Source organism: Camelina sativa, chromosome 15 (genome assembly GCF_030686135.1).
Source record: "Camelina sativa cultivar CO46 ecotype springtype chromosome 15, ASM3068613v1".
Taxonomy (NCBI): Eukaryota; Viridiplantae; Streptophyta; class Magnoliopsida; order Brassicales; family Brassicaceae; genus Camelina; species Camelina sativa.
In genome coordinates this window covers 11,850,134-12,129,572 of record NC_141894.1, presented here as the reverse complement: position 1 = coordinate 12,129,572, position 279,439 = coordinate 11,850,134, and the positions used below count along the sequence as shown (strand labels likewise).

General features: G+C 36.6%; 32 protein-coding genes, 7 long non-coding RNA genes and 9 pseudogenes across 70 annotated transcripts; 26 read left to right on the top strand and 22 right to left on the bottom strand.

Annotated features, from left to right (window-relative positions):
- The first annotated feature begins 4,782 nt into the window (after nt 1–4,782).
- On the top strand, nt 4,783–6,544 carry LOC104748406 (UDP-glycosyltransferase 71B7 pseudogene; annotated as a pseudogene).
- Nucleotides 6,545–8,160: 1,616 nt separating this feature from the next.
- On the top strand, nt 8,161–10,076 carry LOC104746618 (UDP-glycosyltransferase 71B7 pseudogene; annotated as a pseudogene). The gene has a single exon (XR_015581941.1). The product of XR_015581941.1 is annotated as a UDP-glycosyltransferase 71B7 pseudogene (transcript).
- A 477-nt stretch (nt 10,077–10,553) lies between these two features.
- Nucleotides 10,554–11,853, bottom strand: LOC104746617 (uncharacterized). Of its 5 annotated transcripts, XR_015581940.1 has the most exons (5): nt 11,830–11,853; nt 11,610–11,718; nt 11,253–11,459; nt 11,055–11,140; nt 10,554–10,968 (listed from the first exon to the last, which is right to left on the bottom strand). It is a non-coding gene; the product is annotated as an uncharacterized LOC104746617 (long non-coding RNA). The 5 variants fall into 5 exon arrangements; XR_015581937.1 differs by lacking the exon at nt 11,253–11,459; XR_015581938.1 differs by lacking the exon at nt 11,830–11,853 and having other exon boundaries at nt 11,610–11,823.
- A 371-nt stretch (nt 11,854–12,224) lies between these two features.
- On the top strand, nt 12,225–14,352 carry LOC104747846 (UDP-glycosyltransferase 71B6). The gene is made up of 2 exons (XM_087487894.1): nt 12,225–13,793; nt 13,976–14,352. Exons 1-2 carry the CDS (start codon nt 12,596–12,598, stop codon nt 14,098–14,100), a joined length of 1,323 nt encoding a protein of 440 aa, XP_087344020.1. The 5' UTR covers nt 12,225–12,595; the 3' UTR covers nt 14,101–14,352.
- Nucleotides 14,353–14,402: 50 nt separating this feature from the next.
- Nucleotides 14,403–16,718, bottom strand: LOC104746615 (peroxidase 30). The gene is made up of 4 exons (XM_087487893.1): nt 16,334–16,718; nt 15,784–15,972; nt 15,496–15,658; nt 14,403–15,002 (listed from the first exon to the last, which is right to left on the bottom strand). The coding sequence occupies exons 1-4, from the start codon at nt 16,544–16,546 to the stop codon at nt 14,587–14,589; spliced, it is 981 nt and encodes a 326-aa protein (XP_087344019.1). The 5' UTR covers nt 16,547–16,718; the 3' UTR covers nt 14,403–14,586.
- Nucleotides 16,719–21,532: 4,814 nt separating this feature from the next.
- Nucleotides 21,533–22,119, bottom strand: LOC147926531 (uncharacterized; annotated as a pseudogene).
- A 2,207-nt stretch (nt 22,120–24,326) lies between these two features.
- Nucleotides 24,327–26,262, bottom strand: LOC104746614 (UDP-glycosyltransferase 71B2 pseudogene; annotated as a pseudogene). The gene has a single exon (XR_015581562.1). The product of XR_015581562.1 is annotated as a UDP-glycosyltransferase 71B2 pseudogene (transcript).
- A 1,600-nt stretch (nt 26,263–27,862) lies between these two features.
- Nucleotides 27,863–28,568, bottom strand: LOC104746613 (LOB domain-containing protein 9-like). The gene is made up of 2 exons (XM_010468133.2): nt 28,392–28,568; nt 27,863–28,292 (listed from the first exon to the last, which is right to left on the bottom strand). The coding sequence occupies exons 1-2, from the start codon at nt 28,499–28,501 to the stop codon at nt 28,028–28,030; spliced, it is 375 nt and encodes a 124-aa protein (XP_010466435.2). The 5' UTR covers nt 28,502–28,568; the 3' UTR covers nt 27,863–28,027.
- Nucleotides 28,569–33,799: 5,231 nt separating this feature from the next.
- LOC104746612 (UDP-glycosyltransferase 71B2-like) lies at nt 33,800–35,822 on the bottom strand. The gene has a single exon (XM_010468131.3). The coding sequence runs from the start codon at nt 35,430–35,432 to the stop codon at nt 33,996–33,998; it is 1,437 nt and encodes a 478-aa protein (XP_010466433.2). The 5' UTR covers nt 35,433–35,822; the 3' UTR covers nt 33,800–33,995.
- Nucleotides 35,823–36,409: 587 nt separating this feature from the next.
- On the bottom strand, nt 36,410–38,382 carry LOC104746611 (UDP-glycosyltransferase 71B1 pseudogene; annotated as a pseudogene). Its single transcript, XR_015582690.1, has one exon. The product of XR_015582690.1 is annotated as a UDP-glycosyltransferase 71B1 pseudogene (transcript).
- Nucleotides 38,383–38,749: 367 nt separating this feature from the next.
- LOC104746610 (uncharacterized) lies at nt 38,750–41,953 on the bottom strand. Of its 3 annotated transcripts, none has more exons than XR_015582692.1 (6): nt 41,471–41,770; nt 40,958–41,089; nt 40,798–40,857; nt 39,910–40,059; nt 39,748–39,813; nt 38,750–39,231 (listed from the first exon to the last, which is right to left on the bottom strand). It is a non-coding gene; the product is annotated as an uncharacterized LOC104746610 (long non-coding RNA). The 3 variants fall into 3 exon arrangements; XR_015582691.1 differs by having other exon boundaries at nt 38,839–39,231; nt 39,910–40,413; nt 41,471–41,788; XR_760925.3 differs by having other exon boundaries at nt 39,910–40,857; nt 41,471–41,953.
- A 4,708-nt stretch (nt 41,954–46,661) lies between these two features.
- Nucleotides 46,662–48,390, top strand: LOC104746608 (APO protein 4, mitochondrial). Its single transcript, XM_010468129.3, has 3 exons — nt 46,662–46,861; nt 47,096–47,373; nt 47,462–48,390. Exons 2-3 carry the CDS (start codon nt 47,108–47,110, stop codon nt 48,210–48,212), a joined length of 1,017 nt encoding a protein of 338 aa, XP_010466431.1. The 5' UTR covers nt 46,662–46,861; nt 47,096–47,107; the 3' UTR covers nt 48,213–48,390.
- Nucleotides 48,391–51,246: 2,856 nt separating this feature from the next.
- On the top strand, nt 51,247–53,247 carry LOC104746607 (putative dihydroneopterin aldolase 3). Its single transcript, XM_010468128.3, has 3 exons — nt 51,247–51,505; nt 52,021–52,213; nt 52,753–53,247. The coding sequence occupies exons 1-3, from the start codon at nt 51,412–51,414 to the stop codon at nt 52,943–52,945; spliced, it is 480 nt and encodes a 159-aa protein (XP_010466430.1). The 5' UTR covers nt 51,247–51,411; the 3' UTR covers nt 52,946–53,247.
- A 3,659-nt stretch (nt 53,248–56,906) lies between these two features.
- On the top strand, nt 56,907–60,646 carry LOC104746606 (isocitrate lyase-like). Its single transcript, XM_010468127.2, has 5 exons — nt 56,907–57,354; nt 57,474–57,880; nt 58,500–59,102; nt 59,410–60,002; nt 60,268–60,646. Exons 1-5 carry the CDS (start codon nt 57,325–57,327, stop codon nt 60,363–60,365), a joined length of 1,731 nt encoding a protein of 576 aa, XP_010466429.2. The 5' UTR covers nt 56,907–57,324; the 3' UTR covers nt 60,366–60,646.
- An 8,532-nt stretch (nt 60,647–69,178) lies between these two features.
- On the bottom strand, nt 69,179–70,861 carry LOC104746605 (vascular-related unknown protein 1-like). The gene is made up of 3 exons (XM_010468126.3): nt 70,236–70,861; nt 69,895–69,966; nt 69,179–69,623 (listed from the first exon to the last, which is right to left on the bottom strand). Exons 1-3 carry the CDS (start codon nt 70,614–70,616, stop codon nt 69,450–69,452), a joined length of 627 nt encoding a protein of 208 aa, XP_010466428.2. The 5' UTR covers nt 70,617–70,861; the 3' UTR covers nt 69,179–69,449.
- A 4,174-nt stretch (nt 70,862–75,035) lies between these two features.
- LOC147926530 (septum-promoting GTP-binding protein 1-like) lies at nt 75,036–77,177 on the bottom strand. Its single transcript, XM_087487977.1, has 5 exons — nt 76,506–77,177; nt 76,292–76,418; nt 76,061–76,197; nt 75,729–75,812; nt 75,036–75,626 (listed from the first exon to the last, which is right to left on the bottom strand). Exons 1-5 carry the CDS (start codon nt 76,896–76,898, stop codon nt 75,462–75,464), a joined length of 906 nt encoding a protein of 301 aa, XP_087344103.1. The 5' UTR covers nt 76,899–77,177; the 3' UTR covers nt 75,036–75,461.
- Nucleotides 77,178–82,353: 5,176 nt separating this feature from the next.
- LOC104748405 (protein DETOXIFICATION 40-like) lies at nt 82,354–85,567 on the bottom strand (annotated as a pseudogene). The gene is made up of 6 exons (XR_015581964.1): nt 85,154–85,567; nt 84,331–84,387; nt 83,714–84,119; nt 83,533–83,619; nt 82,738–82,858; nt 82,354–82,656 (listed from the first exon to the last, which is right to left on the bottom strand). The product of XR_015581964.1 is annotated as a protein DETOXIFICATION 40-like (transcript).
- A 1,920-nt stretch (nt 85,568–87,487) lies between these two features.
- LOC147926529 (uncharacterized) lies at nt 87,488–89,552 on the bottom strand. Its single transcript, XM_087487094.1, has 5 exons — nt 89,348–89,552; nt 89,033–89,174; nt 88,834–88,982; nt 88,271–88,437; nt 87,488–88,222 (listed from the first exon to the last, which is right to left on the bottom strand). The coding sequence occupies exons 1-5, from the start codon at nt 89,550–89,552 to the stop codon at nt 87,488–87,490; spliced, it is 1,398 nt and encodes a 465-aa protein (XP_087343220.1).
- A 1,748-nt stretch (nt 89,553–91,300) lies between these two features.
- LOC109131676 (uncharacterized) lies at nt 91,301–94,629 on the top strand (annotated as a pseudogene).
- Nucleotides 94,630–106,706: 12,077 nt separating this feature from the next.
- LOC104746603 (protein DETOXIFICATION 40-like) lies at nt 106,707–115,807 on the bottom strand. The gene is made up of 7 exons (XM_087487975.1): nt 115,357–115,807; nt 114,614–115,245; nt 107,920–107,976; nt 107,473–107,711; nt 107,267–107,385; nt 107,069–107,155; nt 106,707–106,987 (listed from the first exon to the last, which is right to left on the bottom strand). Exons 1-7 carry the CDS (start codon nt 115,675–115,677, stop codon nt 106,922–106,924), a joined length of 1,521 nt encoding a protein of 506 aa, XP_087344101.1. The 5' UTR covers nt 115,678–115,807; the 3' UTR covers nt 106,707–106,921.
- Nucleotides 115,808–129,268: 13,461 nt separating this feature from the next.
- LOC104748403 (uncharacterized) lies at nt 129,269–129,808 on the top strand. Its single transcript, XM_010470051.2, has one exon. The coding sequence runs from the start codon at nt 129,269–129,271 to the stop codon at nt 129,806–129,808; it is 540 nt and encodes a 179-aa protein (XP_010468353.2).
- Nucleotides 129,809–133,097: 3,289 nt separating this feature from the next.
- LOC147926527 (uncharacterized) lies at nt 133,098–145,403 on the bottom strand. Its single transcript, XM_087487974.1, has 3 exons — nt 145,119–145,403; nt 134,012–136,199; nt 133,098–133,922 (listed from the first exon to the last, which is right to left on the bottom strand). The coding sequence occupies exons 2-3, from the start codon at nt 134,423–134,425 to the stop codon at nt 133,887–133,889; spliced, it is 450 nt and encodes a 149-aa protein (XP_087344100.1). The 5' UTR covers nt 134,426–136,199; nt 145,119–145,403; the 3' UTR covers nt 133,098–133,886.
- On the bottom strand, nt 139,162–141,535 carry LOC147926528 (meiosis-specific protein ASY2-like). Its single transcript, XM_087487093.1, has 6 exons — nt 140,692–141,535; nt 140,546–140,620; nt 140,160–140,459; nt 139,916–140,007; nt 139,582–139,809; nt 139,162–139,524 (listed from the first exon to the last, which is right to left on the bottom strand). The coding sequence occupies exons 1-6, from the start codon at nt 141,533–141,535 to the stop codon at nt 139,162–139,164; spliced, it is 1,902 nt and encodes a 633-aa protein (XP_087343219.1).
- A 10,160-nt stretch (nt 145,404–155,563) lies between the features above and the next one.
- On the bottom strand, nt 155,564–156,595 carry LOC147926526 (uncharacterized). 2 transcript variants are annotated; one of them, XR_015581963.1, is made up of 2 exons: nt 156,222–156,595; nt 155,564–155,837 (listed from the first exon to the last, which is right to left on the bottom strand). It is a non-coding gene; the product is annotated as an uncharacterized LOC147926526 (long non-coding RNA). The 2 variants fall into 2 exon arrangements; XR_015581962.1 differs by having other exon boundaries at nt 156,200–156,571.
- A 1,345-nt stretch (nt 156,596–157,940) lies between these two features.
- On the top strand, nt 157,941–161,696 carry LOC104746602 (high mobility group B protein 14). 16 transcript variants are annotated; one of them, XR_015582336.1, is made up of 9 exons: nt 157,969–158,648; nt 158,756–159,082; nt 159,295–159,453; nt 159,667–159,724; nt 159,828–159,872; nt 160,466–160,642; nt 160,914–161,008; nt 161,117–161,232; nt 161,380–161,696. XR_015582336.1 is itself a non-coding variant. In XM_087488643.1 (6 exons), the coding sequence occupies exons 1-6, from the start codon at nt 158,611–158,613 to the stop codon at nt 161,422–161,424; spliced, it is 672 nt and encodes a 223-aa protein (XP_087344769.1). In that variant the 5' UTR covers nt 157,969–158,610; the 3' UTR covers nt 161,425–161,696. The 16 variants fall into 16 exon arrangements, 3 of the variants coding, with proteins under 3 accessions (XP_087344769.1, XP_010466423.3, XP_087344770.1); XR_015582340.1 differs by having other exon boundaries at nt 161,357–161,696; XR_015582335.1 differs by having other exon boundaries at nt 161,105–161,232.
- Nucleotides 161,697–165,919: 4,223 nt separating this feature from the next.
- On the bottom strand, nt 165,920–172,107 carry LOC104746601 (protein DETOXIFICATION 40). Its single transcript, XM_010468120.3, has 7 exons — nt 171,596–172,107; nt 170,847–171,478; nt 168,522–168,578; nt 168,072–168,310; nt 167,874–167,992; nt 166,324–166,410; nt 165,920–166,237 (listed from the first exon to the last, which is right to left on the bottom strand). Exons 1-7 carry the CDS (start codon nt 171,914–171,916, stop codon nt 166,172–166,174), a joined length of 1,521 nt encoding a protein of 506 aa, XP_010466422.1. The 5' UTR covers nt 171,917–172,107; the 3' UTR covers nt 165,920–166,171.
- Nucleotides 172,108–172,616: 509 nt separating this feature from the next.
- LOC147926525 (uncharacterized) lies at nt 172,617–173,533 on the bottom strand (annotated as a pseudogene).
- A 1,630-nt stretch (nt 173,534–175,163) lies between these two features.
- Nucleotides 175,164–175,728, top strand: LOC104790849 (uncharacterized protein At2g29880-like; annotated as a pseudogene).
- A 17,295-nt stretch (nt 175,729–193,023) lies between these two features.
- Nucleotides 193,024–193,863, top strand: LOC104746599 (uncharacterized). The gene has a single exon (XM_010468119.2). The coding sequence runs from the start codon at nt 193,092–193,094 to the stop codon at nt 193,575–193,577; it is 486 nt and encodes a 161-aa protein (XP_010466421.2). The 5' UTR covers nt 193,024–193,091; the 3' UTR covers nt 193,578–193,863.
- A 10,421-nt stretch (nt 193,864–204,284) lies between these two features.
- LOC104746598 (protein NRT1/ PTR FAMILY 6.4) lies at nt 204,285–206,855 on the top strand. The gene is made up of 4 exons (XM_010468118.3): nt 204,285–204,634; nt 204,720–204,834; nt 204,924–205,141; nt 205,223–206,855. Exons 1-4 carry the CDS (start codon nt 204,632–204,634, stop codon nt 206,654–206,656), a joined length of 1,770 nt encoding a protein of 589 aa, XP_010466420.1. The 5' UTR covers nt 204,285–204,631; the 3' UTR covers nt 206,657–206,855.
- LOC104748402 (plant UBX domain-containing protein 6-like) lies at nt 206,724–209,117 on the top strand. The gene is made up of 6 exons (XM_087487677.1): nt 206,724–207,407; nt 207,537–207,723; nt 207,809–207,895; nt 208,001–208,535; nt 208,622–208,708; nt 208,801–209,117. Exons 1-4 carry the CDS (start codon nt 206,938–206,940, stop codon nt 208,085–208,087), a joined length of 831 nt encoding a protein of 276 aa, XP_087343803.1. The 5' UTR covers nt 206,724–206,937; the 3' UTR covers nt 208,088–208,535; nt 208,622–208,708; nt 208,801–209,117.
- A 122-nt stretch (nt 209,118–209,239) lies between these two features.
- Nucleotides 209,240–212,042, top strand: LOC104746597 (serine/threonine protein phosphatase 2A 59 kDa regulatory subunit B' zeta isoform). 2 transcript variants are annotated; one of them, XM_010468116.3, is made up of 3 exons: nt 209,240–209,776; nt 209,882–211,235; nt 211,324–212,042. In XM_010468116.3, exons 2-3 carry the CDS (start codon nt 210,042–210,044, stop codon nt 211,702–211,704), a joined length of 1,575 nt encoding a protein of 524 aa, XP_010466418.2. In that variant the 5' UTR covers nt 209,240–209,776; nt 209,882–210,041; the 3' UTR covers nt 211,705–212,042. The 2 variants fall into 2 exon arrangements, with proteins under 2 accessions (XP_010466418.2, XP_010466419.2); XM_010468117.3 differs by having other exon boundaries at nt 209,264–209,776; nt 209,945–211,235.
- Nucleotides 212,043–212,125: 83 nt separating this feature from the next.
- On the top strand, nt 212,126–214,819 carry LOC104706205 (peptidyl-prolyl cis-trans isomerase FKBP42). Its single transcript, XM_087487676.1, has 9 exons — nt 212,126–212,271; nt 212,514–212,573; nt 212,674–212,859; nt 213,219–213,308; nt 213,513–213,697; nt 213,816–213,938; nt 214,069–214,221; nt 214,310–214,703; nt 214,763–214,819. Exons 2-8 carry the CDS (start codon nt 212,525–212,527, stop codon nt 214,643–214,645), a joined length of 1,122 nt encoding a protein of 373 aa, XP_087343802.1. The 5' UTR covers nt 212,126–212,271; nt 212,514–212,524; the 3' UTR covers nt 214,646–214,703; nt 214,763–214,819.
- A 198-nt stretch (nt 214,820–215,017) lies between these two features.
- LOC104746591 (chitin elicitor receptor kinase 1) lies at nt 215,018–218,255 on the top strand. Of its 3 annotated transcripts, none has more exons than XM_010468109.3 (12): nt 215,128–215,910; nt 215,988–216,021; nt 216,102–216,109; nt 216,211–216,369; nt 216,451–216,644; nt 216,736–216,825; nt 216,903–216,996; nt 217,108–217,259; nt 217,347–217,435; nt 217,524–217,659; nt 217,748–217,846; nt 217,932–218,255. In XM_010468109.3, the coding sequence occupies exons 1-12, from the start codon at nt 215,256–215,258 to the stop codon at nt 218,091–218,093; spliced, it is 1,872 nt and encodes a 623-aa protein (XP_010466411.2). In that variant the 5' UTR covers nt 215,128–215,255; the 3' UTR covers nt 218,094–218,255. The 3 variants fall into 3 exon arrangements, with proteins under 3 accessions (XP_087343800.1, XP_010466411.2, XP_087343801.1); XM_087487675.1 differs by lacking the exon at nt 216,102–216,109 and having other exon boundaries at nt 215,162–215,910; nt 217,932–218,130; nt 218,181–218,255; XM_087487674.1 differs by lacking the exon at nt 216,102–216,109 and having other exon boundaries at nt 215,018–215,910.
- A 5,801-nt stretch (nt 218,256–224,056) lies between these two features.
- LOC147926524 (uncharacterized) lies at nt 224,057–225,717 on the top strand. Its single transcript, XR_015582968.1, has 3 exons — nt 224,057–224,223; nt 224,845–224,916; nt 225,053–225,717. It is a non-coding gene; the product is annotated as an uncharacterized LOC147926524 (long non-coding RNA).
- A 1,222-nt stretch (nt 225,718–226,939) lies between these two features.
- Nucleotides 226,940–227,471, bottom strand: LOC147926523 (uncharacterized). The gene is made up of 2 exons (XR_015582967.1): nt 227,345–227,471; nt 226,940–227,213 (listed from the first exon to the last, which is right to left on the bottom strand). It is a non-coding gene; the product is annotated as an uncharacterized LOC147926523 (long non-coding RNA).
- A 5,460-nt stretch (nt 227,472–232,931) lies between these two features.
- On the top strand, nt 232,932–234,417 carry LOC104746592 (F-box/LRR-repeat protein At2g43260-like). Of its 2 annotated transcripts, none has more exons than XM_087487655.1 (2): nt 232,932–233,405; nt 233,484–234,417. In XM_087487655.1, exons 1-2 carry the CDS (start codon nt 233,009–233,011, stop codon nt 234,386–234,388), a joined length of 1,302 nt encoding a protein of 433 aa, XP_087343781.1. In that variant the 5' UTR covers nt 232,932–233,008; the 3' UTR covers nt 234,389–234,417. The 2 variants fall into 2 exon arrangements, with proteins under 2 accessions (XP_087343781.1, XP_087343782.1); XM_087487656.1 differs by having other exon boundaries at nt 232,944–233,405; nt 233,796–234,417.
- A 376-nt stretch (nt 234,418–234,793) lies between these two features.
- Nucleotides 234,794–237,914, top strand: LOC104746593 (chitin elicitor receptor kinase 1). Its single transcript, XM_010468112.2, has 12 exons — nt 234,794–235,551; nt 235,641–235,674; nt 235,762–235,769; nt 235,897–236,007; nt 236,118–236,317; nt 236,404–236,493; nt 236,572–236,665; nt 236,784–236,935; nt 237,019–237,107; nt 237,190–237,325; nt 237,431–237,535; nt 237,620–237,914. Exons 1-12 carry the CDS (start codon nt 234,891–234,893, stop codon nt 237,779–237,781), a joined length of 1,842 nt encoding a protein of 613 aa, XP_010466414.2. The 5' UTR covers nt 234,794–234,890; the 3' UTR covers nt 237,782–237,914.
- A 675-nt stretch (nt 237,915–238,589) lies between these two features.
- LOC104746595 (hyperosmolality-gated Ca2+ permeable channel 1.5) lies at nt 238,590–242,600 on the top strand. The gene is made up of 11 exons (XM_019237169.2): nt 238,590–239,110; nt 239,416–239,761; nt 239,865–240,014; nt 240,106–240,241; nt 240,335–240,436; nt 240,522–240,641; nt 240,731–240,811; nt 240,893–241,233; nt 241,327–241,897; nt 241,968–242,201; nt 242,298–242,600. Exons 2-11 carry the CDS (start codon nt 239,448–239,450, stop codon nt 242,520–242,522), a joined length of 2,274 nt encoding a protein of 757 aa, XP_019092714.1. The 5' UTR covers nt 238,590–239,110; nt 239,416–239,447; the 3' UTR covers nt 242,523–242,600.
- Nucleotides 242,601–244,415: 1,815 nt separating this feature from the next.
- On the top strand, nt 244,416–246,311 carry LOC104746590 (uncharacterized). Of its 2 annotated transcripts, none has more exons than XM_087488691.1 (5): nt 244,416–244,769; nt 245,016–245,172; nt 245,449–245,499; nt 245,611–245,703; nt 246,042–246,311. In XM_087488691.1, the coding sequence occupies exons 1-5, from the start codon at nt 244,615–244,617 to the stop codon at nt 246,099–246,101; spliced, it is 516 nt and encodes a 171-aa protein (XP_087344817.1). In that variant the 5' UTR covers nt 244,416–244,614; the 3' UTR covers nt 246,102–246,311. The 2 variants fall into 2 exon arrangements, with proteins under 2 accessions (XP_087344817.1, XP_087344818.1); XM_087488692.1 differs by having other exon boundaries at nt 244,430–244,769; nt 245,007–245,172.
- A 690-nt stretch (nt 246,312–247,001) lies between these two features.
- On the top strand, nt 247,002–248,955 carry LOC104746589 (senescence/dehydration-associated protein At4g35985, chloroplastic-like). Its single transcript, XM_010468106.3, has 5 exons — nt 247,002–247,768; nt 247,864–247,988; nt 248,113–248,279; nt 248,377–248,461; nt 248,596–248,955. The coding sequence occupies exons 1-5, from the start codon at nt 247,166–247,168 to the stop codon at nt 248,747–248,749; spliced, it is 1,134 nt and encodes a 377-aa protein (XP_010466408.1). The 5' UTR covers nt 247,002–247,165; the 3' UTR covers nt 248,750–248,955.
- Nucleotides 248,956–249,615: 660 nt separating this feature from the next.
- LOC104748401 (protein EARLY-RESPONSIVE TO DEHYDRATION 7, chloroplastic-like) lies at nt 249,616–253,035 on the top strand. Its single transcript, XM_010470048.2, has 6 exons — nt 249,616–249,769; nt 250,299–250,372; nt 250,578–250,699; nt 250,857–250,899; nt 252,673–252,814; nt 252,947–253,035. The coding sequence occupies exons 1-6, from the start codon at nt 249,616–249,618 to the stop codon at nt 253,033–253,035; spliced, it is 624 nt and encodes a 207-aa protein (XP_010468350.2).
- Nucleotides 251,070–251,878, bottom strand: LOC104746588 (uncharacterized). Its single transcript, XR_760919.3, has 2 exons — nt 251,727–251,878; nt 251,070–251,340 (listed from the first exon to the last, which is right to left on the bottom strand). It is a non-coding gene; the product is annotated as an uncharacterized LOC104746588 (long non-coding RNA).
- A 464-nt stretch (nt 253,036–253,499) lies between the features above and the next one.
- On the top strand, nt 253,500–255,572 carry LOC104746587 (protein ABCI12, chloroplastic). Its single transcript, XM_010468104.3, has 7 exons — nt 253,500–254,041; nt 254,154–254,270; nt 254,357–254,593; nt 254,684–254,848; nt 254,942–255,017; nt 255,107–255,171; nt 255,277–255,572. The coding sequence occupies exons 1-7, from the start codon at nt 253,700–253,702 to the stop codon at nt 255,427–255,429; spliced, it is 1,155 nt and encodes a 384-aa protein (XP_010466406.1). The 5' UTR covers nt 253,500–253,699; the 3' UTR covers nt 255,430–255,572.
- Nucleotides 255,573–255,881: 309 nt separating this feature from the next.
- Nucleotides 255,882–256,782, top strand: LOC104746586 (uncharacterized). Its single transcript, XM_010468103.3, has one exon. The coding sequence runs from the start codon at nt 256,091–256,093 to the stop codon at nt 256,502–256,504; it is 414 nt and encodes a 137-aa protein (XP_010466405.1). The 5' UTR covers nt 255,882–256,090; the 3' UTR covers nt 256,505–256,782.
- A 2,708-nt stretch (nt 256,783–259,490) lies between these two features.
- On the bottom strand, nt 259,491–260,687 carry LOC104748400 (uncharacterized). The gene has a single exon (XM_010470047.2). The coding sequence runs from the start codon at nt 260,685–260,687 to the stop codon at nt 259,491–259,493; it is 1,197 nt and encodes a 398-aa protein (XP_010468349.2).
- A 3,875-nt stretch (nt 260,688–264,562) lies between these two features.
- On the bottom strand, nt 264,563–265,030 carry LOC147926522 (uncharacterized protein At4g02000-like). The gene has a single exon (XM_087487092.1). It carries the CDS (start codon nt 265,028–265,030, stop codon nt 264,563–264,565), a length of 468 nt encoding a protein of 155 aa, XP_087343218.1.
- An 11,700-nt stretch (nt 265,031–276,730) lies between these two features.
- LOC104746585 (uncharacterized) lies at nt 276,731–277,454 on the top strand. Its single transcript, XR_002035423.2, has 2 exons — nt 276,731–276,781; nt 276,874–277,454. It is a non-coding gene; the product is annotated as an uncharacterized LOC104746585 (long non-coding RNA).
- Nucleotides 277,455–279,439: the final 1,985 nt, after the last annotated feature.

Sequence of the window (279,439 nt, the reverse complement as noted above, 5' to 3'; positions counted from 1 at the left end):
TTCCCAAAAGCAAACTTCTCACAAGATTGAAATATTTTGCTAAAATCAGAATCATCAGCATACAAGTCCTTTATTTGCTCAAAACCAAGCAATCTTGCATCCAAAGAAGTAAGCAAAACATACCTGCGAGATAATGCGTCGGCAACGACATTATCCTTACCTTTTTTGTACTTAATCACATATGGGAAAGTTTCTATGAATTCGACCCACCGCGCATGACGTTTGTTGAGCTTTTGTTGACCCTTGAGGTGCTTAAGAGATTCGTGGTCAGTATGAATGACAAACTCCTTCGGCCAGAGATAGTGTTGCCACGTTTGTAGGGCTCGGACCAAAGCGTAAAGCTCTTTGTCGTAGGTCGGATAATTGAGTGTAGCTCCTCCAAGTTTCTCACTGAAGAAAGCTATGGGCTTATGATCCTGCATCAAAACAGCTCCAATACCTATGCCCGAGGCATCACACTCAATCTCAAAAGTTTTCATAAAATTTGGAAGAATTAAAACAGGGGAGTTAGTAAGCTTCTCTTTCAAGGCCTGGAAGGCATTTTCCTGTGCAGCTTCCCATTTGAAACCAACGTCCTTTTTAATCACTTCCGTGAGTGGGGCAGCAATAGTGCTGAAGTCCTTGACAAACCGTCGGTAGAACCCTGCTAAGCCGTGAAAACTTCTCACCTCGCTCACATTTGTAGGACTTGGCCAATCTTTAATTGCCTTGACTTTCTCCTCATCAACCTTGATTCCATCTGCACTCACAACAAAGCCTAGGAAAACAAGATTATCTGTGCAAAAGGTGCACTTCTTATAGTTCGCATAAAGCTTTTCCTTGCGAAGCAAATCCAAAACAAGTCTAAGATGCATGACATGATCTTCTAAGTTCTTGCTATAAACCAAAATGTCATCAAAATAGACTACAACAAATACACCAATATGCTTCCTAAGGACATGATTCATCAATCTCATGAAAGTGCTAGGCGCATTAGTTAACCCAAACGGCATGACTAACCATTCATATAACCCTTGTTTGGTTTTAAAAGCCGTTTTCCACTCATCACCTTCTTTCATACGGATTTGATGATATCCACTTTTAAGATCAATCTTAGAAAATATGCTAGAGCCATGCAATTCATCAAGCATATCATCTAATCTAGGGATAGGATGGCGATACTTAACCGTTATATTGTTGATTGCTCGGCTGTCCACGCACATTCGCCAACTCCCATCTTTCTTTGGTACTAGCAACACTGGAACGACACATGGACTCATGCTTTCTCGAATATGTCCTTTGTCCATCAGCTCGTTCACTTGTCTTTCAAGCTCCTTTGTTTCGGTTGGGTTGGTGCGATAGGCTGGTCGGTTCGGTAGAGCGGCTCCCGGCACAAAGTCAATTTGATGTTCGATCCCTCGGATTGGTGGCAGACCAATGGGATTATCCTCCGGAAACAAATCACTATATTCTTGCAAAACCAACTCAACTTTACTCGGTAGTACCGGTTTGGGGTTAGTAGAACAAGCAAGAGTTTCTTTATAAACAAATAGCAAACTATTGTGACTTACCTTGCTCTTACCCTTGTTATCGGTTGGTTTAGTTTGTTTGGCGGTTCGCTGTTTTATGCTAAGCTAATCAAGATAGACCTCATGCGGCGTCATGGGAATGAGAGTCGTCTTGCAGCCATTGTGTTCAAAGGTGTGTCGGTTGGTGAAGCCATCATGGTGAACTTGTCGGTCTGATTGCCATGGACGTCCAAGAAGAATGTGGCTAGCATCCATCGGAAGTATGTCACACATGATTTCGTCCTGATACTTACCAATTGAAAGCGGCACCTTGACTTGCTCCTTGACGGACATCTCACCTTTTTCCTTGAGCCATTGAAGCACATATGGTTTTGGATGTTTGAGAATTTCTAAGCCAAGCTTTTCCACCATAGTCCTGCTTGCAACATTAGTACAACTTCCACCATCAATAATCGAACTACATACCTTGTCTTTGACAATACATCGCGTGTGGAACAAGTTTTCTCTTTGCGCTTGCTCCTCTGACTTGGTTAGAACACTCAACGATCTCCTAGCAACAAGCAGCTCTCCTTTAGCTGGGGCTTCCAAACCCTCTTCCACAGAGTCGTTTTCCGAACGCTCTTCTTCAGACTCCACCTCGCCATTATCCTTAAGAACCATGATCCTTTTGTTGACACATTCGCTTGCGTAATGTCCAAGTCCTTGACACTTAAAGCAACGAATATCCCTTGTCCTCGTGATCACTTCCTTACCCTTACCTTTCGGTCTGACTCAAATGGCTTTGTCTTGACGAATGGCTTGTAGTCCTTCCGGTAGCCGGGCTTGTCCTCCTTTTGATAACTTGACTTTCCTGAGCTGTAGCTGGTCTTAGCGGTGCTGTAGCTGGATCGAGAGTTCTTCCTCTTGATTTGCTGTTCGAACATGACTGCTTTGTGAAGCATCTCCTCAATCTCCACATAGTGCTGGGTTTCTAGACGGTCTTGGATTTCGCTGTTGAGACCTCCCATGAATCGCGACATCATAGTTTCTCCATCTTCATGAACATCAGCTCTTAGCAATAGGGTTTCCATTTCCTTGAAGTACTCTTCGACAGTCTTGCTTCCTTGAACTAAGTTCCTCAAACGTTGATGAAGATCACGGTGATAATAACTCGGCACAAATCTCCTTCGCATGACGGCTTTCAGCTGGTTCCATGTATCGATTGGCATGTCTCCGGTACGTCTGCGGCTGGTAACAAGCTGATCCCACCAACTTAGAGCATAGTCGTAGAACTTGGTTGCGGCAAGTTTAACTTTGTTGACCTCGGTGACCTCTTGACAAACAAACACTAATTCGATTTTCTGTTCCCACTCCAAGTAGGTATCTGGGTTGCTGGTTCCGTGAAAGGTTGGGATCTTGCACTTAAGACCTCCTAACGGATCTCTTGGTACTGGACGTTCACTTCGACGCCTCCGCTGACTGCTGTGTGAAGAACCGTGGCTATAGTACTGCCTGGTTTCGTCGTCTGGCCTTGGTGCCTCCTGGTTCTGCCTTTGACGCTGATTTGCTTCCGGGTTTGGTTGATTCAAGTGTAGAGTGCCAAGTCTAGCATCAAGCATGGTTGTCATAGCTGCGGTGACTGACTTAAGGATCTTCCTTTCAAGACTAGATGTAGATGACTCTTCCTCTTCTGATGTCACCATGGTACCTGAAAAGAAAAACAAAGATCCACCAGTAAATAGTTCTAAAAACACGTAAATGAAAACAGATCTGGGAAAATTATGAAAACGAATCCAAAAATTCTCAAATCAATTTTCAAAAATACTAGACTCGTTCCTGGTTCTAAAACAGTTGAGTTTATAATTTTTGAACGAGTAAAACATTTAATAAAATTCTCGCAAGATGAACGACAGATCTGAAAATAAAAGAAAAGTGACGATTGGAATTCAAAACCTGATTGCAGAGTGGTTGCTCTGATACCACATGATAGACTCCTAAAGAGGAATCTGCTCCCAAGAGCACACTCGCAAGGCTTTGAAGGAGATGGATCGGACTGATGAAGATCAAGAGACCGAAGATGCAATAGATCGATGAAATGGAAGGTGAAAGGGTGGTTTATGCAGCGGATTGGAGATGATGAAAGGGGGGGAAATGATGCAGCTGGTAGAAAGGTGGATTGAAGTGAACTTCCAAGAGAGATGAAAATCTCTTAGACTTCAGGCTCGAGTTCAACTTAGATATGACTCACTAAGAAGAAAACAAGTTGAGAAGATATTACACACTTCTCAGATCAAACAAGTAAAAGAAAGGTTTTTGATTAAAATGTTTGATGAGAAACAAATGAGAGATACAAGGAGTTTAAATAGAAGAAGGGAAACGAAGAAGAAGAGTCTAGAAGGAGAAGAGGTCGAGCTTATGCAAGATTCCACACTCATGCAAGCTCATGCACAAAGTCTTAGAAATTACAAAGCAATAAATGCAAAGTTTGAATGAGAAAGAGATAGAAAATGGGCCAAGGCCTTTGTGGGGAACCTTGGACCACGAATTGGGCTGGCAAAGGGGCTTGAAAATGTTACTTAGGCCTCATTAAAAACCTTGTCAAGAAAACCCAATGGGACAAAACTTGACCAAGGGAAAAAGAGCACCAAAGTAACACTTTATCCTTTACCGAGCACCTTGAGCTGTGAGCAACATCCAAGTGGTTTGAGTCACGTCTTCTAGCTTCTTGTCCAGCTCCTTGAGTAGACCTTGGATGACTTGGTTGAACCTCTTGGACCGTGACCTGGTTATAGGACCCGCCGGGACAATCAGTGCTTCCTCCGATGCTTCTGCTGGTACAAGCTGTTCCTCCGGTGCTTCCTCTGGTTCAAGCTGGTCTTCCGGTGCTTCCTCTGGTTCAAGCTGTTCCTCAAGTTCGTGTGGTTGAGTGGAGCTATCCATGGTCTCATCAGGTATGGCCCATTGTTTACGGCCTATTTGAAAGCCTGGGAGGATCCTATCTATAGGATACCCTCTCCCCAGGGATTAGTCTCAGACCCTTCCATAGGTATGAGGATTTACCCTGAGTTATAAAAAAAAATGATATAGAAATTTTTATATTTGACCTTGGTTAAACTCAACTTAAAAGGTAATGATATTACTAAAAACAACCATAGTACTGAACTGACGTTCAATAAAAGTGGAGAAACTCATTTTGATTCTACATATATATGACGACAATAATATCTACGGACCATATCCATCCAAAATCAAAGAAGTCTAGCTACAAAAATTGAAACCGATAGAAAGTGACTTATTGGGCTCAAACAATACAGCTAAGCAAAAGAAGCCGAGATCTATTTACCATTTAGTGGAGCTTATATGATTCAGACAAAAGCACATAAACGAAAGAGGACACAAAAAAATAAAACATGAAACTTGAGCTTGTCTTCATCCCTTTTTTTGTAACCGGTCATCTCAGATCAGCCGTGGAGATGGCTAAGCAACTAGTTGAGCGAGAGACCCGCCTCTCTATCTCCGTAATCATCCTTCCTGGAGGCGAAGTGGGTGCTCTGTCCGCCCCACCTAACGACCGCCTCCGCTACGAAGTCATTACCGACGAAGATCAACCAAACTTCGATCCGGCGAGGCCTGAGTTCCATATAGAGTACCACGTGCCAAAGGTGAGATCCGTCGTTGCGAAACTCGTCAAGCACTACTCAACGAAACCGGATTCGCCGAGGATCGCTGGGGTGGTCGTCGACATGTTTTGCACGTCCATGGTAGACGTGGCTAACGAGTTTGGTGTTCCCAGCTACTTGTTTTACACGTCAGGCGCAGGGTATCTCGCACTTAAACTTCAAATCCAGATGTTGTACGATGACAACAAGTACGATATAACCGAAAGTGATTTTGAAGACTCAGAAGCTGTGCTGGACGTTCCTAGTTTGACTCGTCCGTTTCCGGTGAAGTGCCTTCCTCACGCTAACGTATCTAAACAATGGCTCCCAACGTTTGTTAACCCTATGCAAGAAAATTGAGAGAGATGAAGGGTATTTTGGTAAATACTGTTTCTCAGTTGGAACCCTATGCGTTAAAGTTTATATCGAGTGGTTGTGATACTCCTCCTCCTTATCCAGTAGGACCACTGCTGCAACTCGAGAACGGAGTTGGAGTTGGTGATTCCAAGGACGAGAAGCAATCAGAGATTTTAGGGTGGCTTGACAAGCAACCAAACAGATCAGTAGTGTTCCTCTGCTTCGGGAGCATGGGAGGCTTCCGTGAGGAACAAGCAAGAGAAATCGCCATCGCGCTGGAACGAAGCGGTCACCGTTTTTTGTGGTCTCTCCGTCGCGCATCTCCGAATATATTCAAAGAACCACCAAGAGAGTTTACGAATCTTGAAGAAGTTCTCCCGGAAGGATTCTTTGATCGGACAAAGAAGAGAGGGAAAGTGATCGGATGGGCTCCGCAGGTGGCCGTGCTTGCTAATCCGGCGGTTGGAGGTTTCGTCACTCACGGCGGGTGGAATTCGATCCTCGAGAGTCTTTGGTTCGGTGTTCCAACGGCGCCGTGGCCGTTATACGCGGAACAGAAGTTCAATGCATTCGAGATGGTGGACGAGCTTGGATTAGCTGTGGAGATAAGAAAGTATTGGCGAGGTGATCTAATTGCGGGATCGGGAAAGGATACGGTGTTGGTGACGGCAGAGGAAATAGAGATAGCAATCAAGTGTCTGATGGAGCAGGATAGTGAGTTGAGGAAGAGAGTGAAAGAGATAAGTGAGAAATGCCATATGGCTCTAACGGATGGTGGATCGTCTCAAACTGCATTGCAAACGTTTATTCAAGACGTTATGAAGAACATTTGCTTGACATGATTAACTATAGAACTTGTTATGGTTGAGGTGCAAGATGCTGAGAGTGAGGACAGTCCAAGCCAGTTAACCACAGCCGGAAAACAATTTGGATTTCTCCAATGATTTGAGTTGTGATGCCTGTAAGATAGCAAATGATTTAGAGGACAATTTGGATATCTCTAATGATTTAGACGACAATGCGTGAAATGGTTTTTATAAATTATGTGTAATTGGTGGAGATGAAACGAAAATCTAAAGAGAGGTAAACAAAGAAATAAGCAATGGTACTATTAAATGAACATAAGTGCAAACAACACAAAGCATGGAATCAATATACAACCAGCATATAATTTGTATGCAATTGTAGTATAATTGACACTAATGTTTTCTTGTTTTCTTCCACCTACCTACTTAGCTATTCTCACGAGATCGTCGATACTAAAATTAAGTTTAAATCGTTTTAATTAAACTCCTCTAGCATAATTTTCAAGCACATATTATTTATGTTCAAGAGTGATATCGAAAACCAATATTTTTTTGGTAAACTTGGAAACATGTTTACATAATCAATTAGTCTAACTATCAAAATCATCTAAACAAAGATCCGATAAACATTTAACAAAAACTCACTCTTATATGTCAAAAAGTTGTAGATTATCAAATATCTCAACTAGATCTAGATGCTCTTTACCTCAGTTGCCTAAAATTAAACTTCATCTTTACTTTTTCAAGAAAAATGCAATCATGTCATATTAAATAGGGAAAACGACTCAAAACTACATTAGGTTTGAAAAATGGACTATTGTGGTGATTCCTACACCATGAGACTCTCTGCCTTGAGGTAAATGTACACCAATAATTCGGAAACATAATATTTTCATCACAAATAATAATGCAAAAACACCCAAAACTTTCCTTACGTCTGTCATCAATATGTGGTTCCTCCTTTGATTAAAGGGAATGCTTTTAATGACAAGTACTCAAGTAGTTAAGACCGCGACACAAACTTAAATTTACGTGGGGGAGAAAGAACCTATCGTTCTCATGGATCTCACGCAACGCAAATTTGTGTTCAGTTTGAGGCGACATTTTTTTTGTTCTCTTTTATGTGTCATGTGTGGTGATTTGATTAACCATAACTTCTTTTTTCTTTTTTTTTTCGATAACTAGATTAGCAACAAAAATTTCAGCAGATAAATATATATGTTTTACTGATTCTTTTTATTTTGATAAGATAAATGATTTTGATATGCAACTAATTGATATTTTTATAACTCTTTAACTTATACTCACTCTATTTCACAACGAGTGTCATTTTTGAGAAATTTTTTGTTTTACAAATAGTATCATTTTTATTTTCAATGTATTTTTTATGTTATATTCTCTAATTTATGCCTAATGCAAAGTTCATTTCATTAAATTTAGATCATTAACCACTTTTATTGGTTATTGTATCTCATTAATATTTTGTAATTCTTTTAATTTATAATATTTTTATGAAAAATATTTTAGTTTTGTATGTTTTAGAGTAAGAAATTTGTTCAAATACCATTTTCTCACTTTGCTTTTTATAAAATTTTAAATAGATATTTTACCTACATTTTAATTTGACTTGTAAAATTGATTTGATATACAGTTAATTATTATTTTCAAAATTAGTTACTTCAAATAAATACAGTTTAATTGTAAAATTAATATATTTGAGAAAACAAACATTTTTTTCTTATGAGAAAACAATCTTGATCTAGTTTCTCTGAACTTTTCTTATCAATTTAAGAATAAAATATGCTTTCAAAGCTATAAAATGAGGCTTCTATTTTCAAACAGCCCAAAAACAGAGCTAATGAAATGAATCTATAGAGCTTACGTAACAATAATACTGTTCTGTTTTCTTGTTCTATTATGTAAGATGTTTTTAATATTCTAAAGCATTTTTTTATTAGTTGAATTATTATTACCTAAATACAGATGATGCTTTTAATGCCCAAAAAAAAAAACTTTATTAAGTGGAACGGAGGGATTCTTTGTACAGACAAAAGCACCGACAAGAATAAGAGAAAAAGAAAAAAGATAGAGAAGAAGAAGAACAAAACATGAATTTTGAGCTTGTCTTCATCCCTTCTCCTGGAGCCGGTCATCTCCGAGCAGCGGTGGATATGGCGAAGTTACTAGTGGACCGTGAAACCAGCCTTTCTATCACCGTCATCATCCTTCCTGTCATTTCCGAAGGCGAAGTCGGTGCTTCAGATTACGTTGCAGCCCTCTCCGCTGCATCAAACAGCCGCCTACGTTACAAAGTGATCACCTCCGACTCCGCCGAAGATGAACCAACCTCCGAGCTAACAAGTTTTGTGAAGCATGTCGCGAACCAGGCGCCAAAGGTTAAACGCGTCGTTGCGAAACTCGTCCAAGACTACTCGACGCTACCGGACTCGCCGAGGATTGTTGGGTTCGTCCTTGACATATTCTCCTACTCGATGATAGATGTGGCTAAAGAGTTTGGTGTTCCGAGTTATTTGTTTAATACGTCGAATGCAGGAATGCTCGCACTTGTATATCATATTCAGATGCTGTACGATGAGAGCAAGTACGATGTTAGTGAAAGTGATTATTTAGACTCGGAAGCTGTGTTGAACGTTCCAGGTTTGAGTCTTCCTTATCCGGTGAAGTGTATTCCTGACATTCTTGCATCTAAAGTGACGCTACCCATGTTTGTAAATCAAGCGAGAAAATTTAGAGAGATGAAGGGTATTTTGCTAAATACTGTTGCTGAGGTTGAACCTTATGTGTTGAAGTTTCTTTCGAGTAGTGATACTCCTCCTGTTTATACTTATGGACCATTGCTACATCTCGCGAACCAAGTTGATGATTCAAAGGAAGAGAAACAATCTGATATTTTACGGTGGTTAGACGAGCAACCACCTAGTTCGGTTGTGTTCCTCTGCTTCGGGAGCAAGGGAGGCTTCAGTGACGAACAAGCAAGAGAAATCGCAATGGCGCTAGAGCGTAGTGGCCAACGGTTTCTCTGGTCTCTTCGTCGTGCATCTCCGAATATATTTAGGGAAGCTCCTAAAGAGTTTAAGAATCTAGAAGAAGTTCTTCCGGAAGGATTCTTTGATCGGACGAAAGATATAGGAAGAGTGGTCGGTTGGGCTCCGCAGGTGGCCGTGCTTGCGAAGCCGGCTATTGGAGGATTCTTCACTCATTGCGGGTGGAACTCGATGCTAGAGAGTCTTTGGTTCGGCGTTCCGATGGCTGCATGGCCGTTATACGCAGAGCAGAAGTTTAACGCATTTATGATGGTGGATGAGCTTGGATTGGCTGTGGAAATAAAGAAATACTGGCGAGACGATCATTTAACGGGAGTGGGGACGGTTACGGTGACAGCGGAGGAGATAGAGACATCAATTAAGTGTCTGATGGACCAGGATAGTGACGTGAGGAAAAAAGTTAAGGAGATGAGCAAGAAATGTCACGTAGCTCTAGTGGACGGTGGGTCGTCACGGGTTGCGTTGCAAAAGTTTATTGAAGACGTTAGGAAGAATTACCGTTTCAATGAATAAGGAATACGAGTCTGTACCCAAATGCGGCATAATTAATTAAGTTTTAAAATATCATATTAGTCAATGCATGCCATCTTTAAATAGAAACTCATATGTACTACTTTAATTTGTTATCAAATTAAAGAGAAGTAAAATATGGTTGTAAGTTTCTTTTTAACCAAATATTAATTAGAATTTTCAAACCTTAAATGATTGTCTCAACGGTAAAACATAAAAGAACATAAAAATTGAAACTTACGGTCCACAAATGTCTAAGGTTGTATTGGAGTAGACATTTACGTCTAACCATGAGAGGACATGACTATGGACAATGAGTGTTAGAGCATGTTTATGGGTGGGTTGGAGTAAGGGGAGTTCTTAAATTTTTTATGAATTAATTGTGTACTGTTTGGAATATAAGAACTCATGATCTCTTAGATAAAATTTTCTCATTTATTGGTAGGTTTTTATTTTGGGTCTCTTATTTTTTAAAATATTGATTTTAAAAATTTAAAAATTTTAAATAGAATAGAAGTGGTATAAATGTGTAAACATTTAAGATTTTATAAAATTAGAAAATATTCCATTTTTTAATTTTCAAACATACAAAACAATAATAAAAACATAATACAAATTACCAATTCATAAATAGAGAGAATGATTTATAATAAAAACATAATAAAAACATAATAAAAACATAATACTGATTTACTCCAAATTTTGCCCAAATATACAGCAATGTTAGCATACAAGTTATTTCAAGGTACAAAGAACTTGAAGAAATTGGTTCATCTTACACTGCAATAGAGTGAAACCTCAAAAAGATCTCTTTTAACATTTCGACCTATCAAAATATTGTTACTTTTAGAGACGAATTGTTATGTAATCCACTATACAACTCAAGTAAATCAGGTTCATGACATAATGAACAATGGTAGCACTATCTTTCACTTATGGCTATGGAAAGAGATTTGAGTGAAAAATTCATGACTGAGCTCAGATCAAGTCAATTTGGCCAGATATGATTGCTCCTTTAACAATCTTGTAGCGTATGAAGTAGAGATCACCACGTTCCATTTCCATAGTCTTGGGGATCTCTCCTCTGCCAAAATAATAGTAAATGAGTTTTGAAGTTGTAATTTCTAAGAGATGCATTCAAATGGTGGATGGTTTTAGCAAGTAGCTTACCCCATCGTGAAGATACTCTAGACCGCGTGCTACGTCTAAAGCAATATATACTCTCAAATCCCAGCTCAGCGGTTCATGTTTTTCGCCTGTATCAAAAAAAGCATTTCAGTGTCTCAAATCTTTAGACTCATTAATTGCAGGAGTTTAAACCATCAATTTAATAAAATATGCAACAAACTAGTTGAACATTGGACTGACAATTCACTTAATGCATAGCAGATTGGTCTAGTATCCCAGCATTCCCCTCCTAATGACCAAAGTAACTATAACAAAAGAAGTCTAGTCCCTCATTAATCAAGAACCTTATCAGGAAACTATCTATGATCCAGAAAATTTTTATATCATTTAAAGAACCAGGATCTTGTAGTCAGAGGAAGGAAGGAAGGAAGGAGAGAGCAAAAAAACCTGTAAGAATACTCCAAAATGTCAGAAGCAGAGATGACATTACTCTTTTTAGATTATTACTCACGTACTCTTAGAATTTTTGTAGTTTACTTACTGATATGACACAAAATGTAGAGAAACGATGATGTGTTTTAGTGTTTATATACTCACACTTGAAAGATGCTTCATACGATAAACTCATGTAAAAGATCAGTTTGTAAAGATGCTTTTCTTTGGCGTCCTTGTGCGAATCAATTTTAAAATCCTCAAGTTATAACACCTAACAACAGAGAACAACAGAGAACAACAACAATTTTAAACTCATTATAACACCTAACAACAGAGAACAACAACACTAAACCAAGTTATAATCTAAAAAGCAAGCAAGAACCTCTTCTGAAATCTCAAGATCGAAATTTTTACCTCTACGGATGAAATAAAAGGCATCCATTAAGGAAAAGATTCACGATCCAAGTAGAAATTATACGCTACGGATACTGGAACATCTACGTCCATCTTCACTCTGTTTCACATAAAATTCAAACCCGCCCCCAAAAACAAAGATTGATATCAGATTCAATTCCAATTTCAAAACAGAGAAAGAGAGAATAAAAAAGAAACTTCCCTTTCTGATTCCAATTGATTCAAATGATTGAGCCAACCTTCAAGCTTCTGATTCCAAATTCATCAATGGTTTCGTTGATTCAATCGCAACCGAGAGAGAGAGAGAGGAAAAAAGAAAAAAAATCGAGCAGGAAATGTTTTTTTTTTATCTTTTGTTTTATTTGTTCGACCAATAGAATAGCGACACGTATCGCTCCTTAGACCAAGATTCAGTCTCTTATATAAGGGGAGATCTTACCATTTTTCTTCATTTCTGATTTATTTTTTTTCACCAAAAGACTAAGATCTTCTCTATGAACCCCCCTATAAACAAGGTCTTACTTTTGAAAAATATATGTATGTACAAGTGAACAAGTCAAACATTACTTGATTTTATTTTTCTTATCTGTTTTTTAAGTTATCTTCCTCTACAACTCAAAAAAACAGCACCACCAAATATAATGAAAAACAGATAGAGAGGATTTTTAAAAGATGAAAATCGAGCTGGTGTTCATTCCTTCTCCGACGATGAGTCATCTCATGGCGACGTGGAGATGGCCAAGCAACTAGTTGATCAAAACGACCACCTCTCTATCACCGTGGTAATCATATCTTTCAATTCCAAAAGCACATCGATGATCACCTCGCTCACCCTCGCATCTAACAAACAAATCCGCTACGAAATAATCTATGGAGGAGATCAACAACCAACCGAGTTGAAGGCGACTGATTCTCACATCCAAAGTCTAAAACCACATGTGAGAGACGCCGTTTCGAAACTCGTAGATCCCACTCGACCAGACTCACCACGTCTAGCTGGATTCGTCGTTGATATGTACTGCACTTCGATGATCGATGTCGCTAACAAATTCGGTGTCCCGACTTACTTGTTTTACACTTCCAACGCTGGATTTCTTGGACTCTTGCTTCACATTCAGTTCATGTACGACGCAGATGATACCTATGACATGAGCGAGTTGGAAGACTCAGACGCAGAATTAGTGGTTCTGAGTTTGACTTGTCCTTATCCGTTGAAATGTCTTCCTTACATTTTCAAATCAAAAGAGTGGCTCTCCTTTTTTGTAACTCAAGCGAGAAGATTCAGAGAGACTAAGGGCATTTTAGTAAATACGGTTCCTGAACTGGAACCTCAAGCGTTGAAGTTTCTCTCCAGTGGTGATACTCCACGTGTTTACCCAGTAGGACCATTGTTGCATCTCAAAAACGAAGCTAGGGATGATTCCGTGGACAAGAAGCAATCGGAGATTTTACAGTGGTTAGACGAGCAACCACTTAGATCGGTAGTGTTCCTTTGCTTTGGGAGTATGGGAGGTTTCAGTGAGGACCAAGCAAGAGAAATCGCTGTAGCTCTCGAACTAAGCGGCCACCGTTTTCTCTGGTCTCTCCGCCGGGCATCTCCGAATATAATGAAGGAGCCTCCCGGTGAATTCACAAACCTAGAGGAGATACTTCCGGAAGGGTTTCTTGATCGGACGGAGGAGAGAGGAAAGGTGATTGGTTGGGCACCACAGGTAGCCGTGATGGAGAAGCCGGCGATCGGAGGTTTTGTTTTTCACGGCGGATGGAACTCGACGTTGGAGAGTTTGTGGTTCGGTGTTCCGATGGCGATTTGGCCACTTTACGTAGAGATCATGAAGTATTGGCCAGGTGATCTTTTGTTGGGGAGGTCGGAGATGGAGATTGTGACTGCGGAGGAGATTGAGAGAGGGATCAAGTGTTTGATGGACCCAGGCCCGTCTCTACCCCATGGCAGAGTAGGCAAATGCCAGGGGTCCATCACAAAAATCAAAAAATTTCTTTAAGCAAAAGGGTCCAATGTTTTCAAAAAAAAAAAAATTATTAAGGATTTTTAGATTTTTTTTTAATTTGACAGAGGCTCCATTTAAGTTTAAGACGGTGCTGGATGGACCAAGATAGTGACGTCAGGAAGAGAGTGAATGAGATGACCGAGATCTTCCACGTAGCTTTAATGGACGGTGGATCGTCTGAAACTGGTTTGAAAAGTTTTGTTGAAGACGTAACGGAGAATATTACTTGATCGTCTTATGATCTCGAACGTTTTAGAATATTTCTTATATTATGGGTTTAGTTGCATGGCTAAATAATGGGCCTTTTATGTCAAGTTTTATTTTTACTTGAGTGTATAATAAGAACATGAAACGCTTTGTGACTTTGTGTGTTTATAAAATGTGTAGTTCTCAAAAATTTTAAACACACAAAGTCAAGGAGAAAAGTGGTGTGTGTTGTTCATTGTGGAAAGCAAAATAAATTTCTTACGGTTTTCAATCCACTCGAGTTGTATTTATAACTTAAGATTGGATACAGATCGAACAATGAGAATTATTGTAAATTTATAATTGATTCGCTTATTATTTGAACGTTAACAAACAATTCTTGGGTACATAAACACATTTTCCAAACAACATATCAAAATTAAATTAACAAACACATCGCCCCAAAAGTTAAAAACATAACAACAACGAATAGAGCACACACCACTCTCCAACATGGTTAACATATAAAACTAACTTCCGGCGACAGAACACCGTGTCCTGATCACGCCAGAAGAGCCCGTCTTAACTTTAACTCTCCCCATCTTCTCCATTGACTTAGCGAAAGCTTTATAAAACGTCTGTTCAGAACCGTTGACCAAGTTGTTGATCATCTTCAACGTGGCTGAGTTCGTAGTCAACGCAGAATCGGACTGAAATAAACCTCTCCTCTTTAGGACAAGCCTGTAATAACTGAGATCGAAGCTTCTGCGGCTGCCGGGATCCATCTCTAGGATGGTGGAGTTGTCGTTAAGGCTCTTACATTTCGTAGCCTTTAAAATAGTTGCGTACTCGCTGTCTAGAGATGGATCTTGTTTGACTGTCGTCGAGAAGTTGTAGAGACGAGTGTTCATGGAAGAACAATGCGAGACACCAATCGTGTGAGCCCCTAAACAAAAAACCAAAAAAAATGGTTAATAAACAGTCGTAACGACTAATATAGTAATCAGGGCCGGTCCATAGGGCAATCAACTCAAGCAAATGATTAGGACATCAAAAAAATTAGGGCATTTTTTTGTAAAATTATTATAGAGTTTATATATATATCTAAAGATTTTTACAAAAATGTGGACTTTAATATAAGTGCAAATCATAGTTTTTGAGGTTAATTGTTAGTTTTAGTTTTGATTTTTTCCATTTTGAGGTTAATAGTTTGCTTTGTTAAACTATTAGATAAATCTTTTCATCAAAACTAATGTTTTGATTTTGGTTTGTGTTAATAAATTTTCAAAACACTAAACATAAAGTCTTATATATCATTAATTATAATTTTTTGGTAATATATAAAAGGGTATGTTTTTTAGTTCGGCATAGGGCACTAATAAATGTCGGACCGGCACTGATAGTAATATGACTATTTTGAGTTTAATTAATGAACTTACCGGAAAGCAGAACAAGGTCTTTGAGATTAAGGCCTTGGTTAGCGAAAAGTCGCTGTAACGTCGTGAAATTACTCGTTGGGGGAGGAATGTTGTTCAAAGCCTCCGTAGAGTTTGAGATTCTACCGTCTCTTCTTCCTGTTGGGACTCTCCATGAAGGACCTCCCTGTACAAAAATATCATATTATAATTTATATAATTAATGAATCGTATTGCAAAATTTTTTTTGTTAATAAATATAATTAGACTAAAATACTACTAATTTAGTAATTTATAATTTGAAACACTTACGGTGGCGACTACTGCGTCCCTAGCGGTCAAAGCAATGATATCAGCGCAAGAAACAGTCTTAGGACACTCTTTTTCAAGAAGAGACTTGATCCTCTCTACGAAACCGAATCCTCTAAGTGTTAGATTCGGTTGTGAATCTTTCTCTGCGTTCCCAGATGTCGAATTTATCAACACAGATCCATCACATCCCTTCATTACATTTTTTCCAAAATCAATACGAATATATAAGGAAAATCAAAATTATGCTATAGCTCAAATTTACTACCAAATTCACATTTCTATTTACTTTATGATGATATTTTTTTTTCTTTCTTTTGAACATAAATAAATTAATATGATGATACATCTTCTGGAGTACATCAGCGTTTTTAGTAAGCTAATTAACTATTTGTGTGTCGTAGATACAATATCAATATGTGAATATAAATGTAAAGGTGTTCATAACATATCAACATATATAATATCTATCAACAAAAAAAAAACATATGAACATATATGTTATGTAAACACTTGCAAGTATGTATGTGTGGATTAGAGATTAAAGACATACCCTGACGAAGCAGTCGTGGAAGTGCATTCTGATGAGAGGAGCTGCAAGAGAAGGACCATTATGGATATGCTTTTGAATATGATCCGAAATGATTTTCTCTGCGTTTGGACAGCTCTTCGCGTAGAAGTTCATTTGAAGTTGAGCCTCCGATGATCCCAACACTCCAATAAGAACCGTCACTGCAACCGCAACCGCAATATTTAATCGATTCATCGTCTTTATCGAGTTGTTTCCTCGATCTTGTTTTCTCACTATTCTTTGGTTTTGTGTCACTGAAGAGAGATATAGAGCAATAATGGAGTCGGTCTATTTATAATAGGAGTGTTCATTTATCATTATGGTAAAAGTAAACATAAGAGGCTTGTGTAAACCGGAACATTTATTTAAAACTTTTTTTTTTTTTTTTTTTTTTTGAACAACCTAACATTTATTTAAAACCAAGTTACTAAAACATATAGAAACATATTCTTTTACTTTATTTCTATATATATATAAACATATTCTTTTACTTTATATATATATATATATATATATATATATATATATATCTGTGTGTGTGTATATCAATAAAGTGAAACAAAAACAAATTATGTGGTTTTATAATATATATTAATATATGTGTGTGTGGCAATTTTGTGCTTTTTAATAAATTTGTTGAAATTAATGTTTTATTAACAAAAAAAAAAAAGTAAAAGCCTAAAAACTAAAGTGATACCAGAATAAAACGCAGTTGTTTATAGTTGTTACCCTTATTATAAGTTCCATGATTAGCTGTCCAAGAATTTTAATTTGAGGTAATCTAAATGAAGTAAAGAACTAAAGTTATATACTATTAATTAGTAGAGGTTATTTTCTATAGTAAAGAAATCAAAAGGGTAAAGTTGAAAAATAGCAGGTCTTAAATAATTATTTTCACATGTGAACAGTATACGAAAAATGTATTTTTTAATAAAGAAGGTCTATTATAATATAAGTAGAACTTATTAAATTATTTCTTTAGCTAAAGACGTTAATTGCTTTATCTACACGCACATAACAAGGTATTATGTACATAATTGTGCGTCTCTGCTTTGGTCCATTGATAATTATGGTTTCTTAAAAAAGATTGTTATCAAGGTTAAAAAGTTATCATATGTCAGTCAAATGATTTTTTTCTGGATATTGTTGATATACAAAATCACGGAGAAATTGCTAAACTGGCTTAAAATAGGATACAATTCATTAAAAGATAAAAAAATCATAAATTTAATCAATATAAGCATACTTTTTCATCTTTCAATCACACCCATAAATATTACACAATCCTATTATATTAATTGAGAAGTACAAATATGAAACTAACCTTAAAAATGTGTAGAAAATTACATTCAATTGCCATTAGAAAAAATTAATTAAACTTAATTAACTAATTTAAATAAATATAATTAATTAAAAAAACACTCACAGATTAAATATTAAAAAATCTAAAAAAATCTAAAAAAATATTTTCTCTCTCTAATAAATTATGGACGAAATTACTAATTATTTAAAAAAAAAATATGTAAACCAATCAGAATTTCAAAAACTAAGATTTTATATCCAAGTATACAATACAATTATTTTTAATAACTAAATTCGAAAATTTTGTTAAGTTTTCAAATTATGATTCTCCTATCATCTTTATTTTATTTTACTTACAAATTGTTTGAAATTTTCATATAATACTTATAATATAAAATGCATATTTTTTTTTCTGCATATGTTGTGATTTGATTTTTTTTAAAAACGAAGATATATTACTCATTCTATGAAAATATGTGTTTTAATTTCCACATTGGCAGGTTGGTAAAACTAAATTTATATAAATGATAAATTAATAATTTTTATTTGCTCACAATTAAAATATTTAAATTACGATTTTATATTTCACAAAATAATAATGCAAATACAACAAACAAACAATATAAAACTGTAATAATACGTCAAAAATAAAATACTATAATATAGTAAAATAATTAGTATTCAAATAGACTAATAGATTTACATAACAATTTAAAATAAATATTATCTCAAATAAAACAATAATTTTATTATTATATTATAATTTTTTTTTTAAATATTGATCCGTGCTTTAAGCACGGGATATATCCTAGTTACTAGATTAAACACAAAACAAAGTATACTATGTTTTAAGTCATTTTTTTTAATTACCAATCTCTTTTTCGTCATAAGATTTACGCAGAGACAAAATAGCAAATCAATATCTTCACCGTGGACAGTGGAGACATTGAATAGTAAAAATATCTTACTTTTTTCACATGATTTATTCAGGATGTCGGGTCAATATATATATAGGACATCAATTATTAAATGGAGAAGAAAATATTGAACCCCAATTATAGCGAGTGACTTAAGGAAGTGAAGGAGGATTCATAGCCTAGAGAGTAGAGGCCCTAGACATATATTATTGTCCACAACCTGCAAGTCTTATTTTTATTGCTAAGGTCATCTCCAGCGGAGAACGTTGATGATTACTCAAAAAAAATATTTTTATTAATTTGTTTTTTTTTTTTGTTTTTTTCCAATAAATTGATCAATAGAATAAGGACATCTGTCACTTTATATATAAGTACCGTTTCTTCCGTCACTCGCCAGAGAAACGTTTCTTCTTATTTTATCTTCTCTCTCTTCATTTTATTATTCTTTTAATAAAAGTAACTCACAAAGAAACGCTCACTGCCGATGTCCTAAGAAGCTCAATGCTGCTAGGCAGCTGTAAGAAGGAAAACGATCGGATCAGAATATTTCCAACATCGTTTAATATATCCTAAAGATACTTTTTCACTTTGATTAAATAAACAAATAGAAATGACAAGAGGAAAAAAGAAAAAAAAAATTGAACACTGAAAAGGAAAGATACCGACGCATAATCACCTAAACCCACTAACACATTCTTTTCCACTTATACAAATAAAATAAGTTTACGCATATTTGATAATCGAATATACACGTATATATGAAATTAAAATAACGAAAAACCATAAGAGAAATAATTATTATACACACAAAAGATACAACACATGGAAAAATTGGATCTAAAAATATTATTTTGTTCTTTCTATTCTCACCTCCCTGGATGCCATTACGAAGCTTTCATGCAGATTTTGGCCATAAATTCGAAGTCCTATATAATATTCATGCAGATTAGGGCTTTTTTTTAATTGGTTAATGGATAAGAGACTTAATATTACCGTAAATAAGTAAAATTGTAACATATCATATAAAATATATACAAGCTTATTATAATATGTATGGAGGAAGTATCGATACATTGAGCCAAAGTTGACGAGTGACGACACACTATTTGCTCACTGATGATATAAACAAGTTCTTTAAGTTAGACTATTGATATCCACCGTACGTGTCTTCTACGGTCAAAAATAAAATTATATGTAGCTTTAAGGAACGAGAAACTGACTTAGTAAGAGCCAAAAGATCATAAGTTATCTTTACTTTGATTAGAAAATACATGATTACTTATAATATGTTTGTGTATCTTAGATCACCTGTCTTGTTTTATTGCCAAAACTTTGCCGTTGTCTCTCTACTCTCTTATATGTTGTCATCTTCTTTAATCTGGCATTTCTAAGAAAATCTCTTTTGAGGCATTAGTAGAAACAATTATGAAGTTTGCTAACGAATTGAAGTTTCATCAAAAACCAAAAATTGTGCAAGACACCACTAAATAAAGAAGAAGGATTCCAAATAAAGATGGCACAATAATGTTTGGAAGTCACTTTAACATATATTTTTTTAATCTTTTTATATTTTTCTAAATTATAAAACCGATATAACTTCTTGAAAAGTAAATACCTAATGATTTGTATATATATGCAATTGTGGTTAATGAGTTAAATAGTTTCGATTGATCAAGAAATTCAAAGGGTGCGCTAGAGATATTTGACCTAATATAATACCAAATAAAGCTTCCATATCTACTTCCTCTTGTTTGGCAGATAGTTGTTGGCAGGTCCCCTTTACAGAGTTTCGAAGTTGGTTAATTCCCTGAGGCTTTTTATTTCCTTAAAAACGTTTTAGGCATTCATTTCTTTAACTAAGAAAACCTAGTTGAACCAAAAAAGTTTTTAAGAAGAAACATAAAGCAATATTAATGCCAATATAAATAAAAAAATATCAGCGTTCAATGCTTAGCACATTTTTTTCTTAAGAAGAGATGATTAAAACGAAGATAAAAAATGATATATAAAGGTTATAAATCCTTCTTATTGTTTTGCATATTAACCTAGATTTTATGACTGTGGCCTGTGGGTTAAGATTTTAATTGATTTACTAAATAGTTCCATTTTAATAGTAAAATGAATGTGTACGAAATCATCATCCTTACAAAAGTCCATTAATCACTGTCCACTGAATCTTTCTAACAACTGTGATCACCACGGGTACTGGCGTAGAAATAATATTTTGCTTCGCTTGAGAGTCTTGTGAGATTTTTGTGATTCATCTCTTTTTAATCATTCACTATCTTTATCTTTTACGTTTTAAACTATTATTTCCTACTATTAAAAAATTGAATCCTAAGTGCCCACATTTCTATTAAGTCTAGCTAAGGCTACTAACTTCCCCACTAAGTATGTGAGAGACTATTTTTGTTAAACTATTTCAAATTGTAATGTTCTCATCAGGGCTGGTTCTCATAAATCCATTTGAAAAAATAATTCGTCTAGTACTTAAAAGCCTCAACTCCCAGAACAGCGGAAAACATAACTATTTTTAATATATAGTAAAGTGGACATGAAACATGGCCCATAACTAAGGCCATAATATCTACTAGACTAGTCTGGTCCATAATCCTATATTGTATTAATAGGCAAGTTATACGTATATCTAGAAGACTAGAACTAACGTTTAGCAACTAATGTGATCAAAAGGTATCAGTTCGTACCGACGTACTATTTCCCCCTTCGAACTATCTTATTTTGCCAGATCTCCATCGATCTTTGATCTCGTACCAGTTTTCCTTCAAACTTATATTCTCCGTTTATTTCCCCCGAATCCATACTTCTACGCCTATTTCTCCACCGAACCACGATTACACGGTTTTGGTACAAAACCCGATAGAAACCCATATTGAACCGGTGTGAAACCAATTTAGAACCCGGGTAAAATATACAACCCGACCCAACTTCTGCTTCTTCTATTTTAAAACGAAAATCCCCAAATTGAAACTAAAAACCCTAAAAATCGAAATTGAATAAGAAATCTCTCTCTATTTCTCTCAAAATCATGAGCTTCTTTAAGCTTTGGAACAACCGATCTTGCCTTCTCCTTGGCATCAAGCGTCACAACATGCTCAAGAGCCTCGCGTGCTCTCTTCCTCGCCAAAGCAGCTTCTTTTCCTCTCCGGTCAGCATCACACTTAGCTGCGATAACAGCCTTGTTCATTGACGAAGCAGCGATCTTAGTGGCGCATAAGAAGGCTTTGAGAGAGATTTGTCGATTGAGCGAGAGCCGTTTTCGTCAACGATAAGGCGGAAAAAGGAGAATGAATTAGGGTTCTGGCAAGGAGGATAGAGTTAAGAAGAAGCGGGTTTGGCGGGAAGTGTGCGGCGGGGATGAATCGTAGAAGGCGAAGCAGATGGGGCAAAACGACGTACTGTGTGTATTACCCAGGAGTCTCGGCTTCCGCAATCGTCGCATCTTTCTGTTAAATTGGTTTATGATGCATCGGAGGACGGCGAGGTTGACGTCGCCGTGGTTGGTGTTTGTGTTGTTGATGGAAGATTCATACTTGTGTCTCTGATTTGGGGATTTTGTGTTTTTTAGGTTTTCTTAGGTTCAGATAGTTTAATCGGGTTGTAAATGGGTTGTAAACCGGTTTAATGTGGTTTAATTTGATTTAATTTGGTTATTACGGTTCAACAGTTGGTTAAACAAAACAGTAAACCATTATAACCAATACGATGGGGAAATTATGCGAGGTTTCATAGTTCGGTGGGGAAATAGGCGTAGAAGTATGGATTCGGGGGGAAATAAACAGAGAATATAAGTTCGAAGGAAAACTGGTACGAGATCAAAGATCGATGGAGATCTAGCAAGATAAGATAGTTCCGAGGGGGAAATAGTACGTCGGTCCTATCAGTTCAATTGCGATTCTGGCATATATCACAAATATTCTTTTGTAAAGTCGAAGCTAAAAACTTTACATGCTGTTATAAAATCGGGCGCGTGTGGTATACGCGCGTGCGATTTTTCTCCCAAAACCTCCGCCGCTTGAACCCTAGATCTGTTGTGCGTCTCGCCTCTCCGATCATCGGCGCTCCTCGCCGTGACCGCGAGAGGGTCCCCGGTTTCTCCGCTATGCAGTTAGGCTCTTTCCGGTAGGCGATTTGACGAGTCTGACACCGGAGCTTTGTGGTTTGGCTCATCGGAGACTCCATCTGTAAAAGAAAAGGCGTCGGCTTGCCTGAAATTTAACTTTTGACTTCGGCGACTTCACCTCCTCGGTGCTCTCACGCATCCTCCGGTTTGTTTTGAAGACGACAAATCTGATGTTGTGAGGCTCCTCACGGTGCTATTTCGGCGATGGTCTTGCGCTTCGTGGCTGTCGCGTAGCTGCTCAAGCGGCGGTTTGTTTTCTTCTCTGGCGAGTGGTTTGGTGGGGGTGGGGTTCTCTATTAGCTCACCTCTCCTTTCTGTTGGCGTGCGGTGGCTCTTCTACAGTGGTGGTCCGACGGTGCTCTGTTTCTCCGTCAGGCGCAGGGATGCTTCGGCTCTCTTTCCCTCCGCGGCTACCACTTGTCTTCACCCTCTGTGTCTTTTCTCCCGCCCCGTGTTAGTAGTCGTTGGTTTCCCTGGCTCTTTAGCTTACTTCGGTAAGCTTTGCCTCTGTCGACTGTTTGATGCATTAGGCCAGGTTGTTAGTGCTTTGGAATCAGTCTCCGGATGTTTCGATCTTCTGCTTCTGTCTTCACTGGGGGTTTTAGGCTAGCTATGTCTGTCATTTGTTGTGGCTTGTCTTATAGGGCCGGCTTCTCTATCTTCTTCAAGTCATATTCGACTTCATTCCTCAGCTCATCGCCCAAGCCAAAGGTGTTGATTGATGATGATGACTGGTACTTTCCGAGACTTGTTTTGCTTCTGCAGGTAACTTGTGAGTTTCGTTTTGGAGGGAGTTGTTGGCTCTGCTTGATCAAGGGTTTGAGGCTTCCCGACGTCGCGGTAGCTAGCTGTATCTCCATGCATCTCCTTAACATGTCACACCTGTTTTTCGCCTTAGCGCTCAAGTTTATTGCTTCCTTCGCCGCAAATTTCTTCGGCCTATGGTCCAGCCTCTTCGGATTAGTGTGTCCCTAGTTTCAAGCTTCGAAAAATCTCAAAGTGTTTTTAGTGTTTGATCATGTGATATGCTGGTGCTAGTATGGCTTTTTGCGGATGTGAAGTTGCTAGGCTCTGTACTACTGACTCCAAAGGGAGCTTAGGATGGACTTAGTAGAGTGAGTAAGCATTGCCTGCCTCATTAAGCTTGGTGGTTTCGCAGTCACTTGCTTGTCTCGGGCTACCATTGAACGGACTGCTTCCTTGCTACTCGATCAAACGCTTTGCATCTTTGTCATATTTTTCATTGTTGTTTTGATTTCTAGGCTCTCTTTTGGGATTCGTTTTTATCTTGCATCAAACTGTCTTCTACCATTATCATTATGCTAATGGTTTGAATTTGATGATTTGGTGCAAGAATGTGGTATGCTTCCATGTAATAAGTTATGCTTAATTGTGTAACTCAAACTTTCATTGTGAAATGAATATTTACATTCTTATCAAAAAAAAAAAGTCGAAGCTAACATTCTTGTATTGGAGGAAGAGTTTTCAGTCATCACTGTGGTCGTTAAATATAGATATTTCGTTATTTGTTTTACATTGTGAATCATGTGATTAATATTCAGGCTAAGAACACAGACATTAAATAACAATTATATAAATAGTAATCATAAACTTATTTACTTGAAATATGTATATATTTCAGAAGAATTTGATATATTTGATACATCATCTGAAAAATAAAAATCCCTAGTTCCCCTTAGTTCCAACAAGGCAACAACAACACCTTACCTGTACTACATTTTCTTTGTGTAACCTTGGAATAATCACGACAACTATCATTGTTTACCCATTTAGTCAAATATATACTGTCCTACCAATCGCAGGATACTCAAGATTTAATTGACGAAATGTAAACCACCATGATAGTTGTTGTCGGGACGTTCTTTAAGATTTGTGAATATTCTTAGTAACGTCTTGTCTGAACTTTATAAGAGCAGTGTGTGAAGATCCACCGTCCATTAATGCTACATGACTCTTCGCACTCATCTCCTTCACTTTATGCCTCACGTCACAATCATGCTCCATCAAACACCTGATCCCTCTCTCTATCTCATCAGCCGTCATTAACTCTGTCTCTGGCCGGAAACTGTTTCGGATCTCCACCGCAAGCCCTAGCTCTTCAACCATCTCAAACGCGTTAAATTGTTGCTCGGCGTAAAGTGGCCACGTAGCGATCGGAACACCGAACCAAAGACTCTCTAGTGTCGAGTTCCATCCACAGTAGGACACGAATCCTCCGATCGCAGGATTCGCTAGTATGGCGCTTTGTGGAGCCCAACCTATGATCTTACCGATTTCCGCCGTTCGTTCTAGGAATCCCTCCGGGAGAACCTCATCAAGATTTGTAAATTCTCCCGGAGGTCCCATCGTTCCTTGTGGTTGAGCACGACGAAGAGACCAGACAAATCTGTGACCGCTGCGCTCTAACGCGATTGCGATCTCCTTTGCTTGTTCCTCACGGAATCCTCCCATGCTCCCAAAACAGAGGAACACAATGGATTTACGTGGCTGCTTATCGAGCCACTTTAGAATATCCAGTTGCTTATCCTCTCCTGATTTTGGACTGTTGATTTTGAGATTCAAAACCGGTCCAACTGTGTACACCGTAGGAAGAGAATGATCTCCACTAGAGAAAAACTTCATTGCTTGAGGCTCAAGCTCTGTAAACGTATTTATCAAAATACCCTTTGTTTCGCGGAATCTTCTGATTTGAGACACAATCCGCAACCTCTCCTTGGATAACATCAAAGAGGGGAAACACTTAACCGGTAAAGAACGAGTCAAACTTGGGACCTCCAACTTGGTGCCCTTCGAATCCTTCAACTCGCTGACGTCGTATTTCTTAACGTCGTAAAGGTACTGAACATGCAGCTGTAATCCTAGAAACGTAGCGTTAGAAGGAAAGAACAGGTAACTCGGAACGCCAAATTCATTGGCGACATCGATCATCGTAGTGTAGAGCATGTCCACCACGAATCCAGCAAGCCGCCTCGAGTCAGGTCGGGAAGGGTCAGTGACTTTAGCCACCGTGGCTTTCACCACCGGTTTATAGCTCTCTAAGTAGGATTCAAAATCCGGCTTACTGTCAACGGAGTTTGATATATCCGCCATGGTTAGGACGTTGTAGCGTAGATGATCTGTGGACGCGGTGGAGAGAGAAGAGATGTAGGAGGAAGAGCTTTCGGTACCGATTCCTTGCATTGAAGGGATGATGACGACGGTGATGGAGAGACGGCCATCGCCGTCGACAAGGAGCTTAGCCAACTCCACTAATGGCCGGAGGTGTCCGTCACCAGGTGATGGTATGAAGATCAGTTCCAGTTTCATTTCAAAGAGTTATGTACTTTTCACCACAGTTACAGAGTTATACAATGACTTTATAGATACAACCAAAATGGTGCAGTCATAATTGAGGCTGCTCGGATACGTTGAGTGCTGTTGCTACGTTGATACCAATTTGTCACAGACTATTCTCTTCCCACTTTGATGAGCTTTGTGATGTATTAATGAGTTTGACATTTTGAGCATATAATATACATACAGTATGACGTTTTTTTTTTGTGTGCACCACATACAGTGTGACGTTCTCGGGTTATTATTGGTATGCAAATCATTTTTTTTTCACAGCAAATTCCCATTGAAATTTGTAGCATGGAAACTTTTTTAGGTCTGTTTCCTTTTTCCGAAACATTTAAAAAACGAAAATTCGTGTAAACTTGGAAACAAGGTACAAAAACAAGATTTTTAGAAATTTCTGTTTGGAAATACGATGCAAACTCCATTTCCGTTTTGGAAACATGATGGAAATTATTTTTTTTAGTTTGAAACTTAATAAATAAATAATTTGGAAATATAAAACTTCATTATAAATATAAATATATAATATAATTAGTGTTTTAATACAACTATTTAATATTTATATTTTGAAGCTTTTGATATAATTTTTATGTTTAGTGTTTTATTGTATATATATATATAGAAAGATATAAATATATATACATACGTTTCCAAAATGAATCCATTTCCTAATTTCAGAAAAAATTGTTTTCTGTTTCCGAAACGTTTCGCTTCAACGTATCCGCGTTTCTGTTTCAATGCAATCTAGGTTATCAGTAGGCGTGCTACAATACAATATATTAAGGAGGTGACGAGTAAGATATAAAATTACAATTAGGTGGGAAAAGGGAAGTTTGGCTAACTTATCTGCAAATGGTTGCAAGTTTGAAGAGATTGGACAGGTTGTAAAAAATTATTTAACCAATTTTTACCATTTGCATTGAAAAGGTTGAAGAGGTTGGAAAAAACTATTCAGCCCTTTCAACTTAAGAAGTCGGAAAAATAAACTAATCCTACAGCAAAAATGTTCAACTTGTTCGACCACTATTTTGGAGATGAATGAGTTGAATATTATTCAACTCAATTTTATTCAACTCATTTTTTAATTTTAAGCAATCATTTGCAGCTTTAATATGAAAGACTATAAACCATGTCATACGTAAATATAGAAAAATAAATAATTTATGCATATAAATTTAAGTTGTGTTTTTGTATTTTTTTTTAGAATTTCATAATTATAAACACTATTTAATATATAACGATAATGATTATGACTAAAAAGTAATAAGGCAGTATATATTTATTACTGTGTACAATTATATATTCAAAAGATAATTACTGATTAAAATATATTTCTATTTAGATACTCATTTTTTCTCCAAAGAGCTATCGTATCTTCCAAAATAATAAATTTGGGTCTGAATGGTGACTGCAGTCAGGGCGGTCAAATCCGTTAGTGGAGTAGACCGCTTTTTATTTACCATTCACAAATTTAGTCCATAGTGGTACGATCCAAAAGACATATAGAAAGAAAATCGCTGCGGACCAACTGCAAACTATTGTTGTGTGCAAATAAATCTGGTCTGCATTGGTCTGCTATCCGCCCTATTTTTGGGGCAGACTAAACCGCTGACGGATTTAGCCGTCTTGACGACAATCACCATTCAAACCCAAACAACAATCAATCGAAGTTTATAGTTCGAGCGTTTCCGCCATGTGTTTACATCGTAATTTAAAAAAATTCAAATTTTTATAACTTCGACTTTTATATGTACAATATGTCTTTCTAGGATTTGAATTTATGCACAAAAACACTAATCACATCATTTATTTATTAAAAATTATCATATTAGTCATATATATCAATACATTTATTTTTGATTCACATAATCAGAAATATTTATCAAATAAGAAAAGATGGATACATAATATAAGATATGTGATATCCATAAATGATATACAACATATTTTATCATTAATTTAAAGATGAAGTTTGGTTTCTTCTTCTACACCTTTAATCTTCTCCTTTAGTTCATTGAGGTAAAGTTTACGTAGTAATATATTCCACTTTAGCTTTTGGATTATTCCAAATCCACCTTTAACTGGATCAGTTTCCCAAGCGGTACCTTCCATGAGTATAGACGATGCCAACATGCCTTTTTCCTTTTCTGTGGACGCGGATCGTATCATCTTCATAATATTTGGGGTACCAAATAATTTATGTGCATTTTTATACTCATTTTTTCTGTAAAAATAATTAATATTGTTTAGTATTAACAAATAACTTAACTGATCATATTTATAATAACAAATCTAACGAAAAAAATATACGATAATATAATACTTTTCTCCAGGAAAAGAAGGTGCAAATTCACAATTTTGAGGGCAGACTTTGTTTTTGGTGGTACACAAAGCACACGGAGCACGGGTAACATTGATTACTTGGACGTCCATTATGATTTTCTTTTTCAAAATAAAAAGTTCAAAAAATTGTAATTACAATATATGAAAAAAAAAATATTTTAGAAGCAAATTTATAGATGAATCTTTGGAAAATAAAGTTAAAACTTTTATTAAATTTCCAAAAAGATGAGCCTAGAAACTTAACAACTTGTTCTTTTTCTAATTTTGAAAGTAACTTTAGATTTTTTTTAACTTTAAATTTTGTTATATATATTTCTGTAGTTGTTTATACATATAGACTATTTTCCAATAATTGAAAGTAAAATATTTTTATTAATGACTTAAATGAAAAACCTATATTAGGCCAATAAATATTTCATAATAATTAATACTATTTAATGATAAAAAAAAAGTTTTACACATCATCTTTTATATATATTGCTATAAATTTTGTATGTATAGACTACTTTTCCAATCATAGAAACAGAACTATTTTGAATTAGTTATATGAGTAAAGAGCACATACTACATTGACAAATGTTTGCATAACAATTAGTACTGTGTAATAATAATAACAATAATAGCTTTTACACAATCTTTTATTTATATTGCATTAATTATATATATATATATATATATATATATATATATCTAGACTTAATTTCCAATAATAAAACTAAACAACTTTAATCAATTATATGAAAACAACAAATATTATGCCAATAAATTTTCATAAGAATTAAGGGATTCTTACACAACATGCCATTTATTGAGCCAAATCTTTTGTTTTTGCCATTTTCTAAAAAAAAATCAATTTTGCCACTTTTGCCATTTTTAAATATGAATATTTCAGATTTTGTTTTTTCATATAACAGATACTTCATAACAAAAACTATACCCTAAAAAAAACTGAAACCTAATAAACTCAAACATTATGTGTAAATTTATGTTCTTAGATTTTTAAAAGTGACATTTTTGAAAGTTTTTTGAACAAATGGCAAAACCTATAAACACCCCTGAAATAAGTCCCTATCTAGTAATTAACTCTAACAATTAATACTTTGGAAAACTAACTAAAATATCACAATTCAATTTTTTATAACAAAAATACCATTTTTAGGAAAACTTTACTAATTAATTCACCACTTTTGCAAAAAGAAAATACTATTTTGTCATGTCTTCATTCTCACCACAATACAAGAAATACATGAAAAATGTCTAAAGAAAACCCCAACTTTCTTCAAATTGTGGACATTTAATTCCTCAACTTTCAAAATCATTTAAGTGTACATCCTTTGTCAGTTGCCAACCTATTGTGGTGAGTGTTTTTTTGTTTTTTTTGGTTAGTAAGATGATAAGTTGATACTTGCAATTGTTTGATTGGTAGTGAGTATAACAAAAGTTTATAAATATATATATATATATATGTATATATATATATATACTCCATCGATTTCATAATATAGGCTGTTTAGAGAAGTATTTTTGTTTCAAAATATAGGATATATTCAAATTTTTATGCAACTTTTAGATTAATTTCATATTTATATTATGCAGTTTTGATTATGATTGGTTAAAATTTTTTAAAAGTAATTATTTTTTAATATGCGTGTTTTATCTAAAATATCCTATATTTTGAAACGGATGAATTATATAAATATTTGAGATATAATTAGAGCAATTCTCAAAAATAGCACCAATTTCAGTTTTTCTTCCAAACTTAGCACACATTTTCATATTTTCCAAAATTAGCACACATGTTTTAATTAAATACTATAACACTAAATTATAATTAATTCACTATAATTCTTTTACGCCCTTTCTTCTTCTTCCGCCATAGACAGTGACGACAACGATTTTCTATTTGCTTCATCAACTTCAATTTCTTCTTCATTCATGGTGTAAGAATCCAACACCATAGTTTAGTGTGTGCCTCTCAGTTATGTGCCCGCAGTGGTGGTGATGGTTTCGACGATTCGTAAAGCGGCGGTGGTGATGGTTTCGTCGATTCGTAAAGCAGAGGCGGTGATGATGTCGAAAAGAAAGGCAGAATTGAAAGAGATAAGATCAAAGACTACTGAGCAGTTACAAGAGATCTGAATCATGTATCGATATGTTCAGCTTTTTCAAGCTGATCCCAAATCTGTAGGTTAATCTTCCTTCTGTTTTTTTTTTTGCTATTCATCCTTCTCGATTTCGTTTATTACATTTTATTTGGGTCTCTAGTTTTTCTCTGGAAAACTTTTCATAAACCTGGTAATTGATTTGATTCTGTGTTGGTCGCAATCTACATGTATTTGATATTTGGATTTGATTTTTTTTTGTGTGGTGCAGACTCGGTATGTGATGAAGTATAGACATTGTGATGGCAAGTTGATACTCAAGGTTATTGATAACAAAGAGGTATATAAATGTGTCTTCTTCTCTATGATCAATGCTTGTTGGAGTTTATTTTATACTTCTCTCAATTAGGGAGATAAGAGTATGTAATTCAAAATTTGCTTCAGTTAGCTTATGACTACAACTTAGTAGTAGTATTGCAGTAGCTGTAGATTACAATATGCTTGTTCTCATAATCATTGTATCTAATGCAAGACATGATGTGTTTGGCTCTTATTATTGTGGTAACATTGATAGTTCATGTGGTAATTAACTTTGTAGAGACACATATATGGTTAGAAACAATTAGAGTTGCAGTAACACTCAGAATCAAAGACGAGCGGTGCTGATACAAGATTCAAGGCTCCAGTTGCCATATACAAGGAATTGGTGTTGAAGTATTAACAGTTTGATTCTTTGTATTCACATGGTTTTTGTTTTAGCATTAGTATTTTGGATATTAAAGATAGTTTGTATTTCACCATAAAACTTGTTTTAAAACATATTCAGGAAGGTTTTGTATTAATTATCTCAATATTTGGTAGATAGCTATGTTTTCACCGGTAAACATATAAGAAGAATTTGAATATAACATTCAGGAAAGATTCTCGTATATTTATGAATGGTTTATTGAGTTTAAGGAAGACCTTCATGAAAAAAAACATTAGGAAAGAGTCATTGACGTTTAGGAAGAACTCCTTGAAATTTAGGTAGTCTAATTAAAATTTAGGAAAGTCTCCTTAAAATTTAGGAAGAAGTCATTGATGTCTAGTAAGATCTTCCTAAAACATCATGTTGGATATTTCTATTTGCTATTTTTATTGTAAAACACCTATACGTGCACAAAATCTAATCATTATACATCACTAACTAGATTAGGACCCGCGGTACACCGCGGGGCAAAATTATTTATAACTAAAATATTTAAATTGTAAGTTGTATTTGTCGGTTAAATATATTATAATTATATAATAATTGTTAAACAAACCATATGATACCGCAATATAATTTTTTTTTTACATAATATTATTTAATCAATTTAATTAGATATGTATATTCTTTGATACTGATAGTGTTAACAAAATAATGAAATGATGTTTTACCCGTGTAACACCGAATTAATCATATTTTTAATTTATATAAATATCGATAAAACCCGTCCCGCTATATAAGCCTGTCCCGAGATATTTTACCTCACTATATCATCTTAATTTTTAATATTTATTTTGTATCTACGGTATATTATTTATTTATTTAATTTTTTAAAAGTTTTAAATATTTTTCATATTTGACCTTTTAAAAATCTTTAAAATAAAGAACCGGTATAACCCAAATAAAAGTTTTTAAAGTTTGAATGCCTGATAAATCAAGATTTCTACTCATTTGCATTCAGAATATTTTGGTCTCTTTTATAGTATGACTCTAAACCATTGTCCAATTTTTTTAGACGATGTGGGAAAAAAATTATCTATTGAGTAATATATGTCCGTTTTAAAATTTTTGTATTACATCATATACAGAAAAAATTACAATTTTTATTAACTAAATGTATTATAGAATAATTCAAAATAATTTAAATATAAATTCAAAAAAATAAAAGAGAATCATATATTTATATTTGAATGAGGTATACATATTTCCTTATTTTCTTAAATCTTAACTAATATTAAAATCAATGCATTAAATGTAAAAACTTTCCAATTCCAAAATGTATTTTTGAGCAAAAACTGCTGCAAAAATACTAGTATAGATGGAGTATCTGTGATAAATTAAGTCAAAACACATACAAAGAGAATTAAAAACACATTTTAAGAAAAATTAGGAAGGATTCCTTAGCTTTTAGGAAGACATTCTTGAATTTAAGGAAGACCTTCCATAGTGACGAACTCAAGCTTCCACTCAAGTGCTCATTTTCTCATCTTCATCATCACCTGTCTGCTTCGTTCTTGAAATATTTGCCATTATGTATATCATCAATCACTTAAATTTAGAGCTGAAAACCTTATTCAACAATATGACAAGTCTATGAATTCATTTTTCATTTTAACATTACTCAAGAGATATCTTATATATCACCCCACATTTAAACTAGTTCTGCAACACTACCAGATTCATTAACCATAAAACCCCAAGAAACACTACCAAGTCAAAACAATTCAAAAAATCATAGCAAGCTAAATACCTACCAATTCTTAACATGAAGTAAAGTTTTTTCTCATTGTATTGAGCAAACCAATTCTCAAAAATGTCCACATAACTAATCTGAGACACTCTTCTTTTGGTGTTGCTATCACTACTAGGAGTTGAGATTTCACCAGGCAAATCTATCCTCTTTCCTTCAGAAAAACTTCTGACATATCAACAGTTTCTGCATCATAACAATGTCACATGTTTCTGTTAACACTTTATTTTAGCTGTCATTGAACTTCAGGAAGGATTGTGTGAAATTCAAGAAGGATTTTATGCAATTCAGGAAGGTTTTTATGCAATTCAGGAAGACTTCCTTGAATCGGACCAACAATTTGATTCACCTATATCAATACGAATACATCGATCTCTGTGAATTTAATATCAATCAAATCATGAACAATAGTCTAATTCCATTATCATTGAATCATCGAATCAGATTTGTTTTGCTTTTAATTTTGATAACATAATTTGGAGTGACAAGTAAAAGAGATATTGAGGTGTGTTTAATTTCATTCATTACCTATTAAAATGGAGAAGACGATTGATGGATGAATACGATGCCAAAGACGATGATTGGTGGAGATGATGGAGATGACGATTGATGGAGGAAGACGATGATTGGTGGAGATGCTGGAGATGACGATTGATGGAGGAAGACGATGCCATGAGAAGATAGAGACGAAGAAGACAAAGAACAAAAAAATATTTACTAATTAATTTTCGAAATATAATTAATATAATAAAAATGCTACTTTTGGAAAATCTGAATGTTTGTGCTAGTTTTGGAACAAAAACCTAAAATGGTGCTAGTTTAGGGTATTCTCATATAATTATAACATCTTATCCAATAATCTCAAACATATACGTTTTTATAAGAGACAAAAACACTAGCGTTACTTAAGATTTTTACTTGACGAAATGGGTAACTTAACCATAGCCAATGAATCATGGAGATAGGATAATATTCTGTAAAGATTCAAGAGATATTCTTAGTGACGTCTTGAATGAACTTTAGAAGAGCAACATGCGAAGATCCACCGTCCATTAAAGCAACGTGGCTCTTCTCACTAATCTCCTTCACTCTATTCCTCACGTCACTATCCTGCTCCATCAAACAATTGATTCCTCTCTCTATCTCCTCCGCCGTCATCAACTCCGACTCCACTGCCATAAAACCCAACCGGAAACTATTTCGGATCTCCACAGCTAGACCTAACTCATCAACCATCTCGAACGCGTTAACTTGTTGCTCAGCGTAAAGAGGCCACGTGGCTATTGGAACTCCGAACCAAAGACTCTCTAGTGTCGAGTTCCATCCACAGTGCGACACGAATCCTCCGACCGCAGGATTTGCAAGTATGGCGCTCTGTGGTGCCCAACCTATAATCTTACCTATCTCTGCCGTGCGTTCTAAGAATCCCTCCGGGAGAATCTCCTCAAGATTCGTGAATTCTCCGGGAGGTCCCATTGTTCCCGGTGGCTGAGCACGACGAAGAGACCAGACAAATCGGTGACCACTTCGCTCAAGCGCGATTGCGATTTCCCTAGCTTGGTCCTCACGGAAACTACCCATGCTTCCAAAACAGAGGAACACAACAGATTTACATGGCTGCTCGTCGAGCCACTGTAAGATCTCCGATTGCTTATCATCTGCGGAAGTTGGACTGTTGATTTTAAGATTCATAACCGGTCCAACTGTGTACACCGGAGGAAGAGAATGATCTCCACCGGAGAAATACTTCATAGCTTTAGGCTCAAGCTCTGCGAACGTATTTACCAAAATTCCCTTAGTGTCTTTGAATCTTCTGGTTTGGCTAAATATTTTATGTAACCACTCTTTGTTGAGCATCACGGAGGGGAAACACTTAACCGGTAAAGGACGAGTCAAAGTTGGGATCTCTAACTCAGTGGTGTCCGAGTCCTTCAAATCACTGACGTCATAGTTCTTAACGTCGTTAAGGTACTGAATATGAACTTGCAATCCAAGAAACGTGGCGTTGGAAGTGAAGAACATGTAACTCGGAACGCCTAACTCGTTCGCGGCATCAATCATACTCGTGCAGAACATATCCACCACGAATCCAGCAAGTTGAGCGGGGTCAATAAGTTTTTTTGAGGTGGCTATCACCTCTGGCCCGAAGCTATCGATGTAGGCGAGAAAATTTGGTTTGGAATCATCGGAGTTTGGTTGATCGGCTACGGAGAGAACGTGATAGCGAAGGCGGTCCTCAGACGCGGAGGAGAGAGAAGAGATGTAAGAGGCAGAGCCGCTACTGAAGCCAAGCATCTGAGGGATGATGAGGATGGTGATGGAGAGATGATCATCGCGGTCGACAAGAAGCTTAGCCACTTCCACTAGTGGCCGGATGTGTCCTTCACCAGGTGATGGTATGAAGATGAGCTCCATTTTCATTTCGAGAAATAATTTATCAATCTAATCGATTTTTTCTAACAAACGAAAGTGGTTTTTGAAGGCGTTACAGTGAAGCGATAAGACTCCTCATGTGCATACATTACACGTTGTAGTGGATCTGAGACAAACGAATCTTTCTTCTTCTTTTTTTTAACTTTTGTGCAACCATACAATCTTTATCTTCAATGTTGAGCCTAAATTAGTCTGTGAGCATTATATAAATTGATTATTTAAAAATTTGCTTTAAATAAATTTTTGCTTCTAAAGAAGCTTTACGATGTTTTTTTTTTTTTGGCAGAAATAAGGTCTTAATTTTCTTATCATACATTTAGGGAAATACCTGTTTGCTTCATTTACATTTTAGCATATATTTTATTATATGATTGGTTCTAGAAATATGAAGCTTGTGGTGGGGTGATAAAGGACAAGACACGACTTTGTTTTATGTCCACATAATGACCAATCCCAAAAACCTACTCCCACTCTACCACCTTCTTGATTACTGATGCGAATATAGTAACAAACAAATAATTCACATCTAATTCTTGAAAATTATAGATTGGTCCGTGATAGAAGCAAGCGTAGCCTTCCATAACACTGTTTAAATTTATGAATTATTACGTCTAAGAAATCATGATTTAATATAATTGTTTTTTCTTTTCTTGTGGGTTGATGTCAGCATTGAACGTTAAGCTGGGTTCAAGATTCAGTTCCCAACTAAAGCTCTTTTCAAGTCGTGAACAGAATCCCTACATAGCCCCGACTTTGTAGTTTTTGAAATAACTTATGACATAAAATCGTATATTGAAAGATTGAAGTTCGTTCACTGTTAGATAGGATACTTCGATACTCTCTCTGTTTCACAATAAGTGTCATTTTGACACTTTTTCTTGTTACAAAAAGAGTGTCATTTTATGTTTCCAATGCAAATTTTAAGCTTAAATCTCTTTTTTATCCTTATTATTTGAGCTTATTAATTAGAAAGAGAAAAAACTTTAGTGTATTTATAAAGGGTAAAACAGAAATTTAAACAATTTTCTTAATTTGTGTGCATTATGTCAAAATGACACTCTTTGTGAAACAGAGGGAGTAAGAGATAAAGGGGGACATAAACTGAATTTATTGTACATTGACTTTCAGATTATGTCACTTTTGTGGTCTTCAATTATTTCATCATAAAGACTTTTAATAGGACCACGTTCCTATGGAACATTTTCGACCACGTCTTGAACAAACTTCTTTAAAGCACAGTTCGAAGATCCACCGTCCAACAACGCCACGTGGAGTTTATCCTTCATCTCCATCACCCTCTTTCTCATCTTGCTATCCTCCTCCATGGCACACTTGATCCCTCTCTCAATCTCTTCTGCCGTCACAATCTCTGACACCCCTACCACAAAATCTCTCCGATACTCATTCCTCACATCCGCCGCTAAACCAAGCTCCTCCACCATATGAAACGCGTTAAACTGTTGTTCCGCAAAGATAGGCCACGCCGCCATCGGAACACCGAACCATAGACTCTCAAGAATCGAGTTCCATCCACAATGTGTTACGAACGCTCCTATCGCAGGACTCTTCAACACATCTACTTGTGGTGCCCAGCTTATGATCTTTCCAATCTCCACCGTCCGATCCAAGAAACCTTTTGGAAGAACCTCCTCCAAGTTCGTGAATTCTCCGGGAGGAGAACTAATAATGTCTTCCACCAACGGAGAAGCCCGACGGAGCGACCACAAGAACCTATGCCCGCTCCGCTCTAGCGCCACGGCTATTTCTCGTGTTTGTTCTTCATTGAAACCTCCCATGCTCCCGAAGCAGAGGAACACTACAGATTTAGTCGGTTGCTCTCTTAACCAACTCAGAATCTCCTTTGTCTTCTCATCGTCGCCGTTGGTTTTGAAGTCCATAATGGGTCCAACCGCGTAGACCGGAGGAGTATTCGTATTCTCGCCGGAAAAGAACTCTAACGCCAGAGGTTCCATCTCAGCCACTGAATTCACCAATATACCCTTCGTTTTTCTATAACTTCTATATCGACCCAAAGCGAAAGGAAACAGTTTCTTGTTTAGCATAGTGGAAGGCAAACACTTTGCCAAAAATGGCCGAGTCAGAGTTGGAACGTCAAACTTTATGTTAGAGTCTCTCATCAGCTCACTTACATCAAGTTCTTTTTTGTCGTAAAGAGATTGAACATGGAACTGTAGCCCGAGATATGAAGCGTTCGATGTGTAGAAGATATAGGTCGGGAGGGTAAACTCGTCGGCGACGTCTAACATCGACATGCAGAACATGTCCACTACAATCCCAGCGAGCCGCGAGTCTGGACGTGTCGAGACCTCCCGGGCAAGTTTGGACACGGCGGCTCTTACGTATGGTTTCTTGCTCTCGATGTAAGATAAGTACGTTTGGTTGGGATCTTGATCAACGGTGGGGAGGAGGCAGTAGCGGAGACGGTCTTCGGAGTTAGTGTAGGCGGAGGAAGAAGCGTGACCAGAGAATTGTGAAGGGATGACGATGAGAGTGACGGAGAGGCGGTCGTCGCTGTCTACGAGAAGCTTCACTAACGCCGTTGTTGATCGGATAAGTCCAACGCCCGGCGATGGTATGAAGACAAGCTCGATTTGCATGATCTCCAGACGTTGGTTTTGCACTTCTAGAATTTGAACGTGTGGCTTGTCTAAAAGAGTAATGGTAAAGATAGTGTGTGGTGTGTATTTAACATGTTTGTGCTTTCAGAACTATATAGTAAAATCATGTGCTTATTATACCAATTTGAGGGCAAGTTTATCGGGGGATGTTAGACCAACTCCACTCAAGAACTTGGATCAAGATTCTCTTAATTAAACTAATCATATTATTAATATTAAACTAATCAAAACAACTCATTAACAATTTTAAACAAAATACCTTTCCACTAGAGAACTCCTATCAAAATCACCCTTCCATTAAAATAATTTTTATTTAACAACTTTTTTTATTAAATATCACATTTTAATAAATTATGAAATAATCCAAAACAAGAAAAAGTTAGGGATTTTTGCCATTTATGCCATATTTTCTGTAATTGTTTTGCAATGTGCCATATTCAAAAAACCTTTTCAAATCTACCATATTCAATAAACATGGCAGTATAAATTTTACTAGATTATCCTCCTTATTACATTATTTCGACGACGGCACGATGAGAGGGGACGGGCGCGTGGAGAAAATATGAGCGAGTTGAAGAGGGCGCGTGGTTAGAAGCAGAGCGAGTTAACGCGGCAGTCGGGACTTGTGTAAAATTGTGGACAAATATAATTTCCTGAGAATCAATAAAGCTATTATGGACAAATATAATTATAGACGAAGTGTTAACTTGGTGGACATAAATCTGTGGACTACATACAATGTAGACAAGATACAATATCGAGAAAAGTAAGTGTCGAATATAATTATAGACGAAGTGTAAAAGTGGTGGACTTTTTGTAATCTTATTTGAAGTTGTCTACCAAACATAATTCCATGGACAAGATATATCGTAGACAATAAACCATGTGGAGATAAGTTAGTGAATGGTATGAATTACTAATAGACCCTCCAAATTGGCGGGATTAAAAGTGTAGTTGAACGGCCTAAGTAGCGATTGACAAGACGTCTAGTTAATGCCTATGGGTTGAGGATAGCGATGTCAAGGAGATACTCTGGTTTCGAGTAAGAGTTAATACGTCCTTTCTGAGGATAGCGATCAGCTGCGAATAGGCGAGGAGGCAACGTTTCGTTATTAGTCCGCAAGAGTGTCGGTGTGGGGTTGAGATTCCTGTTAAAAGAGAGACAGGTAATTAAAACGACGTATTGTAAAAGTTCTATGAAGGATAATAATGATGGTGGACAACATTGGCCTTCTTAATAGACAATATCTAATAAGAAAACGTTATAGACAATAACGTTGGTGATAGACAACTTAATAGACAATATCTAGTACAATAGCGGTAGACAACAGTGACCGAAGGACAATAAAGTTGGTGAAAAGGGGGACAACAATGTAATAGACAATATGTAAGGTAATATATGAAAATGTAATAGACAACATTGACTGGTAGAAATATATGAAAATGTAATAGACAATATGTAAAGGACGATAGACTACAACAATGTAGGGAGCAAAGTATACGGTAGACATGTTATGGTGGACAAAATTAAAAGGCATTATTCTCGTCCACATTCCTAATAATGGACAACATATAGGATATTGACAGATCTGGTCCACAATATGATGAAAACCTAGCCCGCTGTGGTCCACTAGAATTGAGTAATGTTTTTTGAATATGCTTACCCTTCGTCTCCTTCGGCTGTGTTGTCGACGGAATCAGAGGCATCTGTTGGACAACCTGGACGACGACTGTGACATAATTGAAAGATTATAAGTGAATTATAATTGAAAGAGATCTGTTATATCTATAAATATATAACGGTGGGAAATAATAATAAAAAGTACCCTCCGACGACGGCCAAGAGAGTAGAGAAACTCATAGCCGCTTCTAGCGAAGTGATTTCCGGCGGAAATAAGTGACAAAGGAGATATTCAGTGACGAGGACCAGCGGCTACGACAGAAGATTTTGGACCGGCGGCTACGAGGACCGACGGCTACGACGAGTATACGGAGTGAGGAAAGGCAATTACCGGAGAAGAAACGAGTGAGGAAAAGCGATAACCGGAGAAGAAGACGAGACGACGTTTACAAAGGAGTTAGTTTTTAATTTTTTTAACATTTTAGTCGAAGGTTAATTGGGTAATTTGACTCCACACCCAATGCCATCGAGATGGCAGATTTCGAAAGGCTTTAGCGTATATGGCAGATTTGATAACTTTTTCACTGTGCATGGCACATTTGTTAGATTTCTCAAAAAGTTATCTTAATTACTTATATTACATGAAAAAAACATAAATATTTAACATATTTTACTTCTCTGTCGTACACTTGCACGACTCCATGAACACCTCGCACAACACAACATAAAACCAGTTAACACGGTTCATGAGACTAACACAACACAACATATAACCACATAATTCTAAACAAACTTGAACACAACATGACATGAAAAAGTGCTATGGGATGCAACAAAGAGAGTTCGGAAAAGAAAAAAACTAAACAGGCCTTCTTTCTACATAATTTCCACTACTCAGAGAAAGAACACAACTTTGTATATGAGATTATTAAACGCAGCATAACTCAAAAAGTGATTTTTTACAGAGTATTATAAACTTTTGCACATCAACCCACAAAACAGCCACAACGTTTTTCAAGGTTCTGAACCAGTACTACTCAAAAACAAAACACTAATGTATGAAAGATCAAACTATTACAGCTGTCGATGTTACCTGAGAACTTTTTACTTGAGATTTAAATTTTGACAGATTTGAATCTTCAATCATTTCAATCTGCAAACACACAAGTCACAAGTAAGAGAAAGTGAGTTTTACATTAATTCATAGAGTCGGTTCCCACAAATTAAAATAACAGTAATTGAAACTATATCACCTTCTGCATTTCTGCTTTTGACACAAAGGACTCGGAGACATTTTCCAAACTATCATTCAAAACCTCAGTGATAGCAGAAGTTATTGCCTCAGCTTGTTTCGATGAAACACCTTGAGCTTCAAGACTCCTCACCTTTCACCACCCAAAAAAATGAAAACGTCAAAATAGACCCAATGAAACTAACTATAATATTCAATTCATTGCTCTCACATCAACAACTTAACATACATGACATTCCAAACGCTTATTACTAGTACAAATTCATGTTAATTTCTAGATTAGAGAAAATGAAAACAGATGTTCGCGAGAGAAATCGCGGATTCAGCTCCCAATAGAGCCAAACGCTTGGACAATGTCATCGATCAGAAAATTGAATAACCGGATAATTAATAAAACAACGGCTCCTAATCGCGTTACAAATTTGCGACGAAGGATACGGTGGTTTCGTAATCGGAGAATCGAGAGAGATAGGATTTGAGAAGCCAAACCCTAATCAAAGATGAGAAGACGAACCTTCTATGTGTGCGATCCGCCACCCGGTTGACTTTGCCGTCCCCTTAAACCCATCACAAGAACCTTCCACCCTCGTTATCGCCGTCGGAGAGAAGGCCGTGAGCAACGAAACGTCATATCGAGGGGAATCTCGATTGGAACCCAAAACAACGACAAATCTCTCTCATAGAACAAAATATATTGTGTTTAAGCCAGAAATCCAACGATTGATGGTGGCTCGCGTAATTTCCACGGCGAATCGGCGAATTGCCGATGGATTCAAGGTTTGTCTATGGAGAGATAGAAGAGAGAGAACGTCGCGAAGAGAAAGAAGAAATTAGAGAGAAAAAGGTTTTTTCTTTTTTTGTATTTTAACCCTTAACCAATCATAACCAGCCACGTAGCGGTTCTCAGCCGATTCTCGGAATCCCTATTGAAGAAACGCTTCTCTTCTTTTCTCATTTTCTTTTGGGTTTTTTCTTTATTTTTGGCTCAGAGAATTCCAGAGAGAAGCCCCAGTGGACTTGCTCTTAGAGGGGTTTTTAGGTTTATTTAGGGAAAAAATAAATGAAAAGAAAAGGAAAAATAGAAGAGACTCTCTAATATAACAGACTGAAATCGTATGTAAGAGACGCTACATGTACATTTCTCGTTGGCTAACAGATAAAAACAAAAGGTAAATTTTTTTTTATTTTCACGCATCTTTCTCTCTTTCTCTCTTTCTCTCTATCTCTCGCGATCAAAGAATCAATTTGATGTCAGAAAGAGATGCTTTAATCGGAGGTAATAAAATCGATGGAGTGTTGGGTCGTAGGCGATTATTATCGGCGGTGATCTTATCGGAGGCGACTGTAGCGGTGGCGATTTCAATCGTCGTTGAGATTGTATCGGAGGGGATTTGAAGGAGAAGGTGATTCAATCGGAAGAGATTGGATCAATTCGATTGAGAGGGTAAGTTTTTGACTACAATAGTATGATTAGGTAAACTGTTAGGTTGGTTTGATTTTGGATGCTTGAAATTAGAGTTTTTGATGTTTGTTCGAGTTATTGGATTCTTGGTGTGTTTGTGTTCCGATTGATAATTGATGCTTTAAATGGATTAGAGTTCTTGGTGTGCATGTGTTTGTGTTCCAATTTGGTCCGTTTGTGTTTGTGTTTCGAGTTGGTCCGTTTGTGTTTGTGTTCTGATTTGGTCCGTTTGTTTACCGATTGATAAGGGTGGCTTTAAAGGGATTAAGGTTCTTGAGAACCATGTGTTTGGTCTGTTTGTGTATAGTTTTTGGTGTGTTTGTGTTTGTTTACCGATTGATAAGTGATTTTTTGTGTTGTTTAGACATTATTGTCATAAAACAAAGTATAATGTTCTTGTTCGATTTTGGTTGTAGTATGCTTCATTCCTTCTGTTTGCCCTTCCCTTCACCCTTAACCTCATATGTGACTGAATGTTGAGCAGTATAGATTTAGCGGGGAAAATTCAACATTTTGTAATGTAGCTGATTTTTTTTTTTTTTTTTTTGTTTGGTTGAGATCAGGTTCTTCCGTGTTGTGCATGCTCCTCTGTTCTTTAAGCACTTTGCTTCTGATAGAAGACACATGAAAGAACCTGATGGAAGTTGGACTGCTCAACCTCCACCTTACGAACCCATTTTTGCCGAAGGTAAGATGTAACTTCTCAGTTATCACCCTTTCATCAACCATATTCATTTCCTCAGCTCGTTTGTTTCTTGCTCCTTAAGATGGAATCTTGCATAATTTGAGCGAGTACATTGCCATGAGTGGTGCGGATACATTGTCGAGCTTGGACCCTGAAAAAGTGAGAACGGCAATATCGATGAAACTTGGTGTTGTGGTGAGCCACACTCAACTTCAGGATCTTTTCACCAAGCTTCCTTAACATGTCAATGTCTTTTCTTTGTGGGATCAAAATTGTGTCATAACTCGTAAATTAAGCCTTGTTTCCAGCTGTCTCAAACATTTGTTTTTGTATTCATTGATGAAGCAGAGACTGAATTTTTAGGGAAAACATTATACACTCACAAAACGTTTGGTTACAATGGAACATTACATGACTTACTCCACAACCCCCAGAAGAAAAAATTTCTGAAAAGGGAACCAATGAGAAATGAATCAAAGACACATCTTTGTATAACTCTGTTTCTATCATTGCATTACTGCAAGCTCTATACCCTGAGTCCATCATACTAGTTCCATCGTAAGCAGGTCAAAAAATAAATGCTTGCAAGATGATTTGGTTGAGAATATTTGGGCAAAATTTGGAATAAATCAGTATTAAAATTAATTATTCTCTCCATTTATAAATTGCACTTCTGTTGTAATATGTATTAATGTTTTTTATTATGTTTTGTATGTTTGAAAATTAATTAAAATGCAATATTTTCTAATTTTATAAAATCTTAAATGTTTACACATTTATACCACTTCAATTATATTAAAATTTTTAAATTTTAAAAAATAATATTTTTAAAAATAAGAGACCCAAAATAAGAATCTACCAATAAAAGAGAAAATTTTATCTAAGAGATCATAGGTTCTTATATTCCAAACAATACACAATTAATTCATAAAAAATTTAAGAACTCCCCTTCTAATATACTACCGATAATCATGGTCTGAGATCATTTATAAATGGTACAAGATCCACGTAGTACATATTTCTATGAAAGCAGTTGTTCATTAGTGAATCTTACGCTATTGAATTTTTTTGACCAAATAATTGGTATTGAAGTTAATTATGGTACAGAATTATAAATATATTTGAACAATTACTTGAGAAAAATCATCAAAAATTAAACTAAAGATTATCACTAAGTTTTTTTTTTTTACTAATGTAGGATTTAGTGGGGGTTATCGGTTTGAGATTTGAATAGAGTTTTAAAGACTTTTAGTTAGTATATGTTGTTATTAGATCAAGATTTTGTTAAACTCTGTTAAAGTTCAGTTTTATTAGTTTGTGATTTGTAAAAAGCCATTTAAAATCTTAACAAATTTGGGTTATTGGATTCAGACTTTAATAAAGTCATTAAAAGTTTTATGTTATTCAATTAAAATAAAAGAATCTAGGATTGTTAATGAATTAAATTATTATGTTATTAGTTCATGATTTTAAACACTTTTTTTACAAAATACAGATATTGTTGAAGATGGTATTGAATTCACTTTATAAAGATTTTTGAAGAGTTCAACAAAATCATTAAAAGTGAATAAGTGAATAATTGTTAAAGATTGCTAGAGAGTTTTGTTGATTAGTTTTCTAAAATCTTGTAAAGTGCTCCAAACAATCAATGTATTTTTGTAATATTTTTCATGACTTTTTTTTTTTAAATGTCTAAAATCATGAACCAATAACATAAAAATTAAATTCATTAACAATCTTAGATTCTTTATTTTAATTGAATAACACAAAACTTTTAATGACTTTATAAAATTCTGAATCCAATAACCCAAATTTGTTATGATTTTAAATGACTTTTTACAAATCACAAACTAATAACACTAAACTTTAACAGAATTTAATAAAAGCTTGATCTAATAACAACAGATTCTACATAACACTAGATTTTAACCCGGGGTACACCGCGAGATTATTTTTTTTTAGTAAAATCATTAAATTTTAAATTGTAATTGTTAGTTAATTTTTTACGTTTTATTTGAAGTTTAAGATTGTATCATTGTATTTTGATTGTTAATTCTACGATTAAATCTGCGGTTTATATACAACACAACAATTTATTTTTGTTATAAATTAATTTCACCAATCCAAGATAAAAATATTCGGAGGATGAGCCAGAATTCATTACAAAACTTATTAATATCCGTTTATATTATTAAGTTGTACCCGTTTGTTTATAATAATCATGTATATAGAGGTGTCAAACAGGTCGGTCCACATTTCTTTTTTCATGGACCGTAGCGGGTCAACCCGCTAAGATCATGGTCGTTAAAGTTATGCCCAAGCATGTCCTCAACCTAAATTTTATATTAATTATTCTTAAAAAATTTAGTGGCAACAAAAAAAAAAAATTAAAATAACTTATAATATTGATATTATGGACTTATCTTAATTGGTATAAATTAAATTTCCTCACATTATCACATATTTCACGTATTATATATACATAACTATGTAAAAATATTATTTATATATAATATATTTATTTTAATCTTATATTTGTAGTTTTTGGGACAACCCGCCAACTGCAGACATATCTTGCTAAAATCCGTAATCCTGATAGGCTTAATTGTAATGACCATCTTTTAACGGTACACCACAGGCCTATATTTTCTATATAAACTATATCTTTAGAAATTTATTACTTTTTAGTATAATATACTGATGGTCGTAGTGATGGATTATTGACATTTTAAATTTATAAGAATATCGATCATAACCCGTCCCATAATAATTTAAATTTATTAAAGTTTGTTAAATAATATATTTAAATCATTTATAGAAATTAATCTATACAGAAATCTGACTGTTTAGGAATTTAATTTTTTTTTTGTTTTATGTATTTTTTAGAGATTTTATTTGGTAATGTTACTTTTCCACAAATCTTGTTATAGATTAAACATTTTATATTTAGTAGAGGAACTCTTTAGATTTTCTATATATTAAAGACGGAAAATCTGGAAGAATTTTTTTAAAAGTTAAAAAATTTGAAGTAATTGAATATGATTGATTGAAATGAATATAGAGTTTTCTATATTAGAAAGGGAAAATTTTGTTTAGTTTTGCAGAAAATTAGGTTCAGAGGTGGAGATAATTTAGGAAAGTTATATTGGATTGATAGGAGAATATTTAATTAACATACCTTATTTTGCATATTTCGATTTTTTGTTTTATTTTTAAAAAAAGTATTTTTATGGTAATGGCATTGGTTGTAAATACCTTTGAACTCCAAGCTTTCTTCTCAAAAATGCTGTGAAATTAATAATATAGATTTAAAATCTTTAAATCTCTATTCAAATCTCAAACCAATAACTTCCACTTAATGATTTTGTTGAACACTTCAAGAATCTTTAAATAAGAATTCAAGAATCTTAATTAGTAAATAAAATTCTAAAATTGAAGAAAAAAAAACTTACTGAATGTACAAAATAAATAAATAAATTGAAACAATTACGTTAAAGAAAAAAGAAAAACAAATTCATCAAAACACAAAACAGGTGATATAGCCAATTGATTGTCGTTAGAGAAGTATAGGCCCATAATGTATGGCCCAAATAAGGCCGTTTAATCAATTTCAGATTTATGGCGAATCATCAGATCTTCCTTCTCGTCGAGAGGTTCCCCTTCGTCGCCGTCGCTCGGAAAAAGTTCTGATTCGTTTGCCCGGGAAATGCTTTGCTCCATAGAAATTTTCAAGTGATCGCGTTACGTGTGTAAATCAGGTAAACATTTATCGCTGATTCTACTTAAGTCCCTTTGTTGCATCTCTCCATTGAAATTGAGCCTAACTTGCTCGACGAAATGTCTCGCTTGTTTTTTTTTTAATTCCCCTGTTTTTGATTCTGCTTATGGGAATCAATAGTTATGCTTCTGCTTATGTTATTCTCGAGGTATCGAATAAGTTTTGAGTTTATGTTAGTCACATCACTGATTCATTTGTTCCTCTGTCTCTATAGGTTAATCCCGCTATGTCAAATTGGAGACATAAAGTTTGGAGAAATCTGAGCTCAATTCAAGGAGCTAGCTACTCAACTACACCTTCAAGAACCAACAAACTAAAACTTGATGCCCTTAGAAAACTCCGGCCGATGATCCTACGGAGAATCGAAAACCGAGCAAAAGATTACCCGGTTAAAGAGATTGTTCCTGTGGCTGAAGATATCCTTATAGCCAGAAAGAATCTACTCAGTAACGTCACTGCCCTTCTTAAAGTGTTTCCTGTCTTGACATGCAAGTAAGTTTCATTCTTCTGAGCTTTTTTGATAAATACAAGGACTCTACTTTAGATACTGAGGCTTTGTAAAAACTTGGAACGTTTCCAGATTCTGCTCAGAAGTGTTTGTTGGCAAAGAAGGACACTTGATTGAGACATGTCGTAGTTATATACGACGTGGCAACAATAGGCTACATGAATGGGTTCCTGGTTCCATAAACGATATACTTGTCCCCGTAGAATCATATCACTTACACAACATTTCTCAAGGTGTTATCAGACACCAACAGAGGTTTGATTATGACCGTGTTCCCGCAATCTTGGAGCTATGTTGTCAAGCAGGAGCCGTTCATCCTGAAGAGATCCTGCAGTATTCCAAGATTCACGATAACCCGCAAATTTCGGATGAGGATGTCAGGAGTTTACCTGCTGGAGATCTTAAATATGTTGGGGCAAACGCTCTAATGGCGTGGGAGAAACTGAGAGCTGGTGTGAAGAAACTCTTGTTGGTTTATCCTTCAAAAGTTTGCAAACGGTGCAAGGAGGTTCATGTAGGACCGAGCGGTCATAAAGCTCGGCTATGTGGTGTGTTTAAATATGAGAGCTGGCACGGCACTCATTACTGGGAAAAAGCAGGTGTGAACGATTTGGTACCTGAGAAAGTGGTGTGGCACCGGAGGCCTCAGGACCCGATGGTTCTTTTGAACGATGGGAGGAATCATTATGGACATGCCCCTGCTATTGTGAGCCTTTGTAGCCATGCTGGTGCCATTGTTCCTGTTAAATACGCTTGCAAAATGAAGCCTCAAGGTCTATCTTTTCCTTTCAGTAGTTATTCAGTTTCAAAACATGAAACGTAGGGAGTAGCTATAACCACTGGTTTTGACCAAGCTACACTAAATCGAAGCTTTTTGTAGTTTACTAGTCTTTATGTCTATTGGTATTTACTGTACTATATAACTCCACATGATGTCTGTTTTGGCGTTTGGGGAATGAACTTCACATGAAAATATATAACACACTTCAGACCTTTTAAAACCCATATGTGATACAAGGTTAATGATAATTTACATGCTCATTAGTACAAGTTATTAAAAGCCATGTGAATTATCATAACAATATGAATTCAAGATTTCTCGATAATCTGTCTCTCCCTTGAAACTGTGCATAATGTGATGCAAGGTTTATGATATAGTACTAATAGAGATTGGTGACAGTGTAACGGTTTAAACAAACAAACCGAATTGCATAAATGAAATCAGTAAACTATTATTAACACATTAAATCAGATTATGGAATTCATAACACAATTTTATTTGATTAATGAGAAAGTGAAACTCTCTGTAACTTCGTTTTTGTCTTAATGGGATACTTTTGGGTTTTGCTTGTAGAATGATATAGTTTTCTCTATTATTATCAATTTATTTCTTACTCGTTATATATGACGTAGCTTATGTGTTTGTATAATCTTACGGTAATTGTGACAAAAAGTTACCATCATCATAATCTCAATTTATATTTCTGTAAGTAGATAACCCAATAATGTATATGTATAACCCACCATATGATAATAGTAATCTCAATAAATATAACCCAATTGAAAGCAAACAAAAGATATGAAGAAAAAAAGAACAATATATTTTTTAAAGTAAGTAACCCACCATATGATCATCGTAGACTCGTAATCTAAATAAATATAATGTATAACCCAATTCAAAGCAAACAAAAGATATAAAGGAAAGGAAGAACAATCCCATTTATAATAAAACGGAGTAAACAACATTATTGTGGTAAACTTTATAATTTTAATAAATAGTTACAAATAGGTTATACATATATTATAAATTAATCCATATATTAATTGTAACAAATAAAACCTTAATTGTAGCAGAAAATATTAAACGGGTTATTCTAAATTGATAGTTCATGGATATTCTAAACTTTATTTCGGAAGATCACCTATATGGTTCCAAATATCTAGAATCACAATATTACCAATTTATTTTCCACAGATTTTATTGATAAACCACATCAATAAAAAAAGTTATTAAAGAGATAAAAATATACTCACAATCATAAAAAATAATCAAATCTCGCTAATTTAACAAGATTAATCGTGATCTTGGGGATCGTATTCAGAAATTAAAAATTAAACCTTAATGCTAGATTAGGACCGTGCTAGAGCACGGGTTGAAATTTCTTTTATTAATATTATAATTTTAGAATAAAATATCATTTATATGATTGATTTTAAAAGTTTCTAAGGTCCTAATCTAGCATTAATCATGATCTTCAGAATCATATATTATTATAAAATTATAATATAAATAAAAGAAATTTCAATCCGTGCTCTAGCATGGGTCCTAATCTAGTATGTAGTTTAAAGTAAATAACCCACCATATGATCATCATAGACTCGTAATCTCAATAAATATATAACCCAATTTAAAGCAAACAAAAGAGATAAAGAAAGAAGAACAATACATAAATTTAAAGTAAAATAATTTACCATCTGATAATCGTAGTCTCAATAAATATAACCCAAGAAGAGTCAAACAAAAGAGATGAAGAGAGAGGAACCATATATATATTTTTTAAGTAAATAACCCAAACAAGTGTAACCAAACCAACCATATGATAATCACAAATCTCAATAAATATAACTCAATTCAAAGTAAAAAAAAAACTAAAATTCGTAATTCAATTCAAAGTAAACTCTTTCTGTCTTAAATTTAAGTGTAATTATTTTAGGATTGTTTTTTAATATTTTTTTTGGATTAAATGTCGTTTTAGGTTTTCTATATATATTTTTGATAAATTTTTCAGTTTTAATCATTGTTTTAACCAATTGAAAATTTGTGAAGTGTATTAATTAGAAATAGAATGAAAATTTAATTGTTTTTCTAATATGTCTGAATTTATTTTTAATGGATGAAGTGCTTTTTTTTTTTCTGGACAAAAACAGATGGAGTGCTAAGTAGCATCAATCAAATTGGTTTTTACCCGATAGTAATACTGTAAATATTTTAAATTGACAATTTAATTGTTCTTTCTTAGCATTCCATCTGTTTAAGCATATAGACCGCTTTTTAATAATTACAGTAAAACCTCCATAAATTAATAAATTTTGCTAGTCCCAAGTTGGACCAATGTAAAAAATAACAAAATTCGATAAGATACTAAGATAATATTTTTTCTGAAATCTCTATGTAAAATATGATCCCAATAATATCGTAAATTAATAATCATGTAAATTTACACACACATATATATATATAGTATGCTTCTACTAAACTTCATATTTATAATACAATTGTTATGTTGTATCTTCAAACTATAATGATATAAAATATTCTATAACATTTCATAAAAATAACTAAAACGTTTTAAAGTTTTCAGTTTTTAAATATACATCAGTTACATTTTAATAGTTTGATAGACTATTAAAATACGAGAATTGATATTCTTATTCATAAATTTGAATTTATGTATGTAATGTATATAAGTGAATTTGTCTATAGTATTTGTAATTTCTTTTCAATAACGTTTTCTCAATATTTCAAATTCAATTCCAATACCATAAAATTTACAATATCCAAAATTCTAATCTTATTTTGCTAAAATTGTCTCAATTCATAATTTTCTAAAAAATTAAACAATTAAAAATATATCTATAAATTAATAATTATTAATTTACACTATAAAATAATAATTATTAATTTATAGATAAATTAATATCACAATGTGTTAATCCCAACATTATTAATTTATAGAGGTTTTACTGTATTTTATTAATTTTTTAAGTATTCTAATGGATAGTGATATATCTTTTTAGGAAAATAATGCACAACACGTAATTTATACATAAACATGTATCAGCTGGAACTAAAACATATCCCCAAATTGTTATTTACTTAATTTTGAGAAAAACATAAATGTTATTAGGCCTATAAATAGGGCAACTTCGACTTCCTTCAAATTTAAACTGATTTTTTCCCATCACTTTTTACCAACTTTCGTCTAATCTTAATAGTTAAAATTATTACTGCGCCCAAAAAGATGCAAAGCACTTTACTACTTCTAACCAATGTATTTTTGGTTTTAGCCGGTTGTTTAACGGAAACAACAGCTCTAGCAACATTGGAACAACGAGGTATATATATTCAATATTTCTTTTGAAATGTTGGTGACAAAAAATGAAGTGTTATGGTTGTTTTTTGTTTGGTTTAGGCTCAATTGGGTGTCTAAGATCGAGAGATATGTATAGGGGTCTAATATTCCTTCTTGTCTTTGAATTAGTTGCTCAGAAAGCTCTAGTAATTAATTTTTGTGGTTTCCTCCTTAGTTAAATGTGTGTTGATTTTCTGGTTCGTTAGTTTGTTGGCTGATAAAACTTTTTGAAGGGAAACGATAAGTGTCTGAACTACAATTTTGACAAGTTGTTTCGGCCAATTTTCTGATTGCTCATAAAATTCATAGATAATATAATTGGGTGTTGAGATTATATTGTTGTTAATAATATATCATGAGATTAAAAATATCTTATTCCATTCACTTTGTGAGAAATTTTATGAATTGAGGGAAGAGATCCTACAAAAATGATCGTTTTGAAAGTTGGTTTATTGTTTAAACATATTCTTGCTTTGTAATTAAACTGTTAATGGACAGAATCATCAGACCCAATGCTTGAGGATAAACTGATACTGAGAGGGTTGAAATTCTACGGTTTCCATGGAGTGCTTCCAGAAGAGAAGAAATTGGGGAATACATTTATTGTTGACCTTGATGTGTGGCTGAATTTGAAACCGGCCATTGAATCAGACAATTTAGCAGATACAGTCAGCTTTGACGAAACTTTCAGGTTTGCATTTAATTACCAATATTACTTACATAATACATAATGGAGAATAAAATTAGGATCCAATCCACACCGAAAAATAGGATATATGCATGAGATTTTTGAATCAGAATGTCTCAATTTTTTTTTTTGTCAACTATCTTACTCAATTTTGTTATCCAAATCCGATATTATGTATATAGGTATATTAATCATGAAGATTATTTAAAAAAAAAATTAACCTCAGATTTGATTTTTTTTTTTTGGTATTGTAACTTTGGCGCCAAATAGCTGCACTTCTAGAGAAAAAGAATTAGAGGAAAAATAGATTAATGTCAAATTTTACCATTTTTGTTGAGTAAAATTAATTCATTAATTTATTTTTGAATATTTACATTTAATACTTTTTTGCAGATTAGAATTTGGATCTTAATTTAGTATCATGATTTATTGGGCAGAATCTTGAACATCTGTTACGTGTCCAACCTTTGAATTATGAATTAATTTTATCTTTAATTTGTATATTTATGATTTCATTGGTGAAAAAATGATACTTTTGGCAGCCTAGTTAAGAGAATTGTTGAAGGGCCATCGAAAAACCTTGTGGAGACGGTTGCGGATCTCATCGCGTCTCAAATGCTTGAAACGTTTCCTAAGATAAACGTTGTTCGAGTGAAGCTCGGAACGCCGAACCCCACACTACTTGAGTGCACCGATTACGTAGGGGCCGAGATTTTCAGGAAGCGAAAGCACTGATTTGAAGAAACTGCATAACCCCCAAAAGCTTTACATTATTGTGTTTTCGATAACTATTTTAAATATGAAGGGAAAAAACATAAGTGTGAAAGCTATAATATGGATTGATTTCTATCATTATGATATATAAGCTATTATGTGTGAAAGTTATAAATGTATTATATATACACTATTATTCTGATATATATTTCTACTACGTTGGTTAAAAAAATCAATACGGGTGAAACAATAAAAAGACAATTGTAAATTTGTAATATTGTAGTATTGTTCGAACAAATATAATTTCGAGTATTTAACTAAAATTAATATATTAGTCTTTTGAATCTTCTCGGTTTATAAATGTCATCGAGAGTAAAAGACTATAAACACAAATTACTCTTCCCTGATATGCGTTGTGCGGTATGTTTCTTGTGAATCTGAAACTGCGTAAAATTTTAAAAATACTTCGTTCGTCGTAATAATAACTCATTTGAAATTGTTTTTAAATCTCGCAAAGTTTTTTTTCGAATCGATGTGTTGAATTAATATATGAATTTCGCATGAGGTTCCTCAAATGGCTAAATCAGAATGATTATTGAGCTACATCATTGGGAATTCTAATCATAAGAGAGCACAAAGTCCATCCTATGATTTATCCAAATATAACTTAATAAACTTTTCCAGATTCTGCTCAGAAGTGTTTGTTGGCAAAAAAGGACACTTCATTGAGACATGCCGTGCCATTGTTCCTGTTAAATTAGCTTGCAAAATGAAGCCTCAAGGTCTATCGTTTCTTTTCACTAATTCAGTTCCAAATCATGAAACGTAAAGAGTAGTAGCTATAACCACTGGTTTTAGTCCGGTATTGTGATTGATTTGGTATTTGGCACTACCGTTTTTTGAGAACCATACCAAACCAAAATAAACCGAGGCTTTGTAGTCTATCAGTATTCTCCGTACTATCGATCGCCTCGTTTAAATTTTGTCATAGCAAATGGATTTGTCACATGAAATTAACATAGTACTACTAGTACAGACCTTAACTCGAGATGTGATACAAGGTTGATGGTAATTGACAGGTTCATGGGTACATGTAATCATAAGTCTTGCATTACCCAAGGTCGTTTGATGTGTTTCACACTTTCTAACTTGGATTTTCACGTCCCTTTGTTGTTTCCACTTTCTACCATATTATATCAATTTTTGAATAATGTGGCTCTCCGTTGAAACTTTTGAAGCTGAGCATAATGTAGTACAAGGCCAATCGTAGTGTAAGTTGCCTATCATTTATTTATTTATATTACATCTGTTTGCATTTCATTACAAATATTTACAATGTCCTCAAAAGAGCAATGAATTAATACAACGAGGTAGGTAAAAGTGAACCATGGAAGAAAACAATCGAAATTATTATTAGCCTCCCTAGCTAGACCATCTGCAATTTTATCCTTTCCCTTTTGCACAAGTTGGAATTGTATCTCAAGTTGCAATTTTATTATGTCGACATTATCATAAGGTTAGAGCCCACTGGCCGATTCTGATTTTGGTTTCTAGTTAACCAGATAATTTTGTTCATCATGAAACGGTTACTTTATTTCTGTGTCAAAATTTTTGTCACTGGATGACCTTTTTTTGTCATATTATCATTACGATTAGAATTTAGATAAAATATCTAACTAACGCTTTTGAAGTTATTTCTTTGATCTCACAAAGTTTTTGAAACGATGAGTTGAAGTGATATATGAAATTCCTCGATTGGCTAAATCAAGATTGTGCTATTGATTGAGCTACACCATTGGGAATTTTAATCCTAAGAGAGCACAAAGCCCATCCTATGGCACACGTTCCAACGTCCAAGTCTCAATAGAAATATCCAAATATATTATCCTTTTACAATATTTTAATTCAATTTCCTCCCTTGGAATCTCAAACAATGAGTTAGAAAAAATAAATTATCTGTTTAAAGTGACGTAATTCCGCCACGTTCTTGTAGCTTCCTGATTTCCATCGACGAGCTAAGCAAGCAGCGTCCTCTTTTGTCCGTTTCCTCGTGACAACTTAACTCTTTCTAACATATACATTCACCTCCGATCTATAGGATATGATCGTAAGTGTTGATCTATATACTTTGAATCTAATCACATGTTATAAGCAAAACAAAACGTCATATTCTTAGGTGAGCTTAGGTTTTTATTTGTTGTGACCCTAATTAGTTTAACAACTACGTACATTAAGGTAAACATATAGTATATACTTTTGTTCTTTTTTTCGCTACCATGCATCTGTTTTTATGGTTTCAGTGACGATAGCGTTCTCTTTTGCATGTGTACGTAGACAACACAAGTTACACAACATTCGTGAAAAAGAAAATATGTTCATTTAATATGTTTCCCTACATTCGTAACAACAATGTATTGTTGAAAAAGTAAATTTATACGATCTGTAAGAAAACTTTAATACATGATCATGTAACTATTTTATTTGTAGTCAATTGATTGATATATTAGAGATTCCGCATTTAAAAAAAGAAAAAAAGGAGGAACATTTATTGTATTAAATTATTTTTTTTTTTTTTTTTGTCACAAAAAGGTTTAAATAGTTAAATAGTCTACTAGCGTGGTAGTAGTAGCACACCGATTTGGGCAAAGCTGAACTGAACATTGTTTGGTTTATGGACCCATGAAAAATATTTTCGATTTTATTTTATTAAATTTTCTTGCATCATTCAGATACAATGGATGGTACTACCAAAATCTCCAAAGCGAAAAGTTCTGTATGCAGTACTATGCACTATCAAAATTTACGATGTTATATGCTAATTTATGATGTTCATGATGAAACTTCGACAAAAGATTTTACATGCACTATACTGATAATCTCTACTAGAGTTCTAAATTTAGTGTAAAAATACTAAACTTTTAGTTAGCTAAAACACCAAAAGAAAAGGTTCCCTAAAATAATGTTTAGGCGTTAAAAGAAAACAAGATCAAAGGAGGAAACCGACAGCAACAAAATGGGAAGATAGGATTGCCAAGTCGTGTGCAATCTGCGACACAATTCAAAGAAGGATAGGGTTTATCTATTTTCCTCGGGAAACATAACTATTTATTTTAAAATTACTCAAGAGTTCAAAATTCAAATACGATTTTAAAACTTTACCCACATAAATAATCACCAAATTTTCATACGCAGTTCCTAAAAACACAATTACCAACACGCACGTAAAATTTGAAATGATTTATCGAAACTTTAAAACATCAGTATAAAACTGTTGAGGTTCTAGCTCACTTAGAAGAACATATTAACACGTATTTAGCAATGACTATGCCAAATCATTCACAAATAAAGGTATGGACCTTTGAATAATAATAAAGGTATACAAAAAAAACGAAAGAGAAGGAGAAAATACGAAGGAAAAGTTCTGTTTAATATCGGTTCAATATCACATTGAAAACTTAAGTAGGTACATTTCTACAAAACCACTTGTAAGTATGATAGCACGCTATCGGTAATTAATACTATATGATTGAATCTTAAGTACATTTTCTTGTAAAGTTATTTCACTTTGATGGTGCTGACAAATTTGTATGAATGATTGAATATGTGTGGTAAATATGTATGGCAAGTTAACCAGCAATCGTCTTTCAAAGAAAGTGAATAGTGCTTTTGCCGCTAGTCTTAGCTATTGTCTAGTTGCAGATTATGCCCTTAATTGAGCTACATTGTGCATCTTTATTGATCAAAAACGTGTGAGGTTGGTAAGATGACACATAATAAATTCGTGTTCTTTCTTAATTGCACCCATTTCCTATATTATATATATACTCATCCGGGAGAATCTAAGATTATTACTTTAAACCGATTCGTTATATACATGGCTAAAAGATCGTAGGCCATGCATGCTCACATGGACCGGCACATATATATGGCTGTATCTATTAGAAACCGTAGCATAAATCCTTGTGCAACTCTTGGCTTGTTTGAACCATTCTATAAACATCACATTTTTTCTTACAGACATGAAAAGAAATAGACAACATATGAAGGATGTCAAATGATAATTCGTTTCTGCCATAATACCCTCATACGTGTCACAATTATTAATTTCAGAAAAAAAATATAATTTACAGACGAAAAAAAATGAAAGAAATAAAAATAGTTTTTAGGTTTTAATCCAACTTGGAAAAAAAGAAAAATAATACATCAGCACAAGTAGTTCTCCTTTGATAAGAAGTATATTTTAAATATTTTAATCTAAAACTTCATAAGAAAGCAATAGTTTACAATGCAGAAATAGTATATAAGGAGATGATATGTAAGAAGAGAAACATGCTTGAAGCTTCTCTACTTCATAGGGCGTTACAAATCAAAATCATTTCCAATTCATAAAAGTTGAAGCCATGGCTGCATCTTTCTCTGTCCCCTCTATGGTAACTAAAACAACTCATGAATTTATTTCTTGTTATTTGATTATGTTGGTTATAACAAATTGTATGTCATTACTACTTAAGACTAACATGCGAATTGATGATTAAAAAACCAAAATCAGATTATGGAAGAAGAAGGGAGATTCGAGGCGGAGGTTGCGGAAGTGCAGACTTGGTGGAGCTCAGAGAGGTTCAAGCTAACAAGGCGTCCTTACACAGCCCGTGACGTCGTGGCTCTACGTGGCCATCTCAAGCAAGGATATGCTTCGAACGAGATGGCTAAGAAGCTGTGGCGAACGCTTAAAAGTCACCAAGCCAATGGCACGGCCTCTCGCACGTTCGGCGCGTTGGACCCTGTTCAGGTGACCATGATGGCTAAACATTTGGACACGATCTACGTCTCTGGTTGGCAGTGCTCGTCCACTCACACCTCCACTAACGAGCCTGGACCGGATCTTGCTGACTATCCGTACGATACCGTTCCTAACAAGGTTGAACACCTCTTCTTCGCTCAGCAGTACCATGACAGGTATATTTAATTACTAATAAATTATTTTATTGCAACTATACCAAGCTTAGTGGTAATTTTGCTTATATTAGTGGAAATTAGATATCGGCTGCTTATTAGGAAAATTAATTTTGTGCTTAAGAAAAATAATGGTATCGAAGACCTCATGCTAAAAAATTGAAAAGATATTTATATTATTGCTGATCGGTATGCTTTATATGATAACGAAATTACATCTTTCGAGGTCTTACGTTGCTACGTGTTCAGAATAATTTAATGGTCTGTCAAACTATAGCTTCTACACGTTCTAGTTAAGACAAATTTCCTTAAAGTGAAAGTTTCCGAAAAAAGTAGGATAGTTTTACTTCTAGAACTAAAAAAATAATAATATTTGCACCAATCCCATTGTTAATCAAAAATCAACAATTAATTCTATAAATCATTGGATAATGTGAAACATTTCTATTAGGTTTGCATGCATGCGTCCGCTTTTAATCTCCAAAGTGCAAATATACGTTAATAGACCATTAAAGCCAATTATTAGAAATTTTCATTAGGTTCTTTAATAGAAAAGAAAGTGTAATTATAACAAAATAATATCCCTATGATAATTAATTACAACCATGAATATGCATCACAGAAAGCAAAGGGAGGCAAGAATGAGCATGAGCAGGGAAGAGAGAACAAAAACTCCGTTCATTGACTACCTGAAGCCCATCATCGCCGATGGAGACACCGGTTTCGGCGGCACTACCGCCACCGTCAAACTTTGCAAGCTCTTCGTCGAGAGAGGCGCCGCTGGGGTCCACATCGAGGACCAGTCCTCCGTGACCAAGAAGTGTGGCCACATGGCTGGAAAAGTCCTGGTGGCAGTTAGCGAACACATCAACCGCCTTGTGGCGGCTAGGCTCCAGTTCGATGTGATGGGCACAGAGACCGTCCTGGTCGCTAGAACAGACGCGGTCGCAGCCACTCTGATCCAGTCGAACATCGACTCGAGGGACCACCAGTTCATCCTCGGTGCCACTAACCCGAGCCTCAGGGGAAAAAGTATGTCCTCGCTTCTCGCCGAGGGAATGGCTGTAGGCAAGAACGGTCCGGCGTTGCAATCCATTGAGGACCAGTGGCTTAACTCTGCCGGTCTTATGACCTTTTCGGAAGCTGTCTTGCAGGCCCTCAAGCGCATGAACCTCAACGAGAATGAGAAGAGTCGGAGAGTGAACGAGTGGCTAAGCCATGCAAGGTAAAGGATTAGACGTAATATATATATTGCTTGAGAATAATCATTATTGCAGTTATTTTTAAAGATACTTACCAAATTTACCATATTTAGTTAGATTTATTTTTTAGTTTTATCAATGAGTCATATGGTTTAAGTTATAATCGTAAAAATGGTAGTATATTGATTCTAAATTACAATATTCTAAAACTATTTTTTCTCATGTTTTTTTATCCCTACAAAACATACTCATATGTTTTACTTTTTTGTTTTGTTTTGCTTTTGTTAAACACTTTATTTCTGATGTGTATTGACCTGTTGGACTAAGCAGGTATGAGAACTGCCTGTCAAACGAGAAAGGCCGAGAATTAGCAGCAAAACTTGGCGTGACAGATCTTTTCTGGGACTGGGACTTGCCCAGAACCAGAGAAGGATTTTACCGGTTCCAAGGCTCGGTTGAAGCTGCCGTGGTTCGTGGTTGGGCCTTTGCACAGATCGCAGACATCATCTGGATGGAAACCGCAAGTCCTGACCTTAACGAATGCACCCATTTCGCAGAAGGAGTCAAGTCCAAAACACCGGAGGTCATGCTCGCCTACAATCTCTCGCCGTCCTTCAACTGGGACGCTTCTGGTATGACGGACCAGCAGATGATGGAGTTCATTCCACGGATCGCTAGGCTTGGATATTGCTGGCAGTTCATAACGCTTGCGGGTTTCCATGCGGATGCTCTTGTGGTTGACACATTTGCAAAGGATTACGCGAGGCGAGGGATGTTGGCTTATGTGGAGAGGATACAGAGAGAAGAGAGGACACATGGGGTTGATACTTTAGCTCATCAGAAATGGTCAGGTGCTAATTACTATGATCGTTATCTTAAGACCGTCCAAGGTGGAATCTCCTCCACTGCAGCCATGGGCAAAGGTATGTTACTTTTGGTTTTGTTTGCACACATACATAACATTAGTGAAAATAGAGTGTGTTATGAGACTGATTCCACTTATAAGTTATAGTTAAGTACAATAAAAAAAGTTTATATGAGACAGGTGACCGACTCTTCTTTGTTACACTGCTATTAATATAGCTAATGTATAAACTTAGATGCATTAAGTAGTGAACAAATCTGGTTTAGTTATCCTACCATCGATTTTATTTTTCTTTCAAATAATGATGTTTTTTTTACGTACAGGTGTTACTGAAGAACAGTTCAAGGAGAGTTGGACAAGGCCGGGAGCTGATGGAATGGGCGAAGGGACTAGCCTTGTGGTTGCCAAGTCCAGAATGTAAGACATACGTTCATAGCGGTGGTGCGGCCGATGCGGTTCGACATCTTCGTAGGAAAACTTGGAAACCACACTATCTTTAATATATCTTTGGACACCCGAGTAAAAGAGAAAAGACAAAAAAACATATAATAAATGTATCTTTGCTATTGTATTCACTAGTTCTTCTACGTAATAATTGGTTTACAAAGTTTGGGGCAATATTTTATGGGGTTTGCTTCTTTTTATGGATATTTTGGAATTTGATGTTATTGGCGTTCGTTATACTATAAACGATTTATCTTATATTCGTGATTCTAGTTTCTTGTTTGGTTGAACCGAAATTTGATCTTGTCTAGTATATACCAGATGATGAAGGTTACAGCATTCGAAGGGTACTATATTTTGTTGATTAAAGCGGATAGTCTTACCACTATATACATGACCTACACTTAAGGAAGCAAATTAAACAAGATCAATATGTGATATGTCACTACTGGTCTAACTGATGGTACTCTATTAGGTGTTTCGCTTAGCACTGGATACCTATTTTTCCAGTTGTGTCTCCATAATACAAAGAGTTAAACATAGAATGGGCATATGGGCTACCAAATCACCCCAATTTCTAAATTACTGTAATAGCTAGGATTCAAATTTTTGGAGCAGCACTTCTTGTCAAAATTTAAGTTGTATTATTGTAAATAAGGATCACTATACTCTGTGATGCTTTTATATATCTATATATAACAGCAAACCCACTTTTGGGGTCAACCTTTATCTAACAGATGACATTGTTTCTATTATCTCATCTAACGGTTAAGAATTATTAATGATCCCAACAGTTGCAAGTTTTTTTTCAATAATCATGTTTCTTCGTCGTACTCCCTGTCTTTTAAAAATTACACCTATTAGTTTTTACACCTTTTTGTTTCACACCTCTATATTTTCACATTTCTTTGTTTATATATATACAGATTTTTATGAACTTTGAAAAGAGTTTTTGTTATTTTAGTATTATATTATTAATGATCTCACCCTTTGTTAATGATCTCAAAAGTTGCAAAGTTTCGATCCAACAATTGTGTTTCTTTGTCGCACCTCTAGCTTTCCATGTTGGCACCCGTTAGTTTTCACACTTTTTTATTTTACACTTCTTTGTTTATATAAAGTTGCAATGTCTTGATCCAACAATTGTATTTCTTCGTCGTACCCCTAGCTTTCAATGTTTGCAATTGTTAATTTTCGCATCTTTTTGTTTCACATGTATTTATTTTTACATCCTTTTGTTTTTATATATATACAGATTTGCATAAACTTTGAAAAGAGTTTTTCTTCTTTGAGTATTATATTATTAATGATCTCAACCTTTGTTAATGATCTCAAAAGTTGCAAAGTTTCGATCCAACAATTGTGTTTCTTCATTGCACCCACAGCTTTACATGTTGGCACTAGTTAGTTTTCACACCTTTTTTTGTTTTACACCTCTTTGTTTATATAAAGTTGCAATGTTTTGATCCAGCAATTTTGTTTCTTTATCATACCCCTAGCTTTCAATGTTTGCACTTGTTAGTGTTGCACTTTTTTGTTTCACACCTCTTTGTTTTCACAACTCTTTGTTTTCACAACTCTTTGTTTTTATATATATACAGATTTTTATGGACTTTGAAAAGAGTTTTTGTACTTTGAGTATTATTAATGAACTCACCCTTTGTTAATAATCTCAAAAGTTGCAAAGTTTTGATTCAACAATTGTGTTTCTTCGTCGCATCTCCAACATTCCATGTTGGCACCCGTTAGTTTTCACACCTTTTTGTTTTACACTTCTTTGTTTATATAAAGTTGCAATGTCTTGATCCAACAATTGTGTTTTTTCGTCGTAACCCCTAGCTTTCAATGTTCGCACTTGTTAGTTTTCGCACCATTTTGTTTCACACCTATTTGTTTTTATATATATACAGATTTTTATGGAATTTGAAAAGAGTTTTTGTTCTTTGAGTATTATTAATGATCTCACCCTTTGTTAGTGATCTCAAAGTTGCAAAGTTTCAATCCAACAATTGTGTTTCTTCGTCGCATCCCCAGTTTTCCATGTTGGCACATGTTAGTTTTCACACCTTTTTTTTTACACCTCTTTGTTATATAAAGTTGCAATATATTGATCCAACAAATGTGTTTCTTCGTCGTAGCCCCAACTTTCAATGTTTGCACTTGTTTGTTTTCGCACATTTTTGTTTCACACCTCTTTGTTTTTTATATATATATACAGATTTTTATGGACATTGAAAAGAGTTTTTGTTCTTTGAGTATTATTAATGATCTCACCCTTTGTTAATGATCTCAAAAGTTGCAAAGTTTTGATCTAACAATTATGTTTCTTCGTCGCACCCCAAGTTTTCCATGTTGGCACATGTTAGTTTTCACACCTTTTTGTTTTACACCTCTTTGTTTATATAAAGTTGCAATGTTTTGATCCAACAATTGTGTTTATTCGTCGTACCCCTAGCTTTCAATGTTTGCACTTGTTAGTTTTCGCAAGTTTTTGTTTCACATTTTTTTGTTTCACACCTCTTTGTTTTCATACCTTTTGGTTTTTATATATATACAGTTTTTATGGACTTTGAAAAGAGTTTTTGTTCTTTGAGTAATATTAATGATATCACACTTTGTTAATGATCTCAAAAGTTGCAAAGTTTTGATCCAACAATTGTGTTTCTTTGTCGCACCCCGAACTTTCCATATAGGCACCCATTAGTTTTCACACCTTTTTGTTTTATACATTTTTGTTTATAAAAAGTTAAAATATTTTGATTTAATAATTGTGTTTTTTCGTTGTACCCCTAGCTTTCAATGTGTGCACTTGTTAGTTTTCGCACCTTTTTGTTTCACACATTTTTGTTTTCACATCTCTTTGTTTTTATATATATACAGATTTGTATAAACTTTGCAAAGAGTTTTTGTTTTTTGAGTATTATATCATTAATGATCTCAACCTTTGTTTCCAAAGTTACAAAGTTTCGATCCAACACTTGTGTTTCTTCATTGCACCCCCAGCTTTCCATGTTGGCACATGTTAGCTTTCACACCTTTTTGTTTTACACCTCTTTGTTTATATAAAGTTGCAATGATTTGATCCAACAATTGTGTTTCTTTGTCATACCCCTAGCTTTTAATGTTTGCAATTGTTAGTTTTGCACCTTTTTGTTTCACACCTTTTTGTTTCACACCTCTTTGTTTTCACAACTCTTTGTTTTCACAACTCATTGTTTATATATATATATAAATTTTTATGAATTTTGAAAAGAATTTTTGTACTTTGAGTATTATTAATGAACTCACCATTTGTTAATGATCTCAAAAGTTGCAAAGTTTCGATCCAACAATTGTGTTTCTTCGTCGCACCCCCATTATTTCATGTTGGCACCCGTTAGTTTTCACACTTTTTTGTTTTACACTTCTTAGTTTATATAAAGTTACAATGTCTTGATCCAACAATTGTGTTTTTTTGTCGTACCCCTAGCTTTCAATGTTTGCACTTGTTAGTTTTCACACCTTATTGTTTCACACCTCTTTGTTTTTATATATATACAGATTTTTATTGACTTTGAAAAGAATTTTTGTTCTTTGAGTATTATTAATTATCTCACCCTTTGTTAATGATCTCAAAGTTGTCAAGTTTCGATCCAACAATTGTATTTCTTCGTCGCATCCCCAGTTTTCCATGTTGGTACCTGTTAGTTTTCACACCTTTTTTTTTTACACCTCTTTGTTATATAAATTTACAATGTTTTGATCCAACAAATGTGCTTCTTCATCGTATCCCTAGCTTTCAATGTTTGCACTTGTTTGTTTTCGCACCTTTTTGTTTTACACCTATTTGTTTTCACACCTTTTTATTTTTATATATATACAGATTTTTACGGACTATGAAAAGAGTTTTGGTTCTTTGAGTATTATTAATGATCTCACCCTTTTTGAATGATCTCAAAAGTTGCAAAGTTTTGATCAAACAATTATATTTATTCGTCGCACCCCCAGTTTTCCATGTTGGCAACTATTAGTTTTCACACCTTTTTGTTTTACACATCTTTATTTATATAAAGCTGCAATGTTTTGATCCAACAATTGTGTTTCTTCGTCGTACCTCTAGCTTTCAATGTTTGCACTTGTTAGTTTTCGCACATTTTTGTTTCATACTTTTTTGTTTCACACCTCTTTGTTTTCACATATTTTTGTTTTTATATATATACAGATTTTATGGACTTGGAAAAGAGTTTTTGTTCTTTGAGTATTGTTTCACACCTCCAAATTTTAAAAATTTGGAGTATTATTTTCTTTTAATTTATTAATCAACATCATTCACTCGTCTTCATTAAAATTTTGATTGTTTTATTTATTGGTTTTTTCATCTAACTTTTGTTTGGTGTCGTTTTCTATTTATACATGCATCGATCATCTCTTCCAAGTATTAATCTAGGTAATTGATTGTGATTTCTATTTTTTCATAGATTTATATGTTCATATATTATAGCAAACTCACTTTTAGGGGTCAATTTAAATATAACGGATGAAAGTGTTTTTATTATCTCATCTAACTGTTTAGATTTGTTAATGATCTCAAAAGTTGCAATATTTTGATTCAACAATTGTGTTTCTTCGTCGTACTCCCAGCTTTCAATTTCATATTTATTATTTTTCGCACATTTTTTTACACCTCTTTTTTTTTTTTTTGACAACAAATACTACCAAAATATTTTTTTTACACCTCTTTATATATATTTATGGACCTTGAAAAGAGTATTTGTTCTTTGAATATTAATTAACATTGATTCACTCATCTTTGTTAAAAAATTTGGATTACTTTATTTATTGATTCACTCATCTAACTTTTGTTTGATGTTGTTTTCCATCTAACATGTATTGATCATCTCTTCTAATTATTAATTTAGGTAATTAATTGTGATTTCTAATTTTTCATGGATTTATCTTTTAGTCAATTTGGCTGGTTGCAGCTATGAGCTCTTTCTCCCTGATTCTCTTATTATTTTTGTATAAATTTTGATAGAATAATGATTTAAATTTTATTTTATATGAATATATTTCAAAATTGATTATCTGATTATGATTTAGTAAACCTAGATTTATATATCTTTAACTCTTATTGTCACTGAATCGATTTTTCATTTTTATATATACAATAAATATTTTATTTAACTAATCTGGTTGATTAATCTTAGTCATTATTTATGACTTTTATACTATACAGTTAAAGAATTATCATAACATTTCGACTCAAAATGTGAAATTAACAATGTAAGTCATTTTAAATTTTCACTTTCCCGTGCAGTAACGCACAGGCCAACTACATCTTGGTATATGTTAAAGCAAAAATATTTTGATGAACATTTTACCTTCACAGTTTATTCGATTAATAATCATTTTAGGTGTAGTATGTTATATCTAAATAACTAAGGGGCATTTCATATAGTTTTAATTTATTGTGTATGATGAGGTGCCAAAGGATTCATATTATTCAATGAAACTAAAACATTTAAGTTCGATTTGAAGAATGAGTTACAGTATTGGTCGAAATCAAAATCTATACAAATACCAAAAAAGTAGAGGTATACCTAGACAGCGGTTGTTGTATTGACATGACAAAAGAAAAACAAAAAAAGAATCAAAATGGTACCGATTCATTTTGATGTTTCAAGTTCAACAATGAAAAAAATCAATGCATGATATGAGATATATACATTGATTCGTCAAATGTAAACGGAATCAACCTTTGACAATAAAGCAAGGATTTGGGTACTTAGCACATGGGATTAAAATAACATAATCTGGAATATTACAGAGATTAACTTTTTGATTGCGAGGCAAAGTGGGTCCTTAATCCCATACGTCGGACTATCGTAATCCCAAGTCCCAACTAAATTCCCCCGTCCCTGCAATCACGGGTTATATTCCTTTCTTTATTTCTTTCATTCTTTTAAGTTTTTGTCCTTTTAATTATCCAATTATGTTTTGATTCATGAATTATTTTGTTGTATCCATTAGAACTAATTTTTAGTTTATGTTTATTTTTAAGAGATATCATTTGTACCTGACATGTCTTGATCTTTCTTCTTGTTCGCTTCTATAAGAATTTTAAATGCGTATACATCTAACAGTAATATATAATCTCTGTGTATATTATAGTATGTGCCACATCACAACCGTGAAATTCTTTGAGAGAAAATTTCCAACAAAACCAAACTTTTATTTTCGTGATTGATGAATTCATGCATTTGAAACTTGAAAAAAAAAAATGAATTCATTTTGAAAAAGAAAAGTTTGTTTTTGGAAAAATTTTCATTTGTATAATAACTAGTTTAAAGAACATTTTTACTTAGGTTTTCTAATTTTGTAAAGTTTTAGTCGCCTAAGATAATCATTAAACATACATCATGCAGCTGCACAGCCTCCAGGCATGCAAGCTTATGTAACGTTTATATCTCAATTTTGAAAAAGTTGCGTATTTATTATTTATTTGTTTTTCTTTTTCCCGTCACGAGCAAATAATATGGATATATATATATATATATATATATATATTAAAGTACATATGTACGTGTTTGTGTTTATTTATACAAATATATTTTTTGAATGGGGTGAATTGGTAGCCAATATACCCATTCTATATACTACAATAAATTGTCCTTCAACGAAATAAAACGAACCACAATCGTAAAGGACCATTTATATATAGAATCACAATCGTAAGAATGAAATATATCAAAGAAAGAAAAACAATTCTGCTACAATTCTGCTTGATATATATATATATATATATATATATATATATATATATATATATATATATATATATATATATATATGTCTCCGTAATTAACTGCATGCTGCCTTCCTGTTTTTGTATTAGGTGATCTGTGATCCGTTTATACAAAAAAAAAGTACACTAAAAAGTTAAAAACAAATGTCAAATAATAAATTTTGTGCCGAAGAACCAATGCTCAAGTTCTTATTTGTGACTCAATAAATGGCCCTTTAACGAAAAAAAATCATAAATGGTCCTTATATTCTGATTTTTTCACAAATTTTGAAGATTACTTAAAATTTTGGTTCGATATTATTAACTATCTAGTTATAAAATAATATATACATAATCCTGATATATATATATATATATACACATAAACATGAAGCCGGCAAGCTGATGACGTGTCTTTATGTATGCAATGCAACACTCTTGTCATTGACAACGGACATTGCGTCCCAGAAGCAACTTCTCCAAAATGTTATATTGGATTAAAAAAAATTTGAGATAGGCATTGTAAGAATCAGGCATCCTTCTTATATAACCAGATTTTACTAAAACTTTCTACATATACATTACATGAGCTAGCGTATATGCATGACTATATATACATAAGGATATCACACAAATATTAGCATATCGACAAACGGTTTTATAGTGTTCATGGAAATGTAGCAAGTAATCCTCCAAAAACCCTAAATGGCAAACATCAATCATTATATCGTTGAACAAAAAAAATGAATGAATCCTTGATGAGATTCTTAAGGATCCGATTTGACATCAAAGATGAGATTTAAGGTTGCTTTCTCCGATAGTTCGTAAATATTCTAATTCTCGTTGAAGTGTATAGGAATCTCTAATCAATAATACATCATCATATAATTAATCTTTATTAATATTTTAGGACTAATTTTGACATTTTATCAACTTTGCAACATCATATTGAGCTTTTGGAGAATGTTAAGCAGCTGGAAATTATAGAATAACATTCAACGAAAATATTTCCTCTATTATATGAAATGAAACCAAAATAATTTAATCAATTAACTGATATCTTTTTATTTAATTAACCTGCAAAACGATAATTAGAGCTTCATAATCAATACCGAAAGGAACTAATTAAAGATAAATAATCAGCAATTTATATAACGTCTAGTCATAACCGATTTGATTAGACACTTCATCTAACACGTTTCAGAATTAAACGGACAGCATCTAATATCTTCGATTAAAGACTAAAACGGATTTGTTTCGTATATTCGGATGGATTGGTTTTTGCTTTCTACTAGTTTATTTTAATTTTTAGAATAAGAAATAGCTATTGGTGAGGACTTGATCGATCACCTAACACGAAGGTTTGGCTAACGGATGCAAGAAAAAAATATATTTTTTTAATAAATCTGAATTTGACTTCAATTCTTTTAGCCAAAATCTAGAGATGCCGTTAACCTATAAATAATTTTGAAAATAAAGTAATGAAAATTAAAGAAGAAAGTCTATCATTTCTTCAAGCAACTCTGATATATATATACATGACTTATATATAATGTTATTTGATATGGTTATCAATTACTCTGTGACATATATTATTAGCGTCACAATAGATTATACCAAGTAGCTTATTATGTTTGGAGCTGGGACGGCTAAGAGAAATAGTATGCTCAAATTTTCATTAGTACTGTATGTAACACCACAAATATAATTTTAATTAATGCGTTTTCAACTAATAAATAAGTGAAATTGATAAATTATATTGTCCCCGAAACTTCTAATTATCAAATAGAAAAATAAAAATCGAATTGTACTAACTTTCTGTGAGGATATAAATTTAATTGGTATACTTTATCATATCTACATGCATGTATAGCTATCCATATACTCTGCCATAACAAGGTATCTGCATATAAATAAACTAATCTAGGTATATAACTCTTTTCTTTTTTTTTTGGCAAACATATAGGTATATAACTCTGTCAAACTTTTTAGATATATAAAAGAAAAGTGTCTGAAAAAAAAGAATATAAAAGAAAAGTGTGTAATTTGCAAAACCTCTCATAAGCTATTAAGCTGTATGATATGGTAGCTCTTACAAATGTTTACAAATATCCCACCGATATGTGTTTATATATGTACACAAAAGCTATACATATGTAATTGAGCACATACCCATCAAGATGTACATACATACACACATCAAGCACATATACAAGATGGGTATGAATATAAACACCATTAAATTTACAAGGGTTTATATAATTATTATTTAAGGATGTTTATAGAATTGGTTATCATTCAGAAGCGACCGTTAAAATTAGCCAACATGGATATAGGGACGACGCATAATCCTCTACTCCTCAAATCCATGTTATTATTGTTTCCTTCTCCGAGATTATTTATCATCGTCATTTTTGGTTCATCACCTTCTTGTATATGGATTTGATGATCCCCCATGCTCCTAATATTTCCCTATCGTAATCGTTTCAAAAACATAATTACGTGCTATATCCATCAAATACTATAATACAAACATTATTAATACTAAAAGATAATTGAAACTTCCTTATCATCAAAAAAATGAATATTGCGGTAATCTAATAATACAAACCAAGTCTGTTTCATTATATTATTCAAAAAGAAACTTCTCAAGATTTTCCTTATGGGTTTAATGATTTTTTTTTTTTTTCAAGTGGATAGAGAGACAAATAAATTATGTGTCGGAAAGAGGTAGAGAGATTACCATAACGAAACTAGAAGAGACATAGTCCTCAAGTTTTCTAGGAGGCGTCTGAATATGTTCAAACTGACTGACCTGTTCAATATATCATTCATTTAAAAATTACAGATATGCTCTAACTACCACAAAGGGAAATTAATACAAAAACAAAAAAGAAGAAAGGGAAACTAATTATTGGAGTTAACTAGGTGATAATTACACTCAATCTTACAATCTAATATTATTTTTTTGTTTTTCTTAAAGCACTTCTTAACAATCTAAATTAAAAGTTAGAAAGAAACTTATGGATTAGAATTTTAATTATGGCTTAGGTTTTAGTTTGCTTGTGTTAAGTAGTATCTAACCTTAGGGCTATTGACCGGAGAGCTAGCGGTGTCCTCCAAAGAGTCATCCTCGCAAATCTTTTTGGTTCTTCCTCTCCCAAACTTCAATTTCCCCGGAAAATTAACCGGATAACTCTTGCCTGAGAAGGCGTCAGTGGCAGCGTCGGAGACCAGAGAAGGAGAGACGCCAGAAAGCGAACAAAAACTCTTGTCTTGATGATGATCGCTTTCTTCATGCTGATTAGTTCTGTATTGATTTGAGAAATCTTCAAGATAAGTTGTCCATCCACTCTCCTCTTGATGATCACCACCATGATGATCATCATCATGAGCATCAAGATCAACATCATCATTATGGGCATGGTTTTGTTCATAAGAATTACAAGAGAATGTATCCATCATGTAGAGAGGAAGGAATAAGCCAAATTAAAATGGAGTAATTTTTAAGTGGTTGCGTTGCGTATGTGTATATATATAAGAAAGTCGCTAAATTCTCATGGTCTATATAAAAATGCGAAATAAATTAATCGGAGAGATAATAATCGGAATCTTGATGTGGTCATCACATGGGTCCCAATGCGTTGATCAAAATTATCTATTGAAAAAAAAAACTAAGGCCAACGACGGACTTGTAAAGAAGTGTTTCCAACATAGCTGATAATTTCTATGTAAAGTGAAATGTTATTTCGAAAAGAGTATTATTTGCATATTATACACAAAAGCCTGATTGATATGAGTAGATAATATTTAAAAGGTTACAATCTTTTTCTTTCAAAATTAGCATGTTGTTAAACTTAATATTTGTATGGTTTTACTATTTCCATGATATTTGATCAATTCGTTTTGACCCGTTATTAAGAGCCTGACTGGTTCAAACGCTGCGGTTGCGGTTGCGGTTGCGGGAGATTGCGGAAGCGGGCGATTGCGGTTTCAAGCGTTATTAAGCGTTTTGAACAACTGATTTAGCGGTTTGAAATTGGTGCGTTTGCGGGAGGTTTACGACTGGTTGACCAGCGGGTGCAATAGCGGTTGGAACATAATAAATGTGATATATAATTATATAAACGTTTTAAAATATCAAAAACTTTATTAAACTTGATTTATAATTAAAATTCATTAAAAATACTAAAATAATTATTATAAAAATAAATAAATTTCATAATGAAATACTTATTACTTTATGCATTTGGCTTTTTACCAAAACTTTAATCAAGTAATTTGATAAATGACTAAACATATGTTTTAGATCGTAGATCTTTTTTCTTAAATCTCACACACTCAATAAGTTCTGTGGGGCAGTATTTGCATCGGTAGTAATGATCAAACGAGAGTTGAGAAGAGTCACTCGTGATTTGTTTTTATTTTTCACAAATAATCTTATTTTCTTAAAATTCTGATGAAACGTTATATTTATTTAGATTTTTTGAACTTATGTGTGATGTGCCATTAAATTTACAACAAGTTTTCTGGGTTATTGTTAATTGAAATATTATTTTCTTCCAATTGTTTATTTTTTAAATATTTTTAATCGTATCCGTACTTCATTTTCTCTCATCCTTAATGAATAAAATAGTTAGATAAAAAATATATAAAAAATATATTTCATTATCATTGATCTGTTTCAAGTTTTTCCTCAAAAAAAAAAAAAAATTTGAAACGCAAACGTCCGCAACCGCAAACGCTTGCGGGAACCAGCTTTTGGAATTCAACGGTTGGGAGCGATTGGGAGCGATTGGGAGCGACTGAGAGCGATTGGGAGCGATTTGTGTGATTGGCCCCAAACGCTAGCAACCGCCCGCAAACGCAAACACAGCGTTTGCGGGAGCTAGCGGGAGAACCAGTCAAGCTCTAAGGGCCTGACTGGTTCAAACGCTACGGTTGCGGTTGCGATTGCGGAAGCGGGCGATTGCGATTTCAAGCGTTATTAAGCGTTTTGAACGACTGGTTTAGCGGTTTAAAATTGGTGCGTTTGCGGGAGGTTTACGACTGGTTGACCAGCGGGTGCAATAGCTGTTGGAACATAATAAATGTGATATATAATTATATAAATGTTTTAAAATATCAAAATCTTTATTAAACTTGATTTATAATTAAAATTCATTAAAAATACTAAAATAATTATTAAAAAAATAAATAAATTTCATAATGAAATACTTATTACTTTATGCATTTGGCTTTTTACCAAAACTTTAATCAAGTAATTTGATAAATGACTAAACATATGTTTTAGATCGTAGATCTTTTTTCTTAAATTTCACACACTCAATAAGTTCTGTGGGGCAGTATTTGCATCGGTAGTAATGATCAAACGAGAGTTGAGAAGAGTCACTCGTGATTTGTTTTTATTTTTCGCAAATAATCTTATTTTCTTAAAATTCTGGTGAAACGTCATATTTATTTAGATTTTTTTGAACTTATGTGTGATGTGCCATTAAATTTACATCAAGTTTTCTGGATTATTGTTAATTGAAATATTATTTTCTTCCAATTGTTTATTTTTTTAATATTTTCAATCGTATCCGTACTTCATTTTCTCTCATCCTTAATGAATAAAATAGTTAGGTAAAAAATATATAAAAAATATATTTCATTATCATTGATCTGTTTCAAGTTTTTTCTCAAAAAAAAAAAGAAATTTTGAAACGGAAACGCCCGCAACCGCAAACGCTTGCGGGAACCAGCTTTTGGAATTCAGCTGTTGGGAGTGATTAGGAGCGACTGGGAGCGATTGGGAGCGATTTGTGTGATTGGTCCCAAACGCTAGCAACCGCCCGCAAACGCAAACGCAGCGTTTGCGGGAGCTAGCGGGAGAACCAGTCAAGCTCTAAGCTGACATGGGGTTTGGCCCAATCTAAGGTTGATTTGCAGGCATTTAACTTGCTACTAGTTTTTTGTTTTTGTTAAAACTTAATTATTATTAGTTGAAACATTGCTTTCGACCAAACTTATATCAAAACAAAACAACACTAAATCACTGACAAACATAGACAAAACAACACTAAAATCACGATAAAACAGAATTACTAAATTAAAATAAAATCCATAAAGTGTTTGTCAGTGTGAAAAGTAATTACAAACGGTCGGTTGCGCTATGACAAATAGTCCCCTAAAAAACGTCTTTCTGATGTCGCTATATGTTTTACTAATTTTAAATTCACTCGAATACAAACCAAAATAAAGAAAAGGGTGAGGAGGAGTAATGTTTCGTGCGTTGAACTTGACCACTATTGAATGATGTTGCGTCCTTGGCGTGAAAATGTCAAAGCCTGATAAAAAGAACTTTTTCTTTATCGTTAGCCGTTACAGAATGATATAACATCCTGCTTGGAACGGTTGGATGAGATGAGCACAAACATGACGAAACATTTGAAAATGAACTAGGATGAGATCATGAGATTCTCGGGCGATGCGAAAAGACTACAACTAAACTGTAACGGATTGTTTTCCGTTTAAAAATGGAGTAGTTACTATACACTTCAATATTGTTTTACTTTTTGGAAGGAAGCTACAATGCATTTCCTTTTTTTTCCTTTTTCTTTATTAAATTTTGAGTATCATTGATTCATACTTAAACATTAACAAAAAAAAAAAAAAGAGCACAATGGGACATAATCGTTTTAATATGAATGAAAAACTTGTACCCAAAAAAAAAGAGTATTCTAAATTTTCGTAAAATCTCCTTTCATTTTAGATGAATCGACATAATGCCTCAAAAGAACACACATTCTAATATAGAACGGATATTCAAAAAGAAAAAAAGGTTAGAGAGGCATATGTATTTTTAAGTTTGTTCGTGTTGAAATTACGCTTTCAAAAAACTTTTTTGAAAACTAACATTTTCTTATAAAAAAAAACTGATCTATCCTTATTATTCTGAAATTTAAAATGGCGAAAATAGTGGATAATTAATAAACATATATCAATAAAAACATATAATTAGTTTTTTTTTTGCATATCATATTAGTTAGTTCTTTGCATATTTGTGCACATCCAACGGTATTAGTGAACTTTCATGTACCTTTGGTAGACGTACCTTACAATAAATATGTGTAAGTCAAAGCACGTCACATCGCAACAAATTGTTGCATGTGTTTCTGTTAAGAACTTAAAATACTACGATTTTTGGAAGTATCAAAACGTTGTTAATGTTGGATATGGGTTTCACCCCATTTTAGCAGGTCTTCTCTCAATCTATCTAACAAATGGTCAACGGAATTCCTAGAAGGATTGACTGACCGAATAGAACAAGTTGGACCGGTGACATGCATAAATGGCCCGTTAACATGCTCAGCTCATTTAAACGATGGCCCGAGTACAAACAATTGTCGCCAGAGCGGTTAAACGGTACCACATCGATCCCAAAACAATGGTGCAATAAGTCCCATCGACTATAAATAAGGGAAGGCCCGAATGAGCAGAGACAAAAGTTAACTGGAATAAAAGTCAGGAGATTATATGATTCTAATTCTAAATACTTAAATAGTATTAGCGAGTGTACAGTTTTGTAACTAACCGACCGACTTTTAGTAACATTACTGTAATTTTGCCGATCCTTAACAATCTTAGTAAAAAACCCTATGTTTAGTCTCTTTTGTTACTTCTTCTTTTACTCGACGATCACTTGATCAACAATAAACATTAGAACAAGTAGTATGTCCATAAATTCAAAAAAGCTAGTATATATGGATATCAAAACGTTAAACATTGCTAGTTTGCTACGATGCAAATTTTAGACTTTCTCACTTGAGAGTTGAGAGTTGAGACGTACGTAGAGCTTGAAACTCCTCTATATGTGTATAAAACTCAATCTCAGCTTAATAATAATACTCAAAAGCGAAATGGTATTTACTCTTTAGAATTTACCGGAACCAAAAATCTCCAGCGACCATCGAAAGTGAAAAAATTACAAAACGAAAAGACATAAAAGAAAATACATTTTCACCATCTCCTCTTTTGCTTGTTTTTTTTTTTTTTTTTTTCTTGTTTTTTTCTACCTCTCGGAACCATTTATACTCTCTGTTCTTTTTTTCTTTTTGTTCGTTAGAAAAAAAACAGATAATAATGGAGAAAGCGGGCGAAATCTCCGCCGCCTCATCCCTCCATTTCGCTTTAAATACGACTTAGAAACGGTGGTCCGATCAGTCCCACAGCGGCAAGCTTGGCGGTGAATGAAAAGAAAAAACATAAAACGCTTTCTTTCGGGTTCGCTTCTTTTATATCTATATACAAATACGTTTTGGATAGAATCTAGAAGTCGATGATTGGTTCTCCGATAGTGAGGTTGCGCTCCACTGTCCACGGTAAATCAAAGAGCTTCGCCGTCACAAACTTAAAGATCTTATTCACGTTTATGTTATAAGAAGCACTCGAGAAGAAGAGCGTCGCGTTTAGCGCCTTCGCGTATGTTCTCGCCTGTTATACAGAAACATTCACAATCTAATGAGTACTTTATTTGATTCCTTTGCATTTATTTGTTACTAGAATCTCTGATTTATATGAGTTCCAAAACGTTACCTGGCTAGCAATTGTCCATTGTAGATCAATAGGAAGCTGAATAAACTCATCAAACTTGGTTCCTACCATAACTGGAATCGCCGTCTGCATAAAACGTATCAAACATTTGAATCTTACACAAAACACTAAAACAGAACAGTTTGACTCTTAGCCTTTCTTTTCTATGCATAAGACCAAAATCCAAAATACACGTCAAATTTTTTTGTCTAAGCCAAAATATACGTCACCGTCGCTATCAATCAAACACCAAATTCCATACAGCAAGACTTTTATACAATGAGACCAAATTTGGGAATAGGATAGTGAAATGTTTTTTAAATATATATATATACCTGATTAGACTTCCTAGCTTGTTGATACCAGCTAATCACACTATTAAGCGTGCAACGGCTGGTTAGATCAAACATAAAGAGAATCGCTACAGAGTCCTTGCAAGCCACTGGGATCTGATCCCTTGATTTCTCAGCCCCTGTGTAACACGAAGTTAATTTAATCTTAATTTCTCTGAATATTCTCTGCTAAATAAATGTGGGTTAACAATAATAACAAATAATGTTAATTACCTTCTAATTCCCAAATACTATATGAAATGCGAGCCTCTCCCATGTATAACGTCTTGTCCGTACAATTGATCCCTTGCTCCAATTCTCTCATTTCTACTACTTCTTTCTCTTCACCAACATATTTCGCCTTAAAAAATTAACAAAATAATTAATTACACAATTTATAGATTATGATTATGGATTTGATTTATGAGTTAATAATGTAAAAACTAACCAGGAAGCTAGTTTTTCCAATTTCTGGATCTCCTAAGAGACTAATCTTTAAAGAAACAAGATCAGAATCCGATCTCCGATGACCGTTATCGTGTTGCTCGTACACCACGGAAGAACGACGAACAAGCTCACCGCCACCACCACCACCACCACTACCGACGACGACGACATCCACGGCGGGGATCTGAGGAGGAGAAGGAGAAAGAGACGGACGAGAAACATTCGGAGATGGAAGAGCGCGAGAAAGCAACAAGTATCTCCTAGATTTACCAGGAGTACAAGCGACGATCCTACTCCATAACAAACGAGTGAATCGTCGGAGAATCAATATCCGACGATTCACTCTGTTCCTTAGATTGTTAATCCGAACGATCTTAAGACAAGATTGAGCCATATTGAAAACGAATAAAGAGAATCAAGAAGAAGAATCAAGAAGAAGGAGAAGAAGGAAGAAGCAGCTTCAAGAAGAAGAAGAGATGGCCAAAGAGAAGCTGCTTGGTTCCATATTGGCCATATGGGAGAAAAAGGAAAGGAGAAAGAGAGAGAGAGAGAGAGAGATGTCAATACATAATGCCCTTCCGAACCCGAAGCTTTAGCTTTTCTGCGTTTCTTCCTTTTTTTCGGAAGAGACGACAACACTTGTTATAATAACCTTTCTTTAATAATAATAATTAAAATTTTAATTTTACTATTTTTGTTTCAATTTATTTGTGTTTTTGAAAATTTGGGCGCAACGAACTTTTCTGGTGAGGAGATGTGATGACCACACACATAAGGAGAATTTTTTTTTGAATTTTGGGGTTTAAAAAATTGACCTGTGAAAATTCGTACTCGAAAAAGACGTATCAATCAGATTATATGTTACTACGTGCTTGCATTGTATGCATTAAGCAGAAGAGTTTCTAGATTTTTTTAGTTGACGAATTCAATTCTACCTTTTTCATATATGTTTGTTTTTTAGTATTGTAAATAAGTCGAATTCTATAAAATTATGTCGAATATATATGTACATGTTCATATATATATATGTGAAAGTCTTCTTTTAATTTTCTTAGTGTTATACTATTAGTCACAACATTTGTAGTTGTCTCCTAAAATTCAGATCTATTGTTATTGGTATAGTACAACAAAAAAAAAGTCAAGAATATATTAGTGTGATATATTTCTGGAGATTTAATGATAAATGATAAGAATATAACAAAGTTGAACAAAATCATTGAAATATATAGTCTAAAATTTCAATGATTTAAAGATGTTTGAGTAAATATGATTTATAAAAAAATATGGGTTGATGTAATGAGTTGATTTCAGATTTGGCAAGAAAGCATACAATGATGATGTGTGTTTTCATGTACCCACCACATGTGAGTCATGTTTTCGGATGATTGCACCAATTTTGGGTTTCTTCCTATTATTTCGATATATTGAAAAACACAAGTTGAAGTGATATTGCAAACAAGGTTTCAATATTTCTCTCGACATAATCAAATATTGTAACAATAAACATATCATATGATATACGGGGAATCAAAATGCTGTTGATTTAATTGGGTTTTAAAAATTGTTGGTTCAAATGATGGTACTTTGATTTAATTATTGAGACCCACGTGAATTTAAAACCCATGTTATAAAGAAATAGGTCTAATAAAGACATGTCTCCGACCCAGAGCCGTGCAGCAGTAATAAGAAAAGAAGCAACCGCTTGTGGCATCCAATTTTTTTTAAAAAATATAAGCATATAATTTAATAAAGTCATATAGTTTATCCTTAATAAAAATATATAACTATGGAAATATGGGTTCATAAATTTTTCTTACAAGTTACAACGTTATAAACAAATTATGGATTTTTACAATCTAATTTTAAACATAGACTTATTATATTAATTAATTAAAAAGAACTAGTTATATGACATACTTTCACTTAGTTAAACAATTAGGATTACAAATTCATTTTTGATAGCTTTCTATTTTGTCGTTAAGGCTTTCTCATCTTCTGATTCTATGGTAACATAGTGACAAATTTTCTTTCAACGTCTTTTTACCAAATTAAAACTAGTTTTTATTTGCTATCTCTATTTATTCTACTTTTTTTTATATGACTGAAGTTATCAAATTATATTATGTTAATGTTTAAGAACTAATATTTCGTTTCAGTTTCTCTTTATTTTTATTTTTTGTTATATCACAATGTGGTTAATTTTTACAAACATTTTTATTTTGTATAATTTAAACGGAGGCATTTTATTTTTGTTCGCTTCTTATAACAATTGAACTTTGCACGGCTCTGCTCGTGTAAGGGCTGCTAACTTTTTGGGTTTTGAATGGTTTAACATTATAAGGTCGAGAGATTACATATGAACTTTCCAAATCAAAAATCTACATCACCATCAATGCCAACGTTTGAAAGGAATTCAAGTTAGTATTAAAAGATTAAGGCATTTTTGCATTTACACTATTACAAAAACTCCAATATATGCGACTATTTTAGATATAGAAAATTGTTTTTTTGATATTTGTATATATGCAAATATACAAAATAATAAAGGATTACATGTTTGTATTATTTTAAAATTTATTTCATAAACGATTGCCTAATTCTGTCTGAGTCAACAAAATAATAAATAAGGTTTAAATGTGTTGAGAGAAAAAAGAAACACAGATGTAACGTGGCGGCCATTATTTGCTTGTCTCAGTATTTCCTACTATTTATATCCATTTTTGGTTGTATGGTTCAATGAGAATTGTGAAAAGAAAAAGTAACCCAAGAAAAAGAAGAATATAGTTTTTTTTTTATTGAGCAATTCTTCCTCTAATTTTATTGAACACTAAAAGACATATCGTCTTAAAGCTTATAAGGATATATATTTCTATTTTTTGGGTTGATGTATTCTTATACTTGAAAAAAGTTATCAAAAATAAAGTTCTTAATATCGTTTTAATTATTTTTATTAAACACGATGAATATGGTTTCTTCATTGCTTAAATTTTGCTAACATCTGTCAGAACTAAAGCAAAAAAACAGAGCAAGATAATACAAAATTACATATAATCATATTGTTGGAACCGTTATGTCAAATCAAATATCGAGTTTTAGACTCCAAATTTATTATTAAACTCGAAGCGTTCGCTCTAGCCGCTCTCTCTGGCACAGTACCCTAGACTTCAAACCTCGGCGGCGTCGAATCAGATCGACGTCGCTGGGAAACTGCTCTGGTATCCTCGTGCTCTCCTCTTCTACCTAAGCCCACTCTTTGTCTGTTACGACGGTGAACGCTCCGGAGGTCCACCAAGTCTTCGCTCAATAAATCTGGCCATGCTTCAGCTTCATCCCATCCATCTCCCTTTGTCTCTTCCGGTGGTTTCTCCCAGTGAGGTGATTCTCACGAGTTACCAGCCCCCAAACGCAAAATCTGAGACTCCAATTTGCCTTCCTCACCTTGTCTTTCGTCTTTGCCTCAAGCGCCCCTTGAAGTCAATTGTATCATCTCTCTGCTCCTTGGATCTAGATCCCCTCGCCAAACCGGTTGTTTGGTCGCAGTTGGACAGGAGCTCTTGTGTTGACGACGGCGCTGTACAGGACCTCGACAAGCCCCCGAGACCCAATCTTTGTACTTCACAATTCCAGGTCTGTTCCAAGTATCCTTTTGCTTTCCCGTAGCATACCTTTGGGTCGATCTATTGCTTCAATTGTCCAAAGACTGCAATTCGAACTTAGACACCCATCACTGTTCTGTTGTTGCAAAGCTTACTTGAGAACCCTGCCTTTAGAATCGCTTAGGGTCCCTACCTTTGTACACCATAGATTGATGAGGACCGGCATTGTGACCTCTTCTCTGTTGAGAGAAGGTTACCGGTTCCTCTCATATCTATTCTATATGTCTCAGCTGTGCTCCCGATTATCCCATTTGCTACCCTGTACTAGTTGCTCTGAGACCGGAAGCCTCAGGAAGCTCGGCATTATGGTCTTCTCTCCAAGGAGAGGAGATTACTCTTCCCTACATATCATCCTTATGGTCTGAATGTTATCAAGAACAAATCAAGAAAGCTAGGACTGATGATCTCCTCTTGCAAAGTCTGAAGAATATCCGCACTATGACCATATCTCATAGAAGTGTGGTTACCGACACTTCTTCAAGAAAGCCATTCCCAACTTCAATCCTTCTACCACCCTCCTCCTTGCCAATGAGCCAAACAAACCATTGTGTCTCCCGGCTTTGGAAACCCTTTCAACGTCCCAATGTCAATTTGATAAGGACTATCAATCACATTTCCACCTTGTTTGTGAATGTGGCGTCGAAGCATCTTGAGCGCTTGCGGTTTGATGCTATGCTCAAATCTTCAACACCTCTTGGCTATGACTATCGACTTCTCTATCTTTAAGTTTGTTTGTTTATCTGTATTACCAAGCTATGTCTTTGAAAACCATCAACTTTGTAATCCTATTTACCTGGTTTGATTGAATGAAAAGATTACTTGTTTGCCAAAAAAAAAAAAAAAAAAAAAACTCCAAGTTTACTTGGTGCCTACCTCAACGCAAATAAGCTGGATTGATTTTATGATGTAATATTAATTTCAGTTTACTAGGCCCATAATATCGCGCCAAGACCTCACCCTGCCCGTTTTATGTGAAACCCAATTCTCAATTTATTTTATACTAGATTAAGACCTGTGCTAGAGCACGGATATAAATTCGTTTATTTATACTGTAATTTTTATATAAAATATAATTTATATAATTGTTTTTAAAAGTTTTTTTGGATAGAACATTATGCAATAAAATCATATGCTAAATATGATGGCTAAAAAAAGACACATATTTTGTAAATTTTATATTGTTAATGATTCTAGATAATTACCCGTGTTATAACACTGGTTAAATTTTATTTTTTACAAAAATAAAAATTTAAAATAAAATTTTAATATATTGTATTAGTTTATGTATGTGAATTTATTTCAACAATGTATATTCTACATTATGAATTAAATGTCATTCTAAGACATAATTTTGTAATTTGGTTTTTAAAAAGATAAGTTATTATATTATGAGTAGTTTAATATATTGTTATACTTTTTGTTTTAATATACTTGGTTTCTTGAAATTCTTTCATATTATAGTGACATATTATTGACATTGCTATAACAAATCAATTTAGAGTGTTTATAGTTTATAACTTTTATATCAAGTTTCAATATATTAAAAATATTTCAAAATAAATTATTTAAAGTTTATATAAAATTATAAAATTGGAAAAAAAAAATATGAAATTGAATTTAAATATTCAAATTTTGATCCGTTACTCAGTAAAATTTTTAATTCAATAGATATTATCTTTAAAGAATAATATTACTAAAGCTTGAATATTTTATAGATTGAACAATTTATATTTGTTTTTAAGAATTCAACTTATGGTATATCTGGAAATAAAATTTTTTTTTTAATTATAATAATTAATATGATAATTTTATTTGTTCACAAAATAGACTCATATATAAAAATGAGAGGTGATGTATAATGATAATTAACAAATTAATATGTTAAGTTAGATATCAAAGGATTTTATTTGATGAATAATTTAATAAAGAAATTAATATGGTAAGTTAGATGATATCAAATGATTTTTTAGAATATTCTTTTTAAGATTTTCGGAAACAACATGCTCTAGTAATAAAATCTTTCAAAAATAAATTAAGGTTGCACCCACTATTTAATTTGTAACCAATTAATCTATAACCTATTTGTGATCAATTTATAAAAATTATATAGTCTACAAAATAATGTTGTGTACTTCCGTTTTATTGTAAAGAGGATCCTAACTTGGAAGTTCTCAACCTTGAAAGGCTTTACAATAAAAAATATCATTCGAATCATTAAAAAAAAATCAGTAATATATGAAAAAAAAATAAACAAGATCTGTTCAGTCCAAGACAGGCACAACCTGTAGTTTTTAAAATAAGCCCATACAAAGCTTTATATCGAGTTCTAGAAAGATTATATATAGGTAGACCACATCATTTATTACCAGCTCTGGCTGGCATTTGCTACCGGTGTTTTTATTTAAACCGATGAATCTAATAATCAGCTCATCATTCGGGAACCACTTCTTGTTTCTGGTTGCTCCATTTGTCCATTCTTTTCGAAGCTTCTTCCACCTAAAACAAACATAACATCCAATTATTCTGCAAGACTATCAAATCAATGAAACATAGTGTACTATAATAGAGAAAACGTACTTCTTTGGTATATGACGCTCAAATAGTGTAAGTGACTGGTCATTGAAACAGTCAAAGATTGCTTGAAATTTCAGCTTGGATTACTTTGTGGATATTGTGGAGAATATGGAAGAGTAGGAACCTACTCACATTTCAGCAAAAAAGATTCACTTGGCAACAAGACTTAAGCTTGGCTGCAGATGAGGCTAGAGAATGGATTGATATTTGGGCAGACTCGTTACTAAATTTACAGAAAGAGGAAACCAGGAGAAGAAACCACTCAACAAGATCACAATGGAAACATCCTACATAGAATCATGTCAAGTGTAATTACCACTGCAAGTTTATTTGGAATGGAAATAATGGACAATCAGCTTGGATTACTCGAGATGACAGAGGTTTCTACCGAACAGCAGGGCAAAGTCGACATACCAATGTGGCATCAGTCCTAGAAGCATAATTGCAGAGCCTAATATCAGCTATGAAACACATGTGGACTGCAGGTTATCAAAATGTTATTTTTGAAGGGGACAACAAGATGGTGGAAAGATTGGTTAATAATGTGACCAAAAATTTTAGAGTACACAACTGGATACGAGAGGTTCATTATTGGAAGGATAAATTTCACCATGCATCATTCCAATGGACAAGAAGGAACAACAATAAAGCTGCAGATTGCCTAGCAAAACAGCCTATTCCAACTAATGATCAATATATTATACACCATTTTGTACCTTCATGTATTGTAACTTTCCTCCATGAAGATCACTTATTTTCAATATAAATGAAAGAAAGCTGTTAAAAGAAAAAACGTACTTCTTTGTTCCAGTCTGTTCTGAACGTGACCCACGCTAAAATAAAGGTTTGTATAACCGTACCACCGATCATCCCCGTCAATATATCCTATATAACATCAACAAATTGTTAGCCTTTTTAATATGATTAGTCATTGTAATAGGTAATTATTTTTAAATCATAGGTAGGAAAACTATTTTGCCTTGGCACCAAAGTTGTAGTAAAACCCAAAGAGAGCTCCAAGAGGAATTCCGATAACATAGTAACATCCCACGTTAACTTTTGCAACAAACGTTTGCCAACCGCATCCAACGGCCACACCTATAATGATTTTTTTCCCAATTGTTTAGGAAAAATAAAACTTATTTCCTCTTATTCGGTTTACAAAATCGCGTGCATGAGAATTTACGGCAAGAAGGGGACAGAGATCAGAAACAGCATCCGAGACTTCTTTACCTTCAGTGAATAAATAGCTCAAAACGTCGCGGGACGCCAATATAACAATGGCTAAGATCACACATGTAATTAACGAATAAATGTTGACGATGATTACAGAGAACGCTGCTGATTTAGGGTTCCCAGCTCCAATTTCATTGCTCACTCTTACACTAAAACAACATCATACCAAATTGTGGCACATTTCGTCAGATTTAATAGGGCAAAATGAGCTCATGGTGCAAGTATGATTTAGCATTGTTGAAGTGTATGTAAGAAGCCTTATAAAATTTTTGGGGTAAATGAAGTGGATAGAGACATTCTAAATTTTATGTAATTTAAAAGTAGCGGAAAAGCGAAAGGTGAGACTGGAACAAAACAAACCTTATCGCTGCGTTGAATCCAACAGCTATCATGAACACCCAACCTGAAATCGTCATGCTGAAAGACAAAAAAAAAAAGGTAAATTTTTTTTACTTAAACCATTATTTGCTTGTAGAACATTATTATAACAGAATAAATAATAATGATTTTGACCATTTATTTCACGAAGAAATAACTTTTTATTCGATTCCATTTAGATAATTGCATAATGAAATAAGTAAAGTTATAAGAAGAAGAAGACAAACAATGTGCTAAGCAAAACAAAACGAGAAGATTAGAGACAAGAAATGTGACGTGATGACCACAGTTTATGTCATATTTGTTCAGCACTACCTAAACTTACGCTCGACACCCAAACTTGGCTTTGTACTCTCAATTAAATCTTAGCAAACAAAAGTTTTGTTCTAAAAGTTTTGTCGACTCATTTACTAGAAAAGACTAGAATAATTCACGTGGAGTTTCAAGATATCCAAAAGTGTTTTTGTTTTGTTGCAAAGGACGACTACCTACGTGTACTACCTATGGTAAAGCATAAAACAACGTATAATATATGTGTACGACATATATTTTAAATTTAATCTTCTACTATTGAGTTTTAAATTTTTACCGTCGAAAGAAAACTCTACTATCTGGTTTAGTTTTAGGTTTGTAGTATTTTTAGAGAAAATATATTTTAATCGTATTTTTGGAAAATAAAACTAAGAATACAATTTTTGGAAAAACCTGTTTTAGTGGTATTTTTGAGAATTGTACTAAAATTAATTTACTGAGCATAAATTAATAAGGAAATAATTATTTTTAGTTTGACTAAAATAGGACTTACCAAATAGAGAGTGAATCAAGAGCAAGTTCAGGATTCTCGAGAAGCCCGGCAAGAAGAACGAGAACCTGATAATACCAAGTCTCAAGGCAAAGCATCACGGCGGAAGTGGCTGAAAGTTTAAAGAAACTTGATAACCCCGAGAAAGCTTGTATGCTAAAACATCTCCACGTCTCACGACACCTCTCACTCGTCACAATATAAACAAACTGAGCCACCACAATAATCCACCACGACAAGCTAAGCACAAGCGACGCACCAAGAAGTCCCATACCAAGCTTGTAAACAGCAAGCCAACTTAAGAGAAGGTGAACGAAGAGTGTAGCCGTTGAGATGTAAGCGCTCGGAGCAACGATGCTTTGTGATTGGAGGAACTTTTGAATCGGGAAGTTTGCAGCGTAAGCAAATATTTGAGGGATAAGGCCGTATACGAAGAGTGATGCAGCGGACGCGATTGCTGGAGATTCTCCGAGGAAAAGGAGGATAGGTTCGGAGAAGACGTAGACACTACAAGAAAATAAGTTTATTGAGACGTATTTTTGAGACAAAAAATTTCCGTCACAAATTTGTCACTTTAAATACGATATTATGACTAAGTTTATTTGTAACAAATTCATAGTATTTTCGTCACTATATTATGACGAAAAAACTCAGTAACAAAAGTTTGTCACAATTAGTGACGAATATGCTACGATAATATTAATTGTCACTCTTATGACTACATTGTGACCAATATGTTGTTGCAAATTAGTTATTAACTTATAAAAGATATGCAAGTCACAGTTTGTGACATAAAAATTAGTAAACATTAGTCATAAAATAGTATAAATTGTTATATCATTTATACAAAGCCCATTAAGCCAAGTCTCTAACCCTAATTTAACAAGACTTATTTAAGAGATGATTAGGGTTTTATTCTTTATAATTTCGTGCCTCCATAACCTAGAGAGAGAGAGAGAGTGAACTATTTGAGAGAAAGAGAACAAGGAGCCACAATTGAGATTAAGGACAGATCTTACATGCTCTAGGAGATGGTGGAAAATAAGGGGTAAATGGACTCTTTTATGGACGAATTTTGGTGAGCAATTTCCCAACCCATAGATGTAAGTTTTTCCCAAAGGATTTTGTAACCCCTTTTGTAGATTCAAAGTTATACATGTTTTCTCAAACTTATTCGGCGCAGATCCGCGAATTGACATCAGTCATCTTGTGAAATCGTTTTCCACTACTACAAATTGAACCAGAAGCTGATCTACCAACCGTTGGAAAGATCTGAGTCTTACCTTTCCAGAAAGCCTAAAATCGTTTCCATAGGAGTTATAACATGGAAGTTATCATCGAATATGTTCATCTGGACGAATTTGTGATTTTTTTTTGTAAGAATAAAGATAGCTTATAATGTATATCTAATGTTTATGATTATAAAAAATTTGTATGATAATAAATTTAAAAAATAATATTGTTTTGAGATTGATTTTTTAGTTATAATTTTTATCATATGCAATGAATTTTTATTAATAACACCATTTGAAAATAACTTCTAATGATAAAATTGGACATTATGATAGTCACAAAATATCATTATTTTTGAGTATTTGTTAAAATTTTGCGATAAATTTCTAATTATCATTTGTGACCATTTGAGACTATAGTTTCGTAACAATAAGATACATAATTAAAATGTTATTTTAAACACGAATTGTGACGATTAACGTTTTGTTAGTCTGTAATTAAGACAGTTTTGTTACTTTTTGGTGTCGTAGTTATTGATGACAAAATGGTTACTAATATATTCGTTGCAACTCTTGTGACGTTTTTGTTACAAATAAAAATTTGTGACCATTGTATTGCAACCATTAAAAAATCGTCACAAATTCGTAACAATGTTTATATTGTGACTAAATACTTTGTATTATGACTAAATATTTCGTCTTAATAAAATTATTTTCTTGTAGTGAGAGTAAAGTGAGGACGAGGCTGGTGAGAGTTAGTAGTACCGTTGATCTTTGGAGATAAACTCCAAGCATCTCATATTTTCTAGCACCATATGCTTGACCACACAACGTCTCCACTGCACTCCCCATCCCTAGTATCAAATTCCAAAGAAAATACTTGGTTAAGAAAAATAAAAAGCATAGTATATAAAAGACATGGAGACATAGGTTGTATTAATAAAATCAGTGAATTTTTTTTTTTTTTTGCAAAATTGTGAATTTTCATTTAAGAAAATAGATTGTACAGAGTACAATAGCCTTGAAAACATGAAGATAGAAACTTGCCAAAAAAAGATTAAAAAACAAGCTCTAGCTTAGGGAAATACATTAACCAAAGCCGTAACTAAGCGAAGGTCAGCCAATCTCGCAAGAGAGTTTTGAAGTTTTTCCTGTGACTCTTGGCCAGAATTGCGTCTCTGACATGTCTGTCCAGCGCTTTAAAGAGTATATGCGGTGGAGTTGTGGTGTTGTTGTGCAGCCGAGTGTTTTGCTCTATCCAGATGGTGTAAATCACTGCTTGTGACGTAGCATCAGAAGCATCCAACCAAGAGATGAACGCGTCCCAGGTATGGAAAACGAAAGGATTGTATCCTAGGCGTCTTGTTGTTTGCAGCCAGATCTCTTCACTGAAATTGCAGTTCAGAAAGAGATGATCTCGAGTTTCAGGGTAGAGTCCGCAGTTGCAGCAAGAAGGATCAATTTGCATACCCCAAGTTGCAAGCCTAGAACGCGTGGCAAGGCGATTTAAGAGAGTGAGCCACATCATGAAAGCATGTCTTGGAACAGCACCCTTGTACCATACATGCTTTGTCCAAGATTGCGGGTCCTGTCTCTCCCTTAATGTTTCCCATGTTTTCTTTGTGCTGAAGGTCGTTGAATCTTTGCCATTTGTGCTCCAAAGGAAAATGTCTTGATCCGAGGACTGGGATGGTGGTTGAATAGTGGTGAGAAAGATGTGAAGTTGTTCAACTTGTGGTGATCTTGCAGGGCGCAGGAGCCAACCATTTGAAGAACAAGCTCGAGCCACACTACTCTGAAGAGGAATTCCTGTACGGGCGGGTCCCATGGGACCTAGAAACTGGATGAGTTAACCCAAGGGGGTCCACTTATCAAACCAGAAACTTACCAGTTCACCATTACCCACATCACACTTGATGAAGAGATTGGCAAGGGGTCGGAGGTGCAACAGTGCTTTCCATGTCCAGGAGTGGTGTTTCTTCTCATCAATTGCCCAGAACACTTCGTCTTTTATTTTGTTATTTCTTATCCATTTTGCCCATAAAGAATCATCCGCTGTGAAGATTCGCCAAATAAGCTTCAAACACAGAGTCTTGTTCCAGGTAGAGAAATGTCTAAATCCCAACCCACCTTCTTCTTTGGGTAGACATAATGTTTTCCAGGCTACTTTAGCATGAGTTGGCTTTGTTATATCACCGGACCACAAAAACCTGGCACAAAGTTGCTCAATATTCCGCAAACATCCCTTTGGTAGTATAAATGCGGATGCCCAAAAGTTGATGGAACCATATATTACAGACGAGATTAACTCTTTTCTTCATGCGTAAGACAGAGCTCGAGCAGACCAGTTAGAAAATCTGGCTGTTAACTTGTCTATTAGAGGTCTGTATTATGCAATACGGAGCTTTCTATGCATGAGAGGGAGGCCCAGGTAGCTTATGGGTAATGAACCTAGCTTGAACCCGAAAGAGGCAATCCTATCAGTTTCAAGTTGGTTCACTCCCGCAGTGAACAATTCAGTCTTGTCTTTGTTGATATGAAGCCCCGACATCTCAGAGAACTCGTCGAGGACCTCGGCTATCTTATCAAGAGAACCGAAACTCCCATAAAAAAAGAGCATAATACCATCAGCAAATGCTAAGTGCGATACCTGAGGGTTCTCTGCTGCTGGGTGGTGACCAATGTAATGTACCCGCTGTCGTAGCTCTGATTTAGCAATTGAGAAAGAACCTCCATAGCCAAAGTGAATAGATACGGCGAGATAGAGTCTCCTATCTTAAACCTTTGGCTCCCTTAAAATAACCACGAGCTTCACCATTTATTGAAACTGAGAAACTTGGTGTTGTGATGCATTCCTTGATCAGCGTGATGAAATGAGGTGGAAACTCCATGACCCTTAAGACATTTATAATGAAATCCCAATGAACCGAATCAAATGCCTTCTTTAAACCCACCTTCAACATACCCCTTGGTGAAACGTTTTTATGGTTGTAACCCTGAATTAGTTCTGTTGCCAGCAGCACATTCTCCACTAGAAGACGACCTGGGATGAAAGCTGATTGCGTATTTGCAATAAGATATGGCAAAACACTTTTAAGTCTGTTTGCCAGAAGCTTTGAAACAACTTTATAGATTGTGTTGCAGCATGCTATGGGGCGGAACTCAGCCATTGTTGAAGCATTGGGCGTCTTTGGAATGAGCGTTAGCAGCATAGAGTTCCATTGTTTCAGAATCTTACCTGAATTAAAAAACTCTAGGACTGCAGCTGTTAAATCTGGTCCCACAATTTCCTATTGTGCTGTGAAGAACTCCACACAGTATCCGTCGGGGCCTGGTGCTTTGTTTTTTGAGAGAGAAAATACCGCGAGCTTTATTTCCTCCAGGGTGAAGGGTGTGGATAAAAGCTGAATTGCAGACGCGGAACATCTTTGATTTATGATACAGGTCAGGTCTTCAACCGAGGGAGGCCTAGCAGTAGAGGGGGAGCCTAGGAAAGCTTTAAAGTATTCCACCGCAACCTTCTGAATCCCCTGCTTTGACTCCACAAACTGACCATTACCATCGAACAGATAGAGTATCTGGTTTTGTACCTGTCGAGTACGGATGGTTATGTAGAAAAAATTTGTGTTTTTATCTCCTTCCTCGAGCCAGCAGATTCTTGCTTTTTGTCGAAGGTAGGATTCCTCAGCTTGAGCTAACATAGACCAATGCTTGTGAGCTTCTCTTGTGGTTGTTACCAAGAGACCGTAAGCGAAGACTTGGATTCCGGTGTTACCGAGAGAAGCGGCGGCGAGTTCGAGGTTACCGAGATGGCCAGGGAAGATTTGAGTGGACATAGACATGAGGTAGTTGATCATGTAAACGATGACAGCTGGTGCAGCTAGGTTGAAGAGAAGCTTTGACTCAATCATCGTGGCCTTGCGTAGGCGTTGAAACAGAGGTTGTCTGTTAATTACATTAGAGAGCACATCCCGCTCATTAGAGGTGCTTCAACGTCGGAGAGGACGGTTTCTAGTTCGCCTTTGCTTGATTCCGTCGTGTTTGGAGATAGTTGACGCTGGAGAAGGGGTTGGTTTACGCCGTCGTTTTGAGATGGGCCCATGGCTGAGAGAACGCTTCTCTCTTCTCTTTTTTTGGTGTTGTAGTTTGCGGGTGTGTGTGTAGAGTATATAAATCTTTTCGAGGGTGGCGAGTGACGGCTAATGACAGTTACAATTTTACGTATTTGTTAATCATTGTATCATTCTTACAGTGTTTGTCATTTCATTAAAACCCCAAGAAAGGAAGGTTGGTATAGATTGTAAATGTCGGTGTATCACTTTATGATTGAAACATGCATACACATAATGGCGGATGTCGGTATTGTTTTTTTTTTTATGGGATCATATAAATTTAACAAAATTAAATAGCTGATTATAATGTCTATCTATATTTATTAATATTTTTTTGATTTTTTTTTTTCTGGATGATACATATTGTGAAAATTAGTAAGTAATGGGTCTCCGATATATCGTATATCACATATCGTATATTCACTCATATATTGTAAAGATTTAGTCTTACCAAATACAAGGGAAAACCCTACCTATCTCTATGTTTAAATACTACTCTAAGGAGAATGAATAAGACAACACTTCTACCAAATATTTCATGGTATCATAGCAAGCAACTCTGTGACCTAAACCTAAATTTTTTTTTTCTCTCTACTCACCGCCTCTATTTTACTTCTTCTTCTCACCGGTGTTTCTCTCTACTCACCGTCACGATGAGTTTAATTCTCGCCGTGTCTACTCCCTCTCCCTATACTCTTAATGCATCCGACAATCCCGGTGCTTTGATCTCTTTGGTCATTCTAAAGGAACACAACTACTTTGAATGGGCTACCGAGCTCATGAACTCTCTCCAGGCTAAACAAAAACTCGGTTTTCTTGATGGTACCATCCCGAAACCAACCACAGAGCCCGAATTATCTTCATGGAAGGCTGCTAACTCGATGATCATCGGCTGGATTCGGACCTCTATTGATCCTACAATCCGTTCAACGGTTTCCTTTGTGTCTGACGCTAAAGATCTTTGGGATAGTCTCAAACAGCGCTTCTCCACCAACAACGGTGTTCGACGCCAACTCCTCAAAGATGAGATCTCTTCCTGCCGACAAGATGGACAACATGTGCTTACTTACTATGGCCATTTAACTAAATTATGGGAGAAATTGCAAAACTACAAGACCAGCCGAGCCTGTACCTGTGCTGCCGCTCCGGACATTGCCAAAGAATGTGAGGATGATAAAGTTCATCAGTTTCTCTTCGGGTTGGATGAACGGTTCCGCCCTATTCGTTCCACTATCACGGATCAAGACCCCTTACCCGATCAGAATCATGTCTATTCACCTATTATACGTGAAGAACAGAATCTTAATGCCTCTCGCTTACAAGATGCTGGGAAAACTGATACTATTGGCTTCTCTGTCCAAGCCGCCCCATCTCCACTTCGCAAGTTGCTGCTGTTTCTGCCCCTCTTTCCCGCGATCGCTCCTCATTGACTTGCACCCATTGTCATCGTCAAGGCCATGACATCAGCGAGTGCTTCTTGGTTCATGGCTATCCTGACTGGTGGCTCAAACAGAATCGTCATGATAGCTCCACCAACTCTTCAGCTCGCGGCGTGCTTGGTCGTGGTCGTGGTTCCACCTCTCGCGGTGGACGCTCCTCGTCCTCTGGAAATCGTGGTCACGGTCGTGCCAACGCTGTCACTAACCGGTCAGCCTCTACTTCTAACAATGGTACCTCTGAGCTTATACATTGCGATGTTTAGGGTCCTTACCGCACACCGTCTTCCTGTGGTTCCGTTTATTTTCTTACTATCATTGATGACTTCTCTCGATCTGTTTGGACGTTTCTCATGGATGAAAAATCTGATGTCTCCCGTTTACTTCAAAATTTTTGTGCCATGAGTGAACGACAATTTGGAAAACCTGTCAAAACAATCCGAATAGACAATGGCACTGAATTCACTTGTCTCACATCATTTTTTCAAGAAAAAGGCATTCTTCATCATAATTCCTGTGTGGATACACCACAGCAGAATGGCCGTGTGGAACGTAAACATCGTCACATCTTGAATGTTGCCCGTTCATTGCTCTTCCAAGGTCATCTTCCTCGTAAATTTTGGGGAGAAAGTATTCTCACTGCAACACACCTCATTAACCGCACACCTACACCACTGCTTGCTGGTAAATCTCCATACGAAGTATTATTTGGACATCGACCTTCTTACTCCATGCTACTTACCTTTGGCTGTTTATGTTATGCACATTACCGGGCCCGCGACAAAGAAAAATTTGGTGAACGGAGTCGCCGTTGTATCTTTGTCGGTTACCCCTACGGCAAGAAAGGGTGGCGTCTCTATGACTTGGAACATAACAAATTCTTTGTGAGTCGCGATGTTAATTTTCAAGAAACGGTATTTCCTTTCACTACACCAGACACCGTTATCTCTGATCCTACGTCACCGTCATCTCCTCTTTTCTCCGATGACGATTGGGTTTTACCCACGCTTGGTGCACCTTCCCCGCTGGACACTCCGTCTCCCGCTCCGACTTTGTTGGTCCTGGCTCCATCTCCTGACTTGGTGGTGCCTGCGTCACCTCCTCCGGCTCCTACTACACCTACATATCCTGTGTCCTCGCCCATGTCTCCTGGTTTACCGGAATTACTTGGTAAAGGACATCGTATCAAGCGACCTTCTGTTCTTCTCAAGGACTTTGTTGCTCACACTGCAACCGCTCCTAATAATACACCCACTCCTGCTTCCTCTCCTGGTCTCACTGATCCTAGCTCCTTCACAACGGTCTGTGGTAAGATTCTTGATGCTCTTCCAATTTCTTTATCTGACAAAGATTTCTCGGATATGCATCGTGTTTTCATGGCAGCCGTTACCGCTGGTACAGAACGTACTACTTATCATGAAGCCTCTCTTATCAAAGAGTGGTGCGATGCCATGGGATTTGAAATCAAGGCTCTTGAGGATAATAAGACTTGGGAGATCACTACGTTACCACCTCGGAAGCGCGCTATTGGCAGCAAGTGGGTGTACAAGCTCAAGTACAATTCCGATGGCACTTTAGAACGCTACAAGGCCCGCATGGTTGTTCTTGGCAATCGCCAAGTTGAAGGATCTGAATTTACTGATACTTTTGCTCCCGTTGCTAAATTAACTACGGTGCGTTTTCTCCTTGCTGTCGCCTCTGTTAAAAACTGGGAAGTGCATCAAATGTATGTTCATAACGCTTTCCTTCACGGTGATTTGGAGGAAGAGGTTTATATAAAATTACCTCCTGGTTTCCACTCTACTGACCCTACGAAGGTATGTCGTCTTCGCAAATCCCTCTACGGTCTTCGACAGGCTCCGCACTGTTGGTTTGAGAAACTTGCTATGGCTTTGCGCACGTTTGAGTTCAAGCAAAGCTATCCTGATTACTCTCTCTTCTCGTTCGATCAAAATGGCATTGTTCTACATGTTCTTGTTTACGTCGACGACTTCATCGTGGCTGGCAATAATCTTGACGAGATTGAACGTTTCAAAGCATACATGAGTAAATGTTTTCATATGAAAGATCTCGGTAAGCTTAAATATTTCTTGGGTATCGAGGTCTCTCGTGGACCTGACGGTATATTTCTCTCTCAGCGTAACTACGCTCAAGATATCATTGCTGAAGCTTGTCTCCGTGGGGCCTAGACATTTGCTACTCCGGTTGAGCCTCATCACAAGCTCGCTTCTGCTCAAGGACCTGTTCTCAAGCGGCCAGAAGAGTATCGTCGTCTGGTCGGTCGTCTTATATACCTCAGTATTACTCGCCCGGAGCTCAGTTATATCATTCACATCCTGTCACAGTTCATGCAAACACCTCTACTTCCTCATTGGGAAGCTGCCATTCGAGTGGTTCGTTATCTTAAGGGTTGTCCTGAGCAGGGCATTTTACTTCGTTCGGATAGTGCTGCCTCCTTAATCGCCTATTGTGATTCCGACTGGAATGCGTGTCCTCTTACTCGTCGGTCTCTTAGTGCCTATGTGGTTTTTCTCGGCCCATCTCCCATCTCTTGGAAGACCAAGAAGCAACACACCGTCTCTAACTCTTCCGCTGAAGCTGAGTATCGCGCCATGGCCTATACTCTGCGAGAAATAAAGTGGTTAAGACAGCTTCTTGATACGTTTGGGTTACATCCTTCTCAACCTATTCAACCGTAATACACATTGCGAAGAATCATGTTTTCCATGAACGTACGAAACACATTGAGTCCGATTGTCATCAAGTCCGTGACGCTGTTCAAGATAAACTCATTACTACTGAGCATATTTCTACCATCGATCAAGTTGCTGACATACTTACGAAAGCTCTCCCGCGTCCTGCATTCGATAAGCTTCTGTTCAAGTTTGGCGTTCGTTATCACCCACCGCCAACTTGAGGGGGGGGGGGTAATGGGCCTCCGATATATCGTATATCACATATCATATATTCACTCATATATTGTAAAGATTTAGTCTTACCAAATACAAGGGAAAACCCTACCTATCTCTATGTATAAATACTACTCTAAGGAGAATGAATAAGACAACACTTCTACCAAATATTTCAGTAAGAGTCATTTTAGCAACATGTTACAAGCTTATCATTTTATTTTCAAATTTGGAATTTCCAGGCCTAGATCCATCTTATAGAGCTGAAACAAACCTTTACTAAATTATCTATCCTACAAGAAATCAAAATCATCATTTTTAAAAAATATTTATGCTTGTGATAAATTGAACTTAACCTTAGAGTTACTTTCCAAATTAAGAAATCAATGTAGTACCTAAACAAAAATAATTGAATTTTAAAATAACAAAACAAGAATTTTAAAATAACAAAACAAGCTAAGAAAAAGTTGTAAAATCAATAAAAATAAATGTTAGGTTCTGGGTAATTCTCAAAAAATCAGAAAACAGATAAATAAATTAGTCATGGTTCAGATTAACCGCGGTTCTTGAACTCGAAACACTAACATATAATTAACTAGTTTTCGTTGCGAGAATGATTTAAATCTAAAATCTAGAATCCAAATTTATTTGCAAATTGTAAAGATTAAACTAGCATTCATTCAAGTTCAATATGTTCACAATATTCCTTTGCGGATAAAAAATTTACCCACCCTAAGTTTTGTCAGGTTATTAATCACACTTTCGTGTGTAATTAACTAACCTAAGATCTAAATTCCAGATTCTTAAGAACGAACTATGGTGAAGAACAAATCTAAGTTATGAATCGTAACTAATTAATCAACTTAGTAGTTCATGAAATCTCTAATGAAAATTCTAAACCTAATTAACAATCATATTATATAGACATAATCAATGAAGCGCAAATTATCATACAAATAGTCTGTATTAAAAAAATCAAAAGAAGAGATAAATGAGTTGTGAATCTTTTTTGAAGCTGTCTCCTGATTCTTTTCTCCAAACTCACTAAAATTCTCTCAGAAAAAATAAAGCATCCGTGTTTACAAAAACCTATAAATAGTCTAAAACACGACATGAACTAATGTTTCAAATAAATAAAACCTTAGGAAAATTTTGTAATTTTTCAAAACTTGGAAATCTCGTGCTCCTCCTTGGCTAGCACTGGTGTCGCTTGACACCATCTCCAAAAGCTGTCTCCTTGTTGCTCGTCTCAGCTATAATGTTTGATATGCTCCAAAAATCTCCAAAGTGATCCAACTAGTCCTAAAACGTACCTAAACCTACAAAAACTAATTAAAAAAAATGAAAAATATTAAAAATGTTCTAGAAAATGGTTTATATCATGGTTAAGAACCATAAAAATTATGATATATCAACTTGCAATTACCTAAATTCAACCATTACCCAAACTCCACTTCAAATAAAAATAATTTTTACTTAATACCACATATTTGCACTCATGGATATGAGTTGAAAGAATCTATTGTATTTGGTGTTAAATTTACAACTTTTCTAAGTAATATACATTGGTGTCTTTTAATTTATGAAACTAATTTGTTTAAGCTCTAGAACAGACAAATCCACTTAAATAATTAATGCATACGGTCTTGACACTTTACTCAAAAGATGAATATCTCTATCCCATAAAAAAAAATGTTACGTAAAATCCTGAAAAAGGATGTGGAAAAGAAAAAAATCTTGAAAAAAATATATATAAATTTTTTTTTTTAAATAAAAGGCAATTGACAAAAATAGCACATTTTTAAGTTTTTCTTCCATAATTAACATATGTTTTTAAATGTTCCAAAACTAGCACACATTTATATATCATCAATTTTGGAAAAAATTAAATTATCAATAAATTAAAGTTTATATCGTTTCCTCTCTGCTTACACCGACACGATTCATCCCTTACCCAGATTTCAATATGAACACCACCCACGAATCGGTAACTAGACACGAAGAGCGAATATATATGTGTTATTCTCAGGCACAATCGAATCGAGACGGCTCCGCGTTTGAATCGAGACGTCTCCGTGTTTGAATCGAGACATCTCCGCGTTTGAATCGAGACGTCTCCGCGTTTGAGCAGCTGGGCGTTAGCTTCTCTCTCTCTCTCTCTCTCTCTCTCTCAAATTGTTGAATTCACTTTTTTGAACTGGTTAGACTTGCTTATCGTCTTGTATCATGTGCAGCATCTTAGTCTTGGCTTTTATGAATCATCAACTACGATTTTTCTCTCTGTTTACACTGTCATTGATTATCACTGAATTGTGAAATTCTTCTAAGAATGGAATTTTATTTGTTTTCTTAGTTCGCAGTCCAAAGCAGAGAAGAAGATCCTTATAGTTGAGGAACTTGAGCGGGAGAAGAAGAAGAAGGAAGAAAAGTTTTGACTTCTGATTTCTTACAAAAATTTTCTTGGTTACAGCTTATTTAACACTTACAATCTCATAGACTATTGTGGTTTAGATTGTGTTCAGTCAAGGGAGTGCTTAGATTGTGTTCAAAGGTAACTGCGAATCTGTGGGATTTAACTCTTACGGGGAGGTTCATTAGGAGGATCAGCAACTGTTGCAGCAAAAAAAAGTACGATGTCACTTGGTCGTGATACTGGTGAAATTCAGGAAGGATTACACGAAATTCAGGAAGGATTCTTAGAACTTCATGATGACCTTCATAACAAATTTAGATTTCAGGATGACTTACATAAAAATTCTGGATATTGGTAAACACTAGGGTAACACATAATGATACCATTACCCTTTACTAATGGAGTTTTCTTTCTATGTTTCACATTTTTTTTAGTAATGCTGAGTTTTTTTGTTGAACTTTTCTTTGTTTCATGAATTCAAATTTATTTTCATAAAATCATTATTTATAGATGGTTCCTTGATAGATTGTAGTTACCTTCTCATGTTCTTGTAACTTGGGAAACCAACAACATCTATCATTACTACAGAACGTTTAAACTTTTGTTGATAACCCAGTTATATTACACTATGGAACCTATTTTTATGCACAATAAAATATTTAGGAAGGATATCTCGTATTTTAGTAAGACCTTCATAAAAATAAAATAAAACATCATGCTAGATATTCTTATTTTCTACCTTTGTTGTAAAACACCAATATGTGCACCAAATCAAATTATTATACATCATTAATAGAGTAATATGTGAATGTGATACAATAAGGCACAAAACACATATAAAGAAATTTAAAAACACATTTTTAAAATATTTAGGAAGGATTCAATAGCTTTTAGGAAGGCATTCTTGAAATTTAGGAAGGCATTCCATAATGACCTTAACTTTTATGAAGGTCTTCCTAATTGTCTGAAACCAACATCTATTTGAACATTTTCTTCAGGTGTGGGTTCACCACTGTAAAACCTGTTTTAAAAATCCCCGCCTAGCACCGAGTACGCCCCGTAAAATCGCTAGGCCCAGCCTCTCCGCCTCGATTAATGACTAATCCCCGCCTAGCAACGATTATCCGATTATATCGTCTAATCGGATTAATTCTCGCTTAATTTTGTATATACCAATTATTTTTGGAGCTAAATATAAATCAAATATATATATTTTGTTATTTAAACATTTAAATTAAGAGTTTATGATGTTTTACAATAACTAATGTACAAACTTTTAATTATAATTATATTTTTTTTTTGAAAATTATGTTTTTATGTGTTTACCGTAATTTTAAAGACAATACTATAGTTTTATATTTTATTTGATATTTTTCTTTTCACATAAACAGAAGTATACATATATTTAGTACAATATATTTTTTATTTAGTAAAATAACTCTAAAACTAGTCTCAGATTAATCCCCGTTTAATCTCCGATTTTTTCTCTAGGCGCTAGGCCCATCCCAACCGCCCGACTAGCGCCTAGCGATTTCTAAAACAGTAAAATATCAAAATGTTCAATTTTCTTGTTGTCAAGTGTATTAAAGTACCTCCACTCACACAACAAATGACAAGCATATCAAGACATATCGACAAGCATATGAGAAAATCAAATATAGGTACATACAATGCAGCTCCTTGAAAGTGGACGTACTTACCTTTTTCTTAGTGCAACATGAAATTTGAGTTCCTTATCTGTCACATAAATCAAGAATCAACATGATTTTTATGCACAATAAACACAGTTGAGCAATGCTTAGCATCTGTTCCAAAATCAACCTGAAGAAATCAAGAGAGACAGAGAGAGAGAGATGTATCAGTTTTCACAAGTATGATCAAAGTCAACAGAATAGTGTCTTACTCAATGTTCCATCATAATTATCAAATACAAACCTCATAGGCGCTCATATCAGAGAGCCTCATAGGCGCTCATACAAACCTCATAGACGCTCATACAAACCTCATAGGCGCTCAAATCTTTTCAGGAAAGCCTTCACGAATATGAATTATGTACCAATATGAATTTCAGGAAAGCCAATATGAATATCATGAAAGCCTTCAGAATATGAATTTCACGAATATGAATTGAATTGTGTACCAATATGAATTTCACGAATATGAATTGTGTACCAATATGAATTTCACGAGTATATATATGCAGAGCCGGCGCTGAGAATAAATGGGCTGCAAGCCAAAAATATTTAGGCCAACAAATTAATATAAAAACAAATTAATATAAAAACAAAAAAATGCAAAAACAGGTGATTGTGAAACTCGAACTCAGGACCTCTACAACAATACCTACACTCTTAACCAACTATGCTGAAGGAAACTTTTGAAAAATTTAAGGTCGAAATATTACTTATCCCGCAAACGGCCGCAAGCACGTACTTGGCTTGCTTGGTCTTAACGCCGGCTCTATTTGAAAAATTTAAGGCCGAAATATTACTTATCCTGCAAACGGTCGCAAGCACCTACTTGTCTTGCTTGGCCTTAACGCCGGCTCTGTATATATGTATTGTCATCTTTGATATTTATGGATATGATTCCAAATAAAATTGTTCACTGATGGTTATTGTCTACGTACATGCAAATACTGGTACACGTCCCCATTCTTTCTCAGTCACTCATTCCAATTTTCAACCCAATGACATAGCTACGTCTAATAAGCATGTTAAAGGGAAAATTAAAGTTACTTCAATGAATATAAATGTTTGTCAGTTGGCCCTAGTCTTGGGCAAAAAAGCTGGAACCGAAAACACAAACTAAAAATTTGGAAAAATACCATCGTTTCCAGGTTACAAATATTACAATAAATTCAACTATTAGTTTTTTGGGTAATTTGGATATTTTCGGATACTTTTAATTATGTTTAGATATATAAAAGTAATCAATATTTTAGGTTTTTAGATATTTCAGATCTTTTTAATCACACAATACAAATAACTAAACCGAACCTGAATGGAAACAAAATTTTTGAAATATCGAAATGGGTCTAGCACTTTTAACCCATATAAAGATTTGATTAGACATGATATCCGAATGTCCATGGCTAATTCGCCCCATAGTTTACTGCCCCAAGAAACTATTAAGAATTGCTTATAGTATATACGTATCATCTTGTCGGGATATACAGGTTTTGTCTTAACGATGCATAGCATAGGATATGGTGTAATGATACGAAGGCTAAACCTACTATAACATTTGCTTAGATGATTTAAAACCAACCGCTGTTTCTCAAGCCAATAGTCGAAATCGAAACCAAGTTTGCAGGATATTTGATAAGAAAAAAACATGTTTTTAATAATGTCCACAAATTAAATGTATCAAACTGGAATTACAAATCAACATAAAGGCAATCGAAGTGATAGCCCCAAAGTGGTACAGCCTTTGATGAAATTATTTGGATGAAACTAATAAACTCCAACCAATAAAGTAGATGCAATTATGATCAAAATTGAATTAGAAGAGTTCCCCACTTGGAGCTCAATCCTTGTAGTGATCACTGTTCGTCCTTGAGACTCAAGACTTTTGGAAATTGGCTAGGAGAGAATGAGAGATAATCTAGACGAAAGTAGCATTGTTCTTGACTTCTTTGTATGAAAAAAAAACACAATTTTCAAATAAACACACGCATTTGGGTTAGTAGGGTTTCAGTTTCATATATTCCGTATATATTCCGTATTCCTGATGTTAGAGCTTAGAAGATATTTTAAATAAATATGTAAGAACTTTGTATTTTCAATATTCAAGATAATACATTTTTAAATTTAAGATACGATGTATTGAGTAATAAAATAAATAAGAGTATTGTTTCGAATTTAAGGTACGATGATTAAAGTTTGAATTACATGGAATTAGAGATTGAGATAATAACCTCGGAATTCAAGAAACGATTGTAGCTCCGAGAGTGTTGACTGGAATTACATATGTAGAATTGGATATCGAACTTGCTTGATTTCATTCATACTTTGTAATGTCGTTTATATACACACGATTTAGGTTTACAACACAAGAGATTAGGGTTTACAAACAACCGTCATTAACAAGTAATGGACTTTAGCCCAACAGAAAATAACATCTAATAGACACAGCCCAATTACGAGGGGAAGCTGACAATACAAAATGTGGATTTGCAGCTATATGGATAGCGGAGTGACACCGCCATATATAATGTGGATTTCTCAAGACTAATTCGCAAACCAGAATACTGAATATATTGCTCAACTGATGAATAAAAAAAATACAAAATGGCCTACATCACCTAAGAAAACTAGGCAAATATTCAAAGTCATACTAATAAAAAAGAGCATCACGTTGGAGGATGAAGATCTGAAATGCTCAACGTGGACATCATAGTCTGAAACTGAACTCGACCAAGCGCCCTGGTCAAAATATCGGCAAGCTGATCTGAGGTACCAATGTGATGTGTGACAATGGTGCCATCAGAGACCGCATCTCGTACGGCATGACAATCAGTCTCAATGTGTTTGGTGCGTTCATGGAAGACGGGATTTACAGCTATATGGATAGCGGCTTTACTATCACAGAAGAAACGTGTGGGAGACGTTTGTTCGATGCCCAATTCTTTTAACAACCGACGAAGCCATTTGATTTCACGGAGTCCCATAGCCATGGCACGATACTCAGCTTCGGCTGAGGAATGCGAAACTGTCTTTTGTTTCTTTGTCTTCCAAGAAATAGGAGAACCACCAAGCATGACCACAAAGGCACTGAGTGAACGACGGGATAACGGACAAGAGGACCAATCGGAGTCACAATAAATAGTGAGAGTGAGATCAGAATCGGCTTTAAGGAGAATACCTTGACCTGGACAACCGTTCAAGAAACTGACAACCCGAAGCACAGCATCGAAGTGAGCCGCACGAGGTTTCTGCATAAATTGAGCTAACACATGAACCGAGTAACTCAACTCTGGGCGTGTATGCGTGAGATAAATAAGACGACCGACGAGTCGACGATAGGGCTTCGGATCGGGCAGAAGCGGACCATCATCAGTGGCGAGATGATGGTTTTGTGGTAAAGGTGTAGCCGCAGCTGTCGTAGCACCAAGATCACCGCAGTCAGAAATCACATCCAAAGCATACTTGCGTTGAGATAAAAAAAATTCCTTCAGGGCCACGACTTACTTCAATACCAAGAAAGTATTTTAGCTTACCCAAATCCTTAATAGCGAAACAGCGAGACAAATAATCCTTGAATTTCTGAAGCATATAGGCATCATTCCCACAGATTAGGAGATCATTAACATAGACCAAAACTCGAAGCTCAAGACCCGCACGAGTGTAAAAAAACAAAGAGTAATCTTCGTAGGACTGGACGAAACCAAATCGAAGCAAGGCATCGGACAGCTTCTTAAACCAACAACGAGGTGCTTGTTTAAGTCCTTAAAGTGACTTTTTAAGATGACAAACTTTGCCTGGATGTGAATGACGAAAACCAGAAGGAAGTTGCATGTAAACCTCCTCTTCTAAATCACCATGAAGAAAGGCATTATGGACATCCATCTGATATACTTCCCATTGTTTAGCAGCAACTAACCGGAGAACGGAGCGGATTGTGGTCATCTTAATGACCGGTGCAAAAGTCTCATTATAATCCTCCCATTCAACCTGATGATTACCAAGGATTACAAGACGAGCCTTGTATCTCTCAATTGTGCCGTCAGCATGATATTTGATTTTGTACACCCATTGACACCCAAGGGCTACTTTACCTTCAGGCAGTGTTGTGACATCCCATGTATCCTTGTCTTCAAGTGCCACAACCTCCGTAGTCATCGCATTGTTCTACACTTTGATGTGTATTGCCTCTTTAAAGTTTTTCCGTTCCTTAGTTTGTGTTATGGTGGCTAAGAATGTCCGATGCCCTGGAGAGAATTGCTCATCAAAGACATAATCCGTCAAGGAGAAAAAAGACATACCTTGGACCGTTGGAAGAGACTCGAGAGGTTGAGCAGGTGGAGCGTGATGGGTATCCGTAGACGGAGACAACACATGATGATTAACAACATAATCACTCAACCGAACATTATCTTTGCATACGCGTTCACTATGACGGAGAGGAACAGGTGCAGGAGGCTCGGTAACTGAAACAACAACTGGAGGTGGAATAACATTCGCAGCCGGAGACAGCGAAGACACAGGTGACGAGGAAACAGAGGGTGGCAAGGGTACAACCAGAGCCACTGGAACAACAACTGCATCGTGGAGACTCCCCCTTAAGGGAGTATCCGGTGGAAGAGCAACCGCAGTTGGACTTCCCCTTACGCGAGTATCCGAGGGAAGAATCCAATCGCCATCAAGGTCACTAGAGACCGGAGGAACAGATGACAAGGTTTCCGTATGATCAGCATACGGAAAAACCGTTTCTTGAAAGACAACATCACGTGAGACGAAAAAAAAACATTTTTCTCAATGTCGTAAACCTTCCACCCTTTCTTTCCAAGAGCATAGCCAACAAAGATACAAAGACGACAACGTTCCCCAAATTTATCTTATCCCGAGAAGTGCGATGCACATAACAAGCAGAACCAAACACTCGCAATTGATCATAAGCCGGCTTGCAACCGTGAAGAATCTCGTACGGTGAAACACCTTTGTGTATTGAGGATGGTGTGCGATTGATCAGGTAAGCCGCAGTAAGAACCGCTTCGCCCCAAAACTTGATTGGCAAATGGGCTTGAAATAGCAATGCTTGAGCCACATTAAGAATATGTCTATGCTTGCGTTCTACTCTTCTATTTTTTGTGGAGTACCAACACAAGAAGTTTGATGGAGAACACCTTGTTCCCGAAATTGCGTAGACAAGCACATGAACTCCGTACCATTATCGCTACGCACCATCTTAACGGTTTTACCGAACTGTTTTTCAGCATATACAAGAAAATTCTGTAAAATGCCACGGACCTCCGATTTCTCCAACATTAAGAAGGTCCAAACGGCTCTTGAGAAGTCATCAACAATGGTCAAAAAATAAATACCACCACAAGAAGCCGGAATCCGATATGGTCCCCAAACATCGCAATGAATCAAAGAAAAACAGTCGTCTGCTTTATTAAAACTATCATGAAAAACTTCTCTTGTCTGCTTGGCTCTAAAACAAATGTCACAAGAACTAGAGCCAGCCAATTTATTTGAACTAGAAAACATAGGTAAATCAGAAAGCACAAAAAAGGAAGGATGCCCAAGATGTCGATGCCACAATGTGTCGTCTACGGTGGCTTTGACATTGTGTATCTTAGCTGAAACAACCTCTTTCAAGTGGTAAACCCCATCACGCTCTTCACCACTTCCAATCAATGTCTTCAAAGAACGGTCCTGCAAAGCACAATACTCATCATTCAACCACGCTACACACTTGGTTTGCTTCATAATTTTTGAAACAGAAATTAATGTGCAATTTAAACTTGGCACATAGAGAACATTGTCTAAAGAGACTGTGTTTGACAATGGCAAACTGCCCACACATAACGCAAAGGTCTTGCTTCCATCCGCAAACCAAACGGAACAAGGAGAAATCTTCTCAATTTGGTGAAGAGAAGAGAGATTTCCTGTCATATGGTGAGAAGCTCCTGTATCAAGAATAATATCACCTAGAGCTTTCTTACCAGATAATCGATCACCACCACTGGTTCCTTGCTTTTCTTTGCTTGCTTTCTCATCAAGGAACTGCTGCAACAACTTCAGCTGATCAGCCGAAAACTCAAGGAAAGCCGACTGATTGGAAGTTATAGCATGAGCTGTGACCGGACTACAACCACGACCTGCTCCCGTTCCTCTTCCTCTCATTCCCCTTCCATTGCCGCGACCTTGTGGACGCTCTTCCCACCAGTCAGGAAAACCGACAAGCTGCCAACAATCACTTTGGCCGTGCCCTGTTCTTCCACAGTGAGAACAGAGTGTCCTGCCTCCTGGTTTGAGAATGGAAGAGGATCCAATCTTATGACTACCTTGATGATCAGACCGTCCCAAATACGCAACCGATTCAGGCGTTGTTTCCTTGACTAGCGAAGTCTCATGAGAATCACGTCTGGCGACGAAACCAACAACATCGCGTAGCTGTTCACAACTACGAGCAGAGGACAACCGTTGTTCTTCACGAATAACCTTCGAATATGCTTCACCAAGAGAAGGCAAGGGTGTTGGGACAACCAAGTTCGTACATAAACCGCCGAAACGTGAATCATCAAGTCCTAACAAGAATTGATGAACCTTCTCTTTCTCTGTTTCTTTGGCAAACTTGGCTGTTACACCACATGAACACCCGCCGCAAGAACACACCAGAGGGGGACAATAATTGCGCAACTCATCCCATAGAGTACACAATTTTCCATAATAATCCAAGACACTTTGCCCATCTTGTCTACACGAAACAAGTTGAGCCTTGATCTGATGAACACAAACTTCGTTTCCAACAGAGAAACAATTGATGTGCGTTAGAGACAAAAGTCACAGTGGACTTCACCTTTGACACAATCGACGAGTGGATCCAGCCTACAATCGTCGAGTTAACTGTTTTCCAGTTTTCGTAGTCAGGATCATCAAGAGGAGGTTGCGGTATTGTTCCATTGATGAAATCTGTCTTTCGCTTTGCCTGAAGAGCGTTCATCATCTCCTCAAACCACTCATTGTAGTTATCTTCGTTCAAAGTAAAAGAGGAGATAGACGTTCCGGGATTGACAGAACTTGACAACAAATACGGTGACACCACCACCGTCTTTTGTGCAACAAGAGCCGTAGTAGCTGTTTTACTTTCGTCACTTGACATCTTCGAAGAACACCAATTTCTCAACTAGAGAAAAGACAAGTATCGAAACTATCGATTAACAAAGAAGAACAATTTGTATTTGAGAAGTTTTGATCTTTTACTCTGATACCATGTAGAATTAGATATCGAACTTGCTTGATTTCATTCATACTTTGTAATGACGTTTATATACACACGACTTAGGTTTACAACACAAGAGATTAGGGTTTACAAACAACCGTCGTTAACAAGTAATGGACTTTAGCTTAACAGAAAATAACACCTAATAGACACAGCCCAATAACATAAAACGTCACAATTAGATTTTGACCTGGTTAATAATGCCGAGGCAAGCATGGCACATGACACAACAATTTGTGGTTGGAAAAATTTGTCAAGTTCGATTTGACACCAATTTTTATTTTGTGCCGCAACGCAAAAATAGCTGTGGACTAATTTTGTGATGTTTGGAGTATTAATTTCAGTTTACTTGGCCGAATTCTCAACTTTTACAGTCAAACTTGGAAGTTCCCAACAACAAAACATCCATCACACTTAAAAAAGAGAAACTTTGAAAGACTTGCAATCTAACGAAATAGTTCAAGATATAAAAAATCAACCTATAGTTTTTAATATCAGTATATAAAAAATCAGTAATATATTAAAAAATAAATAATCTATCCAGTCCAAGAGAGGCACAACCTATAGTTTTAAAAATAAGCCCATACAAAGCTTAAAATGGAGTTCTATAAATATTAAAGGTACAAGATCCACATCCTTTATTACCAGCTGACCGGTTAATTTGAGCATTTGCTACCCGGTGGTGTTTCATTTAAACCGATGAATCTAAACAGTTCATCATTCGGGAACCACTTCTTGTTTCTTGTTGCTCCATTTGTCCATTCTTTTCGAAGCTTCTTCCACCTGAAACAAAAATAACATCGAGTTATTCTACAAGACTATCAAATCAATGAAACATAGTTTACTGTAGTAGAGCAAACGTACTTCTTTTGTCCAGTCTGTTCTGAACGTGACCCACGCTAAAATAAAGGTTTGTGTAATCGTACCACCGATCATCCCCGTCCATATACCCTATATAACATCAACAAATTGTTAGCCTTTAATATGATTAGTCATGATAATTAAAACAAGAATCATTGTAAGTACTTATTATAAATGAAAGGTATAAGAAAACTATCTTGCCTTGGCACCGAAGTTGTAGTAAAACCCAAAGAGAGCTCCAAGAGGAATTCCGATAACATAGTAACATCCCACGTTAACTTTTGCAACAAACGTTTGCCAACCGCATCCAACCGCCACACCTACGATGAATTTTTTCACAATCGATTAGTAAAAATAAAACTTACTACCTCTTTCGGTTTACGAAATTGCGGTGCATGAGGATTTACCGGAGAGGACAGGTTGGATTCCGTTGAGAACAAGCGTTACGGCAAGAAGTGGGCAGAGATCAGAAACAGCGTCCGAGACTTCTTTACCCTCAGTGAATGCATAGCTCAAAATGTCGCGGCACGCCAATATAACAATGGCTAAGATCACACATGTGATTAACGAATAAATGTTGACGATGATTACAGAAAACGCTGCTGATTTAGGGTTCCCAGCTCCAAGTTCATTGCTCACTCTTACACTAACATAACATCATACCAAATTGTGGCACATTTTCGTCAGATTTAATAGGACAAAAAGAGTTATGGTCCAAGTATAATTTAGCGTTGTTTCAGTGTGTAAATGTAATAAGCCATATAGATATTTTGGGGTAAATAAAGTGGATAGAGACATTTTAATTTTTATGTAATTTAAACTTAGCGAGAAGGTGAGGCTGGGCGAAAACAAACCTTATCGCTGCATTGAATCCAACAGATATCATGAACACCAAACCTGAAATCGTCATGCTGAAAGACAAAAAAAAAAATTACTTAAACAATTATTGCTTGTACAAAATTATTATAAACTTGCAACTTTTTTGACTCGACATGAAAAACTGAAAATATTAGGATATTATAAAGAAGAGAATTCGATATTGATTTGGTGTAAGTACCTAGATTGGGTGGCTGCTTCTGTTTGGTAGAAGAGAAAAAACAGAACTTTTGGAGAAAAAAAAAATCTAATACGTAAGACTCCCCAAAAACCAATCTAGATTTACAATATTATTGTATATAATATGTTCAACAAAATAAAGAAAAAGATGCAGAGTTATCGTTCAATTATTGGACGAAGAAATGATGTTTTATTCGATTTTATATAAATAATATCATAGAAATGGACCAAATGGTCGTATAGAACTACTAAATTTAAATTCTAATATTTAAGAAGAAGACAAAAAATGGTGCCAAAGAGAACAAAACGAGAAGAAATGTGATGTGACCTCAGATTTTGTCTCTAGCAGTCGAAGTGTCAAATTTGTCTGCCACTACCCAAACTTACATATCTACACGACTACACCCAAACTTTTTTTTTTTTCATCTGAATTTTATATTGAAATAAGGTTTTACGAAGCCCAATATTACAGACCAAAGTTTACAGATCCACGCTTGGTCATTAAGCCCCATCTTTTTACCCCTTTCTAACCAGTTAGACTAATCTATCTTATCCTTTTACATTCAAGGGAGTTATACAAAAAACTGATTTCTACTATACAAAAAACCTCTTTTACCACACACTTAAAACACACAAACCGGGGTGCAAACCTTTTCTTCTTCAAACACCTTTGCCAACCACCTTGGTGATCCTAGCTCCACATAAGACTGAAGTCGCAGATCTCCAGTTACACTTTGAGCTATCAAGTTTGCTCCACGGTTTGTTGCAGTGATTTCCTTTGCCACCCTCCACAACGGTATCAGACTCAAAAAACTCCTTATCGCCCCTGCTTGAGCTTTAAAAGAGGGCCAAGCCTTTGGTCGCTCCACGGCCTCAACCATTTCTTTGTCCTAGATACCAAATATCACTCTATTGACTTTATGGCTTTTCATACTTTCAATAGCCCATAAAGTCACTCTCAATTTGGCATCATCTCCATTCAGAATGCCTCCAAAAGCCCGTCAGCTATGCATAATGACTTCACCTCTTTCATTTCTGAGCACCCATGCTCCCCCTGCAACTTTGTTTCTTTCTGACCAAGAACAACCTACATTGCATTTAACCCAGCTTGGAGGAGGTTTTTCCAAGGTTTTAGCAGCCTTTTGACCATTCCTCACACCAAGAGGTACGGATGACTGATTTAGTAGAGATTCACCTCCTTCTTCTTCACACTGAGCATCAAACCACTCTACGACGTCTGATATGATTTTGTCTACTGTCTCTCTCGCTGAGAACCTTCTCCCTTCAAAGAGAAAACTATTCCAGTTTCTCCAAATCCTCCAAAGTATCCAGGGGAAGCTTTTCCTCAGCTCAATAGGCCACTCCTTCGTATCTCTGTTCTCAATTAAGTGATACATATTTGAGTATACTGATCCTGCTTGAAACCCATCCGGGGGAAAGGGATAATCGGATAGAGCCCAAACCAGTCTAGCTCCAGAGCAAGTAAAGAGTGTATGGTTTATGGACTCATCTTCAACACCACAATGTTGACACATAGAATCCATTTTCATTCCTCGACCCTTAAGCGTTTCAGCTACTGGTATTGCCCTGGATAAAACTTTCCAAAGGAAAACCTTAATTTTTGGATCAGTTTGGAGCCTCCATACCAGCTTTTTCAGGACATTCGTGGAAGGTAGCAGTGATGCTTCTTGAATGAGTGGGGCACTTTTTTCTTTGTAAGCAAGCCAATAACCGGATTTAACCGTGAAATCTCCAGTTTTGTTGAATTTCCAGGCATAGTAGTCTTCTTGGTCCGCTATTGGTTTTATTGCTTTGGTCCTGACTTTATCCTGATCCAGAAAGTGCTCCTCTAGCATATCATGATTCCAGAAACCCGTATGCTCATCAATCAATTGACTTACTTTCATCCCAACCTCAAAAACCTGGTTTTTCCTGTAGGGGGCTCTGTACCCTTGATCAAAAATCCAAGGATCGATCCATACATTGATCGAGTCCCCATTACCCAGCTTTTTCACTAGCCCTTTATTGAGTAACTCTCGACCACATAGGATGCTTCTCCACGCGAACTATGGTCTTTTGCTCATTGGTGCTTCCAGGAAATTTGAATCTTGATAGTAACGACTCCTCATAAACCTGGCCAAAAGACAATTTGGTTCTTGTAACAGTCTCCAGGCCTGCTTTGCTAGAAGGGCTTGATTGAAGGAATGAACATCCCTAAATCCTAGGCCTCCCAAGTCTTTTGGTAGACATAATCTTTCCCATCTTTGCCAATGAATCTTCCTTATATGTTCGTCAGAGCTCCACCAGTAATCGGCCATTGCTGCCTGTAGGTTCTCACAAGTCGAGATTGGAAGTTTAAAACATGACATTGCAAAGACTGGCATTGCCATCGCCACTGTTTTTAGTAAAACTTCTTTTCCTCCTTGGGAGAGACATCTTGTGAACCATCCTGATAACTTAGCCTTTACCCTGTCTTTCAGATAGCTAAGCATGTCGACTTTTGAACCACTGAAACACTCAGGTAGACCCAAATATGAACCAGCTCCTCCCTCTACCTGAATCCCCAAGATGTCTTTTATATTTCCTTTCAAAGCCTCACCAACCTTTGCTCCAAAAGTTATTGAGGACTTATTTAGGTTTACGGCTTGGCCCGTTGCATCACCATACACTTTTAGATTTTTTTGTAAAGCTTTGCTCTAATCCGGTGTTGCTTTACACAGAAAGAGTGAATCATCTGCGAACAGCAAATGGTGAATACACAGTCCTTCCTGATTGAACTGGATCCCTTCTATCCTTCCTTCCAGCTGTGCTTTATTTAGCAAATGTGTGAGTCCTTCAGTGCAGAGAACGAACAGGAAATGAGATAAGGGATCTCCTTGTCTCAAACCTCTCTGGGGGATAATCATACCAAAAGGGTTATCATTTATGAGGACTGAATATGTAACCGAGGAAACGCATATCATTATCCAAGAAACCCACTTTTGGTGAAACCCCAAGGCTACGAGTAAGGATCTCAGATAGCTCCACTCTATCCTATCGTATGCTTTTGACATATCTGATTTGACCGCCATAAACTCCTGAGAGATGTGTGGATGAGTCCGGAGGCTGTGAATGAGCTCATGCGCTACTAGGATATTGTCAGTGATCAACCTTTCTGGAACAAAAGCAGATTGTGTATCAGACACAATAGAAGCTAGAAACGGTTGTATCTTTTTCACCAGAATCTTGGCAATTACTTTGTATAGCACTGAACACAGACTGATGGGTCTTAAATTAGCCATTTCCTTGGGATTTTGAGTCTTTGGTAACAGACAGAGGTGAGTATAGTTCCACTCAGCCGGCAGAACTCAAACCACAAAGAAATTTTTAATTTCTGAAATCACTTGAGCTCCTACAATGTGCCAGTATTGTTGCAAAAACATTGCTGACATACTGTCTGGACCCGGAGCTTTTGCAGGATTGATTGAGAACACAGCTTTTTATTTCCTCCTCCTTTATCTCTTCTAACAACACTTCATTCATTTGGTCTGTGACTCTGGACGGAAAACCTTCGAACCACTCCGAAAAGCTGGTTGGATTTGAAGAGGTAAACAGTTTTTGGAAATAAGCTGAGGAAACTTCACCTTTTGCTGCTTCTGACTCTTGTAGATTCCCATTAATGTCTTTTAGCCCTTCAATTCTTTTTCTTTGTCTATTCTCCTTAACCGAAGCATGGAAAAACTTGGAGTTCCTGTTTCCACTCCTTAGCCACTTCTGTCTACTCTTCTGTTTCCAATAAGTCTCCTCCTCCCTGTAAGCTTTTGCAAGTTCCCTCTTGAGTACAAACACTTTGTGTGGTAATGGCCATCTCACTGATTGCTCTTTCTCTAAAGCCTCCTCCAACAAGTGAATTTTCTCCTTTGAGTTTACCGTATTCCTTTTTTTTCAAGAACTTAGAGCTTTCCTACAGTTTCTCAGTATGTCTGAAACATACACAACAATTCCTCCTCTTCTAGATGTCCAAGCTTGTGCTATTGCTTCTTTCAGTCCTTCCTTATGCAACAAGCGTTTATCGGATTTGAACTGTCCTCTGTACTTATCCTGAGAAGACATCAAGTTCACCAATACTGGTTTGTGATCAGATCCCCTCATCTCCAAAAAATGTTCATTCGATGCAGGGAAATTATCAAACCAATCTTCATTTCCAAAAGCTCTATCCAGCCTGCTTTGAACCCAATGGTCACCTCTTCTACCCGCCCAAGAAAAGGTATTCCCATTACTAGGCAGTTCGACCATCCCACATACTCGCAACATCTCCACAAAATCCTTTGAATCATTGTCTGGCCTTCTTGGTCCTCCCAGTTTTTCCCCATTATGTCTTAACTCATTAAAATCCCCCAGCATAAGCCATATGTCTCTCCTGCCAATGCCAATCCTAGACAGACGTTCCCAAACCACAGCTCTTTTACTTCTGTCTAGATCACCATAAACACATGAAACAAAAAAATTGATAGCTCCAAACTGAATCTGAACATCCAACAGATTTTTATCCGCAAACTTAAAATCTACCTTCACACTAATTTTACAGAAGAAGGCTAAACCACCACTTTTACCGATGGGATCCACCGTATACACTCGGTCATAACCTAACCAGACTTGAAGATCTACTAACACGTCTCTATTATACATAGTTTCCATCAAGAACAACACCTCAGGAAAGTGTTTTTTACGCAACTCCTTGAGGCGAGGAATTGTCAAGTCATGGGACCGTCCCAATCCTTGACAATTCCAGCTTAAAACGCTCATTGGGGTTTAGGCAAACTCCCTTTGGGTTCACCTCTTGAGGATTAAGCTTTGGCGACTTCGCAGTGCTTTTACCCTCATCATCTGCTTTTCGTTTATCCTTGCATCCCATTTCAGAACCCATGTTTATTTCAGTTACCCTCCTCTCTTCACTTTTGCCTGACCTCTTTAGTGTTCTATTGCTTTTTTTAGGTCTTTTCCGTGACTTACTCTTTGCCCCTTTCAGAACAAACCCGGAGGGTCCAACCTCAAAAGGGTTAGATCCATAAACCGTTGCATTGTTCTGAAACGGCTGGGATAGAGTAAGAAACTCACCAGACACTACCATCGCTGAACTCGACCCTTGCTCATTAAGCCATCCCCTTCCTGAATTTATATTCACGATGCTCTCCTCAAACCTCTCCTTTGAACTAGAGGCTCCAAAATTCACCGATTCTCCAGGGTTTTCATAGGAGAAAACCAATCCTTTTTCCGCATTTACATCATGGTGGAAGATGGGAGGAGGTTCCAGTCTCAGTATAGATTTTGCTGCTATCGGATCCTTCTCTACTTCTCCTACCGAAGCTTTAACCTTTTCCGCTCTCAGCACTCTTTCTTCTACAGATGCAACTCTCATATACTGTCTCATCCCTTCTAGGACCACTGGAGCAATGCGCGGTCTACCACTCACTGGGTCTATACCCACTTGGTCTTCCTGGAGGATCCCATACAGAGGGTCAGTCATTTTCTGAATCAGCCCTTGCTTTGGCTTTTGAATAGATTTTCCTTTGATTTTTGCATCCTGAGCTTCATCTTTCTTCATTATGATTATTGGACAATCATCCACATCATGCATCATCCTTTGGCATTCGAAACATCTCTTTTGTACTCTCTCATACTCAAAAAAGACATTAGGAGTACTTCCTTTTGGTAGATTGACTAATTTTGACCTCCTCAACGGCCTGGAGACATCAAACAGCACTTTTACCCTGACATACTCTTTGATTTGTGGCTTCTCTGTATCAAACGCCACGACAAGAACTTGTCCTAATACTTCCCCTAAAGCTGTGATAGCTTTTTTCGTGTAATAGTTTATCGGTAGGTTCCAGATCTGAACCATATCGGAATAAACTGGAGATAGTTATCAGGGGGTACCTCATACCATCTGTCTACCACCACCGACCAATCGTTGAAAGTATGGATCCCTTTCTGTAGTATTTCTTCTTGGTCAAACTCAGTATTGAACAAAAACTGAAACTTCTCCTTTGATAGCGACTACACCCAAACTTGGCTTTGTATTCTTAACTCTTAACAAAAGTTTTGTTCTATACTTTTCATATCGGATAAAAAGAATACCAAAATGTTTTGTCGAATCATTACTAGAAAAGACTAGAATAATTCATCATGCAAGTCTATAACCATACATATATCCACGTGGAGTTTCAAGATATCGAAAGTATTTTTTGTTTTGTTGAAAAGACGACTAACTACGGGTAACACCTATGGATACAATACAAGCATAGAAACAAACGTATACATATGTGGGACGACAAATAATAAATTTATTTTTCTGCTATTTGGTTTATGAGGAAATATTTTGTGGCAAAGAAAAAAGATAACTATAAAATAGGCAAAACTAATTACCATTTTTTTGGTCAAGAGATAAAAGTAATTACTTAGCAAAATTAATAAGGAAATAATCATTTTAGTTTGACTAAAAATAGGACTTACCAAATAGAGAGTGAATCAAGAGCAAGTTCAGGATTCTCGAGAAGTCCGGCAAGAAGAACGAGAATCTGAAAATACCAAGTCTCAAGGCAAAGCATCACGGCGGAAGCGGCGGAGAGTTTAAAGAAACTCGATAACCCCGAGAAAGCTTGTACATTAAACCCTCTCCACGTCTCGCGACACCTCTCACTCGTCACAATATAAACAAACTGAGCCACCACTATAATCCACCACGACAAGCTAAGCACAAGCGACGCACCAAGAAGTCCCATACCAAGCTTGTAAATAGCGAACCAACTTAGGAGAAGATGAACGAAGAGTGTAGCCGTTGAGATGTAAGCGCTCGGAGCAACGATGTTTTGTGATTGGAGGAACTTTTGAATGGGGAAGTTTGCAGCGTAAGCAAAGATTTGAGGTATAAGGCCGTATACGAAGAGTGATGCAGCGGAAGCGATTGCTGGAGATTCTCCGAGGAAAAGGAGGATAGGTTCGGAGAAGACGTAGAGTAAGGTGAGGACGAGGCCGGTGAGAGTTAGTAATACGGTTGATCTTTGGAGATAAACTCCAAGCATCTCATATTTTCTAGCACCATATGCTTGACCACACAACGTCTCCACTGCACTCCCCATTCCTAGCTATCAAATTCCACAGAAAATACTTGGTTAAGAAAAATAAAAAGCATAGTATATAAACGACATGGAGACATAGGTTGTATTAATTAAATCAGTGACTATTGTGGTTGTTACCAAGAGACCGTAAGAGAAGACTTGGATTCCGGTGTTACCGAGAGAAGCGGCGGCGAGTTCGAGGTTACCGAGATGGCCAGAGAAGATTCTAGTGGACATAGACATGAGGTAGTTGATCATGTAGACGATGACGGCTGGTGCAGCTAGGTTGAAGAGAAGTTTTGACTCGATCATAGTGGCCTTGCGTAGGCGTTGAACTAGAGGAGTTTCAACGTCGGAGAGAACGGTTTCTAGCTCGCCATTGCTTGATTCCGTCGTCGATGGAGATGATTGAGGCTGGAGAAGCGGTTGGTCTACGCCGTCGTTTTGAGGTGAGCCCATGGCTGAGAGAACGCTTCTCTCTTTATTTTTCTTCTGGTGTTGTAGTTTGAGGATGTGCGTGTAGAATATTAAGTATATATAACTATAATAAGTGGCTTGTATGTTTTCTGTTTTATGTTTTGCTACAGTATTTGTTAATTAATCATTGTATCATTCTTTACCGAGAGATAAATAGCCCACGTAATATTTCTCTCTCTTTATTTTTTTATTTTTTTCATTTCGACAAAGATTGTAAATGTCTGTGTATATGAATTTATGATTGAAACATATATACACATAATGGCGGATGTCGGTATTGATTGTAATGTCTATCTATATTCTACTATATTAGTTGGGTGCCATTAAAAAAATTTAATTAAAATTAATTAATTAATTAAAAATAGAACTAATTAAAAAAATAAAAATAGAAGACACATCAAATAAAATAAATTGTAAAAAATAAAACAAAATTTATTAGAATCAAAACTAATTGATACTTAAAAAAATTTAACAAATAAGATTTAATTACTATTTATATCTTTTGACAGGTTTTCAATAAAAATTTTTAAAATACAAAAATTATAATATAAGCAACAAATATTTAATAACAAGCCATTATAAATAATATAATAACAAAATAAATTATTATAAATTTTCATCAAAAAAAAAAGTTCAGCCCGCGGTTTTCCGCGAAATAGTTACTAGTTTATTAATATATTTTGAGGTTTTTTTTTGATGATACATATTATGAAAATTAGTAAGATTCAATGATTCATTTTAGCAACATGGTAATCATTTTATTTTCAAATTTGGAATTTCCACGCCTAGACCCATCTTATAGAGCTGAAACAAACCTTTACCAAATTATCTATCCCGTAAGAAATCAATGTTTGTTGTTTGGACAGAAATCATAGATTCTTTTAGAGATTACAAAAAACAAGAAAAAATAATCGAATAGTATGTTGATTGATCAAATAATTGATTGCACAGTACAAGGATCAAACGAGTCAATCTATATACTACTAGCCGCGCTTTAGAGTTGAGTCGTACGTTTTGTCATTTCGTGAAGTATTTTGCCTTTATTCTCGATTTTGTGTCGTATTATGATGACATAGTTTATTTTTTATAGAGAAAACTTACCAATCATAATTTTCATGGGAATTGCATTCGAGTAACCGTCATTTTACGAGATAAAGCCGTTTTCAATATTCTCTTATAAGGTTATTACCCAATATTCTCTTGACAATGTCGTTTCGTTACAAAACATAGCCATTGCCGAGGTTCAACTATGGCCCGTATTGGCTAGATGTTTTCCTTTACGTCCCATATTGGCTAGATATTTGCCATTACGGTCCATATCGACTTAATATTTGCTGTTACGGCTCATATTAATATAGTTTTCTAGAGAATACATAATTCTCTATTATTTACATAATATATCATATAAATTATAATAGATAAATATATGATTAAAATTACACCCAACATTTGTGATAAATTTGAATTAATTTTAGAATTAATCTCAAATTGTGAGACCAATGTAGTACTCATGGGTAGAATTCCACAAAAACATAAAATTACACAATAAACTATTAGTTACTGAATTAAGCTAAACCAAAATAATTAATTTTTTAAAACAACAAAACAGATTAAAATTATTGTAAAAAAATAAGAATAAAAGCTAGGCTCTGGGTATTTCTCAAGAAATCAGAAAAACAGATAAATCAATTAGTCATGTATCAGATTAACCGGGGTTCTTGAATTCGAATCACTAATATATAATTAACCAATTTTTGTGAAATGACCTTAGTGCAGTGGCCAATGATAAGTCCTTAATGCACAAGATACCATCACGCCAGGGATCGAGTCTCTCTCCCTACGAATGTAGGGATTTGACTAATGGGCCAGCCTATTGTGAGAACTATTTAAGTCTAAAAACTAAAATCTCAAATTTCTTTGCAAATCGTAAAGATTGAACTAGCATCAATAATTCAAGTTCAATATGTTCACAAAATTTCTAAACCAAATTCCTTTGCGAATAAGTGCTTTACCCATCCTAAGATTTGTCAAATTATTAATAATACTTTTGTGTGTAATTAACTAACCTATCTAACTTTCAGGTCCTTAACAATGACCTATGGTGAAGAACAAATCAAGTTATGAATCCTAACTAATCATCAACTTAGTAGTTCATGAAATTTCTATAATGATACCCAAAACATAATAAGTAGATTATTCATACATAATTAATGAAGCACAAAACATCATATGAATAAACTGCATTAAGAATTAAAAGATAAGAAAAGAGAGTTTTTTTTTTAAAGAGTTCTTGATTCTTCTCTCCAAGCAATTCTTCAAAACTTTGAAAACTCGTGCTCTTCCTTGGCTAGCACTGGTGTCGACACTATCTCCAAAATTTGTCTCAGCTATAATGCTCGATATGTTCCAAAATGCTCTAGCTAGTCCCAAAACGTACCTGAACTTATAAAGACCAAAAAAGACTCGAAAGATACTGAAAATATTCTAAATATAAGGTTTATATCATGGTTAAAAGCCGTAAAAATTATGAGATATCAGCTTGCAATTACTTAGATTGAACCATTACCCAAACTCTACTATAAATAAAGTCAATTGTTACTTAATTAATCTATCACATATTTGCACTCATTGATATGGGTTGAAAGAAAGTATTGTATTTGGTGTTAATCTTACAACTTTTCTTAGTAATCTACATTAGTGTCTTTTATTTTATGAAACTAATTTGCTTAAACTCTAGAACAGACAAATCTACTGAAATCATTAATGTAGATGGTTTTAAAACATTACTCAAAAGATGAATATCTCTATCCGATAAAAAAAACTGTTACATAAAATCTTGAAAAAGAATGGGAAAAAAAATCTTTAAAAAAGAGAAAATATTTTTTTTCAAAAAATAAATGATTATTCAAACTGAAAATATGATCATGGAGTCGGGCAAAGAGTCATATACAACTACATACCGTAGGCCAAAAACGCATTTTGTACAATGCACAAAACAAAATTATAGCTAACGGTCATAACCGGGGAAGTAACTTTAAATGTTTGTCAGTTGGCTCTAGTCTTGTGCAAAAAACTTGGAACGGAAAATTCGAAAAATATTTGACCTGAACCTAAACCAATTTTTAAAAATATCTGAATGGTCCTAAATCTCTTACTAGAAAAAAAAAAACTCGCACCGAATCCAATATCCGAAATACAAGTATACATCTAAAAATGTTAGTTATATTTTACTTTTAATAGTATAGAAAGCCAAAACTATAATTATAAACCGAACTCGTTGGTCCAACCAACAATGTAATTTGCCACAAATCAGTCTATCCAAAACCTCCATATGAATATATGATTAGTTCACAAACTATCCGTTCAATTCACAAATCCACCGTTGGATATTGATCATGTACCACCACAAATCTCTTTATCAAAAATAGTTCTGATTAAACATCATTTTGGCCTCCAAAATTTTCTCCAACGAAGTCATCTCGGACCAGCTTGAGCTGTCCTTCTGCAGGTGTGGTGTCGAGAGACACCAACACTTGGAGTCAATTTTAAATACCAGCGCCTCTCAGCCACAAATCCTCAAACAACTCAATCCTCCAACCGATTGAGCACCATAACAACCAAAACACACCAGAAAACAAGCCAAAGGAACCAAATCCGGATTCATCAAGAATCCACTTTGCAACTCAATCACACATTACCCATCTCAATCTCCAAGATAAGGTCAGAACACCTACTTACCCTAGATTAGGGTTGATTTATGGAGAAGAAGCAACACCATACAACTGGCGGTGTTTTCCTCTCCTCCACGCCACAAAAACTCTGATCTCCTTCATCCTGTAACGTCCCGACCGCCATCTCTCTTAGTGGGCTTCATGTACGTTCCCAACCCATGGTCCCAAAATTTTTAGTGGGTCCCACGTTTGCCTTCCGATCCGTGGTTACACCCATATCTGACAGCTGGTTTGTTACGTCCAGGAGGCTTTAAAACTTGTTTACCGATCCTACGAATCACCACATGATATTTTCCTGTGTTTTGTCCTCACTCACACAATTCCTCTCTTAGTGGGCCCCATGTTCGCTCCCTGCTCGTGGGCTCACCTATATCCGAAGCCCAGTTTGCTACATCCGAGAGGTTTTAAAGACTTGTTTACCTATCCTACAAATCACCACATGATATTTCCCTGTATTTTCTCCTCACTCGCACAGTTTCGACAATCACTTCCCAGAAAGTTACCCATCTTGAAACTACTCTAGCATAAGCACACTTAACTGTGGAGTTCTCTTAGTGACATATAGGTGGTCAAATCAGTTATTTGAAACTTTAGTGACATATAGGTGGTCAAATCAGTTATTTGAAACTTCTCTGCAAACCAGGGTGTCACACATCCCAATACCAAATGGTTCTCCCCTCTTCTCCTAACCCCAGAATGATCTCCTTTCCTTTTCCCTATCACCAGAGAACTTCAAACTCTCTCATTTCTTTCTCGAGGGCAGGAATACAGCCATGAGGGAAACCTCCAAACGAAGAGTAGGAAATCTTTAAGTTTTTTTAAATAACCGTACTAAACCAAAGAAATAAACCAACCCGCAAACCAAACAACTTTAAAAGACGATCAGTGTCAACTGATACCATCGTTTCTGGGTTACGAAGGTTAACTAAATTCAAATCTAGTAAATTTTTGGGTAATTTGGATATTTTCAGATACTTTCGGTTACATTAATATTAAAATAAGTTTTCAGAATATTTTTGTTATATCAATTATTTTTATTCACTATACAAATATCTAAACCCGAACTTGAATTCAAAAATATGTTTTGAAATATCTGAATGGATCTAGCACCTTTTACCCAAAAAAATATTTGATTAAATACAGATATATCCGAATGTTCAACGCTAATTCGCCTCATAGTTTAATGCCCAAGAAACTATCAAGAATTGCTTATATATACTTATACGAAATTCGTCTTGTTAGAGTACACATGTTTGTTTTAACAATGCATGGGCTATGGTGTAAAGATACCAAGGCAAAATGTACTATAACATTTGCTTAGATAACCAACTGCTGTGTCTGTAGCCAATAGTCGAAATCGAAACCAAGCTTGAAGAATCTATATATACATTTTTGGAGACATTTATGAAATAAATCATGAAGTTCAAACTTATTTACAAGTGTGCCATTAGCATTAAATATTTCGAATTTGTAAAAAAAAAAAATTTTTAAACAATACTTTGTTATATTTCTTTCCCAAAAATCTCTAACTTTATGCTTTTTAGAAATAACCTGCCCATACAAATTAATTTCTTTTCCAAATTAACAACTAATAATAAATACTCGCTCTCTAAAACCTCTGACTACACCATTTTTAGAAGCAACCTAGCCACGAATCAATTAATTCCCTATTAACAAATTATTTTTTTCCAAAATTAAAATTCTTAGATATCTACTCTCATTTAATTACTCGACATAATCAATTTCAATCGACTATTTCAAAGATCTTCTCCCCCAATCCCCCTTTTTTTTTTTGGACAACCATATGCTTCATTCCATTAGAATAGAACACCACATACAAGGTAAGAACCATAGTTTAAATAACAACAAAGGTAGGCAATAACCAAAGCCAAAATAACAAAGGTACATAAGTAGATAGGGGTCATCGAGATTGTAGTCTTGAGAGCTATGAACCAATTCCTGTGAAGGATTATGGAGCCTGTGAGGTCAAGCAATATCGGTGTAACTTCCAAAGACAAGTCGGTGGAAGAGAAGTTGGCCGCTGACTTCGATTGAAGGCTAAGCGATGTTAATGAAGCCAAGGTGGGGAACCTCATCGGAGTGAGGATGTCTACTCGAAGTAGAGCCTTAGCAAAGGTGTGAGCAAGGTTGCAAATGCTCAGGATGAGGTTAAAAGGGAACGATGGACAGGGTAACTGGGTACTGTGTGCAACTCGGGCAGAAAAGGTGGTAACCCCCACTCAATGGAGTTGGGATCATAATGCCACTGATCTTTAGAGTTTTGGGAGGGTACTTCACAAAGTTAAAAAATTGCAGTTTAGAGTTCTTAGTAGGCAAGCGAGATGGTGAAGGGAGCGTGAAGATACATCGGTAATCACAGCACCTTATGGTCTGGATCATAATGCCGAGTTCATTCAGGCATTTGCCTTCAAGAGCCGAATCAAAGAGTAGAACTAAAAGCAGGTTCCCTAAAGAAAGCCTTAACCAAACTAGCAACAATGGTGATTTACTTTCCAAATGCAGTCTTCGAACAAATGGTTCCATAAATCTACACACTAATTGCCTAGGGTGGGAAGGATTTGAGTTACGAGCAAACCTGGATAAAAGCATAGGAGGAACAATTGCGACATCTAATGGTAACGGGCTCCAAAACCTTAGTGGGCCGAGATTTGTTGGGCCCAACAATGGGAAACCTAGTTTCTCAAGCGGGTGTATCGTACGGATCATGCGGCGGCCAAGTTGGGCGGATGTCGGATTCAGGGTCTCAGCCATCTCCGGCGAAGAGAGGGATGGTGGTTGGAGGTTGAAAATGGAGCTTGAGGTAACAGAATGGAGCTTAAGATCTCCGGTACAAGAACTCAATGCCATGGTGGGAGAGCCGTCGTGTGCCATCGACATCCTCACCAGGTTCAGCGTAACCGATGGTTCAAGAAGGTCTACTTCCACCATCTCTGAAGCCTGATTTGAGGTCTCCTCTTGGTGGATCATAGTTCCAGATCTGATAATAGTTGGGTCATCAGATACCATCTCCGGGAAAGAGTCTTTTTGCATGTAGGAGCAGGGAAACTCCGGCCAGCAGCTGTTCTCTTTGGAATTCAGATCGGTGATTGAGGTTAGGTGAGTGGGAGGGGATATAAAGGGATTAAAGGGGAAATAGAACTTAACTAAAACTAAAACTAGAACAACAACAAGACAAAGAGAGCGAGAACGGAGAGAGAGGAGTCGGGTTAAGTCCCGACGCCGGCAAAGAAAAACTTCGCCAGCGTCGGAAGAGTGAAACGAAAGGGGTTCCTCGATTATCACACCTGGGAGAGAAAAAGGGGTTATAATAAGTTTTGCCAAAAATCTCCCCCAATCCCCTATATATTAAAAGAGAAGCATTCTCACACAAAATGTTGACGTGTCGCACTCACAGAGGTTCATACACTATTTTCTTTATTTGTCATTAGTTTCTAATTATATTTACATTAGTTTTCCAAAAATATAGTTAACACCCAAATTGAAATTCTTATATTCTCTTTTTAACTTAATTATACAGTATCCTTTAATTACATTTTCATAAAATCTTTAAAATGAATTTTAAGAACTCTTTGTTCATATGATATGATAATATAATATTGATATTATAATAATTCTCACGGGTTAAATTTTAATTATTATACAAAAATTTTATATATTTATAAAATATATATATATATATATATACTACACAATCAAATTTTAGATTCCAATTACTGATAAATATTATAGATTTTGTAAATAAAAATTACAGTAAAAATATTTAATAATTATTTAATACCGCACATAGTGCAGGTTGTTAACTAAACAAAGTAACGGAGTTAAATGCGGGTTTGCCAAAAAAAAAAAAAAACAGAGTTAAATGCGTAATGATATCATATTCCTAAAGATTTTCTACCTAATTAGTTGCTAACTTTAATATTTTGGGAGTGGAGAAGAACGGATTATATAAGCCTATAAATATTGTACACCTAAACTGCATTTACATCACCAAACACCTAAAACACACTGCTTACATAACACACACTTTTGTTCTCTGTTCTCTTGGTTAGATAAGTTTTAGTTGCTGGTTTCAGCACACAAACGCAACTGTAAGAATCTTGTTTATTATAATTTTTAATTTTCTGTTTCGTTTATTTTAATCTTACTATTCTATCTTATCATTTTAGGGAATGGAATTCTATTGTGAATGGAGATTCATAGAGACTCTCTCTAACACATATATTGGATATGGGATTGGAAAGCAATTTTTTTTTTTGGTTAAATATTTGCAGTTTTGTTTATTAAGTAGATGTTTGTAGACAGATCTCATAATTGTTTTAAAATTAAATACAAATATATTTTAATTTTTTTCCTTATTTGTATTTGTTAACTATTTACAATATATATTTTCAAATTAATTTCAATTATCATTTTCTATTATTAATATTTAGTCTAACTACACAAATCCCATAATAATAAACTTTTACATACATCATACCAAAAGATGGGTCACATAATTATAAAAAGAGAATATAATATAACTTAAAATACTATCATCTCTACATTGTAAACGAAAAATAAAATCACAAAAGCAGTATATTTGTTGACAACATTAAATTAAATGAACAATAAGGATATCCTAACTATATAATAAAACACTACATCTACACAATGGAAATTATACACTACATAATATATCTATGTAAAACTATAGTACATTTAAAAAATACAAAAAATAGTATTTACATATATAGTTAATATAATAAATAAATTAAATTTAGTATTTTTAAATAAAAATATAACCCGCGGTATACCGTGGGTGAATATCTAGTATTTTTGATAAAACAAAACATGTTTTTCTTATTGTATTTATTTTAACTATAATAATGTCCACAAATTAAATGTATCAAACTAGAATTATAAATCAACCATAAAGCCAATGAAAGTGATAGCCCCAAAAGTGGTACATCCTTTGATGAAATTATTTGGATGAAACTAATGAACTCCAACCAATAAAGTAGATGCAATTATGATCAAAATTGAATTAGAGGAGTTCCGTTCCCACCTTGTAGTGATATATATCACACTGCTGGTCCTTGAGAGACTTTTTGGAAATTGGTTAGGAGAGATAATCTAGACGAAGGTAGCACTGTTCTTTCTATGAAAACAAGAACACGATTTCCAAATGTTTTCTCACGAATTTGTGTTAGTAGGGTTTTAGTTTCATATATTCTGTATTCGTGATGTTAGAGCTTAGAAGATATTTTAAATATACATGTAAGAAAATTGTATTTTCAATGTTCAAGGTAATACATTTTTGAATTTGCAACCCTATTTTTTTCAATTAAGCGTATATCGTATGCAGAGCCGGTCTAAGCGATGAAGCATGTGCTTGCGGCCCAGTTTTAATTATAATTTTTTCGGCCCTGTTTCTCAAAATTCTCTTGTAGTTCTACCGGTAAAATATTGGCTATGGGAACAATAGGTAACAGATTCGAGTCCCCCAACAGAAGAGAGTGTTTAAATACAATATTTTTTGGATTTGGGCTTGTGGCCCTATAAATGTCAGCGACGGCTCTGATCGTATGTGTCTTGTTCTTTTAATTAGTTAACATATTAAGCCCATTGTTAAAAAAAAAAAATTGTGCACCCAAACTCTTCATTCAACTAACAAGATACAAAAAGATAGAGTATATTCGAACAAACCCGAATATCAAACTTTGAAAATATAGCACAAGAGAAGGCAAAAATCAAACATAGAGACACAAACTTGACAAAGCTTGATAGAGAACCAGGAGAAGTCTTGAAACAAACTAACACAAGAACACTCATGAGAGAAGATATATACAAGACATAATCACCAACTATTAAGACGATAGTTGATACATGGTGTTTTTGGAGTTTTTTAGTTCTTTATCGAGTTTTTAAAATAAAAACTTCAAAACCGATGAAAACACGCTTTGAACTAAAAAACTCCAAAAACATGTGACTTTTTGTAAATCGTTATTTTGAGATTCTAGAGATTCATCTTCATTGACAACTTGAAGAAAATTTCTAAACCCTTTCTTATTATCTATGCAATTTAATCATGTTTTCTTTATCTATGATTTTTGTTTTCTCTTTTGCTATGTGTGAGTAGTTCTCTAATTGGGTTTTCGGGTTCCAATTAGGAGATTCAATGAATTGATGTTTTAATTGTTGTTTGGAGTTCTTAATCCTTAGGTTCTTTGATTCACATGATCTTAATTGTTGTTTAGACTCTAGGTTTTTCTATGCATCAAAAATATTCGATAGAATGCCTGAATGAGTGTGAATTGAGCGATATATTTCTAGCCTGCGAAAGTTGTTGTTATGATGCATTGTGAACTTAATGAACTTGATTGTAATGTGAATTTGGCTAGGAGGTTGTAAATGAAAGTTTAGCAAACTAATAATCAAGTTTAGTTTCTAATGCCTTGAAAGAGGGTTAGTCTATTCTTGTGTTCATGTTCTAGAACAGTTCTTAATTATTAATGTCACTATATTTTACCATATTTAAGACATTGTTTAGTTCATATTTTGTACCATATAGAAGTGATTCCTTAGGTTTTATAACCATTTATGTCCAAATATGCACTTAGGATGTTTAGAAGCATGCATTGCATACATTAGTGCATTTGGAGTATTATTAGGTGTTATGGAGCTCTAAAAGGCTAAGGAAGGACTTGGTGTTAATTCTGGAGCTAAACAAGAGGACTAGAAGCATCAAGAACGTAAAATAAAGCACTCGACAACAACACTCGACCTCGCACACGGTCGAACACACAGTCGGATTCATAACGAGCTCCTCAAAGATCGATCCAAATGAAGATTTTCCGTTGCGATTCAGCTTCAGAATCCTTCATGAGAGTTGTAGGACATTGAATTAACTTTCCAATGACGATAGTTTCAAGTCAATCGGAAGTGTAGTTCAATAGTTATCCCGATTTTACTGAACAGATATCATCCCAGATCGAAGACTCGAGGTACGTGATGGACCAACCACTCGACCATGCCACTCGACCGAGCACATGGTCGAACACTTTGAGCCACCTCTTTATTTTGTCTGCTAGCTGATTTAGGGCTTTCCTTCCTTCCTATATATATCTAGTGTACCCTATGGCCGCCAACAAGTCCTTTAGAGAGAGAAATAATATTTGTAACCTAGTTTTTACTCTTTTGGAAATATTTGCTTTTTGTTTACATCATCTGCCACTTTTTATCATTTTTCCTCTAAATTTTCATACTTGTTGGTTCTATAACTTTCTAAGTATTAAGAATCTGAGTTTTACTTCTTTCTTCAATATTGTAGATCTTTGTCTTATCTTTCTAATCATGCAAGTTTCATTAATTTCTGTGTTTATAATTTTGTTCATCATGTTTTGTTCATCTGAGTAGTGTGTTAGGATCTTAGGGATGGATTAGGCTGGATAAGAGTTATGGTTGCTTAGATTGATCAAGCTTGATTATTTAAATATCTCTTCTAGATTAGATGTGATCTACGTTGTTCTTATATCTGAGAGGGTAAGAATAGATCTTAAGCTTCCTTGCATCATACCAATGTGTTGGTGCAGGAATTGGCACCCCCAACATACCGATCTAAACCTGCAAGAAAACCGGTTATCTAAACCGGGAGTTCGGATTTGAGGTGGATTCTGTCTTCGGTTGAAGGCCCAATAGCGTTATGAAGCCCAGCTCGGGAACAAGAAGTCGACCTCCCAGCTCGCCCGGCAGCCGACCTGACAAGAAACAAGAAACTTTCCAAATCTCAACCGAGTTGATTAGGAAAGTGGATATATTCTGTAAATCTAAGAAAGCCTATAAATAAGGGGGAATCCCTTCATTGTAATCCATCCATCAATTAATACAAAAAACCCTAACTTGTTTTCAAAGATATTTCAATCCCCTTTTGCTTGTTATTGAATTTATTTCCCCCTTCAAACAAATTCATTGTGTGAAACTCAGTTTCTACAATTGGCGCCGTATGTGGGGACGCTAAGTTCTCAAATCACTTCTCTTTTAGATTCCTTCGAAATTCATCAAGAAAGAAAGACCATGTTTCTAGCCTCCGACAACGGTGTCACCAACATGACCGCTCTGCAACAAGACAACCCGGTCACCGGAGCCACCAACTTGCAGGATGTCGCCACGGATCCACCTACCGACGCGCCCGCCGCACGCGTCTATGTCCAACGCCACCTCGGCACATTGGAAAACCCAGCGAACGACTTGACGGCACCCTCCGACGGGGTGGAGAACGTGGAAGCACCCCATCACGGAACCCAGGAGCCTAACGGAGAGCTACCCGTTGATGGATCTGTCGCTAGACAGACTTCATCCGCGCAAATCGTGCAACCTCCCCAACTCGTCTCTGTGGATGACCTCCGTCATGTGTTCGGAACGATCTCTAAGGATCTCTTCCAATTGTTATCCGACAAAAATTGACGGATGGACGTGATAGAATGCAGTGCGCCCCCTCCACTCCGACAGAACATTATGCCGAGGTAAGTAGCCCGAAGGAATGGACCCCTAAACCAACAGCTGTTTAGTGATCCGCCACCTTCGGCCTTCCGATCTCAAAACCAAAACGTACCCTTGGTGCTAGCCTCGGGGGTGCAACCCCACATAAGGCAATTCTCTCAGAGAGATCCGATTCCTGCTCCCTATCTTAAATTAGAAGAGATTCACCTCAAGATCCAAGATACGGGATCCCTTCTCCACCGGGCTGTGAGCACGGCTCCAGAGATCGACAGGATGTTCGAAGCCAGGCAGCGGACCCCGTTTACTAAATGAATCTTGGAGACGTACGTCCCGGCCATAAAACTAAGGTTGCCGACCTACGAAGGGATGAAGGACCCAATGCAGCACATGACCTTGTTTATGCCTACCGTATCAAAAACCAGATTCACTTAAGAACAGAAGGACGCTGGTCAATGTCAGCTATTCGTCGAGAGTTTAATAGGGAACGTGTTAATCTGGTTCTCTCGACTCCCGGCGAACTCGATCGACAATTTCGCTCCGCTGTCAACAGCCTTCCTGCAGAACTACCGGGTCTTCATAGAACGCGGTATTTCCAGCGCCGAATTATGGGAAATAGTCTAGGAGCGCGGCGAACCTCTACGACAATACCTTACCAGATTTAAGGAAAAGTATGCCAGTGTCTCGGTCACCGAAGATCTTGCGATCGCCGCCTTCAAAAAAGGACTCACTTCCGGGTCGCCTTTGCAAGTGGACCTCAACATCCGAGAGGCCAAAGATTTGGACGACGCGCTTCATCGGGGATCCCGTTTCGTATACGTTGAGGAGGACGAAGAGTAGCGGACCACGAAGGCCCTTCTTGCACGTCCAGCCTCGCCAAAAGAAAAAAGCAGAGACGGTTACCAGGAGCCCCAGAAGCATCACGACCCAAGAGATCTAAAGCATGGAGTAGTACAAGATGGAGGACAGGACAACAGGCCTCCAGATGCACAAGAGGAGCTTTACTACGATTTCCACATGTTCGGAGGCCATTCCACGACCGAGTGCAAGCATCTGTCCAATTACTTATTTGAGAAGTATTTATCTGGTGAGATCAAAGCTGTCTATCGGCCTAAAGCCTTCCGCGGTGGTCGCGGAGGTAGAGGTCACGGAGGAAGATCGTGACGATCCAACCCTGGGCGAGGTCAGAAGGGCAACAACCATCCAAATAACGCGCCGAGCGACCTGCAACAACCACCTCCCGTCGCGCAACAAAATAATCCAGTGCCAGTGGAAGGACTCCCGGGACCACCCAAGCGCCAAAAGGACAGCAAACTGAAAAAACCCCACCTCGGTGTCGTATCTCCATGATTATCGGCCAGACCGATGAATGCAAGGATTCTGTCCGGGCCTTGAAAAAGCGAGCGCGTCAGATCTGTAGCGTTCAGGTGATCTCCGAGGAGGAGACGCCTAGTGCGAACCCCATCACTTTCACAACCAAGGAAGCTAAAGGAATCCACCATCCTCATAACGATCCTCTGATCGTGGAAGTCACAATGGGCGAGTTCGACGTAGAGCGAATCTTAGTGGATACCGGCAGCACGGTGTCCAGGACGCTGACCGGATATGATGGTGTGTCCAAAACGTCAATGGGCGATGTGAAGTTGCAAGTCCGCGATGGCGGAGTAACACGTAAGACCAAATTCATTGTCATAGACGCCCTGCCAATTTACAACACCATTTTGGGTTCACCTTGGATCTACTCGATGCAAGCTGTCCCTTCCACGTATCACCTCTGCATTAAATTTCCAACTGCCACTGGGATTTACACGCTATATGGCGATCAAAAGATGGCCATGACCTGCTCTATTCTCGAGAAAAAGCAACGGCAAAAGGAGGACACATAGCAATTACAGGGAGAGGATCACCTAGTCGATCCTCATAAGCGAGAGCGAGATCGGCTAAAGGCCACGAGATGTCAAATTATCCAGGTCAACATAGATGGTACGGATCCCTCCCGGACAGTTGGAATTGTTGCCGAACTCGAAGATCGGATCAAAACCGAGTTGATAACCTTTCTGAAGTCCAGATCCTCGACATTCACCTGGTCCACTAAGGATATGGTCGGAATCGATCCATCGGTCACTTGCCATAAATTGAATGTTGACCCCACTTTCAAACCAGTCCGGCAAAAACGCTGACGTCTCGGGTTTGATCGGACGAAGGCGGTGCAAGACGAAGTCGAGAGACTTCTTAAAGCCGATTAGATAATGGAAGTAAAATATCATGATTGTCTGGCAAACCCGGTGGTAGTCAAGAAAAAGAACGGCAAATGGAGAGTCTGCGTTGATTTCACCGACCTCAACAAGGCATGTCCCAGGGATTGTTTCCCGTTACCTCACATCGACCGACTCGTAGAAGTCACCGCAGGGAACCAGCTACTCTCGTTCATGGATGCATTCACCGGATATAATCAAATCGCAATGAGTCCAGCCGATCGTGAGAATACTGCATTCATCACAGATAGAGGGACCTACTGCTACAAAGTAATGCCATTTGGGCTGAAGAACGCAGGGGCGACTTATCAGCGCTTGGTTAATACGATGTTCGCCGACTTGTTAGGAAAGACGATGGAAGTCTACATCGACGACATGCTAGTTAAATCCCTAATAGCGGAACAGCATATCCAGCACCTCTCCGAATGTTTTGACATCCTGGATCGGTTCCAGATGATGCTCAACCCAACCAAGTGCACATTCGGCATAACCTCGGGCGAATTCCTGGGATATATCGTGACCAAGCGAGGAATCGAAGCAAACCCGAAGCAAATCGAAGCAGTACTGGGACTCCCATCTCCGACCAATAAGCGAGAGGTGCAACGCCTAACAGGTCGAATGGCCGCGCTAAATCGGTTCATCGCCCGGTCAACGGACAAATGTCTCCCTTTCTACCAACTCCTCCTGGGCAATAAAGATTTTTACTGGGACGACGCCTGCGAGGTCGCCTTCGGACAACTCAAGGAGTACTTGACCAGTCAGCCGGTACTCGTCAAGCCTGAGGAGGGGGAGACATTATATCTCTACGTTTCTGTCTCCAGTTTGGCGGTTAGCGGGGTGCTGGTCCGGAATGATCGAGGCGATCAACGACCAATCTTTTACATAAGCAAGGTTCTCAATGATGTGGAAACACGTTATCCAACCTTGGAAAAGTTGGCTCTTGCCTTGATCGTTACCGCTTGGAAGCTCCGGCATTCTTTCCAGTCGCACTCCATTGTTTTCTGCACCGATCATCCACTCCGGACTGTTCTTCACAGCTTTCTTCAGTCCGGGCAAATTGCAAAATGGGCGATCGAGCTAAGCGAGTACAATATCGAATTTCCTTCTCGCCCGAGCCTAAAATCACAGGTCCTAGCAAACTTTATCATGGAGCTATCTCCTGAACTCGAAGAAACCGTACCTAAGGAGGAACATTGGACGTTGTTCGTCGATGGCTCTTCCTCCAATCAAGGATCCAGCGTTGGGATTATTCTCCGATCGCCAATTGGTGAGGTCCTTGAGCAGGCTTTGAAACTCAGCTTCAAGGCGTCGAACAACGGAGAATAGGACGCTAGAAACGAGCATATGGGGGCATATTGCTATATACTCTGAACTCCTTCGGTGTAGTTCGCCTCGTACGAATCAATTAAAGTTTGGAGGAGCGAAAACGCATCGGCAGACGCTCTCGCCGCCCTAGAAAATTGTTCTGATCCTGGCTTGCGACGAACGATCCCGATCGAATGCATCGATGCGCCTAGCATCGATCATGCCGATCTGACTTTCGCTATCCATGACGACGCGGAACCAATGGAAGTCGATGGAACAGTTCAAGGACCGGCTAATGTAACGCAGCTTCCAGTAGATTGGCAGCTCGAGATTAAAATGTACATCGCGGACGGCAAAGTCCCTGTAGATAGCTGGCAAGCTCGACGGTTAAAAGTATGATATGCGCGTTACGTCATGCTAAGGGATAGCCTTTTCCGACGCAGTTCGTCTAGAGTCTTACTCACCTGTGTCGATCAAGAAATGGCAGAACGGATAATGACAGAAGTCCATAAAGGTGACGGTGGCAATCATTCCGGAGGACGTGCACTCGCGTTTAAAATCAAGAAGGAAGGCCATTATTGGCCGACCATGGTCGCTGACTGCGAGGCGTACTCGGCGAAATGTGAAGCTTGTCAACGTCATGGACCGATGAAACATGCTCCTCCCGAACTGTTAAACATGGTCACGGCAGCATACCCCTTCATGCGCTGGGCAATGGACCTCGTCGGACCATTGCCTCCGTCAAAGTCAAAGCGTTTTCTTTTGGTCTTGACTGATTATTTCACCAAGAGGGTAGAAGTCGAATCATTTCACAAGGTACAATCGTTGGATGTCACCAACTTCATTTGGAAGAACATCATTTGTCGCCACGGGCTCCCATACGAGATCCTCACCGATAATGGGACATAGTTCACTTCGCTCATCACCCGACGTTTTCTAAGCAAGTGGCATGCTGTGGTCCTACCGAACTACCCCGCGGCGAGCTAAGGGACATTCTCCTTTCTCGTTAGCTTATGGCATTGAGGCATTGGCTCCAGCCGAGGCCGAAGTGCCAACGCTTCGCCGCACTATGTTTGATGTGACCCGCGGACGCGGATGCGGAATGGTGGAAGGATGCAACTTCGGTCAAGTTGAGATTGGTGGGACTTTCCTCGGTCAAGCTTCAAGGGTTCGAATCCAGGGAGGATTCAAACGACAGAAACGTGAAACGGTGCGGTTCCAACGAGCTGTTTACGAGATCGGAAGTGAAGCCGTATCGGATCGTACGGATGCGGCTAAGTGAAGCAGATGCGGCTATCGGCAGGACTCGGTGGGGAGCGATGGTGGAAGCGTTGTGAGATGGAGCGATGGAAGACTCGAGGACTGATGGCAAAGAACTCGAGAACTGCGAAGGTGGTTTGAGGATAGACTCAAGAGCTTGTGGAAGAGATGTCAAGGTTGTGACGATGGAACGAGTGAGATGAAAGATGGAATAGAGGTGGTTTGATGCGACGACACAAGAGGGCTGGCTCTTCTCTTGATACGGTCACTAACAAGCCATGAACCAGGTTCAAGGCTTGCTAGGGTTCTTTCCCTTAGACAAGCCCAGATTGACTAAGGAAAGGATGGAGACAAGTTCAAGAATCTCTCTTGAGGAAAAGTTTTATTTTCATACAAGTCTAAGTTCTACAATGAAGGTTTAGGCCTTTATAGGGAGGCTTACACAAGGGAACACCCAACCCTATAAAACGTGGCCTTAATCTACACCATACACTTAGGCTAATAGCAAAAGCAAAAGTAAAACAAAAGCAAGGAACAATCTAACGGTCAAGAAGGTTTAAGAAGCAATTCAAAATGAAAGGAAGGGGGATAGGGTCGCCACGTCATTGGTTGAGGCGTGGTGATAGAATTTTCACTTCCTTGGCTCCCAAGCATGTCAATAAGTGTTTCCAAGTCATGAGCCAAGTGGGATCAAAGTGGAAATGCACTAGAGTTTGCTGCCTCGTTAAAACCTCTTTGGTAAACCCATTGGGACAAACCCGAAGTAGGAAAAAGAGTACAGCTCCTTCTAATGGCTCAGGAGTGTCTTCACACTAGCGTGGTGGGGAAGACTCGCGAATCTGGCTTCCCAAAGTGGTCGCGACTCAATGCTCCTTAGTGGTGATGCTAATCTTGGGCCCATGTGTGTATGTTGGAGCATGGTCTTGAAATACCCAATAGGTGTCTTTGTTTTGCTCCTCCTTGTATATTCCTGGTTTGGTTGACTTGATGGAGCTCCCTTGGTCGTATTGTGGCTCCCGGGAGGGTCGCTGGTGCCTTGGCCGCGAATGTTGCCTGCGCCTCGGCCATATTCGATGTGGCTTGGTCTTGCGCCTTGGTCGCCTCGGTCAGGGGCCGATCCCGTGACCACATCATTTTCTCCCTCTTATAAAAGTTTTGACCTCAAAACTTTGCCTAACACCTGGATCAACAAAAGAATCCCCAAATTAGTAGCATCACAAGTTCATTTGCGGTTTTAATCTTACCGGGATCAAAGGGGAATAGTAAAACCTTAAGAGAAAAGGAAAGGACTCCCCTGATAAGGCTAGTGACGTTTGGTGCTCCGACCTCTTCATAGTCCACGGTTGGTTGTTGACGTTCTCCAGGATGCCACACGATGGTCCGAACCGCGACAAGGCTGGGCAAATGCATCGCCATAGGTCTTTGCGTGATAACAGCCTTGGCGCTAAGAGTGGAGAGTAATGGCGCAGTGTGAACATCTCCCATCTGGAGTCTACTCCTTGACATGATCATGAACATGACCGAATGGACAATCCCATCAATGGCTGTCTTCAATGGTTCCTTGAGCTTGAAAATTCCCATTATTAAGGGAACTCCGTATATGACTTCGATTGCGTGGGAAGACTCTTCTCTGGCCTCACCTAATTGCTTGGTACGCGTGTTGGTTGTGGAATCACGTACCATGGTCGGCTCTGGGAAGCGGTGGTCGTGAATTGACTCGGACTTGATCGAGAGCTGTCGCGCCTTGACCTTGGTCTGCGCTTAGGTCAGGTCTTGTTTCTTCGAATACGCAAGCTTGGTGGTCAGGCAGCCTGGCTGGCCTTTCTACAACCTCTCCAGCTCCATAGACTTCCACTTCTCGGCCTGGTTCTCGTTCTAGTCGCGTCTTTGACGTAGTCACGAACGAGAATGAATGGATAATCCCGTCAATGGCCGTCTTTATTGGCTCAAATTGTTTGAACAAGCTTTCGCCGGTTGTGGAATTGAACATGCAGCCTGACTTCTTATTGGCCTCGCTCAGAGAATGGTCACGCATTACGAAAGGAGACTCTTGCACCACATCCTACTTCGAGTATGGCGGCTGAGCATCAAGCCGGTCTTGATCGGAGACGGTGACGACTTGATCTTGGTCCGCGTGATGATCGATACTAGCTCCTCCGAATGTATGAGATTGGTGATCGAGAGGTATGGCTGGCGTCTTTACGAATCCACATGCCCCATAGACGTGCTCTCTATAATCCGACTCATGCTCCGATTGCTTCGTCGGTGAGGCGTCCTCAGCTAGCTTGGTGCACGGCCTGTTACTCGCTATTGACACTACCGGGCTTGGTTTGTCCTTGGCACGAACTCTTATTTGGACCGGTTCCCTGTGCAGCGTGGGCAGCTTTCGGTGCTGAACAGGAGGTGCACAAGTCCTTGACCCTTCAACTTTGGCCGAGTCACGACTTGTTCGCGGAGCTGGCATAGGGAATGGTTCACGGCCCTGAGCTGGGGACGCATAAGTCCGTGATATACTCAAGCTTGTTATGGTCGCGGCATTGATTACTTACCGAGCTGGTTCCTGGTGCAGTGTTGTCAGTTCACGGCTCTGGATTGGGCGCACATACGTCTTGCTTGGTCGCTCAACGTAGGCCAAATGGCGCCTTGGTCGCGGGGCCGGCGTAGGCAGTGGTTCATAGTACTGGCACCGTGAAGTCTATTTCCAAGTGGGCATACTTGGAGACCAGGTAGGGATGCCTCGGATGAAGACTTGGTGGACACTCGGGCTTCTCTTGACCTGTTCACGAGTTGATGTCGATTCACACCGGTCGAGCCTATCGTTGATGTTTTGAAGCGCGTGTTGGAGAGAGATCAGAGCGTCCGCCGTGCTGGATGGTTTGGGAGTTGGCTCCACTTTCTTCGCAGTCTGGTGCCTTAGATCCTTGTAGCACGAACCCCAGTCTTCACTATCGGAGTCTTCATAAAGTGTCCCCCTTGGCTCACCAACGCAAGGAACTCGTGACATCGACGGCCAATAACAGCCTGGCGATCCACGTTCGAGTTCTTCTTGATCTGACTCCTCGCCGTAGTCTTCTTCGTACCAATGTTCATATCCGGTGGCTTCTTGCTCCGGTTCCAGGCCAAGATATTCATCACACCTCGATCCCACCTTAGATTCGTTTCCATCAAACTCCATGCTAGATCAATGTAGGATCAAGCGTTGCACATTGTTTGAGATCTTGGAAACGGTCTTGGAACAACGTGTAGTCAATGGTACGGATGGCTGTAGGAAGTCGTCGGCGGTATGGTCGGCTTAATCGTACGGGCTGATGGTGATAAGGCGGATGGGACGAACGGCCAACGGTGGTTGGAGGTTGACTCGCTGATGCGGCTACACGACCCAAAGTTGATTCTCGGTTGTTGACGCAGCTTGGTCCGTACGGTCGTTGGTGACGCGGCTTCGGTTTTGAAATTAAACCTCGCAAACAAAGACAAACACAAAAATGCGTGAGAAACAGCGTTCAATAGGACCACACAAGAGATTTTTGTGTTGTCACCAATGATTGATGACAGCACACAAGAATCAAAGATATGGCTAACAAAAGCAAAAAAGCAAAAGCACAAAGAGACAAAAATTGCTTTATGGCCAAAAAGAAAACACCAATCCTAAACAAAATTCTAGCAAAATTCAATCTAAAAGCAAACAAAGATGACAATAATGCAAGAAGGATGAACAAGCAGCGTGCTAACAACCTAGAGAAATGATGAACAAAACCACACATGCAACAAATTAAACCAATTGACAAAATGGGACAAACTAAACAATATGATGCATAAGAGTCTAACAATCAACCTAAAATATCGAGACTCTAAGCAAGAGAAAGACGAACGTCCTAATCTATCAAAGCCAAAACCAAAAAGTATCCGACGGTTGGATAACAAAGTTGCTAAAAGCCAAGGTGACAACTCACCCATGGACCACAAGGTGCATAGGGAGCTATCCACGTCCACAAATGATGGTCCTGACCAAAAGCACTTTAGAGGTGGCTACTCTCTCAACACACAAAAAGAAACTATTCCTAGACCACACAAAAATTCAACACGGCTTTGACCAGTTTGAATTTCAAACACTTGGCTGAAATTTTTAAGAGAAAGGAACAAGTGGTAGTAACCAAATGTCTTTCACCTTTTATATTTACCAAACGAGAAAGTAAAAACACAAAAGAGCAACAAAAAGCAAAGCACAAAGAATCTAGCACCCTATAAACAACAACAAAAAAAGCAACTCAACCTTTAAAAGATCTAGACAAAACAAACCAAGAACACAACAAGAACAGCAAGAACAAACTAGAACGAACAGGAAACTAACAACCTAAAGCAAACGACAATAAACGACCCTACTAACAACACAACTCAACACCAAATTTAAACCAAAAGAACAAACTACACAAGCGACACAAAAAGAAATTAACAAGACTAACGAAAAAGCTCAAGATCCAAACTTGACCAAAAGAGATGAGTTTGTGGATTAGAAAGACACAACCTTTGAAGTCAGGAGCTTTTAGAGCTTTGATACCAAGCTGATGTAACCTACGGACGCGGATGCGGAATGGTGGAAGGATGCAACTTCGGTCAAGTTAAGATTGGTGGGACTTTCCTCGGCCAAGCTTCAAGGGTTCGAATCCAGGGAGGATTCAAACGATAGAAATGTAAAACGGTGCGGCTCCAACGAGCTGTGTACGAGCTTGGATGTGAAGCCGTGTCGGATCGTACGGATGCGGCTGAGTGAAGCGGATGCGGCTATTGGCAGGACTCGGTGGGGAGCGATGGTGGAAGCGTTGTGAGATGGAGCGATGGAAGACTCGAGGACTGATGGCAAAGAACTCGAGAACTGCGAAGATGGTTTGAGGATAGACTCAAGAGCTTGAGGAAGAGATCTCAAGGTTGTGACGATGGAACGAGTGAGATGAAAGATGGAATATAGGTGGTTTGATGCGACAACACAAGAGGGCTGGCTCTTCTCTTAATACGGTCACTAACAAGCCATGAACCTGGTTCAAGGCTTGCTAGGGTTCTTTCCCTTAGACAGTCCCAGATTGACTAATGAAAGGATGGAGACAAGTTCAAGAATCACTCTTGAGGAAAAGTTTTATTTTCATACAAGTCTAAGTTCTACAATAAAGGTTTAGGCGTTTATAGGGAGGCTTACACAAGGGAACACCCAACCCTAGAAAACGTGGCCTTAATCTACACCATACACCTAGCCTAAAAGAAAAAGAAAAAGTAAAACAAAAGCAAGGAACAATCTAACGGTCAAGAAGGTTCAAGAAGCAATTCAAAATGAAAGGAAGGGGGATAGGGTCGCCACGTCATTGGTTGAGGCGTGGTGATAGAATCTTCACTTCCTTGGCTCCCAAGCATGTCAATAAGTGTTTCCAAGTCATGAGCCAAGTGGGATCGAAGTGGAGATGCACTAGAGTTTGCTACCTCGTTAAAACCTCTTTGGTAAACCCATTGGGACAAACCCAAAGTAGGGAAAAGACTACAGCTCCTTCTAATGGCTTAGGGGTGTCTTCACACTAGCGTGGTGGTGAAGACTCGCGAATCTGGCTTCCCAAAGTTGTCGCGACTCAATACTCCTTAGTGGTGATGCTAACCTTGGGCCCTTGTGTATATGTTGGAGTTTGGTCTTGAAATACCCAATAGGTGTCTTTGTTTTGCTCCTCCTTGTTGATTCCTGGTTTGGTTGACTTGATGGAGCTCCCTTGGTCGTATTGTGGCTCCCGTGAGGATCGCTGGTGCCTTGGCCGCGAATGTTGCCTGCGCCTAGGCCATCTCCGATGTGGCTTGGTCTTGCGCCTTGGTTGCCTCGGTCAGGGACCGATCCCCTAATCACATCATTTCCTCCCTCTTATAAAAGTTTTGACCTCAAAGCTTTGCCTAACACCTAGATCAACAAAAGAATTCCCTAATCAGTTGCATCACAAGTTCATTCGCGGTTTTAATCTTACCGGGATCAAAGGGGAATAGTAAAGCCTTAAGAGAAAAGGAAAGGACTCCCCTGATAAGGCTAGTGACGTTCAGTGCTCCGACCTCTTCATAGTCCGATCTATTAAGGGTAGTGACGTTTGGACAAATTGTGTTTGCAATAAATACTGGTCCTAGAGGAATGTTTTCCAATTGTGAAATTGGAAAACTGCCATTTTCATCTTTGAACAAAAGGAGATATTCTATGCAAGCACAAAAGGGAATTTTCCAAGAAGATAAAATTACCGAGAAACCGGCCACAAAACGGGCAATGTCATCACAAATTCTTAAACAAAAGAGGAAAATAGAAAAAGAAAAAGTTTATTAAAATTGCAACCAAGAAACAACGGTTAGAATCCTGAAGGGTTGGACAGATCGGCTTGGAAGATCTTGACGATGGAACCGTGCTGGTCTCAAACGGAGTTTGGAGCTGTGGTTCCGGGGTGAAGAAGTCCGAAGCCAAGCTGGTCTGGAGACATGGTGAGATCTCCTTCTCCCAGCTTTATGATGTCCAGCGCCTCACCTTCGTCCAATGCTTTCTCTCGCCTCTCCTTGATCTCAGCAATCAGGTTGTCAGGAATAAACGCACCACTCTTCAAGAGGTACTCCACAGTATCTTTGGGCGCTTGATTGAGAATATCCTCTTTCGGGCGAGCTACATTCTCCTGTTCGACCAGATAAGCCTTTACCTTGTCAAGACGACGTTGCGCTTTCTTCGCGGTCCCCTCGACTTTGGCTTGTCGGTCTAGGCGTAGTCGGCTCACTTCTGACTCGAACTTTGCTCCCAGATCATCGAGTTACTTTTTCGGCTCGGACTTCTCCTCCTCCAAAACTTTCCCTCGCGATTCCAGCTCGGAACTTTTCGCTTCCAAATGCTTGCCGCGTTCTTCCCTGTTTGCAAGCATGCCCTCCAGTTCCTTGATTCTACCTTCCTTCAACCTGTCCGCTGCCTTGAGGTTTTCTAGGCATTCCTTTATCTTGTCGAAATTGAACTCCGAGGACGCCATTGATTTAACTTGCCTATCACACATAAGGGTGAGCGCACTGACGAAAACGGCGGTCTACATGTTAAACAAAGTAAGATGGAGGGAAGTAGGAAAATGACATGAAGTCGTGAGTTCAGACGAAGGAGGGTGTGAATTAAACCTAAAGAGCGGACTGGGCAACCTTAAGGAATTGTTCCGGAAATTCAGTTTGTCGGCCAGCGGCAACATGACTGAAGACACCTTCAGATGCCTGCAGAGTTCCCCAGCAGCTGCCTTGTTACAAACGAGAGGGCCGTCCCCAAAGTAATCAAAGGCGAATTGGTCCGATTGGTCATTCTCTCGTACGACTCGAAAGCGGTCATAGGATTCGAGTCAGGCTTCTTCCGCGGAATGTTTTCGGGTTGTTTCTTGGTCGGAGGTTTTACCTTTGCCTTTGTCCTTGCTTTCCTTCCTCGCCTTCTTCTTTCTGGCACCGCTGCTTGGTTCAGGGGTGGACTGCTCAGGGATAATGGATTCGACCGGTGGAGGTTGAAGTGAATCATTGGGAGCTGTATTTTCATGGCCCGGATTAAGGGCGATCTGGCTATCATCAAAGTTTTCAATGTCAATGAACTCGTTTCCCGTTTTATCTTGGTCTAGATCAATGATAGGCTCGTTGTTCGGATTAATGGATCGGAGCATACCAGCTTCAACAATTGTGGTCGCTGGGATCGTTGACGTTTGACCTAACTCACAAGTAAAATTCGAAATTTGGTTTTCGCCTTGCCCATAGCTTTTTCGACGCGACGCCGGGTAATACAATCCCAGCTACAGTCGATTCCTGCAAAGAGTGTGTCCCTGACAAGTTGGAATTCAGGAGCTAATGATCGAGCTGAAGTGGGGCGAGCTGCAAAATCAAGGGAAATTAAGATCAGAAAACAAATGTCCGATTTGATAAAACAAGGAATGAGATGATACCGGGCGAGCTGTTCCACACTCTTCGCCAACCGCATCTCAGGTTTTCAAAAGAATGATCGTCAACTTGGACAAAGAAGTAGCGAGCTGTCCACTTCTTGAAGTTACTGACTTTCTCACAAGGGAGAAAGTTATGTGCCGGCTTTATATTAACCATCCATAAGGGACTCCCTTGAGAGTTTTTAAAATTTGTTAAATGCTCGAAGCACTCAACTCTAATGTAAATTCTAGCCTCGGCCGCAATAGTGAGGGCGGCGACAAAATTGCAAATACTGCCAGGGGAGAGCTGGCATATCGGGATCTGGCGACGATGGGTGTACCGAGTAAGCAGGCTAGGAAGAGGAAACCATAACCGGCACTTGGAGAAGAAACCCTCGTATAAACAGATAAATCCTTTGGGTGGGCTCCATTGGCGTTGGTGCTCTCCGGGGATGATGATGTAGACACTGCAATCTCTTAAGCCGCATGAATTCAACATTGTGCGAACAGATTCAATACTGCTACCTGTCTTTTTGCCACCAATCCGATCTCGATGATCAAGGCAAGGAAGTATATCCTCAATCATGATCCCGTCTGACGCGATCTGGGATTCCTCTTTGTTCAGATTATTAGAGGGCAGATCGGAATCCGATGCAGTGTTGCCGTGACTCCCGCGGTTTTCTTCGAACACTAGGGAAGGAATATCTAGGGTAGGAGTTTCGCCTGATATGGGTCTTGAAGAACATTCGGCATTTTCTTCAGATCTGTTGAGCAGCTCGCCTCGGTCCGATCTTATGGACTTTGGAAATTTTTGTTTGGAATTTTTGCGGATCAGTGGATCGCTCTCAGTACTAGACGAGGAGACCATGGCCGAGGTGTTGGTTATCCAAGATCGCCGAAGAGTGTGGAAGAGAGTTCACGAAAAGCAAAAATAAAATAAAATACAGAAAGGAGAGAGAGAATAGAGGAACTACCTTCGAACAGTTTGGCGAAAAGTGGAAATGAAGAGAGGAGTCGAGTATTTATAGAAGCGAGTGGGCGGCAACCCTACGCGGAGTCATAATGACCTACTCAACCTATGCGACGTTTCGGCTTTCGAGCTGATTGAAAGGACGCGTCCGACACGTGTCGCAATAGTAGCGGCTGATGAAGCGGCGCTGGGATCCAGGTAATTAGTTTTGTTTTTCCTTGAGTTTTCAATCGGATATTTTTTTCCTATAGTCCGAGCATTCGAATTAACTTCTGAATGCGCCGAACTAGAGGGGGGGACTAATTGTTGGTGCGGGAATTGGCACCCCAACATACCGATCTAAACCCGCAAGGAAACCGGTATTCTAAACCAGAAGTTTGGCTTGAGGTGGATTTTGTCTTTGGTTGAAGGCCCAATAGCGTTATGAAGTCCAGCTCGGGAACAAGAAGCCGACCTGACAAGAAACAAGAAACTTTCCAAATCACAACCGAGTTGATTAGGAAAGTGGATATATTCTGTAAATCTAATAAAACTTATAAATAAGGGAGAATCCCTTCATTGTAATCCATCCATCAATTAATACCAAAAACCCTAACTTGTTTTCAAAGAGATTTCAATCTCCTTTAGCTTGTTAACTTTGATCCGATTTCTTAAAGAGAAAGTGTTATTGAATTTTTTTCCCCTTTCAAACAAATTCATTGTGTGAAACTCAGTTTCTACACAATGTTTAGGTTGTTAGATAAAGCTAATGCTTGAGATTATCATGCTTAACCTGAGAGATTGGATGTTTAAGGTGATTTTTGACATAAGATGATCTGGAATTTAATGCATGTTTATGCATGTCTTAGCTAGTGAGAACTAGGTCTAGGAGTGTTTAAGCTTGATTGTTATTATCATGAGAATGGATTAGCAAGTATTAGAAGATCATTGTCTAGAGATAGCTCATTGTTGATTGAGGTTTGTTGATTAATTTAGGTAGTCATAGCTTGATTCCAGGCCATGAATCCATCTCTAGAACTGTGACAACCCGTCCCGCGGACCCACTAGCCCACCGCTAGCTGCTCCAACGGACCGTCTGTGGACCCTGCTAGCCCCCCGCTAGCCATCCCAATGGACCCCAAGCTGGCCCTGCAGGGATATCCAAATCCAGCTCAATTGGTGACAGCTTGTCTTGTGGGAAGGTTGGTAAAGGGTGGGAACCAGAGTTCGAGGAACGCGTGGCACACCAATAACCTACTGGAGGATTTGGATGAATAGTTTCTTTCCACGGTGAGGGGTTAGGATCAATGCCCTGCAGGGCCAGCTTGGGGCCTATGAGGGCAAGCTAGGGGGGGGGGGGGCTAGTGGGGTCCACGGGACGGGTTGTTACAAGGACCTACTTTGTATATTGATTTCTCTATTGACTACTGTTATCTGCTTCCTAATTGATTTCATTGCATTTCATTCTGTTTTGATTGTTGAGTTTGGTTATGTTCTTCGTATTAAGTCACTCGGCCATGTACTCGATCGAGCATACGATCGAGTGCTTGCTCGAGCTCCTTCCAGAGTTCTTGTTTATGTTCTGCTTCTTTCCTGTTTTATTTCTGTTTCATTGCATTCATTCCAGTTTAATCTTGTTTCATTATTTGTCTTGCATTAGTGTAGTTCTTGTTCTTGTTAGTATCACTTCTGTTTGTTTACACTGTTCACTTTGCATTTAGTCTCTTATCTTAGTAGTCTTACATTCTGCATTTCATTATTGTCATTAGGGTGTTAGTTCAAATCCATAATCATATCTGGCTTGACTTAAATTAGTGTTCACATCCTGATTGCTTGCATCAGAGAAATTGAAACCCCTTGCATTCCACCTGATCATTCATCATCATCACTTTCATCATTCTCACACCACAAAAAGATATGTTTCAATTATCGAATTCCATATTTCATTTTTTCATTAGTCATTGATCTCTGAAATACCCTATGACACAATGTTTTAATTTTATAAGCCAATCGATTTTATTTCTTTGCATTTTTATTAACAAACTTGAGAACCAAACAAACAAACATTCGTACGCTTTAGCTATCTACAAGTCTCGAAAATCTTTAGTGTACTATTGGTTCTTGTAGATTCGATCCCGCATATTTTGCCTCACGGTTAAGTGTATCGGGTAATTACTCGAGCAATCAAGTTGGCAAAACCAAACAGTCAGGCTGAAAAAAAACCTACATGGATGCCGGATGAGGTTTTGATGAGCAAACACCGCCCAATTTGGGCAGAGTCCGAACCAACAGCAGTGCTTCTAGACTGACTGCAAAGAGGACCTATCGGAGAAGTATCTAATGCAGGCAGGGAAAAGCAGAAGAAGTATATGTTGCTCTGCTGGGTGAAGAAGCAGAACGTTCCGCGAGGATTTGCATCACGGCGGCGGCTGTCGGAAGGAATGGCTATGAACGCGCCAATTGAGACCATCAGGTTCGCGTGGTTCTTTGGGTTGGCAAGAGGGACGGAGATGACATCGATGGATAAGCTGTGAGGGGGGAGCTCCGAAAAAAAGAAAGGACTAAAGCAAGAGGTTAGAGGCAGTTGAGGACTTAGCTAAATGAAGGTGGACAGCGGATCGAGAGATAAAGATTCTCCGGAAACTCGCCAAGTAGCTCTCAGATCCCGACTCTAACTGAGAAGCGGAAACGCCCAAAGACATTTCCAAAAGTAGGCGAGCAGCGAAAGGAGGCAGGACATGACAAAAGTAATGCTGGATTTGAAACCGTAAATGTGATTTTAACAAACAAACAAACTTAAGTGAGATTGGATTAGACAGAAGAGGAGAGGAGCTGTAAAGAGTAGACAGAGTCCAGCTCTGGCGAGCCAAAGCAACACCAGCGCCAGAGGGCAGAGTCTCCTTTGTCGATTTGGGAATGGTGGCTAGGACGAACTACAACAAGGAAAGAGAAGAGAGCCTTGGAGTGTGTTGTCTTAAATGCCTATTGTTAAAATTAGATTGTAAATTGAGCCCTTATCTTATTTCTAACGTTGTAAAAATAATTTATAAGCTTATTTTTCATATTTATATAATTTTGTGAAAAATAAACTATATGACCCTAAATATATGCCCTTATTTATTTTCAAAATTTGATGCCAGAAATGAATGTTTCTTTTTCTCTAATGGTTGCACGCGTTAAAAATGATATTTTTCATAACGGCTCTGTATGAATGCATGAATATACTACGGCGAATTCTTCAGGAAAATTGCTATTTACCTCAATACATCTTTTTTTTTGTGCACCCAATTCTGTAATTCAAAAACATGGATGATAATCGGACAGACCGGAATAACAAACATGACAAATAAAGCACAAGAGCAGGAAAAACTCAACATAGAGACACAAGCTTGACGAGGCTTGATAGGGCACGAGGAGAAGTGTTGAAACAAGCTATCAGGAGCAAGTCCATGATAGAACACGCAAAAAACACATAATCATAAACTGGATTGGAGATAATTACCATAAATTGTGACATTACAACAAAGAACGAACCAACAAAGGTTGTTCTCGGCAGGAAGCAATCTGGATTTGCCTCAAATGCAGGCAGGGAGAGGTCAGCGAAGTATCTGATAACCAATCTTCACCGGATATGGGCGGAATCTAAACCAGAAGTTGTGGTTCTAGATTCGAATCAAGACGATCCTAGCTCTGACGCAAACAAAGAGAGATCAGAGAAGTATCTAATGGAGAGACCGGAGAAGTATCCGGTGAGAAGACCAGAGAAATATCCAGTGAACCCGAGCTTAACAAAGAGGCCGAAGAAGAAGGTTCATCGCGGTAGGTGGTGAACGAAAAGGGGAAAAGGATTTGCCCAATAAACACTCCTAAAAGGCTTGTTATTAGGAGGACCCAAAAAGAAAAGGGTAAAAATAGTCCAAGGAGACTGATGGGCCTGGCCCAACAAAGAAACACCTTCCTGAAGACATGACTCTGACCTAGATCTGACGGCGGAGCACCGTGACAAGAACTGACGGAGGAGAAGTTTCCACGCGAAGCAGCAGGGTCCAACGCAAGCACCTTGACCGAAATTAACACCATATCAAGAGACAAAGAGATTCAATTAGACGAAGCATTGAGGACTTGTGGATGAAATAGGCCGAATTCACCGAAGGAGACTCCAAATTGCTGAAGGTCCACCACAAGAAGACGACTTCAGCAGAGAAGTTAACAATGGTGGCCAGAGAGAGGAAAGCGACGGAGGCTGAGGCACATAACAGAGGAAGGCTGCGAGACTGATATATCATGGTTTTTTACGGTTTTTTACCCTGATATAAGTATATTTTTAGTATATTTTGATTTGTTTTTTAAGGTCTTTTGAAGTCTTTGTTGGACTAGGAACTATTTAGCATGGATGGAAGCATAACGGAGCATATTGGATGATTTTTTGAGCAAAACAAGCAAGGCGACGATCAAGTTGGAACCGAAGGTGAGTGATGGTGTCGGTCGACACAGGTAATCACAAACGAAGACACGCGAGTTTTTGAAGTTTGAAGATTTACAAAGTTTCCTAAAGTTTTCCCTAATTGCAACATTAATCCCGACGTGTTTTCGTCATATATATATATATATATATATATATATATATATTATTTGAGAATTTGTTAAAAATACCCTTTTGATATATCCTTTTAAAAAATGCCCTTTTATTTTCGCCCTCCTTTAATTTTTAATTATCATTTACCCTTAGATGAAAAATATTTTATTCAATACAAAGAAAAACAAAATTTTCTCACCAAAAAAATTTCTGACATATTTTCACGCAAAAAAAAATCTCCCGCCAAAAGTTTTTTTGTCAAAAAAAATTTGACAAAAATTTTCGACAAAAAAATTTCCCGCCAAAAAATTTTTTCAAGGTTTTTAAAAGGTTTTATGAGGTAGAAACCTTATAAAAATCTTATAAACACCTTGTCAACGCTTTTACAAGATCTTAAAAAGAGTTTTAAAAGGTTTTTAAAAGGTTTTTAACACCTTGTAAACGCTTTTAGAAGGTTTTTAAAATGTTTTTGAACACCTTGTAAACGCTTTTACAAGGTTTTTAAAAGCGTTTACAATGTTTTTAAAAGGTTTTTAAACATCTTGTAAACGCTTTTACAAAGTTTTTAAAAGCTTTTACAATGTTTTTATAAGGTATAAATTTCAAATTGTAAACGTTTACAACACTTTTAAACATCTTATAAAAACCTTATAAAAGCCTTATAAATACCTTGTAAACGTTTTTAGAAGGTTTTTATAAGTTTTTTAAAAGGTTTTTGAACACCTTGTAAACGCTTCTAAAAGGTTTTTAAAATGTTTTTGAACACCTTGTAAACACTTTTACAAGGTTTTTAAAAGTGTTTACAATGTTTTTAAAAGGTTTTTAAACATCTTGTAAATGTTTTTACAAGGTTTTTAAAAGCTTTTATAATGTTTTAATAAGGTATAAATTTCAAATTTTTTGGCAGGAAAAAAAGTTTTTGACGGGAAAAAAAGTTTTTGAGAATGCCCCATATTCTTTTTAGGTTTTAGAAATCCTTACGCTTCAATTTTTGCTGAGATAAGCGTAACACTTTTCGTTATCTCATTTGATATCATACTAAAATATTTTGTGTATTTTAGTAGATCAACTCATCAAAAACTATATAATTATATTAATGCAAATTCTAATCCGCTCCATAATATGATCCGCAAAAATTTACATTTTTTTAGCAAGTTAAAAGTATATTAAATATTTAAATGAGGTTACTAATTTTTCTTTTAAAATTATTTTATGTATGTTTTTTTGGATATTACAAATAATAAGTTTTGATATTTATTCTAATAAAAAAGATTAATTATGTAAATTTTACAAATAAAAGGTTACTTTGCTAAATATAGTTCCAAATTAATAATAGGAAGATGCTGGAAAATCGGAAATTTCATACCCCAGTTTAGGGGGTATGTTCGATTCCTACACCATGTTTAACATTGTGCAAATCCATACATTAATTTTAATAAAATTCAAATTCATTGTCCCAACTCGTTAAAGGTGTTATTACATACATAATCTGTAACGGTGTTAAGAAACCGTCAACAACTGCTTATGTGGACGCCACATATGAAACGACGTCGTTTTGAAAAACAAAAGAATAACTTCTTTTGGTAAAAACGACGTCGTTTCTTCTTTCTTCCTTTTTTCTTACTTTTTTTTCCTCCTTCTTTCCCGATTTGGGGATTTAACCCAAAACCCTAAAAAAATTTCGAATATATGTTCTAGGCAGGAGAAGATTTCGATTTGGGAAAAATTTCGAATTTCGAATATATATTTGCAAATCTATACATTAAGTTTAATAAAATTATTAGGGTTTTGGGTTAAATCCATGATGATGATGAAATTAGAGAAGTGTTATGACTTGTGAGCTTGCACGACCTACGTAACACATATATACGTTGACATGTATATATATATATGTACATTAATATCAAAATATATTGCGTAACAAAATAAATAAGACTATAGTTTAAGGTACGATAATTAAGTATGAATTACACGGAAATAGAGATTGAGATAATAACCACAAAATTCAAGGAACGTTAGTAGCTCTGATAATTTACAAAAAAACAACGCAATTAGATTTTGAGCTGGTTAATTATGCTGAGGTAAGCATGACACATCAATTTGTGGTTGGAAAAACTTGTCAAGTTTGGTTAGACTCCAAATTCTATTAATCTATTTTGTGCTGCAACGCAAACTATCAGGCCAAGATCTGATCCTGCCCATTTTAAAGCATATATATGAGGCTAGATCTATATGTTAAAATACGAGAACGTTCGAGTTCGTGTATGTAAGAGCATTAAAGTAAACAAGACACAAGTTTTGTTAACGGAATTCAGATAATCTACATCCCCGGAACCAAGTCCAGAATTCATTAACTATATGTAGAACTTTAAGAATACCATCAGCAGATCTTTCTATCTTATTGATGAGGCGACGCCACACACCTTGTGTACATCTCTCAAGAATATCCTAAGACGTGCACCTCTTCAACTAACGCTCTCTTGGTATTTATAATAATTACTCAACCCTAGAGTTAACCATTTTCCTATTCTAAACCGGTAAACTAACATATTTAGATAACTCCTAAATAGAATTAATCATAATCCCATAACTCGGTAGGATTAGTATAGCTTGTACCTCAAGCTATCTTCAAGCTTATATGCCAACATTCTCCCTCTTAAGCTTGAACTTCTTTTCTTCTAAATCTCTCATGCCAATGAGATCCCTCATTTCTTTAAACTCGTTTCTTCCGAGCGCTTTAGTCAAGATATCTACCTTTTGCTCACTTCTACGAACATGCTCAGTTTTCACTTGCCCATTCTCCACACATTCTCTTATATCTCTGCAAAATTCTCATCTTATTTTGAGTTTGATTGATCCCCCTTTTAATGTCTTCACCAAAACAGGTAAAATCTAAAAATTTCAGAAATAGACTGAAGAAGCTTGAATAAATCACAAACCAACCGTCAAACACTATCTTCATCGACTTATATTCTTCCATGTGTATGTTAAACAAGATTCAACTTTTGAACCATCTTTAATATGTACCCGTTCTTTCCACATAGACATAATCGCAAGAGACTTCACCTTAGTCTTTGTGACTCCAGTGGACACATCTAAATTGATCCCAATCAGCTTCTCATATAGAGTAAATCTTTACGTAGGATTTTTTTTATCAAATGAGCTTGATATCTCCTTGCAAGTTTTCTTTGAAAAATTATGATGGAACTTATGATAATCACTAAGAAGAACCTCTTCTCCTTTTCATCCAAAAACGAAATAATAAAATACTTCAACCTTGATGATGCAGATCAAATCTCCTTGTCCTTTTTTTTTCCATCAGCTCTAATTTTCCTCCGTGATTTCTTTTGATCTCTTCAACCACACAAATTTCTTTATGAACTTTGTTAATCACATATACCTGTTTACAAGACCGACAGTATCATCTTCACTTCTAAAATTATGCTCTCCAATCATATTTCTCCACAACTTCTTGTCTTGAGACAACTAAAATTCTGCAATTTTCATCAGTTTTGAAGCACAGCACAATGGAGTAGCAAAACAACCCAGAAAATCATGAAATTTTGTGGGAAAATCAACAACAGTCATATGAAAATAAGAAACAGATCACGATTTTCATTTATGGTTTGGAAGTTACAGCAACTTTCCCAGAACAGATCCGAAATGATGCAACCTGCCAGCAGTCCAACTTTGAGAGCAATTTCCCATTAAACCACAAGGAATCAGATGAGATCTTTATATAACTGGAAAGATCTCGCTATCAAGTTTTCAGAACACTTTTCAATACTAAAATCCGAGATCTGCAACCAAAGGAAATCTAAGACAAATTATCAACTTGTTTCACTTGACTTTATACTCTTATATCGATTTCTTTCAGCATCGTTTCAATCCACCATGAAGCATCTCTTTGAGTTAATACTCTCCCTCATGAGGTGAAATGAACATCATCAAACCAGATATTACAAATAATGACAAGTTGCTCCACCTCAAAGCCTTCTTCATCGACCTTTTAGGTAGATTATCACATATGAAAGTATGAACCCTTTAACCTCCTAAACATTGTCAAATTCATTTCAGCTCAAAGCTCCATCGAAAAAGTCAAGCATCATAATCACATAGGACTCTCACTATCAGTTTCACTTTGAAGAAAATCCCAAACTAATCGATCTATGAACACAAATCTTCCTTTCATTAAAAGCAGCTCAACCAACAAGGAAAGTCTCCACCAAATCTCTCAAATCAAAACATCACACAAGCTTCTTCACGTCAGACATGTTAAGACATATTAGATAACTTCACGCTTCACCTACCGAAATCCTGGTTTCTCGATTTTGATCTTGAGCTTGAGACTTGAAGATTTATCAACCCTTTTCAGCTGACATTCAGATTTGACTTCAATTGATGAGTTTCTCCACTATGAAATTCCTCTCTTACCTATTGAAAACCTCCAATGGAGAAGAAAACTCTCAATCTCTCCCACTGATTCTTGTAGAAGATTCAATATAATTTACCGAATTATCCAACCGTTTGAAACTGGGAATATGATATCTTCTTCTTCTTCAATTTAACCAAAATTCAGCTAAAGACTCATGATGGCTCTGTTATTTCCAGAATCAGACATTGCTCTTGATTTCACGAACTCCTAAACCCAACTTTTATTATCACTGGTTTCTTCTCACGTTTTCGTCAAAATCAGATTTTTTTTTTAAATCACAATTTAACACCATACCTTTGTCGATCCAGTTTTCATCTATGTTTCCTCAATATGAGTCTAATCACTTCCACCGACTCCTTTAACTCCCTGCAATTTATCTCTGATATGGTTCCTCTCTAGTGGTTGCAAAACATCTCAAGCTCATCACGATTCCAAATCCAAGAAACCCAAAGTTGAAATCGCTTTTACTCACTTCCATCAATTTGATACCATTAACGATGATCACACAACATCCACTAAATCTTCATTATCAACAACAACAGACAATTTAAGTGGTTTTCCGAATTGGGAGGCCAAAGATAAACAAGCTGATTTCAAACTGAGAGACCCTTGAGTTTTGTGCAATCTTATGGCATGCATGTTTTGGCCTGATGAGGGGCCGATAAAAACTCAAGGTTAAGGCCTATAAGTAAAGGAAAGTCCAAAACTCGAGAGCAAATAATGTCTGGAACGTGAGTCTATCGTCTAGAGGTGACCTCCGTAGATCAGTCGGAGGAATGCGGACCGTGGAGACAGTTGCGCGGGAGTCCTTCGCTGATGGTTGTTTGAGATTCGAGGATGAATCTATGTTGGTGGGGGAGAATTGTAACATCCGCAAACCAAAATCCCGGTTTAGGGGCATCGGTCGATGCACTATGTGTATCGGTCGATGCAAGGTTGGTTCTGTGTGGACAAGTTTAAGTTAAACGCTGCGTTTTGGTTTAGGGAAAACCCTTAAGTCGTGTTTTGTCGTCATTAGACGAGTTTGGCCGTTTTTGGAGAAGGGAGAAGAGAGAAAAGAGTTCTTATGTGTTTTGGTGAGATTCTTGGTGTTTGGTGGTTGTTCTTGGGAGATCTGAGGCTTAGAACGTTGTAGGAGCTTCCTAGGAGTGTAGATCTTGCGTTTTAGAGTCAGAATTGTCCCTAGCAAAGGTGAGTGCATGACCATGGCTTATCTAAGCTTGAGATTTCTCTGATCTGCTTGTTTATGTGTTGTTTGGCTTGTTAGAACGTTATTGAGGCTTTTGTGAAGCTTTCTTGTGGCTTGGGATCGAGTTTGATGGTTGTAGGAACGAAGATCCGGCGAGAAGCTTTGGGGAAAAATGATGCTCGACATGTGCATCGGTCAATGTACTTTGTGCGTCGGTCGATGCAATTGCGAGGACGGCGCGGCTTGACCTAGGAGCATCGGTCGATGCCATGTGGAGACGTCGGTCGATACAACTAGGGTTTTCCGTGAAATGTCGAGCATGCATCTATCGATGCAGTGTTAGTGTTGGTCGATGCAGGCCAGTCTTGCATCGGTCGATGCAAGCTTGTGTCGGTCGATGAGTCCCCTGTTGGTGTCAGTCGATGCATGGTTGGCGTTGGTCGATGCATGGTTAGCGTCGGTCGATGAAGTGCCTGGTTTGTTTGTTGATTGTTTCTTGATGGTTAGAGTATCTCAATTGCTTATGTGTATAGTCCAGTAGATGGGAGGATTGTCTCACTGAGTGTTTATCAAATACTCATGCATCTCAATTTGTGTTTGTGGTGCAGGTAAAGGCAAAGTGTGATCGTGGAATAAGGGCGATAAAGAGGAGGATGTTCTATTGGCTCGCTTGGTTATTGTCTGGCTTCTGTTAGGTTGCTAGAGTTGAGTCCTAGAATGTTGTTTAGGATTGCTGGTTCTTTGTTTTATGTTGATTGGATTATTAGTCTATTGTTATGGAACTAATATTGGTTGTTTATTATTGGTTATTTATTGGTATCTTTTATTTCCGCTGTTTGGTGTGTTATGTTTAGGTGGCTAGTGGGTATGGGATCACTAGCTTAGATTATTATTATATTTATATTTATATTTATATTTATATTTCTATTTATTATTTATTATTTCAAAAAAAAAAAATGGGTCAGGTCGTTTCACGAACCTTGATTAGTCAAGTTCTGATACCAAATAAAGCATATATATGTGGCTAGATCTATATGTTAAAGTACGAGAACGTTCGAGTGCGTGTATGTAAGAGCATTAAAGTAAACAAGACACACGCTTTGTTAACGTGGTTCGGATAACCTACATTCCCGGGACCAAATCCATAATTCATTAACTAAAAGTAGAACTTCAAGAATACCATCAGCCGATCTCTCTATCTTATTGATGGGGTGACGTCACACACCTTGTGTGCATCTCTCAAGAATACCCTAAGGCGCGCACCTCTTCAAGCATTACAAAAAAATGACTGTTTAACATCATTTATTTTATATATTTGTGTCAGTTTTAAATGATGTAAAAATAATTTACATTACTTTAACAAATGATTTACATTTTGTTGATGCAAATAATTTGCATCGGTTTCTTTGAAACTGATGTTAATATACAGAATATTTACATCGATTTACTAAATGATGTTAACATGCATCAGTTACAAAAGTGATCTAAATTTTGCATCGGTTTGAATATATGTTATGGTTATAATAAATGATGTTACATATTTCTATCAATTATTTAAAATTAATATCGGTTTGTTATTTGATTTTAATAAATCAATATTAAAATTATTTTCAATTTTTATGATTAATTTTGGAGAAATACCCTCAAATAGCACACATCTAAGTTTTTCTTCAGGTTAGCACACACTTAAAAATATTCCAAAAGTAGCATTATCTCCTGAATTAATATATATTATAAAATAATAAAAATAATTATAATCTTTTATATTTTTGTTACCTCCTTCTCGACGGAAGAAACGTATCCGCTCCGTCTCACAAACACACACAGATTCCACTCCACCACTGAGCTGAATCGAAGAAGAAGATGGTGAGGATCATTCCAATGGTGGCGTCCTCCATTTGGCCATCGTTCACTTGCTTCTCCTATGTAGCCTCATATGTCTCATAAAATCTCTCTCGCACTCTCCGTAATCATCCCTCCACCTTTACATATATCGTTGACTACACTATAGAGATAGAATTGAGAATCACTCATTTTTCAGTTGGTTAGTTAATTATAGAACTAGGGTTGTGATGAGCTGATGTATAATCTTTTAATTGTAGCCATTTTTAATCATCATCTCATTAATTTCCCAATTAAAAAGTTTTGAGAGGTCTTATATTGGGAAATGGCTTTGATTTATTTGTGTATTGGATTATGTGCATATGTGTTTAGGTTTATTTGAAATCATGGATCTGTCAGTAAGTTTGTTTCTAGATTTTTAGGAAAGAATCGAGATTGATTAAGAATAAGCTTGAAAGTTTGTGTCTTTTCTACCTTTTGATCTACCAAACATCATTTGGGTTTTGTTGTAGTTAATTTGAATTTGATCTTTTGAAAGTAGAAACTATATGTCATGGAAGCTAGAATTAAAGGTGAAACTCAACAGTTCTATGGGTTTAGAGTTGTGGATCTGAGATCAGTAGGTAAAAAGAGTGAGAAATGGGATTTGAATGATTGAAAATTGGATTGTGATCTCTTTGTCGCTATAAAATTGAATCATGATGGTAGTGAAACGTTGGACTTCAGTATTTTCCTAAAGGGAACTCCTCAAGCAGCTCCTCGTCATGCTCTCATGAAGGGAATAATTTTGAGTGAATGGTGAGAAATACTTGAGACATTGAGAAGAGAGGAGAGTTGTTGAGGCAATAATGGTGGTGGTGATACTCATGTTTAATAATCATTTTTGGCTTGCAGTTCGTCGATTATAGAGTGAGCTAATAATGTTGATGATGCAGAATACATTGGTGGAGGATCTTCTGGTTCTATTCATCACCGTTTTTGAGATTTTTAGATATTTAGGAAAGGCTTCCTAAAATTCAAGAAGTCTTCCTAAATATTATGAAATCCTTCCTAAACATTATGAAATCCTTCCTAAATTTAGAAAAATGAGTTTTTTTTTCTATGTTTTTCCTTAATGTATCAGTTTGGTTCTCTTGTTGTAATTAATGATTGGAACAAGAAGCTTCATATAATCTTTCAACCACTGTGTTTCTGAAGATCATCTTGAATTTCAAGGAGATGTTCCTGAATATTTATCCTTCCTAATTTTGAATAAATGTGTTCTTAAATCTCTTTTTTTGTGTGTTTTGTTTCAATGTGTCAAATATTAGAAGATTAGTCCATTAGTAAGGGTGATGATTTCATTTTTGGGCATATTCTTATGGTAGGATATCTAAACTTTTTTATGAAAGTCATCATGAAATTCAAAAAATCTTTCTTTAATTTCATTAAGTCCTTCCTTAATTTCATATAATCTATACTAATGGTACCCTAATGTAATCTTCCTTAAGTCCTTTCATATAATCTTCCTTAAGTCCTTCCTTAATTTCATATGGTACCCTAATGTATCACATATTACTTCAATACTATATAATGAATTTTATTCATTGAACTGTTTTTAACTATTATAAGATTTATACAGGAACACTTTAAAGTTGTAATCTTCATATAATCTTTTCAACCATTATTTTATGAAGATCATCCTGAATTTTAAGGAGTCATTCCTGAATATTATTGAATCCTTCCTAAATTTGAATAAATGTGTTTCTAAATTTGTTTCTTGTGTGTTTTGTTTCAATGTGTCAAATATTAGTAGATAACTCTATTAGTGAAGGGGTAATGATTCATTTTTGTGCAGATTATGATTTTAGGAAATCCAAACTTTTTTATGAAAGTCATCATGAAGTTCAAAGAATCCTTCATGAATTTCATAAAATCTATCCTTAATTTCATATAATCTTTCCTGAAGTTTAATCACAGTTAAAGCAAAGTGCTAACAGAAACATCTTACAAGTACCGAAACAATTAAAAAGGTTTCACAAGCATCATACATGTCTAAGAAAAAATAAAGTAAAACTAGAGGAAGGAACATAGTCCTAGAAATGTCATCACACTCCATAAAGATATCCAAAGCATACTTGCATCTTGTGTTGTTTGTAGATACATCACATAGCTTGGGAAAAATTTCAATCCCCATTTCCTGCGATAAAAATAGAAACCACATAATATGTTTCTGGAAAGTCTTCTTGAATTCTCAACAATGCTTCCTAACGTTTTAAGTATGACTAAAAAACACATCAGTACACAAGAAACAACAAGAAAAAATACACAAACAACAATAAATAAGGATAAAAACATGGTATAAGTAATAAGAAAACTGAGTTCTCTTCTAAAAAGGGACAGTGAAAAATACTAATCTAAAATCAAATTCAATCATCTAATTTACTATTCTTAAAAGCCAATCTAATCAAGTCCAAACACCTAACTCTCTCAATTATCCAACATAATTAAAAACTACTTCATCTACCGATTTGATTCCATAGACCTAAGAAAACGCAAGACCTGGTGAAGGCGTGAAGCATACATCGATGAAAATTTGGCCAGAAATTTCAGCCTCAGATTTGCCTTTCTTTGTAAAAACGGAGAAATCGTAGCTTCCTTGAATCCTCCCTTATTCATTCCATGTGCTCTGCCCATGTCTCACAAGAACCATCCGCTTCGTCGTCTTGACGGTGCCTAGATCTTGTAAGCTTGATGACCGGATCAAAAGGCAGCGGCGAGTCAGGATTTTGGATGGAAAAGTTTGGCTAATTTGCTTGTGAAGCTGCTTCATTGTTCTCCGATTTAAGCTCGTCGCCGGTAAAAATTAAATTTCAAAAGTCGATTTATCCAAAGATGACGAAGACAATTTAGAAAGATGGAAGTTTTATCAAATATTTTAATAAATAACTTTAATACAGTATTAAATTAGAGTATTCGTGCTAAATTTGGAAAATAAGAGAGTGTGTGCTAATTTTGGAAAAAAACTTAAATTTGTGCTATTTTTGAGAATCTCCCTTAATTTTGATAATTGAGTCATTTACATTAATAATTAAAAATAAAATAGAATGTTTTTCTTTCAAATTAAAATAATGAAGAAATTGTAGTACAAATGTACAATTATAAAAATATTAATTAAATTACAATAGTTGACCTAAACAACAAATTTACTGAATAAAAAAAATTAGAGAGGATAATAAAAGAGATTACGGCAACTCAAGCGGCCAGAATCTCAAGCCCAACCATAACCACCACTGCTCCACGGTCAAGAAACTACGCCTCTCAACAAAGCCACCGTCCCTAATCACTCTCCTTCGCCAAAAATCCATCCGCCCCGAGAAAACAGATTTAACCTGTGCGACTACCGTGAAAGAAAGATGCATGCTCCGGTTGGATTTCTCCCAATCTTCGCTAGAAGAACATGTCTCCTCCGTAAAGCGCCAGTACAAGAACTCTACATCATCATCACATGGAACACATTAGGAAAACAAATCGTTGAGATGCCGACAGGAGTGTTCTTTAGCGGAGAGGTTCAACATCTTCACCGGAAAGATGGAGTGCTTGACTCACGGAGAAGTTTGATGTCACATTATATGACATAGAAGATGAGAAAAAGTTTGATTTTAGCTTTGATTCTCGTGTAGGTTTTATCACTTAGGAGATATTGTAAATGCTAGATATTGATTAAAAAGATTTGAATCTGAATTAGGAGATATTGTAACTGCTAGATATTGATCAAAAGATATTTACTTGCCATATATTTTGGTTAACTAAAGGAAACTAGTAAATAACAATTACTGTATGTTTGCTAAAAGTCTCCCGCACAATAAAAATTAAGGTAAAAATACATCATTTTAACAATCGAAACTAAATCATATAATTAATTTTGGTATAATTTATATCAATTTTATTAGCATCATTTTTTTATTGATGTAAATTTTTTTAAAAAAAAATTAAGTGATGTTAGTAAAAATTAGTAAATACATCAATTACTTAAGTGATGAAAATATATATATTTGTATCAGTATTTTAAAAGTGATACAAACAAATATAAAGTTGCATCAGTTTTGATGAATTGATGTCAAATAAATTAATATTAATATCAATTATCATTAATGATGTTAAATTAGATATTTTGTATCAATTATTAATAGGAAAATTACCTAGAATATTGCATAAAAGTAGGTTTATTACTAGACTAACACGTTGAGATTTCTGTCTTACTAGAATAACACATAAAAGTTTGCAAATTACTTCTATATCTGAGTTGTGGGTTTTATTACAGATAATATCATTTACATTTAAAATTGTCTTTGATTTTGAAGAGAAAGGAACACAAAAACCTTGAAAGATCGATTCCTAATTTTTTTGGATTCTCTTAAATAAAAACATCAGATTGATTCTTTCTAATTTGATTCATCTTCTTCAACTAAAATTATTGCAAAAGAAAAAAAATAATCAGAGCTGGACAAATGTTCCGTGGGCTCACGGTTCACTTTCTCTTGAGAATAAAGTTTCAGATCTAGTTTTTGTTTTGCCTGAGTTATCGTCCGAGCAGCAACAAGAAGAGTGAGCAATCTTTCACTCCCGTCAGCGCAGCGGTGGGATTCTGACAAGCAACGCGGCAGTGACACATCCACGGTGGCTGGGACGTGTGTTGCAGAGCGACGGAGTTATCCAACTTGGGAAAGGATTAGGATTAGGAAAGGATTAGAGCTGTTGAAACCGGTGAAGATATCAGTATCAACTTGGGTCCTCTTGAGGAGTTATCCAGCTTATTCAAAGCTGATCTGCTTCTTTGTGAATCCGGTGGAGGTGAGGTTTCAGTTCTTTTACCTGCGTGTGTCTTTGATTCAGGTCAGTTCAAGGAGCTGAAATCGATACTTCTCCTCCGTTCGGGTCAGTTCAAGAAGCTGTGACCCGATTCAGTGGTCATGGTTCTTGGGTTCCTTTCAAGCTTGAAGACAGTTTCGTAAGTTTTGTTCTTTTCTCAGTTTCTTACATACAAACACATTTGATCCTTTGATTTGTGACCATTGCCCATTGTTCTTGAGGTCTTTTAACTGAAGTTGAGTAAAGTTTCATGATTTCTGTTGAGGGTGGAGGTGAGGTTTCAGCAGAGAGCTTGCTGACTATATCATCTACATCATCGATGTATCCGCTGGTGACAAAATACCCCGTAAAGGTGGCCCTGGCATATTTGTTACATACACAATTGCGGAAAGCCCCCTCCTTCAAGAGGCAGCAAAGTGAACGTTCGATTCCGACAGCGGCGAGAAAGAGAAAGAGAGAGAAAATGACTAAGAAAGCTCCCAATTCAGGGTTATCGCGGCCTTTGTCTCTGTCGTGCAGTGGAGGCTTTCTTGTAGAGCAAAGTTTACAGAACAAAGTTTTGGTTTTTACATGGTTCTGCTCTGATTTCCTGATCTGTTTAGGGTTTAAGGGGTCTTCTTAGTCTCTCTTGTGATTACTGATTAAGTGGTTAGGTATGCAATTTGGATCTAACTGAAATTAAATTTGAGAGCTTTATGCTATTCAACGGAGATGGGTGAGAATAATTAGGGAGAGAGGATGGATGTTAAACTTTTGTTAATTTGCGTTTTGAATTTTTTTTACAGGAACGTAGATTTAGCTGTGAAGTCAAGTGAAAGTGTGAGAAGGTCTACAAGACTGAGACTTCAGCCGTTGAGAAAGCCAAATATAAGCCAGAGGAAGAAACCTGTTAAACTTTGTTCCAAGATGCCTAAGCAACCTCCCACTGCTTTCTTTTATTTCTTGTAGGTACTCATATGATTGCAAATTGTTGTCTATTAGATTTTAAGCTCAGCTGAACTTCAAGGCAGTCCTCTCTTAAGGGGAAGTTTGTATGTGCATTTTTCCATTGGTCTTTAGGATTTGTGTTGTTGTTATGTGTTACTTTTAGAAAACATACAAAGAAACACCTTTTGTATGTATTTTCCTCATACTGCGTTATGTTTTTGGTTCCTTAGGGAGGATTTCCGGAAGCAATATCAAGAGCAGAATCCGGAGGTCAAGTCCATGCGCGAGGTTGTAAAGAATTACTTTGTTGTATTCAAAAGTAAAAAAATTGTGATGATAATATTCACTTTGGTTCGGTTGCTGAATCTGTTATAATCTTTATTCTATTGAGATTGGGAAGTCATGTGTAGAGAAATGGAAAACAATGATATACGAGGTAACATAGGTTTTTCTCTTAAGTCCCAGTTACTTTATTGTCTCTTGGAGTTTGCCAACATACTTAGCTCTGTCATATTCTAAGAGTTTCCTCAATAACATTTGTTTGAATGATATGTGAATGCATGGAAATGGAATCTGAAATATTGTGTAATGATTACATGCTAGTGTATATAGAGGTTTAGATATGCTTCTGATCTGGGTCGGCTGTTGCCATATTGCAATTCACACTGTGTAGTTGTCTTCTTCCTTTGGCGAACAATATCAATATCTCATTCTTTTTCTTCTTGCTACTCGAATGATGTTTAACTGGTTGAGACTGGATCGAAGTTTCTTATTCATAGATTGTTTGTTCCTCGACTGTTTTGTAGGAAAAGGTAAAGTATTAGATCATCTTTATCGGGACTTCTTAGTCAGAACTCTTAACTTTAGTCTGATTAAAAATAAATCAAAAATAGCAATATTACTAAGAAGAGCTTCTTAGTTAAGACGTTAAGAAGCGTTGACGTGCTCAATTATTGTTGGGTGAGGGAAAAAAGATTGATAATTTTTTCTTCCTCCTCTCTCTCTTTGTTGACAATCAATTGCAAGCAGAGGAGGAAGATTCAATTTGTAGTGACCGACGACAGATATCAACGGCGACTTTAGTGCATATAATCCGCAAGTTTTGTCTTTGAAATCGGAGAGTCACATTCACCAAATCGGAGAGTCACAGTCACATTCTTCGGTGGATCCGATTTGCACATACACGTTGGAGGAGGAACATGAAAGGTTTATACTTTTTCTGGAATCTATATACGTTAGGTTGGGAGTTCATCTGGAAAAATTATCACGGTGACAAAGCTCAATATTTGTTTTCGAGTAATCAGTTAGTAGTTCTTTAGCTCTTAATAGACTTCGTGAAAAAAACATGTTCTGTTTAGTTCCATCCACAAAGAGATACAAGAGATTAGATATTAGTAGCAGCAATTAGAAAAGCCCCCTCAAGTTTGGTCCTTTGGGAGATTGTAAACAATAATTCTCTTTCTTGGTGAACTTGAAGAGGTTCTGGAGGCAATACAACCTGTTGAGTTCCTACGCTGTATGGTCCCTATGTTCCAACAGATTGCTCGATGCCTCAGTAGCTCCAATTTTCAAGTTAGTGATGGAACCTATATGCGTCTCAATGGTTCAATTTCTATCAGTTTGAGAGTTTCAGTTTATGTTCTTGATGTAATAAGTTAAATGCTTCAGTTTTTGTCTCAGATCTTGATGAGTTTATAATGAAGCGAGGAAGAAAGAGATGGAATCAATTTGATTCAGTTGCTTTGGGCTTTTTATTTGGTGAAGATTACAGTTTGTTTTGGTAGTGTTTTCACATGGTGAGCTTATGAAACAGTGACGGAACCTATATGCGTCTCAATGGTTCAGCTTATAACTTTGTATACTTTGTTTTGTTGTGATCAATGCTTGATTTCTGATTTTTGTTTGTTTGTTCTTGACCAGTTTTAAATCGGTTTTTGCTGCAGCTTGAATGGTTTTGTGTTGGTGTACCTGTGAGATTGATGGTCTGATTGTAGAGATGTGAGATTTGAGATGCAAGTGTTGGTGATGGAACCTAATTAAACAATTATATAAGTCATTGTTCTTAGCATACTAAAGATAAATAATTAAAGCTCTACCATAGTCATGATAGGTGACTTTCAGTTGGTTTTATTATCTTCTCTTTAGCTGATTTCATTGTATCACCGAGTTTGCAGTGGCTTTAAAGATCTATTTGATTAGCAACATTTCATTGAGGAGTTGAAGGATGATATTCAATGATGATTTTTTTTTCTTTTCAAAACTAAGAACCTTACTTATAAGAGTTTACCATTGGAGGAGTACAATTTTAATTAACAAACAAAAGGTTCTTAATTTATAAAAGTACACTTTTTAAAACTAAAAAGTGTAAGAACCCCAAAAATACAAACCTACCAATAAAGATGCTTTTATGATATAGTCACTGTGAAGAGGGAAGAGTTTCACAGAGAAATGACAGAATATAACAAGAGAATGGTACCCATGATTCATTTATCTTATGTTTTTGGTTAATATTTATTCACCTCAGTATCCCACTGATGCGGTGGTCAAACATCAGACGGAGCTTTTCATTTTACTGTTTATTTATGCAGGAATTAGGTGAACACGATGAATCAGAGACTGACTCAGAAAATTCTAAATAGATTAGTTTTTAGTTACTAGAAAACATTGTTCTAAGCCTTCTAAGATGGGTTGTTGTATATTTGACATTTAGAAGTTTCTCTTTCATTGAGATCATTCCCTGATACTCATCCTTCCGTGGACTACACTTGAAGATCAATGATTACTAACCTGTTTCTTGAAAAAGATGTTCAAGTTTTGGTAAGTACACTAGAGATAAATACAGATAAAGTCGCACGTACTTTTCGATTTTCTCATGATATCTGCATGATATCTCCATTCTCCCAACACTATAGCACCCAATCAGTAAGTACCATCTCGCTTTGCGATGCTTGTGGCAATATAGGTTTTCTCCCGCAAGCAATCTCTAGCATCACTACACCGAGTGCAAATACATCTGAACTTGTACTTGCCTTTCCTGTTCTTGAGAGCTCAGGTGAAATATACCCAAGTGTACCTTCAAATCAACAACATTATGAAAGAAAGATCCTTTTTGAGACTAACAGAAATAAGCAAAATATAAAAAGGTACCTGCCACATGAGAGGTCTGAGGATCAATCCCGTGATCACAGAGCTTTGCGAGACCAAAGTCACCAAGTTTTGCCTTCATATTAGCGTCAAGGAGGACATTAGCTGGTTTAATATCCCTGTGGATAATCACCTGCACCATTGTTGGTGCTAGTAACAAAGTCCAGAAGCTACGTCTTTAATAATCTTGAACCTCTGTGACCATTCAAGACTCATCATCGGTTGGTGGTAGAGGAACTTAACAAGGCTTCCTTTTGGCATACAATCATACACCAAGTAGAGTTCACCTTTGTGTCTGCAATAACCCTGTAGCCGAACTAAGTTAGGGTGTCTCAGACGCCCAATGGTTGCAATCTCAGCAATGAACGTGTGCCAACTGAGCTAAAGATACATCAACAGATTGATGAAGACCACACACTCACTCAACTCGCGAACTCTAATTCTAGGACTAATTAGAGATGAGTTGATATTTTGGGATTTTATAACCTATGAAACTATTGGTTAGGTTATTTTTTTGGATGTAACCCTATGATATTTTGTCTACGTTTAACCTAGATAACAATCAATTGTTAACCGTTTGGTTTATCGTTTTTTTATTGTTGTTAACTGCACCTTCTGTACCCATTATGGATTTAAAAAAAAAAAGAAATATAATACTATTGTAAAATAACATCTTAAGGTATTTGATGTAGAGATGTTTGAGAAAAGGGATCAAAGGATGGAGAAATAGTAGAGATGTTTGAGAAAAGAAGTGGGTGAGCTTAATGAAGTAATAGATGGAAAATAATATCTACTTAGAAGCTATAAGGAGTAGAAGATGGAGCCTTTGCAGAAGATAAAAGAGTTGCAACAGAGACGAAAGACAGAGATTTGTTTGGTTGTAATTAATAGAATTTTAGGGTGAATGTGAGGTTTTATGTACAACTAGATCACTTAGGTAGAAAAGTTTAGTATAATTTGAACTACTTGGTGCAACTGTACTAGAGCTATTAAAATAAGTTTAAATATGGATCATGTGAAAACGAATAAAAAATAGATTTTTGGCGGCTGGATATTCATTTAAAATCATCACAAGTGTGGTAAAATAAACCAAAGACAACAAGATATTAGTAAAAAATTATTTGGTATACACATAGTTGTTTAGTTGTACTCTCATATTCATAGTTGAACTTTTGCATTTTTCCATATTTCCAGTTGAACTATAATATAAATTATTAATTAGCAGTTGACCACAAGATTTATCAGTATTAATTAGCATATACAAGGTTTTCATAACACAATGTTCATAAAAACTTGGGTTTCACCTCTTTTGCTTCATTTGAGGTGATCACTTACTAAGTCTTCCTTATACTATAAAGAGTGTTTTATGTGAAAACGATAGTATGTATTAGAAAGTGATAAATTCTTGTATTGTTGACTAAACATGGTTATTTAATAGTTCAATATGTAAAGAAATTCTTATAAACCTTAATTATCATTTTCATATTTTAAATATAAATGCAAATCTAAATAAATATTTAGTTGTACCTAGTTGAACTGAGCATTATATATTTATGTTATCTAAATATTATCCTCTATAGTTAAAATGTAATTTTGTCTAATTATTATTCATTACCTCTCGAAAGTATAATAAATAAATAAACAATTACGAATTACATAGGTTGTTCTAGTAACATCTCTTACTTTTTCTAGTAACATCTCTTACTTGTTCTGTTTCCGATGAACAATTAGCTAGGGTTGCAGAAGAAGATATGTTGAAGATAACTACAAAATTACAATAATATCGTTTATTAAAACGGATTTATGGACACTAAGCAAAAGAACGTTATGTACGTACACTAATCTCAAGAACGTTATATACGTATGCGTTCATATGTACGTACACGTTTATGTGTACGTACACGTTCGCTTTTAGGTTTAATGAACCTGAAATTACCAGAATATCCTCGTCTTCTACCTCTAACATACGACTGAAAACCCTAATTTTCCCTGCCTCACTTGATTTTTTTACGACTTATGTCTATTTTTTTGGTTTCACTTGTGGGGTTTTTACTCAACTATTATAGATTTTCATCTCAACATCTGATTTCTAAATTAAAAACCTATAAAAAGTGAGTTATATAGATCCTCCAATAACGATATCTTGCTCTTCCATGGATGAATCCAGAGGAAAGATTTCCGAAACTGAGTAGGAAAAAGACGTTTGCTCCGGCCGATAAACAGAACACAATGAATCTTCTACAAACTTTATTACATGAACACCATTAATCGGAAGAATAGCAGACCTGTTTAGATCTTCCTCCAATAAGTCTATCGCAACGTTAGACTGTCTTTGCCAGCTCAAACAAATTCGTGTTATTCTGGTAAGACTTTACAGCTGTCAATCTTGCTTACTAAATCTACCACGGACAAGAAGCCTACCACAACACTATGAAAACTATTTCAAAAAACAAACAAAGTATAGCAAAAATATCTGTAAGGAGAGAAGGCTGCCGCAAAAATCTGTCGCAACAGGCCATTAGTCTACCATAAATATCTTCCCACCCTTTTACGTTTCCCGCTACACGCGCTAAAAACAAAAGTCTATCATCAAAGGGAAATTCCTCTACCAACTTAATCTACCGAATCGATTTCATGTACGTCCACCGATAAGTGTACCAACACTACAACTAAGTGTACCATCTACAGTGACCGATAAGTGTACCAAGACTACAACTAAGTGTACCAAAAATATCTGACGTACACCTTTAATCAGTCCACGTGTATAAATCTACCATCAAAGGATCGGTAGACTTAGTCCAACCTTCCAATGTTTTTTTTTTCCTAATGGCATTAGCCATAATTACGTTTTTTCCCAACACTAATTTCAGGGGTAGAATAGGTACAATGTGTTAGTCTAGTAATTACAGACAATTGTATGTTACTTTTGTAATAAGGAAGCTTTTATGCAATATTCTAGTAACTCACCCTTATTAATAAGTAATTTAAATTAGTTTCATTTAGTTTTTTGATACAATTTAACTGATGTAATACATCCATTTTTTTGTAGTGAAGTAACGCTCTCTTAGTATTTATAATAATTACTCAACCCTAGAGTTAACCACTTTCCTATTCTAAACCGGTAAACTAACATATTTAGATAACTCCTAAATAGAACTAATCCTAATTCTATAACTCGGTAGGATTAGTATAGCTTGCACCTCAAGCTATCTTCAAGCTTATGCCAACATTTTATGTGAAATCCAATTCTCAATTTATTTTACATTCAAACTTGGAAGTTCTCAACAAAAAAACATGCATCACACTTAAAAAAAGAGAAACCTTGAAAATCTTGCAATCTAACAAAATCATTCAATTATAATTTTAAAAAAAAATTAGTAATATTTGAAAAAAATAATCGAGATCTATGGTCAGTCCAAGACTGTCACAACCTGTAGTTTTAAAAATAAGCCCATACAAAGCTTTATATATCGAGATCTAGAAAGATTATATATATAGGTAGACCACATCCTTTATTATCAGCTGACCGGTTAATTTGAGCATTTGCTATCCGGTGGTGTTTCATTTAAACCGATGAATCTAATCAGTTCATCATTCGGGAACCACTTCTTGTTTCTTGTTGCTCCATTTGTCCATTCTTTTCGAAGCTTCTTCCACCTTAAACAAAAGAAACATCTAATTATTCTACAAGACTATATATCAAAATCAATGAAACATAGTTTACTATAGTAGAGCAAACGTACTTCTTTTGTCCAGTCTGTTCTAAACGTCACCCACGCTAAAATAAACGTTTGTATAACCGTACCACCGATCATCCCCGTCCATATACCCTATATAACATCAAAAAATTGTTAGCCTTTACTATGATAATAACCCGTGCTGGTAGCGCGGGAAATTTTTTTTTATTTTGTTATTTGTTAATATGATGTTTATGTTGTATCATTCATTTACATGTTATATAATATAGTACTATATGGTGAATTTTGATTCATATTAAACTACTAATAGGTAGGCCTGGAAACTACTACCGATACCCGTATTGGACCTGTATTGGTACCCACAGCTTTAGGGTCGAGTGAAGGGTATAATAATTATATTATTCATGAATAATGATCGAGTATCGGATATTAATTTAATTTTTGAGCATCTCGTTACCCGTCTCACTACCCGTTTTATTACCGACTCATAAATACACGTTAATATTTTGTAGAATAATATTACCAGTGTGAGGAAATATTTATGTAAATTTGGATTTGTTTGTTACAAAATAATAGTAGAAAAATTATTAATTCTATATATTTTATAAAATCATATATTTAATTTACTTAAGGTCATACTCTGATTTCGATCCGTAGTTGGTACTACTATTTTGGTTTTAGTGCAATATCAAATTCGTTAATTATACATTCGGTAAAGCCAAAAAAATCTAACCAAACATGTATTGACCCATGATTTGGTATTACAAATTGATGTGATCGTGTTTAGAGATCTTAATATACCAAATTTACAAATTGAAGTTATTGGTATAACATGTTGTATACTAATTTTATAGGTGAAAATTACAATTAGGTTATGTATATTATCAATATTATACACTTAGTATTGTTTATATAGTGAATATTGGGTATAAACAATTAAGTTTTAGCCAATTAAATAGTTTGTTATTATTTCCTAAGATTTATGAAACAATAAATAGAGTTCTATTATTTTGTAAACAAATCTAAACTTTTCTTTTGTTAGTTACTAGAATAATTAAAATATAATAGCATTTTCGTAATATGTCACATCAGAACTAGTTAAATTTTTAACAACATAGCTTAAATAAATATATAGATATATTTTAAAAATATAAACAATGTTGTATCCTAATTTTAATATATATTTGTTATTATTAAATATGTAAATATTTAATCTTAGTTTTATAAATAAATTTAACTTTTATAATTTTCTAAATAGTTTGTTATTGTTTTCTAAGATTTCTGAAACAACAAATAGAATCTGTTTAATTATTTTATTACATAGTTTCGAAATAATTTTATTAAATAATTTTGAAATTATTTTATTAATGATTTCCTGTAATCTAATAAATTAATAATTACTATTTTTTTGGATAATCATTTTCAGGTTACAACAAATTAATATTAAGATTCTGTTATTATATTTTATATTAAAATACAGTGGTATTTTGTGTAATATTTTATATGGAATAGGGTTATTTGTTTAAAGGGTTGCTTAAATAAGTATATAGATACAAGAATCATTGCAAATGAAAGGTATAAGAAAACTATCTTGCCTTGGCACCGAAGTTGTAGTAAAACCCAAAGAGAGCTCCAAGAGGAATTCCGATAACATAGTAACATCCCACGTTAACTTTCGCAACAAACGTTTGCCAACCGCATCCAACCGCCACACCTACAATGAAATATTTCCCAATTGTTTAGGAAAAATAAAACTTGTTTCCTCTTATTCATTGCGGTGCATGAGAATTTACCGGAGAGGACAGGTTGGATTCCATTGAGAACAAGTGTCACGGCAAGAAGTGGGCAGAGATCAGAAACAGCATCCGAAACTTCTTTACCCTCAGTGAATGCATAGCTCAAAACGTCGCGGCACGCCAATATAACAATGGCTAAGATCACACATGTGATTAACGAATATATGTTGACGATGATTACAGAAAACGCTGCTGATTTAGGGTTCCCAGCTCCAAGTTCATTGCTCACTCTTACACTAAAACAACATACCAAATTGTGGCACATTTCGTCAGATTTACCAGGGCAAAAAGAGCTCATTTCGTCACTATAATTTAGCGTTGTTTTAGTGTGTAAATATAAGAAGCCATATAAATTTGTTGGGGTAAATAAAGTGGATAGAGACATTCTAATTTTATGTAATTTAAACTTATCGAGAAAGCGAAAAGTGAGGCTGGGCGAAAACAAACCTTATTGCTGCATTGAATCCAACAGATATCATGAACACCCAACCTGAAATCGTCATGCTGAAAGACAAAAAAAAAATTACTTAAACAATTAGAGTAAGATTATTGCACATACTCGACCAAGGATGAGAACAAAAAATAAAATAAAAAAATGACAAAAGGTGGAAAAAGAAGAAAGTAGTATCTCTACCCAGATATATATAGATACTGGATCTGCCACATGATTTCATATGATTGGTTGTATAAATTAAAAAATAATAAAATAATTTAATTCAATTAAAATATTATTAATTATTTTTCTTAACACCCAAATAAAAGTATGTTCAATAAGTATGCTCTTATGCTTGTACAAAATTATTATAAACTTGCAACTTTTGACTGGACATGAAAAACTGAAAATATTAGGATATTATAAAGAAGAGAATTCGATATTGATTTGGTGCAAGTACCTAGATTGGGTGGCTGCTTCTGTTTGGTAGCAGAGCAAAAACAGAACTTTTGGAGAGAAAAAAAAATCTAATACGACTCCCCAAAAACCAATCTAGATTTACAATATTATTGTATATAATATGTTCAACAAAATAAAGAAAAAAAATGCAGAGTTATCGTTCAATTATTGGACGAAGAAATGATGTTTTATTCGATTCCATATAAATAATATCATAGAAATTACTAAATTTAAATTCTAATATTTAAAGAAGAAGATGTGTGGGAAATAAAGCTATCTCTCTCTTCTCTCTCTAAAATCTTTCAGAGAGAAAAAGCAACTGTAAATTATTCCGACGATGTTTGTCGGCTGTTTTTTGTCTCCGGCTAAGTCCGGTTTTATTTTCTCGTTTAGATGCGAGTCTTCTTAGTCCTTATGGCTAAGTTTTTTGTTTTCGTTTCCTTTTGCAGAGCCAGACAGATCTCTTTCTTGTTAAAGAGATCAAAGCCGAGTGGGTAAATCAAAAGTTTTGGATCATCAGTTTGCTCGAATCCAAGCAAGAGGAGAGTAAATCCTCATACCCTTCTTAGTGGCCGTAATTGGCTGTGTATGATGGTTTCTTCTAATGTTTAGGATTCGTGATGGAAGGAATTTTGTGGAGGGTGAAGAGCAGTTTAGGAGAGCAAAGTTTTGCAACTAATCTGACATCTAGCCATATCCCTTATTCCGGTGCTTCTTAAATCTGAAGATTTATGGGGCTTTTGTTTCTTATCACTCGGAGTAACATGTAGAAGGAAAGTTGTGAGATTCGGAGCAAAAAGCTGAAGATCGATGGATCCCTGTAGCGAAAAAGAAGAATTTTCGGCCGGAATTTTTTGGATCTGATCAGAGACTCAGCTCCGGTGGAAAGCGGCGTGACTCAGTCGTTTCTCAATCCCAACTTCTTAAATTAACACGTGTCTTCTACGTGTTCCTCTCTTGACCTACTTGTGCTTTGATATATTTTGTATTAGACTATTAGGTTATGAGTGGGCTTTAGTTTGTTGGGCTCCGTTTTCTCCTTGTAACTTATATTGCCTATTTCGGGCTTAATTAATGAAAGAGTGTCGACAAAAAAGAAAAAAAGAAGATAAAAATGGTGCCAAAGAGAACAAAACAAGAAGAAATGTGATGTGACCTCAGATTTTGTCTCTAGCAGTCGAAGTGTCAAATTTGTCTGCCACTACCCAAACTTACATATCTACACCCAAACTTGGCTTTGTATTCTTAACCCTTAACAAAAGTTTTGTTCTATTCTTTTCACATCGGATAAAAAGAATACCAAAGAGTGTTGTCGAATCATTACTAGAAAAAACTAGAATAATTCATCATGCAAGTCTATAACCATACATATATTCACGTGGAGTTTCAAGATATCGAAAGTGTTTTTTGTTTTGTTGAAAAGACGACTAACTACGGGTACCACCTATGGACAAGCATAAAAACAAAAGTATACATATGTGGGACGACAAATAATAGAAGGTCTTATTGGTAACGTATACAAAACTGTACAGAAAAACTGTAAGCTTTTATGAAATAGTGCAAAGCTGTAAGAAAGTGTTGTACATAAAAGTTATACAAAAGAGCTGAGAGTAAAACTTTTAATAAAGTTTTTGTGATTGGTAAAAACTCACAGCAGTACCACTTGTACTGCTGGTACTGCTTTTGTTTTTGTCACCAATCACACCCATAATTATTTTTCTGCTATTTGGTTTATATGGAAATATTTTGTGGCAAAGAAAAAAGATAACTATAAAATAGGCAAAAATAATTACCATTTTTTTGGTCAAGAGATAAAAGTAATTACTTAGCAAAATTAATAAGGAAATAATCATTTTAGTTTGACTAAAAATAGGACTTACCAAATAGAGAGTGAATCAAGAGCAAGTTCAGGATTCTCGAGAAGTCCGGCAAGAAGAACGAGAATCTGAAAATACCAAGTCTCAAGGCAAAGCATCACGGCGGAAGCGGCGGAGAGTTTAAAGAAACTCGATAACCCCGAGAAAGCTTGTACATTAAACCCTCTCCATGTCTCACGACACCTCTCACTCGTCACAATATAAACAAACTGAGCCACCACAATAATCCACCACGACAAACTAAGCACAAGGGACGCACCAAGAAGTCCCATACCAAGCTTGTAAACAGCAAGCCAACTTAAGAGAAGGTGAACGAAGAGTGTAGCCGTTGAGATGTAAGCGCTCGGAGCAACGATGCTTTGTGATTGGAGGAACTTTTGAATCGGGAAGTTTGCAGCGTAAGCAAAGATTTGAGGGATAAGGCCGTATACGAAGAGTGATGCAGCGGAAGCGATTGCTGGAGATTCTCCGAGGAAAAGGAGGATAGGTTCGGAGAAGACGTAGAGTAAGGTGAGGACGAGGCCGGTGAGAGTTAGTAATACGGTTGATCTTTGGAGATAAACTCCAAGCATCTCGTATTTTTTACCACCGTATGCTTGACCACACAACGTCTCCACTGCACTCCCCATTCCTAGCTATCAAATTACAAAACAAGACTTGGTTAAGAAAAAAAGAAAACATAGCATAAACGCGACATGGAGTCGATGGAGACATAGGTTGTAATAAAAATCAGTGAATCTTGTGGTTGTTACCAAGAGACCGTAAGCGAAGACTTGGATTCCAGTGTTACCGAGAGAAGCGGCGGCGAGTTCGAGGTTACCGAGATGGCCAGAGAAGATTTGAGTGGACATAGACATGAGGTAGTTGATCATGTAGACGATGACGGCTGGTGCAGCTAGGTTGAAGAGAAGTTTTGACTCAATCATAGTGGCCTTGCGTAGGCGTTGAAACAGAGGAGTTTCAACGTCGGAGAGGACGGTTTCGAGCTCGCCGTTGCTTGATTCCGTCGTCGATGGAGATGATTGAGACTGGAGAAGCGGTTGGTAAGCGCCGTCGTTTTGAGACGAGTCCATGGCTGAGAGAAAAGGTTCTCTCTTCTTCTTTTTTTTTTTTGTTGTGTTTTTGTTTTTTGGTGTTCTATAGCTTGAGTTTGTGTGTGGTTTGTGTTGTGTAGAGTAAATAGATATCTTCTAGGGTGGGGAGTGACAGTTACAATTTTTTGTTTTTTATGGTTTAATCATTGTATCATTCTGACATACCATCCTTTAATTTCTCTCAGCCATGGACTCGTTTTGTAATAGTCCACGTCATTTTTTTCATTAAAACCCCCAAGAAAGGATGGTTGTAATATTTCTTTCTTTTTTTTGGTCAAAGATTGTAAAATCTCTGTGAATCACTTAGGCCTTGAATTGTAGGGGGTGTATTGAAACCATGATTTTGGAAGATTTGATGGAATTTAGAAAATTTGGAATTTTGAAAGATTTTAGGAAAGTTGATATGATTTATTGTAAAATTCTTTCAAATCCCACATAAAACCATGAGATTTAGATTTCTCTATTTTTAACTAGGGGGTTATTGGATCCTTGATTTTAATGGATTTGAAATCCTTATAAGATTTGGAAATCCACATGGAATCCATGGATTTTAAAATCAAATAATATGGATTTGAAAATTAAATAATGTGGATTTTAAAGTCAAAGAAAGTGGATTTGAAAATCCTAGAAAATAGAATTCAAAAGTTATAAAAGAAATAGAACTTATAAAAATAATCTCTCATGTAGCATTTTCAAGTGAATCAGTCCACATGTTTGATGCTATTGTCTCTCTCCACTCATTGGCATATTCTCTTTGTTGTTCTTGGGTTGTAAGTACTTCAGCATTATCATCGTCATTAATTTCTTCGACAACTTCTTCTGCACTCTCGATTTCTTCTGGAAAAATATCCGTGACAAAACTTTCGCAGAAAATTATGTAAACCAACACATGCAAGTACAAGCTCTGTTTGTGTCTTATAAGGAAAAGGAGGTGCGTGCTTAAAGATTGCAAATCGAGATTTGAAAATACCAAATATTCTTTCAACCACGTTCCTTAGGGATGCATGACGATGGTTAAACAACTCTTTTTCATTCGCTGGTTGTGAATTTTGCCCAGAAAATTCTTGTAGATGATATCTGACACCACGATAAGGAGCTAAAAAGTTTCGACGATTTGGAAATCCACAATCTACTATATAAAACTTTCCTGAAGTACAATAATAATATACAGTCACTTGTCATGTTGAGAAAACATATTTACAATAGAAAGATATGTACATACCTTCTGGAACTGGTAGTCGATTAGTGTTCCTTGTCAAAGCATCATTTAATACTTTTGAGTCATGAGTTGAACCTTCCCATCTACTAAGCACATACATGAATTCAAGATCAAAATTACAAGCTGCCAACACATTTTGCGATATATCACCTTTTCTGTTACGATAAGAAGGCGCTTTTTTTGTTGGTACCATTGCAAGGATATGTGTACCATCAATAACTCCAACACAATCCTAAAAAAAAAATATAAAGTTATATTCTATGAAAGATAATGAAAAAAGCAAAAACATAATTATATGAAAAATATACCTTAAAGTACGGATAAAATCTTGTACTTTCTCTAATTTTTGTAGGCACTGTAATCTCAGGCTTAGCCATTAAACTTGGAGCAATTTGATTTAGAGCCCGTAAAACTTTGTGAAAGTTCACACTTGTTGCAAACGATGACCTATTAAAAGTGTCTTTTGTACGACAATACCTTGAATTTTGGCCAACTATAAGAAGAAAAGTTGCAACCATTTCTTCAACACTAATATATTTTTTATCACATAGATCTGTATGCTCTCGGAGATGAACACATAACTTTAGAAAAGTCTCGTGATACATTCGATACAACTGTTTAAAATCGGAAGGCTTTTTCTTTTGCATATTTTCTATATAGATTTCACCTTCTCTTGTGATCGCACGTCGAATAGAATATTCTATTGCAATCGAGGTCGTTGGCATTTTCTCAAATATAGCATTTGAATAAAAATCAAAAGCACCAAGAAAATAATATCACTATCTAACTCGTCATCATGTAATGCATCTTTTTCTCTTTCATCATGGACTTCTTGATACATGTTTGATGTACACCTGTGACAAAAAAAAGGTTGAAAGAATAATTAACAGAAAAATAATAAGTTAAGAAAAGACGCATTACTTTATGGATGGTGCTCTTTCTTTGTGTAGCTAAACATGTATAAAAGAAACTTAAGACGTGGCCAGTAACAGGATAATCAGAAAAAGAAAATTAAGAATAATAACAAACCACCTGATGAACGGATCAAATTAAGAATAATAACAAACCATCTGATCAAAAAAAGAGTAAGCTGAACGGATCAGAGTAATCTTACCTTGTACCAAGGAAATCGAGGATATGAACGGTGCACATAACTTTTTGTTCATATAGTTATAGATTTTTTTATTTTATGTACATTTTCATTTTATGTAAGTTTTACGTTTTACAAAGGCATATAACTTTTTGTTTTATGTACATTTTACATTTTTCAAAGATACGAATATTCATTGAGAAAGTGTATATTACGATGTAAGTTAAAAAAGTGTAAGATTTCCAAATTTTTAATCAAAGATCCAGCGGTAATATATTACAAATTTTTTTGTGAGTCAAGAAATTGTAATATTTCTAATTTTGTAACTAAAAATATTTGTCAAATCACCAATTTTTCATATGAAATATATGGTAAAGAAAAACACTATATATTATTGGATCACCATCGATACTTCTTCATTATTATAAGAAAGAGTTGGAGCACCTACGTCTCGGCCATATAGTTCTTAACTTTTTAGTTTGTAAGTGTCTTTGTTAACTTTTTAGTTTTTATATTACTTGTAGTGTATGCTCACTTACGTGCAATCTCACTTATATTACTATATTACTTGTAGTGCAATATTTGTTAACTTTGCTTGATTCTGTTTAATTATCATGTTATTTACTTGCAAGAGAAGATTTACGAGTTGTGTTTTTTTTGTGTCACAGGTGTAGCACAAAACTTTAACCCACAAAAAAACAATGAGTGAATCACAAGAAGATCGAGAAAAAAATCTTTACCTTCCATGGACTCCACAGGAAACAAGAACGTTAATAGATTTACTATTAGACGGTGTTGCTGCGGGTTGGCGTGATTCAAGTGGTGTATTTAGCAAGTTTACAGTGGAAAGAAGAATACTGCCTGTTATTAATGAAAAACATGGGGGTGGCAAACTTCATAAACACTACCTAAACAGAATGAAGACCTTGAAGGGAAAATACAATACTGGTCTTGATCTTCTTCGTTGCAGCTCCGGGTTTGGATGGGATCCAAGCACAAAAAGGTTTACGGCTTCAGCTGAGGTGTGGGCTAATTATGTAAAGGTAAACTATATAAACTTTAGCTTTTCTTATGTTTTTCTAATATAACCCTAAAAAGAATATGGAAGGTTGTATCAATTTTTTAATTATTTGGATTTATTTATGGTGAAAATTATACGATAATAAGCAAATAAACTTTGAAATTTGTAATTATGCTAAATTATTTTTCTTTTATTTTAGGGGCATCCGAATTTCAAAAAATTCCAAAATGAAACGTTTGAAGAATTTGATGATCTCAAAATCATATTTGAGGACAACGTAGCAACCGGTGGGAATGCTATTGGATTAGGTGATGGTACAGATGCTGAAACAAGTGGAACTGCAGGAAAAAAGCAAACAAGTTCTACTGAAGATTTTTCTATGGATGTCGAGGAAGACCATGAAACACCTTCGTCTTTTGTATGCAGCAATGCAAGGGGCCCTCTAGACAAACTACCTTTAAGAAAGAAGCATAGAACCAATACTAACAATGTAAGTGAACCATCAAGTCAATCTGAAGGTTAAACAGATGTCCATGCTGAGATGAATTCATTGACAACAGTAACTCATAAACTCTTCGATCTAATACAAGAAAGAGAAACAAGACAACAAAGAGAAGCTGAACAAAGAGAGGTCGAGAAGAAAAGAAATAATGTATGGGAACCTGTAACATCCGCGAACCGGATTTTGTGATTTTGAAAGGAGTGTCGATCGACACCCTAGTGGCATCGATCGACACCACTAATTTCTGGGTTCGGCCGGTTTGATTAATTGCCGAATTGGTTCGGTTTGGTTCAATTAAATCCCTAAATCGTGTTATAAGCGTCTAAGGACGAGTTTAAGGGTTTTTGGGGAGTTATTTGGTCGCCGCTTAGTGAAAGAAAGAGAGAAAAGAGAGAGAAACATTTTTGTGACTTTCTGGGCTTGTTCTTGGAGTTTTTGGAGAGATCTGAGGCTGTAGGAGGGTTAGTTGTTGCTGGAAACGAAGGGGGAGCTTCTGGAGGTGTTGTTTTCCACGTTTCTCAATCCAATCTTCCTGTTCTTGAGGTGAGTGCTTGACCATGGTTGATCTAAGCATGAGATCTCTCTTGTTTGTGTGTTTTCTTTGCTGTTTGTGTTGTTTTGTTGCTTGGGTTCGTTGCTTTTGTGATTCCCAGTGATTTCTGAGGTAATTGGGTGAGTTTGGAATGGATTCGGGGTGGTTTGGAATCGGGATTCGTCGTTCGTGTTCGCGCAGTTCGCGTCTGCAGATATGGCATCGATCGACACCATTCGAGCATCGGTCGACACTGTTGGTGACAGCATCGGTCGACACCCTCGTGGCATCGGTCGACACCTTTTGGTTCAGCATCGGTCGACTCTTTCTGGTGGCATCGATCAACACTAGTCTCAACCGAGACTTGTTTTCCTGGTTTGATGTATTGCTTGTGTTTTGTTTGCTTGCATAACTTGAGGGTCTCATATGCTTGTGTGTATAACCTAGTAGATGGGAGGACGGCCTCACTAAGTATTTATGATAATACTTACGCATCTCAATTGTTGTTTGTGATATGCAGGTAAAGGAAAAGTGTGATCGTGGAATCAAAGGCGATGAAGAGGAGGATGTTCTAGAGGCTTGATTGATTGTGGTCTAGCTGTTGTTAGGTTGCTAGATTAAGTCATTGGAACATTGTAGGATGTTAGCTTTTGGTTATTTCCTTGTTTTGATTTTGGTGTTATTGGTTATTGGTATTTTAATGGATTAATGGAATTGTTTTATTTGGTTATCCGCGGTTATTGATTGTTGTTAGGATGTTAGTGGGTATGGGACCACTAGTAAATTAAGGTATAAAAAAAAAAAAAAACGGGAAGGGTTGTTTCATTTTGGTATCAGAGCCCTTACGGTTCTAGGTCTAGGGTTCATTGTGCTTTTGCTCTTGATGTTTAGGATTCCATGCTATGATTGATTGTGTGAGTCGGTCAATTGAGTGTGGCATGAAGTCCTAGAACATCCTCTTCGAGCCTGTTTTGTGATTCCACGGTAAGTTGTGTTTTTGTGTATTGGATCTATTGTTTGCTTAGCCTTCTGTTCTTGGATGATACAGATGGTTAGGGGTGAGGATGCTGTTGGTCGCGGTCGTGGTCGTGGGCGTGGTCGTGGTCGGGGTCGGGGACGAGGTCAGGTTCCTGAGGCCAGTGTGAGTGTGACCCAGAGCATGGCCAGTGAGGAGGTGACGGAGTCCCAGGTTCATCCTAGTGTGTCTGGAGACCAGGCTGGTTTGGGTGACGGCAGGGCGGATGGGCCCGGTGTCGGTCACGGTGTTGCCCCGGGTGTGGGGGTTGCAGCGGGAGGTGCTCCAGGCAGGGAGGATGTCTTGATGGACTTGCTAGCTCAGGTTTTACAGCGACTTCCAGCAGTTGTGCCGCCAGTGGTTGGGGGGCAGGATCCAGTAGTGCCGCCAGTGGTTGGTGGGCAGGATCCGGTAGTGCCGCCAGTAGGTGGTGGGCAGGTTCCAGCGGTGCAGCCTGTGGCGGGTTTGCAGGCAGGTGTGCAGCCGGGGGCCGAGCTAGTGGATGCTCAGTATGTGCGGATGATGGAGCAGCTGCGGCATGTGGGAGCAGGGTATTTCTCAGGAAGTACCGATCCGAGTGTAGCGGATGAGTGGAGAGAGCGGATGGAGGATATTTTCCTTTCGCTTAGGTGTCCCGACCGGTACAGGGTGGATCTGGCAGTGTTTTACTTGTCAGGAGATGCTCGTGTGTGGTGGAGGTCGGTGACAGCACGGAGAGTGCAGCGGGGTATGTCTTGGGGAGATTTTGTGGGGGAGTTTAACTCCAAGTATTTTCCTCAGGAGGCTCTTGATCGTATGGAGGCACGGTTCTTGGATTTGACTCAGGGGGACCGTACAGGGCGGGAGCTGGATGCAGAGTTCAGTCGGCATGTGGGGTATGCAGGCAGGGCATGGGAGCTAGAGGCGGCTCAGGTGCGGAGGTTTTTGTTGGCTCTGCGGGATGATTTGAGGACTCGGTGCAGAGTGAGGAGCTATGCTACGAGAGCAGAGTTGGTTGAGGTTGCAGCTGGGATAGAGGATGACTTGAGGTCACAGGTGGTTGTGGTCAGTTCTTCGGTGCAGCCACAGCAGTCTCAGCCGCTTTCTGTTCCTAGCAAGGGCGTCAAGCCTGCGCAGGGGCAGAAGAGGAAGTTTGATGTTATGCAGAGATCGAGGCACGGGGGTGCGAAATGCTTTGGGTGTGGTAGCAGGGACCACAAGGTGACTAGCTGTCCACAGAGAGGTGAGCAGCGGGCAGTGACAGAGCAGCGGGCGGTGACGGAGCCGCGGACAGATACTCGGGTGTGTTACTACTGCAGAGAGACGGGGCATATCAAGCCTCGTTGTCCCAAGTTGCAGCAGAGGGCAGTAGCAGTGTTGCAGGCTGGAGCTCAGCCAGGGGTGCAGCAGGGTGTGCAGCACGGTGTGCAGCCGGTGGGTTGGATTGAGCCGACGACTCAGGTGTACTCGACTCAGGAGCCCGGTGGCACTAGTGCAGGAGCGATCACAGGTATAACTTCTGAGATTCGAACTTAGTCAATTCAATAGTTCAGATTATATTTTTTTTTGTTTGTGGTCAAGTGTTAGGTTCTCAACACATGAGGTTTGTGTAGGGACCTTGTTGGTGGGCGGGTTTAAGTCCCATGTTATGTTTGATTCTAGAGCTTCTCATAGCTTCATTACTCCGGAGTGTGCCGTGAGTGCGGGGATCAGAGGGGATTCTGGAGAGCGTTCAGGAGTTGTCAGAATTGCTGGAGGCAAGTTCCTGAGGGTTATTGGACGAGCTGGAGGAGTTGATATTCAGATCGCAGGAGAGTCGTGGCCAGCGGATTTGCTTATCAGTCCAGTGGAGTTGTATGACATTATTCTTGGTATGGATTGGTTGCATCGGCATAAGGTGCATTTGGATTGCTATCGGGGTAGAGTGGAGTTTGAGCGTCCAGGAGGGAAGTTGGTTTTTCAGGGTATCAGACCGACTTCGGGGAGTCTCGTGATCTCAGCCGTTCAGGCAGAGAAGATGATCAAGAAGGGCCGTGAGGCCTATCTGGTTACTATATCTATGCCAGAGTCAGTGGGGAAGTCTACGGTTAGCGGTATTCCGGTTGTGGAGGACTTTGAGGATGTGTTCCAGTCATTGCAGGGATTACCATCATCTCGGTCGGATCCTTTTACTATTGAGCTGGAACCGGGGATGATGCCGTTATCCAAAGCTCCTTACAGGATGGCTCCAGCAGAGATGGCAGAGCTGAAGAAGCAGCTGGAGGATTTGTTGGGCAAGGGTTTTATCCGTCCTAGTTGTTCACCGTGGGGAGCTCCGGTGTTGTTTGTTAAGAAGAAGGATGGGAGGTTTCGGTTGTGTATTGACTATCGGGGTTTGAACCGAGTTACTGTGAAGAACAAGTACCCTCTCCCGAGGATTGATGAGTTGTTGGATCAGTTGAGGGGTGCTACTTGGTTCTCCAAGATCGACTTGGCTTCAGGTTATCATCAGATTCCTATACATGAGGCAGATGTGAGGAAGACAGCCTTCAGGACGAGATATGGGCACTATGAGTTTGTGGTGATGCCGTTTGGGTTGACAAATGCGCCAGCTGCGTTTATGAGATTGATGAACAGCGTGTTCCAGGAGTTTCTGGACGTGTCAGTCATCATTTTCATCGACGACATCCTGGTATATTCTAAGAGTCCTGAGGAGCATGCAGTACATTTGAGAGCAGTGTTGGAGAAGCTGCGGGAGCAGAAGTTGTTTGCTAAGCTGAGTAAGTGCAGTTTTTGGCAGCGTGAGATGGGGTTCTTGGGTCATATTGTTTCAGCTGAGGGAGTTTCAGTGGATCCAGAGAAGATTCAGTCCATCAGGGAGTGGCCGAGGCCGCAGAGTGCCACTGAGATTCGGAGTTTCCTGGGGTTAGCAGGTTACTACAGGAGGTTTGTTCGGGGTTTCGCGAGTATGGCTCAGCCGATGACTAAGCTTACAGGGAAGGATGTCCCATTTGTGTGGTCACCAGAGTGTGAGGCAAGTTTTGCAAGTCTCAAGCAGATGTTGACTACCACGCCGGTGTTAGCACTGCCTGAGCAGGACGAGCCTTATGTTGTGTATATAGATGCTTCTAGAGTGGGGTTGGGTTGTGTACTTATGCAGCAGGGGAAGGTTATAGCTTATGCTTCGCGGCAGTTGCGGAAGCATGAAGCTAATTATCCTACTCATGATTTGGAGATGGCAGCAGTGATCTTTGCTCTTAAGATTTGGAGATCCTATCTGTATGGTGGGAAGGTACAGGTATTTACAGATCACAAGAGTCTGAAGTACATTTTTACTCAGCCTGAGCTGAATTTGAGGCAGAGGCGTTGGATGGAGTTAGTAGCGGATTATGATTTGGACATAGCTTACCATCCTGGTAAAGCTAATCTGGTTGCAGATGCCTTGAGTCGGAAGCGGGTGGCTTCGGCTCAGGAGCAGGATATGGAGGCGTTGGTAGGTGAGATTAGTGCATTGAGTTTGTGTGCTATCTCACAGGAACCTTTGGGTTTGGAGGCAGCTGATAGAGCGGATTTGTTGAGTAGAGTGAGGTTAGCTCAGGAGAGCGATGAGGGGCTGGTGAATGCCTCTAAGGCTGCGGGTGCAGAGTATCAGGTTTCTGCTAATGGTACTATCCTTGTGCATGGTCGGATCTGTGTGCCCAAGGGTGAGGATTTGAGGCAGGAGATACTGAGAGAGGCTCATTCGAGCAAGTTTTCTATTCATCCAGGAGCGACCAAGATGTACCGTGACCTCAAGAGGTATTATCACTGGGTCGGGATGAAGAAGGACGTAGCTGACTGGGTGGCGAAGTGTGATACTTTCCAGCTGGTGAAGGCGGAGCATCAGGTTCCTGGTGGTTTATTACAGAGTTTACCCATTCCAGAGTGGAAGTGAGATTTGATCACGATGGACTTCGTGGTAGGTTTGCCTGTGTCGAGGACGTTTGATGCTATTTGGGTCATTGTGGACCGTTTGACTAAGTCTGCGCATTTTCTGGCCATCAAGAAAACTGATGGAGCAGCGGTTTTGGCCAAGAAGTACGTGAGGGAGATAGTCAGATTGCACGGTGTGCCTGCTAGTATTGTGTCTGATAGAGATTCCAAGTTCACCTCGGTGTTCTGGAAGGCATTTCAGGTGGAGATGGGCACGAAGGTGCATATGTGTACAGCCTATCATCCTCAGACTGACGGTCAGTCAGAGAGGACGATCCAGATTTTGGAGGATTTATTGAGGATGTGTGTGCTAGATTGGGGTGGTCATTGGGCAGATCACTTGAGCTTGGTGGAGTTTGCTTATAACAACAGCTACCAGGCTAGTATTGGGATGGCTCCTTATGAGGCCCTGTATGGGAGGCCGTGTCGTACACCATTATGTTGGACTCAGGTGGGGGAGAGGAGCATATTTGGTGCAGATTTTGTTCAGGAGACCTCGGAGAAGATTCGGGTTTTAAGGCTGAACATGAAGGAGGCTCAGGATCGGCAGAAGAGCTATGCTGATAAGAGGAGAAAGGATCTTGAGTTTCAGGTTGGTGATAGAGTGTACCTCAAGATGGCCATGTTGCAGGGTCCGAACAGGTCATTGACAGAGACTAAGTTGAGTCCAAGGTACATGGGTCCGTTCAGAGTGGTTGAGCGGGTGGGACCAGTGGCATACCGGTTGGAGTTGCCTGAGGTTATGCGTGCGTTCCACAAGGTATTTCATGTGTCGATGCTGAGGAAGTGTCTTCACGAGGGTGATCAGTTGTTGGCTAAGATTCCTGAGGATCTTCAGCCTAACATGACTTTAGAGGCGAGACCAGTGAGGGTGCTCGAGAGGAGAGTCAAGGAACTTCGGAAGAAGAAGATTCCTTTGATGAGAGTCTTGTGGGACTGTGACGGAGTAGAGGAGCAGACTTGGGAGCCCGAGGCGAGGATGAAGGCAAGGTTTAAGAAGTGGTTTAAGAAGCAGACCGCGACTTGAGCTTGTCTAGCCGGGTCCGAGTTGTAGTCTGTGGCTGGAGCGGGTACGGAGTATTCCAGCCCATCTCTCTTGATATTTGGTCGCTTAGGGGTGGTTGGTTGTGCGACTAAGTATCAAGATGAGGTGGTGCTCGGGATGCGGGTTGATGGCTCTGGTTGTTGTATTTTTGCTTTTTCTGATGTAATTTCGTTGAGATTGTAACGATTATGACATTTTTGAGATTAATAAGATGAGTATTTTTCTTTATGTTTGACTGTTGTTGTCATGGGAAAAAAGAAATAGCTCGGGTTTCTATTTTTGGAAAGTTTCCATAAATAGAAAGTTTCCACAAAAGGAAGGTTTCCATAAATAGAAAGTTTCTAAAAAGGGAAAGTTTTATGGAAATGTTGAGGTAGATCTAGCCGGGAGATACTCGTTGGCATCAGTGTTTGTTTTGCTCAAGGCCGTGCGGGCCCAACTCACGTGATACCGATAGCTCGATGGACTTTGTGGCCAGAGAGTGGGAATGGTATGTTGCTTCGGATGACGATCCAAGAGCGCGCTTGAGGGTGACGACCCAAGAGCGGGATATGTGAGGCTCCCTGGATACCGTAGCTGTGAGCCGAGGCTCGGCAGTGAGCCGGTATGTCTCGAGGGTTGCGACCCGAGAGCGGGGGGAGTGTGTGTGAGTGACTTCCTGGATGCCGTAGCTTAAGGCGGTTGGCCTGATAGCGAGCCGGCATGATTCGTTGGTTGCGACCACGGACGGGGGAAGCACTGAGTTGTGAGCAAATAGTGGTTATGATGCGAGTATATTGGCTAGAGGGAGACCTCGAGGGTCAGTCGGAGGTGTGCGGGCTGTTACGACAGTGGAACAGGAAACCTTGGCTGATGGTGTTTAGTCCGGTCTGGGGACATGCGGGCCGTACTGACGGTGGCACGGAGGTCCTTGGCAGTTGGACGGTATTGCGGGATTCGGGGACGAATCCATATTGGTGGGGGAGAATTGTAAAATCCGCGAACCGGATTTTGTGATTTTGAAAGGAGTGTCGATCGACACCCTAGTGGCATCGATCGACACCACTAATTTCTGGGTTCGGCCGGTTTGATTAATTGCCGAATTGGTTCGGTTTGGTTCAATTAAATCCCTAAATCGTGTTATAAGCGTCTAAGGACGAGTTTAAGGGTTTTTGGGGAGTTATTTGGTCGCCGCTTAGTGAAAGAAAGAGAGAAAAGAGAGAGAAACGTTTTTGTGACTTTCTGGGCTTGTTCTTGGAGTTTTTGGAGAGATCTGAGGCTGTAGGAGGGTTAGTTGTTGCTGGAAACGAAGGGGGAGCTTCTGGAGGTGTTTTTTTCCACGTTTCTCAATCCAATCTTCCTGTTCTTGAGGTGAGTGCTTGACCATGGTTGATCTAAGCATGAGATCTCTCTTGTTTGTGTGTTTTCTTTGCTGTTTGTGTTGTTTTGTTGCTTGGGTTCGTTGCTTTTGTGATTCCCAGTGATTTCTGAGGTAATTGGGTGAGTTTGGAACGGATTCGGGATGGTTTAGAATCGGGATTCGTCGTTCGTGTTCGCGCAGTTCGCGTCTGCAGATATGGCATCGATCGACACCATTCGAGCATCGGTCGACACTGTTGGTGACAGCATCGGTCGACACCCTTGTGGCATCGGTCGACACCTTTTGGTTCAGCATCGGTCGACACTTTCTGGTGGCATCGATCGACACTAGTCTCAACCGAGACTTGTATTCCTGGTTTGATGTATTGCTTGTGTTTTGTTTGCTTGCATAACTTGAGGGTCTCATATGCTTGTGTGTATAACCTAGTAGATGGGAGGACGGCCTCACTAAGTATTTATGATAATACTTACGCATCTCAATTGTTGTTTGTGATGTGCAGGTAAAGGAAAAGTGTGATCGTGGAATCAAAGGCGATGAAGAGGAGGATGTTCTAGAGGCTTGATTGATTGTGGTCTAGCTGTTGTTAGGTTGCTAGATTAAGTCATTGGAACATTGTAGGATTTTAGCTTTTGGTTATTTCCTTGTTTGGATTTTGGTGTTATTGGTTATTGGAATTTTAATGGATTAATGGAATTGTTTTATTTGGTTATCCGCGGTTATTGATTGTTGTTAGGATGTTAGTGGGTATGGGACCACTAGTAAATTAAGGTATAAAAAAAAAAATGGGAAGGGTTGTTTCAGAAGCTATCAAAGAAGTTCCTAATTTGGAAGAAAACGTTTGTTACGATGCAGTCAAAGTGATTCATCAATTAGGAATGAAAGAAGTCTTTGTTAGCATGTCCACTGATGAACGTCATGGTTGGATTAAGCGTAACGTGATGGAGTGTTAATTATTATTAGGCGATCACCCTTTCTGCTTTCTCTTTATAAGTTGAATTATTTTTATTAGGTGCTTCATGATTTTTGTCTTCTACTATAATTATTAGGTGCTTCATAATAATTTACATGACCGATATTTATCATGTCCGATATTTATCATGATTATCATGTTACGTACTGTTATGCTTTTTATTATTACCATGTCATTCTTTGTTTTGCTGTGTTTTTAAGAACAATCTTTAAGAATGTTCGTGCATGAACACTGTTTTGTTCGTAGCTTTTATTATTATTACGTATTGTAATTTTTTTTCCAAATCCACCCAAATAACTAGGTGGAGACCAAGGATTCCATTCTCTATATTTATAAGTAAAACATATTTTCAAATCCATCCAAATCCAATATGAAATCAAATCCATACTCAAATCTTTAATAATGAATAAGGGGTGATTTTAATTAGGATTTAGAATTCATAGATCCAATAACACATAATTTTAATAAAGATTTTAAAATGAATGATTGAATAACACATGATTTAACTTGGATTTCTAAATCCATTAAAATCAAGGATCCAATAACCCCCCTAAACAAATCCCACCTAAATCCTCCATAATCTCAAAAATCATTAAAATCCAAATCCACAAACTATTTTGAATAACAGTGGATTTTAAAGTAGATTTTTAAATCATCAGTTTAATAACAGTGGATTTTAATAGACTTTTTAAAATATATGATTGAATAACATAGGATTTGTAAGTTTCACACAAATCATTTAAAATGTCAAGTTGAATACACCCCCCGTAGTAGATTTTACAATAGTTTTTGGATTTTGTTTTCTAAAACTCCATTTTTCTCTATTCAAGATCTTAGCCAAAATAGATTCTCTAAAAAAAAGGAAAACTAGTTTTTAGGTTTTATTTACAATTCTTAATAGAAACCAAAATCCACTAAATTAAGGATTTTAAGAAAACACTCATGACCTTCTCCATTTTTTTTTTCTTTTGTAAATAAAAAGTAGCAAAAATAAAATTAAATTTTATTGCAAAAATTAAAAACCAAAAAATCAAAAACCAATAATCAATCATGGCCTAAATGATTAAAACATACGGGTCAATATTTAATTATTTTTTACTGGAAGCATATATATTTAACAAAATTATGTAAGTTGAGTTTAATTTGATACATTTAGTTAGAAATTGGAAACAAAATGCATTAATACAAGGCTTATGCAGTTTTAGCAGGTTGAAACGGTTGTTTGGACGTTGTCTAAATGCTTAAAATCTAGAGCATTAGTAAAATCTAGCTAAGCCACTTTTTAGAGCACTAGTAAAATCTAGCTATATTTATTAATGATTTCCTCTACTATCTATATATTTTATTTTATTTTTTGGATGATAAAAAAAAACAGTATTCACACTTTTAAGGAATGATCATTTAGCAAATGGTTATCATTTTTTTCCTTATTCTAATTTGGAATTTTCAGGCCTACATCCATACATCTTTTAGAGCTGAAACAAGCCTTTATTTTTTGTTTTCTTTTTGTCGTGAAACAAGCCTTTACTAAATTATCTCTCCTAAAAAGAAATCAATATTAATAATGCTTGCAGTTACCTAAATTCAACAACTACCCAAACTCTACTCTAAGTAAAATTTATCGTTACTTAATTTCTATACCACATATATGCGCTCATGGGTATAGGTTGGAAGAAAGTATTGTATTTGGTGTTAATCTTACAAATTTTATTAGTAATCTACGTTAGTGTCTTTTTAATTTATGAAACTAATTTGCTTAAACTCTAGACAAAGACACTAGCTAAAGTACGATCCTGACACTTTACTCAAAAATATGAATAAATCTTGAAAAGAAATGCGGAAAAGAAAAAAAATCTTTCATGAAAAAATAATTATTCAAACTGAATAAAAGAATGATCATATGGAGTCGGATCAAACTAGACATAGACAACCAAATACGTAGGTGCAAACGCATTTTGTACGATGCCCGAAACAACATTATAGTCTTTACAGGGGTAGTTACACCCCCTTCTTCTTAAAACGTAGGTCGGCTACAGAAGTTGGTATAGTCATGAAAGCAAACGTACTAGTGTGTTTATGTATTGTAAATTTTGATATTATGTGGATATAAATGATTGCAAATAAAATTGTTCACCAATAGTCTGCATGCAAGTACTGGTACACGTCCCCATTCTTTCTCAGTCACTCATTCCAATTTTCAACCCAATGCCATTGCTACGTTTAATAAGCATGTTACAGAATAGAAATGGTTTGTCCATAGTTTAATGCCCCCCAAGAAACTATATTAAGAATTGCTTGTAGTATATACACATACTTATATAAAGTTCATCTTGGCGGAATATACATGTTTTGATTCAACGATCCATGCATGGGATATGGTATAAAGATACGGTACCAAGGCGAAACCTACTAGTATAACATTTGCTTAGATGATTTAAAACCAATCGCTGTTTCTCTAGACAATAGTCGATATCGACCATAAAGCCAAGAAACATGTTTTTCTTATTGTATTTATTTTAAATATAATAATGTCCACAAATTAAATGTATCAAACTGAAATTATAAATCAACCATAAAGCGGATGGAAGTGATCCCAAAAGCTACAGTACAGTCTTTGATGAAATTATTTGGATGAAATTAATAAACTCCAACCAATAAAGTAGATGCAATTATGATCAAAAATTGAATTAGAGGAGTTCTGATCTCACTTGGAACCCAATTCTTGTAGGGATCACTGCTTATCCTTGAGAGACTTTTTTGGAAATTGGCTAGGAGAGAGAATCTAGACGAGAGTAGCACTGTTCTTTCTATGTAAACAACAACACAATTTCCAAATGTTTACACGGATTTGTGTTAGTAGGGTTTTAGTTCCATATATTTCGTATTCGTGATGTTAGAGCTTAGAAGATATTTTGATATTACGAGAATTACGTTTGCTTCAGATTCACAGCAGTTGATCAAAGCACTTTATTCGGAGTTTTCCTCGAAGGAGCTCTACAGGATTCAACACGACATCCTTTAACTATCTTTCAATTTGGTTCATTTACTTTTGTTAGAAGAGATTTAACCAAAAAGCCGATAGGGTAGCTAAATCGACATTAGTTTCTTTTACCCAGTACTATACCGATGCTTAATTTAATGATACCGGTTGGGTCAGGGGCGGATCTACGTGTGCACTAGGTGGAGCACGTGCTCCATACACCTTTATAAAAATCGTTTAAGTGATGTGCTAATAACATCAATTTCTTAGCTCATTTGGGAAGAGTGTCCCATGTTACTTGAAAGGTCAAGGGTTCAAATCCCTCAACATGCACTTATTTATCAAAAAATTTATATTTTTCTATGTTATGTATTACTAGAAATTTTTTTAAAAAGTAATATAATTTTTGTGCCCTATATTATTTTTCTTCCTGGATCCGCCACTGGGTTGGGTTTTGACAAAAAAAATATATTCCGTATTCGTGATGTTAGAGCTTAGAAGATATTTTAAATATATATGTAAGGAATTTGTATTTACATTATATCATTCAAGGTAATAATTTTAAGTTATTTGATATTTGTTTACTAACAAAATTACACTCTTGAGTAGGGAAGTGTTAATAATAGTTCTATCTCTTGCTCTTAACAAGATTCAGCTGTAAGTTAACAAAACGTCGAAGAGCTTAAATGAAATTGACAAAATAAAAAATAACTTTGTAAAAGTCTATAAAAAGCCACTCATTCAAGAGTTAAAAAAAAAAAGCTGAAACCTTTTTTTTGTCGGTAAAAAGCTGAAACCTAGTTACCAATCATTGCCTTCATCTCCCACTTCTTTAGGTTTTTAAAGCAAATTAAAAAACTTCTCACTTTTTGGAAATAAATAAGGATGAGGACATCAAGCATTTACCATGATATAATTGAAGAAAGTTCTATAATAGGTGGTGAAACATATGCAGTTTCTGGTTTATTCATTTTGCCCCCAAAAAAACTACAAAGTCCAACAAATGCATAATTCTTCTTGATCACTCCAAATAAGCACCTTTTACATACCTATATAAAGCCCATCTTGGCTCTTCACAGAAATTTACTTGTAAAGCCCAAATATGGACGAAAGGGACTCATTTATCCGATATATTTGGTTGAAATAACATAAATTATTAAATTGTATGATTTTATCCATGTTTTATGACAATACCTCATATATGCTATGACGAATTCTTAAAGAAAAAATGAGTAATTTCCTCAATACATCTAAACTCATTTCCACAGAGTAAAACATCGTATATCATATATACTTGTAATTTGTTTTGTTGATTATTCCATAATTATCCAAAAATACAAACTATTATACCACAAATTGATTATTTTTCTTATTTAATAAATTATGGGTTGATAATGAGTTGTTATTAATCGTTTTTGACTAAATAAAATTTATTTTTTCTAATATATACGTAAATACATATTAGCAAAAAAAGAAAAGAAAAAAAATACATATTAGCGTACATGAACTACAACCAGGAGCAGATGCAAGGCAAGAGAGGGTGGGGCACGTGCCCCACACTGTTTTTTTTTCCTTTATACATTTTATGTTTGGTCCAATTGGTGCCACACCCTAACTAGAAACAAAAGTTGTGCCTAGATCTAAACCAGTGTAATTAAAAAACAAACAAAAAATCATCCCAAAAAAATTAAATTAAAAGACTTACCTAAAATTTTAGGGGCATTCCCAAAAATGTCCCTTTTTCCATACTCCTTTTTAAAAATACTCCTTCATGTTGACCATTTTTAAAACTATCCTTCTTTATATACAAAATGACCAAATTACCCTTTTTGAGTGACAGCAAAAATGTACAGTCATCAAAATCGAAAATATTTTCCCGCCAAAAAAATTTCCCGCCAAAATTGAAAAATTTTCCCGAAAAAATATTTTTTCCCGCCAAAAAAAATTGTCCCGCCAAAAACGAAAATTTTTCCCGCCAAAAATATTGAAATTTATACTTTTTAAAAACATTGTAAACGCTTTTAAAAGTTTTTAAAAGTGTCTACAAGGTTTTTAAAAGGTTTTTAAACACATTGTAAACGCTTTTAAAAACCTTGTAAATGCTTTTAAAAAACTTGTAAATGCTTTTAAAAGGTTTTTAAACACCTTGTAAACGCTTTTAAAAACTTTTTAAAAGCGTTTACAAGGTGTTTAAAAACCTTTTAAAAGCGTTTACAAGGTGTTTAAAAACCTTTTAAAACCCTTTTAAAAATCTTATAAAAACTTTTACAAGGTTTTTAAAAACATTGTAAAAGCGTTTATAAGGTGTTTAAAAACCTTTTAAAATTTTTTAAAAAAACTATTTGAAAACCTTTTAAAAACCTTTTAAAAACCTTTTAAAACCTTTTAAAAATCTTGTAAAAACGTTTACAAGTTGTTTAAAAAACCTTTTAAAACTCTTTAAAAAATCTTGTAAAAGTCTTTACAAAGTGTTTATAAGATGTTTATAAGGCTTTTATAAGGTAGAAAAACCTTGTAAATTTTTTTTGGCAGGAAAATTTTGGCAGGAAAATTTTTTTGTTCGAAATTTTTTATCAAAATTTTTTTGACAAAAAAATTTTTGGCGGGAATATTTTTTCGAAAAATTTTTGGCGGGAAAATATGTCGGAAATTTTTTGGCAGGAAAATTTTGTTTTTCTTTTTATTGAATAAAATAATTTTCATCTAAGAGTAAAATGGTTATTAAAATTAAAAGAGGGCAAAAATAAAAATGGCCAGAAAAGAGGGTATTTTTGAAAAGGGGTATATCAAAAGGGCATTTTTAATAAATTCTCAAAATTTTATTTTCGCATATGCATCCAATAATTTTTTTTCTTTTTTTGTTGTAAAGGATACATGCGAATTATTAAGAAAGTTGACGATAGATTACTTAGAGCATCATTGAAATGATTTTTTCCTCGTCAACTATTTTTTCTTACTGTTACATTTTGGTTTTTTACAATTCTAAAATCAAACATGTTTACAGTAAATAACTATTTTGTGATTAATTGATATTATGGAAAATTCTCTAGTTAGACAAATCACTTTTTTGTCTGGTTTTTTTAAATTTAGTTTTCATCCTTAAAACTTGTAAATCATATTATTTTATTTTCTATAGTGATATTTGATAAAATGATAAATAAAATAGTGATAAAATGTTATTGAATATAAAAATAAAATAAAAATCTGCAGTTTTTTAAATTTATTATACAACTTCTTTTTATGTTTGTTTAATTTATATTAATTTTTTTAAAAAAGTTATATAGGATGTATAAATGTTATGGATCCTAAAAAAATGTTATGGATCCGCCACTGACTACAACAGTAACTTTAGTATTAAATATATATATAAATCAACCATCTAGTAGCTAATTAATACGGGGGTGTATTCAAAAAATAATTTTGGAGGATTTAATGGGATTTAGTAAATTTGGAATTTTGATAGATTTTAGGGAAGTTGATATGATTTATAGTAAAATTTCTTTCAAATCCCACCTAAAATCATGAGATTTGGATTTCTATATTTTTAACTAAACAAATCCTATCAAATCCTCCATAATCCCTAAAACTTATTAAAATTCAAATTCACAAACTGTTTTGAATAACAGTGGATTTTAAAATAGATTTTTAAATCATCAGTTCAATAACAGTAAATTTCATGAGATTTTTTAAAATTCATGATTGAATAACATAAGATTTGTAACTTTTACACAAATCACTTAAAATGTCAAGTTGAATACACCCCCTGTAATGTCGTTTAGTCAGATAGGGATAAATTAACTCCAAGAGACAATCAGACAATGTGTATATGTGGAATAATTGAATTGATAACGTCACATGCAATGGGCTCTGAAAGTGCCATGAAAATTATTGCGAAATTGACCTAATTAATCCCATGTGGAAGACACTCTTTACGAATTGTCAGCTCTTTTCCGCGTTTCACCCTCTATCTTTCTTTCTCCGTTTAGCAATATGCATATCATCCCATGCATGGCCCATTTTCAAAAGTACGTCAATCTATATATTCTTAATAAGAAAAAGTTTTTTAAAATACACATAAGATATTTTGTTAGTTTCTAAGTTAAATTTGTATAAACTGGCTTTAATTTATTTAATTCCATTAGGACTTCCTTTGTTAATTTACTAATTAATGGAAGGGTCTCTAATCTCAATTATGAAAAGCGATCAGCGGTTAGAATTGAATTTGATTTGGTCAGAAAATCGTGATTAGACAAAATCTATTTTTATACGACGGCTTGTATGTTTTATTATAATCGTTGATGGATATGGACCTTACACCATACTTTTTATTCAGAAAATATACCAAAGAAATTTTTGATATATCAAAAACTATAGTAGCTAGGGATAATTCAGTTTTTTCTTGACTTGGATCCGAATGTGATATGCATAATTAAGGAAATATGAGTTGAGTTTTTACATGCTATGATCAATGGCTACTGCAGTACTGCAATACCTAGAATCGAACAGAAAATGATATTAAGGGTTAGAAACTTTTCAAGATACAATAGAGGGAAAAAAAAATATATACTCCGTTGAAAAAGTCTCAAACCTGGATAGTGGATTTTGACAACTGTCCTATTCCACATTTTACAATTAGTTGCATTAAAATCTACAAGTTCTTGAAATATTTCATGTAATTTGTTGCCTCGTTGGTCCCCAACCTTCAGTTGGAAAAATTTTAGAGAAGTGTATATGACTTGTGAGCTTGCACGACCTACCTAACGCATACTACGTTCACATGTCTATATATGTTACATTAATATGTTCACCGGATTTTAAAAAGAAACCTTGCAATTAGATTTTGACCTGGTTAATTATGCTGAGGCAAGCATGACACATCAATTTGTGGTTGGAAAAATTGTCAAGTTCGGTGATATTGCTACGGTCCCTTCCTTTTTTGTATATATATATTTTATAATTAAGAATTACGTTGGACTGAAAAAAATTGCTATGTGGGTTAAAACTAGGTAAAATGAAAACTTAAGTTAAGCTACTTTCATAAACAACTCATAACTATAAAAGTAGCTTAACGTAATCTTAAACAAAACTATTTTAAAAACCTTTTCTGTCAACGATTAATATGTGATATAGCATGACATTATTATTTTTGTTTAATAGAGAGATACAACTTCAGATCAGATCCGTTTACTATGGTTATATTGATTCCATTTACACTTCTTTTTATAGTTAAATTGTTAGTGATGAATAGCCAAATCATTACAATGCATAAAGATATTTATTTGAGAAATATATTATAATCTCACCCAAGCAACCGTGACAAGACAAAACGTACACATGATAAAAGAACGACCCACCTATGTGATTGAATTTATTTATCTATATAGTTTACATAATTATATGACATATACCGTGTTATGACAGAACATCTAAGATAATAATTACGACACAATAAAAAAAAAAAAATTTCAAAACCTCACTTACACATTGCAAATGCTCCGGCGCATAAATCGCTCCTCTCATGTGCTCTCTCTCTCTCTCCCCTTCTGGATTGTATATATATACCAATACAACCCTCACCATCTCATGTCTCTTATATCATACACATTTGACATATCAATGGGAAATTGCCTGAGACACGACAATGGCCTCGCTGGAGAAGAGGTAGACGATCTTGAGCCTGAGCCGCTGATTAAGTTATTAGAAGAAGGCAAAGCGAGTATCAGTGGGAAAGAAGAAAGTGAAAGATCAACGGAAGGATCAGAATCTAAGGTGGTAAGGATAAAAGTTACGGTGACAAAAGAAGCACTTAGACAAATCTTGGGTCACAAGAAAGGTATCAACTCCATTCAACACTTAGTTCATGTTCTCAAAGATAGTGGCAGAAACATCTCCAGGGCTGATGATCAAGAGGAACCAACTGATGAAAATTGGAGGCCTTCGTTAGAAAGCATTCCAGAGAGTGAGAATCATTACTGAAATTTATCATACATATTTAACTAAATCCAATTTCTCCAGTACTTTTTGACTTTTTTTTTCCCAAGATGACTTTTTATTTTCTTGTCTGATTGGTACTTTTTAACCAATGTTGTCTCATAAACATTTTGGTTTTTTCTTTTCTCCTTTTTAGTTTTCTTATATTGTTTGTTTATTCCCGACGATATTTGGTGGTGCTTTGTGTTTTTGTTAGAGCACTAATTAACTATTACATGTCATTGTGTGCTGTATTTTGTAAAAGTATAATATATGTTATGTGGTTGAAAAATCAGAATCTTTTATATATGTACAACGGCATGTCGTTGTTTTTTTCTTTTTCAAAATTTTCGCGTAAGTACACAATGGCCATATTATCACAAAATCACTACACTACATGTCATATATTAAAGTGTTTCTTTCTTCGAATCCGCATCTAGAACAACGTCTTGCGAGTTGCGAGTGATAGTACCATGGTACATTGGCCAATGTAGGTAAGATCATAACTCATAAGAGCAGAGCCGTGCTTAGAGATATAGAGGCTGGAGGCGGTATACTGAAAAAAAAACTCAAATAGAATAAATGTAAATTTTTATTTTTAACATAATTTTTGTTTTGTATATAAGATTGTTAAACAAAATTTCAAAATCAATATTTCATAACCTTTTGTGAATAAACAATCAAAAATCTTTATATATATAAAACCTATAGCTAATATTTTTGAGTACATGAATTACAATTGAGTTATGGACACATAAATAGCTCAAAAATATTACCAGTCATAAACTAATTTGCGTTATCAAGTGACCTTGTATCACCAAATTGAATTTAGTTCATTATTTCCTTTTTAATTTCTAACTACATGACTAATTTCAAACAAAAATCACTAACACAGTATATAAAACAATCACGTTTAGAAGAAAAGAGAAAAAAATTATCAAAGCATTTATTCAAATTATTAAAACCATCACGTGGGCAAATGCTCCTTTACGTTTCTATAGTACACTTTTCTCTTAGAATTGCACTAAAAATAATATAATAAGCTACTGAATGTTTTTCTAAAGTTGAGGCCGTAGGCGAAGGCTTCATATTGCTTAACGTAGGCACGGCATAAGAGCTTCATTATCTTCGAGTTTGCTTATCCATACAGTCATGCAGATATAATTATAGGCTCATACTCATCTAACCTTAAAAAGAAACAAGCGGATCAAACTAAGCGAGAAACCTGAAAGGCCCACTTTTGAATAACAGACAAAATGGGCTGCTTAAGTGAACCTATGAGTAATATAGTATTTTTTTTTCCTTCAACAACCAGTTTGAGTTTGCCTAACAAGTTAAGTTACAAACCATTCTAATTTTGATATAAAGACTAGCTAGAGCAGAAACTTTGAGAGTTAGACTTAAACATACTCAAAATCGTTCAAGATAATGATATGATCATTTAAATACTTTGTATGAACCTATGCACATATACCGTATGTATGACTTTTCGTATACGTTTTAAATAAATATATATCATGCATATATATTTCGACGTTTATAATTTATAAATAATTTATATACGGTAATTGAACAGTAACTATACTTTGTATATATATGCATTTAAACGTATACAGAAGTCATACGAAACGATACTTTGTTTGTATACGTTAATTTAATATATATATACCGTACCGTATGTATTTGTAAAATACTTTGTATGTACAGTATCTACGTACGTACATACACCGTATACAAATGATCAAAATTTCCGTAAGAATCTTAACGTGTCAATGTTCTATTATAAATTATCACAGGCCGAACACATATATACATATTTATTATAGTAGACAATTGGAACATGAGTTTCACGTTACTTAACCAAACATGCTAGGATAAGCTCAACTACGTTCGAAGAGTTGTGGTCAGCAAAAGCCTAGAGATTGCGTGAACAAATTGTCTAATACGAAATAATCATGGAAAGAGTTTTTTATTGAAACTTCATTTTATTTATTTATCTATTTATTTATTTATTTTTTTTCTTTTACGCGTAACTCGATTTATGTTAGGTTACAAATTAGAATTAACATGTGTTGACAGGTACAATATGGATCTGGTAACCGATGCAATGCACATGCATGTACGTTTATCATATATAGATGTCGACAATATATGTATACTGTCAAAATTGTAGGTAGGATTTAGAAAAGATAATACATAAATGCCAAGTATTTCAAGGTTAACAAAATATGAATACGTTAAGTCACTAGATATCTAGTTGTCAAAGTGACTGTGAATTGTCTTGTGTGTGTTTCCATGTATATTTAAATAACTAGATTTTAACCCGTGGTATACTATGGATCAATAATTTTTATTAATATCTATAATTTATATTGTATTTGCTTGTTAAGTTATGATTGTTTTTTAAATAAATGAATAACTAAAATTTTCAGCCGCTTAAGGAATAATTAAAATTTTCAGCCGTTCAAACGGCTAAAATATTAATATTATTTTTTAACCTACGGTACACTATGTGACTATTTTTTTATTAAATTTAATTTGTTTTATTAAGTGTTTGAGATTCTATTTGGTTTTTTAGTTATTAGAACAAAAAATAAAGGATTTAAATATATAATATGTAATTTATAAGCTATGATTAAGTCATATTTTCATAATGATTTACTTATTTTACAAAATCTTAGTTAAAGTAAGTTGATTTAATATGTCAAATATTCTAATATTAGTATTGTTGATAAATAATAAAATAAGGGTTTAACCCGTGTTTATGCACAAATTTAATGATATTTTATTAATTCCAACATATCTTTTTCATAACTCGTCATACTATATAACCATTGAATAATATTTTAAACTTTTTATAAGCTTTTATTTATAATATTTTAAATTTTTATTAAGTTTATATATATATATATATATCAACAAATTGATTTTAAAAAATGAGAATCAAAGTTTTTATCTATATTAACATTTTTATCTACATTAAGAATCGAAGCTAACATGTTTTGAAAAACAAAATATGAATTAAATTGTTGTTTTCTTTGTTTACAAAAAATTTAGAGATAGAATATCTTCAATAAAAAGAATAGAAGGTGTCATTAGTATAGTATAGTTTTTGTTTGCATAAAATATTGATTGCAGTTTGTTACATTTCTAGTATGAATGAAATGTAAAATATTTAGGAAACAAAATCTGATGTAATTGTTAGTTTAGAAAATTTTCTAGGGGTTAAGATTGTAAATAATTTTTTTAATAACTACAATTAAAAGGACATAACAGAAAATGTACTTCAAAAATGTTAATATAGATTTGATAGTACTACCTTTTCACACTACACGGAAACATGCCATTTGGGACTACCGAAATAGTCTCTAAATGGTCACAAAGTCACTGTTTGAGACTAATCCAGGACTGTTTTTAGTAGTCGCTAATTTTTGGTCGCAAATTAAAATGGTCGCAAAACGGTCGCTAATTTGCGACCACTTGGTGACACCTAAATAACGTAGTAACTAAGCGACTACTATACAACTTGTATAAAGAGTCACATCTTAAGACTAAGTTATGACGGGTTTTGCAGTCGTAAATTTGGGACTTAATTAAGACTAATTTTCTAGTGTTTAATTTAGGACTAAGTTACTGTAGTTGCAAAAACGTCACATTATCAACAACTTATTTGCGACCATCATAAATTAAAATTTAAAAAAAAAACTAAAAAAAATTAAATTAAAACTAAAATAAAATGTCAATTTTTGATTTATATTATCCCCAAAAAATGTAGCATCTATCCATCCATATACCCAACCAAATCCTATAACCAAAAGATCACAACCAAGATAAAAAATAGTTCAGTCGCGAGGAAGTTTCGCCATGATGGGTCATATGTGGCATTCTCCGTTGAAGATTTCCCATGCTCAGCAAGCCTCTCTTCAGCATCTCTAAGAGAGGGATTGATTCCTTGATATGTGGTTAACAAGAAAAATTTGAGAAAAGAAGAAATATAGTTATACAATTTGGAACACATGGATGAATCTTTACCTCATTGCACTGCCTCGTCCTCTCCTTCATCACATCGGTCCAACCTGTGGAAATCTCAAACATGAGTAGTTGAGTATTTTCATTTCATAGTAACTTAGACCGTCGAGCGTCCTAAAAGGATTGAAGAAAACATCCATATGAGTTAAAAAAAAATGGAAAGACAGTAAGAAAAAATGGAAGTGTTAATGAGTCATATATACATTACCCGTTCAAAAGCAGGACTCTCTCGATTTTGCTTTTCAAATGCTCAATGTTATGCAGCTGAAAGAACAGAAGCACTGTAAAAACAAAACAAAACAAAAAAAGAACATGACATGAAGTGAACCAGCACTAACCAGTGCTTCACGACCATGCTGCTCTTGAAAATGGATATTATACCTGAGGGAAGTTGGCACCCTGAGCCCAAACGCTACCATCATGACCAACGATAGCAGCAGCGGTAAGGTGATGTCCCTGGCCATCACCAACATCACACATCAAATGCTCATCAATGTAAGTTTGCCACAACATCTTTTTTCTCCTTAATTAATTTTGTTGTTGTTGTGATTTCTCTGCGTTATTATGTGCAGCGTGGTGACTTCTTCCCTCGGAGCTAGAGCTGTGTAAAAACTAGCTGCTGAGCACAGGAAAACAAATTACACCCAGATTTGAAATACATCACTTTCAATCATAATGCTAAAAATAATCAGACCTCAAGGGAAAAACAATGTAAAATCTATGTAATCAGAAAACAATGTAAGAACGCAAGTATCAATTTCTGTTTTTAACAACCCCAAATTTCACATAATCCTAAAGCCGAGAACTAATCAGATCTGAGAATATGGTCTAACTCATGGAAACAGAGATGAGACTGAAACAACATTCGAGAGGTAAACATTATTAAATAACAGAACATCTCGTATACATTATTCACCAAATTATAATGGTGTATTATAGAAAGCTAAGTTACAGTTTTGATGCACCTCATAAGAGACAGAGCTGAAACTAAAGCTGTAAATTTGTATGCTTATCAACCATACTCACAGAGGCAGAATAATCTTACTTCTTCCATTTTAAGGCTGTGAATTGAAATGTGAGACTTGCGTAAGTGTCAATACAATTATAAAGGTAGTCAAATCCAGAGATAGACATGAGAAGGAACCCAAACTCACCGTCTTGGCTCCGCCGTGATATGAGAGAGAGCGATGCCATCCTCCGTCAGACTTGCTGCACCACTCACGGAACCACGGATCAAAGCCTTAAAATCTTCAACAGAAATTGGGACGAAAGAGATGACCAGAAAACAGATCTCCCTTTTCCAACCATGATTTCAGTTTCAATTAAGAGAAAAGAGAAGCAAATTAAGAGAGAGAAATATCAAATTGAGAGAAAAGATGAAAGAGAAGTGAGAAAATTAGGAGAGAACAAAAGCAAATCGAGAGAGATACAATGAAAACCTAAAGTATTTGATTCTAGATTGGCGTCTCCAACAGTCTCATTTTAGTCACACATAAAAATATAAGGAGGGAATAAGTGGCGCCTATTATTTCACCAAAAAATCAAAATCATCACAAATTAGTCGCTAAATTGCGACTTCTTTGTTATAAATCTCTACGATTCACAAAATATTAAGTAGTGGCAACATGGTCACATATACGTTAGTAGCAATGTAGTCACAAACTGTAACCCATTTATGATGTTATTTTATTAATCTCAGTATATGATTATTTTTAACCAAAACAATATATATAGGACTCTATGATCATTCATATTGTGATTTTAGAGTAAAACTCTTTTTAAAGATGAAACAAAGAAATGATAAGTAATTTTTCTATGTTAGACAACCTCCCCAAAACATTTTATGAGTAAGACAAGTAACACTTAATACATGTTAGGGATGATACAAATATAGACTTTTAATGATGATAATTTTGAGTTTTTTTATTTGTTTATAAAGTCTAAGTGAACATAATTGTCTAAAGATATGTATAAATATGTAATTTAACCTTTTTTATTCTATTTTAAAAATTTTCTTTATAAAAAATCGAGAGAAGTTACAAAAAAAAAGAAGTAAATCAGTCACAGTTTCAGGTGTTAGTCGCAAACTAGTCGCACTTAGAGACGCAAATGAGACTACTATAATCAAATATGGATTTTCAAAGTTGGTCGCAATTTAGACATGCATGTATTTGATAGCAAAATAGTCACAAAATTGTGAAGAGAGTAGCAATATAGTCACAAATTGTGACAACTTTGTGACACTATTTTATTATTAGTCACAAACCTATATGATTATTTATAGGAAAATAAAAATAAATCAGTGACTCTGTGACCATTCATATTCTCATTATAGAGTAAAATTCTCTCTTTATAGAGAAAGAAAGATGGTAATTTTTTTTTGAAAGATATACAACTATCACAACCATATTAAATAACACATGTAATACATAACATATGTTATAGAAGATACAATCAAAAATTATAATACTGAAAATATTGAATTTTTTCTTTGTTACAAAGATTCAATGTAGATAGTAGTTCAAATATATGTAGAAATGTAATACTTAAATGTATTTTCAATTTCTATATTGTTTAATTTCTATTAAAATTGAGAGGAGTATGTAAATGGTAGCAAATCAGTCGCATGTTCAGGTGTTAGTTGCACAATCGTTGCAAAGTAGTCACAAATACGTGACCACTATAGAAAAGTAGTCACAAAGTGTGATTGTTTTGTGACCCTTTTTTACAATCGCCTATATTAGAATTTTAAACAACATCTCTTAGTTTAATAAGTAAAAACTTGATATGGTAAGTAAAATTAAAATTACAAAACATTCACAGACATTACATAAAAATCATATGTAACACTAATATACATGTTATGTAAATATGCAAATAATTTTTCTAAACATTTGATTTTTTTTGGTTTTATAGTGATTCAATGTCCAAAGTAATTCTTATCAATGGAAAAACAAATAACACATATCTTATGATTCTCTGTTGTTGTATATATAAATAGCGTCTTTAGGCATTAGTAAAACGAAGCAAGTTAGTCACAATCTAAGATGGTAGTAGCTATATAGTCACAAAGTGTAAGCATTTTGTGACGATATTTTCAAATAAAATCATAGCAATTTTAAAGATTGAGAGTAAAACAAATGTACATATGATTCTACAATCCCTCATGGTGAAAGACTTCTAACCAAGATCTCTCAATCTAATGAGTAAAAACTTGATGTGGTGCAAACAGTCGAAGTTGCAAATAAGTTTCAAATTTAGGACTAATAATCATGACTACAAAGAGCGTCTTTAATCCGTCTCAATTTGCGATTATTTTGTGACCACAATAATAGAGTAGGATAATAGTCTTATAATAGTCCCATATATGAGACGGTGCAGACCACAACATTTCGTCGTAATTTTGCGACGAGATTGTCACTAACTTATGTGTAGTCAATTATTAGTCATAAAGTAGTCACAAAACCGTCACGATTATTTGTGACCAAAAAAAGAGTCACAAATGGTAGTCTCTAAATGCATGTTTTCTTGTAGTGTCAATGGAAACTAAGTAACTTAATTTTCTTTCTATTTTTCTGCAAAGTTATTCTTTCTATTTCTATGACTGGAATTTTTTTTTTGATAATACTGTGTTGTCATTAATTAGTTCGAAATTATGAATCTTCTAAGTTTATTGCGATAGTTGTTGTTTGTTTGTTTTACCCCTCGTAGTTGTTTTGTTTGGTTTATGGCAATTTACCAATTCTATTCTCATATCATTACGTTTACATGGTGAATTTAAAATTGATTGAAACTTATATATAGTTTAATGATTTATATTGATATAATAATAATTAAATTTATTAAAATCTTGTAAAAATACGCTTGTGAGTTGTTTACAGAATAGAGTTTTTAAAGTTATTTATTCGTAGAATTTCTAAATTTACTGAATTTTGGTTGAGCTTAATCTTATAACTCGATCGTTATTACATTTCTGCTACATTTCTGCTAGAAAGCTTACATGTTTATTTTGGGATGACCGCATACAATGAATATGGAGTGAGAAAGGTTTATCGTGAGAAACCAAGCAAGATGTTTATATATCAACATGCATGGAGATAAAAAGAGTGGGGCTATGTGGTACAATATATCATACAAGATTTTCTTATCGTCCCATTATTGTTTTGGCCTTCTTAATTTTTATTTTGGAATGACATGTGACACATCCAAAGTTGGCATAGATTCCCAAACAATCACACTTTTGGTTTGTTTTGGTTTTTATCTCAAGTTGATGATGAATTCTCTCGGATTCTATTTGTACAGTAAAAAAACACTTAAAACTTTTTTTTTTTTTTTGGATAGTTAAAAACGTTTTTGTTAGTATGTCAATTTGGTTTGTTGGTACGGGACAATTGATCACATGTATTTTCGAGTGCCAATATGTTGTAAATCTTGTTTAATTTCATGTCGACGATAGATGTGAAACTTATAATATGTCTTTTCAATGTGATGTCTATAAATCATACATTTTGATATTATCTCTCTAGATTGGATCATACATTTATATGAATCCGCTCGAGTAATCAAAGTTCTGTTAGGATTTTACTACTTTGTGAAGATTCATGACTTTTTAATTCAACCCAATGGGAATGATTAATATCTTATATATATACCTTATCTTATATAGTTGGTATGACATTAATTTCCAACAAACATATCGTATATATGATTTTTTTTTTGTGGTCAAACATACAAGAAAATCTTAGAATCGTTAGTATATTATACTCTAGAGTTAATATAACATATCCTATTCTATCATACGACTACGTGTTGAATTGGTTATGGCCGGACTATGTTCTGTGTGAGTAGTGGGATTGTCCCACATAAGCTTAATAATTGCACATAAAATAAATCATAAATAAATCTTGATTACAATCACTAACCCTTTTCCAAAATGTTGGAGAAAATATCTCTTCTTTGGAAAGACTAAACACTAAATCATCTCAATTACTTGACCAACCCAACAAAACTAGGATCGGATACCATATAACTAAAAAAACAGTACAATGCTTTTAAGTTCTAAAATTTATAAAGAATATTGAACAAACAATTCATTGTATCCAGTGTCAGTATGGTTTACTTACCAGTTGAACAAAGACTTGTTTTTATCCTTCTTTGTTTTGTTTTGGGGCAAACTACTTGTTTTTATTCTAACTTTAAACACACACACTCTTGGTTTCTAGAAATAATTCAGCTTGAAAACTGTTTAACTTTAAGAATTATTAGTATATTGACGTGGATACATTAATAATTTAGTAGGGTCGAGAAAGAATTATTGTAATGTATGGTGAAAATATATAATCATGACGTCCACAAAGAGAGAATGCAACTTGTAGTAGAGGAAACCTTAAACCTCAACTTTACCTTAACCATTGGAGGCAAAACTATATTATAAGTTTTACTTTTATAATGTTTTTGCTTCTTCTTTTGACTTATGTTGCTTACATCATTAATTCAAGTAGAGGGATCAATTCGTCAACATGTACAGCTTTTTTAAATCAGTAGAGATCTCTCGAAGTAATATCTTCCTCCATTTGGGGGACTTTTTTACATGTTAATTAATTCACCTTTATAGGGTCACTTTCGAATATAATTGTTGGTTACCTTATAAAGGCAAAAACAAACCTATGTTTTTCCTTTACACATCTCAGCTTCAATGCACAATTCTTACGTATCACCAGAAATTTTGTACTCTTTCTCAAAAGTTAAAGCATCAGCTTATTGTAGACCATTACAAAAACCCTAGACACTGAAAAATGAAGTCCATTGTTTGCCGACTTCCTGTGGGTTAGGGACCTTGTGATCATCACAAAACCGGTACATAGTCCGACAAAACGAGTTATTGAGTCCAAATCCTGATTCAATCATCCCCTATATGAAAAAACGAAAATTTGAATTAAAAATACTTTAGTTACGTATTACGTTTGATACAAACGGATATTAATTCAATAATTATAATTTTACTCATAATAATTTTATTTAAATTGATTTATTTCATACATGTGTGAGTTGTTACCTAATGTCATATTCAACTAGATATTGGTAAAAAAATACATATGCCATTTTTATCAAGTACACACATTAAGTCATGATGAGTTTTTGATCCACCACAAGAATTCTAATAAATATTTGTTAATCAGTCGGTAATACAAATATACTCACTAAAGAACCATTCTCAGTCTCACTAATGATTATTGAACATTAGTTTGGAACATGTGATATCGAAATGAAATGATAGCACTAACTTGATTTAATGTTAAACAAGTCACAATAATATCCCAAATATTAAAGAACATGCATATTCAGTAAAATTTGGCCACGTGACCGATCAGTAGATCACACAACTATCTGGCACACATGATAATAGAGACAAAGATTTCGATATGTTTCAAAAGTGTAAAATCATAAAAACAAAATAACTATTGTAATGGTAAGTACAAGTAAAGAATATTTCAATGGGTGGTAACTGGTAATAGATTTGTTGAAGGAGAAGAGGACATGGGAAATTACAAACAAGCTACACACACAAGAAAGAAAAGAAAAAACTATTTGCTACCACACGAAAAAGGGAAAAAAAGACAAAAAAGATGAGTAATGGACATGGGGAATTACAAAGAAGCAGAAAACCTTGCAACCACATGAAATAAACAAATGTCTTTGTCATAAGATAATGAAATCACACCACTGTTGTCTCAGTGTTTGTTTTAGATCTCATCTGATCATATATATCGTCGATGAAGCAACCACACAAAAAAAGCAAAGCCACATTTTCATATATAAAGACCCATCAATCAAGTCCCCATCTCTCTTCACATGCCCATTTGAGTCGTATCCCTTCTCATTTCTTCTTTTGTTTTGTTGGAGTTAGATAAAATCAAAGGACTAATAAAAGTGTCAAAACCCTTATCGCTACAACCTCCTCCAAGCCATCTTTATAACTCCTCAAACTTCTCTGCCTTCTTCTCTCAAAGTCCAACTGCTCAAAAAAAAAAATGGTGAGTTTAATAAGTTCTTTTTCTCTGTCTTTTTTTTTATTGGCTCTGTTTTCTCTGTTCTAAATGGTTTTGCTTGTCTCTTCAGGTTCATGTGTCATCTCATGGAGCAAAAGATGGCTCAGACGAAGCCGTCGACTACCGAGGAAATCCCCCCGATAAATCCAAAACCGGTGGATGGTTAGGTGCCGGTTTAATCTTAGGTAAAGTTTCCACAAACTTCATAGTATAACACAAAAGGTTTCTAAGCTCCTCTGTTTCTAACACTCCTCTGTTTCTTGTTAATGTGAAGGGAGTGAGCTATCGGAGAGAATATGCGTGATGGGTATATCAATGAACCTAGTGACGTACCTTGTCGGAGATTTACACATCTCATCAGCTAAATCAGCGACCATAGTTACCAATTTCATGGGAACTCTTAACCTCTTAGGACTTCTTGGTGGTTTCTTGGCTGATGCTAAACTCGGTCGTTACAAGATGGTTGCAATCTCAGCCTCTGTTACAGCTCTGGTTAGCTCTTAAACTATGTCTTTGTACATCTTGATTGGCTCGCAAAGTTTTAGCTCTGACTCTTTGTTTTTGTGAAATCAGGGAGTGTTGCTATTGACGGTGGCTACAACCATCACAAGCATGAGACCACCACCATGTGACGATTTCAGGAGACTTCACCATCAGTGTGTGGAAGCAAACGGACACCAGTTAGCTCTTCTCTACGTTGCTCTCTACACCATAGCTTTAGGTGGAGGAGGAATCAAATCCAACGTCTCCGGTTTCGGGTCTGACCAGTTCGACACGAGTGATCCCAAAGAAGAGAAACAGATGATTTTCTTTTTCAACAGATTCTATTTCTCCATCAGCATAGGCTCTCTCTTCGCCGTGATTGTCCTCGTTTACGTTCAGGACAACGTTGGGAGAGGATGGGGTTACGGGATCTCAGCCGCGACTATGGTGATTGCAGCCATTGTTTTGCTTTGCGGAACGAGGTGGTACCGTTTCAAGAAACCTAAAGGAAGCCCTTTCACAACAATATGGAGGGTTGGTTTCTTGGCGTGGAAGAAAAGAAAGGAGAGTTACCCTGCGCATCCAAGTCTTTTGAACGGTTTTGACAACACCACGGTTCCACACACAGAGAGGCTAAAGTGTTTAGACAAAGCCGCGATTCTCAAGAACGAGAGCTCTCCTAGTTCAAAAGACTTCGAAGAGAAGGATCCGTGGATCGTTTCGACAGTTACACAAGTCGAAGAAGTGAAGCTCGTGATGAAATTGGTTCCGATTTGGGCAACAAACATTCTCTTCTGGACGATTTACTCCCAAATGACGACTTTCACGGTGGAACAAGCCACGTTTATGGACCGTAAACTCGGTTCTTTCACTGTTCCTGCTGGCTCCTACTCTGCTTTTCTCATACTCACAATTCTCCTCTTCACTTCCCTTAACGAGAGAGTCTTTGTTCCTTTAACAAGAAAGCTCACAAAAAAGCCTCAAGGGATCACCAGCCTCCAAAGAATCGGAGTAGGGCTTGTGTTCTCAATGGGAGCAATGGCAGTAGCCGCGGTTATAGAGAACGCTAGACGCGAGGCAGCGGTTTCAAGCAATACAAAAATAAGCGCGTTTTGGTTGATTCCTCAGTATTTCTTGGTTGGTGCGGGTGAAGCGTTTGCTTACGTTGGACAGCTTGAGTTCTTCATAAGAGAAGCACCAGAGAGGATGAAATCAATGAGCACCGGGTTGTTTCTCAGCACGATTTCGATGGGGTTCTTCGTGAGTAGCTTGCTTGTTTCCCTTGTTGACAAGGTCACACACAAAAGCTGGCTTAGAAGCAACCTCAACAAAGCGAGATTGAACTACTTCTACTGGTTACTTGTTGTCTTGGGAGCACTGAACTTCTTGATTTTTCTTGTGTTTGCCATGAAACATCAGTATAAAGCTGATGTGATTAGTGTTGGCGTTGATGATGATTCAGTTGAGAAAGAGAAGAAGACGAAGAAAGAAAGCTCTGAGTTTGAGCTTAAGGACATTCCTTGAAACCAAACTTGAAGAAGAAGAAAGAGAGAGCTCTGCTTTGTTTTATTGCTTTGAAGATTTCATCTTGTTTTTTTTTTTTTTTTTGTATTTAGTATATTGTTGTGTGTATGAAATAGAAAGATTATTATATTGGTTTGAGTTGTATTTTTTTGTAACATTTTAAACAATTTAGTTACTATATATATGTGGTTTTTTTTTTGTTTCTCTTTCAAGAACTTTATACTGAAGTTATAAACAAAAGTTTTTACAGAGGCTAGTCTGAGAAGAAACGTATTCTTGCGATGGAAGATAACTCAACGGAGATGGAGAAGTTGATCAGTTCCTTCATTGAGGTTACATCTTCGTCGAGAGAAGTAGCTATATCTGTTCTTGAAACTCATCAATGGAATCTTAACGCTGCTGTTTCAACCTTCACTAAGAACGAGGTTACCACCGCCGAGCCTAATGTACCAAACTCTAACGACGAAAAGCTCGTCCGTCGTAACCTAACTCCGTTTCCGAATCTTCGAATCAACATCCCTTTTTCTTCTTTCTCTCCTTTTGATGGCTCTTCCGATTACTCTCCGTCGCGGTCACGGTTACGGTTACTATCACCGTCGCCGCCGAGGTTTTATCTACAGTCAAAACGCACAGTAGCTAATCCATTCGGGAGACACACGATTAACCTCCGTCAAGGCTCCGGTGATCTCTCCGGCGGAACTGGTACTGATTCCGATGAAGTGCTGGAGAAGCACGGCGGAGAAGATAGTAGGTTAGTGTTTTTCAAGTATACTTGGCCTCTGTTTTGTAAACAGAGATTGGTTTTGATCAACGTTTTAGTGATATGCTTGTGCAAGATCCATCAGAATGGTTAAAGATGTGTTGATGTGATTTTTGACAGAGATATACTAGAAAGTTCTGACGATCAGTCATCAAGATCAATGTCTGGAGAAACTGTATCAGATGAGTTTGAAGAAGAGTCTCAAGAATTGATCACGCATACTGTAACAAGCTGGAGGAACGGTTACACTGTCGATGATAGTTCGTTAAAGACATTGGATGATCCCGAAAATGCAACCTTTCTTCAGGTTAAGTATGATTGATTACAAAGGTATTGGTCTTTCTCTGTAGTTGATTCACTTTGGTTAACGTTAAGTTCCATGTCAATGCCAGGCCATATCAAGGTTGGAGTCTCCACGTGAACTCGGTCAAGTCCGTGGTCAATTCAAACTCATTAGGCGTGAAGAAGAAAATTTCACTGTATATTTGTCTCCTTCCCTTTCTTTAATGTTTTTTTTTCTTTCACTTCTCTGATTCAAATGAGATAGTAAAGTGTAAGATCTTGTTCTTATATCTTAACAATAGGAAACACAAGCTTCAGCCGGATCAGACTCTGCTTCAACTGAGCCACCAGCTTTAGCTGCCTTACCATCAATGAGGTTACTGACATGAACATTGTGCTTTTTTCTGAAGGAGACGAATCGTCAATGTCTCCAAACACTGAAGAATTGTGCTATTCACAAATCCATGATACTGCCAGGATCTTGTGTATAGGATTAGGATGTTGATGGTATTTGCAAGTCATAAGGCATCAATCTTGCTTAGTAGTCTGGTGTTTAGAAAAGAAGGTTTTTGAATGTATGTGGTAACTTTAGTGGGATGCTAAAGATGTCCTGATGCGATTTTCGACAGAGCTAAGGAATCAGCTATAGAAAGACCTGAGCAGTCACCAAGATTGATGTCTGACGAAACTGTTTCAGCTGAGCTTCAAGAAGAACAACAACAAGACGAGCCATGTGAAGTGTTCATGTACATTGTAACTATCTGGAAGAACGGTTTCACTGTAGATGATAGTCCGTTAAAGAGTTTGGATGACCCTGAAAATGCAGCCTTTCTTGAGGTTACTAATTCAATACCTTCATACCATTTCAGTCTTTCTCTGTAGTTCTTGATTGACTTGGATAACATAAGGTTCGATGATGCCAGAGGATAACAAGGTTGGAGTCCCCACGTCTACTCGATCCAGTTCGTGTTCAAGTCGAACTCATCAGGCGTGAAGAAGAAGACTTCAATGTAAATTAATCTCCTCCCCTCTCTTTCTAATGTTTTGATTCAACTGAGGTAGTAAAGTGAAAGCTCTTGGTCTTATATCTTATATCAAACAGGAACAGGATACAGCTCTTGCAGGATCAGAATCTGTCTTTACTGAGTCACAAGCTTTAGCCGCCTCACCATCACCATCCGAGGCTTCATAGACGCTTCTAGACCAGGTGGCTCGGAAGACTACCAAATTGTCCATCATGGGGTCTCCTCCTAACCAGTAACCACTACCTGACTTTGACCAAACCATTGAGAAAGCTGGCATCGCCAACTCTGTCCTCAATGAGGACTCCTCATCCAAAATCTCTAACTTTTTTGTCCAAAGTAAAAAAGGAAATGACTTTTATTACATTTGGTAACTAACTAATAAATATCATTGAAACATTTGTTTTTTTTTTTGTGGTTGTCTTTTAGCTAAGTCTTGAAGTGTTTGACCCAAATCTTTTGACTTGAATAATTAGGTGTTTGATATACTATGATACTTGCTGAATGTATGTATAAAATGAGAATGGTGCAATTTAACGAATTGACCATATACTAGTTGACGACCATAGACATAAAACGTTTACTTTTCGGGGGTTGTTTGTTTTGACTCACCTGCCCATTCTGTCAAACCGTGCGTGTCCCATCTTTATTGATTTTTTTTCTGTTCTGAAAAACAAAAGAAACCATAAAAAAAAGAAGAAAATATCTGGATGTGTTATTCAGGTTTGTTCGATTCAGAGATAAGTGTTACAGTGTAAAATCCGTGGAGAGATAGAGACAAGGATAAGGGACGAGAAGTAACGATTACTGTCTTCTATTTTTGTTCGTTATTACAACCTTTTAAAAATCTCATCTTTTTTTTTGGGTTTCGTTTTTTTTTCCCCCTTACCTTTCTCCTCTCTCGCTCGATTTCAATTTGGGTGAGAAAGGAGCGGTCTTTTGTCTTTCCAGGGTTTATCACCAAAAGCTTGTATCTTTTTTTTTTTTTTGTTCTTTGTCTGATTTTACTTTCTGGGGTTGTGTAGATCTCTCCTTTATAAAGTCATCTGCAAAAATGTAAGCTCTTCTCTTCTTAATTTTCGTTTCTTTATCTCTCCAGATTCATTTGTTTGATCTGATTCTGATATGTTTTATTCCGTCTTCGTGTAATTCTCGGTTCAGGGTTGAGGCTTGTTCGATATACTGAAAATTAGGTTTTTTTTTTTTTTGTTCCTTTTCCTTCAGAAGCGAATCTGGTTATGTGTTTAGAGAATAAAGTGCGAGACTTTTGACTTATTCAGAGCTTGTTAGGAGTGAGTAGTGTGAAGGGTTTGTGCCAAATATGATCAAACAGATATTTGGGAAATTGCCTAGAAAGCCTTCAAAGTCTTTGCAAAATGAGTCTAATGGTGAAGGAGGGGTTAACTCTTACTATGCTCCCAATTCCACTACTAGTAGTACTAGTTCTGTTTCGAAACCTTCTTCAAAATCGTCTGCTTCTGGTTCACGTGTAGTTAATGGGACTCTTGCTCCTAATCAAGGGAAGAAACCATTGGGAGGAGATGCTGTTGGTGGGGTTAATGAGGCTTTGCCTAGCTTTAGAGATGTTCCCATGTCTGAGAAACCAAATCTCTTTATCGGGAAGTTGAGTATGTGCTGTGTTGTCTTTGATTTTAGTGATCCTTCAAAGAACCTTAAAGAGAAAGAGATTAAACGGCAGACATTGCTCGAGCTCGTTGATTATATTGCAACGGTTGGTGTGAAGTTTAATGATGTCGCGATGCAAGAGCTGACAAAGATGGTAGCGGTTAATCTGTTTAGAACGTTTCCTTCTGCGAATCACGAGAGTAAAATTCTTGAAATGCATGATATGGATGACGAGGAGCCTTCGATGGAACCAGCTTGGCCTCATATTCAAGTTGTGTATGAGATTCTGCTCAGATTCGTGGCTTCTCCCATGACTGACGCAAAGCTTGCAAAGAGATATATTGACCATTCCTTTGTTTTGAAGCTGTTGGACTTGTTTGATTCTGAAGATCAAAGAGAGAGGGAGTATTTAAAAACCATTCTGCATCGGGTGTATGGGAAGTTCATGGTGCATCGACCCTATATCAGAAAGTCTATTAATAATATCTTCTACAGACTCATATCCGAGACTGAAAGGCATAATGGTATTGCAGAGTTGCTAGAGATTCTTGGAAGTATAATTAATGGTTTTGCTTTGCCTTTAAAAGAAGAGCACAAGCTCTTCCTTTTGCGAGCTTTGATACCTCTGCACAAGCCTAAATGTTCATCGGTCTATTACCAACAGCTTTCTTATTGCATAGTTCAGTTTGTAGAGAAGGACATCAAGCTCGCTGATACCGTTATTAGAGGTCTTCTAAAATATTGGCCTGTGACTAACAGCTCGAAGGAAGTTTTGTTTCTTGGAGAATTAGAAGAAGTCTTGGAAGCAACTCAAGCTGCTGAGTTTCAGCGCTGTATGGTCCCTTTATCCCGACAAATTGCTCGATGTCTCAACAGTTCACATTTTCAGGTTCGAGTCTTTTTGGTTTATCACACAACTTCCTATTTTGTATCTTGACAAGTAGCTATATGAAAAATGGTACTTTTGTTTTTTCCAGGTCGCTGAGAGGGCATTGTTTCTATGGAACAATGATCACATAAGAAACCTAATCACACAGAACCATAAAGTGATAATGCCAATAGTCTTCCCAGCTCTAGAGAGAAACACGCGTGGACACTGGAACCAAGCAGTTCAGAGTCTGACTATAAACGTGAGGAAAGTATTCTGCGACATTGACCAAGTTCTCTTCGACGAGTGTTTAGCCAAATTCCAAGTATCAGAAGAGAATAAAGCAGAGGTCAAAGCGAAACGCGAAAGAACATGGCAGTGCTTAGAAGATTTAGCGACTTCAAATACCATTGTAACGAACGAGGCAGTGCTGGTTCCAAGATTTGTATCCTCAGTCAATCTTGCAAGCAGCTCTGAGTCCACAGGGTAGTAATAGGCTCTGGTACGTAAAGAAGGGCTCTTGAAACGATAACAATACAGATTGGGGGGTTTGAGTTGTTGGAGGAGCAAAGTAGAGGAGTGGTGAAGTATCTCATTCTCATCAGTGAATACTTACTTGTTTTAACATTTTCTTCTTTGGGGTTTCTGGGTTTACTTCTTAGTTCTTTAAGTGGAAAGGGCAACATATGTACTGTAACAAATATTGTGGTCAATAGACTATAGGGATGGTTTCTTGAGGGACGACTGTATAATTATATTTTTTAGTGAAATCTTTGGGATATAACCTGAGAATATATTTTTCTGAATAAAATAATAATTTTTCGTAAACGCCGTTAGCCTGCCGTTAGTATTGATGTTCTTTTTGTAAAGCTTTCGATAACTAGTTAACGGGAGAGGTGCCGTTAAATTTGTTTCTAGATGTTTCGTTTTTTTTGACTTAAGTGGGAAAGTTGAAGGGTCTCTTAACCCAAATCTGTAATTTTAGTGACTTCGACGACGACGACGACGAAACAAGGCGATTCACATTTTCCCCTGAGCTTCTTCTTCTCCGAGTATCGTAAGTTCTTTCACTCTCCTCTTCTCCAATTCCACAAACTCTATCTTCGCTTTCTTCTATAATGACGACAACACCTGATTTTGTTGTTGCTTCCATTAGCTTTGACTTCGACCATGTTCGTTCGTATGGGTTTTTGTTATTGACTCTTACTTAGTCCGATTTTGCCGATGATTGAACTCTTATTATACAATAGTTGCTGAAAATTGAGCGTAACGTTTATCAATTCTCACTTTTGATTTCAGGAGAGGTTAAAATGGAAAAACAAATGGATGAATCTGTGGAGAATCAAAGTCAAACACATGGTAAGTATATTGTGAATCTTGGAACTATCATGTATACAACATGCTTGTTAGAGGAATGAATTTGATAATTGATTACTATCTTTTTCTACTGCATCATTAGTGGCAGAAGAACAAGAGAACGAAATAGTTACTGAAGGAAGTGCTGTTGTGCACGGGGAGCTTTCTCAAGATGGTAGTGTTCCCCCTAAAGTTGATGGTGAAGCTGAGGTCTTGGATGAGAAAGTCAGTAAGCAGATCATTAAGGAAGGTCACGGTTCCAAACCATCCAAGTACGCGACATGCTTCTGTAAGTACCTCTTAGATTTCTGCTGATCAGATGCTGATTTGTAATTGCACTTGTTTCTGCTCGTTTATATTCCCTTTGTGAAGGAGTCTCTTGACTGAGTTTCATAAAATTGGTTTGTTGTAATCCTTGATATGATATTGGAGCTTGTGCTAAAAGAGGGTTATTTATGTTGAAGAGGGTTCAAATGTGGTATAAGTTTTGTGAATTTGCAGTTAGTGATTAAACAATTACTTTAAATTTCCTCTGGGTGTGATGGTTGATGAGGAACACTTTGTGGCCGAATATGCCCTGGATTGAATCTTCTTCAAGCTTATCCATCTATTTGAATTTATATCTGACAAATTTCATATTGGCCATAGTGCACTATAGGGCATGGACCAAAAACAGTCAGCATAAATTTGAGGACACATGGAAAGAGCAGCAACCTATTGAATTGGTTATAGGAAAAGGTATGTGTCTGTCCATTATGTACTCTACACCTCCCTTTCGATGGATGTATCATGTGAACCTAATGACAATTGATATATTTGAGGAACAAGATTGAGTTTCCTATGTTTTTGCTTCAAAGCTGATTAGCCCATTTTAACATTACTATATATACAAAATTCAAACCAGATTTTGTACTAATGAGTGAATTGTTGTCTGTGAGACAGAGAAGAAAGAGTTGGCCGGTTTAGCCATCGGAGTTTCTAGCATGAAGTCTGGTGAACGTGCGCTCGTGCATGTTGGCTGGGAACTGGCATATGGTAAAGAAGGAAACTTTTCTTTTCCGAATGTTCCACCTATGGCAGATTTGATATATGAGGTTGAAGTTATTGGGTTTGATGAAACGAAGGAGGTAAGTTTCTCCTTATTATTATCTGTAATTAATCGTTTCCTGACACAGACAACTCCACAACCAAGCTTTATCCCAACCAGTTTGCTTACCTCTCTGACTGAGAGAATGAATTACGCAGGGAAAGGCTCGCAGTGATATGACTGTGGAGGAAAGGATTGGTGCAGCAGACAGAAGGAAAATGGATGGGAATTCTCTGTTTAAGGAGGAGAAACTGGAGGAGGCCATGCAACAGTATGAAATGGTTATGCATCTTTCTCTCTCTCTCTCTCTCTTTCTATCATAGTTTTGGTTCCCAGGCATACTTAGCGAGTCTGCTCAAGGCTCTCGTGTCTTGTTTCGGCTTTTGATTATTCGTGGTTTTACTGTTTCAGGCTATCGCATACATGGGGGACGATTTTATGTTTCAGCTGTATGGGAAGTACCAAGATATGGCTTTGGCAGTAAAGAACCCATGCCACCTAAACATGGCAGCTTGCCTCATCAAGCTGAAACGATACGATGAAGCAATTGGTCACTGCAACATTGTAAGTCTCGTCATGGCATTCATTGGAAAAGGTCATTAGTGTTCATGCTCGGTTTGTTGAAATCTAATCAAACTGTAAACATTGTCAGGTGCTGACAGAAGAAGAGAAAAATCCAAAAGCGCTGTTCCGAAGAGGGAAGGCAAAGGCAGAGCTAGGTCAGACGGAATCAGCCCGTGATGATTTTCGAAAGGCACAAAAGTATGCTCCTGACGACAATGCGATTAGAAGAGAGCTACGAGCACTTGCAGAACAAGAGAAAGCTGTGTACCAAAAGCAGAAAGAAATGTACAAAGGAATGTTCAAAGGGAAGGAAGAAGGCGCTAAGGGACAGAGCCGTAACTGGTTAATATTGTTATGGCAATGGCTGGTTTCCCTTTTCAGCCGGATCTTTGGACGACACGGTGAAAGAGTTAAAGCAGATTGAGGTATGAATGAAGCTTAACAATTCAACTATAAAAAGTCCAAAGTGAAAGATCAACTCTGTGAAAATTTTACAAAACCCAATGAAGACTTGGGGTAGAAGAAGCTATCTTATTCTTAGCTTGTGTCTGTTCTCTGGAACCCTATCACAATCTAATTTAGCGTTACTTTCGTAAAATTCAGTGATTTTTATGCTTCTGCATTGTTAGTTTTATCTTTTTTTTTTTTTTTTTTAAATGATTAGTTTTATACTTTATCTCTATAAACACATATTTTAGTAACTTTATAATTAAACCCAAAAAAATAATAATAGAAAACCAAAATCCGAAGGCATCATCATCTTATGAATCTTCCTTCAACAAAAATGGCGGTCTTTGACCAAAGACTTCCAAATTGCAGCTGCTAGTTGGCAGTTGGATTAAATGTAATCTTCTTATTAAATTAAGAAACATCAACAATAATTAATAAAACACTGATTAAACTAATAGTCAACGTTGATAAAGTCAACCTTTTCCTCTTTGAATCCATCTTCTCCAACAACAGAGCAGACGAAGAAACAAAACAGAGACCTTCCTCTGTGAATCTTAAAGAAGCTTCCAAATTTCTCTCCGGCGATGAAGCTAAGGATTCTGATCACTCCGCCTCTTCTTCTTCTCCTTCTCTTATCGTCGTCGTTTCTCTTCTTCACCGTCGAATCAAAGTGCAGGAACACCTGCGGTTTAGCTCTAGCTTCTTACTACCTCGAAAACGGAACAACTCTTTCCGTAATCAACCAAAACCTCAATTCATCACTCGCGCCATACGATCAAGTCAATTTCGATGCAATCCTAAGGTACAACAGCAACATTAAGGACAAAGATAGGATCCAGATGGGTTCTAGGGTTCTTGTACCTTTCCCTTGTGAATGTCAACCTGGTGATTTCCTAGGCCACGATTTCAGCTACGATGTTCAACAGGAAGATACTTATGAGAAAGTCGCCACTAAGAGATACGCGAATCTCACCACGGTGGCTTCGTTGCTGGGGAGGAATCCTTTTCCGGCGATTAACATCCCTCTCTCTGCTACGCTTAATGTGCTTGTGAACTGCTCTTGTGGCGATGAGAGAGTTTCTAAGAATTATGGTTTGTTTGTTACTTATCCGCTTCGTCCTGAGGATAGTCTCAATTCTATCGCGAGATCTTCCGGTGTACCGGCGGATGTTATTAGTAGGTATAACCCTGGCGTCGATTTCAGCTCTGGGAATGGGATCGTCTTTGTCCCCGGGAAAGGTACTTATTAGAATCAATTTGAACAAATTTGTAGATTGATGATCTTTACATGTTCGTTCTTGTGATTTTTGTTGCAGATCCAAGTGGTGCATTTCCAACTTTCAAACCAAGGTTGTTTTCGTAGTTTTTGATTTTGTAACTTGTTCCTTTGATTTCTATTGCTGATGTATACTCTTTGATGTCTTTTGTAGTAAACAAGGTTGGTTCTTCTCTTCATTTCCGAGCTCTTTTGATGATTCTGCATGAAGCAAGAAGCAACTCTTGAAAGGATATGTTCTTGATATTTTATTTTGGGATTAGCAGGTGGTATTGGAGCTGGAATTATTGTTGGTATAGTTGTAGGAGTGATTGTGGCTTTGTTGTTGATCTCGTTTGTTGTATATTATGTTTACCGGAAGAGAAAGTCCAAGGGTGGTTCGTTTTCATCATCTATTCCGTTGTCTTCTAAGGCGGATCATGGTAATTTTGTGATGACCTCTACTTTGATGTTTCTTTTGTTAGCTGGGGTTTGCTTTCTAAATTTGTCTATCTGCTTTTTAGCTTCTTCAACTAGTCTCCAAAGTGGAGGTTTGGGTGGTACTGGAGTGTCTCCTGGAGTTGCTGCCATAAGCGTTGACAAATCTGTTGAGTTTACGTTGGAGGAGCTCGCTAAGGCTACTGATGATTTCAATCTGTCTTTTAAGATTGGGCAAGGTGGTTTCGGAGCTGTTTATTATGCAGAGCTCAGAGGAGAAGTAAGCAGATTTTTCGTATATCTTTCTTTATATCAACTGGCTGTAGCTTTTTTTCTGGCTGGAACATTGAAATCATTTGTTTCATGTATAGAAAGCTGCGATCAAGAAGATGGACATGGAGGCATCGAAACAGTTCTTGGCGGAACTAAAAGTCTTGACTCGTGTTCATCATGTCAACCTGGTAAAAACCCCTTTTATGTTCTCTCAAGATAATATCTGCGATCAGATAAAGTTTAACAGATTAACTTTTTCATGCAGGTTCGCCTGATTGGATATTGTGTTGAGGGATCTCTTTTCTTGGTCTATGAGTATGTTGAGAATGGCAACCTTGGACAACATTTGCATGGGTCAGGTACAATATTTACCCACCAATATAGAAAAGAGAATCACTTTTCAGAATACGAATAAGTTGGTAGTTGTGATCTATAATAATAAAACTAAGTGAGTTTATATGTATAACTAGGGCGAGAACCGCTACCATGGACTAAGAGAGTGCAGATTGCGTTAGACTCAGCTAGAGGTTTAGAATACATCCACGAGCACACGGTTCCAGTCTATGTTCACAGGGATATTAAATCCGCCAATATTTTGATAGACCAGAACTTCCGAGCAAAGGTTTATTCCCAATATCACATTGTGTAAAAATACTGAAACAAGTAGATTGTTGCTTTGTCACGGCGCTGAATTGCTTCCGTGGTGCAGGTTGCTGATTTCGGGTTAACAAAACTGACAGAAGTTGGAGGCTCAGCAACTCGTGGTGCGATGGGTACATTTGGTTACATGGCACCAGAGTAAAGAAACTTGATCTTATTTCTCTCTACACTTGATACTTCTTCAAAGACTACATTATAGTGATGGAATGTTGCTATATATATGCAGGATTGTTTATGGAGAAGTGTCTGCAAAAGTAGATGTATATGCATTTGGAGTTGTCCTTTACGAATTGATATCTGCGAAAGGCGCGGTTGTGAAAATGACAGAAGCCGTTGGTGAATTTAGAGGCCTTGTTGGTGTGGTAAGTATCTAAAATATCGTCTTTTTGATTTTAAGACATGTACGTTTGGTCACTTAACATGTACTTTATTTTTTATTAATTAATGCAGTTCGAAGAAGTATTCAAGGAGACGGACCAAGAAGAAGCATTTCGCAAGATTATCGACCCGAGACTCGGTGATAATTACCCGTTCGATTCAGTATATAAGGTAATCTTTCTTTTGGGGTTTCCAAAGCTAAAGCTAAAACAAGGCCAATGGGGGTGATTAATGATTTGTGGGTTGTGTGTGTTAGATGGCGGAACTAGGGAAAGCTTGTACGCAAGAGAATCCCCAGCTACGTCCAAGTATGAGATACATTGTGGTTGCTTTATCAACTCTCTTCTCTTCAACCGGAAATTGGGATGTCGCAAACTTCCAAAACGACGATGTTGTCAGTCTTATGTCCGGCCGGTAGAGTTTCCGGTTTCTTTCTGTTTATTACAAAATGATTTGTTTCTTTTGGTTACGTACTTAACCTTTTGATTGATGGCTTCAGCTTCAGTATATATTTGTCTATACGAACCTTAACTTAGTTCAAATTAAAGTTAAATTATATCTTATAACCTTTTCATAATAACTATTTTTTTTTTTGGCTCAAGTTCAACTTTTACATTCACCAAATCATGATACACTTGGTTTATCCACCATTACAAAATGCTTGACCCACAATGGCTCTATAGAGTATAACTTAGGATCATAATCCTGAAAAGAAAGACTCATTTGCTACTCTATCAGCCACACTATTACAAAGTCTTGGAGAGAACATAATTTTAGCCTCTAAAAATCTTGGAGGCAATTCTTTGATCTCTTGAAGTATGGGAGCATACGCTAGCCAGCTTCCATGTTGACCACCGCCAAGGAGTCAGACTCGAAAATGATTCGCTCATAGCTCAATCTAGACAACATTGATATAGCCATTCACAGCACTTCTAGTTCCACTTCTATGACTGGCCTAGCTCGTCGAACCGCTTGTGCCCCCAACCAAATGACTTCGCCATAATAACTATTTAGCAACGTATCCCCTATATATTAATAGAAAAGCATTCTTGAAAAAGTGCTGATGTCGTCATCATAGAGCTCGAAACACATTTTAGCAAATAAACATATTAATTAATCCTAATTACATTTATACCATTACAGACTTAAATAAAATTCATTAAATAAATTAAACTATTTGTAGTCATTTAATTTGAAACTATATTATACTTCTTTAAAAAACAACAAATTGATTTCTTTTTAAAAATTAATAATTATTCATGTTTTATTAAAATAAATTTCATACAATTTTTTTCACTACGTTAAATTTAATATTTACTTTCAAATATTTCACGGGTGAATATATTTTTATATAAAATAAACGTAAATTTGAATAAAACAAAAAGAATTATTTACATATTTTGTTTTACACAAACAAATATCAAATCTCAAATAATAATTTTATTTGAATCGATTTATCCGCACCATGTGCGGGTTATTACCTAGTTATCTATATATAATAGCAAACCCATTTTTGAGGAACTATTGATGTCATCCTTATAATCCGACGGTTGAGGTTAGTCTTTATCTTAATCTAAGGGCTGTGATTTTTTATGTGTCCTTTGACTCTTTTCAGTCGCGATCTTTCTGTTCACGTCTTGTGTGAAGCATCGCCTCTTTTTATTCTCAGTTCTCACCACTTTTAGTTGTACCTCTTCATACTGACTTATATACTAAACTCTATGATTTGTGAATCAAAATTTGGTTGGTCCCTCCTCCAATCCCCTCTGAACAATTAAGTTTTTTCGTGACTGTTTTATGAATCCTTAAGAAACAGAATCAGAAAACCTTCTTTTGAATCCTTTTACCACAACGACCCGTAGACTCATTACCAATGCGCGCGTCAGTCTTAGTTGCGATTCTTTCTTCTCACAAGTTACACACCTTCACTGCCAAGGTTCACGATTCATGCTCATCACTCCCTTTCGTTCTCCTATATAGTTATATAAACAGTTTTGATAAAACAATTTTTCATTTTCTCTGGCAGCAACATCTCTAAATTTCGTTATTTGCTCTAATTATCCATGTTCCTCCTGGAAAACTTCATATTCCTTATAATTTGATTATCGTTGATTCATTAATTAGGGAATCTTCATTATTAATAAAATTACTTATGTTGCGATATCACTTATCGTGTATTAATAGTTTATGTGTTTGACTTTTTGGTTCGTATTTTGTGGTATCACATTATTAGTTTGTAGTATTGGCTTTTGGTTGGGAAAACTTTTTCTTTGGAACGTTATGTTGGTACATAATTATGATATAATGAAGAAAGATTTTTTCTTGGAATGCTATGTAACAATGGAAGAATTGGGTTGTTAAAACGGTGGATTGTTCATAGTAAAAGGGTCATTCATTATGATGTGTGATTAATTCACTGTCTTACCATCTCGCATTTTCATATCTTTCGTTTTATTCACTCTTCTGCAACAGGAAGGAAAGACCAACGAAAAGTTTGGATTTTTGTTCTCTTTTGGTTCTTGTAACTGCTTTGTTTTTCATTATGTTGATGTTTAGTAAATTTCTCCTGATTATCTTGAAAAGAACTAGAAGAAGCACAACTTTTATCAAAGGAAGGAAAAGCAATATAGCACAAGGGGGCGGAATCTCTAAAATATTGTGTCATGATCGGTGGCCATATTATTTTTTTCGTACATATATAATTCTAGGAAGAGTCTGTTTTAAATGATTTTTCTCTTTATAATGGGCTGAAACACAATTTGCTAATAGATTGTAACTCCGTTTAAGGCTGTGAACATTGCTTCTAATCTAATTAGATTTGTTACATCGTCGTCACAACAGCTGAGACACAACTACATCATTTATGGTCTTTTTAAACAGACAAAAAAAGACATTTCAATGCCTCTTTGTTTTCAAAAAATGCTGGCCATACCAAAGGCTTCGTCATCTGCAATGGTTGTGATTCATCATATACGTCTTCCTTCGTAATATATCATAAGTTGGGGTGTAAGCGTTTAACCACCACCTCTCTATTCACCATTACCCCCACGGCTTCAACTCTCATTGAAATAAGACATGTTATCCGACTGTGTTGGTTACACCTACATAATTATAAACAAATTGTCATTCTCCGTTGTCCAAAAATAAAAATATAACTATATTCATTTTAAAAAGGAAAATATTTTTTGAACTAGCTAATGGATTCAGTTTTGAAAGATAGGTGGTTAGAATGTTTATTTGGGGTTGGGTTGAGGAATAAAAAGGTCCCTAAGGTTAGAATCAATTAGCTCTAAGTCTCTAAATAAAAACAAAAAAAGAAAAGATCTTTCTATAGTCTCCTAGAAAGAAAAAAAAAAAATATATATATATATATATATATATACATATTAGGAGTTTAGCAAAGAAAGAAAAAGAAAAAAAAAAACAGAGAGCTAGAAGTTTAAAGTTTAAACCTTAGGGATGTAAAAAAAAAGAGTTAAAATCAAGGATGTGGGTAGTTTAATTCTAGGGTGTTTGATAAAAAAAAAAAAAAAAAAGGGTAGACCATCAAGAGTTAAGTTTTGTATGCCCAAATTGTTCTCAGTCTTAGATAGTTTTCACAACTGTCTAGCATTCCTTCTTTTGAGAGAAAACCATCCAAATAATTTGTTTGAAACCACCTTACCAAAAAGTCTTGCCCTTGAAACCGATTGAGCTTGATTCACCTTCCATTTGCAAGAATTCGCCAAACACTTAATTGAATGTGAAAGAGATGTTCTTTATCTTTAGTTGGAGGTTGAACTAGATCGATGCATGGTAATAAGCATAGAAAAATATTTGTAAGTATGTTGATTGATCTTAGCACCATTAAACTATCTTTAAGGACTATAGCTTGAATCCTTCGCTTAGCATACAAAGGTTATGAGTCCCCATTTTTCAACCGCACCCTCCTACTTCCTTGCTAGAGGACTAGCAAGATTTAAGTTTGGGGGTCTGATAACTCTCTAATTTACATGTTTTTAGCACCCTTTTTTGTCCATATTTTGCATTGTTCATACCTCTAACTTAGCATTTTTAGGTCATTAACTGTAGGAATTCACTTTTAGACCATTTAGGGTGTTAACTGTAAGCATTTTTGCATTTGAATGTTTTGGATGAAAACAGGTGCTAAAGTGCCTAAAATGGGGAAAAATAAGGACAAACCCGAGCATGTACCCGAAGGAGCCATCGAGCTGGAAGAACAAGTCCAAACCCCAACACGATCGAGGAGGATCCAAGAGCCGGAAGAACAACCCGAAGATCTACCCGAGGAGTAACCCGACTTCATCCTCTTGTACCCCATCGAGTAGACCATCGGGCAAGGTTGGGAAGCTAGGTCAAAGGGGTTTCCATATATAAATCCCTCCTCTCCTTCCTCGCAAACGAGAACGCTGCAGACCCTCAAACCAGAGAGCGAGAGCTTCTGTGAGAGAACTGAGTGACTCAAACACTTTTCCCTTTGTTTTAGATTTTATTTCATAACTTTTTATCATTTCTTTAGATTTCTATCATGTATTCTTTCTACTCTACTCTATCGTTTATTATAATGCAATTTTTGTTCTTATTTGTTGTTTTGTTTCTTGTTATTTTGTCCGAGTAGTGTAGTAAAGTTTCTAGGGATGGGATAGATGATTTTGTGTTCTTGATCGGTTAGGATGTCTTAGTTGATTGTGTATGTTTAACAGATTTCCTTCTAGATTAGTGTTCTTAATGTTGTCAACAGACCGAGAGGTTGAGATTAGATCTAGGGCGTTTTACCACCAAGAGGTGTAGATGAGATGCTTGAATCAACCAATGCTAGAGGTTTACTCACTTAGCCTAAGAGATTAGATGAGTAAAGGGTTTACTGAAAATAATGAATCGGATCTTAATGCCTGCTTGGTCATGTTTCTCCAACAAGAGTTGGGTAGGGGAGTGATCAAGGTTGATTGTTTCTAGTGCGAGAGTGTTTTACCAAGGTTTTAGAGATTCATTGTCTAGGAAATATTTGCTTGAGGCATGTAAGACATCTGTACCGGTTAGGAATACTTAGGATTCGATTACCCCATCCTTAGAAGCTTTCGTATTTTAATTGTTTGTATTTTCTTTCATTACTCGATCTCTTACCCGATCAAGTACACGATAACCTGCATCGAGCTGTTCATATCTCATTTGCTTACTCGTACACCCCACCCGATCTTGTACTCGAATGCTTGCATCGAGTGCTTAGGTCGTGTGGTTTCTTGTTTATATTATTTCTTTTTATTTATTTTAGGATTGTTAGATCAAAACCCTTAATTGCTTGGCTTGACTTGCATTGTTCTGATTGCATCCTTCCTGCTAGCATAAACAACCATTTGGATTGATAACCCTTTGTACTACAACTGCATAGGGAATTGATACCCTGGGTGAAAACCTGTTTATCAGTTTCTCTGAGTATTGTTTCATACCTCTAAGTTTTAAACATCTGAGTATTATTTTCTTTTAATGTATCAATCAACATTGGTTCACTCATCTTCGTTAAAATTTGGATTGTTTTACTTATTTATTCTTTCATCCAACTTTTATTTGGTTTCGTTTTCCATCTTATACCCCATCGATCATCTCTTCCAAGTATTCATCTAGAAAATGGATTGCTATGCATTCTCTCAACCTGCTTCTCTTATTATTTTTTTGTACGTTTTGTAAATTTTTATAGAATAATGATTTAAAATTTGCTTTATACATGTGAATATCTTTCAAAATTGATTATCTTGCTAAGATACATATATCTTGTTAACATTGTTCTCTTATTGTCATTGAATCGATTTTTTATTTACAACAAAATTATTATTTGATTAATTGGTTGATTCATGTTAGGCATTCTTTCCGAATTTCATACTATATAGTTAAAAGACTATAATAAAGTTTTTACATGAAATGTGAATTAACAATATTAGTTATTTAAACGTTTTCACTTTCCCGTGCGGCAGTACACAGGTTGACATCCTACTATGTATAATATCAACACAGCAACATTTTTCTCCAATACAAATGCCATAACTAAATTTTGCTATTTTACAAAAATCATCGCAGGATTTTAAACTTAACAAATCACAAAGATGGAGGCATATGTTTTTCTTAAGCTCTAGTCCATAACCTACATATAAAGTACACTAACAATGATTAATCAATAATCCAATTAACAACATATAGTGAGATCATCATCATCATATTCATAATTACAAAATAATCAGGTATAAATCAATCAATACAATAAAACTTTGATGTTTCTCACAAGAACATGACATTTCAGTTTTTGTATTGAAGGAGAGACTGACACATCATTAAAACAATTAATACAGCTAAGCACAATATTTAGTGTATCACAATATTAGCAATACAGGTCGTATCTCGATGTTTCCCTCAAATCTTGATGTCTCCGTCATACGAAATGCAATCCCGTCACGGTGGTTCTTCTTCTTGTCTCCCTCAAATCTCGAGATCTCCGTCGTACGAAATATGATCCCGTCATGGTGGTTCTTTTTTCCGAGACGTGAGCTCACAAAGGGGTATTAAACTAACTCCCCTTTTGATTACAAATTTGATTGCTTTTGTGGGTTTATGTTTTGAACTTGATGTGTGATAGCTACGGAGATAAGCTTAGAGATGGGTCACATATTGATTAGTTTTGATTTGATTCTTTAGCTTTAAACCATGTATCTTATCATAAACAATAAGAAGCTGCGGAGGTTGTGAGTACATTGCAACAAGCTTCATAGCATTCACTGGACCGAGTTGGTTTGTCTGGTTGAAAACTGAAACTCAAGCATTTGAAAAGTTTCAAGGTGTCCTTGTCCTTAATCTTTGACAATCAGCTTGAGGTCTGTTCTAAATCCAGAAAATTGTAATATCAAAGCAAATCTGTTAGTGTTATGATATATTATGTGTCAAAGATGTAAACTTGTGCTCTGGATAAGAAAACAATAAGGAGGTGGTTTTGATACTTTTATAATGATTTGCTTATCTGAAGCAATATGAACTATCTGGATATTAAAACACTCTCGTGGAATTATTATGGTATTTAATTGTGGATACTTAAAGTCTCTTTGTTAGCACCTATAGCGGAAGACAAGTCTGTTTTGTTCTTTTTTGTTTTTGTTTAGGTGATTAACTTGGTTTACGTGCTTCAGGTATTACTTGGAGATGTGGGGGCTGGAAAATCAAGTCTTGTGCTACGTTAATATCAGTTTGTTGAATTCCAGGTTGGCTGATCTCTCTCCATCCCTCTCTATGTGTCTATGTCTTTTCTCATTTGGTTTTGATGCAATATGATCCCTCCCTTTCTCTCCGCTGATTGTTTCTTTAATCTATTTTCTGAACTCCCATCAATATACTCAGAGGTTTGTGTAGAAAATTGTCCCGTATTATCACATAATACAAAGTAACTAACTTTGTTGAAGAAGGAAACTATTGCAAGGTTGGTAGTTTACCCCGTCTCTGTTCTATACTTCCATGGTTTTCTTATGTGGATTGTTTTGATATTATGATATGAAACTAACAAGAGATGGAAAATATATTCCTTCTTATGCATGCGTTTCAAGTTCACCACATAGGGACCAGAAGGAGGCTGCACAGACAACTAAAGAAGAAAACGTGAGAGATACAGTTCACAAACCAAGAATAGAAAAAGAACAATTAAGGAGAATTGATTCATGAGGGAGCAAGATTACTCACCACTAAGCTGTGAAAATGTCATGAAAGATATTCATACATTGAAGAGGTGAATCACAAAGGAGAACAAGAAGCCTTGGGATCAAATTCCTGAATTGGATTTCGGGGATTAAGCAAATGAATCAAGAGGGAGTGTTGGAAGTTGATTCATTGCAAAAGATAAATGAAAACTAGAAGTGAAAGATGCTATGATGATGATGAACAAAGATGAAGCATGACCAGATGAATTGGTGGTGTGGTCGCAGAGGAAGAAGAAGACGAAGACGAAGACACAAAGGAGAATAAACGTAACTTGGTCAATGAAGGTAAAAAGCCTTTGGGCTATTATTGTAGTTTAGGCCCATATATGTAAATGAGTATGTTTATTTAATTTTTCTGTTAAATAATTGTAATTCTTTATTTAAGTCTACAATTTTTGAATAATTTTATGTAATTTTTTTAAGTCTACAATTAATATTAACAGAAAAATTAAATAGACTAAAAGACAAGAACAAGTATAATATGTTGTAAGAGATAAATTATGTGAGATGAGACAGAGGTTGAAGTGCTAAGCTTAAAAGTCTAAGATCCATCAAAAACATTTATAATGTAGATATCAAACAGTAATCTCTCTTACTATTCTAAAGGGTTTGTGAGTGAGAAACAAATCAAGAACTAAGTGTTTGAAATCTATAAACTTATTTCTTAGGGTAATAAAATTTAAAATATATCCAAAACTGATTTTATAAAATCAAAAATTCAAGTATCATATGATGATGTAAATCATAATAATAATAAAAATTACCATTAAAATTATCAAAAAAATTATGAAACTTGATATTAAACAACATATATTAAATTATGAATCCGAAAAAAATATAATAAAAATCCAATCTTGCGGCGTAGCGCGGATCCAACTTAGTAATAGTAAAAAATTACTCAGACTTCTGGCAAGTGTAGGAAGACAGTGGACAAAAGATATGAAGAGGAGGATAGTAAAATAAAATGCTACTAAGGTTTTTGTAGTGATGGTCATTCTAATAATATTCTCCCAAACTTTTTATAATAACGAGTGTTTTTTTTATTACCAAGACTGATTATTATTGTAATATAGATTAAGATCACAAAAATATGGTATTTGTCTTTTTTTTTTCTGGTCAAAGATGCAAATAAATCTTACAATTGTTAAAAATTTATTTCCCTATAAATTATATTGTATATATAATTAAAATTAAGTTGATGAAGGTTTAATGTGGAAACCTACTTGGTCCATTGGTTGACTAAGGGTAATATAATTTATAGGAAAATAATAGGAGTTTTCAATGACATTACTGTAGAATACGAATCAGCAGTAGTTGAAAGGAACAGTTGCACTTGCAAGCCTATGACTATGTCAAGATTTGTATTTATTTTATTTTTTTTGCTTCCTTTTGAATTATTTTGGATTTGGTATGGTTGTAGTTCAGAATAGAAAAAAAATATATACTCTCGTAGATGTTCTGTTTTCGTTTTAGATCTACAAAGAACGTGTAAGACATATCTTGTAAGTTTTTAAAAATCTATGGCAAACTTTGATATTGTACTCAACTACGAGTATAGTTTATGAAAATTATTTAAAACAGATACCAATACATTTGATAATATAGTTTTATCTTCTACAGAATTGTACTAGTTAGCTAGTCTAGGAGGTAGACTTATAACATCAATACAACAACATTTGCGGTCAATACAAATGCCATAACTATAGCCTATATTTTACAATAAGCATTGCAGTTCGGTAAACCAGTCGGGAAATCGCATATAGTATACTTGTCAAAGCATCTTTTTCTCTCTTCCTGTATTCCATAGCCTACATATACATCAAATAATTAATCAGTAACAATAATTAATCAATAACCCAATTAACAACAAATAGTGAAATCATCATCATCATGTTCATAATTACAAAATTATCAGGTATAAATAACAGTAAACAATTACCCGGATTTCCGGCAGGTGTAGGAAGACAGACGACTAAAGATATCATAAGAAAAATAATAAAACAAAATGCTACCAAAGTTCTTTCAGTGATGGCCATTTTAATGATTTTCTCTTAAACTTTTTCTTCATTACCAAGACTGATTATTATTGAATATATAGATTAAGAACACAAAAATATGGTAAGTGATTTTTTTCTTGGTCAAAGATGCAAAATCATACAATCTTTTTTATTTTAATTCCCTTTTATATATAATTAAAATTAAATTGAATGAAGGTTTAATGTGGAAGTAAATCCTTTAGAAGATTCATCCACCAGATCATCTCTGTAGATGCAAACAGGCGAATCAAAATTTTTTGGGTTCTGATTCTCTTTTTAATGTAAAACCTACCCCTAGTCCCCTTGTGCCAGCATTGTAAAATCCTTGCACATACTTGCGAATTCCTGCACAGTTCTGCAATGCCTAAAAAAGTCTTTTACAAATTTTAAGTTATCTTGAAGAACAAACTCCACCTTGATAAATAAAATCTCACTGGCTGCAACTTCGACTCTTGGTATTCTCTGCATTCTTATTTTCTGTAAACCTACTTAGATTTTAGTCATTTCAAATCTCTGACAACCTGATCCATTCCTGAGACCTAACCATTCACCCAACACCTCTCAAATCTGACCACTTCAACACAAATTATCTAGTCCATCTTCATACTCATCTGAATCTTCGACATAACTTGTTGACCCTACAACCCTCTTACATAAAGATTTACCTCTGAAGGTGTCCCTTAGTAAATATGTGACTATCTTCAACCAATTTCTAACTTTCTAATACCAGCACACAGACTTTCAACAACCAGTCCAAACAAGATACCATCTTGACTTTCTAATACCAGTCCAAACAAGATACCATCTTAACAAGATACCATCTTGTGTCTAGATTCCTTAAACTGAAATAGTTTTGAGTATTAAAAAGCTTCAAAACAGAACATCACATGAACCTTGTGACCACAGCGGAAACTAAATTCCTATTTCATAAGTTTTAAGCCTTTTGGATGATGCTTTGATTCCCTTTTCACATCCATCTGCTAATCAACTTAACACATGTATACATGAACCTGAATCAGACACTGTAGACCTTAAACCAACCCCATAACCGATTTAACCTTCGAGTCTTCTACAACAGTCTCTAGATCCTCCTTGTATGCTTACAGTGTCATTCCTGAGTCTTTAAAATCCTGAAAATGGCTCTGATACCACTTATTGAGCATCACATATCTCGATTTCACCTTGTTGTGAACCGCAGACCACCACTCTGCCCCTACTCCTTGCTTACTTCACAGATAAACTTGCATAACATTAACATAACACAGAGATTTAACAAGATTTCCTCTACGTGAGGGTATATCTCTTGTGGGAACCATCTCCCACAAACATCCATTATCAATCACACAAGGTTTATATAGTGTTTAATATACAAATCTTAAAGAACAAATACAAGGAAACATGATGAAGAAAACATAGAGTATCTGCTTTTCTTCTTCCTTTCTTTCTTTGCGTGACACCCCGGTTTCAGAGACATGCGAAGAGGTTTAAAAGAATTGGTTTGGCCACCTATTTCACCAAAGTGAACTTATATTTTCGATCAAAGGTCCTGAGAGAACTCCAATATTAAGCGTGCTTGAGCTGGAGTAGTTTCATAATATGTGACTTTCCGGAAACTGATTATCGAAACTGTGCGAGTGAAGACAAAACACAGTAAAGAGCAGGTGGTGATTTGTAGGGACGAGAAACAAGTCTTTAAAGTCTCTCGTACATAGGAACTAGCCGTCGGATATGGATGGGCCCACGTTCTGGGAGTAGATGTGGGACCAACTAAGCAAGGAGGGCCCATGGACCGGAAATGGACATGAGACCCACTAAGCAAGGTGACGGTCAGGGCGTTACAAATGGTATCAGAGCCAAACCTGACGAGTGTAGAGTTAAGTAGGCTCACACTGTCAGGGGTGACAGATTTGGTGTGCAACGAGGATGTTGCAATTTGTTATTGGGGGTGTATTGTGACACTCCGGTTTCAGAGATATGCGAAGAGGTTTAAAAAAATTGGTTTGATCACCTCTGTCACGAAATTGCACTTATCTTTTTGATCAAAGGTCCTGAGAGAACTACAAAGTTATATATGATTGAGCTGGCGTAGTTTCGGGAGAGATGACCTTTCAGGAAGTGATTGTCAGAACTGTGCGAATAAGGACAAAACACAGGGAAAGATCATGTGGTGATTTGTAGAGATGGTAAAAAAGTATTTAAATCCTCCCAGACGTAGCAAACAGACCGTCATATATAGGTGGGTCCACGGGATGAGAGTGAACGTGGGGTCCACTAAGCGAGGTTGGCCCATGGTCCGGGTGTGGATATGGGGCTCACTACGCAAGGTGTCGGTCGGGGCATTATATTGTGTCTCTAGTTCAGCTTTACCCTTCATGTATAATCCTGAAATATCTCCAGAATCCCAAAGAAGCAGCTTCACATTTTTCTCTCATCAAAGTGTCCTCCTAACACCTTAAACCTAGACTAGGTTATGTCGGGCTCTCAGCCTTTCAGCCCTAGTCTTATATAATATGAGAAGGTTTTTCCTAACTTTTACTCACATTGTGACATTTGGCATTCTCTTTTAGTGACACCTGTCATTCTTTATTTTTATTTTATTTTTTAAAAACAAATTTACATCATTTTCAATTCCAAATAATTATATTTTTCTTATCAATATTGTACAATTGACATATATTTTTAGATCCACTTTTATATCTTAAGTTCTTTTGTCAAACAAAATCAGATTATTTCTCATATTATATATATGATACAAAATCTAATATTCTATAACATTTACAAATAAATAACTAATATTTGATATATCTACTTTACACATTTTATTTAATTTGTCTTTCATCCTTTAAAGTTGAAAAAACACACACTATTTTATAATAATAAAAAATATCATAATAAAAACCATATATTCGATGAGAAATGAAATAGTTTAAATACATATTTATGATTATGCCTTTCTGTAATTTTATAAACCTTAATTTTTACACGTTTTAAAACCATATAATATTTTCTTTCATTAATTGAGTAGGCTATAAAGTTAGTCAGTTCCACTAAAATCCTAATAAATTATGGTAAATTACATCATTTTTATTAAATAATAAATAATAAAAATGAATTAAGTAACATAAATAAAATTTTCAAATAGGAAAAATAATACTATGAATTTGTATTAGTAATAATGTTATTATTCAAATTTTAACCCAAAAATGATCAATTCCAACATTTAGAATGGGTTAATGAGTTTTAGAATGGAAGTAAGATGTTAATGCATGGTGGAGTAAAAAACAATTTATGTAATTGTATTTATAAAATTCTAAACATAAAAATAAAATTGAGGTGAAATATTAGTTTTTAATTAGAAACATATACTACAAAGATGTATTATTAAATTTCACTTAAAGAAAAATAAAAGTTTAATTACTCAACTCAACTTAAAAGTTTTGATCAAAAATGAAAACAATCTAAGGATCACACTTTTCTTGGGGAAACTATGAAAAAGACTCGAAAAAATAATATGTCTAAAGAGACAAAATCAATGGTCACAAAATATAGAAAAATAATATGTAAAGGAGAGGATTATGTTCTAACGCTTGGCTGGTTTTTCTGGATCACATTGTCCTAAGTTTCTTTGTTCACATTATTCAATAGAAGTCTGCCTGTATGGATTAAAGTAGCCTCACTCTTTTTTCTGTAATTTTAAGGGAGTATGTGCAAAGTGCTGGCGTTTGGAGGAAGAAGTCCTTATCATAGACTGCAAGTGCCATGTTTGCATTGTTTGTCTCAACAATCATGTCTCTATGTCTGTTCAACAGGGAGATGTGGTTCCTCTCTGCCCGATGTGCAATAATTTCTTCTTAAACCCACAACTGTTAGCGACAAGGTTGGGTGAGAGAGCAATGGATGAGTGGTACATGCTTTGTACAACCAGTTTCATGGGTAGAGCTGCTTCTCAGGAGAAAACCAAAAGCATAATGGCGAGAGGTGTGTTTCTCATCTCTCTCTCTCTTTTATAAGGATACTAATCACCCTTTCTACACATCTCTCTCTCTCTCTCTCTCTTTTATATATGTTTGTAAGATACTAATCACTCATTCTACAGGCTGTGAGTTTCTTTGGAACTACAAACATGCGCTTTGTGGATTGGCATTAGCGTTGGTTGTGATCCTCCATACCAAATGTTCCTTTAAGTCAATCTACACCAGCTGATCCGCATCCATCAACAGCTCCACCTTCTACTCTAAGAGGTCGTTGTGGTTGTTCTCCTGGCAGCCGAGGCAAGGGCCGTGGTAGGGGTCATGTTCGTGAATCAGATGCACCAAAAGCTCATGTACTATTCATGTCACCTTGGACTAACACAGTTTTTGATTCATGGCGACCTCAAGATCTTTAGGCACTAAGATCTTTGTTTATCTATTGATGTGTTTTTTGTATTACGACCCCTTAGGCATTAAGTTCTTCTTATCAGATCATTGTATGATGTTATTTCGGTATGTTTTGAACCTTGGTTAAGTACTTATGAATGAACCATTTTAAATTAGCCATCATGACACTACATTTTAATCGAATAGAGAATAAAGAAAGAAGAAGGGAGTATAATGGTCTTCTAATTAACATGTTTAAGCTTTTGTTAATGTTGTTGACTGCCTTAATGACGATATATAGGAAATTGGAAAAGCAAGATGTATTTTTTATCAGCTGGAAATTAGTTTGCGAATTTTTCTGGCAAATATTAGTTAAGTCACGTTTTTTTTTGGAAAATTTCCCCATTCTCTGAGTCTAATTTAGTCAACTCTTTCTCCCGACACACAGAACAAAGAAAAAAAGAAAAACAGAGACCTTCCTCTTGGAATCTAAGAACAAACCAGCGATGGAGCTAAGGATTATAATCTCTCTGCTTCTTCTTCTTCTCTTCTTGGCCATAGATTCAAAGTGCATGAGAAGTTGCGGTTATCTCTAGCATCCTACAAAGGGGAGCGTGGAGTAATTTGCAAGAGATAGGAGACTCACTAAACCGAAGTCTGAATAGCGACAACCCAAACTTGACTCAAGAGTCCTATCAAATTCTAGAGTGCCTTTAAGAACCTTTTATATGGCTGTTAGGATATCTGGCCGGGAGTAGACATTCAGCCTCGCGTTAGAGTAATGATCCGTCGCGAACAGACGGCGAGGAAAATATAGAGATAATAGAAAGTGAGTGTAAAGGTGAATACCTTATGGGAAATTAGTTGTAAGTGCGTAATTCCTATTGTTTAAAGTTAGCTTTACTATCAATTGCAAATAAATTTTAACTATACTTACTTCAAACTTCAAATTAAAGTTAAAATTATATCTTATAACCCTTTCATAATAACTACTTACTACTTAGCAAAGTATTTTTTGTTATATTTAGATCTCTTGTTTTTTTACATGTCCAAGGTAAAATAATTAAATGTGAATTTTCCATTTACTTTTCAATTCATTTAACAAAAAAGAAAAGCTTGATATATTCCGAATATAATTTTGGAAACTTCTTCTAACAAAGGTAATTTTTTTTAGTTCAAAGAGAAGACGGCGGAAGCGGCGGATGTCGGATGATGTACCTATTTCCGGATCTACTGGAAGAAATCTTCATTCGATTGCCGTTGAAATCAATCCTCAAATTCAAAACCGTCTCAAAACAATGGAGATCAATCGTGGAATCCAAGAGTTTCACGGAGAGGCGCATGAGTCTTCAAAAAAACCACCGCAAAATCCTGGCAGCGGCCGCCGGAGTAAACCGGAGCGATTCGCGATTCGAAGAGGTTGAGGTGGTCTATCTACACTGCGATGACGTCACACTACCGTCGCTGACATCTGACGGTTTGGTTTGCCTCCCCGTACCGGGTTGGGTCAATGTCATCAACCCTACCACCGGAGAATTCCTTAGATTCCCTTCCGGTCCAGATCCAGTGACCCGCCGCTATCAATGCCACATTGTCCACTCTTGTGGTAACGCGTCTCTCCCTATACGGTTTATTGATGTAACTATTCGGCTTAGAAAAAAATTGAATTGAATTGAAATCGTAGGTAAGTGGCACTATATATTTCCTGCATTGTGGGCGATGGGGTTTGGTAGGGATAAAGTCAGTAAGAGCTTTAAAGTTGTGAGGATGTTCTTTGATCCTTACAATTACTGTGAGGTTCTTGATGTCAATATTGGTGAATGGCGGAGAACACTCAGTGCCCCTCCTTATCTGATCGATCCCAGAAGGAAGTCGGCGTGTGTGAATGGTTCCATCTACTGGTTAAATTGTGGTCCATTGAAACTACTAGCTTTTGATCTTCACACACAAAAGTTTCGTGATGTTCCCTTTTTACCACCTTCCGCTTCGTTTGCAGACCAGCTAGTAAACCTTGATGACCGTTTAGCCATAGCCACACCCTATGGAGGGCCTTGGAAACTGGAGATATGGACCATGGATTTACAAAAAGAAGAAGACGGATGGAGTATGACTTACTCCATACCTTTATCCACCTCTAGAGATCTTAACCCTTCTCCGATTACAGTGCATTTCAGGCCGCTGACTGTTTCTAAGGAAGGGAATGTTTTCTTTCACGACAATGACAAGAGGTTGTTGGTATATGAACCAAAGACTAACCTCATTCGCTGCATCTCCAAAGATACTTGGGTCATTTCTCCTTTGGTTGAGAATTTGCTCCCTATTCGCACTCTTTGTTCTTCTTCTGCTCCCAAGACATTCCTGCACCAATTCAGATCATCTCAGGATCCAGGCCTCTCGGACATGTCGGGTTCTTCTCAGATATCCAAATTGTTTAAACTTATGCCTACCCTACTGCTTACCGCTACGGTTTTTTCTCAAATAGTTTTCCGCTACTATTTTGTTTCCTCTAGGTCCTGTTTTAGTATACTGATCGTTTACCACAACTCTAGTGTGCCTGTACAAAATGATTTGTTTCTTTTGGTTACTTAATTGCTTCAGCTTAAGTATATATTTTTGTCTATACGAACCTTAACTTGCACGTCACACGTTGCCGACTTTTATACAATTTTTTCCATAACTTTATATGTCTACATCAGCCATTATCTCCATCCTCAGAATCTCAACGTCAGTGATACTATTGAAGACGATTAGAATTGAGTTTGTTCAACAAAAGTAATAATTGTATAATATAAACCGAAAATAGTAAACCAAAAATCCAAAGGCATAATACGACAGAAAAAAAAAACAAAATGGCGGTCTTCATAGTTTGTATTTTTGACCAAAGTTTTTTTAATGATCTTACTATTGAAATAATTAAGAAAGGGACGTCACCAATATCTAAGAATCCGTGATTATGAAAAAAACTTATCACCATTCTTGGAGTTGACAATTGTCAACGCTGATTTAGTCAACCATTTCTCCCGACACAGAGCACGAAGAAAAAAAGAAACAGAGACCTTATAATCTCTAGGAATCTAAGAACTGTCCAGCGATGAAGCTAATGATTATATTCCCTCCGCTTCTTCTTCTCTTCTCGTCGTCGTTTCTCTTCTTGGCCGTAGAATCAAAGTGCATGGGAAGCTGCGGTTTAGCTCTAGCATCTTACTACGTAGAGAACGAACTATCTTTCTCTATCATCAACCAATACCTCAGTTCTTCAGTAGCGCCTTACGATCAAATCAACTACGAACCAGTCCTCAGGTACAACCGTAACATACAGAACAACAACAAAAACAAAGATTTGATCATCCCTATAGGTTCAAGGGTTCTTGTACCTTTCCCTTGCGAATGTCAACCTGGCGGTTTCCTTGGCCACAACTTCACTTACCGTTTCCAACAGATTGATACTTACGAAAGAGTTGCCATTAGGAGATACGCGAACCTCACTACGGAAGGTTCCTTGCAAGGGAGGAATCCTTTTCCGGCTAATAACATCCCTCCCACTGCGATGCTTAATGTGCTTGTGAATTGTTCTTGTGGCGATGAGAGTGTTTCTAAGGATTATGGTTTGTTTGTTACGTATCCTCTTCGTCCTGAGGATAGTCTCGATATGATTGCTAACTCTTCCGGTGTACCGGGGGATGTTATAAGTAGGTATAACCCTGGCGTTGATTTCAGCTCCGGGAATGGGATTGTCTTTGTCCCTGGGAGAGGTATTTTGAGTTTATGGTCATGGATGAATCATAGTAATGGCTGTGTAAGTTTCTTTACATATTTTTGATTCTTGTGTTGGTTTTTACAGATCCAAGTGGTGTATTTCCACATTTCAAATCAAGGTTGTTTACATTTTTCACATGTTATTCTTTTGATTTTCTATCCACTGATGACTGATGATGCATCTCCTCTTCTTATGTTCTTTGTAGTAAACAAGGTTGGTTCTTCTAATCATTTTCCGAGCTTTTGATGATTCTAGAAGATGATGTTGTACTTAAAACAAGAACAAACTTGGGGAAGAGATTGAGAAAAGAAAAAAATTGGTATATTTTTGCTTTAAACAGGTGGTATTGGTGTTGGAGTTATCGCTGGTATAAGTGTAGGAGTGGTTGTGGCTCTCTTGTTAATCTCGTTTTTCATATATTATGCTTACCGCCGGAAGAGCAAGTCCACGGGTGATTCTTTTTCTTTTCTATTGATCATATGCAAAACAGTTTCATCTTTTAAAAATCTTGTTTTAGCTTAAATGTTGGTTACTAAAAATTATCAAATTATATGCTTTTAGTTTTTACAACTAGTCTCCAAAGTGGCGACTTGGCTGGTACCGGAACCAGAGTGTTTTCAGGCATTGCTGCCATAAATGTAGATAACTCTGTTGAGTTTTCGATGGAGGAGCTCGCAGAGGCTACTGATAATTTCAGTCTGTCTTTTAAGATTGGGCAAGGTGGTTTTGGAGCTGTTTACTATGCAGAGCTTAGAGGAGAAGTAAGCAGAGTTTTCTTTAGTCCTTTTAGTGTAGACTTATTATTTGAAGCTGCGATCATTTGGTGTGTGTATGCGTTCATGTTTAGAAAGCTGCGATCAAAAAGATGGACATGGAGGCATCGAAGCAGTTCTTGGTGGAACTAAAAGTCTTAACACATGTACATCATGTCAACCTGGTAAAGCCCTTTTATGTTCTCTCAAGAAAATATCTGAGATCAGAGGTATACAGAGAACATAATTATAATATCTTGCAGGTTCGCCTGATTGGATATTGTGTTGAGGGGTCTCTGTTCTTGGTCTATGAATATGTTGAGAATGGCAACCTTGGACAACATTTACATGGCTCAGGTATAATATATCCACACCATCAAGAAAACAAAATTAGAGAATCACTTTTCAGAATACAGATAATATGAAGGTTGTGATCTACAATAGAAAAAAACTAAGTGAGTTTATATGTAACTAGGAAGAGAACCGCTACCGTGGACTAAGAGAGTGCAGATTGCGCTAGACTCAGCTAGAGGTTTAGAGTACATCCACGAGCACACGGTTCCAGTCTATGTTCACAGGGACATTAAATCTGCCAATATTTTGATAGACCGGAACTTCCGGGCAAAGGTCCATTCTCAATCTCCCATATATATTTGCCAATCATAGGTGTACTAGACTCAGCTAGAGGCTTTTGTGTTAGTTTGTTACAGGTTGCTGATTTCGGGTTAACAAAACTGATAGAAGTTGGAGGCACAGCAACTCGTGGTGCAATGGGTACATTTGGTTACATGGCACCAGAGTAAAGAAACTTGATCTTATTTCTCTCTACGTACACTTATATTTTAGAGACTACTACATTATAGTGAATGGTATGTATGCAGGACAATCTATGCACAAGTGTCTCCAAAAGTGGATGTATATGCATTTGGAGTTGTCCTATTTGAATTAATTTCTGCCAAAGCCGCGGTTGTCAAAATGAATGAATCCGTTGGTGAATTTAAAAGCCTCGTTGGTTTGGTTAGTTTCATTAAAGTTTTCTTCATAACATTTAGTCTTTCTGATTTGAAGACAATATGTACGTTGGATCGCTTAACATGTGTTTTTGGTTCTTTACCAATGAAGTTCGATGAAGTAATATTCAATAAGGAGACTGACAAAGAAGAAGCATTACGCAAGATTATAGACCCGAGGCTCGGAGATAACTACCCGTTTGATTCAGTATATAAGGTAATCTCTCTTCTTGTTTACTACTTCTATGCATCATTGATCATTCTAGGCCAATTTGGTTGTTTTATGTTTTGTGTGGTTTAGATGGCGGAACTAGGGAAAGCTTGTACGCAACAGAATGCGCAACGACGTCCGAGTATGAGATACATTGTGGTTGCTTTATCCACTCTTTTATCGTCAACTGGAAATTGGGATGTCGCAAACTTCCAAAACGACGACCTCGTCGGTCTGATGTCCGGCCGGTAGAGTTTCCGGTTTGCTGCTGTCTGTACAAACCGATACTTCAGCTTCAAGTATTTATATTTGTCTCTATACGAAACTTTGCACGTCACACGTTGACTTTTTAATACAAATTTCTGTATATTTGTCAATTTTTTCAGCGGCTCCGATCTCAGCATCTCTCACGTCAGTTAAGAATAATGAATTGCATTAAAAACGGTTTCATAAATAAAATTTTGAAATCTGGTTTGCCGACAAAAATAAAACATAAATATATAATTGGATAGTTTGTAATTGTGAATTGTGATTGGATAGTCTCTCGTAGCTTAGGAACAAGTCTTCCATATATAATTCCATAACACATAATGACATTCTAATGATTTTTTTATCACATGGATGATGGATCCCATAATATCTAAATTCCAGCTTAGAACAAAGAGGTACGTTTGTATGTTTTTTTAATTTCTCCCAGCTAGATTTTTTAATTTATTAGTAGAAAACTGTAACCGGAATATTCTTTTACCATCAATCGATATATATATACAACTTTTTGTTTCCTTCTTTTGTCAACAACATAATTAGTACTATTACGGCTATTGTAACGATTAACGAATTAAAAACACATAAAGTTTACCTTAAACTGACAATTATTAAATCAAATTTTTCCTTTTCTTCTAAAGTCAGATCTCCTCTTAAACTTTTTTGACATTATGTCCTCAAAAGTTTCAAAATCAGTGAATAAAATAAGAACATTAGCAAAACGTTAAACAAAAGCCGACGTCAGAACAACAAAGAAGTGAAATATAAAATAACATAGCCGTTATGTGAACATGTTAACTTTGAACCCAAAACAAAATTATGAACATGTAATGTTATTGTCAAAAGAAAAGAAAAAAAATGTATGAAAAGGAAATAGTAACGGACAATGTCTAAATTACAAAACATTTAATTTATTAAATAATTATCTTAATTTAACACTATTACTTTAATTTAAAAACTTAACTTTTCGCCATGTGTCCGTCGCCGTTTCATCCTCGCTTCACTAATGAATTAATTAAAATGAGAAAAATTAAAAAACTCGTAACACCCAAAACGTATGAATCAGCAGAAATCTCACTTCAGTTTTTGGATCGATTTCCCAAAACAAACCCCCCAAATTAATAAAAAATCTCATCTTTTTTTTTTCATTAATGTTTCTTCTTCTTCTGATTCTGATCCCTTCTTCTTCTTCAGATTCTTCAAGCTCTGCATCTGCAGTTTTTTTTTTTTTTTTCTCTTCATCATTGTCTCCATTCTCTGCTCAACTTTGTTTGACTTCACCAAAGGCGAGTTTCCATAGCTGAGCTCTTTGACAAGGTAAAAGCTTTGAACTTTATCTGAATCTTTCACCAAGAAACTTTTATGTATTTACGGGTGCAGAGTCACTCATTGTAGTTTTGATTCAGTGTTTATGGATTTGACCGGAATATGAAAAGACAATGACTTTGTACGATTCCGATTTCTTTGTTAAAACGAGACATTTACGGAGAAAATATAGGGAAATAAAAATCGAATTTTTTTTTTGGGGATTTTTTTCAATTACTCTTTCATCTTGGATTGCAAGAAACCCTAAAGCTTAAAAGCTTTAACCTTTTTGTTTTGTTTGTGTGTGAATGTTTCAGGGGAAAAGGTTGTGTCTTTTCTCTAAACCGTCATGGCTACACTAAGCGATATCGGATTTGCAGCAGCGATTAATATCTTGACAGCGTTCGCTTTCTTCATAGCCTTTGCGATTCTTAGGCTTCAACCGGTTAACGACAGAGTCTATTTCCCTAAATGGTATATCAAGGGTTTAAGGAGTAGCCCCATTAAAACTGGTGGCTTTGCTAGCAAGTTTGTCAATTTGGATTTTCGATCTTACGTCAGATTCTTGAATTGGATGCCTCAAGCACTCAGAATGCCTGAGCCTGAGCTTATTGATCATGCTGGTTTGGATTCTGTTGTCTATCTCAGGATTTACTTACTCGGGTATATGTGTATCCTCTGTTGTTTGTTGACTGTTTTTGAATTTGTATGATCATTAAGTAGCAGTGTGGCTGAGCCTCAGCTTATTTGGTGTAATATTTTGCAGGCTGAAGATATTTTTCCCTATAGCATGTATTGCTTTCACTGTAATGGTGCCGGTTAATTGGACTAATTCGACGTTGGATCAGTTAAAGAATCTTACTTTTAGCGATATTGATAAGCTCTCTATATCGAATATACCAACTGGATCATCCAGGTGAAGAAACTTCTTTAATCTTTGTGGCTTTGGTTGTAAAATGTGGAAGCATTGGTTCTATTGAGGAATGTTCTGACTTGTATATGTACAGGTTTTGGGTGCATTTGTGTATGGCCTATTTCATTACCTTTTGGACGTGCTTTGTCCTACAACGAGAGTACAAGAATGTCGGTTCAATGAGGCTTCAGTTTCTTGCTTCTGAACAAAGAAGACCTGACCAGTTTACAGTATATACTCATTCTGAATCTCTTGGTCCACTCAGTTATACTTTTTGAGATTAAATGTCATATATGATTGATTGTCTTTTTGGATAAATTTAGGTCCTGGTGAGAAACATTCCTCCAGATCCTGATGAATCAGTCAGCGAGCTTGTTGAGCATTTCTTTAAGGTCAATCATCCAGACTACTACCTCAGTTACCAGGTAACAACTTTGGTTGTCTAGCTTAGGATGATCTAGTTGGAGATTTTGTTTCATGGTGTATTCATCTTCTGGTTTGACAAACCAGGCGGTCTACAATGCAAACAAATTGTCGGAATTGGTTCAGAAGAGGAAAAAATTGCAGAATTGGCTTGATTACTATCAAAACAAACACTCTAGGAATCCATCTAAAAGGCCTGTAATAAAGGTAAACCAATATATACAATCACATTGCTCTCTTCCTTTAGAAAGTGATCTTCTCTTTTGTTGAATCTTGATGTCTACTTACCTGAGCAGATAGGTTTTCTTGGCTGCTGGGGTGAAGAAGTTGATGCCATCGATCACTATGTGGAAAAAATCGAGGGTCTAACGAGAAAAGTAAAGGCCTTATTGATAATTTAATAAACTTGTTTGATCATTTCGTCGCCTCTTATTCAGACTGTACTTTGATGGTTTCAGATAACTGCAGAGAAAGAGACGGTAATAAGCAGCACGAAGTCGCTCGTGCCTGCTGCTTTTGTATCCTTCAAAAGGCGTTGGGGTGCAGTAGTTTGCTCTCAAACTCAACAGTCAAGAAACCCGACAGAGTGGCTAACCGAGTGGGCACCAGAGCCCCGAGACATATACTGGGACAATTTAGCATTACCATATGTTCAACTCACCATCCGAAGACTAGTGATTGCTGTAGCTTTCTTCTTCCTCACTTTCTTCTTCATGATCCCTATAGCTTTCGTACAGACACTCGCCAACATCGAAGGCATCGAAAAGGCTGTTCCTTTCCTGAAACCCCTTATCGAAGTGTATATAACAACCTCAACCTTAACTCTCTCTGTTTCTTTGTTTGTGGTGATGTCTCTCTGAACTCTTTGATTCCTCTTTGTGTTTGTGGACAGGAAAACAGTAAAGTCATTCATACAAGGTTTCCTTCCGGGTATCGCATTGAAGATATTTCTCATTGTCTTACCAAGCATACTGATGCTGATGTCGAAATTTGAAGGCTTCATAAGTAAATCTGCATTAGAAAGAAGATGTGCGAGCAGATATTACATGTTTCAGTTCATCAATGTTTTCCTCTGTAGCATAATCGCTGGTACTGCGCTTCAACAGCTGAACAGCTTCCTAAACCAATCTGCAACCGAAATCCCAAAGACCATTGGTGTGTCGATACCAATGAAAGCCACTTTTTTTATTACCTACATAATGGTGGACGGATGGGCTGGTGTTGCAGGAGAGATACTGAGGTTGAAGCCGTTGATAATCTATCATCTCAAGAACTTCTTCCTTGTGAAAACAGAGAAAGATAGAGAGGAAGCAATGGATCCAGGAACTATAGGTTTCAATACTGGTGAACCGCAGATACAACTCTACTTCATCCTCGGTCTAGTTTACGCAGCTGTTAGCCCCATTCTCCTTCCTTTTATCCTCGTCTTCTTCGGCTTAGCTTATGTGGTTTACCGTCATCAGGTTCGAATCCCAAATCCAAAGACCTCTGTTTTCTAAAGAAACTAAGATCTAACACAGCTTTTGTTTGCAGATTATAAATGTGTATAACCAAGAGTATGAGAGTGCTGGTGCGTTCTGGCCTGATGTTCATAGACGTGTAGTGATTGCACTGATCGTATCTCAGCTTCTTTTGATGGGATTGCTTAGCACGAAACGAGCTGCTCGTTCGACTCCTTTGCTTTTCATACTCCCTGTGTTGACCATTGGATTCCACAAATTCTGCAAAGGACGTTACCAACCTGTCTTTGTCAGATACCCTTTACAGGTAAGTAGTCTCTTCTGCTGCTCTATCAAGAAATGAGTCTCTCTTTTGTTTTGTTTTTGTCTTAATGGTGATATATGTTTGGCACTACTTTTGCAGGACGCAATGGTTAAAGATACGTTGGAACGAACGAGGGAACCGAATCTAAACTTGAAACCGTTTCTCCAAAACGCGTATGCACATCCGGTGTTTAAGGCAGCTGATAATCTAGCGAATGAGATGGTTGTGGAGGAGCCGGAGCCCAATAGGACGCCTGATTTAGTGGCGACTAAACGTGGCTCAAAGAGGCTGTTGTATAGTGGCTCTGCTGAAACCTTGACTTAGTAATATTAGTGAACAGTGTCGATGAGATTTTTCATGAATGATATTTTTCTTTTTAGGTAATGGAAGAAGTTTTCCAAATTTATAAGTTATATTGACTATGGAGATTTTGTAGTAAAAAAATAAGGGATAAGCGTGTCAAACAAAAGGAAAAAAAAAAGTCGGAAGTCGTAAATTCATGTGGTTTAGCTTTGATCGACCGGTTATAGGAAATGGATGTATTGGGTTGACTGTTTTAATTTTTCATTAGACCGGCCGGTTCAAATTACACAATTCACTATTTGATAATGCAATAGATTAAAATTTAAAACAAACTAAAATCTTCTGATATAACAATTTATAAAACACACTGTCTGTTCCAAACAAAAATGCACCCAGACATTTCAGTATACACTTAACTAACAAAATCATCTCAAAGTTAATCGCCCTTGAATTATACGGATAATAAAACATACTAAACCGTAAAGACAAATGTAAATGAAAAATACAAACATAATCCATAAACACATTAATTGAATTCTGTGTAAAATTTGAAGCTAAAAAATGATAACATTTCTCTTCATTTAAGAGATATGTGTTGCTTGGGTAGAAAATTTACTTTTACGTTGTAATTATATTTTTGATTAATTTTTTCCTAAGTATGTGATTCGTAGATTGAGTGTATTGGTTTTATTATTCGTTGGCTTTGAAAATCAGATTAATTAACAGTTATCGCTTATATGTGGTTATGAATTAATTAATCAACTGTCAACTATCTAAAACGCCAACCGAAAGAATTCATATTAGATTGATGTCGTATCCACACCATAATCAATGATGTAATATATGAATCTTGTTAAATTACTGATTATGTATCCAAATATTGGAATTTTATAAATTGTGAATGTTCAGTGCATCTTCTAATTTGATTGGACTGTTACAATCGTCAGAGATAACTATCTACATAGATTAATGATGAAGAGTTAATGAAGATACTTATAATGTCAAAATTATGTACTTTTGTTTTCATTTTGGATTGATAAAATTTGATCTATGAAGTTTGGATTACACCTTCTGAGATTTGAAATGTGTATTTTATACATTATACATGTTCTACAATATTTAAATTATGTATTCTACACACTCTTCATGTTCTAGGAATTTTAGAAGTTTTTTGTTTAACTATAATTAGAATTCTAATTTCTACGAAATTCATAATATATATTCTATACTTTCCTTTGTCTACAAAAATTTGAATACATTTTCAAACTGTTCATTAATCTGAACTGTTAATTACGTATTTTTAAGTTTTTTTCCTATATTCTATGAGAATTAAAATGAACTCGTTTAAAATTATAAAAAACATAATCGTAAAAAAAAAACTGAATATTTATATTATATTCACGATAGTTTTAGTATTTCTAAACACTTAAGTGCGACGGATGTTGTCAATTACATATAATTTGCAAATTAGGTTGATCAATCACTTAGAGACATAACGATAAGATCTATAATTATAAACATGTAAATACCAACCGACGACGTTCGGTTATATAGTTTTTCTTTTTTTTGTGTAACTATAGAGTTGGTAAAGTTGTGCAATATAATACTTTGTTGCCTCAAAATAAATTTGCTTAGTGTAATTACACTAAGAAAATTAAAAAAAAATTAATAACTCTAATAATAATATATATGGTAGATTTGATTAAAGGTATAACAGGATTTGAATTAGTAAAAAACATATTTCACCAATTCGAATCCCATACTTTTAATTTTTTAATTTTCTTAAAAAAAAAATGTTGTTTAATTTGTTTGTATCTTTAAATTATTAGTTTTAATTTTTTTTTTAAATTAAAATTTTGAGTCCTTCGTATCTCCAAATAAAAAGTGACTCATTTTTGACCAAAAAAAAAAAAAGTGACTCATTTATCATAGAAAAGGATAAATACGGAATTAACACAAAATACCAAAAAGCCTTTTGTCAAAAAAATTTCAATACACCACCCTTTTGCTCACCTGAATCTCTCAAACTCACGCCCTTTTACGTTGACATTGTTGATCCTGCGCCGCAGTTTCCGATTGATCGGAGGAGCAGGGATCTTGATTTTTCGCCGGAATGGACGAGGTGATGACAGCGGCGGGCGCGGGAGTCGGAAACAGGGCGTTGTACGGATCACCTCCGTCGCAGCATCTGTTTCCTCACAATCTCCCAATCTTCTCCGCTTTTCTTGCCTTCGCTCTTGCTCAGTTCCTCAAAGTTTTCACCAATTGGTCCGTTTCAAATCTTATCTGCTTCTTCTTCTTCTTTCGTATTTCTCCGATCTGTTATCGCGAATCCCTAGATGGGGATTGAACAAATTTCTTATCTTTAGGTCTTCGTTTTCAATAGATTGTTTAGATATTCAAAAACTTTTCTTTACCCTTCTTTGATTTGGTTTCAGAACTTTTAAGTAGCTAGAGATGGAGATTAGTGGATTGAAGGATGTAATTTAGAAAGTTGAATGTTAGATGTTTCAGGTACAAAGAAAAGAGATGGGACTCTAAACGGATGATTAGTTCTGGTGGTATGCCTTCCTCTCACTCTGCTACTGTCACTGCCTTAGCTGTTGCCATTGGCCTAGAAGAAGGAGCTGGATCACCCGCTTTTGCTATCGCGGTTGTCTTAGCATGTGTTGTGAGTGTTTTCTTCTCTTCTTGTTGAGTTGTTTCCAGTTTATCAGTGTCTCTTACAATGCCTTCTTTGTTTATTCGCTTAAAGTCTAAGTGTATTAAATATACAAAGTAACAGTCTTTCTTTCGCCTAGTGTAGAAAAGAGAGTAGAGACTTTGCTTTTCAACTAGCAAATCAGTTTTTGCTCAATCTTACTTACTGTTGTCCTTGTGAAGAGTGTCTTTGATTCCATATTAAAACCAAAGCATCTTACCTCTATCTTTGTAAATTGGGTTGTAGGTAATGTATGATGCATCCGGGGTCAGGCTTCATGCTGGTCGTCAAGCCGAGGTAAAGCCATAGGATAACTTATTAACATCTTCTTTTTTTACCTTCCTTTAAAGTTATGTGGTAGGGTTGTTATATGCTTTCTTAAACTTCAAGCCTTTTATATAACTTCAGCTGCTGAATCAAATTGTCTGTGAGTTTCCTCCCGAGCATCCGTTATCCACAGCTAGACCCTTGCGTGAACTGCTCGGCCACACTCCTATCCAGGTTTGCTCAACTCAGTAGAAATTTGTTTATACTTTCAACATTGCAAGTCTGTGTTTAAGGTTCTGGTATTTGTGCCTTCTTAGACTTGTGTTCTGTTTTTCAAAATAAATCTAGCAGGTTTGTTAAATTGTAGTGATAAGTCGGAGTAAGTCTGACCGGTTCCAATTAGGGTAATTTCCCTAGATGCACGTGTCATAGCAATGTTAGAATCAGTTTTGGATTTCATAAAGCTAGAACATTAGAACTGAAGTCAAGTCACGATATTTGCCATGTATCAACCAGAGTTCTTGTTGTCGAAGTTACGATCTATTGCTAAGTTATATGAGATTGGATTACAGGTTGCAGCAGGCGGGGTATTAGGATGTGTGGTGGCATATTTGATGAGGAGCACAAGCTAGTTTCTACTCAAGTATGGATCCAAAATTCTTTTGAAATCATAGACCCTTCAGAAACTATATAGATTTAGCGATCAAGGGACGCTAGATTATTGAAGTAAATGGAAATTGTTAAATGTGTGTAATATATAGATCATAGTTAGACTTGTCGTTGTTTAAGCTGTTCCTTCTCAACATTCTCTCTCTCTATAAATAATCTCTACTTTCGAAGCATTCTTAACCTGGACCAAACCTAGGCTTGTAACATTGTTGTGTGTCAAAGTATCTTTACCACTATTGATAGAAAATATCAGTATGAAGCTTTTGAGTCAGCCTAACTAATTCGAAGATCTGTTTTGGATATTGTTCTTCAATGACTGGCCATGGCTATGTAGAATCAGATTCCAGTTCAGATTACGGTGCTTCACGTTCTGCTTTTGCCTTTAGTGTCTATTGGTTTAAACTCTATTTCAGAGTGTTCAATAATAGTAAAGCCTGTAAAGGAGGTATCTCTGGTTGTTAAAAAGTCGACATGATGTCACATTTGGATAACATTTACGGAAAGGGACAAAGTTGTCAATTTAGTAGACTCGGCTTCTATAGTCAGGACTTACCATGCTTAGGTTCACACTAGTCATTGTCTTGTTCTGAATGCTACAACCTTATTACAATTTACAAAAAATGAAATCCCCCATCTAAGTTTGAAGATGGATCGAATCTATTAGACCTGCAATATACAGAGAGATAGATCATAGACCTCTGTGTTTACTTACTGCTCATACAATATAGTAATATTACATAAGCAAGTCCAACAGAACTTGCATAGAAGTACACGTGTATGTCTATCTGCGTGTACGTGTACTTGTCGATGCGTGTAACGGCGTAAAGTATTGTTCCTATTTCTACCGAAAGTGACGAAAACTGTGGAAGCAAGAATTTATTCACTTTGAAAGAAGCTGTTAGTTAAAGTTGAAAATAATATTCCAAACAAAATATTTTTTAAATAATCTCATCCTTTGTTTCAAGATTACAAAACCTCTTAGCTACAGAGCATCACTGTCAAGGAAAAAGAGCAAGCAGACAAGAAAATGGGATGTTTCGGATCATCAAAGAGTTCAAAAACAAGAAACCACAAACAAGAAACGATGACACGACAGAACTCATCTCCTCAACCTCAACCTCAAACGTTGAGAACCGAAGAAGTTCTGTTGCAGATTCCGAGATGTAGAGTCCATCTCATAAACGAATCCGAAGCCGTGGAGCTCGCCTCCGGTGATTTCAAGCTCGTTAAGGTCTTAGACAACGGCGTGACTTTAGCTATGATCGTGAGAATCGGACATGACCTTCAGTGGCCTGTGATTAGAGACGAGCCGGTTGTGAAACTCGACGCACGTGACTACCTCTTCACGCTTCCGGTTAAAGACGGTGATCCACTTAGCTACGGCGTCACCTTCTCAGGAGACGACAGGGACGTAGCCCTCGTGAACAGCTTGAAGTTATTGGACCAATTCTTGAGTGAGAATTCTTGTTTTTCGCATTCGGCTTCCAGTAAGGTTAACAAAGGAATCGACTGGGAAGAGTTTGCGCCAAGGATTGAAGATTACAACAATGTTTTAGCTAAGGCTATTGCTGGAGGAACAGGACATATTATTAGAGGAATATTTAGTCTCAGTAATGCTTACTCTAACCAGGTTAAAATCACACTAGAAGCTTTCTTCATATATATATATAATGAGAGATGATAATATATGTACATAATATGATTATAAGTTTTATGATGGAACAGGTTCACAAGGGAGGTGACATAATGATTACAAAAGCTGAGGAGAGCCAGAGAAATGGAGGAGGTTACAACAATGGACACTCCAGTGGCACAGAGAAGAAAAATGGAATCAACACAAACCTTCAACGGTACTCACTCTTTAGTTATATAAATGTACACTCAAAATGTGTCAAACAAAATTGAGACATAAATCTTTGTTCTTTTGTTATCATTGGCTGCTTTGTTGGATGGATGTAACATGTATATATATAGAGTGAGGAAGATGTCAAAGGCGACTGAAAATCTGAGCAAGACGATGTTGAATGGTGCGGGAGTTGTGAGTGGTTCTGTGATGGTCCCTGTGATGAAGTCAAAACCAGGGATGGCCTTCTTCTCTATGGTTCCAGGGGAGGTCCTCTTAGCTTCACTTGATGCCCTTAGTAAGTTGCATTTATTCAAAATGAAATGTTTCTTTTGGGGGTCAAAACTGGAACAAATAAAACATAATGAGGTGTAACGTTTGGGTTGATCTATTAGATAAGATACTAGATGCAACTGAAGCCGCAGAGAGACAAACTCTGTCTGCGACATCCAGAGCTGCTACCAGAATGGTCAGTGAGAGGTATATATTTCACCTTACAAATACAATCCTCAATTTGAGATTCATGTTTTCATGATAAGTCTCTAGTGAACATACACAATTTAAGAGTTTTTAGGGGAAAATAAAGTGATATAAGGACACATGTGGCAAAGCAGGTTTGGAGATAATGCTGGGGAGGCCACCGGAGATGTTCTAGCGACAGCCGGCCACGCGGCTGGAACTGCCTGGAATGTTCTCAAGATCCGCAAGACTTTCTATCCTTCATCTTCTCTCACATCCGGGATCGTAAGAAATGCTCCAAGAAAGTGATATATAGTGAGTTATATTTTCAGTTACTTTTGTCAACGTATGTTATGATCGATGGAAACCCCAAAACCAAACTCACTTTTTATATTTTGATTCTCTACATAATGATGACTGATCAGCTATAGTTTGTGTTATGTATTAATGAGCTACTTGAAATGTAATATGTTCCGCAAAGTGTGCAAGATATATGATTTTAGCTCACAAACCAATTTACAATGGGTACACTAAACAAGTTTAGTGTGTTGTTTTGTTTGAGTTCTAATCGATTAAACATTGTACGACAGCTAATATACATGAAAGATTAGTCAAACCAATTATTTTTTAAAAATTTGACGCCCTCTTCCTAATATACATATCAATCTCTCAATGTCGATATATAATAGTAAACTCTTTGATTTTGTCAATATTTTAGAACACAACATATAAAATGTAATGGTGGAGGATATCCTTTGAGGAGAATAATACACTTGGGATTAATATATACATACACTATCAATTTAAACCCCCCACAAGAACCAGTTTAGTGGCTCAATAAAAACAAGCAACTGATGAAGTCTTGGAAAATATGACACGGTCAGGTTTCGTTTAAATTTTCACTTTGACATGTTGATCAAGTTGTTTCTATAGATGAAATCAAATATTAGCAAGTTGAGCTACTTGTAATAACATTGCTAGTTCCAACTATAAACTAATTCTTCATTATCAAACTATACGATCATATTCTGTGGTCTTACGTTTTTATCATGGCTATTAATATGATCAAATGTTTTAAGTTTTTATGTCATTACCTTCCACCCTCCAATATTTCGAACGAGCCACACATAGAAACCACTCTTAAAGTACTGCCGTACTAAGAACAAAGACACAGTATGTCCTCATCAACCCAACAAAACCAATCTCCCCAAAACGTGAAATCCGAACCGTTGAAGCTAGCGTTGAGTTTCTCAGGGGGAGACGGAGAAATTGTAGGAAACCCTAATTTTCTAGAAGATTTCATGGGGGAGAAATCTTCGAGTACTTCTAGTAAAAATAGCAATGAAATTGATTGGGAGGAGTTTGCACCGCAGGCTGAAGAATACAAAAGCGTTGTAGCCAGGCCCGGCCCTTCACCCATTCGAATGAAACATTCGTATTGGGTCTCAAAATTTCGAAGCCCATTTTGCAAGAATTTTTTATAAAAAAAAAAATTAATAAGGCTTCAAACTTCCCAAAACTAATAAAAAAGCCTCATAATTTTTAAAAATGTCCAATAATAGGCTCCAAAAAAGTCCAAGAATTAGTTAAAAAGCCATATAATTTGAAAATATTCCATAACTAATAAAATACAGTAGGTTTTAAAATTAGAAAAAATCCTCAAAATTAGCAAAAAAAAGTCCATAATTAGCAAAAAAAATCTCAAAATCAAATGAGTTAATAAATAAAAATTTGTGAAAGCCCCAATATAGTTAGCAAAACATATTTCAGCTTTTATTATTTTTTTTTTAAAAAAACCTTAATTTTTTTTCTTTTTCGTATTGGGCCTCGGATTTCACCGGACCGGCACTGGTTGTAGCCAAGGCCATCGCTGAGGGAACGGGGCATATCATCAAGGGAATCTTCACTTGTAGCAATTCTTACTCTAAGAAGGTGATAGCCCCTCTCATGATTCTTATGAGAGTTAATATTCCATTATTGTGATTTAAATCTAGATATTAACACTTCTGTGTATAAATCATCTTACTTTTGTGTTGGTTTTAAAAAAAATACTATATGAACATTGAGATTTAAGACGCACATATAATTGTAGCTTTTTATATATTATATGGTTTTTATTTTCTAATAATAAAAACAGATTCGCAAGGGAGGAGGTGTAACAACGATTGCAAAAGAAGTTGAAGACAGAAGTGGTGACATATCAGAAACCGATGGAGGTGACAACAATAAGAAGAATAAACTCAACACAAATATTCAAAGGTATATATATATATATATATATCACGTTTTGTTGTTTTTAATGTCTAAACCCTGTAAAGAGTAAAGTTGTAAAATATTAGCATCGAACAATGAAATGTTGGGCTCTTGTCTCCTTCTTATGAACCAAATCATGACTATTTTATTGGATGTAACATAGAGTTGAGAAGCTCTGGAAGGCGAGCGAAGAGATAGGGCTCACGGTCTTAGACCATCATTAGTGGAGTAACCCACCAAAGTTACTCTCACATTTATTTATTATATAAATAATCATAAATTAAGTTAAGTAACTCTAAGAGAATCTAAGCAAAATCACTCTATTACTAGAGAACCCCAAAGAGGTTACTCAAACATTTAAATATTATGTTTTGGCTTAATTTGAAATGGGTTTGAATATTTGAGAATATGAAATGATAATAAGAAGATTTGATGATAAGAAGAATAGAAAGATAAGAGAATACAAATGAGAAGAACATATAGCAAATGAGGTTGAACAAAACATTGTCATATATAGGACTTCCGAAAGACACAACCAAACCTAAACCCATTCACGGGTTACAAAAGACAACAAGTCACAACTCGTGATGATGGGTTACAAAGGACAACAAGTCACAACGAGTTACAAGAACAACAAGTCGCAAAACCTGAAACAAAAGAAGAAAAAGTTAAACAAGTGTTAAACAAAGAACAGAACACAAGACGTGGTTAACCTACACTTACTAAAACAGAACAAGAACACAACCAACTCATTTACTACACTTACTTTATGTTTGCGGTTGGTTGTGTTCTTCGCCATTGATGTTAAACAGAACAAGAGCACAACCAAGCCGTGATGTTAAACAGAACAAGAACACAACCAAACAGAACAAGAACACAACCAAGAACAAAACAGAACAAGAACACAACCGCAAACAAAACAATATCTATCAAAATAGAACAAGAACAACAAAACCAACTCATTCATCCCAATCAAAACAGAACAAATTCTAACAATACCTAACAACAACATTTGCAATCTAGAGTAACATACCTTTTCAAGTGAGAAAACACAACCGTTGTGTCTACTTCATGTTTCCCTTCACGTCACCATTGAACCGCTACATCCAGTTGATGAAAACCTCGCACAAAACAATAACATATGCTATTAAGAACAAAACTTATAACCAAACCCTAGACTCGCACAAAACAACTCGATTACTAAGAACAAAACATTTAAGCAATCCAACAAACTAATCTCATATGCTACACCTACCAATACAAATCGACACAAACATTTAACCACACTAATCTCATAATCTACACCTATAAAGTCAAATCGACACAAACATCAAACAAACCCTAAAATTCTACACCTAATAAGTCAAATCGACACAAATATTTAACCAATCTACCAATTATCAACCACCCGAGCCTAATTACAACCACATGCAATCAATCGCATCTAACGATTTCGCCAAATTACAAACACATGAGAAACGAACCTTCTCCCTTCGATTAGTTGTGATTTGGACCTTGCCGTTAGCTTCAGGGCACCACCAGAAACAGCCGCCGTCATTGTCCCACCATATAGCAACCTCCACCGTCGTTTGTCGTGACAAACGAACCGTCGCATCTAACAATTTCGCCGATCTAGATGCCATCGCCTCCGGGTAAACAACTAACCATAAGATCTAAGTGAGAAAAATCATAGGATTCGACGAGAATCCGATTTCTCCGATTTCATCAACAATCGCCGTTTTTGTCTCCTTCAGAAACGAGAGAGAAGAGAGAGAGAGAGTCGGAAGGAAGGAGAAAAAAAAATGAGAAGAAAAAAAAATCGATTTTATATTTACCTACCAGCCAATCATGTAACGCCACGCCTCGTTCTTAAGGCGTTTCTGGAAATCCTTCCGACGGTAACGATACTCTTAAAATGGACCCATTTATGGGGTTTTTAATATTTTTTTGGGGCCCAAATATATAAGAAACCCACTGAGTCACGCCCAGTAATCATGCTCTTAGAAGGTGGAGATATGATGAGCAGTGTGATGGTAGCTCCGGTGGTTAAGTCGAAGTTAGGGAAAGCATTGTTATCCACTGCTCCAGGAGAGGTTATCTTGGCTTCACTTGATTCTTTTAGTAAGTAACATAGAATAGCTCCTTTAATTGCCAATCTCTACTCAACTTCATTGATTGATATCAAAGTTTTTGGGATCAAAATGATAAGAAATTAAAAAACAGATAAATTGTTTTTATGTGATCAATATATAGATAAAATACTTGGTGCTGCTGAGGCGGCAGAAATACAAAGTCATTCTGCCACATCCATGGCTGCTTCTAGACTTGTTAGTAAGAGGTAAAAAATTCACTTTGTGGTCCTCGAATTTGAAATTGAATTATGTATGGATACATTTCTTGAGTTAAATGTAACAAGTATTCACATTTTTGTGATCACCGCACTACAGTTTTGGAAAGAATGTCGGAAAAACCACAGGAAAATTACTAGAAACAACAGGCAGCTTAGGCCGAACCGCCTGGAATATTCAAAAAGCCCTCGAACCAACTTTTTCCATCTCACTCAGAAATTGTCAAAAATGCTCCCAGACAGTAATATGCATCTATATACTCTTTAATTTTTTTATTTTTATTTTTGACAACAAAATTTATCTTTAAAATTGTGTTACATTTTCATATGTTGTAATCAAATTGTGCAAGTCTTGGTTTTTTGGTCTACGAGCAAAGATTTAATACAATGCAAAAAGATCAAATATGAGCTTTTTAACGCCCATTTGCTTTTTATACACATCAAACTGGAACAAGAACCGGAATCCAAATTTTGGTTTATTTTGACTTTTGTTCTATTCTGAGACCCAAAGTCAACACCCGACAGAACCAGCAAATTAAAAGTACAGTTTACAGTAGTATCTCTCTAAAGTCTAAACTCCAGTACCACCATCCACCAGATAGGAGTTTCCCGCTCTAGGGGCTTATGTCTGAATCCGAACTAATCTGAAATTGAAACTCATGAGTCACTCCAATCTCACACTCCCAACGCTCTCGCTCACCGTAGCCCTAGTCCCTAAACACCCAATTCGTCAACTCCGATCTCCGATTCCTAACCGGAACTTCGCAAACCCTAAGCTTAATGCGATTCCATCTCATCTCGTCACGAAAAGGGTTTTCTTAGTTAGAGCCAAAGTCGACGGAGACGATAAAACCGGGAACTGGGTCAACCGGTTACCAATTCCAAGACTTGGAGCTGAGAATGTCTTCAGATTGATATCAAGCGCTACGGGAAGCCCCATTGGCCAGTTCATATCGTCCCCTGTGACATTTCTCCATTCTGTCGATCCTAGAATCAAATTGGTATATCGAATTCTTCATTCTATAATCCAATTTTGTGAAAATCGAGGACTCTGCGAAGCTTGTTGTGTTACTTTGCTATAACTGAGTTTTGGTATTTGCATATATGTGTTAGGTATGGTTATTAACTCTAGTAGTTCTACCAGCAAGAGCAAATATAGTTGTGCGTTTGGGACTTGTTCTATGTACAGCTCTTTTGTCAATCCTTGTTCTCCCAAGACAAGTATGGATGGTGAGTTCTTCTTTTTCCTCTGTCACAACTCTGTTTCTTTTGCTCTGCTTCCAACTTGTTTATATCTTCTCTCTTTTCATGTTAAGGATCAATTGGCGAGAGTGTCACTTCTTTCGGGTATTCTCTTCATAACCTTGGGGCTAGGTTCAGATGGTGCACCACCAATGCTTCAATCAAGAACACCACCATCTTCAATCACAAGCTTGCCTAATCTTCCAATGTCTTTAAGTGGTTATTCGTACATGTTACTGAAGTTTGGACCTTTGCAATTCACTAGGAAAGGTTTATCTGTTGGAAGCACAGCCGCATGCTTAACCTTTATAGTAAGTCTGTTTTGTTTGCTACTTCCACTCTTTTTTTTCCCCTTCGTTTAGTTCACTTAATGGAACATTTGGTGTTTTTTGTTGTCACAGATCTTTCAAAGTGCTAGTATTTGCCTTGCAACCACAACACCTGAGCAACTTGCACTAGCTTTACGTTGGTTCTTGTTCCCGTTGACATATATTGGTGTTCCAGTTGGTGAAATCATCCTCACACTCCTGCTTTCACTAAGATTCATTAATTTGGTTTTCGATGAGGTACAGATTCATCTCCCTGCTTAACGTATACAGTATCAATCAGCCTAGTTCTAAAACCACATAATGGTATGTTTCGTACATGTTACATTGTAGGTCCGAAGTGTTGCATTGGGGATCGTATCTCGAAGAGTAAACTGGCAGCAGCTTACTGTTCTGGAGACACTTGATAGTAAGTTTCTTCTCTCTTTTTTTTCAGACACAGTAACTTGTTTTTCTCAGTCTTTACACAACTCATCTTACTAGTGGCTGTTTTTGTAGTTTTCGCCTCATTCATACGCCGTATCTTCAAGAATATATTTCGCCATGCCGAGCAAATATCACAGGTCAAAAATAGATTTCTGTGTGGTGTTGAGAGGTCTTCCATTATTTGAAAATCAGATTTAAACTCTCTGTTGAAAAACTAAGCATTTTGTTCTGTTTATGTGCAGGCCATGATTGTTAGAGGCTTCAGAGGAGAGAGCAGTAGCCACAAGATCTACTTCTTCTCAGGCTCATCAAATAAGTTCGCAGATTTTGCATCAGTCTTGTGTTTAATCGGTATAATCTCAACCGCGCTCTTGTCCGAATACTTTCTTGTCTAATATTATTACTGATTGTTTCAATCTAATCTTTTCTTATACACCATAAAGAACAACTTTTTTTTTTTTTTTTTGTAAACTACCATAAAGAACAACTTGAACTCTTTCTTTATTTCTTGAGGTAAAGCAACAATTAGAGGTAAAAATCAAGATTTGAAAAATGTAATGTAAACTAAACTACGTCATAGGCGATAATGCAACAAAGTAAGTAAACTTAGTTGAGCGCAATTATATTTTAGGCCAATTTAAAAGAAACAAAAAACCATAAACGGACAAACAAAACAAACTAAATTAAACAACAATATGAAAATAGAAAGATACGTCTAGGCTAGAGATGCGTCGTTACGAGGAAACCAACGTTAAACAGAGAAGCCATCTTTGCCAATCTCTTCCTTCTTCTATTTATTCCATTAGAGTTACAAGAACTCACAAATTAAAGAGATCCGTAGATTTAAACTTCATTACCCAAAAAAAAACTGAGCAGGAACCGAAGAAAAGGACCATTTTTTTAAAACCCTTTTCTTCTTCCTTCTCTTTCCCACCATAACCTTTTTCTTCTTCTTTTCTTGGCATCCAAGGAAACACCTAAGACGCCATTTTTTTCTTTCTTTTTAGGGTTTTTCTTTCTCTTTTCTAATAGGCTTTCGGTTTTAATTGTTTGACGATGGGAACTGAAGTTATACGGCCTCAAAATGTTTTGGTTGACCGAATGAGAGATCCTCCGGCAACAATATTTAATCCTCGGAGGAATCATTTTAACCGGAAACCACCTCTCCGACCTGACCAAAGGAGAAGATTTGGCTCCGATGAGTTTAGAACGACGGCGAAGAACTTTGTTAGGAGAAGAGGAGAGTCTTTTGATTCATTTTCAAACATCAAGGTACGGAAGAGTTCACCGGAGGTCTCTGCCGACGATATTTACGCCGGATCATCTATGTTTGTTTTGTCTCCAGCACCGAGCTCATTACCTTTTCCGTCATTCTCTAGGAGGAATGAGAAATTAAACCAGGTTCTTGTCGTTTCCGTGGACGATTCGGCGTCTCAAGATCTCCGGCGACTTCTCCGGCTGGAGTTTTGAGGATATGGATGAACGGAAAAGTCGCTGGAATTGTCAGCTATTTAACGGTTCATCTGTAAATTATAAGTTATCGGAATTGACTCCGTTACTGTTTTATGAATCTCATCCTTCCCTTTTGAAAATTTATGTTTTATGAAGGGGTGGGGTGGGTATGAAAAGATAGTTATAAAAGTACGGGGTCAGATTTAGAAACAAATGTTAAATATTTAGCTGACTTTTTCAGTTCTTTGTGTAATGTGGAGATTTATTAAATATAAGAAACTCTTTTGGGGTCCAAATGTTAATTACTTTGAAAGGGCTAAAATATGTATTCCCTCGGGGAAAAATGTCATTTAAACCATGAACTTTCAAATTTTGGTCATTTAAACCATAAACTTTCAAATTTTTGTCATTTAAACCATGAACTTTGTTGTAGGCCATTTAAAACATCAATTTTTGTTGATTAGTTTTTTTAAACATGAAGTTTCGTTAACCAAGCCAAAAAAGATATGACGTTAAATCCAATAATTGACCTACTAACAGACGTTACTATGCTGTTAATCACTCTGTTACTGATAAAACGACGTCGTTTTAATTGAAGTTTTAGTTCGAAAAAATATCATTTAAACCATGAACTTTCAAATATAGGCCATTTAAACCATGAACTTGTAAATGTATGTCATTTAAACCATGAACTTTCAAATTTATGTCATTTAAACTATGAACTCGCCCTGGACGTTTGGTGAAAACTAGACAACCTGGAAATTTCGGTTATCGGAGCAAATCGAAGAGAGAAAGCCTATACGTTTGGCGCAATTGATTTGGATAATCCAATTTCGGTTCGGTAATCAAACCGATTGGTGTATTAGAAACCGCAGAAGTATATAAGCCTAATCAGCTAACCCGTTTAACCCTAGTTTAGTTTCTCTCTTCTTTCTTCGACACTGCCTCATGATGCGATTCTGATAAAGAGAAAGAAGAACATCAATTCATCCTTCTTTTTCGATCTTTGTCATGTATTTTGTGTCTTTTTGTTTTTTCTTGAGTCTTTTTCATTTATTAGGACACTACACTAGAGATTGAAAGATTAATTCTCTTGTTTTAGGACACTACACTAGAGTTTGAAGGATTGATCACCTTTTTCATGTATTATGGTTTAAATGACATAAATTTGAAAGTTCATGGTTTAAATGATATATATTTATAAGTTCATGGTTTAAATGGCTTATATTTGAAAGTTCATGGTTTAAATGACATTTTTCGAACTAAAACTTCTATTAAAATGACGTCGTTTTATCAGTGACGGAGTGATTAACGGCTTAGTAACGTCTGTTAGTAGGTCAATTATCGGATTTAACGTCATGTATTTTTTGGCTTGGTCAACGAAACTTCATGTTTAAAAAAGCTAGTCAACAAAAATTGATGTTTTAAATAGCCTACAACAAAGTTCATGGATTAAATGGCCAAAATTTGAAAGTTCACGGTTTAAATGACATTTTTCCCTATTCTCTTGGGGTACAAAAAGTATTTTAAGTTTAAGGTGTAATCCAAAAATATATGTGTAGAAGAGAAATATTTAGATTATGTTTATTAGTTTACAGCTATATTTTTGTGCTTGTGACATTTATCTGTTTTGAACATTTTAGGAATTATACAAAATTTATTTTAAACTTATGTCATCCGACATTATTTTCATTTTCATTAATCACCTTCAACTTGTTACATGTTTGACCATCTTTGTCAAATCACTCAGTTAGCAATTTTTTTTAAAAAATAGAAAATATCTAAACAAAAAAAACTCCTTTTCATTTTCATCTTTGGGTTAGATCACAATTGATCGACTCCACTGAATTACCCACATAGTGTCTCCGCATCAATATTAACTATCGAAAATGTTATAACCTTTCTAGTTATCTTTGCTTTTATAATTTTTATTTAGATTATATGGAACAAAACCATAATACTAATTTAATTTATTTGAAGAAAAATAATTGATTTGACATGATGTTACCAAATTGGAAGTTACTCCTAAAAACAATAATGTTTTGGCGTTTCACCATGGTGTCGAGTGTAGAGTGACAAAATAAATCTTGATTTTCTTAGAGCAACTTTGGTAGATAACTATGGTAGAAGAAAAAATAGAGAGAATGACATTTTGGTAGAAATAGTTAGTAAATAACGTTTTTTCAGGTGGGGTAGAGGGACGATAAATACTAAACTAACCTTTTGAAAAATGTTTTAATGAAATAATATATTTATTTGAAAAATCTACGGCAATAAAAAATCATGCAGCACCTGAAAATTATATGAATTTTTTTTATAAATAGCATTTGATATTAATAAATTAATATAATCATTGAAGTAAATATAAAATAGCATTTCATATATTTACAAGAATGAAAACAAACATGCACCATCTTAAAATTACATGAATTTTTCTTGTAAATAGTATGTGATATTAATAAAATAGTATAATCATTTGAAGTAAATATAAATAACATGATTTTTTCTTAATCTCATATGTCATGCCGGTGTTGCAGAGATATCCGACCAGAGGGAGGGAGGGAGCAAGCACCGATAATGCCAAACCAAAAGAAAGAAATTAAGATATAGAAGTAGAGATCAGCAGCAGAAGAGTGGGAAATTGGAAAATGAGATCCAATGATAAAGAGATCGGATGAAGAGGATAGTGAAAGAAATAAAGAGGAGATCCAGAAAGATAAAATAAAAGTAAATGATTTGGTGGTAGTGGTGATGGTGATGGTCGCCATTAGAAACATGAAGATGGAGAAGATGGTGGTCGCCGTTAGGGGAAGTGAACACAAAGGAGAGAAGAAAGAGAAAATAAAAACAAAAAGAGAAAGAGGGAGAACCATGTAATTTTAACATACATAGCCGACATACACACATGAGCCATAGTTAGTTTATCTATTTTTCTTAATTTCATGGTTATCTAGTTTTTTTTTTTGGGCAACCAAACTCTTAAACTGATAAAACGACGTTTCATCTACACAAGAGGGAGAGTTGAACTACGGGCTTGTGTCGCGAGATTGTCAGCGATCAAGTTTTGGTTCTGAGGGATGAAAAATAAATTACAAACAGAGAAACAGATTGAGAGATCTAGGATGTCGTGGAGAATCCCGTGAATGTCTTTCGAGTGGAACTTCGCATTCAAGGCCTTGACTAACAATTGAGAGTCCGAGGCAAAAGAGATGTGTGTGAAACCCGAAGCAATTGCAACTTCCACTGCGGTGAGAGTTGCCGCCGCTTCGGCCATCAACGGGGAGTGGACATGATCCACCAGATCTGAGCCCTGTAGGAGGATGTGATCATTCCGATCTTTGAAAACCCAGCCAAGTCCTGCTTTTGGTGCTGTTATCCATGAGGCATCTGTGAAACAGGTGACCATGTTGTTGCTTTGGTATATCCCGCTTGGAGGGAGAGGGATTTTAACTGGTGGGGGGTTTGTAGCTTTTTTGGATTGGGCTTCTTGCCATTCTTTCGCTCCGATGGTAGCTAGATGGAGGGCATCTTCCGGTAGGATCTGTTCCTTATTAAATAGAAGCTTGTTGCGAGAAGTCCATAGGACCCAGAGAATCCATGGGGTCAGGGGACCACCGCCAACGCCAGTAGGTGGTAAGCAAACCAACTGATTTACTGTCTTGATGCCTTCAGAGGTTGATGTTATCAGTTGAGGGACGAAGGCGGTACTGAAGGGGGCCAAATCACAGACTTTAGTCGCGAAAGGGCAAGTGAAGAACAGATGGAGTTCCGACTCGATCCCGGTACAATGCAGGCAATTAACATTCCCCGAGATATTGTGGTGAGTAAGATTACTTCCCACTGGAATGGCTTGTTGTAAAATTTTCCACATCAGGAGTTTTACTTTTTGTGATGCCTTAATACTCCAAATATTTTTTTCCCAGCTAAAGCTATCAGGGTGCAGGGAACTACCTGAGGGAGGTGGACATTGTTTGTATGATTGACTTGCATTGTAACCTGCTTTTGTGGTGTATTGCCCATCAGATGATGGTAGCCATGCCCACTTGTCTGGGGCGCCTTTCTTGCTAGGTTTAAGCTTTAAGATGTCATCTTTATATGCCGGTAGCACTCTGTTGAGATGATAAATGTTCCAAGAGGATGTACATGGTGTAAGGAGATCCGCCACTGACCATGTGTGGGTTTCCGCAGTTGGAGGTCCCATTGGGGTTGTAAGCCACAGGCTAGTCCAGAGAGGGATTGAGTTACCTGAACCGATAAGATATCCCACATGGGGTTTTAACAAATCTCTACCAATGCATATGCTTCGCCAGCCGTGTGATGCCGAGTTTGAGACTGGACAGTCCAAGAACCTTGTACTGCTGCAATATTTCCCAAGGAGGACCCTGGCTAGTAGACATTTGGGTTGGGTGAGCAGCCGCCAGCTTATTTTAGCAAGGAGGGCATCATTAAAGGACATAATGTCTCTGAAGCCTAAGCCCCCCAGTTTAAAAGGTTTAGTCATCTTCTTCCAGGAGATCCAACACATCTTTTTCTTCTCTGTATTATTATCCCACCAGAATCAAGTTAAAGCAGGTTGAGTTCTTTTGCAGAGATTGTTCGGAGGTTTGTAGCAAGACATTGAGTATGTGGGCATAGCAGGTAGGACCGATTTCAACATAATAAGTTTTCCAGCAGATGAGAGGAATTTGGTGGACCAACTTAAAGCTCTCTGTTTTATCTTGTCTACTATCTCACTGAAGAGGTCCTTTTTCTTGTGGCCAAACAGTTCAGGTAATCCCATGTATTTTCCTTGTCCACCTTCTCTTTGAATGCCAAGGATTCTCTTTGCTATTTCTTTTGCTGCTTCTGGGGTCTTAGCCGCAAAGGTGATCGAAGATATAGATTGGTTAATTTGTTGACTGGATGCTTGTTCATATAGCTGCAGGATGCTCTTTAGCTTTGAGCAGCTTTATGGATCCGATAGACAAAAGAACATTGTATCATCCGCAATAAAAGGTGGTTGACTCGGGGCTACCTGAAGCTACTCTGAGGCCAAGTAAACTACCTTGTGATTGGGCTTTAGAGCATAAACCAGACAGAACCTCGCTGCAAATAATGAACAGATAAGGAGAGAGGGGATCACCTTGACGGATGCCTCTCTCAGGGGTGACTGATCCGCGGGCCTGTCCATTCAAAAGGGATGAGTATTCCACAATATTGATACACTGCATGATCCATTGGATCCAGGTTTGGTGGAAACCCATTCTTTCCATATCTTCTTTAATGAAATCCCATTCAAGCCGATCATAAGCCTTGCTCATATCAGTTTTAACGGCCATATAACATCTCTTCTGTGCTTTAGATGTTTTCAGGTAATGGAGGGCTTCATGTGTGATCAGCACGTTATCAGAGATGGCTCGCTGAGGGATGAAAGCAGATTGGTTCTCTGATATGCAGCCATGTAAGATCGGTTGGAATCGCTTTGCTAGGATCTTAGAGATTAACTTATAGTAAACAGAGCATAGAGCGATTGGCCTGTAGTCCGAGACTTTCTGTGGATTAATGATCTTAGGTATAAGCCTAACATTGGTTAGATTTATCTTTTGAGGTAGGGAACCAGAGGTGAAAAAAAGCTGGACTTCAGAGATGATATGGGTCCCATTGTATCCCAGTTTGCCTGGAAGAAGCTCGCTGAGAAACCATCGGGGCCCGGCGCTTTGTCTGCGTGTATGGAGAAACAAGCATTCTTTATCTCAATCGTTGTGGGCAGGGCAGTGAGCTTTTCATTCATTTCCTCTATGATGCACGGATCAAGTCCTACTTCTATAACAGCTCGTCTTGTGCCAGGTACTGAATTAAACATACTTTGAAAGTACTTGGAGATAATATCAGATATCTCCTTTTCCTCATACACTGGTATGCCATCAGGTTCTTCAATAACAAATATGTTGTTTATGGCATTACGGGATTTTGTTGTCGCATGAAAAAAACCGGTGTTTTTATCTCCAAGTGTCAGCCACAGGTTACAGCTTCTTTGTTTCCAGAAGGCTTTTTCCTTTTGGTAGGCAGATAAGAGTTCTTTATTCAAAGAATCTATGATTTCCTATGGAGCCGTATCATCAGAAATAGCTTCCTCCAGCTGGTCTCTAAGGTTAAGAATTTCCTTCTGACTGTTCAACGATTGGTGTTTGCTCCATCTTATAATGTGTTCTCTGCAGGTTCTAAGGCGGAGGTCAACACAAAGGTCAGGATTTGCATTCCAGGCCTCGAAAACCAGCTTCTTGACGTCAGGATTCTTTCTAAGCCTCCTATCGAATCTGAAGAGACCCAGTCGTTTCTTCTTTTTTGGATCGAAAGAGGTATCTGGGGGTCGATGATCATACCCTTCAAAGCGAAGGTATTCACTTCTACCTGAGGGATAGGCTAGAATCCATTCACTATTAGTCATGGCTCGATCAAGTCTACATCTGACTAAGTGTGTATGTCTCTTTCCACGCCAGGATAGGCAGTTTCCAATATGCTTGAGATCATACAGATCATTGGTGGACATAAAGGATCTAAGATCCGAGAAGGAACTTTCCGGACGTTGAGGTCCTCCCACCTTTTCCGACTGATGAACAATGTCATTGAAATCTCCTGTGATAATCCAAGGAGATGATCTTTCGGCAGTATACTCTTGGAGACGGTTCCATGCTTCCACTCTTTTTGCTCTATCAGGTTCACCATATAGAAAGGTAGAAAAGAAAACTTTCCTTTTGCTTTTATTCTTGTGTCAATATAGTGAGGACAGGAATGGAATATTTTAACTTCAACGCTTTGCTTCCAGAAGAGTGCTAAGCCACCGGCTCCAGGTGAGATAGGTGGCACTAGATGTTTAAAGGGGTAGTCTAGCCACTGTAGCGATTGAATAATGGACTCGTCTGAGTTCTTTGTCTCCATAAGGAACAAAAGATCTGGGAAAATACTCTTTTGTATCTCCCTTATACGTTGGATTGTCATGGGGTTCCCCAACCCACAACAATTACAGCTCACCATCCTTAAGGAAGAAGGGTTGGGGGATTCTGAAAATCTGCCTTTTTCTTTTTCATTGCAGGGATTAAGGAAATAGCAGGTGGACCTGAAGCAGAAGGTTGCTGTGAGGGTATGCGAGGCAGGTCATCAGTCCTTTGTCGATCCGGGTTTGAGCTCTGAGATTTAGCACTCTTATCTTTCCTCTTAGGAGATGACTTTGACAGTTTCCTCTGGTTAGGTCGAAAAGAGCCTACTTTTTCCAAAGTTTTAGTCTCAGGTGCTTTCCTAGGCAAACCTTGTGGAAAGTTTCTTTTTTTTTGTGTTTTTGCGCCTAAAAGTTTTTGAGATGGCTTTGATGTTTGATTGTTAGAAGGAGGCCTTCCCCTACCATGTTTGCTTGGTCCCCCGGTATCCTTATATTGACTCGGGTGATCAATGGGAGGTGATGCTGATGGAGGAAGCACATGGCCATCTATCGTCGGTGCCAGGCAGAGACTTGCATCCTGTACAGTTTGGAAGGCATGGATAGAGTCTGCTGTTGTCTCCATAAGGTTATCAGCCTCACTCTGCATCACCCTCATTCGGTGGGTGACACTTTCTGAGGGATCAAGGCAAGAGATATATTGTATGGTGACCTCCCGAAACTCCTCCAGTACCTGGTCTCTACTTGGCATACCATCAGGAAGGGGTGGGACCCTCAGAGGTTGATATGTTGGTTGACTATCTTGTTTTGGTGGTGGAGTGGTGGGATCTGGACTAGTCACTTCACGCTCTAGAGGTGGTCTCCTTGCTCTAGAGGAGACAGAGGGATCACCCTATATATTTGCAGAAGATACTGACTTTTCTCTCCATTGGAGATTGTGTGCAGGGTGAGTAAGGTGGTGTGGGGGTCCCGACCCTCTGCGTCCATAAGAAGAGGTTTCCATCATGTACGGGGGGATTGACGGGTTCTAGTCTTTTGCCTATCAGCCTCAACGTCTCTATGTTTATGGTGAAACAGTCTATTCTCAGCAGAAGTTCTTTCCCTTTCTCTTAAACTGAAAAAAGACCTCTTCCTGGGGTTTGGATTTGTAGCAGGTAAGTAGCTCATCTCTGGGCTCCGGTTTGGGTTCTTGGGTGGTAAGAAGTTATCTTGGGTGTGTAATAGTTTATGGACACTGACTGTTGGGTAGGTGTGTTTGATAAGTTGTTCCGCAGTGGGGGTCGAGCCTCTTCAATGGTTTTCAGACCAGGGCACTTGTTTCTCTCATGTGACAACCTTAAGCAGTGAGAGCAATAGTTTTTTAAGTTTTTGTACTCGAGATTCACCACCACCTCATTGCCATCATGGAACTCAACAATCGTCTCCTTTGTGATAGGTTCAAGACCGGTAATGAGAACTTTCAAGTGTACAGCGGAGGAGGTAATTTCCCAGTCCAGGATCTCGCCAATGGATTGAAGCATTCCCAGTTTCCAGTAGTGCTTAGGTAGTCCTTGGATTTCAATCCAGAATAGAATCATAGCAGGGAATGTTGAGGAAATAACTGGCTCCACTTCTGTAAGATAATCATCCATTGATCAAAGTGGTAAGGCCTATTTGCCATGACTTGGTGTAGGTCTTCTTCTCTTTCGAATTTAAATTAGAAGCATCCCTAACCGAGATCTGACCCTGAGACTTTACCTCGTAGGTTCCATCGGTTGATAAGGAAAGGAAAGAGGGCCCACATACGCTGGAGGGATGGGTTTGTGAGGCGTCCTATGAGGGTTAAGGCGTTTTCCTGTATGAGATCTGAAGTATCTATCTCTGGCGCTTTCACCCGTTTACGTGGCGGAGGGGGAAAACCCCTGATAGGTTCTTTGCCTTTCTGATGGTATGGGATCCGGATTGACATGGTTGCGGAAAGGTTGTGGGTCGGTTATGGGTTTAGGGTTGAGGAAACAGGGAGAAAAATACAAGTGTGGGTGTTCGTTTGGACTTAAATAATGTAACATCCGTGAACCAAAATCCCGGTTTAGGTTCTGCATCGGTCGATGCAAGTTGTGCATCGGTCGATGCAAGGTTGTTCCTGTGCGTTTTGACTTAAGTCAAACGCTGCGTTTTGGGTTAGGGAAAAACCCTTAAGTCGATTTTTTGTTCCATTTGTGTTGTTTGGCCGTTTTTGAGAGAAAACGAAAGAGAGGAAAAGTTCTTGAGTGTTTCTGGAGATTTCTTGGAGTTTTGGTGCGTTCCTGTAGAGATCTGTTGCTGGGATCGTTGTAGGAGCTTCCTAGAGGCTTGTTCTTGCTTGTTTATTATTCAGATTCGTCTTGGCACAGGTAAGTGCATGACCATGGCTTATCTAAGCTAGAGGAACCTTTAACTTGCCTGTTTGGTGTTGTTAGATGTGTTAGATCGTAGTTAAGGACGTTACGAGGCTTTCTTGTGGCTTGGGAATGAGTTTCTGTGGTTGTTGGAACGAGATCCGGCGAGAAGCTTCGGGGAAATCACGGTGCTCGACGTTGCGTCGATCGATGCATTGCTTGCATCGGTCGATGCAAGTGCGAGGACGGCGCGATAAACTTTAGGGTTTTCGTGTTGCGTCGAGCATGCGTCGGTCGATGCAGACTGGGTATTGGTCGATGCAAGTTGCACTTGCATCGGTTGATGCAGCTTTTGCGTCGATCGATGCTTCCTCAGTTGGCATCGGTCGATGCTGAGTCCTGGTTCGTTGGTCGTTGTGTGTTGATTGTGGTGTGTGGTTATTGGATACTCTATTGCTTGTGTGTATAGCCCAGTAGATGGGAGGATTGCCTTACTGAGTGTTTATAAAATACTCATGCATTGCAATATGTGTTTGTGGTGCAGGTAAAGGCAAAGTGTGATCGTGGAATCAAGGCGATGAGGAAGGGATGTTCTAGAGGCTTGATTGATTGCGGTCTAGCTATTGTTAGGTTGCTAGATTAAGTCAACGGAACATTGTAGGATGTTAGTTGTTGGCTATTTCTTTATTGGATTATGGTATTGGTTATTGTTTTGGATTGTTGGAATTTATTGGTTTAATGGAAGTTGCTATTTGATTATCCGCGGTTGTTGATTGTTGATAGGATGTTAGTGGGTATGGGACCACTAGTAAATTAAGGTATTAAAAAAAAAAAAAACGGGAAGGGTTGTTTCATTTTGGTATCAGAGCCCTTACGGTTCTAGGTCTAGGGTTGATTGTGCTTTTGTTGTTGATGTTTAGGATTCCATGCTAAGATTGATTGTGTGAGTGGGTCAATTGTGTGTGGCATGAAGTCCTAGAACATCCCCTTCGAGCCTGTTTGTGATTCCACGGTGAGTTCTGTTTTGTGTATTCGAATTATTGTTTTGCTTAGCCTTCTGTTCTTGGATGACACAGATGGTTAGAGGTGAGGATGCTGTTGATCGCGGTCGTGGTCGTGGGCGTGGTCGTGGTCGTGGTCGGGGACGAGGTCAGGTTCCTGAGGCCAGTGTGAGTGTAGCCCAGAGCATGGCCAGTGAGGAGGTGGCGGAGTCACAGGTTCATCCTAGTGTGTCTGGAGACCAGGCTGGTTTGGGTGACGGCAGGGCGGATGGGCCCGGTGTCGGTCACGGTGTTGCCCCGGGTGTGGGGGTTGCAGCAGGAGGTGCTCCAGGTAGGGAGGATGTCTTGATGGACTTGCTAGCTCAGGTTTTGCAGCTACTTCCAGCAGTAGTGCCGCCAGTGGGTGGTGGTCAGGGTCCAGTGGTGCCGCCAGTGGTTGGTTGGCAGGTTCCAGTAGTGCCGCCAGGGGTTGGTGGGCAGGTTCCAGAGGTGCAGCCTGCGGCGGGTTTGCAGGCAGGTGTGCAGCCGGGGGCCGAGGTAGTGGATGCTCAGTATGTGCGGATGATGGAGCAGCTGCGGCATGTGGGAGCAGGGTATTTCTCAGGAAGTACCGATCCGAGTGTAGCGGATGAGTGGAGAGAGCGGATGGAGGATATTTTCCTTTCGCTTAGGTGTCCCGACCGGTACAGGGTGGATCTAGCAGTGTTTTACTTGTCAGGAGATGCACGTGTGTGGTGGAGGTCGGTGACAGCACGGAGGGTGCAGCGGGGTATGTCTTGGGGAGATTTTGTGGGGGAGTTTAACTCCAAGTATTTTCCTCAGGAGGCTCTTGATCGCATGGAGGCACGGTTCTTGGGGTTGACTCAGGGAGACCGTACAGTGCGGGAGCTGGATGCAGAGTTCAGTCGGCTTGTGGGGTATGCAGGCAGGGGTTGGGAGCCAGAGTCGGCTCAGGTGCGGAGGTTTTTGTTGGCTCTGCGGGATGATTTGAGGACTCAGTGCAGAGTGAGGAGTTATGCTACGAGAGCGGAGTTGGTTGAGGTTGCAGCTGAGATAGAGGATGACTTGAGGGCACAGGTTGTTGTGGTCAGTCCTTCAGTGCAGCCACAACAGTCTCAGCCGTTTTCTGTTCCTAGCAAGGGCGGCAAGCCTGCGCAAGGGCAGAAACGGAAGTTTGATGTTATGCAGAGGTCGAGGCACGGTGGTGCGAGATGCTTTGGGTGTGGTAGCAGGGACCACAAGGTGACTAGCTGTCCACAGAGAGGTGAGCAGCGGGCAGTGACAGAGCAGCGGACGGTGACGGAGCCGCGGATCGATACTCGAGTGTGTTACTACTGCAGAGAGACGGGGCATATCAAACCTCGTTGTCCCAAGTTGCAGCAGAGGACAGTAGCAGTGTTGCAGGCTGGAGCTCAGCCAGGGGTGCAGCAGGTTGTGCAGCACGGTGTGCAGCCGGTGGGTTGGATTGAGCCGACGTCTCAGGTGTACTCGACTCAGGAGCCCGGTGGCACTAGTGCAGGAGCGATCACAGGTATAACTTCTGAGATTCAAACTTAGTCAATTCAAAAGTTCAGATTATATTTGTTTTTGTTTGTGGTCAAGTGTTAGGTTCTCAACACATGAGGTTTGTGTAGGGACCTTGTCGGTGGGCGGGTTTAAGTCCCATGTTATGTTTGATTCTGGAGCTTCTCATAGCTTCATTACTCCAGAGTGTGCCGAGAGTGCGGGGATCAGAGGGGATTCTGGAGAGCGTTCAGGAGTTGTCAGAGTTGCTGGAGGCAAGTTCCTGAGGGTTATTGGACGAGCTGGAGGAGTTGATATTCAGATCGCAGGAGAGTCGTGGCCAGCGGATTTGCTTATCAGTCCAGTGGAGTTGTATGATGTTATTCTGGGTATGGATTGGTTGCATCGGTATAAGGTGCATCTGGATTGCTATCGGGGTAGAGTGGAGTTTGAGCGTTCAGGAGGGAAGTTGGTTTTTCTGGGTATTAGACCGACTTCGGGGAGTCTCGTGATCTCAGCCGTTCAGGCAGGGAAGATGATCGAGAAGGGCCGTGAGGCCTATCTGGTTACCATATCTATGCCAGGGTCAGTGGGGAAGTCTACGGTTAGCGTTATTCCGATTGTGGAGGACTTTGAGGATGTGTTCCAGTCATTGCAGGGATTACCACCATCTCGGTCGGATCCTTTTACTATTGAGCTGGAACCGGGAACGATGCCGTTATCCAAGGCTCCCTACAGGATGGCTCCAGCAGAGATGGCAGAGCTGAAGAAGCAGCTGGAGGATTTGTTGGGCAAGGGTTTTATCCGTCCTAGTTGTTCACCGTGGGGAGCTCCGGTGTTGTTTGTTAAGAAGAAGGATGGGAGTTTTCGTTTGTGTATTGATTATTGGGGTTTGAACCGAGTTACTGGGAAGAACAAGTACCCTCTCCCGAGGATTGATGAGTTGTTGGATCAGTTGAGGGGTGCTACTTGGTTCTCCAAGATCGACTTGGCTTCAGGTTATCATCAGATTCCTATTCATGAGGCAGATGTGAGGAAGACAGCCTTCAGGACGAGATATGGGCACTACGAGTTTGTGGTGATGCCGTTTGGGTTGACAAACGCGCCGGCTGCATTTATGAGATTGATAAACAGCGTGTTCCAGGAGTTTCTGGACGTGTCAGTCATCATTTTTATCGACGACATCCTGGTATATTCTAAGAGTCCTGAGGAGCATGCAGTACATTTGAGAGCAGTGTTGGAGAAGCTGCGGGAGCAGAAGTTGTTTGCTAAGTTGAGTAAGTGCAGTTTCTGGCAGCGTGAGATGGGGTTCTTGGGTCATATTGTTTCAGCTGAGGGAGTTTCAGTGGATCCAGAGAAGATTCAGTCCATCAGGGAGTGGCCGAGGCCGCAGAGTGCCACTGAGATTCGGAGTTTCCTGGGGTTAGCAGGTTACTACAGGAGGTTTGTTCGGGGTTTTGCGAGTATGGCTCAGCCGATGACTAAGCTTACAGGGAAGGATGTCCCATTTGTGTGGTCACCAGAGTGTGAGGCAAGTTTTGCAAGTCTCAAGCAGATGTTGACTACCACGCCGGTGTTAGCATTGCCTGAGCAGGACGAGCCTTATGTTGTTTATACAGACGCTTCTAGAGTGGGGTTGGGTTGTGTACTTATGCAGCAGGGGAAGGTTATAGCCTATGCTTCGCGGCAGTTGCGGAAGCATGAAGCTAATTACCCTACTCATGATTTAGAGATGGCAGCAGTGATCTTTGCTCTTAAGATTTGGAGATCCTATCTGTATGGTGGGAAGGTGCAGGTATTTACAGATCACAAGAGTCTGAAGTACATTTTTACTCAGCCTGAGCTGAATTTGAGGCAGAGGCGTTGGATGGAGTTGGTAGCGGATTATGATCTGGATATAGCTTACCATCCTGGTAAAGCTAATTTGGTTGCAGATGCCTTGAGTCGGAAGCGGGTGGCTTCGGCTCAGGAGCAGGATATGGAGGCATTGGTAGGTGAGATTAGTGCATTGAGTTTGTGTGCTATCTCACAGGAACCTCTGGGTTTGGAGGCAGCTGATAGAGCGGATTTGTTGAGCAGAGTGAGGTTAGCTCAGGAGAGCGATGAGGGGCTGATGAATGCCTCTAAGGCTGCGGGTGCAGAGTATTAGGTTTCTGCTAATGGTACTATCCTTGTGCATGGTCGGATCTGTGTGCCCAAGGGTGAGGATTTGAGGCAGGAGATACTGAGAGAGGCTCATTCGAGCAAGTTCTCTATTCATCCAGGGGCGACCAAGATGTACCGTGACCTCAAGCGGTATTATTACTGGGTCGGAATGAAGAAGGACGTAGCTGACTGGGTGGCGAAGTGTGATACTTGGCAACTGGTGAAGGCAGAGCATCAGGTTCCTGGAGGATTACTTCAGAGTTTGCCCATTCCTGAGTGGAAGTGGGATTTGATCACGATGGACTTCGTGGTAGGTTTACCTGTGTCGAGGACGTTTGATGCTATTTGGGTCATTGTGGACCGTTTGACTAAGTCCGCGCATTTTCTGGCCATCAAGAAAACTGATGGAGCAGCGGTTTTGGCCAAGAAGTATGTGAGGGAGATAGTCAGATTGCATGGTGTGCCTGCTAGTATTGTGTCTGATAGAGATTCCAAGTTCACTTCGGTGTTCTGGAGGGCATTTCAGGTGGAGATGGGCACGAATGTGCATATGAGTACAGCCTATCATCCTCAGACGGACGGTCAGTAAGAGAGGACGATCCAGATTTTGGAGGATTTATTGAGGATGTGTTTGCTGGATTGGGGTGGTCATTGGGCAGATCATTTGAGCTTGGTGGAGTTTTCTTATAACAACAGTTACCAGGCTAGTATTGGGATGGCTCCTTATGAGGCTTTATATGGGAGGCCGTGTCGTACACCTTTGTGTTGGACTCAGGTGGGGGAGAGGAGCATTTTTGGTGCAGATTTTGTTCAGGAGACCTCGGAGAAGATTCAGGTTTTGAGACTGAACATGAAGGAGGCTCAGGATCGGCAGAAGAGCTATGCTGATAGGAGGAGAAAGGATCTTGAGTTTCAGGTTGGTGATAGAGTGTACCTCAAGATGGCCATGTTGCGGGGTCCGAACAGGTCATTGACAGAGACTAAGTTGAGTCCGAGGTACATGGGTCCGTTCAGAGTGGTTGAGCGGGTGGGACCAGTGGCATATAGGCTGGAGTTGCCTGAGGTTATGCGTGCGTTCCACAAGGTATTTCATGTGTCGATGCTGAGGAAGTGTCTTCACGAGGGTGATCAGTGGTTGGCTAAGATTCCTGAGGATCTTCAGCCTAACATGACTTTAGAGGCGAGACCATTGAGGGTGCTCGAGAGGAGAGTCAAGGAACTTCGGAAGAAGAAGATTCCTTTGATGAGAGTCCTGTGGGACTGTGACGGAGTAGAGGAGCAGACTTGGGAGCCCGAGGCGAGGATGAAGGCAAGGTTTAAGAAGTGGTTTGAGAAGCAGAACGCGACTTGAGTTGTCTAGCCGGGTCCGAGTTGTAGTCCATGGCTGGAGCGGGTACGGAGTATTCCAACCCATCTCTCTTGATTTTTGGTCGCTTAGGGGTGGTTGGTTGTGCGACTAAGTATCAAGATGAGGTGGTGCTCGGGATGCGGGTTGTTGGCTCCGGTTGTTGTATTTTTGGCTTTTTCTGATGTATTTTCGTTGAGATTGTAACGATTATGACATTTTTGAGATTAATAAGATGAGTATTTTTTTTCTTGTGTTTGACTGTTATTGTCATGGGAAGAGAGAAATAGTTCGGGTTCTATTTTTGGAAGTTTCCATAAATAGAAAGTTTCCACAAAAGGAAAGTTTTGTGGAAATGATGAGGTAGATCTAGTCGGGAGATACTCGTTGGCATCAGTATTTGTTTTGCTCAAGGCCGTGTGGGCCCAACTCGCGTGATACCGATAGCTCGATGGACTTTGTGGCCAGAGAGTGGGAGTGGTATGTTGCTTCGGATGACGATCCGAGACCGCGCTTGAGGGTGACGACCCAAGAGCGGGATATGTGGGGCTCCCTGGATACCGTAGCTGTGAGCCGAGGCTCGGCAGTGAGTCGGTATGTCTCGAGGGTTGCGACCCGAGAGCGGGGGGAGTGTGTGTGAGTGACTTCCTGGATGCTGTAGCTAAAGGCGGTTGGCCTGATAGCGAGCCGGCATGATTCGTTGGTTGCGACCACAAACGGGGGAAGCACTGAGTTGTGAGCAAATAGTGTTATGATGCGAGTATATTGGCTAGAGGGAGACCTCGAGGGTCAGTCGGAGGTGTGCGGGCTGTTGCGACAGTGGCACGGGAAACCTTGGCTGACGGTGTTGGTCCGGTCTAGGGACGTGCGGGCCGTGTTGATGGTGGCACGGAGGTCCTTGGAGGATGGACGGTATTGCGGGATTCGGGGACGAATCCTTATTGGTGGGGGAGAATTGTAACATCCGTGAACCAAAATCCCGGTTTTGGTTCTGCATCGGTCGATGCAAGTTGTGCATCGGTCGATGCAAGGTTGTTCCTGTGCGTTTTAACTTAAGTCAAACGCTGCGTTTTGGGTTAGGGAAAAACCCTTAAGTCGACTTTTTGTTCCATTCGTGTTGTTTGGCCGTTTTTGAGAGAAAACGAAAGAGAGGAAAAGTTCTTGAGAGTTTCTGGAGATTTCTTGGAGTTTTGGTGCGTTCCTGTAGAGATCTATAGCTGGGATCGTTGTAGGAGCTTCCTAGAGGCTTGTTCTTGCTTGTTTATTGTTCAGATTCGTCTTGGCACAGGTAAGTGCATGACCATGGCTTATCTAAGCTAGAGGAACCTTTAACTTGCTTGTTTGGTGTTGTTAGATGTGTTAGATCGTAGTTAAGGACGTTAGGAGGCTTTCTTGTGGCTTGGGAATGAGTTTCTGTGGTTGTAGGAACGAGATCCGGCGAGAAGCTTCGGGGAAATCACGGTGCTCGACGTTGCGTCGATCGATGCATTGCTTGCGTCGGTCGATGCAAGTGCGAGGACGGCGCGATAAACTTTAGGGTTTTCGTGTTGCGTCGAGCATGCGTCGGTCGATGCAGACTGGGTATTGGTCGATGCAAGTTGCACTTGCATCGGTCGATGCAGCTTCTGCGTCGATCGATGCTTCCTCAGTTGGCATCGGTCGATGCATGTTGGCATCGGTCGATGCATGTTGGCATCGGTCGATGCTGAGTCCTGGTTCGTTGGTCGTTGTGTGTTGATTGTGGTGTGTGGTTATTGGATACTCTATTGCTTGTGTGTATAGCCCAGTAGATGGGAGGACTGCCTTACTGAGTGTTTATAAAATACTCATGCATTGCAATATGTGTTTGTGGTGCAGGTAAAGGCAAAGTGTGATCGTGGAATCAAGGCGATGAGGAAGGGATGTTCTAGAGGCTTGATTGATTGCGGTCTAGCTATTGTTAGGTTGCTAGATTAAGTCAACGGAACATTGTAGGATGTTAGTTGTTGGCTATTTCTTTATTGGATTATGGTATTGGTTATTGTTTTGGATTGTTGGAATTTATTGGTTTAATGGAAGTTGCTATTTGATTATCCGCGGTTGTTGATTGTTGATAGGATGTTAGTGGGTATGGGACCACTAGTAAATTAAGGTATTAAAAAAAAAAACGGGAAGGGTTGTTTCAAATAAGTTGTGGAATAAATGCAAGAGCAGTAGGGAACAGATAGTGATGAGAAATACCGATTAGCAGCAGAGTAAATGCACAAGGATTTGGTTTTGGTTGATGGAGGATGACTTCATCTTGAGGAAGATCTGTGGAAAGGGTGGTGTGGGCCGGAATTAACCAACGGATAAAACGTTACGGCTGTTGCTATTGGAGGAGAGCAGTTGGTGAGATCTGGATAAAAGTCATTCTCCTTCACCTCGGGTTTGGTGCCTCGGAGGATTTGAAAAGTGTATGGACGCCTTCTCTCGCTCCAAATTATGCATTCATGATTATCTAGTATATATACTCATTTTTTTATCACTAATTTCATTTTGTCATTTAAGACATTTTGTGTTGCATTTGAATTTTCAAGTTTAAAAACCTACAAAATAGGAACCAATATATGTAGGGAAAATTATAAATAAAGGAGCTTTTTCCAAAAATTTGGTCATCTACACTTTTTTTTCAAGATTGTCAATTGTGACGAAAATGCCCCTACTAATAGAAATAGTGAAGTTTTGAAAAATTTGAACCAATAAACAAACAGAAAACCCGTGTTAGTATACAACTGTTAAAAAAAAATTTGAAAAAAAAATATTTTGGGTGTCAAAAATCAGTTTGTAAATTGCTGATTTCTAGTCTAAATTGTTTAGAATAGACTTTCTAAGATTTTTTCTCTTTCTCAAACATTTAGATTGTTCATTCTACAGTTTGTACATGTTCTAAGAAGTTTAGACAGAAAATTTGTTCTAAAATTTCAGAACCTGAATTTTGTATGTTCTACAAAATTAAGAATATGTATTCTACATTTTTCTTCATTCTACATCAATTCAAAATTCGTTTTCTACGTTTTACCCTATATACTAAAAGAAGTAGAAGATATATCATAGAAATTTTTAGAATTTGTAATCTGTAAACCTTAGAATACCCTAAAATAGAAAGAAAATAAATTAAATAAGGAAAATGAATAATTTTAAATATTTTTTAAATATTCTTAATTTATGGTTAAGATTTCGTAATTATTGTTTAGATTTGTTCTAATACATTTTAGAATGCGTATTCTAAATTATTTAGAAAATAAACAAATTAAGAAAAATCGACATTATACCTTAACGTGATCGATTAGCCCTTTTGGGAAAAAAATTTAACCTTAATTGGTTTCCAATCGATCAATTTCCCTTACTTTGTCAAAACCCAAAACAACAATTTAGGCCCACTCGATGAAGCCCCAAAAACCGATTAATTGATGTTTTCTTAATTTCAGGGGACAAAAAATCAACAAAATTTATCTGAAAAAACAATTAAGGGCATAATTGGCTAATTTTATATCATAAAACTTATTTAACCAAACTTTTGAAAAAAAAATGTAGATGGCCAAATTTTTGGAAAAAGATCCTTTATTTATAATTTTCCCATATATGTAAGAACCACAAACAAAAAGAGCACCAATTAATTTGAAAATATGTTCTACTAAGTTGGAAAAAATCAAAATCTTTGTGTTGCTTTGTTTCAAGGACAAGCGCTAACTCAACAAATTCAATAGGACCAAAGTGTTTAAATATCTCTCTTTCAACTCTGTCACCGTGGAATCAAGATTTTTAACATATAACTTTCAACATAACACCATGATGATTTACATTGTTTGAAGTAGTGCTAGACTAATCCAAATTTTTATCAGCTACAAATGTAAACACACGAAATTGTTCGCCATATAGAGGCTAGAGCTATGAATTTTTGAGCTGGCTCCACATCAAAATACTCAATTTCTCTGCAAATCTAACAAAGAGATGTGAAATCTTTTTAAAATGCTCAATTTCAAAAATATCTCCTTCAATTTTTTGTTTTAAAAAATAATCCTCATTTAGGTGAATATGTACTGATATTTAAAGAAAATATGATAAATAGATTTATAAAATTCTTTTCACCAATATTTTAAATTGATTTCAAGAGTAGAAACTGTTAAAAATTGTTAAGTTACTTGTACATCTAATTTCAAAACAACTATTTGATAGAAATAATAATATTAGCCTTAGTTTTCTTTTATTACCTAAAGAATTAACAAGTATGTGAAAAATCATGATAAAATTTTATTTTAATTAATATTATTGTAACTATATTTAATATATGACCTCTGCTAAAAAATATCTCTGGGTACTCCACTGGTTTTTGTTGAGTGCAACATGCCTATCTATGGGTCCGAATGTTAACAGCGGATTTGGTAGTGCGGAACTAATAATTTGATAGTGCGGTACGGTTCAACTGCGGTTCGTGCGGGATAAAAGTATTTGCGGGACAAGTGCGGTTTATGCAAAATAAGCGGTACATTATAATGTTTGATTGGTGAAAAAAACTATTAGCGGTATTGTTAATAAGAAATAATTTCAGTTGTTAATCAGAATTTTTTTAAACATATATTTTTCTTTAAAATTAAAAATAATTTATGTTTTAAACATAATTAAATTGGATTCAATTTAATTTTTTTCTTATATGTTTTGTTCTTATAATTTTCAGATAATTATAAACTTTATATACCTAAGTTATTATGATGAATACATATTGCTAAATGATTTTTTTAAAAATCAATCATAAAGAATAAAAGCTTTAGATACCTAAACTGTATTTTTTAAGAAAAATTACATATAAGTGAAAACTAAGAAAAATTACATTTAATCGGTTTACTGTTTACCAATCTAACATTGACCAGCTAAACCTGAAATTAAACCATTTACACCCAATTTCCTTTTTTTTGATCAAACCGTTTATAGCCAAATAAATAAAGAAATTATTTAATATCTGGTCAAGAGTGGAAAGGTGCTGCTGAACTCACTGCTTACAAAGCTGCTCAGGTTTTGATCTCATTTCTCCGATCTGTTTTCGTTTTGACTTGATTTTGTTTGATTTAGGTTTGTGAGATTTTGGCTTTGTTTTGGTTGTGCAGGACATTGCTAACTCTGAATTGGCTCCTACTCATCCGATTCGTCTTGGTCTCCTCTCCGCTCCGATAGCCAAGTCCGATCTGCTTCATAATGAGAGCTTATAGTCTTTGATTATATCTGAATCGAGTTCATACCACAATTCTTTAGCCATTAAAATCACTAAATTCATCGTTGAATCGACTTGATGGTTTGGGTTGATTATTTTTTAGGTTTGTAAATTGTTTCTCCATGTATAAAATAAGTATTATTTTAATATTAAAAAAAAAACTGTACTGTGGTTTTCAGAAAAACGCTGGGTAAAAGAGGGTGGATGTTCAAAAGGCGGTCCAACACATGATCTGTAGGACAATTCCGCAAATCTTTATTTTTTTTTTTTGTTGAAAAAACACAAATTTGTTTAAAACTTGTTGATTGGTGGATGTTGTGCGGTTTTGAAGAAAAACAACTCAAATCTGCTTTTCCTTTGTCACCATTCACTACCTATATGTTTTTGAAAGTTTCCTTAGCTTTTGACAATATTCAAACATGTTTAAAAGTTGTTAGTGGGGTGGATCTTGTTCTAATATAATATGGTATTTCTGTCGGGTGGTGAGTATATACCACAAAGAACTGAAAAAGTCAGTTAATAGTTAACACTTAACATTGATTTCAAATGCTTCAATCAGGACTGTTTATCAGTTTTGAAATCAATGTTAACTATTAACTGACTTTTTCAGTTCTTTGTGGTATACGACAGAAATTGATGGTGATTTGATATCATCTTCATTATTCATTTTGCTTAAACTCCATCAAATAAAACCGTTTCGAACTTGTGTCGTTTCATACTTCTTCGTTACATTCGTAATTTTTTTCGAACTCGGAATATTGAGTCTTAATAGTCCCAAATTTGTGAAATTCTAGTCTAAGATATATAAGGTGTAATTAAGGAACTTAATGTTACTCTTTGCCCATTACTATAGTGGAGCCAACATTCAATGATGTGTAGCTATGTACTCATCATCAAAACGATATGCAATTCTTTCTAGTCACGAGTTATGACAATATGGGATGCAAAGGAAATATTCTTTTTGTTATGGCTTCTGTATCTCATGTGCTGCATGCATGGTTGATAACTTGATGTTGACGAACTTGTGTGTTTTTTGCTAAATTGTAAATATTTCATTGATATGAAAAAAGTTTAGGTTACAATCAAAGATTAGAAACCTATAAATATGGTTTCATGGCAAAAAAAAATTAAAACAGGGAAGCATAAGATGGTAATTAACTAAAGTTTTCAGTCCATCTATTCAACTAAGCAATGAAGTTTCGGGAACAAGACGAACTTGTGTGTTATATCATAGTAATGTATATAAATGCTAATTTGGTATTTATCATTGTTTATTTCTGTTTTAATTGACGTCATCTTAAACCTATGAAATATGAATCACACAACAACACTTCAAAAAGAATGAAAAAAAAAAACACTTTTCATCGTCATTTCAGTTTTTTTTTTTTATATAGATTCTTTTAACTGGTACTCTTTCATGGTGATCCTAGCTCCAATAAACTACACTTCTTTGTTTCAATTTTACGTCAAAAGGTCCATTTACCACAGTATATTCCAAAAATTAGAAAATGGTTATGAAAAGAAAACAAGACTACAAGTCTAGCTTTGGGGGCCAAGTATAACGAAAATCGAATTAAAACTAAAATGAACTGAAACACAATGATCAAGCTAATTAATTAACTTCAACTAGATTTCAACACAAATTTTATTAAATTTCAATCAACCAGATTAAACCCAAAAAAAAAAAAAAAACTTTATCTCATGAGTCATGAAGTTGTATAATTTACTCGAACTAGGGCAGACTATTCAGCATGTATAATCCTTGTATAAGTTAGTACGTATCGAAGTTTCCCTTTTTTGGGCTTAGTATACTCTCAGTGTAATAGAGTCTTTTATCCAGTCTGAAAAAATATCTTGTCAGAAAAACACCCTTATCCTGATCGATTTCCACCTGTTTACACCCTCGTTTCGCTTATTCTGGGTTTCTAATTCTCATCCCCTCTGTTTCTCCAAGATCTTCCAAGATTTCTTTTTCTTCTAGATCTTTACTGTTATTAGCCTGCTTCCTCGAAATCAACCAAAATTCCCAAGGTATGTCTGAATCGATTGATAGCATGATTAAGGCCATGTCACTAGAAGAAGCAGATGAACCCTTCTGTCTACCGGATCTGCCCCAGTTTTCTTTGAAGTCTACAAATTCGATGAGTCTAATGGGTAGAATTCTCAATCCTGATTGCCAAAACGTCTCGGATATAGTTTTGGATATGCCAAGGAAGTGGTTAATCTACGACAGGGTTAGAAGAGTGGCTCTTTCAAAAGAAAAATTTCAATTCATCTTTCAGTACGAACATGATTTGGAAAAGATACTCAGCTTGGGCGTGCATACGTATAACCAGTGGACAATAGTCCTTGCTAAATGGGTTGAATCACCTAAGCCTACTTACCTCCACTCTATTCCGATATGGGTACAAATTCGCAATATACCAGTTAACCATCACACGCGGGAAGCAATTAAGGTATTT

Coding starts and splice junctions, on each gene's coding strand:
- LOC104746613 (XM_010468133.2), bottom strand. CDS start 28,501: ATGGACGTCCAAGTAATCAATGTTACCCGTGCTCCGTGTGCTTTGTGT. Junction 28,293..28,391: donor CCTTCTTTTCCTGGAGAAAA/GTATTATATTAT, acceptor TTATTTTTACAG/AAAAAATGAGTATAAAAATG.
- LOC104748400 (XM_010470047.2), bottom strand. CDS start 260,687: ATGGGACCTCCAACTGCGGAAACCCACACATGGTCAGTGGCGGATCTC.
- LOC147926530 (XM_087487977.1), bottom strand. CDS start 76,898: ATGGCTCAATCTTGTCTTAAGATCGTTCGGATTAACAATCTAAGGAAC. Junction 75,813..76,060: donor AAGCTAGGAAGTCTAATCAG/GTATATATATAT, acceptor CGTTTTATGCAG/ACGGCGATTCCAGTTATGGT. Junction 75,627..75,728: donor AATGGACAATTGCTAGCCAG/GTAACGTTTTGG, acceptor TCTGTATAACAG/GCGAGAACATACGCGAAGGC.
- LOC104746593 (XM_010468112.2), top strand. CDS start 234,891: ATGAAGCTAATGATTATATTCCCTCCGCTTCTTCTTCTCTTCTCGTCG. Junction 236,936..237,018: donor ACCGGAACTTCCGGGCAAAG/GTCCATTCTCAA, acceptor AGTTTGTTACAG/GTTGCTGATTTCGGGTTAAC. Junction 237,536..237,619: donor CGTTTGATTCAGTATATAAG/GTAATCTCTCTT, acceptor TGTGTGGTTTAG/ATGGCGGAACTAGGGAAAGC.
- LOC104746615 (XM_087487893.1), bottom strand. CDS start 16,546: ATGAATCGATTAAATATTGCGGTTGCGGTTGCAGTGACGGTTCTTATT. Junction 15,973..16,333: donor TCCACGACTGCTTCGTCAGG/GTATGTCTTTAA, acceptor AATGTAATGAAG/GGATGTGATGGATCTGTGTT. Junction 15,003..15,495: donor AGACCTTGTTCTGCTTTCCG/GTAAGTTCATTA, acceptor TTTTTTGTTTAG/GGGCTCACACGATTGGTGTC.
- LOC104746601 (XM_010468120.3), bottom strand. CDS start 171,916: ATGGACTCGTCTCAAAACGACGGCGCTTACCAACCGCTTCTCCAGTCT. Junction 168,579..170,846: donor CTTGATTCACTCTCTATTTG/GTAAGTCCTATT, acceptor TTTGTCTTTCAG/CATGACGATTTCAGGTTGGG. Junction 167,993..168,071: donor AATCCAACCTGTCCTCTCCG/GTAAATTCTCAT, acceptor ATTTCATTGTAG/GTGTGGCGGTTGGATGCGGT.
- LOC104746586 (XM_010468103.3), top strand. CDS start 256,091: ATGGGAACTGAAGTTATACGGCCTCAAAATGTTTTGGTTGACCGAATG.
- LOC104746590 (XM_087488691.1), top strand. CDS start 244,615: ATGGACGAGGTGATGACAGCGGCGGGCGCGGGAGTCGGAAACAGGGCG. Junction 244,770..245,015: donor CTCAAAGTTTTCACCAATTG/GTCCGTTTCAAA, acceptor TAGATGTTTCAG/GTACAAAGAAAAGAGATGGG. Junction 245,500..245,610: donor ATGCTGGTCGTCAAGCCGAG/GTAAAGCCATAG, acceptor ATATAACTTCAG/CTGCTGAATCAAATTGTCTG.
- LOC147926528 (XM_087487093.1), bottom strand. CDS start 141,535: ATGGTCTCCTCGTCTAGTACTGAGAGCGATCCACTGATCCGCAAAAAT. Junction 140,008..140,159: donor AAGCAAGGACAAAGGCAAAG/GTAAAACCTCCG, acceptor GTTTGTAACAAG/GCAGCTGCTGGGGAACTCTG. Junction 139,525..139,581: donor AGCTGGAATCGCGAGGGAAA/GTTTTGGAGGAG, acceptor CTGGGAGCAAAG/TTCGAGTCAGAAGTGAGCCG.
- LOC104746612 (XM_010468131.3), bottom strand. CDS start 35,432: ATGAAAATGGAGCTCATCTTCATACCATCACCTGGTGAAGGACACATC.
- LOC104746602 (XM_087488643.1), top strand. CDS start 158,611: ATGGTTCTTGGGTTCCTTTCAAGCTTGAAGACAGTTTC. Junction 159,083..159,294: donor AAAGTTTTGGTTTTTACATG/GTTCTGCTCTGA, acceptor TTTTTTTTACAG/GAACGTAGATTTAGCTGTGA. Junction 159,873..161,379: donor GGAAAACAATGATATACGAG/GTAACATAGGTT, acceptor TTTTTGCTGCAG/CTTGAATGGTTTTGTGTTGG.
- LOC104746597 (XM_010468116.3), top strand. CDS start 210,042: ATGATCAAACAGATATTTGGGAAATTGCCTAGAAAGCCTTCAAAGTCT. Junction 211,236..211,323: donor TCAACAGTTCACATTTTCAG/GTTCGAGTCTTT, acceptor TGTTTTTTCCAG/GTCGCTGAGAGGGCATTGTT.
- LOC147926529 (XM_087487094.1), bottom strand. CDS start 89,552: ATGGCTGAGTTCCGCCCCATAGCATGCTGCAACACAATCTATAAAGTT. Junction 89,175..89,347: donor TAAAAACGTTTCACCAAGGG/GTATGTTGAAGG, acceptor GGTTATTTTAAG/GGAGCCAAAGGTTTAAGATA. Junction 88,438..88,833: donor CTCTTTCGGGTTCAAGCTAG/GTTCATTACCCA, acceptor GAATCTTCACAG/CGGATGATTCTTTATGGGCA.
- LOC104746607 (XM_010468128.3), top strand. CDS start 51,412: ATGCAAAGCACTTTACTACTTCTAACCAATGTATTTTTGGTTTTAGCC. Junction 51,506..52,020: donor AGCAACATTGGAACAACGAG/GTATATATATTC, acceptor GTTAATGGACAG/AATCATCAGACCCAATGCTT. Junction 52,214..52,752: donor AGCTTTGACGAAACTTTCAG/GTTTGCATTTAA, acceptor TACTTTTGGCAG/CCTAGTTAAGAGAATTGTTG.
- LOC104747846 (XM_087487894.1), top strand. CDS start 12,596: ATGGCCAAGCAACTAGTTGATCAAAACGACCACCTCTCTATCACCGTG. Junction 13,794..13,975: donor CAAGTGTTTGATGGACCCAG/GCCCGTCTCTAC, acceptor GGATGGACCAAG/ATAGTGACGTCAGGAAGAGA.
- LOC104746589 (XM_010468106.3), top strand. CDS start 247,166: ATGGGATGTTTCGGATCATCAAAGAGTTCAAAAACAAGAAACCACAAA. Junction 247,989..248,112: donor ATCAACACAAACCTTCAACG/GTACTCACTCTT, acceptor GTATATATATAG/AGTGAGGAAGATGTCAAAGG. Junction 248,280..248,376: donor AGCTTCACTTGATGCCCTTA/GTAAGTTGCATT, acceptor TTGATCTATTAG/ATAAGATACTAGATGCAACT.
- LOC104746587 (XM_010468104.3), top strand. CDS start 253,700: ATGAGTCACTCCAATCTCACACTCCCAACGCTCTCGCTCACCGTAGCC. Junction 254,042..254,153: donor TCGATCCTAGAATCAAATTG/GTATATCGAATT, acceptor TATATGTGTTAG/GTATGGTTATTAACTCTAGT. Junction 254,849..254,941: donor TTAATTTGGTTTTCGATGAG/GTACAGATTCAT, acceptor GTTACATTGTAG/GTCCGAAGTGTTGCATTGGG.
- LOC104748402 (XM_087487677.1), top strand. CDS start 206,938: ATGGAAGATAACTCAACGGAGATGGAGAAGTTGATCAGTTCCTTCATT. Junction 207,724..207,808: donor AAAATGCAACCTTTCTTCAG/GTTAAGTATGAT, acceptor TGTCAATGCCAG/GCCATATCAAGGTTGGAGTC. Junction 207,896..208,000: donor GTGAAGAAGAAAATTTCACT/GTATATTTGTCT, acceptor TCTTAACAATAG/GAAACACAAGCTTCAGCCGG.
- LOC104746606 (XM_010468127.2), top strand. CDS start 57,325: ATGGCTGCATCTTTCTCTGTCCCCTCTATG. Junction 57,355..57,473: donor CTTTCTCTGTCCCCTCTATG/GTAACTAAAACA, acceptor AACCAAAATCAG/ATTATGGAAGAAGAAGGGAG. Junction 59,103..59,409: donor GAGTGGCTAAGCCATGCAAG/GTAAAGGATTAG, acceptor TGGACTAAGCAG/GTATGAGAACTGCCTGTCAA.
- LOC147926527 (XM_087487974.1), bottom strand. CDS start 134,425: ATGGTACGTGATTCCACAACCAACACGCGTACCAAGCAATTAGGTGAG. Junction 133,923..134,011: donor TCCTTTCCTTTTCTCTTAAG/GTTTTACTATTC, acceptor TTGTTGATCCAG/GTGTTAGGCAAAGTTTTGAG.
- LOC104746605 (XM_010468126.3), bottom strand. CDS start 70,616: ATGATGGATACATTCTCTTGTAATTCTTATGAACAAAACCATGCCCAT. Junction 69,967..70,235: donor CTCCGGTCAATAGCCCTAAG/GTTAGATACTAC, acceptor TATATTGAACAG/GTCAGTCAGTTTGAACATAT. Junction 69,624..69,894: donor TCTCTTCTAGTTTCGTTATG/GTAATCTCTCTA, acceptor CGATTACGATAG/GGAAATATTAGGAGCATGGG.
- LOC104748403 (XM_010470051.2), top strand. CDS start 129,269: ATGATTATCGGCCAGACCGATGAATGCAAGGATTCTGTCCGGGCCTTG.
- LOC147926522 (XM_087487092.1), bottom strand. CDS start 265,030: ATGGATGATTATCTTACAGAAGTGGAGCCAGTTATTTCCTCAACATTC.
- LOC104748401 (XM_010470048.2), top strand. CDS start 249,616: ATGTCCTCATCAACCCAACAAAACCAATCTCCCCAAAACGTGAAATCC. Junction 250,900..252,672: donor GCGAAGAGATAGGGCTCACG/GTCTTAGACCAT, acceptor AAACCCACTGAG/TCACGCCCAGTAATCATGCT. Junction 252,815..252,946: donor GGCTTCACTTGATTCTTTTA/GTAAGTAACATA, acceptor ATCAATATATAG/ATAAAATACTTGGTGCTGCT.
- LOC104746599 (XM_010468119.2), top strand. CDS start 193,092: ATGCTCCGGCGCATAAATCGCTCCTCTCATGTGCTCTCTCTCTCTCTC.
- LOC104746592 (XM_087487655.1), top strand. CDS start 233,009: ATGATGTACCTATTTCCGGATCTACTGGAAGAAATCTTCATTCGATTG. Junction 233,406..233,483: donor CCACATTGTCCACTCTTGTG/GTAACGCGTCTC, acceptor TTGAAATCGTAG/GTAAGTGGCACTATATATTT.
- LOC104746603 (XM_087487975.1), bottom strand. CDS start 115,677: ATGGGCTCACCTCAAAACGACGGCGTAGACCAACCGCTTCTCCAGCCT. Junction 107,977..114,613: donor CTTGATTCACTCTCTATTTG/GTAAGTCCTATT, acceptor TTTGTCTTTCAG/CATGACGATTTCAGGTTTGG. Junction 106,988..107,068: donor GAACAGACTGGACAAAAGAA/GTACGTTTGCTC, acceptor TTTTTGTTTCAG/GTGGAAGAAGCTTCGAAAAG.
- LOC104706205 (XM_087487676.1), top strand. CDS start 212,525: ATGGAAAAACAAATGGATGAATCTGTGGAGAATCAAAGTCAAACACAT. Junction 212,860..213,218: donor CAAGTACGCGACATGCTTCT/GTAAGTACCTCT, acceptor TATTGGCCATAG/TGCACTATAGGGCATGGACC. Junction 213,939..214,068: donor CCATGCAACAGTATGAAATG/GTTATGCATCTT, acceptor TTACTGTTTCAG/GCTATCGCATACATGGGGGA.
- LOC104746591 (XM_010468109.3), top strand. CDS start 215,256: ATGAAGCTAAGGATTCTGATCACTCCGCCTCTTCTTCTTCTCCTTCTC. Junction 216,645..216,735: donor ATGCAGAGCTCAGAGGAGAA/GTAAGCAGATTT, acceptor TTTCATGTATAG/AAAGCTGCGATCAAGAAGAT. Junction 217,436..217,523: donor TTTGGTTACATGGCACCAGA/GTAAAGAAACTT, acceptor ATATATATGCAG/GATTGTTTATGGAGAAGTGT.
- LOC104746595 (XM_019237169.2), top strand. CDS start 239,448: ATGGCTACACTAAGCGATATCGGATTTGCAGCAGCGATTAATATCTTG. Junction 239,762..239,864: donor CTCAGGATTTACTTACTCGG/GTATATGTGTAT, acceptor AATATTTTGCAG/GCTGAAGATATTTTTCCCTA. Junction 240,015..240,105: donor ATACCAACTGGATCATCCAG/GTGAAGAAACTT, acceptor GTATATGTACAG/GTTTTGGGTGCATTTGTGTA.
- LOC104746598 (XM_010468118.3), top strand. Junction 204,835..204,923: donor AGGTGCCGGTTTAATCTTAG/GTAAAGTTTCCA, acceptor GTTAATGTGAAG/GGAGTGAGCTATCGGAGAGA. Junction 205,142..205,222: donor CAGCCTCTGTTACAGCTCTG/GTTAGCTCTTAA, acceptor TTGTGAAATCAG/GGAGTGTTGCTATTGACGGT.
- LOC104746608 (XM_010468129.3), top strand. CDS start 47,108: ATGTCAAATTGGAGACATAAAGTTTGGAGAAATCTGAGCTCAATTCAA. Junction 47,374..47,461: donor TTTCCTGTCTTGACATGCAA/GTAAGTTTCATT, acceptor GAACGTTTCCAG/ATTCTGCTCAGAAGTGTTTG.